Here is a 215,842-nt window from a genome sequence, read left to right as displayed (position 1 = left end):
CGACGGGGCGTCCCGGTGGCGCCGTCGTCCCCCCCCCCTCCCTCAGACTGGGCAAGGTCTCCCCTCCCTCGGCAGACGGCGCGGCCCCAGAGGAAACGGCCAAGGCCGTGCCTGACTTACATCCCCGCTCTCTGCTGGCCGGAGAACGAAGTGGCGCTTGGTACATTGAGCAGCATTCTGCTTATTTTGACCATAGCTGCCGGAACATAATTCGTAAATTAAATTGAAAACTGCAAAAGAAATTTAACTGACTTAACCCTCGCCCGTATGGGGGGGGGGGGTTAACGGACCCCCACCCCATGGTTTTTCGCGAATAACTCGCGTAAAAAGCGGTTGATCGTGATGAAACTTTCAGTACTGTCGAGTCTATCAATCAATTATCAATTAATTAAATTAGAGTATCAATTGTACACTTACCCTTAAAGCTTCATGACCCTGTCCCAAATGAGCCTTGACCTGTGGCCTATTTTTCGAGACCATGTTTGGCCGGAATCGCGATTCGGCGTATGTCGGCTCGTATTAGCCGCGCGTTTGCAGTATTTTTGCGGTTTCAAGCGTTCAAACACGTGATATGATGTTGGTCCCATGCATTATGGTGGGTGTCAAGGTCACCTGAAGGTCAGGTCAGATTATTGACCTTTGATGACCTAGGTTCACTTCTTCGAGTTTTACATGTTTCTATGCTACTTTTTGGAGCTGGTTTCGAATTAAGCAACCATTTGAGCATTTACGAAGTTGTTTTGGTGTCTTCGTAACATGTTACGAAGCTGTCAGTAACGGCTGACACGTACTATGTATACCTGGCACTTGGCAGGACGTCTACTGATTGGCCTGACCTGACCTGACCTGGCCTAAATGCATTAAGACATCATCTGTGATCAAAACTAACACGATATTCGTGATCAGCACCCCGAAAAACCCTCATCAACCTCACTTTACGATGTTCTAACAGGTCCCTATTTTCCAGACTTGTGGGTCATTGACCTGACCTGGAAAGTCAACCAATGACCTAGGACCTTAAAATTGGGTATCACCCCGGCTTCCTCTCGTCACGAGCAGCACGCTCGTTTTTTTTTTCTCGAAGCTCTAGCTCGATCAGGGGCCAAACGGCAAGGGGGGCGGTCCAACGGACCTGCCCCCCCCCCCCTATACGTTCGAGGCTGGCAAAACACCAATACGGGCGAGGGTTAACCCAGCAGTTGCTGGAGTATTTCGCCACACACCACTTGCTGGGTGGGGGTGGGAGGGGAGGGAGTAAACTTTCCCAGCCCATAGCTCGAGAACCCATAGCCCATAGCCCATAGCTCGAGGCGCAGCGAAACGGGCGAGGCAGCAAACAAAATAACGCTACGAGAGGGTTCTGATGAGTACCTTGAAGTGGAGTTCCGCAGGGCCTCCTCTAAGGATTTTTCACTGGGTGGGCAAAATTTTTCGCCGCTCCCCTGCCCAAGGGCAGATCCAGTCACTTGTGTTGGGGTGCAACCATTTTCACCTGCGACGGGGGGGGGCGGGTTAAAGGGACTATCCCACCTTCAAAAAAGTACCATTTAGGATTCGGAAATGTTACTCATGATATTGTGACGAATTCTGCAAGTTTTTACGCGTTTTCATTGTATACTTTTTGAGATATTGCGACTTTTATATTTCATCGTGACGTCATTTAGATCGGATCCGTGACGTAATGAAGGATTTACTTCATGTCAATGTGGAGGAAATTTGGCAGCAAATATAGATATTTGCTCTCAAATATGACGCGGCTCATACAATAACAAGTAGCAAGATTTCCCCGGCGCCGATTTCAACTTATTCGTAAAACAGGTCGAACGCGTGAAACGGCTGATGACGTCATTAAATGGCCGTTAATAGTTAAGAGATAGGGCCTTAGCGAAGGGCCACTTTTCAAATGAAGGGAACGAATTTCTTTAACACCACGAAACTGAAGATATTGCGACCAGGATTATAGTGGTTTCTGAACCTGGCCGCCAACTTGGCTATCTCAACTCAGAACTAATGCAAAGGTGGGACAGTCCCTTTAAGGCCTATGTCACTTTCACAGTCAACCAACTGTGCCATTTATAGTTTAACGTTTGTCGTGTGTGATATGGTATTTCGTGTGTATTTCACCTTAAAGGTATGCCTATTGTCTACATTAGTGATGTCAATAACGGAAAATCAGGATACCGATACCAAACCAAATGTCAACCAAAACCACGAAAAATACCGAAACCAAACCAACTTGGGAACATGAGGGAAATACCAACTTTTTACCGAATTCGTATCCTCTTAAACATTAGCCGGATTCGTAATACCAACAAAATACCAACAACATTAGGATCAAAATACCAAATAGGGGAAAGTGGGGTAAGACGGTCAGGGTAGGTAAGACGGGCACCCCTTCTGCAGACCAAACCAATAGCGCTACGAGCAAGAAAAGTTAGGACCAGAATTGCCTTTCCCACTACACACCACCATTCAAGTCTGGTGAATTTGTGTTCAGTCGATAATCTTTTATTTTGATTTCTTTAAAACACTCATTTCATTGAAAACATCCATAATGTATTGTGCAAGCTTTTGTGTACAGCACTATAGAGTTAAAAACTCGCAATCACTTGTGGTACACTCATATGCCAACAGTGTTCATTTACGGCGGATTTGCTTTGTCTGCATCAAATTGTCCACAGCGAAAAATCGTGCTGAACTTCTGACATTGAGTTTGGGGTAAGACGGGCAACTATGAACCCAATGGGTCTGTAATGGTGAAAATATTTTTGTTGCTGTAGGAAAAAAGAAGCATTTCTAATAAGAATATGTTCGATTCCGATACTCACAGACATGTTAGCAATATTCCTTCGGCACAGTTTATTCTCGAATAATGAATGTGAAAAACGGTTCTACATGGCTTCTGAACTAGGGCCTATATAGGAGCATACGCCTTCTGCACGAATCTCGTATACTGCCATTTCCGAAGCACTTGAGACCAACGAGCGACTGTATAAATGCGGCTAATCTCGGGCATTTGTTGCGAGCTGCGCTGATCGGTGAAAGAAGCTGGCCGTCTTGCCCTACCCATGTGACCGTCTTACCCCATGGGGTGGGGTAAGACGGGTTTTTGCAAGGTTTTGCAAAAATAGCTGCAGTTTATTTGTTGAATCAGGTCTAAGTCTCATCTTCTGGCAAATGAAAGTAAAATGTCTGAAAAAGGTTTTCACCCAGTTTCCCGTTTCTATGATGTTTCTAACCGGCCGAAAAATGGCTCCAAAGTTAAGGTGCCCGTCTTACCCCACTTTCCCCTACCAAGTTGGTATCGGTTTGGTATCGGTATAGGTACCAAAAAGTTGGTATCCGATTGACATCTCTAGTCTACATACATTTAAAATTTTAAGAAGACTGCAAATGTGCAGAGTTAAACTTATGTACTATGATTGCTCCTTGAATCAGAAATCGAATAGGTAGGTGATGCTCGCTGCCTCTTTTTAGGAGGCATGGTCAGCTTACTCTTGGCGCGTCCTCTTGATCTAAATACGGCTTTTATTGACCTTAATCTACTTGTAATACATCCTTGGCCTTGTAGTGCGCTATCCTGCTGGCCCATGCCGGTCTTTGAGGGTCCCACACTGACCTCTGAGGCCCCATGCTGGCCTGTAAAGGCCCATATTAGCCTCTGAGGGCCCCGCACTGGATTCTGAAGACCCGATGCCGGCCTTTAACCATCCCCTGTATTGGTATTTTTTCCAGCCACGAACGTATAGGAGGGGGGGGGGGGGCGTTGGACCTCCCTTGCCGTTTCCCTCCTGATCGAGCTAGAGCTTCGCGGAAAAAACAAGCGTGTTGCCCGTGACGAGAGGAAGACGATGATACCCAATTTTAACCCTCGCCGGCACAGGCCATTGCGTCCTTCGGCGGCACGACCCCCCCCCCCCCCACGCGTTTGGCCCCTGATCAAGCTAGAGCTTCACGGGAAAAAACGAGCGTGTTCCCCGTCACGAGAGGAAGCCGATGATACCCAATTTTAAGGTCCTAGGTCATCGGGTGACCTTCCAGGTCAGGTCAATGACCCGAAAACCGGGAAAATCGGGACCTGTTAGAAAGTCGTAAAGTGTGGCTGCTATGTGGTTTTCCGCGGTGCTGATCACGAATATAGTGTTAGTTTTGAGTAACATGTTACGAAGGCACCAAAACTACTTCGTAAATGTTCAAATGGCTGCTAAATTCGAATTCAGCTAAAAAACTAGCCTAGAACATGAAAAAACTCGAAAAAGTGAACCGAGGTCACCCGAGGTCACCAAAGGTCAATGACCTGACCTGACCTTCAGGTGACCTTGACACCCACCCTTATGTATGGGAGCCACATCAAATCACATGTTTGAATGTTTGAAACCACGAAAAGCTTGCAAACGCGCGGCTAATGCGAGCCGACATACGCCGAATCGCGATTTCGGCCAAACATGGTCACGGAAAAGAGGTCACAGGGCAAAGGTCATTGGGGTCAGGGTGATGAAATTTTAAGGGTAGGTGTAAAATTGATCAATGCGAGGGTACTGAAAGTTTCATGGCGATCGGCCGCTTTTTACGCGAGTTATTCGCGAAAAAACCTTAGGGGGGTTGCATCGACCCCCCCCCCCTGTGCCGGCAAGAGTTAAGGTCCTAGGTCATCGGCTGACCTTCCAGGTCAGGTCATGGACCCAAAAGTCGGGAAAATCGGGACGTTGGCTGTTAGAACGTCGTAAAGGGTGCTATGGTTTTTCGGGGTGCTGATCACGAATATCATGTTAGTTATGATCATGGATGATGTCTTCATGCATTTAGATCAGGTCGGGTCAGGTCAGGTCAGGTCAACCAGTAAGGGCTTTGCCGGGTATTCGTAGTAGGTGGCAACCTCCTCTGACAGCTTCGTAACATGTTACGAAGGCACCAAAAATACTTCGTAAATGTTCAAATGGTTGCTAAATTCGATTTCAGCTAAAAAAATAGCCTAGAAACATGTAAAACTCGAAAAAGTGAACCGAGGTCATCAAAGGTACATGACCTGACCTAAAATTCAAGTGACCTTGACACCCACCCTAATGCATGGGAGCAACATCATATCCCATGTTTGAACGTTTGAAACCAGAAAAGACTGCATACGCGTGGCTAATGCGAGCCGACACACCGAATCGCGATTCCGGCCAAACATGGTCTCAAAAAGTAGGTCACAGGTCAAAGGTCATTAAGGTCAGGGTCATGAAATTTGCAGGGTACTGGTAGGTGTATAATTGATCAACTCGAGGGTACTGAATGTTTCGTCGCGATCGGCCGCTTTTTACGCGAGTTATTCGCAAAAAAATCGAGGGGTGTCCGTTCGACTCTCCCCTATACGGGCGAGGGTTACCCCCGAGTTGCTGGGGGGAGGGCGTTCAACGCCCCAACTTTTTTCGCTGGGCCATAGCAAAAAAAACGGCGCGCCGCAGGCGCGCCAAATTTTGGGTACCTGTAGGGAATTGATTGACGTTTATTGTGACAAAATTAAAAAAAAAAATCGGCTGGAAAATTTTTGAGATATCGAGGTTTCAGTGACGTCATGATTTCTTGGTTTTCGACCAAAAACTTTATGTGTTCAAAAAATCATATAAAATCACAAAATAGACATACAGACATGCCGCCATTAGACTGACAATACCATGAACAATCAAATGGCTATCTTCGATTATTGATTATCGTTCCTCATTTTCCAAAATCTTGAACTGAATCTTGGCAATTTCTCATGACTACTTCACGACCATGATACATGCATTTCTTAAATTGAACTTTTTGAGCCAAACACGTACACATATGATAAAATGAATGTCACCATCGTGTTCTACGCCCCAAATTACCCATAAAACATGTGTCACAGGCTGCGAATATCAGTTTTGATTTTCGGGGATATGTGCCTACTCGGTTGACCTGACCTTGACCCTGACCTATGCTTGACTGACCCCTACATGGAGCTGTCACTCTTTTAGGCCTTATATGATGGATTGTGCACCGTTTTGACAGAGTTTATGACGAGAGGCGCCCATTGTGAAGTCCTGAAGTCCATGCTACTGAAAGTCCGATTTCAGGTGTTTGACCTGACCTTGACCAGACCTGTGACCTCAAAATTCAACTTTAAAGTACTCATCTGAAGCGTCTCGTCGCGTTCTTTCGTTTGCCGCCTCGTGCGTTTCGCTGCGCCTATTGGTTCTCGAGTTATCGGCTGGGGGCGTTTAACGCCCCTCCCCCCCCCCAGCAAACGGTGGGTGGCGAAATACCCCAGCAACTGCCGGGTTAAGGACCTGCATCGGCTCTGAGGGCTCAACTTGGCCTTTTCTGGACTCTGGGGTCCAACACCAGCCCAAGCCTGTCTTTTAGGGTGGATGGGACGCTGAGGGTCCCATCCTTGCCTCAAGGACCCGCATTAGCCTTTGAGAGCCTAAGTCGGCCTCTGATGGCCTCGAACTGCCATTTTCAGGCCCTGTACTGGTCTCTGAGGGCCTTAAACTGGCCTCTGAGGGCACAAACCGACCTTTAAAGGTCCCACGCCGGTTTCTGATGGCCCATTTTCTGCCTCTGAGATCCAAGACTGACCCTTTTGTGCCTCTGAGGGCCCCGTACTGGCTTCTGAAGGATCGATGCCGGTCTCTGAGGACCAATGTCAGTCTTATAAGGGCCTCACACTGACATCTGAGGCCCACATTAACCTCTGATGGCTCCAAATTGAGGCCCTATTTAGTCCCCAATCAGCCTATAAGGTCTCTGATGGCCCTATTTTGTTGTGTGGCTGGGGACCCATGGCTTACACCCTTAGGCGTCACGCACTGGCCTCTGAGAGCCCACATCGGCCTCTGGGGTTCCATTCGGGCCTTTGAGGCCGCTATGGCCATGGGCCCCTTAAGCTAGCACCGCCCCCCCCCCCTCCGAGAGTTGGCAAAGTTACCAAGTTGCCCCCACCCCCAAACGCCAAGTCTGCTACCGCCCCTGCATTCAGATGCATCCATTGTAAAAAAAATAACCTGCACTGCAGTGATTGGGGGCTGGGGCACTGGCTGCTAGCAAGTTTTTTTTTTCCCGGGAAACCGAAAAGGTAGTTCCTACCGGACGTCTGGCCGGACCTTTATTTTTGCATTTGCTTCTGGGTGGGCAAATCGACGCCACTGGGTGGGCAATTGTGGTGACTGGGTAGGCATTTGCCCACCCAGTTGGTATGTTAGAGGAGGCCTTGGAGTTCCGAGGTCACAGGTCGGTTCAAGATTATTTTAAATACCTGAAATTAGGCTTTTAATAGCATGGACTTTAAACCTCGAATTGGGCGTCTCTCGTAACAAACTATGTCTCCAACGGACCCCCCCCCCCCCCCCATATACGTTCGCGGCTGACAAAACACCAGTACGAGCGAGGATTATGGACTTATGTGTTTGTATGCTCTTTAAAACCCCTTCCGTGACCGCGTTTTCAGCCGCTAGCATATAATTGCGGGGGGGGGGGGGAATTCTGTTGGATCCCCAATCGTTCAGTCCCTAACCGACCTATAGCTTCGCGAAAACATGAACGTCCTACCGTAACTAAAGGAAGCCGATGATACCCGATTTTAAGATCGCCGGTCATTAGTTGGCATTTCAATTCGGGTAAATGACTTAAAAGTCAGGGAAATCGTGTCCTATTTTAACTTTTTAAAATGAGGTTGTTAGTGAGTTTTTTATCGGGGTTCTGATTTCGAATTTCGTGCTAGTTTTGATCAAAGACGATGTATCCGTGCATTTTGGGTAGGTCGGGTCAGGTCAGCTCAACCATAAGGCGTCACCGCCGACATCCAAATGGGTGTTTACCGCCACCAACAGCGTAGTTACACATAAAGATATGATGTGGACTGTGGAGTTTGTTAATGCAATAAGTGAATGAGAGTTTCACTCCACAAGAAATCGTTCGGGTCGGAGCTTTCAAATTGTATTTACAAAACTTCGTCAGCGAGTCGTAATCGGGTTCAGGGGGTATCGGTCGCAAAATATGTAGCATAGACACTAAAACTATTTCTCACAATGCACAATGGGACCGGAGCGAGAATTAGCGCGACATCGGTACTTTTTCGTGTTTCGTGCCCGCTTTTCACATGAAAGGGATGATAGAATCATACAAATGGTAGTCGGTGTACTTTCGAAGCATTTCCTTATAAATTTAATTAAATATTCATTAGTCATTTCATTAATTGATATGAATTAATTAATTAATCAGTTGACCTGCGTTGACCTTGACTCGGTTCGGTCACGTGATAAGATGGCATCACCTGCCAGGTCAAGTCATGACGGAACCGGAACTTCCCATAAGCAAATAATGTAGCCACCAAAACCATGATGGGAATCTGATAGCCTGATGGACTATATAACAAATAAAGTGAGGGTCAGAAAAGTGTATCAGACACTCCGATAGCAGGTACGGACATTTCCGGACAAAACAAATAAAGTTGGCACTTGGCAGCCTTGTTCGACTCCTAGGAGGATCTGTCGATCTGTTACTTCCAGCTTCCGGCCGGCTCGTGGTAACCGCGCACGGCCAGCGACGGCGACCTGAAGTAAAAACAAAAATGCCCCTCATTTTCGATGTAGCAGGCTGAAGCAGCTAAATTATACATTTTCTGAAAGGCAATTGATCGGTAAAGACCATATTGATAAAAGAAAAGCGCAACCTAGCGGGACGTTTTATATCGGCATTCTAGAATGTTTATAACAGTAAAATTAACTCACAATTTTAAAAGCACCTACAAACTTAACCCTCGCCGGACCTATTGGTTTTCTACATACGCGCCGGCCGAGGGGGGGGGGGGCGGGTACGACCCCCCCTCGCCGTTTCGCCCCTGGTAGAGCTAGCGCGTCGCGGAAAAAACGAGCGTGTGCGCCGTTACGAGACGCAGAGATTGGTACCCGATTTTAAGGTCCTAGGTCAACCGGTGACCTCTGAGGTCAGGTCAAGTGCCCCAAGGTACGGTTCAGTTTTTGGTGAATAACTTCGCAAAAAACGGCCGCAGAGCGCCGATTTTGGCAGCATTGTGTTCGCCTCGCCCAGGCGCGTCGAATGATATACTTTTTGTTCGGGTCAGGTCAAATTGGGGTGTTGACCTCAGGTCAAGGTCAGGTCAGCACCCCAAGGTCACGAAGTTGGTTGAAAGAGGTCATGTCGCATATCATTCGATTCGGCAGGCCTTCCTGAGTCCATTGGCGGCTTTCCCGACTCGCTAGCTCAATTTGATCAAGAGTTATTGACGAAAAACTAATATGACCTTGATGACGTCATAAATGACGTCACGCAAGGTCAACATTGCAAAAGTGACGCATCTAACCTTGCAAGGAGTACATCAAATCACGATTCTGTGTGCTTGAGATAGTTGGAGATCGTTCCCGGCGCCAGAATAGCAGTTTTCATTTTTCCCCATTGACTTATAATGGTGAGGTCACGAAAATGACCTGACCTCATATGACCTTTAGGAAAAATCCGAGATATACAAGTTGTGGGACTCATAATGGATACTAAATCCTGCAAGTTTCATTTCCCTGTGACATCTCCTCTGGCAGTGAGGGCGTTGCGAAGTTGCGACATCTGAAGACCGTGCAGAGGTTCACTTATGACGTCATAGGTCAGTGACCTGACCTGACCCAAAAATGCGGTTGGTGTCAAAAGATGCGGCTTGGATCAAAGGTCAGGTATGCCAAGTTCCAGCTCTCTATCGCCATCGTGTTCGGAGCTATCGCAAAAAAACCCTATGGGGGGGGGCGGCACCCTCCCCCCCCCCTCGGCCGGCGAGGGTTAACATTTGAAGCGTATTTATATATTCCGTTATAAGTTTTTCTTTCCATCGTGAAGCCCATGGTCTAAACTATCAGGTTAGACCCCGAAAATATTGATAAAGCCGTCTAATATACATTTTTTCTTACCTACATTAGCTGCTACTTTTCTCCGTACGAAAACGGGTCTACGATGCTTGTCACATAACTTTGTATTTGGGCTGATGTGGCGCGGACGCTATACACCATGGACGAAAAATATTTGCAGATTCGTGGTCCATGGAATTGGACATTTCTGAACAACGTGGAACAGTCTAACTCAGTTTAGGAAAGGGCGGCAAATCCACCAATGTCACGCTAATTCGAGCCGCGGTTTCATCGTGCAATCGTGTCTTTTCAAGCTCAACCCTCACTGTAAACATCCTGTTGAACACATTTACAATGTTTTCTAGGTTAACCACTCAAAAACTGGTTGGTTCACATATGATTTAACCCTCGCCCGTATTGGTGTTTTGCCAGCGTCTAACGTATCGTGCGTTGTTGCTAACGTCACGATTTATTTTTGACCTGAGGTCAAATCTAACAACAGCACTCGGAAAGGCCTTTGAAAGAGAGCTGTTGAATGCGCTTTTCTGTGGCGCTGTAGCTCTATTGGTTCCCGAGTTATGCGTTGAGTGTTTGGGAAAATGTTGAAATAGGCAACATTTTATCTTTGATGACCTCTGGTGACGTGACCTTTGACCCAGGAGCCGAGTTAGACGGGGACGTGAGAACGCCTCCCCCAGCACGACACGGAAAACTTAGGCCATCAGCACGACGCGGGTTAAGTTCGACCCTCGATGTAAACAACACAGCACGATATTTGCTAGCTGAATTACTGAGAAAACTGGTTAGCGCACATTGTATTGAAGATATTTATATTTTCCGAATGTGTTTTAACTCGCGCCCCGCTGGGGGTCCTGGATTTCCACGCCCTGCTGGGGGGGGGGGGGGGTGTTTGGACACCCACTTCTAACTCGACTCCTGGGCCACGTAGCGATACGCGGAAGGCGGCGTTCGAGAGCGCCAAAAATAATAACGAAATCACTTCGGTCACTTTTTTGGTCAGGCTAAAGGTCAGGTCACCAGTGGTGAAAGGCAAAATTTCGCCAATTTTCAGGTCAAATGTCGACAGTTTCCAAGAAGCCAACGCATAACTCGGGAACCGATATAGCTACAGCGCCGCGGAAAAGCGACTTCGATAGCCCTATTAATGCCCTTTCTGAATAATCCTCTCAGATTTGACCTAGCGCCAACGGTTTTGCCTGCAGGGGGCAAAAACTGCCAAAATAACCGATTTTTTGGAAAGTGTTCTGCAATAACTTTTGACTCAAGCCTTGCACGAGCTTACTTTTACCAGCATGACCTGACCGGAAAGGGTCATGTTGCATAACAGTCGATCCGTATCGTCGAGCTGAACACATCCAAGGCGTTTTCATCGCTCTAGCATGCCTCTATCAAAAGCTATTCGCGAAAAACTGTTAGATACTATTCGTGACCTGAGATGACCTCAGGGGCATAAACAGGGGTCTCGGATACTATTTTCATGTTCAATGTGTCTCAGTTTCTTGTAATTCAGTGTTTGGGAGTGTTTATAATGGCTTTAGTCCAAAAGAGGCGCCTTTCTTTCAATTTTCTCCCATTGACTTATAATGGGGAGGTCGCAAAATTGACCTGACCTTTGGTCATCGATATCAAAACTCTGAGATATGCAGAGTTTATCTCAGTATAGTTTACAGCGCGGAGCGCCGCCGTTTTTGGCACACCTTATAATACATTAATTACACACATGTTTTAAAAATTTCAGACCAAGGTCATTTAAGGTCAGGTCACCAGGTCACTTGAAGTGACCTCACCTCATACAAAGTTTCAATGTCCGCCATAGCTACACCAAGTGACCGATCGCTTCGAAAGCTTCAACGATTGCTAAGAGCAATAGTATGTACAAAATGTATTATAAGGTGTGCCCAAAACGGCGGCGCTCCGCGCTGCCGTTTTTGAGATATTTGTGAAAAAAACAGGAGGGGGTGTTCAAACACCCCCCCCCCCCAGCAGGGCGCGGGTTAAACACCGATGATGTACCGTTATGTTAAACGCCATGCGATTGACTAACCGGCGCCGGGCCGGTGCTCGGCGCCACCTGCACTGGGGGGGGGGGGGTTGAACACCCCCTTCTCACTCGGCTCCTGGGCCACGTAGCGACACGCCGTAGGCGGCGTTCGAAAGAGCGGCAGAAGTAATGGAGAAATTATATCGGCCACCTTTTAGGTCAGCTCAAAGGTCAGGTCAACAGAGGTCACCAAAGGTAAAATTTCGCCACTTTCCAGGTCAAACTTCGATAATTTCGACATACCGGCGCATAGCTTAGGAACGGTTTAGCGTGCAGGGGCCAAGAACTGCCAGAATAGGTAGATGGTTTTTGCGGGAACTGTCTTTCTGCAATACCTTTTGACTCAAAACATGCACGAGCTTACTTTCAGCAGCATCGTGTTCCTCTCGTCAAGGCGACGCATCGAAAGAACTATAAGTTGACCTCAAAAGTTCGACTTGAAAAATTTACTTTAGGTCAAGGTCATGACCTCATGACAAGGTCATGACCTCAGGTCAATATCATGACCTGACCAGAAAAGGTCATGCTGCATCAGGGCATGTTTTAAGGCACTTACTGCGTCCCATTTTGGGACGCAGCCCCCTCGCCTTGGGACGTAGCCCCTGCTAATTTGACCCACTGCGTCCCTCCTGCCCTGTCCGGTTCCCTGACCTGTGCCCTGCTGTCTGCCCTGACCTGTACCCGGCCTTCCCTCTAAAATGTCCTGTGCCATGCCCTGCAACCTGCCGTGCCCTACTTTCTGCCCTCCTCATTGCCCTACTCTGTTCCTTGCCCTGTGCCCTTAGTCGTAGCACGTGCCCTCTGCTCAACTTTGGGACGCAGTAAAAATTTGTTAACCCTCGCCGGACCTATTGGTTTTCTACATACGCGCCGGCCGAGGGGGGGGGGGTACGACCCCCCCCTTGCCGTTTCGCCCCTGGTGGAGCTAGCGCGTCGCGGAAAAAACGAGCGTGTGCGCCGTTACGAGACGCAGAGATTGGTACCCGATTTTAAGGTCCTAGGTCAACCGGTGACCTCTGAGGTCAGGTCAAGTGCCCCAGGGTACGGTTCAGTTTTTGGTGAATAACTTCGCAAAAAACGGCCGCAGAGCCGCGATTTTGGCAGCATCGTGTTCGCCTCGCTCAGGCGCGTCGAATGATATAATTTTTGTCCGGGTCAGGTCAACTTGGGGTGTTGACCTCAGGTCAAGGTCAGGTCAGCACCCCCAGGTCACGAAGTTGGTCGAAAGGGGTCATGTCGCATATCATTCGATTCGGCAGGTCTTCCTGAGTCCATTGGTGGCCTTCTCGACTCGCTAGCTCAATTTGATCAAGAGTTATTGACGAAAAACTAATATGACCTTGATGACGTCATAAATGACGTCACGCAAGGTCAACATTGCAAAAGTGACGCATCTAACCTTGCAAGGAGTGCATCAAATCACGATTCTGTGTGCTTGAGATAGTTGGAGATCGTTCCCGGCGCCAGAATAGCAGTTTTCATTTTTCCCCATTGACTTATAATGGTGAGGTCACGAAAATGACCTGACCTCATATGACCTTTAGGAAAAATCCGAGATATACAAGTTGTGAGACTCATAATGGATACTAGATCCTGCAAGTTTCATTTCCCTGTGACATCTCCTCTGGCAGTGAGGGCGTTGCGAAGTTGCGACATCTGAAGACCGTGCAGAGGTTCACTTATGACGTCATAGGTCAGTGACCTGACCTGACCCAAAAATGCGGTTGGTGTCAAAAGATGCGGCTTGGATCAAAGGTCAGGTATGCCAAGTTTCAGCTCTCTATCGCCAGCGTGTTCGGAGCTATCTCGAAAAAACCCTATGGGGGGCGGCACCCGCCCCCCCCCCCCCCCTCGGCCGGCTAGGGTTAAAATATGCCGTGTGCTGCATCAGTCGATCCGTATTGTCGAGCCAAACACATACATATAAGGTTTTTTCATCGCTCTAGCATGTCTCTGTCAAAAGTTATTTGCGAAAAACTGTAGGATAGCATTCGTGACCTGAGATGACCTCAGGGACATAAAGAGGGGTCACGGGTACCATTTTTCGGTTCAGTTTGTCATGTCTACTTGTAATTCGATGTTTGAAAGTGATTAGAATGACGTTCGGCCAAAAGAGGCGCCTTTCAATTTTCTCCCATTGACTTATAATGGAGAGGTCGCAAAATTGAAGTGACCTTAGGTCACCGATATCGAAGTTCCGAGAGATACATTTTGTGTATCATTATTATTATTATTATTGTATACATTATGTGAATTGTGTATACTGTTGTTTTATCAGTTGCTCAAAGTTTCCAAGTGATCAGTCACTCCGTGTAGCTGTGACAGGCATTGAAACTTTTCATGTAGTAAGGTCACTTGACGTGATATGGTGACCTGACCTTGGATGACTTTGGTCTGAAGTTTTCACAGAAGGTGTAGAAAAGATGTATGGTAAGATGTGCAAAACACGGCGGCACTCTGAGCCGCCGTTTTTTAGATATTCGCGAGAAACCGGAGGGGTTGTTCAAACAGCCCCCCCCCCCGCAGTGCGTGGGTAGGGGTGTGTGATCAAGGATTGAAGGTGTTACATACCTATGCACATTTGCCTTATTTACCTACATATACACACCCGCCAATATAATAGATTTCTCACGGTCTTGATGCCCGCTTCTCCTCGTCGCCTGTTCGGCACCGGTCCCCGCGGCACCCGCAGCGTCGATAGTCGGCCGGTGCAGCGTTCAGAGGTATCGTGTTCCCGCCTGCTCGGAACCATTCCCCTCGGCACCCTCCGACCGCCCGCAGCGTCGATAGCCGGCCGGTGCAGCGTCCAGAGGTACCATGTTTCTAAGGGACTTAGTGGCATTCCACTCTATTTTCTAGTGGCTTCCAAAAAAAACCACTGCCACAGCACCATTACCCCATCTGGTGGCTCACTTGTTAAATATCAATTCACCCGGCGTCAACCAGAGGCATTTTGTACCTTCCGATTTTCGACGATGCGATTTTGTATGATACGATCATCTCTTTTTGTATGTTGCAATTTTGTATGATACGCGTTTGTTTGATCTGCCATTGTACGTTTCAATTTTGTACGTTCTGATCATTGTTTGATTTGCCATTGTACGCTTTACCCATTGGACGGTAAACTTTTGTACGTTGGGATTTTGTACGCTGCGCTTTTGTACGTTTGGGCTGTCCCCTACCTGGCCTGTTTTGTAGGTTTTGCGCGTTGTATGTTGCGATTTTGTATGTTTTGAGGATTGTACGCTGCGCTTTTGTATGCTTTGATAGCCACCCGACTATCACATGTATTCCGGTTTTATCTAAATTTGATCTTTTGGATTTTTTTTAGTTTTTCTAAGAAAAAATCAATTTTTATTTATTTCTGGGGGTTAAAATACCAACATTTTGAAAATCCGAGATAGCAGTTTTGTAGCGCCGTATTTTCTCTACACAACCACATAAAGAACTTTAAAATTGGTTGTTAACTGTAGATTTGGTGAGTGTTTTCAGATATCATGTTTTTTTGCTCATTTTTACTCGAACATGACCTCAGTTTGACCTCAATAACTCCTGACCCAAGGTGACCTGTGACTTGAAATTTTGTGTGAATGTGTCAAACTGGTGCCCGGGAAGGTACTTAAAATCTGGCTCCGCGCCACCGTATTCTCGCTATTTATTATGGGGCCTTAACCCCGCCCCCCATCAAGGCGCGGGTTAAGAAAGTAGATCCTAGATTATTTTCTAGATCAAAGTGAAGGTAAGGTCACCACTCAACAGAGTTCATTTATGGTCAACATTTACTGATTCTGACGTTGATGGACTAATTGCCTCAAAACTCGCAAATTATTGAAACTATAACATCGCCACAGAAAACGTCCGCGGAAGCCGGCGAAAGTTACCCATAAGGCATAAGCTGCGCCTTTGCCTTTGTGTTTGATGCCCATCGAACCTGTTCCTGGATGACATATGCATTATGTATTATGTAATGTGAAGGTATGTTGGTGGCCACAGCAAATGACCGTAAGCTGCCTACAATCGATTTTTATCATTTACATCGAATTGCGGTTTCAGTGCAACTGATGTGCCACAGAAGCCGAAGCACGATTACGATGCCCTGTGGGTATCCATTGTATTTTTTTCCTACTCCAAAGCAGATTAGGAGCACTTGTCCGCAGTGAGCAGTCATTGATTGGGAATGTTCCGTGGGGCTTCAGGATGATTGGTGCCATGTGCCGGCACAACCAAGACGGTACACATATTGCATGTATAGCTGCCCTGAGGGAATATGAAGATTGCTGGCGTAACATTGCTTGCATGCATGCATGAATGCTTGTAGTTGAGTTGACTCGCGAAAAAGCTATAAATGTTTTTTTTTCAATCAGAAACAGTAAAGTACAGCCCACCGCTAAAGTAATGTAGGGTTTTACCAATTTCAACGGTTGGCTTTGACTGGCGATTGTTTAATGCGGAGTGATCGAAAAGAAGATGTCAATAGCTAAAGTTGCAGCTGCAAGGGTGACGATACATATAAGCTACATTCAAAGTTTCATTGTAGTCTGGCTAATCGTTCCTAAGCTTCAGAAGCAGAACATACCCATGACTGAAACCGCACAATTCTTCTGCTGTGGACTGTACATAGGTACTTCATTCACTGCTGGTAAAATATGGTTGGAGCTGACTCCCCAAAGTACACGTATAACAAGAAATAAATAGCATCTGAAAATCGAAATGGATTTTAAGCAGTGGCGGCAGAACACCTTCAATTAAGGGGGGGGGGGGCACTGCCGACTTTTTGTCCCATTCTTTCCATGCAAAGCCCATAGGGCTAATGTTAAAATGCCAAAATCAAAGGGGGCACGGTGCCCCCCCCCCCCTCATTCCGCCGCCTGTGATTTTAAGATATGAGATGCCTCATGGCATCGCGCTGCGTTCATGGGGTCAGGGGTGCGTTTCCTCAGCGCAGCCAGTTTCTGGTTTTTATTTCGCCTTAGCGGCGCCGTCGGCTCGTGTTGGTTCTAATCATACGGCCGCTGCCCGATATGATTGCTGTCCGTCTCGAGGGATCGCGTCCGCGGTCAGGGGGATGGGGGGGGGGGGTGTCGGCGACCTGCCATGCCGGGGCGATGCCACCCAGACCACAGACCGGACTGGTCAGCTGGCTCACAGCTCACAGATCAGTGGAGTCACCTAGACTTCAGGCCGGACCAGTCAGTTTGCTCACAGCTCACAGATCAGTCCAGTCACCTAGACAACAGGCCGGACCAGTCAGTTAGCTCACAGCTCACAGATCAGTCCAGTCACCTAGACTACAGGCCGGACCAGTCAGTTAGCTCACAGCTCACAGATCAGTCCAGTCACCCATACCACAGGCCGGACCGGTCAGTTAACTCATAGCTCACAGATCAGTCCAGCCACCCAGACCACAGGCCGGACCAGTCAGTTGGCTCACAGCTCACAGATCAGTCCAGTCACCTAGACCACAGGCCGGACCGGTCAGTTGGCTCACAGCTCACAGATCAGTCCAGTCACCTAGACCACAGGCCGGACCAGTCAGTTGGCTCACAGCTCAATTCAGTCAGTCAAGTCACAGTTTGAATGCACTTGGCTTAGAATAAGAAAGTTTGGTAGAAGCCACGCAGTCTTTCGTCACGGGCGGTTTATGGATAAACTGATGTTTAATCCAGGATAAATATAAGATTATTACTATCTAATTCATCGGCGGTCCATCAGCCTAGACTTCAGGCCGGACCAGTCAGTTAGCTCACAGCTCACAGATCAGTTCAGTCACCTAGACTTCAGGCCGGACCAGTGGTGGTGTCATACGACGTGGATAGACTAACGGAACCGGGCGGATGCTGTTGAACTACACGGTAACCGGTGAATATTCGTAGAGAGCCCCGGTACTGCATCCTGCAACGACTGTATCTGCACCCTAGCAACTGGCTAGATGTGTGCTTGCAAATGCCAAATAGCTGGGCACAAATATGTTGTCGTATGTTGTCACAAAAGACATTTTACTGGTAACTCCAGTAGTAGGATCAAGAACGAGTTTTTATATTCTTAGCTTGGGAAACAGTGTCAGTGTTTTGTTTATGAGCTAGTCATTGGTTATGCCTAATTAAAGGGACTATCCCACCTTTAACCCGCGACCGCCTGGGGGGGTCGGATCCGACCCCCCCTCCGTTTTTCTTGAATAACTCATGAACCACTTTCGCTATCTACTTGAAACTTGGCATAACTTCTCCCCCATCAATTTGACGTCTCCTGTGCAATTTTTAAGAAAAAAATTCCAAAAGGTTTTGAGATATATCGATTTTAGTGATGTAACTACATGGCGTTTTTAGTCAAAAAGTGGTAAATGTTTAAAAAATCGCCAAAAATCAGGGTTTAAAGCAAATTGCAAATTAAGGACATGAAAAGACGCAGCTCAACGAGTTCTTTAAAATGGCTATCTCGGATTTTCCATAAAATGCGTTTTTCACCCCAAAAAATTCAAAAAACTATATTTTTTGGAAAACAACTAATAAAACCCAAAATTTTGGGAATTTCCAAAAAATCGGGGTATATGTTGTAGAGCTCTATTAGAAAATTAGATGTCCCAAATTTCAACTTTCTATCTTGATTTTTGACCCCCAAATTGTAAAAAATAGCTCCAACATGCATAGGGCATGGTGACGTCATAAGCATTTTCGTGAATTAGAGGCACTTCTGAACATCGCATGTGAAAACAAATGGCACCACTAGATTCCTGGGACAAAGCTCGTCTAGAAAAGTGCATTTTTATGTCAAAAATAAAAAGTTGAAAAATTGACCTTTTTTCTCAGCCCTTGTATAGTATAAACGACTTTTTATGCTTTCAATGCACACTTATCACTAGTACAGTGACTTGGGGTCATATATAACCATTACCATCGGATTAGGCGTGAAAAATAAGCCATAAAACATGTGTCGCACGCCCATGTAGCAGAAATTGAAAACCGTGACCTTTCGTGACCTGACCTGACCTTGACCCGTACTTAGTATGACCCCTATACACACATGGTACCTTCACTAGGCCTTTGAGGTCATTTTTGGTGAGTTTCGAGCAGCAGCTATCGATTCCGCTGTCCGTAAGCCTAATCATGCAAAACCCCTGAATTTGACCTTTGACCTGACCTTGACCCGAAAGTTGACCTCAATCTTAAAATCTTAAGAATGCTTTGGGAAGGTCTCGTAGAGACCTTTCGAACGCCGCCTCGCGGGGCTCGATACGACCATTGGTTCTCGAGATAACAGGGGGGGGGTCGGATCCGACCCCCCCCCCCCCCCCCAGGCTGTCGTGGGTACGGAAATAGCCCAGGCGGTGCCGGGTTAACATGGGGTTTGAGTTAAGATAGCCAAGTTTGCGGCGAGGTTCAGAAACCACTATCTATCTAGGTTGCAACCCCCGCGGCCTCTTGGTGTTGAAGAAATTCGTTCCCTTCATTTGAAAATGGGCCTTGTGCAAGGCCCTATCTTCAACATGGAGCGACCGTTAGTGTGACGTCACCTCGTTTAGTCATTCTGATTTAAATGGGTTTGTTCGTTGAAAAATCGCTTAAAACTTGGTCTGAACTTTGTTGTGGTGCCTACAGAGTAAAAAGAATCAGCTTTATGACAGTAATGTGGCCTGGGGAAGGAGGTAATTTTGGGCTGTGACGTCACATATTTGAATGTTTGTGTTTGGAATATGGGAAGCCTAAGATGTTTTATGAAAAATAAATGCCAGAACCGTGTTCCTGGTCATCCAATCTATAAAGTCGGGCACAATTTAACTGGTTTTAACAACATTTTAGAAGGTGGGATAGTCCCTTTAATGACGAAAATTATGCTATCCAATCAACTAACTGCTAATGCGTTCCTCAAAACTAACAGTAACGCATAGTCATGGTTCTTTCGTGAACACAGCCTAGCGAGTGTCAACGTTATCAAAGCTCGGATAAAAGATATCTATAACATATATTTCTGAATACATGATAACGAACACTAGGTATTGTTTCCGATCGCACTGTCTCCATTCAAAACAGATATTACCTCGCAGCTCTTACAATTCCCGTGGCCTCCAACACAAAAGATTTATATTATTGCCTATGCTCATTCCAGAACTAAATCATTTTTCTTCTACTGACCTTCAGTCTTTCACTTTCAGCAAATAGTTACTTCCTTTCCGAAATGATTTTTCTACATTTTCTATCAAGAAACCATGCCGTTCCTTTAATCGTATTTGAAATATCGATAGACCAATCTTAGAAACAAACGTGTATCAACCGTCAGCCATTTTCCACAAACATGTTCATATGAGACTGATGATGTGTCACTGCGCAATTTATTTTTACCAATCCAGCCCTCCAACAGATAGATTTTATAGGCTGCTGTTATTCCTAACGAAAGGTTAACTAAGCTAGCCTACTTACATATTTATAACGTAACGCGCCATGAACACACGAAATCAGCATGCCCAAAACAGCGATAGACAGGACACCTTGAAGCGACCGGGCTGGTGTCGTTGCGAGCCGTTTTGTCGAGCCGTGCGCCCCCACGGACAGGAGTGCAGTGGGGCGCCTCGGCGCGCGCGCTGCACCTGGCCGGAAGGCGGAGTGACCCGAGAGGTCATGGGGTCAGCGCGGAGCTCACAGCACGCCGGTCGGGTTGGACCGGCTCAAAGATCAGCTGAGATCACGCCACAGAGGATGGCAGGGGCGGGGCGAGTCACAGGGGGGGGGGGGCGGCCGGCGCCGGCCGGCGGCTGCCGCGAGGGCCGGCCGCCGGCCGCCGCCGCTGCCCGCTCTCAGGTCAGGGTCAGGGCGCCCCAGGCGTCGGGCGGCCCGTCCGCGCGGCGCTGCGCTGGTGGTCAGTGGGGTGCTATCGAGGAGAGGCCGGCGCGGACGGGGGCGCGGCGGCTGCGGGCGGGCGCGGAGCCGCGGCCGGGGCAGGTGGCTGCAGGGTCCCCGGCCAGCCGGCTAGTCTTCGGCCGAGGTCGAGGCCGCTGTCGGCGCGATCGGGAACGGTGTTGGACGTCGGCCGCGGCCGGAGACTGCTGAGGGCGGGCTCGATCAGGGTCTCTCTGCCCCGACCGGCCGGGGCCCGCACGCGCGCAGTTGGACACGAATCGGCTCCCGCTCTCGGCTCTAGTCGAGGAACCCTGTCTTCAGCAGCTTGTCCAAGAAGAACTTGACGTCGCCGAGCTCCGAGTCCTTGATGCCGAGTGATTTCAGCGTGCCCATGTCTCCGTTCTCGACGGCCATGAAGACGGAGCGCAGGTGGTTGACGTCGACGGTCATCAGCTGCAGCGCCCTGCCGAAGTCGTCGATCGTCTGCGATTCTGCAACACACAGACCGCCCATCATTAGTGAGTATGATGGAGAGAACATCCAGTACAGTCAGTCTTGTATGTACCGCGCATCGGTGTGTTGGATCCATCAAGCCCGAGTGAGGAAGGGTTGCCAAATTTCAGAGTCACTGAACCAATTGAGTTGGGGGATGGTCGATGGACGAGGACATTATCTGGTTCAGTGACTCTCAAATTTAGCAGCCCTTCCACGGTCAGGCTTGAAAGATCCACTGTACCGATGCGCGGTACTTTCAAGACTGACGTTACACACTTCATACGACGACTCGTGAATTGTGGTAATCGATGCGTTACAACTCAGTGCGCCGTCAAGAAAAAGCGAACGCCATCCATGCTCATGAGACTTGGCTATGTGTCATGACCGAAGCTTTGAGCAGTATATACTGTACATATAGCTGTATGCGAAGGATATTGATGTGCTCTTTCAATTTTTAAGCCGCAAGCATTCGTTTGTCTCCGTCCCGTGAGATTAATAAACAATACATATTATGCATCCCCATTAGTTTTTGACAATGCAGCCTCGCAGCACACCAGCTGATCCGACTTATTAATGGAGGCTTAGGTCCGTTGTCAGAGCACTAAGCTGGCCTTGCCTGCCATTTATTTTCCTCTGCTTTCGTCTTGGACCTAATTCTACACAGATCACGTATGCGGGAGTCTGGGGGGCAGATCCTCGCCGACGGTCAGAGCTGAATGAGCACACTGCGGTGATTGCGTCCCAGAAATCGACTCACGGGCACTCTTTCCCGCAGTGAGGACCAGCTTACGGCGATATTGGTACCCTTTCAGCCGTTATAGGTACGAGTTGGGTAGCGATATAGGCTGACGGATAAAAATAAGCGGTTTTTATTACATTTTAACAATGGCACCGACAAGAGGAGGGAAGAGGGATTTTAGTGAGAATCTGCCATGGTTTTTATTCCTAAATCTTTGGAGTCGTATTTAATTCATAAATGGATCAGGTATGAGCGATTGTGTATTGAGTCTTAAAAACTCAGTAACAATGGCCCTTGAGTATTGTATAATGCAATAATCTGCTCGTTGCAATAAAAGCGTGTCGTTAAATGTAAGACACTGACGTACCTATTTTATTCATTGATAATATTTGTTCCTTATTCAACTACATCTTTTCGAGTCATATAATCGAGATCGCTTGTGCACCACTAGATCAAATGAACAGCTTTAGCTATATTTTAACTTTCAGTTCATATTTCCATCTCGATAAGTTACTCCGCTTGTGGAACACTATTCACTTCATATACGAGCGTCAGCGACAAAGAAAGTTTTGGCCTATGCTTCTGGACAAGACTATTTTCCCCGTAATTGGGAGAAACTACACAAAGCTTTTACCTAGCTGCGCTCTATCAACTAGTAGGATCTTCCAGCTGGCCCGTGGGGACGGCTCAGTGGATGGCAGACTCACTGTCAGCACGGTATATAGAGAACTACTGTCAGACTGTCGCAGGATCAACGTCACTCCTTATCCCATCCCATAGAATCGGACGGCGCCGGGCCTATGACGTCATTACACCTATGCTAATGGCAAATAAGCGCATAGAACATGAGTGGAGCACTGATGCATTTGCTCAGTAATATTCCACAACCGCAACTTCATATACCTAATTAGTTCTTTCGGACCCAAGACAAGTTTGGTTGACGGAAAAGTGGTTAGCTATAGGGCTAAGAGTCGCCCATTTAGTTTAACAGCCACGACATAAAAACTGTTGCTCTAAACAACATCACATGGGCTGGTTGATATCTTTTCACATCAGCGGTTAGGGATCTTTTCTTGCGGCTGGTTCATGAGCAATTTTGGGCTTTTAGGTTTTTCAGCTTTTTTAAAGTCTCTCGGGGCAATAATTTAGCTGATCTCGGAGAACAACACCTGCAACATTGATATTAGCGCGGTTGAATAAAGTGCAAATACCGAGTCCACTTGACGCATACGAGCCAAAAAATTTACCTATCTAATAAAAATGTGTTTCCTTGTCGCGTTATTCGAATAGGTACTATTTTACGCTCTCTCAACAGTATACAGCCGGTGGTCCCTGAGGCCCACTGTCCCCACCACCGGGCGATGTGCGCCGGCCCAGAGCGGCACGGAGCACACACCATTTCACTTTGGCCGCATTTCCCGGAGGGCGCACGGACAGCGTTCGACCGACATTGCGAGCGTCGCGGGTGATTGGGTCTGTACCGCGCCGCCTGGCCGGCCCGGCAGCAGCGACTCGGGTGACTGCAGGTGCCGAGAGGCGCTGGTGAGCGCGCCTGTTGTAAAAACACTGAGAGGTTCTCAGCTGACGGTAATTGCCGTTTTTGAAACTACCGAGTACTGAATTCCAACCCTTATGTTGTAAATATTCGTTAATGGCCTCAGCGATCCCACATTCGTGCATTTATACACTATCGTCTTTCTTTCATTAGGTACTGACAATGCAGCTAACATTTGTATATTTATTTTTGTCCTCTTGAGGTGAGAAGTGTGCATGTTGTACAGCTGATGCATCAGCTCTGCATTTACAATCCAAATAAACAAGTCGCAATGCATTATAACCGCGTCTAGCCGCACCAACTGGGAACCACAGTGCGAGTCTACTGCCGATTTGAGGATTATCAAATGACAGATGTGACATATAAGTGCATGTATGGCCTAAACTTTTGAATTCATTTTAAAAGAGATAAAACGCAAAAATTACCCAACGTTTCGCATTTATTGCTCAGTCTAACTGGGCACTCTAACACCCATGACTAAGCAATAAATGCGAAACGTTGGGTAATTTTTGCGTTTTATCTCTTTTAAAATGAATTCAAAAGTTTAGGCCATACATGCACTTATATGGATACTGCCGATTTTCAGTGCACCACTGACCTGACAGTGCGACAGCCACCGCCTCCACTCCGCCGAGCGGCAACAGGGCGTCCCGGGCCTTGCTGCCAAACAGCTTCTCCAAGTAGTTGGGACCATGGCTGGCGAGCAGCGACTTCAGGAAACTGGCCGTCTCCTCCACCGGCGGCCGCCGCGCTGGCGAGGGAAACGGTGGCGTCAGTACGGGAAACGGTAACGTCAGTATGGGAAACGGTGTCGTCAGTGTAGGGAAACGGTGACGTCGGTACGGGAAACGGTGGCGTCAGTATGGGAAACGCCACGGTGGCGTCAGTACGGGAAACGGTGGCGTCAGTACGGGAAACGGTGGCGTCAGTGTAGGGAAACGGTGGCGTCAGTGTAGGGAAACGGTGGCGTCAGTACGGGAAACAGCGGTATCAGTGTAGGGGAAACGGTGAGGTCAGTGTGGGAAACGGTGATACGGGTAACATCAGTACCGGCAACGTCAGTATGGGAAAAGGCGGTATCAGCAGTGTAGGATAAACGGTGGAGTAAGTGAAGGAAAACAGTGGTGTATGTATCGGAAACGGTGGTATCAATGTGGGGAGCCGGTAGTGTCCGTAGTACGGAAAAGGTGCAGACAATCGTGTGTGGAAACTGGGCACAGCCTCGTCGATCCGGGGGAAACGATGGCCTTGTATCGGATTGGTAGGCATTGGTATGAATCAGAAGACACGAATTACAATACATATATGCAGGCCCAGGGTCATGAGAAGACAGCATGAATGTATCAGTCAAGCTACTGACACCCATTGGTCATTATCAATAAGTCATGATAATAATCATGGCACCATCCGGCTGGAAAACAAAACACTGTATCACAGGTCCCATGGGACCTGTGATCCCAGGTCCCATGTCCCTCCACCTCTGCAGAGGTGGAGGGAACTGGAAAGGCTATAGTAGAGCGGCTAATCACAGTCCAACACTGGCGGCGGCTGACGGATGTCTGGGCCAGAGTAAACGAGTACGGCAGCAGGCTGGCTTACACCAACCTCCACTCCTTATGCTGACAGGTTACATAACCACGTGACGCATGAGACTGTGGACTTGGTCGGCCTCATCCTGTTGTACCCCAATGCCTTTGTGGCGCCTGTTGCAGCCGCGTAAAGTGGTCTCCGATGAAGGGTATCGAAAAGACCGCACGTTTCTCCTTGCTATCCAAATAATGCGAATGAATAATGCAAATCAGCCATAAATACGTGGATCAGCATACATTATGCCGATCTTGGAAGGCTGTCCACAGTTTCAGACAATGCATTGGGACACTTATTCAAAATGTCAGTTCTACATATAACTTGGTGTCTTTTGGCGACTGCACATTTATCACATCACAAATCTCGCATCGATTTCGTCTAATTCTAGCGCTACTCAGTAGGCGGTTATCGCTGCCTCGGCTGCTGCGTTGCATTTTGACCGACAATGCGGTATCGGTCGCGGATCGGTGGTCCGGCGGTCTATGGCTCGCTGTTCGCCCCACTTGGCCGGTCAGGGGGGGCGGAGTCGATCGCCGGTAAAGCTGAGCGACATTTGTCTCCATCTGGGCGGCAATAAATGTCCACCGGCGGTGACGCGGCGGTGTGGTGCGGCCCGCCGGGACCGACCCGGGGCCCAGTGCAGCGAGGGCGAGCACAGAACAGGCAACGCGCGCACGGCAGAGCAGACATAGCGCTCACGGCGGAACAGACATAGCACTCACGGCAGAACAGGAAGGGTGGTTACGGCAGAACAGACATCACGGTGGATCACGGTAGGTCAAACACGGCCGAACGGACCACGGCAGGCCTTATACTCATTTCGGTTTAGGGTAACTCGAACACAGCATTCACGGCAGGTCACAGTGAATGCCAACCAAGCGTTCAGCACTGGACACTGGACATGACATGGCTGGCAAGCCTAATGGGACTGAAATGTTGACTGTACGCAAAACTGTTTTTGAACTATTAAACGATTTCTATATCGATCATTTCTCAAAACTTGGTCATACGGTTTGATGCGTGCTGTATGCAGTAGACACTCGTATAACTTTCTACATTCGGGTCAGTCGTTTACTTTATTTTGACCGCGGCACTTTTCCAACATGCTCGCAGCCTCCGTTCCCAAAAACATCATCGCCTTCCGCTGTCGTGGCCGGCGGCGAATTGCCGCGCAACAGAGACGTCTTTCTGCCGGCTGGCTGGTCTGACAGGCCAGTAGCGAGCCGCGATAACACGGCGGCACTGAAGCGAGGAAGTTAATCTTCCGGAGAGGCTCGGGTTAGCGAGTCAACAGGCGACGGGGGCTTGACTTCTGGGCACCACTGCTCGAGTCGGCGTCACTGACGGACTTACGGAAGGCAGCGGAAAGTGCTGGGAACTGAGGGGTGGAGGGAGGCAATGGTTTTCACTTTTGTTTCACTGATTCTTCTAAGTATTAAGATTGCGTGGTGACTTTTCGACCCGCTAGTCCTGTAGTTCTTTTTCAGCTAGCCCTCGTTCTAAGTCGGCCTTTCCCGTCTTCCGTGGTAGTTGACGCGCAGACGATCGCAGTTTGTTTGAAGAAGACGCCGGCTCCGTTCCAGCCCTGTTTGGTATTCCGGTGGCCATCGGCGAAATGGCGCGGAAGACGTGGCGACAATATAGACAGTCGTTGGCTGATGATGCCACGTCGCCGGCTTTGAACACGTCTCAGATTCACGGAGACGGCACGACCGTAAATCGCAAACTGTCTGACAAGCCACTAGCTTCATCCGTTGGACCGAGTTAAAAGCGCAAACATGCCGCTTCAGGCGGTCGAGCGCGCGGGCTGAGGTAATTTTCGCTGTTCAAACACGGCTCGTGAAACTGAACTACGGAGTTTACCCACGGTAAATAAACCAAATACAATTTCATTGATTCGGAGACGCAAAGTGAAATAACAGCTTGGAGGCATTGTTTGAGCTTTGCAATGAACCAACGGGGACATCATCAGGCCAATTAGCTCGATGACTCATAGTGCATATTCCGAGAACTTCAAGTTACAACTACGTTTAGCCAACTGAAGCTAACAAGCAAACTTTTTGGGGCTTTTGGGCCTACTTGCAACATATGCCGCCGCCGGTCGTTGCGTCCCTGCTGGAGCACGCAGTGTCAGTGACAGACTCCAGTGACGTCATATGAGTGTCACACACACAGCGCCTTGACTAACCTGCCGTGCAGAGCTTGTTATCTTCATCATAGCTGTCGGGACAGTCGGGCGCTCCGTCACACAGGTACGCTATCGATATGCACACGTCGCCACCGGGGCAGAGGAACGGCTCGGTGGGTCGGCAGCGCCGCGCTGAAACAGAGACACCCAGTGACGTCAGACGAGGCAGAACCGGTGACGTCAGAGCACGCAGAATCAGTGGCGTTAGATGAACACATTGGCTGATGGAGCGCGCAACAAGAAAGGGCATGAATATCATAACAAATGCCGATACATATCACATAAAACATATCATTCGGATGGAACAACATTTCGGTTTCTTAATTTAGCATCGTTTATGGATATGGAATTGAGTGAAATGTACTGTAACTGTGTCTTTGGGTCTTTGGCCGAACGAATGAATTGTTTCCCATGGCACTTTGGCATGTCCAATTCCAGTAAGCGTTCACGTCTCCATTAGTGATCTAGCAGAGTAAAACAATGTAGCACACATATCGTCCAGCTCAGCTCAGCACCTGACACGCAGCAACCGTCCACAATAAATCATTGACAGTAGCTGCCGTGTAAGTTGCGCCGCGTTCGCCGCGAGCGCCAACTTTGGCACGCCATCGCCACCTCGGCGGCCGGCGCACGGGGAGTGACGCCTCAGTGGTAATGGCAATTTCACGTGCACTTCTCAAAAGTAGTTAGCCGTTGATTAAATATTGAGCGCGGGTAAGACGGGAAAATGGAGCAGCCTGAAACAGCTTCAGCACGGACGATTGAGTCATTCATTACGCTTGTAAAAGACAAAGACCACTTTAGCTATTGAGGTGTTGTAGCGTCTTTATTGCACCTATGAACTATGTATATAGATGAATCCTTTGCATTGTCAAGCATCGTAACACACGTTGTTATTGATAAATAATTTGTTAACAGCATCACAAGTAGCATGTCTAAAACGGCATTTCAGATTCACATGTAATCATTCATGGTTTGCCGTCGTGCCGATGCAAGGATGTGGATGAGCCAATCTAGAGACAAGATGACAATAGCTAAAAGATTGTGCGCGTTTTCTCACGAGGAGTTCTTTACAGACAGCACTCCCTTTTTAACAAGGCGCACACGCATTCACTCATACAGAACATTCACGCCACACCTGTAAGTACATTCACCCACTGCTGTCTGAATTATGAACGCCGGTGTGCGTGCTGCGCGTGCGACCACCGCCCCGCGGGCCTCCCCGCGGAGAGCAGCCGCTCCGACCGCTCCCCGTGAGATCAATAGAGACAGGTGAGTTGGACGGAGCGACGAAACGCGAGTCCCGATAACACGGGCGCGCTGGTTCTTTGTTCAGATGCGAACGGTTCCGGTACAGTGTAGGGAGCAGACTCCCGTCACCGCCATAGTTCGGCGCACCACAGCAAGAGATGGGGAAAGTTTGAACGTTCTTTCTCTCTTCGATCATCGATGCGTCTGAGTTTCTAGTGTCGGCATTCGGCTGAGCAGGTGGCAACAACACATCTGTTACCACGGCTCCCCAAGCTCCTAGACATTTATGAGCTTACCGACGGACAAAGGTGACAAGTGACAGCTAGGTATATGTATGACAGCTTTAAAATGGCGTTTTTACCTCGATACCTCATTTGTGTGTGCGTCTTGTGAGGATTTGTGAATGGTGATCTAGTTCAGCGCTTACCGTAGAGCAGGCGTTGCAAACTGCTGCTGGTGCTTGGTAGGCTGTGCCGCTTAACTCGTGAGTACGGCGGCACAGCCTACCTGTCAGGTTTACTTGGTTTTCTTGGCAGAAAATGGTGGGTTTTCTAATATTACCCCAGCACTCATTGATCGGTCTTCTTAAATAGGTGCTGGGAAGAAGCTATGTGCCATGACTTATTGAACAGGAGTTATTGCAAATGTTCTTGGGTGACGTCAGTCAAAACCCGATGCAATGTATTGGCTATTTTTGGTAGCGCAATTTTATGCTTTTACGGTACAGTCCACAGCAGAAGTAATGTGGGGTTTCAGTCATGGGTATGTTCTGCTTCTGAAGCTTAGGAACGATTAACCAGACTACAATGAAACTTTGAATGTAGCTTATATGTATCGTCACCCTTGCAGCTGCAACTTTAGCTATTGACATCTTCTTTTCGATCACTCCGCATTAAAACAATCGCCAGTCAAAGCCAACCATTGAGATTGGTAAAACCCTACATTACTTTAGCGGTGGGCTGTACATCGAGCTAGTCGGAACTAGCAGACGTTGACTTTCGCTATTTCAATTGCAGACGCATAACAAATGTCAGGTGAAGTAAATCCTCAAATTTCAGATCAAAGTCAATCGTATCGAAATCAGCAGCTCTGTTGCGACAAGATGTTCTGTAAGTTGAAATCCTTTTTAAGCACCATATCATTCGTTCGATACCTGTGCCGTTTTAATTTTTTTTAGAAAACATCTGCCATGCCAATTTTTGCTAAAAAAAATTATCTCCCATGATCCAGTTCAGTCATTTACCATTTTCTATTATCTCAAAGTCTTAAAAAATGTTCTTTCACTCCAACTATCATTCTAGATTAAGTAATTCAATTCAATTCCGAGCCTCTATTTTTGGTTATTATTGGCATATCCCTGCGCAATACAGGAACCGCTGCTCCTTTCTCTGCCCAGCACTACCCAGTACCCATCGTGTCCGAGCACATCCATTCAGCCCCAACGAGCCTACTCAGCACTGTACGCGTTTGAACGATGACCTCCTTGACAATGCACCTCCGAGTAAACCAGCCAATGTCGTCAATGAGACATGCTTTCGCGGCGAATGCGAGCAGGACACGCGATCGACCACCTGGCTGCGGCCGCGTCAGTAATGGTAGTCGGCAGGTTCATTGGAAATCAATGACCCCCGTGGGTTTGGTCCGCTCTTGGACTGGTGACCGACCCCCGTCCAGGCACCGGGTAGCCCTTGTTGCTCGCAGTGTGTCTACTAATCCACGACACCGGTACTCGCACATACATGATACGTGTAAGTACTTGTAGCTTGTTACGGAGCGAGCGAAGCGAGCGTAGTCTTTCCTTAGATTAACGGAAATTTCTGAGTATGAGCGGCCGGCCGGCCGGCCGGCCGGCCGTGCGGACGCTTTTGCGAGGCTTATATCTCAGCAACCACTTGACCGATTTACACGCGGTAATTTTTGTAGGGTAGCTTCATTCCTTCTACCAAGTATTGGACTATTCCCGATGCATGTGGGTGACCCCTTATGCACGTGCCACGTGCAAAACGAAGAGGTGTCAGTTTTGTAATTGTTGCAATATCTCGGTAACTACTTGGCCGATTGCGCTGAAACTTGGCATGTAGGTAGGCACCCACTAGGCACTGCATATCCATGTGCCAGAGTTGGGGTGCTGTTGCACGTGCGCACGTGCAGGGGTCGTTTCCAGATCTCGAGAACGGCTGAACCGATGGCGCTCAAATTTGGTACACGGTTAGGGACCAGTTAGTAGGGTGCCGTGCACAAGTCAGTTGGGACCCATTTTGCACGTGCGCACGTGCATGGTGTCGCTCTCAGATCTCGAGAACGGCTGGGCCGATTGTGCTCAAATTTGGCACATCGCTAGAAACCGGTCAGTAGGGTGCCGTGCACAAGTCAGTTGGAGGTACCCCCTCGAAATTTCGCACGTGCAAGACTCACCCCCTCGCTCGCTCCGTTAGTCGCCCCAAAAGGCGCTATACTGGTTTACATACAATGACGTCATGGATAAATGATATGGTAAATGATGGCAAAATTAGCTGGGCTGAAGAGGTCGCGAAAAAAATTGGTTAGCAAATAGCATGATTCGGTATGGTGAGCGCGATCCTGATATAACGCCGATTTTCTCGTGAGCTTAGAATTACAAAACCAGTCAGTTCAGCGTGCATAAGCAGCGGCTGCAAACAACATGGGTCAATAAAGGTTATTGGACCGTGTATATTTCACAACTTCCTGCAAGTGACTTTTCCCACGACTACAGACAAATAACTCAATTTATGAGTTGTGTACCTGGCAAGACAAATAATTGCGGCATCTACATTCGCAAACACCTGCTATCTCGTCGAATAATGTAGCAGGGCATTGTTTAATGTTTATTTCTAGCCTAAAAGTTTAATGATTGCCTTCACCTCCTTTTTCTATTGTTACATATATAACACTGGCGCCGGACTGTGGAACTTGTGATGTTAAATAAAGCTTTTCAATGCCACCATTTATTGAACCTACTTTCTCCAAAACGTCTACTTTTCCAGCAGCAACCTTAGAAGGTTATCTTTTTATGAGGCAAAACAATAAAATGACGTGACGCAACCAAAAACAGCACAAAACGTATCCTCGAATACAATCCTAAGCACATTTGTACATTCCTTTATGAAGCAGTCTGTAAAGCTGTCAGCAAGTGGATCGAAGTTGCCTATGTTTTGCAATGCAATGCAGACAGCGACAACCTTCGCCTGCACATCGTCAATTTCCACAGGCGAGGCCTGAGAATCACGGCACATCTGTGAGAGCTGGAAGTTGATGAATATTAATGTGTTTTATTAGATATTAAAAAGTAGCCTAAAGCACAAATATAGGTAAGAAGCTCGTATAAGACACCTAAAATTCGTGTAAGTGATTTCATGGTAAAAAATGTATAGTTAATTATTACATGTACTTCTGAAACATTTTCCTTTTAGTAGGTAGAGCCCTGTTACTCCATTCGAACCGCTAGCACTGTCAGGAATACAGGACGAGATCAGAGATGAAGCTTTTCAGCATGGTCACATCCACCTACTTCCACCCGAACAAGTCCTCAAAGATTTCACGTTTTCGCTAATGCCACCCAGATTGGTTCCAGGCTCCCGTAACCGTTCAATCCGACACGTGCGAACGTGGAAAGGTCGCGGCACGTGAGTGCAGGGTGACGGCGGAGCGGCAGTGCGGACCTCCTTCCTCTCACTGCACTCCAAAAGTTGGAGCGGTCGCGTTGCGCTAACTCAGCACACCGAATCGACCGTAACGAGCGCTTCATTCGGGGCACGTGCAGAGTTCGATGAGTCACTCACAATGGACAGGTCTCTCTCTCTCTCTCTCTCTCTCTCTCTCTCTCTCTCTCTCTCTCTCTCTCTCTCCCTCCCTCTCTCTCTTCTCTCTCTCTCCCTCCCTCCCTCTCTCTCTTCTCTCTCTCTCCCTCTCTCTCTCTCTCTCTCTCTCTCTCTCTCTCTCTCTCTCTCTCCCTGCCTACCATGCGGCCTTCTCACGGCCGAAATTGGGTCCCGCTAAGAATGAAGAGTGGTTTTCAACCACATGCTGGTGACGTAATCGCAGTGGGAGGTGCGAGATGGTTAATGGCACTTTTTCCTTATGCCTACCTCTAGAAGGGAATGTCGAAGAATTCTTCTCCCATAGAAAGAAATCATAATTATCAAAAATTTTCTTTTTAGGAATGAGTAAATTTAAGTACGCGGCTGTCCTACACACAGAAAAATAATTACCCCTCTATGGGATTTTTTTACATATGAGGAGTACCAGTACCCTTATTTCTCAGGTATGAAAACCTAAATAGGAATAGTTACACACCATTTATTTGGGGTTCCCGTACACCAATGGTTCTTTTTACAAACATACTAGTAAATGTACCTTCAAGGTTCACAGTACCCTGCAAATTCGGGGTATCATTAACAAACAGAGTGGTATCTTTACCCGAAAAATCAGAATCGGTCGTGATAGAGCTACTCTGGCAGCATGTTTTTTTACTACTTGTCACTGAAAAGCAGGTACCTGTAACATGCATCAACTCATAAGGGTGTATAAGTACTTAAATGCGGTTTTCTGACTACTTATTTTTAGGTAGAGTTACCTTTTTGTTAGTAATTTTACATGATGCTGTCAGAAACTCAGGGGGCGTGACCTAAGTCGCGCATGCGCAGAAGGGTGTTGCTCTCCACCAATCATCGTTCCACGTTTGACTGTTTTGGCGCGCAGGCTTTCAGTTTGTGCCGCCGTGGCCGGCGTGATGGGTGTGTGTGTGAGGCTGGGAGCCGCACGGCGAGTGCTAATGGCGTTTCACGCGTTTTATTGTGCAAGTGAGCTGCGCGACTTTCTTTCCCGGTCGAGTGTGGTGGTGGATCGTGTTTTGCAAGGGCACCAAGCCGTCAAGTCAACAAGAAACAGCACTGGGATGTCAAGAAACGCCGTCAAGGAACAGTACCAGACACCAGGTGAGTGCAAACGAGTGTGGCTGAAATAAAGCCAAATGACCATGTCACATGTGACAACACATGCATGTGTTTGGAAAGTCAAGTACGATTTTTTAAAATTGCTTGCGACGCAAGAAAAAACGAAAATTTTCGATTCCATCCCCACCTCTGCTAGGATAACGAATATACCAACGTTGGTATATAACAGATGGCGCAACTAAGCGACACGAAATACAAATATTTTGTCGTGCAAGACGCCTTTATTCTCAATGAATAATTCATTTAAGCGATTCTGTAAAGGAAAATTATTTTAAAACATCATACTTTTCAATTTACAAAAATGCCTACCAGCTTCCTACCAACTAAGCGCTCGACCAAACAGATCGCTGGAAACGCCGGCCGTCCCGGCAAACGCCGGCCGGCGGCGTCCGCCGGCCGGCGTTTTCCCCGTCTTTCTACGACCATCGGTTCGGAAGTTAGACAGGGGGGGGGCAGAATCTGCCCCCCCCCCCAGCAGGGCGCGTATGGCTGAATAGCCCAGCGGGGCGCGGGATATACTGCGGTGTGCGTATTTTAGCAGATTGTTCCGGTGAACTGCGTAGCGGAATGTAGCAGAACCGACGCGTGGTGTACAAGTACCTGATGACACTGGATACGAGCACCTGGTTACGAAACCCTCAGAACCGTGGTACCCGCAAAAATGGTACAGATTTGGCACTCTGCAGAGCGATTGGCGTACATTTACACCACATTGGGTTATCCGACCCATATTTATGCGCTCATAATAGGTTACACTACCCCAAAATACGAGGTAAATGAACCTGGGGCATGGTACAAAAACCCGAAAGTAGTGTATTACTACCCGTAATAATTGCGTAGCGTTACCTCAAATAGCGGTGTACCCTGAAAAGCGTCTTCGAATGAACGGAAAATCAAGAGTAGGAAAAAGATGTAATGGAATTCGGGTACCTTGATTATGGTGGTAGCAAGACACGACTGGGATGGGATTACCTGCATTTTTAAGGTAAACATACCCGAAATAGTAGTGCAGAATCGGTACTCTGTAGTACCCTATTTTTTGGGGTGATTTTTTCTCTGTGTGTAGAAATAAGGCGAAAGATTTAAACATTATTCTTGGGATCATGAAAAGTTTTGGAACCAAAGCAAAAATGTGAGAGTGCATTTTGGGTTGGTATAGATATTGGGAAGTGTCGCAACCCTTTACGAGGCACAAAGTGGCCGACAGGGTGCCCAGAGGACACCTGAGAGGGTACGATATTTGGATCATGTTGGTTGAAGAATAAGGATGGCCATGGCCGAGACAATCAACGCCCAGCGGTTCACAGCAGAGCTTTTCAAATTTTGACGACACTTAAAAACTGGAGGAGATATTCGGCCGATCAAGAGCCAGTATGCAGCAGAACGGGGAAAACGCACACACACGACTGCCGCGACCCGTGCATGGCTGCGAACGCGCTTTGGAGGAGGCTGCTCTCTCGGGTGGATGGTCCGAGCAGTATAAGGACTTCACTCCCCTAGATTTCTCAATATGGGGACATCTCAAGGTTCAGGTGCACCGGATGAATAGGAAAAGTAGCAAAGAGCTGAAGGAAGTACGAGGTTCGGGGCATGTAACCGAAGCTCTGCCGCGTGGCGTTGGTATAAGTAAGGCAGCGTGCGTCTTTGTGTCAGGTGCGCTTTGGTAGTTTCATGGAAATTGTACTGGACGAACGATGTCGGGCATGCAACGAAGTCATGAGTACCACATCATAAAATGGCATTGAATGGGCTATCACTTGGTGCGACTTCGGTGTTTCTGGAGCTGATGGTTTTCAAAGCAGATAGAATCCGGTAGTGGTGAATTATAAGCATGTCGAGCTTGTGCGAGAGAGTGGAGCCACTTTTGTATATAATTGTGTGATGCACTGGAATAGTCGTTTACTTGGAAAAAACAGAGAGAGAGAGAGAGAGAGAGAGAGAGAGAGAGAGAGAGAGAGAGAGAGAGAGAGAGAGAGAGAGAGAGAGAGAGAGAGAGAGAGAGAGAGAGAAGAGAGAGAGAAGAGAGAGAGAGAGAGAGAGAGAGAGAGAGAGAGAGAGAGAGAGAGAGAGAGAGAGAGAGAGAGAGAGAGAGAGAGAGAGAGAGGCGAAAGTAACAATTCATTTATAGTTGGCACTCGCCATCCATGAAGTCCACCCATTCAAAACACTCGGGCTTAGCTTCTGAGAAAAAGAAGAGGAAAAGGAATAAATATGGAATCAATTGCAAAATACCTAATTTTCTACTTTTCCCTAGTGAGTTCAATCATGATTAACCATGGGCAGTATGGCAAGCTTTTATGGAACGGGTATGTCTTGTTTCCTGTCGTTGGTTGCATATTGAAAGTTGTTTCACCGTCATAAGTTAGATGGTTTGCGGCTTCCTTACAGCAGGTTTAAAAAATATTTTTTAAAGGGACATTCCGAAGAAAATAAGAATTTTTCGGCAAGTCTAATTTTTATTCTAGTCTGGAACTGTCTTCCTATCAAATTATTAAATGCACAATTAAGAAAATGCTAGGTAGCGTCTGCTGGCATGTAAGAAGGACCTGTTGAAGCTTATGCTGTGTGCGCTCTAAACCGAGATTATTATGTCGAGTGACACCTTTGTGCTGCCGAAAGGATCACACCTTAGCTATGATCCAAATTTTCTTTGAGTCAAATAATCTGCTATTTCATGTTTTGAAGTTCAAATGCAGAAATACAAAACAGAACTTTAAAGATACTCGTATTACCAATCTTTTGTTACTTTATCTTTACTTATATGTTCAAATCCATTTTCACCACATTTTCCATAGTTAACTGGGTTTGTGATCTACGAAGCTTTGCTCACATCATTACGTCTTTTTCGTGTCCGTGACTTGGTTCGTCATCACGTCATCGAATGTCCACCGTTGCAAGCTCAAGAGCCCAAAATTGAAACCCTTGGACGGTGTTTTACACGAAAATGTGCGAGCCTTTAAAGAACTAGCAGGACATAGAATGCCCGTTGTCCCTGGTCATCCAGTACTGCCTGGTAAGCCTGTATGGTTGACCTGAGTTACCGACTTCCTTTGAGTCCCCGTGGCCGTCCCTCATTCCACCGGTTCCTCACCTTCAGATCGTTTACTGGCGATGCCCGGCACGTGCCCGTAGCCGTAGAAGCGGGCGATGTCGATGGCGGTGGCCGCCTGGCACGCGGCCAGCCACAACAGACAGGCGAGGCCCCAGCACGCCATGGGCGCGGGCGACAGGCGGCGGCGGGGCGGCGGGACGGGCGACGGACCGACACTGCACGGCCCTGTCGGTCCGGCCCGGCCTGGTCGGCCGCGGCGGCGCCCCCGCGCCCGGCCGACCGGCCAATGGCAGCCCGGCGCCGGCGCGCCGACCAATCGCCGACGGCGGCGCGGGGGCGCGGCCGGTGCCCCTTTGTGGGCGCCGCGGGCGCCGGCCGCCGCAGCCCCGACGCCTACGCACTGCCGCCGCCGCCGCCCCGTCGACTCACCCCTACCGGCCACCGCCGCTGGTGGTCCGTGGTTTGGGACCGGGAGGTTAATGACAGGGTTTATTGTTATGATATCGAAACATGTGTTTGCTGTTGGTGTGTAATTGGCATGAATAAGGTCACCTGTCAGTATTGCTAGTTGCTGCATAATATATAGGGCGAAACAGTTGCAGACGGCGGACTGAAAAGGCTCGGATGCAGTTACTTATCCAAGAATGCTCACAAACATGCAGGGTATCTGTATCATTGTATATGAAGTTCTTCAACGAGGTGTTTAAGCTGTTGTTTAAACGAATAAAGTAAACCCATATTTAACAAGTATGTAAATGCGATTGGACTTGTTACTTTAGTGGCTTTGATGGTGAATGCCAGCTCTTACTATTATGCATCTCAGTTTCAACCGTATCATTCTAGCACTTCATCTCGTGCCCGGGTGGGGGTCGGGCCGACTTCGCAATGGAGGGTGGGGGGGGGGGGGCGTATTTGGCCACACCAGATTAGCTCGGAAAGTAAGAAAGCTAGAAAGACCCGGAAAGAAGCAAGATATAGCTCGCTATAGATCTTCCAGAATAATGGAGGACGGATATTGTTTTTGATCAGGTCATCGCTGAAGCCACCGGGGGCCACCAAAAGCAAAATTATCACGAATTTTGTTTCCCCATCTTGACAATTTCCCACTAATCGCCGCATAACTCAAGAACGAATAAAGCAACATCACCCCGGAAAAGCGCATTCTATAGCTCTAAGTTTTTTTCCTGAATTATACTCCCATTTTTAGTCTAAGATCAACTGTTTAGCCTCCTTAAAGCAAATGCTCAGAATTTCACGTCTTTTCGAAAAACGTTTTTGCAACAAATTTCGACGCTATGCTCGTATTACGTTGATTTTTCCGACATCGTGTTTCTCTCATCAAGACGCGTTATAAGGTGAGCCCAGCAACAAAATTTGACCTCAGGTCGAGGTCACCGAAAACGTCATGTTGACATCAGCCGTTTTGTATCGTTGAGCTGAACAAATATAAGATGTTTTCACCGCTCCAGCGTGTTTCTATCTAAATTTACTGAAGATCAAACTGTTGGAGACGTTTCCTGACCCGAGATGACCTCAGGCCCATAAAGGGGGTGACAGGTGTAATTTTCCGATTATTTGTCATTTTTACCTACATCCCGTTCCCCATGTATGTGTGCGTTTCCGTCCAAAAGAAGAACAGCTCAATTTCCCCCTATAATGGAGAGGCTGCAAAGTTGTCCTGACTTTAGGTCACCGATATCAAAATTCCGAGATGAGCAGACTGTTTGCTCTGATTTCCTCATGCAAAAGCCCGAGGTTCAAACTAGGTACTAGGACATAAGCTGTAACCTGAAGGAATGACAAAATCACAATTTTTAGATGCATGATCGTAACCGTTCAATCCGACACTTCTACATAGCTCTAAAAATGTTGAGTGCAGACTGCAGAGCAGAAAAACTACCTGGGGGGGGGGGGGGGGTGGCAACCACCAATAAATCCGACACTTCTAGCTCTAAAAATGTTGAGTGCAGAGCAGAAAAACTACCTGGGGGGGGGGGTGGCAACCACCAATATCCGACACTTCTAGCTCTAAAAATGTTGAGTGCAGAGCAGAAAAACTACCTGGTGGGGGGGGGGGGGTTGCAGCCCCCCCCCATGTGCGGGCGAGTGTTAACATGTTATGTGCGAGCAATGACTTACATTTAAGAGCAGGTCAACAGGTCAGTTTGAATGAATCGACCTCAAATTAAGTTTTACAACGTTGTCACTTGTCACCGTGTCAGAGCCACAGTACAGGGTGTAACGAAATTATCCGGACATCTTTCTTCGCGCTGTAATTAAGAAGCAAGACATTCTGATATTTTCCCTTTTGAATTATTATATAGCCACCTTTCATATGGGCGCAGGTACACATTTTTGGAGCATTCCAGCCACTGGATTTTCCAGCACAGTGGGTTTCATATAGAGTAGCGCCTTACTAACCTGTGCCCGCAGTTGGGCGCCGCTGGTGGCGGGTGTCCCCTCATTCATCTCCTGATGGACAATAGTCCATAATATATCGATGGAATTGCATGGGAACTATTTCCAAGCCATAGCCCTTTAGCCCTGAAGAACAAAAAGGTCCTCTCGGCATCACTTCTCATTCTGCTAGGGACTTGAGGGTGGTGCGCCGCCCCGTAAGAAGACTGCGCGGCTTGAATCAGGCATCGGTACACGTTCAGAAACCGAGCCATCCTGTGCCGTCTGGTTGAGTGGCTCCAACCAATCGCTAGCCAGGATGTTGCGCCGGTAATACTCGTCACTGATAGTGGTTTTCTGTGTCGTCATGAACAGCTTGAATATTACACAGCAGCTGAACATGCTCCAGGTCTGGATTTTGGCCGGATGTTTGACGCCGGCGACGGCCGGCACATTCGAGCTGCTGGCAGCCCACACATGGCCGATTTGACGGTTCAACGGGTATCGCAGCTCGAACAGCTTCCCATCCGACCAGGTCACCTCATTCGTGTCTTCCTTCGACCAGTGGACACGCCCTGGCCTGAAGCCAAATATGGTGGACTGGTTGTTTTCCCGTCAATTTCATTGTCTTTTCCAGTTTGAAGGGCAGTAAAACCAAGCTAAATGGCGGGTAACGGTGAATCATGATGTGGGACCTCTTATTATCTGCCTTGGTAAGAATTCGAGTCAGTATGCGGATTAATTGGTGCCGTTTCATTGTCGCTATCTTGACAACTCTCCTCACCACTTGGCAAAGGGCGCCTTTTGCGATCGAGGCCGGGCTGAGTCTGCCACCAAGTCCCAGCTTATTACGCCTCAGGCAGATGTCCTATATGGCTGCTGCTGATGTCCAGCTGCTGACAGACCAGCGTCTGGCTCATGCCGCCATGCCATCAACACGTAGCCTTACTACGAAACGAGAGACTGTACTCCTTTCTCTCCACTGCCTTAAACGAAAACTATCAAATGAACCCGTCGGCGACTCGATTCTTACTCAGAGCAAGAGTCATTTCGCAAGGTCAGGTCACTGCTGAGTTGAGAGCAGATGTATAGCAGACCAGAGGTATGCATTCATCCAATTTTCCAGCTTCTGACATTAAAAGAGAAACTGTGCGAGCAGATATGGCGAAAAAATAGATGTCCGGATAATTTCGTTACACCCTGTAGATAACCGAGCCCGTCAATGACCCAAAAGTCGGGAAAATCGGGATCTGTTAGGAGGTCGTAAAGTGTGGCTGCTACGGGGGTTTTCGGGGTGCTGATCACGAATATCGTGTTAGTTTTGATCACTGATGATGTCTTTAAGCATTTAGACCAGGTCGGGTCAGGTCAGGTCAGGTCAACCAGTAGGGGTCGTGACGGGTATTCGTAGTAGGTGTCAACCGCCTCTGACAGCTTCGTAACATGTTACGAAGGCACCAAAATACTTCGTTAATGTTCAAACGGGTTCCTAAATTCGAATTCAGCTCCAAAAACTAGCCTAGAAACATGTAAAACTCAAAAAGTAAACCGAGGTCACCAAAAGTGAATGACCTGGCCTGACCTTCAGGTGACCTTGACATCCACCCTAATGCATGGGAGCAACATCGAAAGACATGTTTGAACGTTTGAAACCACGAAAGGCTTGCAAACGCGCGGCTGATGCGAGCCGACATACGCCGAATCGCAATTCCGGCCAAACATGGCCTCGAGAAATAGGTCACAGGTCAAAGGTCACTTGAGTCAGGGTCATGAAATTTTCGGAGTAGGTGTAAAATTGATCAACTCGAGGGTACTGAAAGTTTCGTTGCGATCGGCCGCTTTTTGGGCGAGTTATTTGCGAAAAACCATAGGGGGTCCATCCCCCCCCTACACATGTGAGGGTTAACTGTTGCTATTTGATTGTGCACTGCTTGCTATTTGAAACACAACTGTAAGGTCACGTGTCGTCATCGAAGGTCACCAAGACGTACCTTCTTACAAAAATGAGCTTTAGCCACGTCCTCATATTTTCAGCTCTTCGAGACGCAACGAATAATATGCATTTTACTGACCACACTTTACCTCAGGGTCACAAGACCTGGGTCAAGTTTTGACAATGACCTTTAGAGGTTTAATACACGAGTTGCGGGGGGGGGGGTAAACACCCTCACTTTTTCACCGTGCTCCAGCTGAATAACGGCGCACCACAGGCGCGCCACATTAGGGTAGGGGAATTGATTGAAGCTTAGGCATTATGAAGAAAAAAAAATATGAAAAAATTAAAACATCGGTCAGAAATTTTTAAGATATCGAAGTTTTAGCGACGTCATGATTTCTGTGTTTCCGACCCAGCAAAACGGCAAAAAATCATATAAAATCGCAAACACTAAAGACATGCCGTGGACGCCATTAGACTGCCAATACCATAGGTAATTGGCATATTTTCGAAGCTATTTTCGTTTTTTTGTTATTATTGTACCTTTTCAAAAATCTTGAACTGAATCTTGGCAATCTCTCGGACTACTTCACTACCACGATGCATGCGTTTCTGAAAGTGTTAAGAATTGTTTAAAATTACGATAATTATTAGAGTGAAGGAAACCATCTCATCGTCCTAGATGTGGCCAGCCGCATTTGCAATCGTGACCATGGGTAACCTGGCCACATCGGCGAAAAAAAACTTATGGGCGCAAAAGATAACTTTCTCCAAACTCCACCACGACGCCGGTTGAAAACATATTTTCTATCAGATATTGCTTCGGGTAATTATGTATCTCAGACACTCCCCGCAGTCCGTACAAAATCCGACGACTCTTTGGTCCTCAGCTGGCCTTGTTTTGTTATGCGCCCGTCGCGGGGGCCAGCTGACTGCAGAGGCCCGACAGGTTCGGCCGGGCGGTGACCTTGGCGCCCGTGACGTCACCGATGTGTACCTCTGCGAACGAGCGTCTCGCGGTCGCGGCGAGTGGTGTGCCGCGGATCGACGCGGGTAGTGCTGCCGCGATGACCGTGCCGTTCTTCTCCCCCCTGTACCGGCGTATCATCGCCTTCTGGGACCCCAAGGTGCCGGCCAGGCTGAGACCCCTCTGGGAGCATCCATGTGGTGAGTGGGGGGGGGGGATGGGGGAGTGCAGGGTCGGGTCGGCCCCGCCCCGCTATCGTGCGAGTCCCTTGTTAGGCCATCGCCCATCAACATTCCGTGGGAGGTCCCAGCGTGCATTCAAAATCACCCACACAAGGTAGTCACGTGTGTGTGTATTTCTCAATATTTATTTATAGGTACTTCTGCCGGAGAGCACGTACACCGCTTCCTTACCAACTTCAGTTGACCATAAAGCCCTGCCCTTCAGGCCTCACATGGGCGGCGCACACCTTGTTGTGAGACGAATTGCGACGGCCCGCGGCGCTGCACAATGCACATTGCCAACATTGCACATGCTGTCGCCACGCCGGTATCACGTGTGCTGGTCCAGATAGGCCTATCTCTGTCACGTGATCGTCACGTGTAGTGGTTAATATTAGGCTGAACGTGACGTCACCCCCTCAATGTCATGGTACTTTGTAGTTATATTCAGTGCTCAATGCACCACATTTTGCATGATGGTTGCGACACACCCAGACACATTAGGCACTGAACACTGAGCGGGCCGTGCGCCTCAATTTGCTTATCGCCAGCAGTTGTTTAGGATGGCAAATATTGCAATACATTGAAGTATTTATATTGCAGGCTTTGCATGCCTAGTTTATATCGGTCAGAGTAGAGTAGTCACTTCCATTCAAATGTAGATAGTCGTATACCTTATTTGATTGGAACAAATAACGTTTCTAAAAATGGCTTTGTGAAGTTTTGTGAAATCATAAATGGCGTTGACAATGTTTTTGTCCTCGCGCTTTACCGGTAGTTTGGCTGTTCAGCGTTCTTTTGACTTGCGTCAAACATCATCTGTCCGCCAGGCAATGTTTATTATATCTACATGACGTTCGTCTGGAACGATCGCCTAAAATAGTGCACTGTTGAGATGATCTGAGCAGTTGAGAAACATCGATGCGCTACTTCGTTGAGACACCGCACACTGCAAAAATATTTAGCGAAACGTATGGATGTACACTGGGGCGCCCAGCGAATGTGTTCGTTTTATCGCCAGTTGTGTGTTCATTTTTTCGTAATGCAATATGCATGTTAAAGATAAGGTTTGCAACCATAAAATCGTGTCCCGCTCTCCCATAATCACACACTCGGTATCTGTGTCAATCAGTGTGGGTGTGTGGCCACTCACCATGCACGTAAATATCCACATATACACGTACGATGCATAACTGTAACATATACAATGCATATACGATTACTTGGCCCGTCATGAAAACATCAAGCCATTCACAGTATTCCTGAGTGAACACGGAATCATGCATTACAGTAAGAGTATGCGTCGAGACAGTCGCGTTCAATGCCGAAGATATGCTGCCAATTTACAAGGGAATGTTTCCATAACTCAGTTGATGTACATTGGGCTTCGGATTTCTTGTAGGAATGAGAACTGAGAGATGCTATTGGCGCATCATACTGCGAACAGACAGAGACTGCACATGTTCGTGTTTAGCTGAGCTCTATGGGAATGACCAGCCGTTGGGTGCCAGCCTTAAGTGGCTCACTCAATTCAGTTTTACCTATCCTTTTTCAGAATCAATCAGGTAACTAGACGGTGAAGTAACTTTGGCAAAGTTACCCTCATCGTGTCTCACAAAAGCCAATCCCATCCATCATTTGATTGCTGACGCTACTCTGGCAGTAGGTACTATTGCATTGCAATATACATAAAATGTATTATTTATTATTTATTTATTTTTCGGTTCACCCGACAACCACAAACAAGTGGGCATTACGACGGGAACTGACAAAAGCACGGATAACGCAGCCTCGCACCGCTCGCACATATCATACAAGATTGTTAACATTTATATATATATATACAACATTTGATTGTTAACAGTATATATTACATATGTTTACTAACAAGAAACATAAATGCAACACTGTTACTACGACTGTTGGTTAAAAACATGTTTTTGTTTGTACATTTCATGTCATCAGCTCGAATGTTGACTCGGATACGCAGGGGCATGGCCAACCGACTGGACAGGACACAAGTATGACCTTTTAACGAGACCGTCGGACGATTGGTGAATCAGTCCGCCAATTGGAATTTCGAAATGATGTAAGAAATACACAAAATGACATAAACCATGTTTTCTCCCCGGTGGTGCTTTACCGGCGACAGCTGTTTAAGATCGTTTAGGCTTATGATGCAAAGTGCATTATAATGCACTTTGCCTTTCCTAAAGATATCCTTTTTATTTACATCCAGCTAATCTTGTCCGATAATTTTGATAGCGTGAATGACAATGAATGTTGTCTGAACGAATAAATAAGTGGATGTGGAATAGTTCTGAATGTTACCTGAATGCCATGAATGCGCCCAAATGATAGTAAATGCACATAGGCCACGATGGATGACACTTTTCTGCATGAGACTGAATGAGCTTATAGACCAAATTAAATTGTGCTCCAGCTGTTCCGATCTTTGTGTGCTTTTTTGCCCACCATACCCTTAGGAGCACCCCAACAGTACAGGTATGCGCTCCCGGTGATAAAATGATGCACGATTCCGCACTATTTTCCATACCCAGGCAAAATTTTGTAACTCGATCAACGAAGCTCACAAGCTCATCTGTATTGCCTAAGAAATGGACAGCGGGCTTCTGTCATCGTTTATATCATGCAGCCGAATCCCGTTCAGAAGCGGTGCCGGTATTGTAATGCGGGATTCTTTTCCGATGAATAATGCATGTTCATTCTTCAACTAATCTGTGGGCACGAGGGATTTGCTGCCAGCGACATAATACCTCCTTCCGGCGAGACTGGCCGTCGGCGTTCGTAGGCATTCGACGGTGCTTCCCTCCGTTTATATACGGACTTGTGCCGACACAGAAAATAGGACATAATATGTTTGGCAGACAGCCGCAGATGCATTGTGAGGCTTAGTGGTCACTAGTCAGCTATATGGAGAGTAAGACACCGCGTCACACGGGTGATTATCAACTTCCGATTGATTAATTTGGTTACCGGATGATTGCTGCTGATTGTTACATTCATTTACCTATCAATTGTCTTATCTTGAACTGTTTATAGGTACGTACGGTACGTACCTATTCGAATGTGATTCAGGATGTTCTTTAGCGCGCAGATAAGGGATCAACCCTCGCCGGACCTACTGGTTTTCTACATACATAGGTACGCCTCGGCCGAGGGGGGGGGGGGTCTACCCTATCAACTACCCTATCACCCTACCTTATCAACTCACAATTTTGTGGCGTTCTTAGGGGAAGTTGGGGCAATGCCGGAGTTGGGGCAAAGCCGAAATTCGAGATATTTCTAAAACCGTACGACATGGATGCCACGTCTCAGTGATGCTCTGAAGCTTAAGTGACTACAATTATCGCATGTTTGTTACGAGTTGTCATTTGGAATACTTCGGCTGTGAGGGCGCCAAAAGCGTTTTCAAGGTACGTTTCCCTTGTACTACATGCGCCTTTGAAGCTGCATTTCTTACTCATTATGCTACCGTTTGTCTGGCCAATTCGGTCAAGTAATCTTCAGCATGTCTTTGCATAAGTGTGCTGCCTATTTGAAATTTATACAGCACGTTTAAAAGTTATGGGCCTGCAAATGAAAGTATGGCTGGCTGGGGTAATGCCGAAAACGTGCAATTACGCACGTTAAAGCACGCTACGTGGACTTTACTGCTGTAGAATAGCAACGCGTATTTTTAGTCAAACAAATTACACTTTCAGCCGGCACAACGGCCTGTTAGCTATAAGGAATGATTTACCTAGCATTTTTTTTATTATATCACACAATTATAACTTCCAGTGTGCACCAAGCGTCCTCAAGCTCTTCAAACGCGTGTCAGCTTTGATGAATTTTGGATAAAGTTTGAGATAAATTGGCAAAACATCAATGTCTGCATTCCTCGTAGATCATTTATCCCATTTTCGGCTTTCCCCGCAGTCCGGGGCAACGCCGAAAAAGTCAGTTCTTTGATATTTTTAGTTTTTGCGCTTAACGGTATGCGAATTCATCAAATGCGCCTGGTATGTTTGAAAGACAAAAGACTGGCCTCTCGAATGACGCCAACAAGAATAGCTTATGTTGTCTACCTTGCGTGCTACGGGCGTCAGAAAAAAGTATTCGGCGTTCCCCCAACTTCCCCTACTCCATGGGTCACATTACACACAACCATGCACAATTCTAGGACGTACTTGAGCCAATGTTATAAATGCATGGCCAATAGTCATGCGCCGTCGAGCTCGTAACGTATTGCAAGAGGGGACCGGGAAAGTTATCTACGAGTGGAAATGAACTTCGATCCGGAAGCATGTCTGATGTGAAATCGGTGGCCGTTTTCGTGCAGGCTAAAAAGTTAAACCTGTCCACACGATTTGCGCGTGTGTTTCGACTTTCTTCGAATGTAGTAGGTACGCAGCGTTCTCAAACATAATTCTTCGAAATGCTATTTACATCTGAAGATCCTGCGAACGCTCGAAGCCTCTGGCTGCATGACCTCGAGTGGACTTTAGGCGGACTCCGGGTCCGGGTGGGCCCCGGGCGGGCTCCGGGCGGGCCGCCGCGGCGGGTTTCTCGGGCCGCGAGTTTGCCGAACTGCCCCCGGCGCAGCAGCCCCGCGGCTCACTCCCAGAGGGAACGCTGCGCCATTTGCGTCTGATTCGGACAAATTGGTCTGGTGTCTGGCGCCGCCGGCCGCCGAGCGGGGATGGAAGACCGGCTGTCCCGGTTCGCCGGCCCCCGACCCTGCATCTCCCCCCCCAACCCCCCCCCCCCCCTTCGCTTCAGTCCGAGGCCCACACGCCCACTCAGTTGCGAAGCCCGCCTCGTTTCTTGAATTTCGCCTCGAGAACCTGATCATTTCAACGAAAGAAAGTGTGGAACTACACTACTAAGGTGCTGTTTTCCCCCTGGTTTGGCTGCTTCTGAAACTACATAGTTGTAATATGGACACGGAGTTTGTGGCCAGACTTTGTGCCTGATATAGTTGGTTTTGAACAGCAGCAGTGTTGTTGGTTGGTTGGGTACCACGACGAGCGTCGAGCGACCAGGGACTGGCAGATTGACCTCTCCCAATGACGGGCAGGGCAGGGAGCATATCAGTGTGAGGTCCACCGAGGCAAACACCCTTACATGCTGCATAAATGACCAGGCAATCACGGCTGCTACACAGCTTACATACCATCCAGGTTCTGTCACGACAGTGCACATACCAGACACGATGCTATAAATGCTTTGTGTAGAGTGTGCTAGCAAGAAATCGCACCCTTCCCCAATAGTCATTATTTTTCACATTACCGGCCCATTGCGGCTGAGCACAGGCGAATACGAGTCAGAAGCACGCGATTTATGCCCTAATAGGACATTGCCTCATTATCACTTGGGCAGCCTTTGTGTATCTTTATAACTTGCTAGATATCCCTATCTTATACGCGATACGCGGACCTTTTGGTGAGAAATGTGAAAAGAATGTTGCAATTCGCAATCATCAAAACTGAATATGAAAAATGAAATATTTTTCTTGTTGCAGGACCTAAAACAGTCTTCTTCTGGTCACCACTGCAAAAATGGGTACGTTTGTTATGACTTTCTATTTCCTTTTTTATCTCCCCCTCTCCTCTCTTCCCCTCTATTTCCCCTTCTGTCCCTTTATGTATCTATCTATATGTACATCATCTTCTTTCATGTTCTTATTCTCTGCGAGTGCGCAATACCTACGCATGTCAGTGCATTTCATGTGTTCTGCCCAGTCTACCGAACATGCCTTTATTGAAACACAATGACCATTGACCGCTAGCATCATACTTTGTAGGCGGCCGTTGACCGTTCGGCGTTCGCTTATAGCTCTGTCGTTTCACTCTGTTCTCTTTTACACCTCTGTGGCTCTCTCTTTCTCTCTCTGTCTCTGTCTGCCTCCGACTCCGACTCCGACTCCGTGTCTGTCTGTCTGTCTGTCTGTCTCTGTCTCTGTCTCTGTCTCTCTCTCTCCCTCTCTGTCTCTCTCTCCCTCTCTGTCTCTGTCTCTGTCTGTCTCTCTCTGTCTCTCTCTCTCTCTCTCTCTCTCTCTCTCTCTCTCTCTCTCTCTCTCTCTCTCTCTCTCTCTCTCTCTCTCTCTCTCTCTCTCTGTCTCTCTCTCTCTCCTGACACCCCTCTCTACCCTCCAGTGTCTGGTGCTGGCCGGCCTCTCAGACACCCTGACCAGACCTGCCGAGAAGATGAGCGTTAGCCAGGCCGGGTCCCTGGCCTGCACTGGATACATTTGGGCCAGGTGAGACTGACTCGCACCGCCTGCCATACTGTGGCACCACAGTCGCCCGTCAGGTCAGTTTGATCATAATTTCGCCACACTCCACAGTCCGCGCTATAACATAGTTATAAGTTAGATATAGGCATAGATTGTTACAGATTGCTCACTGTCCGATCCTGCCAGAATTTGAAGTCTGCCAGGCTTGTAGCACTTCCCGATCACAGACTTTCAGTATTTGTGGAGAGACTACCCGTCACATAAAGAAGCATTCTTTCCCCGATCAGAGACCGTCGAAGTTCTGTCACGGACAAACGACTAACTGTCCTTTCATTCAATCACTGCTGGTTGATACGTTTCCCCAACACCAAGTGCACTGCATCCGTGAGCTTTACATATCCGCAGCCCTCGAGCATGCTTAGTGGCCCGTCGATTGACCCGGACGTTCGGTCGGGTCAGTGTCACTGCCGGCGGAGGTACGACGGTACCGTGACGGTACCTCTTCGGTACCGGTGTTAGTGCCCAACGGTAACAAGGGCCGATCACTACCCGGTGGGTGAGAGAGAATTGCGGCAGGACTTGACGGACGATGCTATGTCGTTTCTGAGTCGGCACCGCCTCCGAGTAATAAGCAAACTGTAATTCTTGTTTGTAACTGTGCCAGAACCATGCAAATTGCAATCAGATCAAGACTTTCGTGGTGTGAACTGTGATACCTACATAGGTAGGTATGTATTTTGTTCGACTGTACAGCATGGTAATAAAAACGCGATGAGAAGTGATTGAAATAACGAAATGTTAAAGTTTCCAACTTGCATTCTAATGAACTTAACCGTATACCCCGCGCCGTCTGATGAACTCTGATCCATGGCGCGTCTTAACTTCACACCCCATCTCGTCTGAAGAACCCCGCTCTCAGTTGTCTGACGAAGCTTGTCCCATTGCTCCGCAGGTACTCGCTGGTCATCATTCCAAAGAACTGGAGCCTCTTCGCCGTCAATTTCTTCGTCGGGCTCTCCGGTACATTCCAACTGGCCAAAGTGTTGAGGTAAGTGATAACTGATAGACACAAAATAAAGAGAAGGTTGATAACAACGGACAAATAACTAAATGACAGGAACTATCGAGTTTTCATAGTAGGCATATAGGGATAACAATAGTTGGTGTGGCTATGTCATATGTGCTGTGTGACGTAAGTTCATAAACTTGCATCCAGCTTGACACCGTTGCAACCTCTTTCCCAACATAGCATCGATACCTTATACATATTAACGCTGGAGCTGTTAATGCAATGGGTGTCTGTACTTGGAACTACACATAAAGGGAAGTTATAAGGCAAACCATCGGCCACATATGTACTTGGAACTACACATAAAGGGAAGTTATAAGGCAAACCATCGGCCACATAATGTCTAGGCTGACAAGGGAGCACTTCCCTGATTAGCATTATTGTTGGAGTTCACTATGTTTTGTTACGGGTCGGTTAATGTATGTTTATTGGAGCACTATATTCGATGCTATGAGGCAGCAAGTTCACTTGTAGCGATATTCTTTTGTCGTGTCGGCTATCTTACGTGTCATAGGAACATTTACAGCCTGTTGCAAACCACCATTACGGGAATTTCAATAAGTACGTATCGCTGTAGTTTCTTACACCAACTTATGTGGTGTGTGTAAAGCACATCGACACCGCGCCACACTTTATGGCAGCGACACAGCGCGGTGCTAATGTCGCCCGGGCTCAGGTGACAAAGACCCGTGTCGCTGTCGGAGGATGAGTGATTACAAAATTATGGCTGCTCCACCGCGCCACCACGTTAGGGGCGTCATGTCATGTGACACCTCGCTGGTATAGGATCATCACACCATATATGATGAGCCGTGGCGGCATGATACCAAATGTGATGCTGTGTACTTACTATCCCAGAAACGCACAGGAATCGGGCTAGTGGAGCAATATTCGATATTTCCCAGAAACGTTGCCTCAATTATAACTTCTTTTTTTATAAAAATAAGGAATGTCAAGAACCCAATATTCTTATCATTAGCTGAGAAAGCAGGGAAGAGGCAAGGTTTTGAGTGTCCACTATGACACGTCCTCATATCCCTTCAACGAACTTAGTTTACATAAATTTAGTTTACACAAGTTGGCTGAGTGTAGCAGAACTACGCCATCGAATTTATTGACATTTCCCCATCATTTGCAGGTATCAAATGTCCCTGAAAGAGCAAGAGCAAAAGGACTCAGCGGCTGTTGTTCCAGCATAAGCCCAGTATTGCGTCCCCGGAGTGTCAACGGAAGGCTAATGTCAAATGTCGCGAACTCGGTTTGTGCAATATGTCAGGTGCATACGTGTTTTTTTTTTTTAAACAATGTTGGCAATGCCACAGCGCAACAATGAAATATGGGTAATAAATCTCGGTCTAACCTAATTTGCATGTGTTTCGGTCATCGCTGACGTTAAGATAGAAAAAAGCATTGATGTAGGTAGACAGACCAGGAATAAAAAAATTGCATGGTGAACCAGTGGTGGCGGAACAACTTCAATTAAGGGGGAGGGGGGGGGGGGGGCACTGCCGACTTTTGGTCCAGTTCTTTCCACGCAACGCCCATAGGGCTAATGTTAAAGTTAAAATGCGTAAATCAAAGGGGGGCACGGTGCCCTCCCCGTTCCGCCGTCTATGTGATGAACAATTAACATTGAACATGCTCTGTTGTTACTTTGATAAGATGTATTTTTTTTTCGGCCATCATCTGCTAAGGTTCGAGACCAATTCACGGGAGTTGCTTGTCACTGAAACAGGTAATGCTGCCCAGTGCCCACCATCTTGTTGTTTGGGCTGGGCTGCGAGGAACAGGCTGCAAGGTGAAGGGACTGGCAATGAACGCTGGTTGAGTATCATGGTAGCTATCTTATAGCTTGTTATATCGTCGATGAGCTATTGCCAATAACGCACCACAACATATTTTCGTGATGAATTTCACGGCAGCTATCAGTTTTCTCCCGCTGCGTTTTGTTAGCCACTAATGAACGGTCTTTCGTGCAATCTATGTACAACCGTGAAAAATGTTGATGACCGCATACAGCCGACATAATTGATTCTCCAATGGTTATTGGCACCTTCCCCCTGGTGAATGGACAGCGCGTAATGGCCTTGCGTGGCGTCCGAGCCAGCTAATACAGCTCGTTCCATACATCCTCCGGTGTCTGGGAACCGAGCCTTCACCGTGCAGGGCCCTCTCGCCCCGCCGTCCAGATCAATGCTTGTCTGTTAGGTCGAGACTGGCGAGACTGGCGTGCAGGTCCCCTGGGAGCGCGCCACGAGCGCCAGAAAAGGCGCGACGGGCACGGTATAATAAATCTGCCGGACTAATTCAGAATGTTTGTAAGCTTTGATTGGATTCTTTTTGCCGAGATGCTCGAAAGAACCGTGCATTTTTTAGCGAGGTGCTGGACTGATGTGTTTTTTATTTGTGTTACGATTAGCGTTCGTTATAACACAGGTGTCATCATTGTTCATTCCATCACCTACCTAAACACTGGCGGATCCAGGGGGGGGCATTAGGGGCATATGCCCCCCCCCCCGACAGGAGCCTGGGGAGGGCATTCAGTACAAGTATGCCCCCCCCCCGTTCAGACTTACACTTCTTACGCCTATAACGAGGAACTAAATAAAAATGGTTTAGAAAGCCTTCCTAGTAACTACTTTTGTGATCAGAGTCGTTTTAGTCAGCGGCGCGAGAACTTCTTCCAGACTGGGGGGGGGGGGGGGCTGAACCATAATAGAGATCAACCTAGGGTACCCCCAAATCTAGTTTTCTCACCGGTTTTAGGCCACTTATTTTTCAGACTTTGGTCTTTTCAACAACAACAACAAAAAAAAAACGAATAAATGCAAAAAGTGAGGCATTCCGTCTAAGCTGAGTGAAGAAACTAGGGGAGAGTGGGGAAAGATGCCCAGGGTTTTGCTTTGTCATATATTATTCGAAAATGACGATCGGAAAGCAAAAACTTGGAGTTTCAACGGAAGCCGACATCATGTTTCTCCAAAAATATCACACTTACGTGCCTGAAATATGATAACTTTTTTTGCTATTAAGCATTTTCCTGAAGAAGTGAAAGGGGGCATCTTACCCCACAGGGTGGGGAAGACGCCCCCTGAGGTTGGGGAAGATGCCCCCTGCACTATAAGTGACATAAATGGGCACGTGAATCGCCTGAACGAATCAGTTGTCCCTTCGAGCCTGCAGAAGACACCAAGCGTCATCGTAAGGGCCCTCAAAAGTAGTCGTAAGGGGCTTCAAAGGTCATCGTTGGGGCCATCATAGTCCAGCGCGGCCAAACAAGCCTCCGTGGTGGCGTTCGGAGACCAATGTGGGGCCTTTATAGGTCTTCATGATGCTTGAGGGCCCTCGAGCCCATCGTGGGGACCTCAGATGCCAGCGCTGCCCGTGGAGCCAACGTGGGAGCCCTCAAAGGATGTCGTGAGGGGCCCTGGAGCCAATAATGGGGCCCACAGAGGCCGTCGTGAGGACTCTCAGAGTCAGGTGCCGCCCAAAAAGTCGCTGTGTGGGCCGGGAGACCGGCATGGGGAGCACCCGACCGTACTGGACTCTCAATAGTCCCAGATCGGCTTTTGTCTCTCATTACAAGTATGTAATAAATGATTTGACGGGCTGCTTGAAGGACAGCCTAGGGATTTAGGGGGGCGTCTTTCCCCATCAGGACAGGGGGCATCTTACCCGAAGGTACCGAAGTAATATTAAATCAGCACAATTTGTTAGCCATACAACTACACCCTGAAACAAACTGTTTGGGACACAGTACACGCATGTCAATGTATCACGACTATAGCAAGGGACGCAAAAATTATCTACCTTCTTTGATATTTACAATGTTTTGACACCAAAATATTTTTTGAAAGCAGCAAATAAAAAACATGCAATCACCAGCCAGCCGTTGCCCAACTGAGCTTCGCAAATTTTTGTGCAGTTAACAAGGCAGGCTTCCGCTTTACGCTAAGAACATTAATTTCCAGGTTCGATTCTTTGTTTCGCCGCTAGAGGGGGTGGGGCGTCTTTCCCACCCTGGGCATCTTACCCCACTCTCCCCTACCGTTTTGGCAACCTGGAGTAAAGGTTTTAATCTGTCAAATGAGTTGCCGAGCCAGTGAAAGAGGTGGATTTTTCACTTACATGCTTTCTTCCTATGTGACCCAAAACCCCTAATTTGGGAAGGACAAGCTGCCCAACGGTTCCTGGCCTCATGAAAAGTTGTGTGGACCGCCCCCACGGCCGCAGAATTGTGGGGGCAAGCTTCCCCCACTGCCCCCTCCCCCGGTTCCCGCGCCTATGTATGAATCTATGAAATTATGTTGGTAGATTTCCGATTTCGATTCCTCCAGCTGGGGGGGGGGGGGCTCAAATACATTACGAGCCCCCCCCCCCAGCTTTTCGGCTGGGGGCTCAGCCCCCGCTAGCCCCCCCTCCCGGTTCCCGCGCCACTGGTTTTAGTAACCTCAAGGCTCAATTTAGTTGTCATTGCTTTATTTTGTCTAAAAATATGCTGCTTCTTAGTTCTAACCACAGGGGAGTCATGCCGCTTCAACCCTTTTGACCGTATTGTCTAACGATGGCACTCATATTGCGCAAATCATGCAGGAATCGGCCGCCGCCTATGCTTGGGAATAGGGATGGTTAGAATACGATTTACCTGTATGGCCGCAGCCAGTGCAGCGTAACCGGGGGGGGGGGGGGGCACAAGGGGCGCGTGCCGCCTCATTAGATGCATGGTGCCCTATGGGCCCGAGAGGCCCTGCAGTGCCAATTGGCCGCTCAGGGTCCAAGCGTGCCTTATTTCGACTGAGGTAAGACCCGCAGGCCTCGTGAGGGCACCTCACAGAGTCACGGGCTCCTGAGTCACATCACACATCACGTCATACATCACACATCTCCATAAGGGCCCCACTCCGGCTTCTGAGGGCCCTGTGCTGGCCTCTGAGTGACATTGCTGACCTATTAAGCGTCAGCTCTAATTAGGGTCCTGGCCCACCCGCATGGAACGGCTCCACAGTTCCACACCAGTGTCTCTAAGGGCCCATAACAGCGCCTGTGAGGGTCTCACACCGGCGCCTTTGAGGGCCCAACACCGCCAATCTGAGGGACTAACACCAATATTTCTTAAGGCCCTACATCGGCGGCGGCTCTGAGGGCCCCACACTGGCGCCTCTGAAGGTCTTTCACAGGCGCATCTGACGGCTACCTACCTGCACTCTGTGGGCCCCACACTGGTGAGTCTGAGGGTTCCCAGTGACGCCTGAGAGTACCACGCCGGTCTCCAGAATCCCGCAAGGCTCCTGAAACCCTCTGCTGGCCCTTGCTGGTCTCATGAAGACCCCTTGCCCCCATGCATGTGTCTCTGAGGAGTGAGGACTCCCACAACGATGCCTTTGAAAATCTTCACCGGCGACTGTGAGGGCACCACACAGACGCGTCTGAGGGCCCTACACCGCCACCTCTGAGACACCAGTGTCTCCTGAGGCCCACATCGGCGACTCTCAGGGTCCCACACCGGCGCCTCTGGGACCCCACACCTCTGGCAGCCAGCCACCGGTAACTCTGTAGGTCCTACACCGGTGACTCTGAGGGCCCCACCGGCGTCTGAGAGTACCATGCCGATCTCTAAGGATTCCACAGGGCTCCTGAAGACACTTGCCGGCCTGTGAAGGCCCATTGTTTGCATCATACGGCCTGTTACCGGCCTCTGAGGGCCCTTTGTCGGTCCCTGAGAGGTCCTACTGGGTTATTAAGCATTCGCATTTCGCACCAACAACTCCAAGGGCCCCACACACAGCCATCTGTGAATGGTGTGGGCTTAGCGCCACACCAGTGTCTGAGGCACCACAGCGACGTCCATGTGAGGGCCTCACACCAGCACCTTAGAGGGCCCACACCGGCTCCTTTGTGGTTCCTGCACCAGTGCCTCTGAGGGCCCCACACCACTGCCTCTGGGGAACCCACACCGATACCTTTGATGGTCCCACGCTAGTACCTCTTAAGGTTCCACACCGGTGGCCCTGGGTCGGCTCTATACACCAGTCATTCTGAGGGGCTGAGGGCCCCAACGGCCCCACCAATTTTCGTCGATTTCTGGCGCTGCCCGGGTATTTGTCCCAAAAGCCTCCTCCTCCTGGATCTGCCAATGGGGGTCAGGTGTCCTACCATTTCTGTGTTTTTTTTTTTAGAAAAAAAAAACTCGTGTCAGAGCTATGACGAAAAATAAGTGGCCTAAATCCGATGAGAAAACAGGATTTGGGGGTACCCTAGGTTTGCCTTCGTGACCTGGTATACCCCCCCCCCCCCGCGCTGAACCCCTGGATCCGCCAGTGCCCCTAAATATTGCAGTTAAAATGCCCGTTGCTTTCTTGCAGTTACCCGAGAGAAAAAAAAAAAACGTTTCCACTGACCCAGTATGCACGGACACTCCCGGCCACCTTCATGTTCGCTGAATGACTGAGCAGCCAACGTTCCTCCCAATGAACCATTCTTCTGTCAATTTGTACTAGTCATCTGATAGAAGGACGACAATGTGCAAAATATTCGCCGCTTGCAGCACAACGATGCAACGAAGGACTTTAGAGGCATGTCAACTTCTAGGAAACACTTCCTTCTGTTGGTATTCATTATAATTGATGAATACCTATCTCAATGCCATCCACTTGAAACCCCTTCACATTCACTGTATTGTCGATTGTCCCATGGCACGGGCTGAAGGGCTGGGTCGTGTCGGAGGGCCGAGACCGCCAGGGTTCGAGGTCATTGACGGAGACGGCCGACAGGTTCACTGGACTGGCGAATGTCCGTATGAAGGCAATTAATCACATACGGAAGGTCGTCAGCCGCCAGTTGGTCACGTGCCCGTCATAGGACCATGCAGACCGCCACAGGGCGTCGGGTGCATATCGTATCAATTGGTACGATGATGTATAAGAATAAAACTCAGAATTGTAATGAGTTTTTTTTTTAATAAAAGGCGGGGAAACATGCCCATACGTAACTTTCATATTGTTCACGAATGGAGAGCAAAGATAGGCAACAGACAGACCTACGTAACATATCGCAAGCTGAAAAGTGCAACGAAAACGCGTGACGATGACAATCGTCGAAATCGATTTACCAGCTGGTTGGTAGCTAGTGCTACCAACCAGCCAAGGCTGGTTGGTAGCACTAGCTGCTGCGCTACCTGCATTACAGTATGTAGCGCTATGCTTAACTTTGTCGAACTTTGGTCATGCATGCTCGGTTTCCCTTTTTGCTTCAATGGAAATTTTAATATGCTTGACAGTAAAATATAGACTCTGTGACAGCTAATTTCTTTGCATTGTGTGCCACTATGCCATTCGCACTCGAGGAACCTAATTTGCATATCAAAGGGTCTGACACCAGTACTGATGGCTTCATGGCCGCAGCCTCTAAAACTTTTCTGAGCTAGCTGCCTTTGCGATTTATGAAAACCGCACCCGGGCAGCTGTGTTGTGAATCTGGGCCTTTGAATTAGATGTTTGCTGTTTTGGTATTCGACTGAAATCACAAAAAGCAGATTAACACCCAAGTATCTGTCCCTTCCCCCTCTCTTTCAATAGCATTTCAATTTTCTATTGGAGCAAGAAATATTGTAGAAATTCCGCATACCTACCATAGGTAGAGCAAAAATATATGTTTGACCGTTTCCCTCCAGTACGTACCTAAGCGTACCTATTCACAATCAAATTTTACACTTACCCGGGGTAAATACCCCGAGATAGTATGCAGTGCGGTATTCACAAATAAGACCTCAACGCTTTTAAGGTTTAAGTCCGGAGACATCGAACCACAAAATAACTCACTATTATCGTTATTTACCTTTACCCTTGCTTACGAGTAACATCATTAATCTGTGACTGTAAATGCGGTCACTGGACTGGAAGGAAACTGTTTCAGAAGCCAAGTCTGAAACTATACAGAAACGATTGTAGAAAATCTACGAACAGTTTCCTAGGCGATGCTGTAGCTATCAGTATTAATGTATTGAGCTAGTTTGTTTAAAAAAAAAAACATAAGAGACTTTCAATTTTGACGATCTTTATCATTGACCTCTGACCTTTCTCCTAAAAATGCACAGTAATGGGGGGGGGGGGGTCTATCGCACTAATTCTGCAATATATGACGCACGACTTAGCTGGACCAAACAGCTATAGGCACAGGTTTCATCGCTTTATATATTTTTAGACTGACGTAAGCGGTAAGCCGCTACCTGTCGCCAGTTCGTAATTCGTACAATTGATTACATACTGCCAACCAAGCGCTATTTTTAACAACGAATGCCTACGGTCTGTTTTCGACCGACATTTACCGGCTACCGATCTTCTTATGACATTTATGCCTAGGGGCGTAAGCTTCTCAACAAGACGCACACGATCGTAATAGCATGTTATACCACAATGCACACATTTATTCTAAATGCCTTTGTTTCAAATCCAGCACGCCAATTAAATGTTCAGATCCTCGCTATCATCCGTAACAGACTTTCTGAGACAAAATGGCGTTATATGTACGTTTGTGTTTAAAAAATAGATACAAGTCTTCATCACACTACATATGGAAACGGATGTAAGAGGCAAAACTAGAAGCCAGATATACCCATAAGTAGAAGTTAGTAGAAACGACGAAGGAAGCGCTTCCTGTCCCTTATAACCCGCTCCGCAAAGTGGGCGCCTGTTGTGCACCCACTGTATCGCCTTCATTCTCGTCACAGCGTTCTGTCCACGCCCCAGCAGTGGGGCAATCAAAGTCGGTTCAGAGTTTGCGAGAAAGACCAACTTTTCGGTGTTGGTACGCAAATGTGGAAAATTGATTCCGCCCACAATCCGGCTGTGCGCACATGTTTTCTTACACGGATCCAACAATTAACTACGCGCAGACATGACGCCAACGCACCTTGCAACATCCGGTTAACATTGGGATGATTCGTGGACACATTTCACGAGGATTACGGTTGGACGAAAACTAGATCCAGCTCTGCCCCATTGACACTTCGCATACCTATCTGCTGGGGTAGGTACAGCCCACCGCTAAAGTAATGTAGGGTTTTACCAATCTCAACGGTTGGCTTTGACTGGCGATTGTTTAATGCGAAGTGATCGAAAAGAAGATGTCAATACCTAAAGTTGCAGCTGCAACGGTGACGATACATATAAGCTACATTCAAAATTTCATTGTAGTCTGGTTAATTGTTCCTAAGCTTCAGAAGCAGAACATACCCATGACTGAAACCCCACATTACTTCAGCTGTGGACTGTACAAACCATTATTGCCACCTTTTCCAGTTCGCCCAATCATTGTCATTAGTTAAAAGCACTGAAGCGATGGCCGTTAAGACTAGAACTAGCAGCCGGTTAGCGAAGGGTCCTCCCACTCCACGTCTATTCATGGCAGACACCCTGATTGCCTTCGCAGGGAGATTGGTGTCCGGCTGGTAAGAAAAATGCTGAATCGACTATAAGAAAGTTAATCGGAGCCGAGGGCCCAGCGACTAAGACATAATGGCGCCACCAATGAACCGCTCGAGCGAGATTTACATCTTCGCTGTGCCGCCGGAAAAGTTACGCCAATTTAAAGTTAGATTAAATCAGGCATCCTCGTGCAATCAGCCCCTCCTCCAGGTCCCTTAGGGAGCGGAGGATTCAGCCTGGAGCTGTCATGCAGAACGCTGCTGGCCAATTAGCCCGGGCAGTCATTGGCACTTCCGGTAGTCCGGATTACGCTCAGAGCACAGTCTACAACTGCTCACAGATTAGTCGGAGGAACGTCAGTCATACAACTAGGTGGAATAACAAAACGAAGACTTGAATTTACTACGCATACAGACAGATTTTTAACTATCTTCAACGGTAATGCTTAGTATGAATTCTTAGTACTGACTCTTTCCCGAGAGCAGTAGGAAAGCAAAACCAGGATAAAGATAATCTACCGCGGTTAGGCAATACCTACAGATGAATGAAAAAGTTTGCTCAATGCTGCAGATGACAGCAGAACTGAACAGCAACGCTGCGATACAACTGATGCACTGATGATGTTTCTGGTGCAACATCAACGTATATTAATAGAGCAAATAATATACATCAAAGAGTTCTGTGCAAGCTGCAATGTTGGTGACAAAAAATGTAAATTGTGATATGTATTATTTCTTACTGAATGACGAATCTGGGAGCTTCAGTAAGTTTGTCAAGTTTGACATCTATCGTATTCGTAAAACTTGTCAACGAATTTCATTAGCATCTTATCCGTTTTAACCAGCCGCTCGGAACCACGACCTCCATCTTTTGTCCGTGTTTCGCTCGTCGGCTCGGCGCCAGCCACTGGTCCGCACGGAGTCGTCACGGCCCGGCCGCAGACCGTCACGGTCGACACGAGTCGCTCCCGACACGTCACGCGGAGCCGCGTCACGTCACGAGAGCGGCGCCATTCGCGTGGCATCGGCACCGATATGGCACAGTCGGTGTGACCCCATCACTGCGGGGTCGCATTCACTCGTCAGAAAGATGGAGTCACGGGTGTTCAGCGCTCGTAAAGACAGAGTCTCGTATTCGACACGTGCTGTATTCGGGCAATCACCGTGACTCAGATATGAACACATCAATAACAGCTGGGTGATACACAATGTGAATGGACCGCTGGACATAACAGAAGTGCGACGAGCTGACTTATACTGGACGATTGGGGACGGGAACGCTACCAAAGTAAATGCGTGTGGATTTGACCGATAGCTCGGCTGTGACACCACTGGCTCCGGCGATGCTAAGGACACTGAGCTGTATTTTGAGCGTCCTACAAACGAAACTCTGATATGTCCCACTGAAAGTCAGCCAGTTTGGGTCCAACTAAAATAAACGCATCTGCTAATAATACACACAATACAATTCAGACAACGCGAACGGACCATTCGTATGACTGACATTTCAACAAACCTATAATACTCCTGGCGATTAGACTATTGTTGGTACAGGGCGAACTGCTCAATAGTACACAATTATGGTCACTGGTCAGGCAAACGCTATTTTGGTTCGTAAAACCATACCATGGGTCCTGTTTCCGGGGGCAGATGTGAAAAAGCACGGAACATTTGCGATCACAAACGAGAACATAATAGCAACACTAACTATTCAGGGGAGTATAAAGCTTTGGTTTTCCGTTGCTGGTTAATGCATAGTGATTTCTCAGCAGGGATGAAAGCGAAACGAACAATTCATCATAATTATAACTTGTGAGTTAACGTAGGCAGACAACACAACTCGAAACAAATCATTAGACTAGCCATCACGATGTCACGCAGAAAAGTTGAATTGGGCACGGTCAATGTTGAAGACAAGAAGATATGATTAAAAAGAGCTTAGAGAAAAGACTCTTACATTCTAGGAATATTTTTGTATAGTATGTAAAAGCCAAAACCACACGATATCACTGTAGGAATGAATTTCACTACAAACCACAACACCATCTAGCACTCGTTGGCTATCACACTACCAAGTGACTTGTAGACAACACAGTCTCCTAGTCTATTTACCGTACGCTAGGTCTACCCACTAAAATGAAAATGCTAGTAAATTTGGTGTAACGCTCTCCACCCCTCCCCACTAGTCGACCCACCGAGGTCAGGCTGAGGTCAGCTAAGGTCACCAGGGGTCACGGGGCGTCGGCTACGGACGACGAGCGGCGCTGCCCGCTCCACCCGTGACTTTGTACGCGGCAGCGGGTCAGCCCGCCACCCATCACATCTCGCGACTTTCCATCACCCCGACCGCCAGTCTCACACGCACGGAGTACGAACACAGCACAGACCGGGCCACAGTCGAAACCACGCCTCGCCCGCCGGCGGCCAGACTCTTCCGAGTCCTCTACAGACCTGGGACGTCTGTTAGACGCTTCGTCACATCTGGTGGACGTTACGTCACGTTCGACGTGACGTTATCATGGCCTGAGAGGACTAACCGGCGGACTTAACCCACATCTAGGGCAGTGCGAGATAGTATACAGACCACCGTGCGCTTTCACTCAGATGAAATGTCATTGCACCTTACTCTTCACATTCACTTATTACCTACTACAAATGCTAATGGCAAACTGCTATGGGATTTATAGCTAGCAGCACTAATGATGACGTTTTTGACACATCTACCGGCTCCTTGTACATGATATGGTCCTCAAAGAAAGCCTGGTGGAAACTAACTCACATTGTTGTCAGCGCACTGGCTGGTGTGCGCCGAGCCTCACTTTAAACGTGTGCGTATCGATCCAACTCACTCCAACTGAACCGTCACAATTCAATCAACTGCTCGGGGTGGCTGCGAGCAAAACAACTAGTCAACGCATCACTGTACCCGATTCTCTATCATTCTCCATCTAAGGAGACATTGCACGCTGACATGATTATTATCTGTGAACGACATTTCACACTCGACTTATAAACAAACATTGCTGAGCGCAGCTACTAGCCAGTGAGCCTCATTATTTTCCACACGACTAGACGCGGCGCGCGGGCCGACTAGGTGGTGACTCGGTGCAGTGCGTAATACTGACCTCGGGACTCGAGTGGCGCGTGCGCTGCACACACCGATCGTGTGCAACCCCAGCTGACGGCAGTGACACCGCACATCCTCTTCAGAAATGCATTGCTCCTTTGGTAGTGCGAATTAGTCGTAACACTGCCTCACTTGTCCGCGGCCGGAGATGGTGTGCGCTTACTTTTTCCTGAAACGAAGAACATCACATTTTACGGATGTAAACGTTGTGATGAAGCATGCCGACGCTTTCTTGACTAGACAATTCAACAACGGTCTCGCCAACGGCCTTAAGAAAAATACGTTGTATCTCAAAACACGTAAGCTCGAGTGCCGAGAAATAGACACATTACACCTGTGCCTATCTTCAGTCATTCACAAAAGCTCGAGCGAGCCCAACACCTTACAAAGTTAACTTGATAACGCAATAGACCTTTGTCAACTAACTATTCCCAGAAATACGACGCACCAAGGAGGCAGGACGAAAAGCCAGACAACATCACAACAAGAATACGATACGTCCCTAGTGACAACAGGCAAAATGCTGAGGGCAAGCCGGTTAGAAAACCTTGCACAGAGGAGAAAAAGCGGCGCAACACAGGAATGTCTCGGATCAGGAAGACATCTCCGGAGGCGGATATCCAATGGAAAAGGATGCCATATGTCCGGAATGACGTCGGATATCCGGAATGACGTCGAATGTTGGGAATGTTGTCGGATGTACGAAATGGTGTCGGATGTTCGGAGGACGTCGGATTTCCAGAGGATGTCGGATGAGGATGCCGGAGCGCAACAGGCGATGATGCGACCATGAATTCCAGGATGTTTGAGGCACGACAAAAAGACCAAAACGCACCGAGAAAGAATCCACCGACACAAGGCTCACCTTCGTCGGGCACGGGTCAGCGCCGAGGGCAGACTGCTCGTCTTCCCCGCGCCGAAGCTGGATCGCAGCGGTATGCGGGAGAAGGCCGGCGACGCGCGGCCGTCCGGACTGGAGGTGCGACTGCAGCCGGGACTGGACTGGGTGCTGCTGACACCGGACGGAGAGTAGGCGCTGGCCGGCCGCCGGGCGGGGGTGCGCCGGCCGCCGCCGGCCGGCAGGCTCTCCTCAGAGCGGCACCGGGCGGCCAACTCGGCCGCCGACGGGGACGGTGGCGCTGTGTGAGGTGATGTTTCTGCCGCTGCCGTTCGACTGCCGGACGCCTCGCCGCCGGAGCAGTATCGTCCGTAGGTGGAGGGCGGACGGAGCCGGCGGGTGGGCGTACGGCCGGCCCCCTGGCCAGGGGGCGGCGACGGGATCGTCTCCGGCGGCGGGGGCAGCTCGCCCGGCGCCGAATCCGGCCGCTCCAGCTGGCGCAGGTCGCTCGCAGAGATCCGGATGCCGGCGTCCACGTAGAACTCGTCGGCGGTCGGGTCCAGGTTCTCCAGACTGTGGACAGCGTGGCCGTAAGGGGCGAACGAGGCGGCGGCCGGCGAGGGCTCGGGCGGGTGCGAGGCGCTCCGGTCGTAGAGGCGGCTGGGCGGCGCGGCGCGCGGCTGCAGGCGGGCGCGCACCGACGAGATGCCGGCCATCAGGAAGTGGTCGAGGGAGGGTCGCGGCTGGTGCCCGCCGCCGCCGGTGGCCGCCAGCTGCGGCAGCCGCGACGGCAGCGGCGGCCAGGTGTTGGTGCCCAGGCCGCCGGCGCAGGACAGCACGCGGCTCGTCTGGCGCTCGAAGAAGCGGCCGACGCTGGCGGCCACCTGAGTGCCGGACACCCTTCCCACGGCCTCTGAGACGGGCTGCGAGAGCCGGTAGCGGCCCAGCAGCTGGGAGAAGGGCTGGCGCAGCCGCTGCCAGGAGGGCTCGCCGGCGCCGGGCGCGCCCGGCTCGTCGCCGTCCGGCTCCAGCCAGCCGGCCGGGTCGGCCAGCTCCGACTCGGGCGACAGATCTGCCCAGCGGCGCTCTCTGCCGGCGGCGGTGGCGCAGGCGGTTAGTAAGCAGGCGGCAGGCGACAGGCAGGAACCAAAGCAGACCGGGAACCAAAGCAGACCGTCACCGCTCAGTTAGAAAGCACACAGATGCCGGTTAGTAAAGCTACCAATAGTCAGGATGCACAAAGCTTGAGGTAAGGACCTATAACAAAGCTGGGATATGATGAGCTGAAAGAGGCTGAGCCTAGAAAAATAACTATAAAAAACTAGCTCAACAAGGACAAATGAGGTAAAACGAGACTTCTCCTCTACACATTCAAGCTGATGGGATCGCTGTTTAGCATACATTTCGTCTGATGTTCTTACCGAGTAAGTTTCTTTGTTGTTAGCGTTAGCAAATTGGCACTAGCGAGCAACAAAGCTTGCCAGCTATACGGCATTATTTTCTACACGTCCTTAGTTTGAGCTCGGCTAACAGCCTGTCATCAAAGTTTCAGTCTTCCTATTTGAGAACAAACAGGAGGCACGAGGTAGTTCGTTTCCATCAAACGAACCGTCATCATAACCCAGAGGGGTAAATTAGCCATTGTTATTAGCGAGAAACACAGGCACACTGCTACTGTTAGTGCGGCGACTAGGAAGTGCACATACTTCACCGGGCTCCAAACAAAGAGAAGTGGTACACCCGCTGACCTACAGGTGGAACGCTAATCAAGGCCGCAGCGTAAACGGTAGCGCCGGGCTTTCACAGCCGAGTAAACACGCTCACGACCACGCGAAAACAGATATATCACAGGCAGAGTGGTGGCTCGGAGTTGGTCGCACACACTCGACACTGGAGGATCTCGACAGTGAGGGGATATAAGGGCGGGTTTGAGGCGGAGAAAGCAGACAGACCACTAGACCACCACCGCTGCAACAGACCATATACCGACCACCACCGGAGGACCACAAAGCAGACCGAGACAGACCAAAGTACCAACAATCCAACCCCGTACCGGCCCAGACTAGCCACAATCCCATCACCAGCCTCGTGCAGTCCCCCGTGCGTCCTCATCCCCCCCCCCCGCAGACACCCAAGTCAATCTCTGGACACCCGCATTAGCACAACAGACACGCCAAGGAGCCACCGCCGACGGCACGTCTAGCCAGCCACAACACCCAGGGGCGGGCGAAAATCCGCGCTGTACACACTTGAGCCAGGTTAGTATTAGCGCCACGCGCCGCCGCGCCGCCGCGGCTGGGATGTAAGCCAGTCTCTGTCCCCAGGGTCGCCACTCGGAGGATAACCATCTTCGATCTGAGCCGAGCCCGGGAGGACCTATAGTGAGTTGGACGGGTCTACCGCGCGGACTGAGGGAGGCCGGTGGTGTAATTTCATATGGTGTAACGTGTGACTGAATGTGGTGTAACTGAGTGCATGAGCCGGAGCGAGTGATATACAAAGATAATTCATCGAGTTGGTGGTTAACCGCGGCGGTTACAGGGTAGGCCGCTTCGCAGCCATGGAACCGCATGCTGTTTGGGGTGGGGTGAGTCATATGTTCGAATGAATAAATCATTTCTCTTCTGGGATGAATGTATTGCCCTCTTTCTTGATTGAGTAGGATTAGTAGTTATGCACAGGTGCGCTCGAGCCGCCACAGCAAGCGGCGAGCACGCCCATTTGGACGAGAGAGCACGCAGTGACGACAAATGGAGGTGCCGTGAGCCGACGACAGGACCCCAACAGAGCGAGAGGAGTAATCCACTTTGTTCGACGATTAATGCACTTTATCCGAGTGGGCCGGTAGTGGATTCCCGGGCCCGGCTGAATATTCAATTCGCAGAGCGGAATAGTGCCCGGGTCGAGTGTCCGGGGTGAGTACGGGCGCAGTGGTCGGGTGGCAACCGCCGCGACACGAGGAGAGGAGAGAACGGGACATGGAAATGGTGAACATTCCGTGGCGAGGGGCGATAACGCTTCAAACCGAACCGCAGACGGATACCCCGCATAAGGAAAACTATCGGGAGGAAAGAAATGAAATATAAGGCGATCTAGTCGGTTAGAGGCCCGCTACAATTCAATTCCTCTGCCCCCGAGTATGCCTGTCTTCACTCGTCGACGGGCCTCGATTCGCGAGACAGAAAGCAATGGCAGAGCGCGCGCTGTAGTGGTGAAATAAAGCTAAGGAATTAAATAGGGAACAATGGATGGATGTTTGCCAGACCGGAGCGCTGAAAAAGGAGACAACGTAACAGCAGCCGGAGTGGCGCACCACGTCAACAAAACAAACAAAATAAAGAGCAACAGAAAATTAAGACATGTTTCATATTCAAAGTTATATACGCATAATTAATAGTCACTGGAAATTAATAGCATGCTAAAAACATACTTTTCATGTATGTTATCAGCTAACGTTAACAACCAGTATAACGCCTTTTGGGGCGACTAACGGAGCGAGCGAGAGGGTGGGCCTTGCACGTGCGAAATTGCGAGGGGGTACTTCCAACTGACTTGTGCACGGCACCCTACTAACCGGTCTCTAGCGATGTGCCAAATTTGGGCACAATCGGCCCAGCCGTTCTCGAGATCTGGAAGCGGCACCCTGCACGTGCGCACGTGCAAAATGGGTCCCAACTGACTTGTGCACGGCACCCTACTAACCGGTCCCTAACTGTGTACCAAATTTGAGCGCAATCGGTCGAGCCGTTCTCGAGATCTGGAAACGACCCCTGCACGTGCGCACGTGCAGCAGCACCCCAACTCTGGCACATGTATATGCAGTGCCTAGTGGGTGCCTACCTACATGCCAACTTTCAGCGCAATCGGCCAAGTAGTTACCGAGATATTGCAACAATTACAAAACTGACACCTCTTCGTTTTGCACGTGGCACGTGCATAAGGGGTCACCCACATGCATCGGGAATAGTCCAATACTTGGTAGAAGGAATGAAGCTACCCTACAAAAATTACCGCATGTAAATCGGTCAAGTGGTTGCTGAGATATAAGCCTCGCAAAAGCGTCCGCACGGCCGGCCGGCCGCTCATACTCAGAAATTTCCGTTATTCTACGTAAGACTCCGCTCGCTTCGCTCGCTCCGTAATAAACAAACATACATTAAAGCAACAAATTAAACGCAACATGGTATAACGGATGATGATGGGTGATGTTCAGTCAGTGTAAGCTTGTGTAGACTGTAGGGGTGTGGAACTCAGGATAACTATTGTTATTTGAACATGGTATGCATAAACTCGTTTTTCGCTGCGTTCTTTTTCACATCATTTCTGGGAGGAGTATTTGAGCACCTCAGCTGGCAAAGGAATAGCGAACACCTGAAAAGAAACTAGCGCTTCCGATGCAATACAATCTATAAATAAATTACTCCGACACAAAAGCTATAATTTCGAAGTAAATTTAACCAGCACCTCCAGTCCTGTTCCCAGGGCAGTCCTTAATTACATCTTGACATCCCACGTCCTATTTCTGTCGCTCACGAGCGGGCCGCTCCGAAAAAGCTGTCCCTCCCCAGCGAGTCCGGCTGATGGACGGACGGTGCGGCCGGCCTGACGTCACAATCGACCTGGCCGTGACGTGCGGCGGAGGGCGGAGGGACGGACGCGCGGAGGGCAGCGGGCGGCGGGCGGAGGGCGCACAGAGGGCAGCGGGCGGCGGATGAGCCGTCATCCCTGGCCTGACTGACATACTGCCCAGACAGACAGAATGACGGCGGACCGCGTCCACAGAGGACAGGCAGTCGGCTGACGAGCCGGCCGGCCGGCACGTGCCACTGTTACGGCCGTTCGCCGGCCCGTCTGATGACCGTTCCCCGGCCCGTCTGATGACCGCTCCCCGGCCGGTCAGCGTGCCGGCCCGCCCGGCCGCCGGGGAGGGCAGGCCGACAGGTGAGCTATGACTCGATTTGAGCCTGAATAGCGCCGATTCGGGCCCGCGCCCCAGAGCAGGCGCTCAGCCCACACCGGCTGATGGCGCAGCTAAAGGCCGCCCCACACTGGACCTCGCATGCGGGTTGCGAGTTTTTGAGTTTTCGGGTTTCTTCAAAATCAAATAATACAATCTAAGCTGAGTGACCGACATTACCATCTAACAAGCGAGTCTGCATGTTTTTAGCTTGCGAGCCGCCTTGCATCGCATTCCAAAAGTTGATTTTGAGTCAACTTTCGATTTTCCTCGCTGCGAGGTCTGCGAGTTCTGCGAGGTTTGCGGGTTTTTCGTTGGAATCGAATTTTGGTTCGTTGCTCTGGTATTGCGACTAAAATGTAATTTTCTGAAGGTGTACCGGCTTCACTGCATTCATGGAGTCATCATAAGGGAACGGTCTAATCACTCTATGAATGAGTATTATGCCCGCAAACTCAAAACCCGCAAACTCGCAACCCGCATGCGAGGTCCAGTGTGGGGCGGCCTTAAGCTGGTTCGGTGACGCGGTATCCATATCGATGTCCAGCCGCTGCGCAGGCTTGTTCCTCGAGCAAAAATTATCGGCTGTGCACAATACATTTTTAGCTCGAGTTCATTAGAACTAGCCTTATCAAACAGTACAGGTAAAAGAGGTATACACGAACCAATTTAATTCAAAAAGACGATTTTCCAGCAATCCTGAAGCTGGGGACTGACTCCAGGGTTAATGCCAAACATCTACGTCTATATTTAGGACATTTGTGCGCAAGATACAATATTGGTGACAGCCACTGTCAGATTTCCATCCAAAAGCTCAACGATAAAAACAATTAAAACGCTTGTCTCGTCTCAAGTTATCTTTGAGTTCAGCTGGCAAAGATCTGTCCAGTCCCTGAAATACTTGACATCAGCGGCAGCCGCCGGAAACGTCGAAATATAAAATATCCATGTTTAAAAAGCAAAGAATCCATCAATCTCTGATGCGTCAAGCGAGTTGAACTGCATTCGTTACGAGTTGGGGGTGCGTGGCCAGTCGTGGTGCGTATCACGCCACGCCTGTCGCGCCACGAATCGTGCGTCACGAGCTGTCACGGCGGGTGGCGTGACACACGCACCGCATCCGAAGCTAAAAGTGGGTCTGTTCTCTACTCATCGATATGGTTGGGACAGTTCAGGGATAGGCCGCGGTGGGTGATATTCTTGGGGAAGGAGAGCGATAGAAAGGTGGAGACAAGCAGAGAAGGGGGACATTTATACAGATAGATATCTAGATGGAAAGAGAGGGGGAAAGAAAGAAGAGAGAGAAAAGAGAGAGAGAGAGAGAGAGCGAGAGAGAGAGAGAGAGAGAGAGAGAGAGAGCGAGAGAGAGAGAGAGAGCGAGAGAGAGAGAGAGAGAGCGAGAGAGAGAGAGAGAGAGAGAGAGAGAGAGAGAGAGAGAGAGAGAGAGAGAGAGAGAGAGAGAGAGAGAGAGAGAGAGAGAGAGAGAGAGAGAGACGCACACATCCATCTAAGCACCACCATTCACCATGTCTGAAAGACGTTAACGACATTGAGATGCGTGTCGCAGCACTCTGCGGACCGCAGCCGGAGTCATACACCTCCGTGCATGATTCTTCCACCGTTCTATACCGCTTTTTCCGTCCACTCCGCACCGGCCACCCCAGTGTCGACTCGGCCCGTCCGCCTGGATCACCAGCACTCCGCGTCCCAGCGCGATCGCCGCGATCATTCCAGGCTCGGTCGGATACGCGGCCTCGCTCAAATATTCCGGCGCTCGGACGTTGTAACGGCTCAATTTTCACCGTATGCCGGTATGGACAGCGCGTTTGGTCAGTGGACGGCGGCATTGAACGATATGACCGGAATGTTCGCGTAGATTGCCGCGATGGCTGGGTATGGCTATTCGATGAAGTCCAATAGCTACGCAGTATACGCAATACGCATATCGATACGCCGACGCAGTCTTATGCGGTGATGCATTATGCATGGAAATGGCAATACGATGTCAACTATTCAGTCATAAGCTGGGACAAGCGGGACGTTATCAAGCCAGAATAGTTTTCAACATCGATAACATATACCATTCAACAGCAACAATGCTGGTTATCACGATAGAACATCAGGGCGTCTCGAAATGTCCGACCGCTTTGTGATGTACTTTACAAGTCTTTACAACTTGTACTTTGAAACAGCATGGGGACATACACTTCGCTGCGACTATAATTCAACTAACAGCGTGGCTGTATGTCAATTCGGTTCCACTTCCATGACGTACACGTACATCCAATATCCAATATGCCATTGCCATCGGGGAGTTGAGTCCCCCTAGAGCGTAAATTTATGGCGACTTGTTGCCGCAAAATGAGACACCAGGCTACCGCTGAAGCCATCGTGGGTATTAAATCAGGCTTCTCGCGTGTCTGCGTGTGTGGTAAGGTGTGGGAGGGTGGGGACGGGGGTGTATACATGTATGTATGTGTATTAGGAGGGCTCCATACCTGGCGGCGTGGTTCAGCCGGCCCCGCGGACTGGATGATGGAGGAGGCGGCAACTCCGGCTCTGAAACACAGAACAGACCACACATTAAACGTTAATCGACAAACTTCACACCATCCAACAGAAAACACGCACGCAGGACGTAGGAGCATCGGCTACCAGACAAACAAACACAAACACACCCACACAGGTACCGCACGTAATGACGCGTTAGAAGCGAGAGTAAGTATGTTCAGAATATGGTCTAGTCTGACTGGAGAATTAGCAGTATGACCGCGGCCAAGGGCGGACAGGTCACACAAATTCTGACAGGCAATGGTAAAAGCATGATGTAAAAGTTATTGAGCCCTCCGAGTACTTATATCATTCAGTCGACCAAATCTCCTCACTTCCTGGGGCCTTCCACGCCAACTCAAACAAAATCCATCACAGCCTCCCTTTCTTCCTACGCTCAAACAACAGTAAAGTGCTGAGCCCGGCTCACCGAACCTACTGACCGCGGAGCAGACACCATACACCGGTAGGTACCCTTCCCAGCAGCGGACGGGACACACAGCCGGCACTGGTCGCTTATCGGTCAGACTAATCACGCGATGGGACACCCACGCGCGGCGCTGAGGTGTCATTGGCCGGACAGCGCACAGCTCGGATCACTGCCCTGCACAGGCGTCTGCCGGGCGGGGGGATTCGGTCTTCCATCGCTTCCATTGGAGTGGTCCCCATGGCCACTGAGTGGGCGGTATGATGGCAGCTGTACGGCAGCTGCCCGAACTCCACATATGCAATGCCATGCTCAACCGCATGCGATGAATTCCGAGAAAAACGGATATCAAGGTTTGTTTGAAAGAAGCGCAATCATATGTCAATTGTCTAGTGCATACAGTCCACCACTGTCCATCAAGGTTTACACTAATGAAAGGAGCCTTGTGTGTTATTGCCCAGTGCCCAATGAATCTTTTATCGCTCACTCTGCGGTCATTTCAGTGGAACGAAGCAATTCGGCTTAGTAAAGGTCACAAATGCCTGTCCCAGGACCGCTCGTCTTACAATCCGACCACAACTCCTCATTAAGTCGGACCATGTGTGGCAGTTACTGGCCAAAATGAGAGCGAATGTAGCCATGACGGACAGGCCCGTCCTCAGATATCGCCGCAAAACCGCCAATCAGTGGCAACAAATCCATCCGAGCGGAGGTAACTACCGCCGCGCGCCGTGCCGCCCCGGGACCGGGGGCGGCTGCGGCCAGCTAATCAGCGCAGTGGTCCGACCACCACGGCCTCCCAGCCCATCGGCCACTCCCAGCTCCAAACAGGCCCGACCAACGGAGCGCGCACAACGCCCTCCGCCGCTCCCGAGGCGATGGGCTTGTTATGCCGCGGACGCGCCGCACGCATGTCAACAAACGGCCGGCACTCTCCCGCTTAGCAGAGTCGACGCATCGGCTCTATCACCCCGGGCCCAACTCGCCCCTCCGACCTGCGCCAACTTCGGTCAGTGTTTAATGAAACAGCGTAGACGGTGTATTTTTCGTTAACAAGTTTTCTTAACTTCATTTTAAGGAGTTTTCAATGGAAAAATAAAGCTTGAACTTGCCTTGAGAATGAACTAAGTGGTTATATCCAATTTAAACTAACATCATCGCCCACAAGGTATTTTGGTAATGTGGAATCAGGTCAATCAAATGCATCGGGTATCCAACCACATGCCTTTTAAACACCAACAATCCAACCCAAATATCACCGTCGGCTGGACGCCCCAAGCGGTCGCTGGGACAAGACAGCGAGGCGGTGCGCCTAGCCCACTATCTGGTCACCTGAGTGACCGTTTTACTGCCCAAACTGACAGCCGATGTCACAAAGACGGGCCGCCGCACGAGCCAAGTCAGTGCCGAGATTGCCGCCGCAACGGCGCCGTCCGGCCAAAGTTAGCGCCGTAAACGGGCCGCCGGGGAGTGCGCGGTGCAGAGGAGAGACGCCGGCCCGGCAGAGGAACAGCCGCCGCCCCGGAAACGGCAGGAGATGGAGCGCGCTGCACGGAAAACCCGGCCAGAGCAGCGCGGCCGCCGGTGGGGGCGGGCAGTCACGCAACAAACACAGTGGAACAATTCGCTAGGCTGACCGGGGACTGCAAACACAGTGGAACAATGTGTTTGCAGCCCGGGGACCGCACCTGTGCCTTGGCTGGTTTGAACAGCGTTGATGCTTGTGAGAACAGGACAAACAATAGCATCGTAGGCTTCAAGTGAGTTATGATGCGCGTCATGATGCACGTCATACTAAGACGCAAATGAGTTAATGACGTAAGTCGTACGTGTGATTCAGTCATGTCTTATAAGCACTAATACGTACTTCTCACCACAAAGGATGCAACTCCTGCACATCGACATACTACGTGGTTATAATTAACGAACACTTGACCTATTCATATCGTTTGAATCCTTTGCCAATTATCAAAAGTTCACATGTAACACCTGCTGCGAACTGTGAGTACAATCGGAAAATATAAATATTCAGGTGTTTCTGATAACACATTTAGGGCGGACCGGCACGGCACATGACCCGACGGCCGGACCACACCACAAACAAGTGCCAGCTACTGTTATGGCTTATGAATAAAAGACGAGGTCATATGGAAGCCTACATGGCACACTAGCATGTAGTGTTTTGACAAAGGACCCACTCTAGCTTCCTGGACAGCTTTAAGACATGTCACATATACCAGAAGCGATTGTTACGGGTACTGATATCACTGATTACGAATATGCATAACATACGCGAACACTCCTACATATTCATTTCATTCAGTATAATCGGCAACCATTAATAATGTGGCACACGCTCCAAGGAAATTATATGCAAATTGCAAACACTCCCGAAGTTAAAATATCACCTTAATTTACTAATGAAAGCGACACAACGAAATGTTTTATTTCGAATATATTATAAGCAATGTGAGTTAAAATTTAACTCGTACAACTGGCACATATGGCGATGGCATACGTACAAAATAAATTTAAAAAACTGACACAATAACGGATGGACAGCCCTTGCGTCTCCGAAAAGAGCGCGTCCAAACTTCTTAATTGAAAACGTGTTTGATGTCATTCATCCAGTAAATAATTCATTCTGTCAGCTAAAGCAAACGAGGAACAAACTACACAACATCATTCAGCTACATTAAATAGTTAGCGTATGACAACTTTATGAGGTCAAACTGCGATGAATAATTCCTCAGACTTTAATAAAACATCGGGCCAGGTACAAGAAGCAATGCGCAATGTTGAATCATGCCTTATTGAAGGCAATGGCTTGTTTGTCGTCCATGTGATATGTGAACAAAGAAAACAGAATACCAAAAACGTCAAACGTCAGCGCCCAGCGCCGGTGCAGCAGCACCGACCGCCGCGCTGCTGCTCCTGCAGCCAGCCGGCGCGGCGACTGCGCGTATAGGCTGTCCCGCAACACACGCCTGCCAGGCGGGTAGCCTAGCCACTCAGGCTGGCCGCTCTTCCAACTAGAGATGCCCCAAATTTGCAATTTCATTACCCGCCCCGCCCCGCAGCTACCCCTTGCCCAACCACAACTACCCGCAAGCTGATTTTGTCTGAGCCGAACCCGCAAAAAACCCGCAATCTTAAAAACATACTTTTGCAAGAAAAAAATACAGCTGAGTCAATGCTAGAGCTATATAAACCTTACTTGCTTCATTGCTGTGCAGAAAAAGACAGCCAAACAAATAGTAAGGACTTGAAATTGCTATGCTAAGTCCTCAGGAAGTGCACACTGGATAGTGGAAAATGAATAATGCATCAATACATTTGAAATTCCTTTCTGAAGAGTTCAGTAAAATCTTTCTCTCACCTTACCCTTCAGCATTGGCTGAGGATCAAAATTTCACTCTGGCTCCCTCTCAATGTTAGGCCTCTGGAATGATATTGTTATCAAAATGAATGTTGATATAAAAAGATATGCGATTTCCAGTTAAAAATAAATAGTGACACAGTGAATAATGAGTATCCAGTCGATCTACACATAAAACAAATCATGCAAAATCCCAGCAAAAACCAACTATAATAACATATATGGCCTTGCAACTAACCACCAATGAACCACGCATTTCTGGAAACATGCGTCAGAAGCGTCACCAACAGCTGATGAAGGAATGTTACAGCGACTAAATTATTGCGGCCGTAGTTAGTCGAACTTGTTGCGAAAACACTGTTGTATAATGCATATTCATGTGCCATTCTGATTAAATTATTTTACACAACAGCTAAAGTTTTACAATTCAGAGGTTAATCACTGGTTTAGAAATAAAGAGACAGTAAATACTAAATTAAATGTAATGATTTTATAGATGGTCTTGGCATGGGCGGCGCCACCGGGGGGGACGGGGGGGACAGGTCCCCCGCTATCGAAAGTTAGGGGGGTACAGTACCCCCCTATCGGCGAGGCCCGTTCAATAGTTGATAATAATGCATTGTAAAGTTATCCGTCGCATTTAATGCATCGTTGGTTAATCAAGGCAGGTTCTGAATAAAGATTGCTGTTGGGATGTATCGCAGGGGGTCCTGGCCATCTGCAAAAGGTGTGGAGCTGTGATGCCTATAAGGTGATCGGCAGGGCCTCGGGGATCGTGCCCCCCTTTTTTGGGGCGCCAGGCAGGGTTATTACCTCCCCACCCCACTGCCAGACCCCATTGCCGACAAAACCAAGTTAACTGAAATTCCATAGATTTCCGTTACTATATGGATATTTTCCATTCCTAATTAGTCAAATTCAAGCATGGCAGTTCTACCACAGGAACCATTTCAAATCTATGCCATTTAACCCCAGCACTTGTGGGGAGAAGTGTTCGGATAGATCATAGGCAGGACCAAAAAAGCACGCAGTAGCCCAAGACCTTATAATTGGGTAGCATCGGCTCCCTCTCGTCAAGGGGTTCGATAGCACTCGTTTTTTTTTTCTGCAAAACTAAGTTCGGTCGGCGGCCGAACGGCTGGGGGTCTAATCGAGCCCCCTCCCCTTCTTACGTCAGCGGCTGTGAAAATGCCATTACCAGCTGTTGAAACATGGCAGTTGCTTTTGCATGAGTGCACGAAAGTGTTTTAGGTACGTGATACGTGAAAGGTTCTACATGGAAACTGAGATACACCAGCTTATCAAATTGTGCTCACTGTGGTACGCTCGGTTTTACCTTGACTAGTCTTTGAATTCTGGGGTGAAACAGACCAGTCAAGAAACCTGTTCCATAAGGAGAGCCACTAATGCTAAAGTCTAAAGAGATGAGGGATGAGGTTTCCAGAGACCTTCATTACCTCCCAAAGGGGGTGCCCCGCCATTTGCCAATCCCCATGCTGTGTTGTTACGATTGGAGGGTGAATATGAGAACGATGCAGGTCGTGCCAGCTCGATCATGACGAACACAATGGTGCCGACATCACAGCTCTACTGCCATTTTTGACGAAGTTAATCAACAAGGACCGGAATCCTACCCTGGGGCATTTCACCTGCAGAGGCCGCCGGACCTGAGACCCTTTCACTCAATTTTTTTTCAACGGTGCATGCGGCATGCGCTCGTTTTTCCCGCGAAGCTCTTGGTAAGTAAAATCCATAAGAAAGTGTGATCAAATAACGGCTGGTGACCTTCCATGACCTAGCATGACCTTTTGAGTGACCACCAATGACATGACCACTGACGGCTAGCCATTAGCTGCACCCTGCCCGTTGCATATGGATCAGGTGGTGATGTCATGATTCTGAAAGTATATTGCAGTTTTGGCGCACTTGTCAGAGCAGAAGACATTCCCACTTTTCCTCCATGACTATATGGGGGTGAAGCCATGAAGCTGACCAGACGTAAGATCGAAAATTTGAAAGTACGAAACGTAAGAATAGTTGGCACTGCTACTCGACACTGACCGACCGGTCGCGAACTTCCCGCCTCCGGATTTCCAGCCGGACACCCAGTTCACTCGGCCACGCGGCCAGTATCCCTAAGCAATTCGCAGCTTGTAGGAAACCAGCTTTGAGTTGGCAAGACTGCAAATTTTGATTTAGAGGCAAGGATGCTTGAAAAGGTGATCGATCTTAGGTGTCCTAGGATAAGTTTGGAAACGGGATGCACCATTCGATGTGTTTTGGGCTTTGCCAAGTTTCGCGGCGTTACGTGCCTCGTTTTTTTTTTTTTTTTTGCATACACGATCAGTATCTACTTTTGGGATTTTCGGACAGCTACAGTCCCCGTCCCCCCCTATCGAAAACCCGTGGCGCCGCCCCTGGGTCTTGGTAATGCTCTCCGGCTGGTCATCTGTCGGCATACAAATGATAAGGACGTAAAAAGACAAAAGAAATAAATGCGACCAGCTACGTGGTTTTGTAACATGTATAACTGCTATTTTGAGGCATTCAAAAACCAAGACAGAAAAACTGATTGAAAATTATTGCGTCATCAATGACAGCTTTCCTTCACCTCAGAGACCAAAATTGACGCAGTCAAATGCCCATCCTTGTCAGAATGTCGGAAGTGCGCCAGTATTGTATTGCGTTATGTTTGGGCCGGCCAGTCTATATTTTGATTTTTTGTAAGGGTAATTGGTGTGTTATTTTCGTAATATAGGGTGGAACAGAACATAGAGTAGGATAGGTAATCAATGAATTTGCATCAAATTTTGTTTAGCTGATAGCTCTTTTTTATGCCGACCAGACGCAAATAAAGTAACATGTGGCATTTGCTCTGATTTTCAACATCTCATTTAAGTCTGGGTTCTTCCATAATGTATATCTAGTGCACACTGCACAGTGCACATAGACTTCAGTTCAGCTTCCTATAAGTTTGCTTTCAGGGTCTTTTATGTTTTATGGAATGCTTTCATCAGCATTTATTTATGCTTAGTAGTTTATTGCTTGTACCCTGGTTTGGTCATTGCCAGACTGTGGATGCTATTGCTGGTTGTTTTCAGTTTTGCATTTGAAATGTGCTTCCTTGATATATTTTTATATTTGGTTCTGTTTTAAAAGTTGTTTTGATGAATGTTGTATTGTTAACCTGAGCAAATGCACTTGGCATTGTGTTTTGCATCAAAAAAAAAAAAAAAAAAAAATATAGGTTCTTAAGTCTGACCGCCAAATACCCGCCACACGACAAGTTTTGCTTCTCGAACCCGCCAAAAACCCTGCGGGTTTTGAAAACCCGCAGAAAGCGGGTTCGCGGGTTCAAAAAGGGCATCTCTACTTCCAACCCTACACCGAACCGTGCTCCTCTGCTATTGAGACTGACTACTGACTGAGACCAATTTGCTAATGAGATCGTGCGTGTAGAACCCCAACCAGCAAACAGCCATTCAGCAGCTAAAACAGCAAGTCTTTCCAGCTTTGAAAAGCTCGGAAAGAGGCGTCTGGCCACTCCGTATCCCGGTACGGTCTCTGCCGAGTCTCTCAAAAACCTCACCTCCCAGTACAGCGACGGCTGAGCGCCGCTCCTAGCCGTTCGGGCGGTACCTACACATCAGGCTGGGAGTGGCACTCAGCGCAGAGCGCGCTGGCTACCGAGCTCCGGCGCCGCGCCTCCGGCGAACGAGGCCGTAAAGGAGCGGCAGGCGCCGGCCGACGGCCGATCTACTGCACCCTAACCCGGCAGCGCCATCAACCCTCCGCCGGCACCCGACCCGGCCGACCCACCGCCGGTGCAGACAGGTGAACGTCGGCAAAGGTCGGCCAACACACCGGCCGCCTGTCAGCGGCGCGCTGATGACGTCACACATCCGGCGGGAGGTGACGTCATGTCCGCCGCCGGCCAGCCCCAGGGGGTGCAGCGAGACAGAGCAAGTCTCGGCCTACGTCCCCTGTGACATACCGGAGACGGCTGGATATTTCCAGAATGTTCGGCAATCACGGCGCACAAGAGCTCGAGGATGCGACAGAAATTTGCTTTTAGAATTAGCTTGCGTCCTACCTTTGCAGCATAGTACCCAAGAACATCCATGAATCCTTCATACATTTAGGTATGTCGCATAACTTTATGCATAAATACATGTTTGTGCGTTGAGGAAAGGCTCACACAGGGACAGTCCGGGGCTCGGGCCCAACAATCTTTTCAATCCTTCTTTCGACCGAACGACAGAGGTTGATCGGCGCTTCAGGCGAAGCCCTAGCTGACTGCAAAACCATCGCAAGCCTGAGCCGATAGGCGAACTTCATTCAGACTAGCTCCACCTTCACGTGGTAACCTGAATAGCAATTCTTTTCACTTTTAACTGCTGACAGACTCAGCGATCATAACTAAAAATTATGCGCCGCCTATTGAATTCGGCTCCACAGGTGGGCGGAAGTTTATGAGCCGGTGGCGTTATGGGGCAGGCCCGAGTTCACCACTATTGACAGATGACTCTAAAACGCTGCCGGGCCGCGGATGACAGTTATGACGTAATAAAAGGTTCAGCTGGCAGCCAAAGTTGGTGAGGTGCGAGCGAGCGATCAGAGATCGGCGCTAGGGGCCGACGGTAAATCGAAGGTCGCCTTCCACTCTGTGATTTATTGCCAATACCTGCTTATTTTGCTAATTTCAGATGCTTCCGGGGAAAGGACCTGAAATGTCCAGCCTGTTAAACCTAAGCAGCTATGGACAAATATTTCAATGTTTATGAACTATATCGTCAGTCACTTGAGAGATAGGTAAACAGACAACATTTTATCTGACAAAAGTAGCACAATAGTTGGTTCTATGCTTTCAGATATCACTGAAATCTTCGAATAATTTGACCAGCGTGCAAAACATTTATCGACTCAAGCAAATAAATATAAATGTTCGCAGTCCAACAAATGGATAAACAACGCGTCGCTTTCTCTCAGGATTTACACTCAACACAGTCAATTTATCAGCTCAGCAACTACTGCCTCCATTCTGGTAAAAGTCCGTCCCGACAAACAACTGTCAAGTACAGTTGCCAGCCGACAGAATATAAGAAAATGATAAAGCTATAGACCATTGGCATTGCTGAGACATGCAAGCTCGGATTGCTCATGGAAGGACAAAGACAAAGTCCTGCAATGTCTGAATTTTAGCCGAGCGCCGGGCCCGGGACTTGAAATTTGTATCAATGGCAAATGCAACAGCATCATTCATAACCCTTCGAAGCCGCCCGAAAGGTCAGACGACTCGTGTTTCACCGAAGAAAGCGCGACTACCTAGAAACAATGCAGTGCTGCGATGTTGCTAAAATGTCAGCGGCCGACACCAGCGTGGGTTAACCAATAGCCATCTCTGCAATTTGCAGCACATGAATGACGATTTTCCTACAAAACCACCAAAAGCTCCGGCATTGTCATGCTCTTTTCTCAGCACAATTAACTGATGCTTATCAAAGGGGTCATTATGACGAGCTCCAGAATGAAGTAGTGACCAACAGTCGATGACTTTCTGGAAGTCATAAAACGCGTAAACTATCCTCTGTAAAGGTGTAGCTCATCATGCAATTGCCATTGCAGAAGCACGCAGCACAGCATCACCAAAAGCGTGAAATAAAACGAAGCTACGAGTGCATCGCAGCATTGCAGCAAGACACGCAACGACATTCATTACATTACCATTTAACCCTCGCCCATGTAGGGGGGGGGTTGGTGCACCCCCCCCCCCCCCTGAGGTTTTTCGGAAATAGTGCAAAAACGGCGGCGCGCAGCGCCGCCAAATTTTGGGTACCTTATGGGGCAAACCTTGCGCATCTTTTGATAAAAAAAATTTGACCGGGTCATGTCAGGTCACGGAGTTATGACGTCACAAAGGGAACAGCCTCCGGCCGGATTTTCACAAACTGAGTGCCAACGCCCGAGGTTTCCTGCCGGTGGTACGGACATCGGTTGATGGATCGTGATGAAACTTCCCATGCATGTTGGGGCAAGTATTGGCTATCATATGGTATAAGAAACTTGACCGGGTCAGGTCAGGTCACGGAGCTATGACGTCACAAGAGGAACAGCGTCCGGTACTATTTTTGAAAAGCGCCCGAACCACTATTTTGCTAATTTTTGTCACCTCAATGGGAATATGCAGCAATATTAGCTTCTATAGGGAGCAAATGGACCTCCCAAATCCAAAAATACAATCAGATTTCAAAAATTTAAATTTTGATTTTTCGAATTTCTGCCGCCGACTGTGACCTTGCCGACTTCCGGCGCTCCCAACGCGCCATTTTTAGAGCTAGGGAAACGAAATACATACCAAACGATAGAGAATTGATCAAGGAACACGATAGTGAAGGTTTCAAGTCGATATCTCCCACCGTTTTGCCGCAATCGCCGCGGAAAGTTGAAAAAAGTATATTTTTCCGAAAATTTGACCTTTGACCGGTCAAAAGTAGGTCAAATGTTGACCTAGGACCAAAAAATATACCACCAATCGCGAGATCTCGGCGAGAGCAATCCGTTGGTCTTTTCCGCTAAGCTCTACGACGCTCCGTTTTCAAACGCCAAGGGGGGGGGGTCGCACCAACCCCCCCCCTACATGGGCGAAGGTGGCAGATCGCCGTTTACGGGCGAGGGTTAAGCATGTGCGTAGCCAGCATAAGCAAAGACAAATAAGGCTTCTAGTAAAACAATTAACAGTCTGAATAAATTATCCCGTGTAGAACGACTGCTCACAAGCAGCACAAACATGATTTTTCTTTGAATCATTGAAGCTTCCAGCCAAGGCCCTAAACACAGCAATGCCTTGGAAATGCTGGTAAGCATTGCCTGCACTACCTCGTCGACCTCGTCCACAAACAAATTATTCAGTAGAAAAGCATACACTCTCCTCGTCAAGTACCCACATCTTGCCGCCGCTTGACGAATCAGTCTGTCCATAATTATCTAATTACCCGGGCACCCATTAATCAACCTACCAGTGAGTGCATCAGTTCTTGAAACTGCATGTAGCTGTATGTAAATTTTGAGCGCGAGAAAGTCGCTGTCAGGTGCCGCACACACATGTCGCACACAAAACATCTCGAGTACCTATCGTACAATAATGAGACCTGTCTTCTGTGTGAAGCATCTACTGCGCTTCCCTGTCACAGCTTTGGAAAGGTTCGTGACCTTCCTGCGCCCGCCGGGACCCGTTTTAGGCCCGCCGAGACATCCGTGATGTTTGAAGGCGCCGGGCGATATCCGCGGCACCCATTATGATATCGTGACGCTCCGTCACGCCGTGTCACGTCGGTCACGGTTCGTGACAGTCCGTGACGCGGCGGCAGTCCATCCGGGAGTTTCAGGAAACTCCGGCGGTCGATCGCGATCAGTCCTGCCCAGCACTGACCTGAGCTGGCTCGACGACCGGGTCAGCCTAGCAGCAGCACAAACCACCTCGCACAGGAATCAGTACCTGATGGACACCGGCCTGATGCAACAGCCGCCTTCGCCGCAGCCGTAACGCATTTTCGCGAAAATGGACCCGCGCAGGTAATCGCCTCATGTCCATCAGAAGGAAACTGCCCACACGATTCAGCTCCCCGGCCACAATGTCAGGCTCAGCGGGCGCAAACCGGATCCGCGAGGCAGGGCGACAGTCGACGGGCGGCGAGACCCGTGCTCAGCCACCGGCCGCAGGATGATAACCGTAATACGCCTCCAATGTTCCCACGCGGAGTCGCCGGTAAAAGCCAGCAAAGCAATGACGCCAGGGAACCATGGTGATAAGCTTAACATACAATACAATGCTTCATTGTTGAAGGCTTCGAACAAAAGGTCAGCCCACCGTATTAGATTTTGTTGAACTAGTCGAGTTGAGCAGCCAATGAGGATGTTCGCGACCTTATGAAGTAAATATGGCGAGACCTAGTGGGTACTTAGCGAGTATTAGAGGGTACTTAAGACGGCGGGTACTTTTTGCCACTCCCTGTCTCTGAAAGGACTGGACTAATATCCAAAAATAAAAGCGGCGTTGTGTAGCCCAAACAAACTTGTCTACCGGTTTTTAACAACCGCTCATATATGTATTTGTTCGTGGTGCCGGTTCTGCTCCAATCCCCGTGGCAGCACGGCATCTCCGCGGTGCGCCACGATCGGGTGCCGTTTGATGTCCGATCTTCACCCGGTCCGGGCTTTGCGCGACGGAGCGAGAGGCCCACTTCAATCCTCTCCGCGGCCTCATCAAAACACTACCACGCTCGCGGTCCTCGGCGGACCACTGAAAGGCCGACGGGCCACGACGCGCGCTGGCCCGACCAACATCGTTATGCGGATCAACGCTGTTCACAAACCAGATGCGAAACGGGTTCCGTAGACGAAGAGTACTTAATGACCATACAAACATCTGAGAACAGCGCACAAGCGAAAAGAAGCCTTTGAAAAGGGAGCACTTCAAACACAAAACTCATCATTAACATGGTCCTGCGTGAAAAGTGCGCAAGCATATCCAGCACTCAGCCGCCATTCTCACGGTTTTGGCATTCAAAACGAATTAACCCCAATTAGTATTTCAGTGACTGGATCATGCATCGGCGGATGACCCTCTCGCAGCGACTGATTCCATCGCCATTCCTTAGATATTGCGCCAGCAGTGCGCTCTCTCAGAATGTATGGCTCAGCGCAGCTCGGGCCATAAGGACGGTCGAGTGGACATTTTGGAAACCGATCGTATGGCGCGACTGACAGTAGATAGTAGTCGAAAATATGCTTTTTATTTCGTCATATCCAACGCTTTGCCCTATCGGTACAGGAAAGTCCCCTGGGTGCAGGCTATTTAGCAAAACTTATTTCACATGAATGCAATTCCAACTATATTTCAAGAAGAGCAGCTGCATGATCGGCAAGGGACAATTCCTTCAATATCTGCCTGGATCTCAGCGGCTCTATCTGTGAAGAATCGACGGTAGCAAACTCTACTAAGTATTGCTTCATCTAAATTTCATCATACCGATTGGCGATTGTATTCTTACATTTCACATGTACCCCCGCGGGCCCTCAACTACAGACGCGATTTTAGCTCGAACCTTGAGGCGATTGCCCAATAATCAAACAATCTCTTCCAAGCTAGTAAATCTATGTTATCCTGGGATAAATTTATTCACCCTGCTCTTTTTATCTTGCTATCCCGCTCTACCTCAAGCTATATCATATGATCATCTCCTCTCACGGATCTCTCTCCTTCTCTCCCTCCCGTCCTCTCTCTCTCTCTCTCTCTCTCTCTCTCTCTCTCTCTCTCTCTCTCTCTCTCTCTCTCTCTCTCTCTCTCTCTCTCCCTCTCCCTCACCTGAGACGGCGTCGCGCACCCGCAGCCGGGCCAGGCTGGGGATGCGGCACTCTGACGACTCGACGAGCGACAGCCGCCGGCTGCCGGGGGCGGGCCGCTGGGAGCCCGGAGTTCGGTACCGCGGAGTCGTACCCGCTGCCGCCGCTGGACCACTGCCGCGGGCCTGCCGAGAGAATGGGCAAGGGCGGTCAGAGGTGCAGTCGGGTTGTGTTGTGTTGTGTTGTGTTGGATTGGTTTGGTTCAGGCCGGGTCGAGTCGGCTTCAAAATCTAACCTACAAGAGGAAACGCATGTCACCTCTCACATTCAGCGCAGGGAATTCTTCGGCGTTTTATAAGCTTATAAACAAGGCGTCGAATCAACCTCACAAACAAGCAAAACACCATAAAAGCTCGAGTTGAGCGTTGCGCACTAGTCTGTCACACAACAAATTGGTCCTCCATGGGAAACGATCACACCTGTTTCCGATGCTCCCAACAAGCTCGTGCATATTTCACCAAAACCCCCGGTCTGATCACACGCCGGGTTGGCGAGCCATCGCAGCGGGGGAACGAACCGGTGGCACACGCTATGACCTTTGCACCTGCTTCCTCATTCATACCATAGCACTGTAAATATGACGGCCGCGTGCGACGAGGCCCTCAGCGTGGACGGTGCTCTAACAAGTCTGTGCAGCTGGATGGAGGGCGGCCGGAAAACATTCAACACGGGACCGGTCGCAACGAAACATAGCTGTCACAGCCCTGACGTTAAGTGCGCAGCACCACATGACGTAAAGACGGCGAGACCTTGAAGCTGCAAAGGGAATACTGTCAATGAAGGATTTTAAACCAACATTTTTAACTTGAGCTTAATACATCAGCAGGCCCCAATGAGTTAAATCTATGTAACTTTTTATTTATCTGGATAAGAACACATAAATGGAAATACAGGGTGGACCAAAAAGGATGGAAACATTTTGAACTCGCATAAAACATGCATTATTGCATGCATGTGACTGGAAATGGTACCAAACGAGAGTACATTTCGTGGAAATTCATAACGGCATCACTCTCATCTGCTTTCTTTCGTTTTCAGTCTCTCACAGCAAATGTTCGAAGAGACCGCCTTCGCGAGACAGGCACAGAGCGGCCGGTCTGGTGGCTAACGCGATAGCCCGACGACACATGTTCGCTGGTATGGCTCACACAGTCTTGGTGATCGCTCTCTTCAGGTCACAGAGACTTTCCTTGTAGACCTGGCCCTTGAGATGAGATGATAAAGAAGTCACTGCACAGCAGCAAGGTCACCGAAATGGTGTTCCCTCAGCGGAAAAGGAATCGTGGGTCCACTTTGGTTCGAGGAAGGGAGCGGCGACACCGTGACCGTCAATCAACAGCGCATACCAGGCGGCGCTGAGGAAGTTCTGAGAGCGAGTCCAAACGAAGCATGCGCAGCCTCATCATAGACCTTATGTGGTTCCAGCAAGACGGTGCGCCTCCTCACATCGCAAAAACAACGCTCAAGTGCATCGAAAACCACTTCGGTGACCGGCTGATATCCCGCGGTGCCAGTCGGAACTGGCCTACCTGCTCATCCGACCTGACCCCAAAGGATGTTTTACTGTGGGGTCATCTCAAGGGCCAGGTCTACAAGGGAGGTTCAGAAAGCCTCTGAACTGAAGAGAGCGATCAGCAAGGCTGTGTGAGCCATACAAGCGGGCTATCGTGTCAGCAGCCAGGCTGGTCGCTCTCTGCCTGTCTCGCGAAGGTGGTCACTTCGAACATTTGCTGTGAGAGACTGAAAACGAGAGAAAGCATATGAGAGTGATGCGATTATGAATTTCCACGAAATGTACTCTTGTTTGGTATCATTCCCAGTCACATGCATGCAATGATACATGTTTTATACGAGTTTAAAATGTTTCCATCCTTTTTGGTCCACCCTGTATTAGCAATTTACGATCAAACTAAACCATTTACTCAGCTCGCATGTCCCGCGTTGCTTCAAAAGAAAATATTCTACCAGTGAGAAAACATTTTTTTTTTTTTGAAGAAAGCGAAATGGTAGTCACCAGTAGGTACCGCCATACCTCAAGCAGAAAAAAAATACCATACAGAAACCATCTCTTAATTCTGAGTTCCCACGATGAAGGAAGTATGCAAAGCCCCTTTCTGCGTACCCAAATAAGGTCAGCAACGCGTACAATCCTATCGGAACACGATCTAGACATGTTTATTACAAGCAGAACTTTGGAAGCCGTTTCCCAGCTAAGCTGTGAACTTCCAGCTATTGTGACGCTGCTGGTGAAATTGGTTCTCAACAGCATCCCGGCCTATTGAACAGTCAGTCACATTGGTTATTCGATAAATACAGCTGATAAGTATAAATTTGAGCCGGCGTAGAACGTGTTGAACTAAGTGCTTTGACTAGTCTCATCCAATGAAACCTAACACTATTAAGCCCAACTTCATCAAAATACATCCTAGGCCTCACCCTTGACAATAAAGCAGGTTCACGTTAGCCGTCAGCAACGTTGATAGACATATGTCTGAGTGCTTGACATCTAAGAACGAGCTGGCTATTCGCGCGACAAACGGTCAAATGCACTTCAGGGTCGCATTTAATGGACCGAGTTGGAGAAGGTAGTCGCCATGTCGGACATGTGAGCCGTTCAACGAGCAAAGTTTGCCACTTAGAGCCACTTAACCCGACCTGGATAGCGTTATCATGACAGACCTTGAAGATATAATCAGTTCTGTACGCACTCGGCAGTGTCGAAAATATATTGCAACCGGAAGGCAGACTTGTTGAATATTACAAGTTCCCATACTGCGTGAGGCATTGTCAAGACTGAAAATGATATCTATTTACCAAGCTCAACAGCAAGCATGCATCATTTTTAAGTGACAATAAGTGACCTAACATCCAATCGATCGAACAAACTGCTGACTTGGCAGCTGTCAATGGTCAGCAGTCAGCACTCAGCATGCATATAGATATGCAGTTTGCGCATGCCCGACAGGGTACTGAATGTTTGAGAGCCAGACGACCAAACATTTAGATTGCATACCTACTCGGTCATTCAACCAGAGAAAAAGCAGTTCCATAACAAGCGATTTATCATTTTGATATGTCTCTAGGAAGCATCCATGCCACAAACAAATTGATTCTGATTCTCTCTTTCCAAGCGTAATTTGCCCATTAACTGCAACTTTTGACACGCTTCATCGAACACTTTCAACTGGCCCACACATTGGCTCCGACCACTCTCATCTAGTTGGAACACAATATTCCCGGACAAGTTCTCCGCAAAACAGAGACAAAAAGACGCTAGGACGAGGAGAGCTGACGTCTTCTTTTCAAAAGTTCCGACCTAATCAGAGGTTCGGTCAAAAATTGAGGGTCAGACATCTGCAAAAGAAGTTATGGGGCATAATGGACCGTCTCGCAAAAACGAGGACTGTTAAATCCACTCAGACTGTGCAACACATAATCACACGGCGGAAATATTTATCGATCATCTACATTTTTATTTAGTCGGACCTCTCCCTAACGGGCTCCTGTCCCAATTATAGGAGAGAGCACCTGCTCCTCCCGCCGTCCTATTCCCCACTCCCCAGGTTTTGTTCCCCACCCCATTATTGCAGTCATTGAATAAACACACTGAAATTAAATGGAAATAGAAAATAAAGACGGTTAGACAGAAGACGAAGCGGTCCCATTCATACACACACACACACACACACACACACACACACACACACACACACACACACACACACACACAGTGCGCGTATTTACCGGGTCACGCCAGGTCAGTGCGGGCGGTGCACGCCATTGGCGGCCGTGTCAGCGGTCGGGTCGATATACCGGCACAGCAAATGTCGTCGACACGCACCGAAAACAGGCGCCGTTACGCCGAGTTACGCCATGTTACGCCGCCGTTACACTGACGTGATGGCGCGGGTCCATCCGAGATAGAAGGAAACAAGCTCAAAGCGGATAGATAGGACAACATCCATTTCGTGAATAGCTTGTTGGTTACGAAAGACTGATGGATTCCAAAGGCCATTCACTGTAAACTCATTTTGACAAGGGGTTGTCGTACAACGACGAGCGTTTGTCAAAAATACTAATAAAGGTTATGTCGAACGACGAATATCTTGTCATAGTTGGTTGAATCAACAGGGCAAACATAAATATCAGCCCCAGCACCTAGTCGACCATTCATAAAATTGACGAGGATTATGGAGGCTATTGTGAAAACTACCAGGGTCTTATTCGTAATATGGAACATAGATTTGCTTATGATTTGTTATTCATATCCTTGCCGAAAGAACCAGCTACACCATTGCAACAATACTGATACATACTTATGTAATCTATGTCCTTGTCGAAGGTATCAGCTACACCTTTGCAACACGGACTTAGTTACGCTAGTTAGACGTGTTAGTAGTAACATACACAAAGCTGTTACTTGTTATATAGGTGGCGCCAAAAACGTTTCCGGCCGTTTCATTTTGAAAGTTTCAGTTGCGCACCAACCGCCGTGCAGTGATGTGGCCTCCTGCGCACTTCCGTGAAAATGGTAGGTAACAGTGTTCGGTCGTTTTTGTCATTTTTTAACCCTAGAACGCCTAGGGGGGGGGGGGTTGTATCAACCCCCCCTGAGGTTTTTTCGAAGTGCACGCTAAACGGCTTGTCGTAGCGGGCTGAAATTTTCCATACCCTCTGGGGCAACCTTTGCGCATCTTTTGCCGAAAAAAAATTGATCGGGTCATGTCAGGTCACGGAGTTATGACGTCATAAGAGGTACAGCCTCCGGCCGGATTTTCACAAACTGAGTGCCAACGCCCGAGGTTTCCTGCCGGTGGTACGGACATCGGTTGATGGATCGTGATGAAACTTCCCATGCATGTTGGGGCAAGTATTGGCTATCATATGGTATAAGAAATTTGACCGGGTCAGGTCAGGTCACGGAGCTATGACGTCACAAGAGGAACAGCGTCCGGTACTATTTTTGAAAAGCGCCCGAACCACTATTTTGCTAATTCTTGTCACCTCAATGGGAATATGCAGCAATATTAGCTTCTATAGGGAGCAAATGGACCTCCCAAATCCAAAAATACAATCAGATTTCAAAAATTTAAATTTTGATTTTTCGAATTTCTGCCGCCGACTGTGACCTTGCCGACTTCCGGCGCTCCCAACGCGCCATTTTTAGAGCTAGGGAAACGAAATACATACCAAACGATAGAGAATTGATCAAGGAACACGATAGTGAAGGTTTCAAGTCGATATTTCCCACCGTTTTGCCGCAATCGTCGCTGAAAGTTGAAAAAAGTCTATTTTTCCGAAAATTTGACCTTTGACCGGTCAAAAGTAGGTCAAATGTTGACCTAGGACCAAAAAATATACCACCAATCGCGAGATCTCGTTGAGAGCAATCCGTTGGTTTTTTCCGCTAAGCTCTACGACCTTCCGTTTCGAAACGCCAAGGGGGGGTCGTAACAACCCCCCCCCCCCTGGTCGTTCGTGTTATGAGAAATGGCCTGGTCGTGCGAGGGTTAATGAAGTGTATGTCTTTCAACTGATAGTAATGCAGATTGAATCAGAGAAACTTGCTGAATAAGTGCGTGATGTATGGAAGTAAGCACAATGTGTTCTGCTTCAGGCCATATTGTTCTGCATAAGCTATAATATAGCGATGCTTTCTTTCAGGCTTTCATCAGGAGCGAAAGCTCCAGCTTGCAAGCAAGGGTCGCTACACTGACGACAGCAAACTGCAGAAACTCAAGAAGTCTAAAAATAAAAAGCACCTGAATTCCAAGGGGCTAATAAATTTGAATGCCCCTTAGATTCGAATGGGTTTGTCCCTTAAAATTCGTGTTCCGCAGACTTAAAAATAACATATTTCCGAAGCAAGGCATTCCTCGATGTTGCGAGTTCCCAAGCCAGTTATTGCGAGGCAGGAAACCCAAGTTGACTATCTTAACTCAAACCTAATGCATGTAAACGTGTGATTCTACAGTGTACTCGTAAGTGATGACGCTCATTGCCTTTTCGCATGCGTTATTGCCCTTGCCCCTTGGGTCATCAGTGTCATCACTATTGTGTACCTATGTAATGTGTATGTACCATTTTAAATACATGACCTACTTTCAGTAATGCGTTTTGCTGTAATAATGAGACTGCAGAGCGGCGACCTGCGATTTGTGGAGAAAACTGACGAATACAAGGGAGGTCTTTGTAAAACGTTACAAGCCTGAGACTAGTAGATTGCTTACAAGTACAGGTTTGCTGCACGTAGACATTACTATGCTAACTAAGATTTGCATTGATTTGACTTAACAAGTACATGGCTCAGCCCTGTTAAATGCAAACATGCGCAGGTCTTTACCTAGTAGCCGCATGATTATAACTAGGAACACAGTCGTTCACACAACAATGACAAAGCAAACTTTGGTAGCTAGTCTAACGAACTACATGTGAGTGGGTTGTAAGAACAACTACCATGACAAACAACAGGGTCGTTCGATGACATGGCAAAGGGTGCGGGGATTTGCGCTAAATAATTTTCCTTGTAAAAGTAACAAACGTTTGTTGAAATGAGTTTACAGTGTTGACTTAGTCTGTGTGGCAGACAGAGGTATGGCTGTCACTTGTCAATCAGCCTTACGGTGTTATATGACGGACCTTCCCCGATGTCAGAACAACATTACCAGCATGTTAATGTCCACAGCAAAGCGCCGCACCATTCCTGCATTATGTGACGTGCTTACTAAAAGGGAACTAAACGAGAGTTCTTCTTGGAAAATAGTAAAAACAACAGGTCCAAGCGGTTTCTTGATTACAATGTTGGCCATTCACCCACATCGCGATTCATTTGGATACCATCCGATGCCTCTTTGCAGGACGCTGTGCAGGCCCAATAATAAACCCACACCTGGGCCTCGTTTCATAAAGCCCTGCCGTAACTTACACCTTTCCGTAATTCACACCCTTCCAAACCACGGAGCGCAAATAAAGCCGTTTCACAAAGCCACAACTGGAATTGTTTACACTTCCGTAACTAAGCAAATTTGCGTAGTTACCGTTATTTATCAAGCGTCCTACAAATTACAATTTCATGTCAACACTTATTTTTTACGAGAAATTATAAAACAATTATGTTGAATTTAAATCTTAAAAATTATTTATGAAAAAACAAAATTGATATTGATGACCATCCTTTATTAAAACAATATATTAAAAACAGCAGAAAGCCAGCTAAGCAGAAGTGTCTAACTACGAAAGTGGCGCGGCGCGACGAATAAACAAAATTCCGATAGTGGCCACAAAAAGCGACTGGTACAGAAGATTTGCAGTTTCTTTTTCTCATTTTGGCTGTTCTTTCTTCCTCACCGGGCTCAACATTATACAATATATTAAAAACTAGCTTCGAATCTTCACATTTATTCAAAATCACGCAACATTTTTGTGCGTAGTTTACACCACTGATATCAAGAGCTTGATAAAATATTTGGCGTTAATTACGTCGTTTTATGAAACCCAAATGGCATCAATTGGTCCGGAATCGAGCATTTGCCGTAAATGAAGCTCCGTACTTTCGATGGCGTGAGTTACTCCGGTCTCCGGCTTTATGAAACCGAATTGGCATCAAATACGCCAAATCTGGCATAATTGACGGAACGCCGTAAGTAATTCCTTTAATGAAACGAGGCCCTGGCCACAAACAACCTGTGTATCCGATGAACAGGAGCGTCGTAAATGACTAGAAAACCATCCAGGTGAATTCGGCACCACCACGCTATCCTGCAAGAAAACAAAAAGAGCAACGTTCACCCTAAAACAAAAAAGCCGCTTTATGCCCTCCTGAGTGTCTTTGTCTACACCAAACCGCGGCGCAGTGGCCACCGCTGTCGTCCGTCCACAACCATCAGGTCAGGTCAATACCGGTCGCATTCACTATGCACCCCACAGGCTCAGTCGCTTAATCTATGATGACTGGCAACTGTCGCGCCGCGCTGGAGCCTGTTGCCGCAGAACGGGCGAGTACTCGAGTCACGCCTCTTCGGCTGCCGGCGCGACACTCGTCGAAGCCTTGACAAATGTACTGCCCGAGCGACAGGACCGCTACCGGCAACAGAGCCCCGCACGAGGAGCCGCCCGCCGGTAAAAGCTACCGGGAACCGCCGCCCGATAGGTGAATGCAAGGCGGGGGTCGGGCCCAGTGGTGGGTCGGAAAATCGACATTCTGACGCACGAGTTGCATCAGCCGCTGATCAAGTTAGTTACTGGGATATCGGCAGTCGCCAAGACGCCGAGTCCGGCGCGGGACAGGCTGTCACCAGGGGCAATGACCACCACCCGCTGTCGGTCCGGGGACTGACAGAGACGCCCACTGCCCAGTCAACTAGAGAACAAGGACCCTAGTCACAGTCGAGCCTTAACTCCATCTCAGATAGTATCCACAATCGTGACTCCTATTTCAGTTAAAGGGACCCTCCCACCTTCAAAAAAAGTTAATGAATTGGCACGAAAGTGATGTCGCTCGGTTCAGAAAGAGCGAAAACGAATATCTACCAAATTTAATCGAAAAATATTCACCGGTTTTCAAGATGTTAGACTTTTACTTTTGTTTACTTTTTGGGATCTCCGCTGTTCCTAGCGACTTTATTTGAAAGTGCGGCATTTGTTGCGCGCAAAGCAGCATATACCACCGCGTGCTACCAAACGTTTTAGTAAAAGATTTAAAAATCGTTAGATCTCCGCTGACGTCACAAATTCTAAGGGGGCATACCAATGCACTAGCCCCTTAGAATCCAAAAACTGCAAGTTTGAAATTCCATATCTCCGAATTAAAGCATTTGTCGATGTTGTGAGTGCCCAAACCGGTATTTGCAGGCAATGGCCACCAATTTGGCTATCTCAACTCAAAACTAATGTTAAGGTGGGAGTGTCCCTTTAAAGGGACTATCCCACCTTTACATTAGGTTTGAGTTGAGATAGCCAAGTTTGCGGCGAGGTCCAGAAACCACTTTCTATCTTGGTTGCAACCCCCGCGGCCTCGTGGTGTTGAAGAAATTCGTTCCCTTCATTTGAAAATGAGCCCTGCGCAAGGCCCAATCTCTTAACCATTAACGGTAATCTGATGACGTCATTTGCCTTTTGAACGCCTGTTCAAGTGAAGTATCACTTGATTTACGAATAAGCCAATCAGAGACACTTTTGTTATTGTATGAGCCGAGTCATATTTGAAAGCAAATACCTATATTTGCTGCCAAATTTCCCCCACACTGACATGAAGTAGATCCTTCACTACGTCACAGATCCGATCTAAATGACGTCACGATGAAATATAAAAGTCGCAATATCTAAAAAAGTATACGATGAAAACGCGTAAAAACTTGCAGAATTCGTCACAATATCATGAGTAACATTTCCGAATCCTAAACGGGACTTTTTTGAAGGTGGGATAGTCCCTTCCTTTAACGTAGCTTCCGAGGAAGGCACTCTTTTCAACGGCCAAAACTGCAGTAGATGAGAACATAACGGAAGAAACAAGATTCCGACAAGGGTCAGCTTCAGGAAATGAGTTAGGAGCAAGGAAAGCAAAGTGCGATTCGAGCACCTGAAGACTCAGTTAAAGTACAATATCCCTTCCCAGATTTCGGTCAGTTTGACAAGTTTTGACAGCGCATAAACTTATCATGATCCGCAGACCTTTGACCAGTGAGGTTCCAGCAAATATAAGTGCTGGCCTTTCGCCATTTGTACTTCAAAGAGGCTCGAGTCGAGCCGTCTTCAAAGCACGCGGAAGGAGTTGGTCAATTCTGAGAGGCTTTGGGGATCCCTTGTCCGGCCAGTGAGCTACCGCCATATGTTTTAAAATTGAATCCTGTCATTTCTAACGACATTGAGTTGCCGATGTCGACACCGGCTTAGCAGAGGTTTATCACTGACGCCTGTTTCCGTTCCCAGAATACAGCACGGTGTCCACACCGCGCCGCACTGATGGACTGCAGGCATGCACGGTCTCCGATAGGCTCACCTCAGTAACGGTTCACCGGGGAGCAGTAGGCACCAGGTGCGATCGATACCAGGTATCGGAGGGCTCCAGCACTGCATACGGATTACGAAATCACGGACCCATCGGTGATCATCCAAAGCGCCTCCTGACTACTGCCAACCCCAGAGCGCATCGCTTGTCCCCATCATCCAAAATCAACCAGCACTAATTATCCAACTTGCTCTCCGACCATCGCCAACCAAATCGGCCGCCATCCAGGACCCATCGTGGCAACATTCCCCTCCCACCAGCGCCTCCGTCTTCCAGCAGGGGTGGCAGCGCTGACCAGAGCGGGAGCGGGGGCCGGGGCGGGGGCGCGGGCGGGGCGCGACCCACCCGTCACGCGTGCCCGGCACGGCCGACCCGGCGATTTCGGTGATTATGGACACGCCACCAGTGACCCTCGAGCCTGTCCGGGTCGGCACTGGACGCGGTCACGTCACCGGTCGGTGGCCAGCGGACGGAGCCGGCCGAGCGGTCCGTGAGGACGCGCCTATAACAGGGCGGATCACAGGCGAGCAGATCGGCCGAGAGGCGCCTCGGAATGGAGAATCGCGAATGAAAATGGGCAGCGAAGATTGTGAGTGGACTGAGAAGAGACGTTATTATCGAATAAAGATGCAAAGGCGAACAGGCATGTAAACACACGCAGGCAAACACACAAAAAGACTAGTTAGTCGGGAAATAATAGCCCATTTGTATTGGCAAAGGTGAACACTAAGCATTACCCAGCAGATCAATCACGGATGTTTCATTACCGTCCGTTATGCCAAGCGTAGCCCAAATATGACGGCCGTTTCATTTCTTCAGTTATCTGCGTCTTTTTCGTCAGCTCTATCTTGTTTTAGACGCGCTGAATAACAAGCAGCGATATTTTTCGCAGTTCGCCACAATCCTCTACCAAATTTATTTACGGCGCACAAGGCGGCCGGCTGGGCCAAGTGCAAAATGAATTATGGATGAGCCCGGCCAACTATTTTCCAGACGTAATCATCGGCTGCGCGTGGCAAAAGTGGCGGGAGGCCGGCGCGCGCCATTTGGCGGCGTTGTTTGGCGCGAGCTGGGCGCGCGTTGCAGCCGCTGCGGGCCGGGGCGGGGCACACCAGAGGTCCGATGGCCCTCCAGAGAGTGCGGCCAGGTAGTGCCGGCAGACAGGATCGATGGCGAGTGGCTCGGGCCGGCCGACACCGGGCCGCTCGGCGCCAAAGGGCCGCAGCGGCGCTCACCTCCGGACGGCCGCCACTTGGCCACCGACCGGACGACGCCTTCAGTCTGTGTAATGACATAATGGGATAAGGCGGCCCGCGCGGCTAGCCGCCATTGTCGGACAGAGTGCCTTTGTTCCGACCCGAACCAGACGCTGGTAGCCGGGGGACGCGTCCAACCTTCCAGACACGTCACATTGGAAAGGTGACGACAAAGGTGTTTGACAGTGCGCCAAAGGGTGTATGGTGTTGTACCACCCATAAAAACATCCTGCTAGAGTAAAGCAATTACGAAAAACGACATGAAGTCGGCACCCAATGCAGCAGGGCAGGACAAGGAGCACGAAACATGTCAAATTGAGCAAAAACAAGCAAGGCCATAAGTAAATATTTACCTTTGATCACATTCGAGTCAAGAAATGATGACTGAAGGTAGATCATGAAAGATGGAAATGAAGCCGATCAGCATCAAGGAACAAACCAGCTTTGACATATTCCAATACTCAATATTCAACGTCAAAGGCGAACAAAGGTCCAACACTGACAGCTTCGACAGGCAGCAACACAAAAGCAGCCCAGCATCTAATAAAATGTGAGGCGACGAGGTGCCAACAGCAATGATCGGCCGACGCCCTCATCCCATTGAAACACCCACATCACATTTCATTATTTCATCGTTCCATTAGTTATTCGGTAGCACCTGCACTGGCCTGCATTGATCAAACATTACCATTAGTCGCCAGTCCACACAGTCTCCATTCATTGATCTGTCCTGTGGACGACTGGACCGTTCGCATTCAGAGGCCGACGGGACATTTACGGCCATAGAAGCGCGCTACGTCCGTCCACTGACCGTTCCCCTGTGCAAAACAACTCTGACTGTGTGTGTAGGGAAGGTGGACAAATACGCCGGCGACCTCCTCCCGCCTGCACCACGGCTGTGTATTTGTGTGCGTGTGTGTGTGGCCGCCTGTGTGTTTGTGTGTGTCCGTAACTCGTCGACCAGCCCCGGAACATCGGCGGGCTGTCATCGGCTTTGACTGACAGCACGGTCCCCAAACACAAATACAGTCGGCAGTAGCCGCCCACCGATCAGCCCCCCCCCCCCTGCCCCCCCCCCGGACAGCGGTCAATACAGGCCACCAGACAGAGCCGCATAACAGGAGCTGAGTTCGCCGGGCCAGTGCAGTGGCCTGGCCGAATTCAGAACCGGGCTCCGGTCGGCTCGGCCCCCCGCTGGCCGACCGGAGCCGGAGCGTAGCGTAAGTGGCTCGCCGGTTTGGCGACGCGCACTCGAACTGAAATCCTGTTTACTCTCAAGCTGGTATAAAACTAGCAGTGTGGTTCACAATACCGTTAACATGATTTATATAAGGGAAAAGGGTACGGCACACTTCAGAAAAAGAGGCAGAAATCAACAAACTTCATCAACCACCCAGCAGCATCCTCAAACTCCGTCTCTGGAAGCTGACAACTACCGCTGATGAACAGGACCGGCTGACACCAGCCTCGGTGGTTCACCCACCCAGCCACCGAACCCTCCAGCCACCCATCCGGCGGTGTCACCCTCCCTTGGCGGCCCTTCAATCACCCCACCACAAAGGGAGCACCGGCGGCGGTCGCTCTCAGGCCGGCGCGGGGCTGACCAGAGTCCCACGGCTGGTCACAATACCGGACTGGTCAGCCACTCGGTCACACCAACACACCGGGCGGGGTAGCCATAGAGCGACCCAGCATCGGCACACCTCACACCGGGCGGGGCAGACATAGAGCGTCTCAGCACCGGCAGAAAATATCCCACCGGGCCGCCCCGGGGTATACACAGAGTGCTCCGGGTGGTGTTTCACCGGTGATAGCAGCACGCTGCTATTACACGTGTCAAATTGGGTTTCCATGGAAACATCAACAAACCCATTGCTCCCACACTCCCACAAGTGTGACGTCAGCAGAATAGCAGCGTGCTGCTATCACCGGTGAAACACCACCCCAGTCTTGGCAGAAAACATCATACCACCCACGCAGTCACTCGGTTCACCCCGGTGTATCAAACACACCACAGCCCTGTTCGGGTCCGCGCAAAATATTTTGCTGAGTGTGAAGTCACACATGCGATGATGTCAGCCGCCTGGCTCCGCCCATGCTCCGCCCCCTCTCCGCCGGCCCGCAAACGCGGAGGGCCACGCGACACGCGGCGAACCGTGGCGCGGATGGACTGGTGTGTCTCGTTCAATTACTGAGTAAAATGCGTTCAAATGTGGTTAATAGCAATGTGCCACTGAAAAGAAAGATAATGATACCAAAATAACACCATACTAACCACTTACAATAAGAAATATATGAGGGTAAACTTTAATCCGCGCCACTTTCGCCTCCTGCAGCTACTATTTTCTTCTTCCGCAAAACTGAAAGATTTTGCGCGAGCCTACGTCACACGTGTGACGTCATACGCCGAAGGGCGGAGCTTGGCACCCGAGAGACCCCAACTGCGCATGCGTGGTGCAAAATTTTGCAATAGGATGCGCTGCCCGAACAGGGCTCACGACACATGACTGTGACGTCACAATGACGTCATCCGACCTGTGGAGCTCGCAGGACAGGTATTAGCCGAACACAAGTACGGATAATGGCGCTGGCCACGGACATACATTCCCCGTGGGTCGCCCGTGATGGCTGGGGGGGGGGGGGGAGGGGAGCAGTGGGTGTACGACACGTTTACGCCGGGGTTCGTCGCGATGATCCTGGTGCCGCACGGGTGACTAATGATGTCCGGCCTCATGGTTGCATGTTTGTGATAGGAGGTTGTATAATGCGACGAACAGACAACCAATGCCCGCAATAACCAATTTATGTCGTAATTTTCGACATAATATGAGGGAGTCCTTAATCCATTAGCCGGGTAATCATTTCGTCAATGCCCGACATTTAGAATGTCCCGATACCTTTGAACGATAACCACCTACACATTCCAATAACGAGAAAATTGAGTACTACCATTCATGAATACTACTCGCTGAAACGCGAGACAATTTGAGTACATTTATTACCCTGGAGACCACTCAATTTGAGTGCTTTTCGTTCAAGAGGCAGGAAGCAGTACAAATACAGAACCATCCATCAAGCCTCCTATCACCATTCGAGCTGCAATAACAATCGAACAGTCAGCCGAACGAAGTGCCACCAATAAAATTCAGCCGGCTCAATGGCGTCAACCGTTGGAGACATCGCGCACAATTATCCACCAGCATTGAGCGGCGCGCGTGACCAACTGCGAACCGTCGGACGAAGCCTCCCGCTCGTAAAATATTCACGGAACAACGGTAAAAATAGTCTTCGTGCTCCCTAGAGTCAGTCACGCCACCCATACCCTGCCCGACAGCCTGTGGATCCGTGTAATCCAGCTGTATCAGTCGGTACCGCGGGCACGCCCCGCGCCCCGGGGCAGTCCACAGCCGCTGGCCTCCCCCCGTAAGCAGCTTTCTTCACAAGTCGGACAGCGCCGGACGGGTCACCGCTTCAGGCACGCCGCCGGGACCGCTCAATGACGCTGGGCGGTCACGGCCCGTCGACGGGTCACGTCGCGCACGACGCGGTGGCAATCAGGCGCGGCGGACGGGCCGGCACTGCTCGACCCCACCTCATCTCCATCTCTCTCTGCCCGGCGGCGTGGCGCGGTCAGTCCCGGCCCGGGACAGCCAGAGTGGGTTAACCCGCTGAGGTAAACAGACGGCCCGCGGTGCCCTCCCCGGGGACGGACAGGACGGGCGGCTAATCACCGCCGACACGCAACGGAGCAGCGTCCGGCCGCCGCGCCGATAACAGCCGCGTCATCAGCATAATGGCGCCGCGGAGAGGTCACTGGGCGCCGGACACTGGTCACTGGGTGGCGGTCACTGGGCGCCGGTCACTGGTCACTGGGTGGCGGTCACTGGGTGGCGGTCACTGGGCGCCGGTCACTGGTCACTGAACGGACACTGGCGGTGGATACTAGTCACTGGACTCTGGGACACCTGGCACTGGACATTCGTCAGCGGTCACTATTACGGTAGGTGGAGATCATGTTTATGCCCATAAGTTAGCTCATTTTCTTCATCAGATCATCGTCAGGCCCAGCAATCGCTCGCGTGGCGAACCAGGCGGCCGGCCGCCAGTCGCTAGATGGCAGTAGTGGTCAGTGCCTGAGTTGGTATACTGTGCCGCATTGCATCAAGCTGAGCGAGCACAGCACCGCTTCGCCGCGCGGCGTAATGGGAGCAAGCCAAGAACAGGAGCCAGGAGGCACTCCGACCGCCGTCATTAACTTTTAGCATTAACTATTCCTCAGTTGCGGTGTCCTGTTGGTGATATAGACGACCTGTTTAAAGATATAACACCCAATGCTCCCGCGGGGTGCCGCGTGATAACAAACCTGACACCACCATCCAGCTTAGCGACGGGGTGTCCCGAGAGACCAGTCAAATGCCCGCCTGCACCCGGCAAGTGTTTTCAGTATGGTATGGCGGTATGTTCAGCGAGGCCACTGCCGTGACTGTCTGTCCGCCGACCGGACGTGCTGGTACGTGATCAACTGGACAAGTCGGGTCAGTCCCACTCGTTAAACGAGGCCAGCCACAGGGCACAAGGCACGGACGCCGCCAAAGATAGCTTGCTGGAGGAGCTCTCAAAACAGCACGGGAAGAAATAGGGCGACATTTTGAGCAGGTTGCAAGTACCTTTGAACTCAAACTTGAGCCGACAGCAAAAAGTCGCAAAGTAGGCCATAACTTGCAGCTAACATGCTAATGCAGCTTTGACAGAAAAAGAAGGGTTAGAAAGTGGAACGTCAACACTGCTGGGAATTCAAAAGCTAACCGCGAGTACCCCCAGCTCGTCATAATTCATAACTCAAATAAACACCTGTCATCCTCTCACAACCAACAAGGATTTGCTCTCACCCCATCTGCGCTAATTTTGTCTTCATAAGCATCAACAGGCCGGGTGACGGCCGTAAACGCGCTCACACGCAGATAAACAGCATTAGGTCGGGGTGTCCGCGCGGCGTCTGACACACCCAGCGGTCCGGCCCCGTCGGGTCATCTCGGCTCAGCCCGCCGCATCTGACGGTCCCGCCGCTCACTTCGCGCCGCCTAATCGCATTACAGGGAGTACGGCTGGTAGCGGCGGTGGTCCGGGCGGCGGCGGCGGCGGGGGGGGGGGGGGGCGGCGGACACTGTCCGACATTGGTCATCCGTCCGGGCGCCAGTCACCGCACATAAACCAATTGCAATTACTGTCTGTGGCCGGCGTCTGGAAGACTACTGCGGGTGACAGGCGGCAGACAGCGGCGACGCTACAGGCTGTCAGATCAGGGCACGGTCACCAGGCAGTTGACAGATCTGGGAACTGCACTGACGCCAGGCGGCTGTCAGCTATGGGAAATGCACTGTCTCCAGGCAAGCTCATACAGACCTATCGCCAAGCCCTGGTATATCCTTGCGCTCTGCTTTAACCCATTCGACCCCGCTCTCTTTCTCCTCCCACATCATCCGATTTTCCCAGCTAGGCTTTCGTCCACACCTTACCATCCCTTCTCTGCCCCTTTCCGGTTCATCTCTATCCCCGGCCCCCTTGTTACAGTTTGTCCTGGCGAGCGTCGCTTTAGAACGTCACCGTCCTCGCGGCGGGCGGTCACAGGTGGGATCGAGTGGGTGCGACCGTAAGGTAGAACACTACAGCGATAATAAACACATTAGACACGGCGCTACTGGGACGAAGGGAAGGCGAAATAGTGGCAGTGATGTGGTGGCGGTCGTGGGACGATGACAATAAAGCTGGTGGGACGGTGGCGATGGCAAAGGCGGTGGTACAGTCCACAGCAGAAGTAATGTGGGGTTTCAGTCATGGGTATGTTCTGCTTCTGAAGCTTAGGAACGATTAGCCAGACTACAATGAAACTTTTAATGTAGCTTATATGTATCGTCACCCTTGCAGCTGCAACTTTAGCTATTGACATCTTCTTTTCGATCACTTCACATTAAACAATCGCCAGTCAAAGCCAATCGTTGAGATTGGTAAAACCCTACATTACTTTAGCGGTGGGCTGTACGGTGATAAAAATGGCGATGGCGGGGCAGGGCGAACGTTGACGATGAAGATGGTTGCACGATTACGATGGCGATGGATGATGGCGGTGGTGGGATAATGACTGTATGGCAGTGACAGTCCCTGTCAGCGGACGGGGAGAAGAAAATTGACAGTGCGTATTGCGCGTTCCTGGACTGTCGTGTCGACATGCGGTGGCCGCCAGAGCCAGAGCCAATCCGACGTGGATCTGTGTTTATGGACGCCGCAGGGATTTGTCACTGACATAGGCGGCAGGGATTTGTCAGTGACATTGACGGCAGATTGTCCGCCGGGGATCACTGGGAGTTGTCGGAACACATCCCATCGGTGGAGGTTGGAGCACAATGACCAGCGAGCAAACACCACACGCGGGCGGCACGGGAGTCGGCAGCGGGCTCAAGCCCCAATTATGCCCAAGTGGAACGACGGAGAGTGTTTTCATACATGTCTGGAAAGGCTCGAGGGAAATTCGACACGCCATATTTTCCACAAACGTCCAAGAACTTGGCAGAAACACACAAGAGGCTGGTGGCTCAAGACAGGCACCAGCGAACTGCGGTTGAAATAATAAATTATCGAAAAAGGACCACCCACAAGGCGGGCAATGAGAGCTATAACTAGCCCAAATGGCCTTTCTGGCACTAGCTGGACATTTATACTGCCAGCGATTATAAGGAAACCCTATAAAGAACGTTCGCTATCGCACTCAATGAAAGAAATTAACGATAACGCTACCGATTTTCTCCCTAAATTTATCACCCGCATTAGGCCAGCTGCGTCATTTGGACATAAAACACCACCTTCTAAACGAGTAAAGGTAAGCTATTTGAGGGCAGCTGCTCCGAAAATACGCTGAAATATACTATTTCAGGAGAAGCAGTGATCCAGCTGGAAAGAAAGCGGATAAGGTAATCAAAACTCTTACGTTCAGAGGAGGCCGGGTAGATACAGCCGGGTCAGGTCATCACGCCTTTACCGTCACATCCAACGTCCCAATAAGTTACATGCCAATTTCGGTCAGCAGCAAACGACCCTTCACATTAGGCGGGTCAGTGAGACCAGAGTGAGCCCAAAAAGTATCAGTGAGGATAGTTCATTTGATGAGGTAGAGTTCCGGTCATACATATTTCATTACTTGACTTCGTAAGCCTTTGATCGATTGAGCTAGATACATAAAAGTTTCAAGATGAATTTTCTATGACCCTGTCTGTCACTAAACAGCAAGCAATGAAAATGGTTAATGTTTCATGCATATCCAAGGTAAAATCGATCGCCTTTCTTTGGTCTAGCATTAGCCGATGTTAGGAGCGCATTTTGCTCAGTCTAGATTGATGTCGGCTACAAGGCTGTCTTATCTTCCCTCCTGGGACGATAGCTGAACAAATAAGCGCCGTTAACATTTATCATTAAAAAATTGATTTGAAAAGATGCTACGTATATTTTTCGCTCCAGTAGGACACAGATCAGCTCTACAAACTCAGAAATCAAAGGTAATAAACATCTGCTTTTTCATATCATAAATTCGATGCATGCATTACCAACACTGATAAATTAGTTAATAAAATGAATTACAACATCAAGGTTCAATTGATTAAAAGAGGCACAGAACACAGGAGTATTGTAACTGCTATAAAGTAAATATTTTAAAACTAAGCCCTAGCTAAGTGCATGTCCGTTCAACTTGACAGCAAAGGTCAATGTCAAACAGCATTTGAAATGGAACGCCACTCATGAAACGTTCATACGACAACTTCCATCCGTGTCCGAGGCGATTCCATTGCAGCACTAACAGCGCACGTGATAGGTACTCAAGGTAGCGCTGGTACCTACCACCTCACTACAATCGCCCGTGTGCCTGTGCCTATCCCACCCAAAGCTGTCCAAGTGGGCCATTGCTACACTACCGCGACCACGGTAGCAAACTGTAATGTAGGCCACCTAACGACTCCGCAATGTACCCAACGAACATTTGCATAGATCAAGAATGCCTGAAGACCGTCCACTGCAGGAGCAATGAGCAGTTTGCCGGGCTTAATGGCTCGGAGGCCCGTTCAAAGCGGGACATTACAGCGGTTACGGGTATCAATAGGCCGCGGCACGGTATGTCAGAGGCCGGTGGCCGATAGTTGAGCGGCACTTTACCGACGCTGCGGTGGACGCCGCTGTCCGCGACAACAGTGTCCTGGGGGGACGAAATGGGTCGAACATCACAAGGGACAACCGGATATACCAGCCCACGGGTGCTGTCGTCACAATAGGCCAAGCTGATCACCGGGGACAGAGAACAAAGACAGGTCCCGGACACAGAAATAACTAGGGAGTCCTGGCCAGTCATGTCAATTCATGGATGCATATTGCATAAACACATAATCCAGCACTGATGGACAGTGATGCCTGAACGCACAACTTGTTGATTCCTTTATATGCACCACTGTCACAGGCTTCCAAATGGTCGGATATATCAACCTATCCTCGGGAAACCCCCGTAGCATATGAACACAATTTCTATACTGGACACATCAGCCTCAAAGCCGGCACCATTCAGCTGAACGGAACTCTGAATTATCGGCGCTCAGAACCACAAAGTGCAGCCGGTGGGCCCGGCGCCGTTGGAAGCAGACTTTCCAGAGAGTTTTGCGATCAGCATAGGGCGTTCAGAGCACGTCCGTCCATCAATTCCAGTTGTACGTTCAGTGCCAGCCGCGAGCCGGTGGGAATGCCTTCGGAATCTTTGCAAAAGCCCCGACAAGCACCGAGTTCCATATACCATCGGAAACGGCGACGCAAAGCAATGCAACTCAAACCGGTAAAACATTAATACATTCTATTCACCACCTGAGCTGATTGTCGCTCGTATTACTGCCTTCTGGAACTAGGGAGCTGACAAGCTTGACATTTATCTGAACGAAGGCAAGAAGTCTGCATATACCGGCCATATCGGCTGGTGACTGATTACATACACTGTACGCGACTGACAGCTTTTATCCCAGCTTTACCCGGAGACAGCCACCCGCAGGACCTAAATCAGCTGTGAGCTATTTCAGTCAGAGCTGAGCTGGGACCTTGCCCAGTAAATCGAATGATTTTAACTCATAAAAAGATTGTTCCCAAGCCGGCAAAGTCCCGAGTACCGAGTTGTCATCGGGCTGTAGCAGGTATTGTCTCAACTGGGAGAAAAGTCGCGAGGAAACCCGACACAACCCAAAGCAAACAACGATGTTCCACGCCTAGAGACTGCTCCAAAGAACAGATGGGAGCAGGCTATTGATCGGGGATTGGGGCGGCGTGCTGGCGGGAAAAAGTTGAGCACACCCCGGAGCGTACACAGTCATAACGCAGCTCAGTAAAGTTGGTTTTACTCCGATTGCTGATTGAATAATTGATCGCCACATACTATGTTTGCGAACAAACATTTCCTTTAAAAAAAAAAAACTGAACTCAAATATTTCACCAAAAAAAGAACATTTTGAAGTGGTTACGATGCAAAGTGCCTTCAAAATATTTGTTCCCCTCTTGTTCACTTTCGCTCTGAAGTAGCGATTTTCAGTATTCCGTTCTCATTTCCTCCCCTGTCTACTCAAGCACCACGCACGCGCCACTCCCCGTCCCCGGCCCCTTCCCCACCATGCTCCTTCTCCCTTCCTCCCTCCCTCCCTCCCTCCCTCCCCTCGCTCCCTCTCCTCACCTTAGTGCGGCTCGTGGCCGGGCTGGCCGCTCCCCCGGCCGGCGCCGGTGGGGTCTGACCAGTACGGACGGGGATCCGTCCCCCGCGCGAGAGCCGGCGCTCATCCACGGGCCTCCCACCCGCGGCCGGGGAGCTGGCAGCTGCAGCAGCGGGCGGCGGCGGTTCCAGCAGCTGCTGCTCCTGCTTCTGTCGCCGCCGGTCCTCCGCATCGGCCTCCAGCAGCAGCGCCGGACGCGTCGGAGTGTCCATGGCCACCTGAAGACAGAGCGGGCCGTCAGGTCAGGTCAGGGGTTCGGTTATGTCAGATCAGGTCAGATCAGAAGTCCGTTCAGATGTCAGGGGTCCGGTTAGGTCAGGTCAACTCAGGTCAGAGGTCAGTCCTGTCAAGGTTTAATCAGTCAGGTAGGTCAGGCAACGGCTGGTCAGCTCAACAAGCACGCTGCATATAAGGACCCGGGAAAAGCATTACAGTCTGACACGAGATGTACACTAAACCGGCTGCTTCCTCCCATTGAAGTCAGGGAAAACAGAACAGTAAGCGGCGTACAATGACGCTATTTTTGGGTCAAAACTAAAACCATAACTTCGCGTTCATTGTGAAGCAGCGTACGAACTTTCGCGTTTGTAAACAACACACAAACTACGGTAGTTTGATGAGCGAGAATGCAAAATAACACGCTTTTTGTCACGTGGTTCAATAAAGCGGCACACTAACCGTCTGAAGCACGCGCCCGCTCTTCATTAGCCAATGTTACCGTTCACGCGATTGAATAAAAACAACAAATGAAAGCATGATTTACACGCACGTCGCCTATAAAATACCGTATTTCACACACGGACATATTGCATTGCCCTCTCTGTTGTGATACAACAGAGTGATACACTGTGATACAACAAACAATCTATCATTGGCTGAATGATAGCGCAATGAAAAGGCATTTCTAAAACAAATTGCTCATCATCTAATGAGGGATTGGAAATAGTATTCAGTATAAATCATTGCCGATAATGGCTAGGTAATCGAAACAGTGGGAAGGATTATCGATTTAGCCACCACGGACACGTTACAAAAGGAACGATAATGTCATGCAAACTATCACGTATCCTGGCGACATTTCAGGACAATTGAAATTAATGTAATATGACTGGCAGGGAGAGTTCTGAAGTAATCCTGAAACGTTGATTTCCCTTGAGCCCTGATCACAAATGTGTGCTCTTGACAACGTCAAATGGCTGTGTGAGTTTCTTTCCCGGAACTCGCAGACATCGGTTCCCTGAGCACAAAGTTCAGACGAGTTCATCATTTCTGCCGCGCCGAAATGTTTCAGCACCTGGCGCCGGCGCCGAATTGACCATCGGGCCATTCTGAGGCGCCGCCGCCGGTCATCTTTGAAACAAAGTCGTGCATATTCCCGCACCATCAGGCCTCTGGCGCTGTCACTGGCCATCGGGGAGCGTAACGCGACTCCGGAGCGCCCCTCACCGCGTCAGCGACGCTCCGGAGGTGGCAGTAACAGCGCGCCCCTCTCACAACTTGGCTCGTTGGGCTTCATACGGCCCGCGAGGAGCCGTTTCCGGCTGTCGGGGTCGCGTCCTGCCGTCCGACCCGCCAACCATCACACAATAGTTACCTCATGAGCCGGCGACACAAACCGGCCACCACCGAACAGTTAACCAGCCATCCCAATAGCCGCTCTATCCCGCGACATTTCCATGCATATCGTGGCGACCGTTCGACCCCGGTCCAACGGCCCAGCCAGCGTCAGAGCGACACGGGGCGATATACCATAACACTGCAGGCGTCACCTGACGGCACCGTGACACCGCAACCGGCCGCGTTTGTCGGCTCGATCCGATCAAGGGCGCAGTTCGGCTGCGGCGCCCAGCGCGGCTGCCGATCGCTCCAATGCAGATGGGAGACCGGCAATGGCCCATATCCCGGCTAGCCAGACGGGTGGCAGTGAGCCGGGAGCGTTCACAGCGCGGGACGAGCGGTCAGGGCCGTAAGGGTCAGGATGGATACAGCGTAATGGCGGCAAATGGCAGCCGGCGGCTGATTGTCAAATACATGATGGTGGTGGTAGAACGCTTAAAGACCAGCGAGCATGAATTGATAATGTCGCGCTGTCTGCGGCGAGCTGTCGTTATCAACTTCATTACTTGTCGTCAGCATCAAAGAGGTGTTACAGGGACACCATTTCATGTCTTATCACGGAAAATGAATACATGCTAACAGAATATGGACTGTGGAGGAAGCTACAAAACCGCAATCAATATCAAATCCATCACTACGTGCTGCGGTTATGCGATGAAACGCGCAACAAATAATGCACCAGTCTGGTAAGCGCTTTGACATAACGATGACATTTATCTGCTTTCCGCCAAGACAGCTCTGTCGGTAATATCGCGACACAACTTAACACTGCAACAAAATATTGCAAGACGATAACGTTCCCCAGCGATAACTTATCTGTCTTATCGTAAAAAAAATCAAATGCATAACATAGCCGGCATCTGTGAGCTTCTTCAAGATGATAAACAAGAGCATAACGTCTCCCATATTATTGGCAGTTGTCCGGATTCACAATGAGTAAAAACAGACTTTATTGCTCTGATCCGCCAGAAAACCTGCTCAGTTGGCAGCGCGGCCGGCTGGTCGGCACTGTCCTTTGTACTCGGGTACGTCTCCACGGCGACTTGGCTAACTGTTGCGCCAGGATCAATGGGCTACAGCCCTACACGGTGTGCCAGAGTCCCAACAAACTCGGGACACGAGTAGGGGCGTGACGATCCCATCAGCCGTGACGGCACCCATCAGCCGTGACGGCACCCATCAGCCGTGACGTCCGCGACGTGACGCTACAGACACGCGCCTCCACTAAACCAGACACAAACGGTGACGAAACACCCGCTCGGGAGAACTGACTGACCATCGGCCAGCGCCACGGACTAATCAGCAAATAGGCTGGGAGCATTGTCGTGTAGGCGTGACCAGGTTTTTCATAGGTCGAACCGGACTAGCAGCAGGCGAATGACGCAACTAGAGACAAGTTTGTCGCGTTTAATTGCGCTGCGTTTTAGACGTTTTTCACTTGGAAGCGCGCTAAGTGATGAAGTTGTTTTGGGATACCGCTACAAATACCCCAGTTTCACCCGTGGCGTAGGCTTAAGGAAAGACGAGACTGTTTATCACGCCAGCAAAGTTTATTGTGCTGCGCGGCCACACCTCACCGGACCACCGCCGGCCCACCGGAGAACGGCCTGCAGAGCCAATCCATTAAAGGGACTATCCCACCTTTAACATTGGCACCTTACTGGATCGGATGAGACTGTAAGATTCATTAGAACGGCGAGGCCCACAGCCATACACACATCGGCGCCGCAAACGCCCGTACGTACTCGGCGGCGGCATTGTGTGAACCCATGACTCATATGAAACACCCAGTGACACCTAGCGGCCGGCCAGACATTGCACTGACGTGGAAGTGACTACAGGCGGCGGCGCCCCACGAACTGCACCCTTCCCTTTGCTGACAAACCATCACAGAGGGACCATCTTTGTGCTGCCTGCCGACGATTGCAGATTGCCACTAGGCGCAAATAAGGTGGGTCGTATCCTGCATTTCCGCCGCCCTACCGACTGGCCCTAGGACAGGGCTGCGCGTCGGCCATTATTGTTCAGGCCAGAGCTCTCCAACGGCCGACAGTATCACCGACCGTATAAGCAGTTATGATCGTGCCGCATTCCAGGGAGTTACGACTTATGCTGCCACCAGACTGCTAGCCTCGCATCTTGTTGTGTTCATAGACCTGTCCACGTGCATGACCTAATGTCTCTGTGCACCCAAGGCCAAGCCACCCTGACGCCATCTTGGCGGGACCGATCAGCAATCGTGTGACCTCTGTCCAGCGATCGCGTGATCGTGACGTCAGCGGTAGGTGTGGACACCTCCAGCGCTAGTGGCGCCGCGGCGGCAGCGACAGCAACTGCTGGTAGCCACGTGGCCGCCAGTGGCGCAGGCGCGGGCGTGTCATTACGTAACCGTCATCTGCGCCGTGAGGCGGCCTGGGTGACTCACTCGCCGTGACGTCAGCTGACCGTGACCGTGGCGTAGCGACCTTTGGCCTTGCACCCGGACCGCAGGTCCGCAGCTGATCGGGGGTCGTCTTGCACCGGGTCTGCAGCGGGCCATCTGGACTGGAGTCAGGTCACTGCTGGCCGTATGCCACTCTGTGGGTGCAAGAATGTCTGCATGCTGCATTGCCGCCACGGGCATGTCCACTGATCGTCACACCTACACCGGAGGGCTGTTCACGGGCCCTGTGTGCGGTCGGACCGCACACAACCTCCAAGCTCCGCCCACTGCGTCCCTACGTCAGCCTTCCGTCACCGCACACAGCGATCGCTGTGGCCGGTCGGGACTGGCCACAGCGAACCGTCCACCGCACGCAGCCGTGACGTCAGAGCCGCGATCCGGCCAGGGCCACATGCGGAGGGCAGCGCGATCAGGTGCTGGCCTGCTCTCCTGGCACGCCCGACACAGGCTCCCGACACGCTCGATGACCTTGTCCATGAACGACTACCAGACGCCGCCTCTTGCTAGAGCCTTCATGCGACGTACCCCAGGTTGCGCCACGTGGAGCTCGGCCAAGATCGCTTTACGTGCCCTACTCGGAATAACGACTCGGTGCCCCACATGAGCACGACGCAGCATACGGACAATTCCAGCCGTTTACCAGCAAATGCAGACAGTTCCGAGTCCGTGCTGAGTGGCCAACCACCCTTTTGGACAAGACGCTTCACTCAGGACAGCATTGGATCCCGTGATGTCAGCACCGCTGTGAAAATTTGCTTGGCTCTGGAGACTTCGGGCAAGGATGCACACCTCATGTCCGGCAGCGGCCGTGCGGCAATGTAAGGTAGTGTAAGGTACTGAGAGACTTGTCCATCGACGCAGCCTGTATTCGGCCCCGGCACCGACTGACCGGCGCGGCTCACCGGCCGGTCGCGATCGGCCACCGTGTGCGCCAGCCGGCACCAAGTCCATACACATTGACACTCACCGGTCCGCTGGCCGTCGCACTTCCACGGCCCGTTGACTGGAAGTACACTCGGGGGCAGATTGATGTTCCATCACTCCCTACCCATCGGGCTCCCATGGCTCAGCACTGGCTGCTGCCAGTGGCAGCACTGGCAGCACTGGCACTGGCAGGCAGCTCTGAGCAGTGCTGAGGGCAGGCAACACTGGCAGTGCAGCCAGTGCTGAGCCATGGGAGCCCGATGGGTGGGGAGTGGCGGAACATCGATCTGCCCCCGAGTGTACCCTCCTCTGCCCGCTGGCGGTGACACTCGACGGTACGCTGACCGTCCCACTTCCCCGGCCCGCTGGCTGGATGCGACCTCTGCCCGCTGGCAGTGACACTCACCGGTCCCCTGACCGTCCCACTTCCACGGCCCGCTGGCTGGAAGTGTCCTCCTCTGCCCGCTGGCAGTGACACTCAACGGTCCGCTGACCGTCCCACTTCCACGGCCCGCTGGCTGGAAGCGCCCTCCTCTGCCCGCTGGCAGTGACACTCAACGGTCCGCTGACCGTCCCACTTCCACGGCCCGCTGGCTGGAAGTGCCCTCCTCTGCCCGCTGGCAGTGACACTCAACGGTCCGCTGACCGTCCCACTTCCACGGCCCGCTGGCTGGAAGCGCCTTCCTCTGCCCGCTGGCAGTGACACTCAACGGTCCGCTGACCGTCCCACTTCCACGGCCCGCTGGCTGGATGCGACCTCTGCCCGCTGGCTGTGACACTCACCGGTCCGCTGACCGTCCCACTTTCACGGCCCGCTGGGTGGAAGCGCTCTCCTCTGCTCGCTGGCAGTGACACTCAACGGTCCGCTGACCGTCCCACTTCCACGGCCCGCTGGCTGGAGGTGCCCTCCTCTGCCCGCTGGCAGTGACACTCAACGATCTGCTGACCGTCCCACTTCCACGGCCCGCTGGCTGGAAGCGCTCTCCTGACACTCAACGATCTGCTGACCGTCCCACTTCCACGGCCCGCTGGCTGGAAGCGCTCTCCTCTGCCCGCTGGCAGTGACACTCAACGGTCCGCTGACCGTCCCACTTCCACGGCCCGCTGGCTGGAAGCGCCCTCCTCTGCCCGCTGGCAGTGACACTCAACGGTCCGCTGACCGTCCCACTTCCACGGCCCGCTGGCTGGAAGTGCCCTCCTCTGCCCGCTGGCAGTGACACTCAACGGTCCGCTGACCGTCCCACTTCCACGGCCCGCTGGCTGGATGCGTCCTCTGCCCGCTGGCTGTGACACTCACCGGTCCGCTGACCGTCCCACTTCCACGGCCCGCTGGCTGAAAGCGCCCTCCTCTGCCCGCTGGCAGTGACACTCAACGGTCCGCTGACCGTCCCACTTCCACGGCCCGCTGGCTGGAAGCGCTCTCCTCTGCCCGCTGGCAGTGACACTCAACGGTCCGCTGACCGTCCCACTTCCATGGCATGCTGGCTGGAAGTGCCCTCCTTTGCCCGCTGGCAGTGACACTCAACGGTCCGCTGACCGTCCCACTTCCTGGCCCGCTGGCTGGAAGCGAACTCCTCTGCCCGCTGGCTGGAAGCGAACTCCTCTGCCCGCTGGCAGTGACACTCACCGGTCCACTGACCGTCCCACTTCCACGGCCCGCTGACTGGAAGCGCCCTCCTCTGCCCGCTGGGTCTGGCATTCACCGGTCCTCTGACCGTACCCATTCCGCGGCACGCTGGCTGGATATGGAGCAGCGCCCACTGTCACCGGTCCGCTGACCATACCATACCTATCCGCTGTCTGTCACGTCTCCCTTACTAACCTGCTGGAGCCCACACTCACCAGATCGTCAAACGGTCCACTTTCTCGAGCCCACCAGCCGGTTGCCGCCGGGGGTTCTGCTGGACTAAGTGGACCGCAGAACTGGGCTAGCCTCCCCCCAGCACCAACTACCCGATGAGTCACCTATTCATTCGACTAACGTCAGGGGCGACTTACAGGTCCCCGTGCCGCTGCGGCAGCGGCGGTGGAATCAGCCGCCATTCCTTCTCTCCACGCCGAAACAGGATTACCGACTAACCTTCAGAGCCGCCGCGGCGCCCGCACCGGCCCGCGCAGAACGAACGATGATGCACCGACCGGCCGCCGCCGTGTGGCGTGTCAACAGTCTGCCTCGCCCGTGCCTGCCCCATCTGCACCACGCGCGATACCGCTCCCCGAGCTGGGTCTACTCGGCTCGTCACAGCGTTCCCGACAGCCGTCTCGCGGCCGCCACGCTCGAAGCTGCAGCAGCAGCCCGGACACCACCGACTGGGCCAGCCAAACCACCGCCGGCAGCTCCGAGTGCTCCTCTAGCTCCGCCATCGCATCACTGCGCGGCCACAAGCGGTCTCGGACGTCATTATCCCTCACCCCTCGACGTCGCTGCCTCCCCACCGGAACGGTCGGTTTCCTTAATTTCGGCACCATCCCCTCCACCTCCTGCCAGCCCCCTCCTCCCCGTGGCCTGAAACTGCCCACTGTCAGTGCCACCGCACTTCGTGCGCCCGCCGCGCGCTCCTCGGTAGTGTCGGTGGCCGAGGTAGTCTTTCCCCGCCTACCTCCCTCCGCCGGCCTCCGCGGTCAGCCGAGGTACCCGCCGCTCACCCCGGCCGGGTACCTGCGTGGTGTCCCGGCGAATGGCGATCGCGACCTCTACGGCCTAATTTTCCCATACATTTGGCAATTTCTTTGGCGTCTTTCAGCAAGAAATCACGGCACTGACCCCATGCAGGACGCTGATCGACAGAGGGCGTGAAAGGAGACGAGACCGAGTCGCGCCAAAAGAAAATTGGTATATGATGGTTACTCGTACCATCGATCGCCGAGCACGTGCTAATGGCACCTTACTGGATCGGATGAGACTGTAAGATTCATTAGAACGGCGAGGCCCACAGCCATACACACATCGGCGCCGCAAACGCCCGTACGTACTCGGCGGCGGCATTGTGTGAACCCATGACTCATATGAAACACCCAGTGACACCTAGCGGCCGGCCAGACATTGCACTGACGTGGAAGTGACTACAGGCGGCGGCGCCCCACGAACTGCACCCTTCCCTTTGCTGACAAACCATCACAGAGGGACCATCTTTCCCCACCTCCTCCCCACTCCCCCACTATTACATTATCTTCCCTCCAAACCCATTGTCTCCTCCTTTCATCAGTCCGTCTCGTCTTTCAGCAAGAAATCACGGCACTGACCCCATGCAGGACGCTGATCGACAGAGGGCGTGAAAGGAGTCGAGACCGAGTCGCGCCAAAAGAAAATTGGTATATGATGGTTACTCGTACCACCGATCGCCGAGCACGTGCTAAGGGGTTTGAGTTGAGATAGCCAAGTTTGCGGCGAGGTTCAGAAACCACTATCTATCTAGGTTGCAGCCCCCACGGCCTCTTGGTGTTGAAGAAATTCGTTTCCTTCATTTGAAAATGGGCCTTGTACAAGGCCCTATCTTCAACATGGAGCGACCGTTAGTGTGACGTCACCTCGTTTAGTCATTCTGATTTAAATGGGTTTGTTCGTTGAAAAATCGCTTAAAACTTGGTCTGAACTTTGTTGTGGTGCCTACAGAGTAAAAAGAATCAGCTTTATGACAGTAATGTGGCCTGGGGAAGGAGGTAATTTTGGGCTGTGACGTCACATATTTGAAAGTTTGTGTTTGGAATATGGGAAGCCTAGGATGTTTAATGAAAAATAAATGCCAGAGCCGTGTTCCTGGTCATCCAATCTATAAAGTCGGGCACAATTTAACTGGTTTTAACAACATTTTAGAAGGTGGGATAGTCCCTTTAACTATCCACCCATATAGTTCTGTGGTCACACTGGTCACCACCGTGTTCGCTAAGCGTACCGCAATGAATGTTTGAGGTTTGTGACTAAATTAATTAATATAAATGTTCACGCTGAGCGTTCATCTTACATTCCTACTCCTGATTTGCCATAGCCGTGTTTCGTCCCATATTTGGGCTACAATTTCGGTTTAAATATCTCGTAAAGTAGTCGTTACCCGTCAGAAATATCAGTACCAATACACTGTTAGGACAGAAGGCACATACACGAAAGGGAGATGGTTTAGTCATCATATACTTATACAACGAAATGTCGCTGCAGTGCGGCGTAGCGCAGCTGGTAACCGATATTGTTCCAACAGTTATCAGAGGACTGGTGCGTCGCATATCAGGTGTACGATTATATAAGGCATGTACCATTTTGTGTTTTGGAGCCATGATATCATGACATGAAATACATTACACCGAACCGCATCCCGTCATAGCTTATTTAGCTTGACGTCAGTCGCCAAATAGGCATTCACTTTACCGGATGCTTCATCCTTTCTGGACAGAGTCTTAGCATGTCCCGGTGTTTAATGAAAACCCTAATTAAACATTAAACCGATGTTTTTCAAGAACATCTTTAATTGTTCCGAGCAAAAACAACGTACAAATGCAAACAGAAATACATAATATCAATATAAATATATACTAAAACTATACAATATTTAAATACAAACCTGCAATCACAATAAGTCGCCACGGAAATACCACTCACAATTAATGAGTGTGAGTTAGGAGGTCACGTGAGAAGCTTGTAGCTCTGTTACACACTAACGTTGATAGTATTTATCCGTCGAGCTCGCGCTTGCAACAAAACCAGATGCAGTGTGACAATGGGACTGTATTCACGTCCATCTGGTTTTTTGGTGAGGTGACCACATGGCACACAGGAATACAATCCGGTAGGCGACGCATAATAAACACTCAATACCTAACACCTTAACCCACGAGCCGCTGGGGGGGGGCATAAAGTTGCCCCCCCTTTACGTTTTGTGAAATATCTCCGAAACCTGATGAGCTACGAACGTGAAACTTGGCATAGCTTCAAATGAATACCTAGGCAATATTTGAAGAAAGTTTGGTGGTTATAGCATCTAAGATGACGTCACAGTGACGTCATAAAGTTTTGTCGTTTTCCGATATGGACCGTTTCTGATGACGCTGAGCATGAAACTCAACTGTAAATGAACTAGACAGCACCTGCTGTCATCCTAAAACATCTAAGTACACTTCCATCTAGTTCCTAACCAATAATCGGCCCTTTATATTCGGTCCCATATACCTGATGTATCGTGAGGAAACTGAGAGTCCCAAATCTACAATTTGACTTATGACGTCACTGTGACGTCATTTCAAATGGGATCGACACCAAATTTGGACACAATCTTGGCTAGGTATTCAGGAAGATGTGTGCAAAGTTTCGCTTCTCTATCTCTTCGCGTTGCGACGATATCGCCGCGGAAGTAAAGGGGGGGGCAACTATATGCCCCCCCCCCAGCGGCCGGCGGGTGGCGCGGAGGCCCAGCGGCCGCCGGGTTAATTAACGGCAGGGCGCATGGGGCCGGTGGTGGGAGAAACCACTCGTGTCCGCTGCGGTTGAGCTCTGAAGCGACAATGGCGGCTAGGCGATGCGCTCGTACGGCGCATGCGCCAACTACGCCTGTCTCCGGTACGGTAGATTTCACTTTACGGTACGGTTAATATATATCGCACTGTACTACGTTGCCGCACGGCTGACCGATAAATGCTTTCCAGGTGCCAGGGCCCCTGAAAGACCATTTATCCGTCGAGCTCGCGCTTGCAACAAAACCAGATGCAGTGTGACAATGGGACTGTATTCACGTCCATCTGGTTTTTTGGTGAGGTGACCACGCCCATACCCCCACCGAACCGCGAGAAGACGTACGGGAGACTTGACGTTATTTATGTTGATGATGCTGCGCGAATTGTGTGATGTGATGTGTATTAAAAGGCGCCACACACATTGACAACGCAGGAAAATGCTGAGATACAATGGCACGGAATACGGTGCGACCACGCTCCCGCGGCCGGAGAACAAGAACTATCCGCCGTGTCGGGAACGCGGTTTACATCACGCATGTGGCGCGACCACGCCCCCCGCAGCCGGGTGGCGAACTCAGCGCACCCGCTGTGTCGGGGAAGCGCGGGCAAACGCGCGACTCTTGGATAACATATGAACACAGTGACGACCGCGCAACTATTGCGCGACCACGCCCCTTGTCGTTCCTCCGCGGCCGGATGACTGAGGCCACCCGCCGTGTCGGAGGACGCTCAAGGAAACAGGTCGATGTGAATAAACATAACACAGGAACCAGCGGCAGTAGAACATAAGCACGCAAATGTGGCGACTACGCCACCCGCGGCCGGGGGACGCAAGCCACCCGCCGTGTCGGGGGACGAGGCCAACAACGAAACACAAAACAAAAAACGGAACGCGGCGCTTGGCTAACCATAAACCGCCACACGAAAACCCTGGGACCCGGCGGTGAGCACTGGATGGGTGACGCCAGCTCGCGCGATACGCTGTGCGCGGCTGAGCTTGTGCGGCTGACATACCCGTCTCCGCGGCCGGGCCCGTCCCGGACGCCGCCGTGTCGGAAGGACGGAAATGTCTGTGCGAAGCGGAACTGGCACGACCTCAGTGGGGATGCTGACGAGCGGGGGGAGCGGCCAGCTGCGATAGTGAGACGGGGAGCCGCAGATACCGCCGAACGGCCGATGACGCCCATCGGCCGGCCTCCTTGAGCTGCAACTCGGTCATGCCGAGCTGAGCGCCGTATGAAGCGCCGCCTATGCGGAAGCAATGCCCGGCAAGTCGCCGAACATCTAGCCCCGCCAGGCGCCCCGCCTGTCTCACGACTTGGGTGAGCTGTCGGGTAGTAATGGGACGGCCGCTGCCCGAGAGGAACAGGAAATCGCTGTGGCGGCCGACCGGGCGCACGCTCAGAAATTCCTGCACCGCACGCACAGGGCAACAGGCCAGATCAGGGCGAGCCACAAGCTCGGTAGTGAACGGCACCGGCGACGTTTTGGATGAGGGAATGGTGAGCGACAAGCCGTCCCGGTGCACACTTACGTGGTGCACACGGACGGTGTGGGCGGGGTTGGCACCCAACACGACTTCTCCGGGCCGCAGCATGCCGAAAAAAGCCAGGGAGCATATGGCACGAAAGGCGGCCCTGTCGACAGCGGGCAGCGGCAGTCGGCTCACCGCCGCGCACAGGCGGCCGAGCTCGTCGAGGGTGACGGCAGTACGCGTGTCTCGTGATGGACGCAACCGCCGAGCCCCGGCGAGCAATTTGCGCACCCGAAAATCGGCGGTGGGATCAGCCAAGCCACGGATGCGGTGGCCGTAAGCGATCGCCGAACAATGGCTGGCTAATGCTGAGGCCCCACTGCCAGCCCGGAAACAGGCCCCGATGAAGTCGACCACCGTCGCAGTGGCGATTGGGAAGAGGGGAATGGCCGGGCCGATGCCGATAAAATGGCGGACGCGGTCCCACGTCCCGCGGTAAGCACGCGCTGTTGCCGGTGCCAAGGCCGCTGCCTCCAGTGCAGTCACGTCTGCAGCATAGCGAAGTCGGCCCAGTCCCATGATGTCGGCTCCGCGTCGGCCGACGGCCGCACTTCCCGGAACACCTGCGTGAGACCCCGGGAGAGAGCGTCAGGAGCGACGTTCCGAATACCGGGGACATGGTTAGCACGCACTAGAATATTGTACCGCATGGTGATGAGAAAGAGGTGGCGGAGCCAGCGCATTGCGGCAGGGGACCGCGATGACTGCGAGTTAATGGCCGCGACGACGCCGCTGTTGTCCGATCGGACTATGACGCAGCGGCGGGTCAAGTCTGATGCCCACACGTGCATAGCAACGACGACGGCGACGAGCTCTAGCACTCCGATATCGGCGCCTTGAAGCCATTCGGGCCACGTCCCGAGCAGCCAGCGTGAGCCGCAGATGGCCCCGAGACCCACCCCGGCAGAGGCGTCGGTCTCCAGACACACCGCGGCCGCCTGCGTCCAGCGCCGCTCATCGAGCAGCGAACGCCCGTTGAAGTGCTGCAGGAATAGAAGCCAGGCTGACATGTCGAGGCGCGACGCCCTGGTGAGGGAGACGCGGTGGTGCGGCCGACGGACACCGGCGCAGAGATCGGAGAGACGACGAAGGAACGGCCGGCCGAGCGGCACTGCGAGGCACGCAAAGTTCAACAGCCCAATGCAGGTCTGAACTTGCCGTAGGGGTGCTTTCCGCCGCCGGCTGAGGTCGGCCACGGCATCCCTTGCTCGCTCCACTTTATCGGTGGGCAGGCGCAAAACCCGTTCTGCGACGTCCAGCTCCACCCCTAAAAATGTGAGCCGCTGGCAGGGCAGCACCGTCTTGTCGGGATGGAGGGGGACGTTGAGGAGGTGGCACATGGCCGTGAAGCCCCGCAGGGACGACGCACATGCCGACTTCGACGCGCCGATAAAAAGAAAATCGTCCAGCACGGCGACGATGTGGCCGGCGCCGAAGTGGCGCTGCGCTATCCATACCAGCGCGTCGCTGAAAGTCTGAAAAATCTGAGCACTGCTTGCACACCCCATGGGCAGCGCACGGTCGGCGTAGATCAGCCCGCGCCAGCGGAAGCCGAGTAGCGCAGAATCACGTTCGGTCGTGGGCAGTAGGCGGAAGGCTTGCACGATGTCAGATTTAGCCAAAAATGCGTGGTCAAAATGGGAGATGTACTCCACCGCCTCGTCCAAGGAACCGTATTGCACGGCCGTGAACTCGCGTGGTATGTAGTCATTGATAGACTCACCGGCCGGGAAAGATAGGTGATGGATCACGCGGAAGGAGCCCGGCGACTTTTTTGGCACCAGACCGATGGGTGAGATACGCTTAACCGGGGAGGGCCCGTCAGCGGCAAACGGACCGGCGAGGCGGCCGGCCTTCAGCTCCGAAGATACGTAATCGTCAATAATTTGAGGTGCGAGATCACAGGAAGGAAGGTTGTGTGTTGACCCCCCTGTCCCGGTTATGGCAGAGCCAGTGGAAAATCCAGAGCGAAACCCCGACACTAGATAGTGGCGCAACTCTTCATTGTAGCCGGACAGAAGCTGGTGGAGCGTGTCGGCCGGCACCATCGGCGAAAAGGCGACGGCAGATGTACAAGATGGTTTAGCGGGAGCCGGCTGCACCGGCGGCGGCGCTGCCGGGGCCGGCGCGTCTGTGCACCGGCCGGGCAGGTCGAGTGGCACACTGATGTGCCGGGTGACTGCCGCGGCATGTACGGCAGGCATGAGTGAACCGACAGACGCGGGCCGAGCAGCCCTGTTGGCCATTGTATGCGAAGCATGGCCGAAATCGAGATCCAGCGGCCGCTTGTCGCTGCGGAACCGGAGCGGCTCTGGCCACGCCGCCAACACCCCTGGCTATGGCCATGAGCCATAAGGGGGACGTAGCGGCGGTGGCACCCCAAGGGTGACGAGCGGGGTCTGATTCGCGTGCCCGCCGAAAGGTCTCATCAAAGTCGCGCCATGCGACGCCCAGACCGCTCACGGACAGGGAGCCAACCTGCCGCATGTAAGCGAGAAGGCCCACCGCCGCGTCTGGGTGCGCCTCGGCGTAGATGCCGGCAAACCGCGTAAATGCGATGCTCCACGCACCGAACGAGGTAATTGGGCGTGTCACGCGAGGAGCGGCGCGCAAGGTGCCGTCGACCAGCTGGAAGGAGGGTGGACGCTCGGTAGCGGACCGGTCATAGGAATCGAGTAGTAGAGCTAGATCGACGAATTTGTCCGCCTGGATCCTGCTCCGCAATGCCGGCGCCACCGCCGAGGTATCTTCACACAGCTCTAGCCCCAGCCCGGCGCTTGTACCTGGCAGATGTGGCGGAGAGCCGGTCGGAGGTGTCGCCGATGGTGGTGGTAGAGGCGGCGGCGGCGGTGCCATTGGCGGCGGCAGCGCCGGCGGCGGCGATGGCGAACGTGTAGTGGTCGGCGGCGTATCCTGCTGTGCTGAGGGTCCGGCGGCGTCGCGGCAGCCCGCGAGCCCGGTAGAGCCACAGGCAGCGGTCGGGCCGACGGTCAGCAGCGCGTCCCGCACGACGTCTGCGACGACGGCCCGCAACTGAGCGGCGTCGAGCACGACCGCCTGCCCGGCGACAGCGGGCCGCTGCGTAGCGGCTGGCTCCGACGGCTGTCTGCCGCGGGGCGGCGCGGCTGCTCGCCGCCGGGGCCCGGCGGGGACTGACGCGCCGGACTGGCGCCGCGTGGATTGGCGGCGGGCGCGCGCAGCGCCGTCCGGCTGGCTCACTGCGCGGCCGCGCACCGGCGCGCGCGCCTTCGGCATGGCTCGGTAGTCATGAAACGAGAAACACACGACGGTTAGACGGTCCTGTATTGACATCACAGTGCACACGTGTTATGCCGAACACACCAGTCAGTGGGGCGCCCTCAGATGAGGAGGGTAGAGGCGGCGGTCGCATTTATCAGATCGATGAGGCATGCCCAGCCCTCCCCGGAAGGGTGGACCCCATCGGCGCCCACAAAGCCCATCGCTGGTTGGAAGGGCAGAGGGTCACTGGGAAGTCCTCGCGGTGTTTCCCGCATAGCCGCCGGAGGAGGAGGTTCATCAGCCGCCGCCGACGACGAAACGCCGCCACCGAGACCGGCCCACGCCGGCAGACTGCTCGCGGCGGAATCGGCAGCAGGTGTAACTGACGGGCGCCAGCGGCAAAGATCCCGAGCGCCAGCTCCCGAAAGAGCTGCACGAGCACGCGAGGGCTAAACGGATTGGAGGCGACGTCGTTGCCGCCAGCAACCAGCAGGACCTGCGTGGGACGGAGCTGCCGGACGGTCGCAATTGCCCACCGCCGAAACCCGTCGTCGGCAATACGGGCCCCGCGCCAGCCCGCCGTGCGGACCCGCCCGTGCAGCCCTCTTCGGCGGCCCGCCCAATACGCGAAACTGACGCCGACTACTATTAGCATGACCTGGAACAACAGGGCGAGGACAGCCAAGTCATAGCGTTGTCACGGCTCGGGTAGTTAACACGTAATGTTGCGACATGCGAAGCATGGCCAGTACAAATATATTCGAAAACATACATATGCCGATCCCCGTTACTTTCCGGGACATAATGGAATAACTGAGCCCGTCGGTGCGCCGAGCCGGGTCAAGGGAGCGAAATCCGGGAGCGCTAAGGGCGATGCATGCAACGAATCCCGTGGAGCAGAACCTGCCGTGACGTGCCCCAGGCAGAGACTCCGAACACCTCGCCAGACGAAGTAACAGAGCCGGGACGGATAGCGCTAACCCCGTTTGTATGGGCCAGGAAATCACGGAACAAACGCTGGCCCATTGGTAGTGCACGGGGCCTACCGAGCAGGACCAGGGGAGCGACACGGCGAATAGCCGGGTCAAGCTCACGGATCATCCCAATGAAAGTGACCCACAGGTCACACCGGCGGGAGCGGCGGTCATGTGTTCCGCTGTAGGGTCTCATGCAACACCCCGACGGGTTCCACCTGGCGATGGAAACATAGCTGGCAACAGGCCAGCACGTGCCCCTGGCAGGGACTCCGAACACCGCGCCGGACGGTGGACCGGAGCCAGGACAGACAGCGCATCCCAACCTGCGGGCTGGACACCCCGGCTGCCAGTGCAGCCCACCGGCAGACCGCGCACCGGCGCAACAGCGTCATCACAGACGGCTGCAAACTGCAGGGGTTCGACCACAACATAGAACGGGCCAACAGGCAATGATACACGCCGAGAACATAACGGGAATTGGAGGCTGAAAGTACGACGAAAACCGCCCACACGCGCCAAAGCGGCAATAGAGAATCTGTGAAAAAACTTTGCCATTAACGAGGCTCAAACCAAGCCCTATAAAAGTTTAGGTCCAACCGGGAATCGAACCCGAAATCCCCGCGCTGAACGCGACGACGCTAACCACTACACCACCGGACCGTAGACTAATATGCCGGCGCGCGGGACCTTTCCGCTGCGCGAACGAAAGCTACCCGACCCTATGAAAGACAATGGAAAGCGGCCGGATCATAGGTGGCGCGAGCGGCGCGGGAAGTGCGATGACGTAGCCCCCGAGCCGACCAATCCCGTCCCGTGGAACCACGCCGCCCCGCGGCTGTCCCACCGATGATACCCGCCGCCGTGGAAGGGAAGGGAAGATGCGCCATGTTGGAACCATCTGGCCAGGAAATGGGGGTCGGCCCAGAACAAGCACCATAGAGCACGTTGGGGCCGGACGCCACACGGAACAGACACGGGGCCGGAACGGTGCCGGCAAAAATATATACCATACATAGAGCAGGGGCAGAGCATCTAGCATAGCGCTTGTAAGCAACGGCAACCGCCGATTGACGGACACGATCCGGAAAAATACGGCAGGCGAGGCGTAACTGATACTGTGATTTACTGCCGCAGCCTGGACACGCACCCAACACAGGGAATTCACCGGGCTATAGCTGCTTGTGCTCTCAAGCGTGGCTCATAACGCCCGTAATGTGTACTCACGACAGAAGAAATCACTCGCAGAAACCACTCGTGTCCGCTGCGGTTGAGCTCTGAAGCGACAATGGCGGCTAGGCGATGCGCTCGTACGGCGCATGCGCCAACTACGCCTGTCTCCGGTACGGTAGATTTCACTTTACGGTACGGTTAATATATATCGCACTGTACTACGTTGCCGCACGGCTGACCGATAAATGCTTTCCAGGTGCCAGGGCCCCTGAAAGACCATATAGAGTTAACGTCCAATGGACGTTAGCTCTCAGTAACCGGGTGGACGTCGTCCATCTCTTACTATAAATGTGATCCAAATATAATACCAAACTGACGCATCTATAGCGAATCGAAGCCAAGAACGGCGAAGCAGCCATTTAGCTATATAAGGGACCAAAAGCAGCGAAAGGCCCGTAAAAGGTTCGGCCATCGCAGATACATGACGTATCACTTCAATCCATCAGCTTTAAATAGATATTCTATTTAAAGCGACTCAAAAGACGAGGCCAAAGACCACCGACATGGAAATACGACGCAATCTGTCATACGCACCCAACACTGGTGGTGCTTCATCGAGATGTGCCGTTAAGAGCAAGGAGATGCATGCCTCCAAACACGCTCATCTTTCTGATAATAAACTCAAACAATCATCTGATGTTATCAAATGAAACATGCATTGAGAGCATTATACGATAAAATAAGCAGTTTTTGGATTGACAAAGAAACAAACTGTCAATCCAACATCAAAGTTGATTACACAGAAGAGATATAAATTCAGCTGAGAAAAAGGATATGGGGACATCTGAAAATTGTTTTGCGATCCTCTGAGATAATAGCTTTGAGCATGATCCTCGTCGATCAATCCTGTGAAATTGCGAATCGCAGCACGATTTTTGTGGAAAATCCAAACGTTCTCTTGAGGGAAAACGAATAGTACCTCTCATTTTCTTCTGTCTGAAGGTTCCAATTACGGTCTCTTAAACACATTTGCATCTCGTTCCTCGCCAGATGAGTTCATGCCCGGATCCTATAAACACTTTCCTGTAGTATTCAATGGACTCAGGGGCTGAAACTTTGATTTTTGTTGTTAGATACATTGAGATCACATATAGCCCAGCACTTGGATACCAGCACATCTCTGTACCCAGCACTGTCGCTTCCTTTGTAACAAAAACGGCGGAAACGGCGTTATCGACAAAAAGGGCATATCGTTCATATATGTCAGAACCATTCGCTGGCAGCAGCTTTCAAGTGGCGAATCATTGCGTTGCTCATCTGCCTCAGGATTGACGACGCTCCGGAAATAGCATCGATACAGTTGGGTGCCTTATCCAACTTCCGGCCAGGTCAAAATCTACGTCTACTATAACATCTACTATATCAAGCGAAAGTCCATTGCTAATTAGCAACAGGGTAATCATCATACTCCGCAAATAACTAACCAACCAACCAAGTTGCTTCCATGAGCTCATTTGACAGGGCCGTGAGCGCTAAGAAATAACTAAAAACTTGCTGATTGGACCCAAAAGTTAAACCATGAGCCAAGTTCATTAGAATCGTGTCAATAGTCCGATGCAGCATCATCGGATCATCTATTCTGTTGCAAACAATATTCGTGCATTTGTAAATTATTTTCTTAGAAAAAAAACTTTTTCGATGCACTTGAGACTTCACAGCCACGCCAGACTTCTGAACCGAATCAATGCAACTTGACCAGCAGCTTAGAGCACAGCAACAACAATTCCTTCAAAAGTTTCCCTAATCATTGCAGCTGGGACAATAAACAGTGTCGGGCAGCAAAGTTCGCCAATAAATCGATTTCGTCTGTGCCGAGTCCACCAGTAGCTCAGAAGGCCGGGCCAGGTGCCCTGTCCACTGATGTTTGTTTGTTGGAGGTTAGGGTCGCGCCGACTGCGAGGTCATTTTGCGCCCATCCCCTGTCCACTGAGCTGGATCTGATTCCGCACATCGAGCTGACCCAGTGGTCGAAAGCCATGCTCCGATGCCTACGTAAAAATTACATCACAACATTGGTATCATAGCTAAATGAAATGCAAGATACCCACAGCAAGTCATATACGATCCTATACAAATACCTCAAGCGGAAAGGGATTGTTTCTCGTTTCGTTATAACATTCAGATGAATTGTAGGTAAGCCTATTTTTACACCGACACCATTGATTACTGCATAGATATCGCCTAGTGTTACCGCAATCATGCACTGCATATTTAAGTAGACTCTAAAACTAGTTGTCTTCACTAAAACCTCCGGTAATAACGCTGAGCTAAAGCGTTCAATAATTTACTGTAACAAGTGATGTAGCTGTCGTAGGCATCGGGTGAAATCCGGCATTTCATGAAATGCCTAGGCATTACATGGAATGCCGGCAAAATCTGAAATCTTCGTAGAAATAGGCGCGTTACATCGAATGCCTGAAAATTTTAGGCATTTCATGAAATGCCAGGCGGAGGCCAGGCACTCCCTGAAATATGGTCAAAATTAACTGAGTACACTCGTTGCCTAGGCATTACATGGATTGCCCAAAAGACGACCGGCACTCTCTGTAACAAAACTTTTCGTACGCGGACGATTGTGTGCATATACACGCCGGCGGGCGGGAGGGGGAAGGACGTTATCGTATTGGTGTAAAATGGGCTAACACTTCGAGATATTTCACGGATCGTCTCGTCTGCAGCGTATCTACTTTATTGTTAGCTAGTACACAAATATTACACTGTGCAGTTATCGGGTTTCTCTGAAGTGTGGGGTCTGCTGTGTTGGTCCATAGGCAGTAAAAAACAAAATATCGTCTGGAAACTCTCTTATAGAGACCGCATTTTCAAACAAAAGGTTCCAGAACTGTTTTATTATTTGTTAACACATGGGAGCGCCGCGTGGCACCGACTCGTACACATCATTCCAGCCTTACGGCACTCGCACCTCTTGGTGTTGCACTGTTTGGCGCTGGCCCGGCATGCACACTGCTTCATCCCTTGCCCTCCAAAAAGTGACTGCTCTCGGAACGCCTCTCTCAGGCCAAGAGTGCGATCTGTTTCGACCACCCCAACCTCGTTTGCATTGGTTTCCCGCAAAGCTGAGCGCGGAAACCAGCCATTTATGACCCCGGCGCGCGTACTCAGCTGATACACATCATTCCTTGCATCAGTGATCACTGCGTGGATGTGATCACTGAACTCCCAGCCCTAGCGGTCGGGACCCCCGTAGTAATGGCCATGCCTAAAGTGGACCGTGGGCCGCTCGATCCCGCTAACATCCATGCAGTGATCACTGATGCAAGGAATGATGTGTATCAGCTGAGTACGCGCGCCGGGGTCATAAAGGGCTGGTTTCCGCGCTCAGCTTTGCGGGAAACCAATGCAAACGAGGTTGGGGTGGTGGGAACAGATCGCACTCTTGGCCTGAGAGAGGCGTTCCGAGAGCAGTCACTTTTTGGAGGGCAAGGGATGAAGCAGTGTGCATGCCGGGCCAGCGCCAAACAGTGCAACACCAAGAGGTGCAAGTGCCGTAAGGCTGGAATGATGTGTACGAGTCGGTGCCACGCGGCGCTCCCATGTGTCAACAAATAATAAAACAGTTCTGGAACCTTTTGTTTGAAAATGCGGTCTCTATAGGACAGTTTCCAGACGATATTTTGTTTTTTACTGCCTATGGACCAACACAGCAGACCCCACACTTCAGAGAAACCCGATAACTGCACAGTGTAATATTTGGTACGCTGCAGACGAGACGATCCGTGAAATATCTCGAAGTGTTAGCCCATTTTACACCAATACGATAACGTCCTTCCCCCTCCCGCCCGCCGGCGTGTATATGCACACAACCGTCCGCGTACGAAAAGTTTTGTTACAGAGAGTGCCGGTCGTCTTTTGGGCAATCCATGTAATGCCTAGGCAACGAGTGTACTCAGTTAATTTTGACCATATTTCAGGGAGTGCCTGGCCTCCGCCTGGCATTTCATGAAATGCCTAAAATTTTCAGGCATTCGCTGTAACGCGCCTATTTCTACGAAGATTTCAGTTTTTGCCGGCATTCCATGTAATGCCTAGGCATTTCATGAAATGCCGGATTTCACCCGATGCCTACGACATAGCCAAATTGACAATACCTACGTTTTCCGGACTACTGCGAAGCAGCAAGTTGCCGGTTAAATGCATTCGCTAAATTTTCGAAATAACTATAAATTAAATACGTTTTCATTCAGTCACTATTCAGTCACTAGTTGACACTATTACTCAAGTCTGCTCCAAAGGCCGGAGTACTCGGGTGCTGCCATCCACGAATGCCGAACTCAATGCTAACGTGTAGCGATACCGGCGGAACCTTTCAGCTTTACGTCTGTTCAAACACTGCAGTCGTGCACGCTATGCAACGAGTTCCTGCTAAATACACTCGGGCCGTGTTTGAGTTCGGACACAAATCCGCTGATGTACTGGCGCGGCGCTGTTGATAACATGATTCAACATGACCTCATGACAGAGGCAACAGGGCCGGCCGGCGGCACTGTAAAACCCACGATCAAACGGGCGACAACGTCACCGCTCCTCGACAGCCAGCGAGGACGAGCGGCCAACATTCCGAGACAGCTCCAGCGCCGCCCCGCCGCCGGCAACCGCTCCCAGAAGCTGTCAGAAATGTATGCCCGGCCGGCGCCAGTGTCACTTTGATCAGACGATATAAATTCTGAAATTCGCCAGCCGCCTGAGGACAGAGTTCTGAGGCCGGCCGCAATAGTTTCCGACAGTTCGACAAGTGGCCTCACTGCCAGTTATCGACTGCGGCCTGGGTCGGGATTGCACAGTCTTAGTTCGCCGCAGCGGGCTGCGCACAAAAACAAAAAGTTGTCGGATCCGGTCGGTGGAGCGAGCTATTGTTAGCTGTCGGCAGGAGCGCACATTTGGTTTTCTCACCGAGGCGCTCTTTCTGCGCCTACATCGATGAATAATTTCAAGTTGAGATTCTCAGCGTTTCTAAGCAGTATATATTCAACATCATAAATATGCCATGTAATATTAGCTTTTAGGTGTTCAGAAGTTCAACACATTTTGAAATTGTTTGAAAGCTCCCCAGACCGCAAATGATTGTTCACGACCCAAGGTAAGAATACACGTGAATAGAATATACAAAAGTGTGGTCAAGATTACTTTACTAATAAGTGTAACAACATCCGGTTGCTTGCTTGGTCGCGCCTTCTTTCTCAGAAACATCCTCAAGCCTTCACAATTTTCTACAGGAGCGACGTTCTCACGCTGAGTCTCTCACCTCGATTTTGTCGAGCTGTATGATGGCGTGTCGGACGGCGGCGGCCGCATCCCGGTCCTGTTCCGTGACCAGCAGCTGGCGCACCACGGCCTCCAGCTGCTGCAGGCGCCGCTTGTCCGACGGCAGGCGCAGCGTGGCCTTCATCCGCGCCAGCAGCAGGCACAGGCCGCGCCGGATGTTCGGCACCGGGTCGTCTGGGGGCAACCGGGGTCAAAGGTCAACAGAGGTTAGAGGTCAGCAAAGGTCAGTCCAGCTCAGGGGTCAGTCGGGGTCAGAGGTCAGTCGGGGTCAGAGGTCAGTAAGGGGTCAGAGGTCAGTAGGGTTCATGAGGTAAGTACGGTTCATGGGGTCAGTCAGGATCAATGACCACTGACCAGTCGTGGTCAGAGGTCAGAAGAGGTCACTGGGAGTAGAGGCTGAAGGTGAGATAGAGATCAAGGATGAGACGAGTTAAGGGTCATCCACGAGCTTAGTTGAGAGGACGGATTACTGAAGGCACGATTGACGTCACCGAGTAGCCACAAGGTCACCGAGGACATCACAGTTACCTTGCTGGTCATGTCTTTGTCCCCGACAAGCGGACAATTTTAGCCGCACCACAACTTAGCCGAGTGACGCGTGTCGGACAAGGCCGGACGTCCAGCGGGCCCACAGCGGTCAGTGATGTCGGGGTGGGGCGGGCTGACCGCAGTCACCTGTCAGTCGCGGCTGGATAACCCATGAGCTGACCGCGTCCTGACGAGCTGCCCGTCCGGGAAGACGGAGGGCGCTGCCGCCGGCCACTACGTGCCGACTGGACACAGGTGGGAGGGACCATAGAGGATGGATTGGAGGGGGTGTGATGGGGTGGAATCTCTGCTGCCACCGAGAGCTGGCTGAAGAAGAATGCGACGAGTTGGGCGCCGGTAAAAAGCAGCGACAAACAAGCTTTATGAAGCTTTATGGCATGTGATGCCTGCTGTACCTACATTACATACGCATTACCTATATCCAGAAGAAACGATGTCAGTTTGTGTGTGGGTGCACTAACGTATCACCTCCCTTGACCAGACAAGCATATGCATTTGTAATTTGCCAACGTATGCAAAGGTTATAGACACCACCTTTACCACAACCTGTAATTCGGGTCGCTGTGGTGTTTCCCTTACACCCAATCCAAATAATGCTCCACTTCAACCTCAAGCTACACATACTCAGAGGCATCATTACAAACAATGTACAGTATGTCTAAAAAGTATGTCCCCTGGTTTGGCTCTCCCACAGGAGGCGAATCGGTAACTTGGCTGAATCCCAGTTGCGGCACCCGGCCGCCAGGGTCGCTGCCGCGCGAGCGGCCTTGACCGCTCGCATGTCATTGGCAGTTCGGTCCCTCCCCATCTATACCGAGGTGGGGAGGGGAGAAGAGGGGAAGAGAGGGGAGGGAGCGGCATCCGCTCGGCACTGGGCGATACCTGACTGACCCCGCGCTCCCTCGCTGACCTCCGTCCTGCCCTCAGGCGAAGACCGACTTCCTCGGCCCGTAGCGGCCGAGCGGAAAACCGAGCTCGCAGGGCGCGACTCCATTGGCCCAATCTTATAAATGGAATGCTGTCGTATTCACGGCATTAGATAATATTAATAGTGATAGCAGCAGTGGATGTGGTAAAATAGTCCAAAACAAACGAAAGCACACGATTGACGGATAATGCGCCCTCCTATTCAAATAAGCCCGCCCACTTCAATAGATGGTGTAGTTCCTTAGGGCGTAAAAGATGCAAAACACTACCAAACTTTTTTAGTTCGGCCACTGGGACCGTCAATATACAATTGACTGAAATGCATGAAAACCATTTTGCATTTAATAGCCGTTTTCTGCACCCAAACTTTGGTCAGTGACGCCCTGTCCATTCTAAAGCGTTTATAAGATTGGTCCCAGCACCCGATTTTGTATGAGGAAGTCGTTTAAAAAGCATCTTATCTCTAACCAATTTATTTATTATGGCCACTTTTACAGGACGTCTATAGAGCTTTGACATTTCTTCCTCGTTCAGGAGCAACGTTTTAACCCTCACCGGACCTTCAGGTTTTCTGAATACCGAGGGGGCGTTGGGGGGTTGGAAGATAGGGAACAACCCCCTTCGCCGATTCGCCCCTTATTGAGCTAGACTAGAGCCTCACGAAAGACACGATCGTGTGCGTCGTTACGAAATGCAGCGATTGGTCTCCGATTTTAAGGACTAGGATCAGCCGATGACTTCTGAGGTTAGGTCAAGTGGCCCAAGGCACATGTTCGGTTTTTGGTAAATAGCTTCGCTAAAAATGATCGCAGATCCGCGATTTTAGCAGCATCGTGTTTGTCTAGCTCAGGCGTGTCGAATGGTATACATTTTCTTCGGGTGAGATCAAGTTAAGGTGTTAACCTCGGGGCAAGGTCAGGTCACAGCCCGTCAGGTCATGAAGCTGGTCAAAGCATATAGATCTTATATACAATTTAATTTAGGATAGTTTAATTCAAGTCGGTATGAATCCGACTTGACAATTTACTAGGTGGGTTTTGCAGCGCTATTACTTCGGCATGTAATTATAAATCATTGCTAATTCCTATCCGGATATCGTTATTCAATGCTGGCCTTTGCGCCCTCAGAAATGTTTATAGTCATGAAGGCTTGCATTGACCCATACTTTCCATTTTTCAGCACCATTATTCGCCGTAGTTGACCAGGTATTTTCTTCAGCTCTCCCATGAATCATTTGGCTTAGACCCATGGCGTATCACCCGTGCATCGCAATACGCACCTACCACACACAAGTTCACGATCCCCACGAACCCACATCAGCGTCCGTTCGCTTGGTGTGTTACCCTTGACCTTTGTCCGCGACAACTGCCAGCTTGCCGGAGCACCCCTCCCTACACCGCTGCCCTCCCTCTCTCCCTCCCCCCCCCCCGGGGTCATGTCACGAAGGTTCGGGCTTACGCTACTACCGGCCGCTGCGCAGCTGTCACCTGGCGCTTGGGAATGTGTGGTCTGGTGCGGATTCAGCCAACTACCGGCTCGCGACACCAGCGCCACGTAGTGGCGACGGTACATTCTTTTTAGACATACTGTACCACAGTGGGCCGAGGAGCGGACTGGAAGCTCAATAGCGACTGCCTAACATTGTTGATCACCCGTAACGCTGCGGTCGGGTAACCCGGCATAGATCACCCTGCTAACATCGATGTTTGTTTGTGGTCACGACGCTCGTGGCAACGTCCATACACCGGCGACAGAGCGAAACTTTGGCCCTCAGACTGCAATGACACGGGCTCGGGCGTCTGGACACAGGCTCGGCCGGCGCCTGGATACATTAGAACGGTCTATTAGACCGACCAGCCGCCGCTATAGGACGTCTGGTGGGCACCCTGAGGAGGGTTAGTCCCGTCTTGCTCTAGCTTTGTCCACAGCGCAGCTCAGAGCTGGCCAACACCGGAATCTGAGAAACCCCGTCCTCCCCCATACGGCATACAGTTATCTATGGCAGCACCGATCTACACAAAGACCGAAAGACACCCCACCCCCGTACCGTCATCTCTAACATCCACGACCTACACACAAACCTACAGACGCCCCCACATGGCGCTTTGTCTGCCCAGAGTCGGACGGCTCGATTTACGACCCAACGGGCCACGTCAGTCACTGACCGAGCCACAAAGGTCGCCGCTGCTTCTCCCGTGTCGGTCAGCGAACGGCGCCTGGCGGCGTAACTAATTCACAACCCGACCATCGGTGGCCGGTTTGGGGTAGATCCTTCCCGGTGGTATTTCCGCAGGTAAAATTTCCGTCGGGTATGTGTCTGATCGGTCCCAGCGCTCGTTTATCACCCAGGTGGGGTGGTCAGTTAAAATACGCAGCCGAGCAGTGCTAAATAACGGTTATTACTGACGCTAGGGCACGGGGCGACCGTCCTGCAGGTGGAAGTGTGCCGAGTGTTGATGAATGATCCACAGTTGGTAGCACCAGGTCAGTTACCAGGCAGGGCCGGGTCAGTTACCAGGAGGGGGAGGCAGGAGCCACAGGTAGGTATATACCCACCTGGCCCCCATTGGACATGGGACAATAGTGTCCCGGCAGGGGTTATCCAAACAGGAAGGAGGCTTAGCTACCAGCGAACTCATGGACCACAACAAAACTCCGTCCATTATGCATTACGACCCACACTAGCTTTGCGCAATAACAAGAGGCTCAGCGGTTCTGATTCTGTGTTTGCGCGAGGCACATGACTTTGACGTTAGTTACATAATGCAGAAATAGATAAGTGTCTACTTACACATCCTACTTGCACATCCGTATGATGCAACGTAAATTTCATAACCGCGAGACAGGCGAGTTCCGTAACACACTTTTCTGCAGCATCAATCCTCATTTGGCTGTCCCACTGGTGACGCTACATAATGCTCCTATTCAATTATTCCCCGATGGACACTCATAAATTCGCGGACCACGCCAGAACCAAGGTCGTCCAACGCTCGAAATACACACTCACACACATTACATCGCGCGCTGCACACCAGCCGCACACATTCACACTCCAAAACGCACTCACTCGGCTGAAACTCCTGACGTATAGATCACGCACTAATCTGCTCAATGGCCGGCGTTCGAGGAAGCGCGCTCTAACCGACCCGTCTGGACCGGCCAGAAATGGTCCCGGTAAATGACCGCCTCCGCGCGAGAAACGACGACACCGGCGATAAAACGCTACACCTAATGGAGACAGACGATAATTGTGCCTAATGCGAGCCGGACGGCTGGCAGCGGCGGCGAATTACGGACCGGCAGCCGCGGGTCTACTCACCGACTAGAGTCAGCGTGGTCATGAAGAAGTACTGCTTGAAGAAGTTCTTGGAAAACATGTCCAGCACCATGCTACAGATGTCCAGATAGAGTTTCCGCATGTGGCAGCTATCGCTCTGACCCAGCTCTGAAACAGGGGGGGGGGGGGGTCAGAGGTCACCAATCGGGTCACTGAGGGGGCGTTCCACGACAAATCGACAAATAAAAAATTAAATTTGCACCCTCATATTTTATTTTTCGTTGAAAACTGGTGTAAGGGGTTGTGATGGGCGGGGAAGCCAGCTGTGGCAAGGATTTTTTTCTCCGAACAACGGTTTCCGAGATATAGCCTCGGGCAATTCCTGGAGGTCGCGCTGCAGCCCTATGTTTGGCGGCCTATAACTAAAAAACTATTGGTTTCTACGATAAAAACTTTATATGGTTCAGCTCACAATCAGACAAAAAACATTTTGGGTATCTCGGATTTTCATTTTTTGAAAATTTTGATCACGTGACCTTTTGACCTATTTTTCGAAGAGTGACCTTGATATTTTCCCCACTGAAAGTTGCAATTTTGTCTGATGACGATTAAAGCCTTATCGATTGTCATTCATATGCGAAAATAAAAAAGTGGATATCGCCCTGCATTGACCTCAGGTCAGGTCATTTTTATGACCTGTCCATTATTACGAGCGGGAGCGACAGTGAGATCTCGAGAATAAAGCAAGATAGCGACAAGCGGTAAACGTTGCAGGGTACTAACGGATAAGGTCTATAATTTTTACTGAGGTAATTTTCAGGTCAGGTCAAAGATGACGTCACAGGAGCAAAAAGGAAGTCAAAATTGCGGCACTACATATATATGAAGTTTTTCTCGAATAACTTTCAAGGTATCCCAGCTAAGAACAAACCAATAGCACCATCGTGATCCTCTCGTCGATCCGCATCGAAACATATGTATGTTGACCTCGAAAGGTCGAAAGGTCAAAAGTTGACCTTAGGTCACGTGACGAGCGGGAGCGACAGCGAGATCTCGAGAATAAAGCAAGATAGCGACAAGCAGTAAACGGTGCAGGGTACACACGGATAATGTCTATAATTTTTACTGAGGTCATTTTCAGGTCAGGTCAAAGATGACGTCACAGGAGCAAAAAGGAAGTCGAAATTGCGGCACTACATATATATGAAGTTTTTCTCGAATAACTTTCAAGGTATCCCAGCTAGGAACAAACTAATAGCACCATCGTGATCCTCTCGTCGATCCGCATCGAAAGATATGTATGTTGACCTCGAAAGGTCGAAAGGTCAAAAGTTGACCTTAGGTCACGTGACCTAAGGTCAACTTTTGACCTTTCGACCTTTCGAGGTCAAAATACATATGTTTCGATGCGGATCGACGAGAGGATCACGATGGTGATATTAGTTTGTTCCTAGCTGGGATACCTTGAAAGTTATTCGAGAAAAACTTCATATATATGTAGTGCCGCAATTTTGATTTCCTTTTTGCTCCTGTGACGTCATCTTTGACCTGACCTGAAAATGACCTCAGTAAAAATTATAGACCTTATCCGTGTGTACCCTGCACGGTTTACCGCTTGTCGCTATCTTGCTTTATTCTCGAGATCTCGCTGTCGCTCCCGCTCGTCATAATGGACAGGTCATAAAAATGACCTGACCTGAGGTCAACGCAGGGCGATATCCACTTTTTTTATTTTCGCATATGAATGACAATTGATAAGGCTTTAATCGTCATCAGACAAAATTGCAACTTTCAGTGGGGAAAATATCAAGGTCACTCTTCGAAAAATAGGTCAAAAGGTCATGTGATCAAAATTTTCAAAAATTGAAAATCCGAGATAGCCAAAATGTTTGTTGGCTGATTGTGAGTTGAACCATATAAAGTTTTTATCGCAGAAAACCAATAGTTTTTGAGTTATAGGCCGCCAAACATAGGGCTGCAGCGCGAACTCCAGGAATTGCCCGAGGCTATATCTCGGAAACCGTTGTTCGAAGAAAAAAATCCTTGTCACAGCTGGCTTTCCCGCCCATCACAACCCATTAGACCAATTTTAAGCAAAAAATAAAATATGAGGGTGCAGGGCACTTGTCGATTTGTCGTGGAACGCCCCTGAGGTCACAGACAGGGCCAGAGAGGTCAACGGGTCGAACCCATAGGTCACAGCCCCGGCGGGTAATGGTTTACGGGTCAGCGCACTACACGTAACGCACCCCACGTGGATGACACTGATTAGCTTTGGAGGGTGTAATGATCGCTGATGCCTGCCCCATCAAAGTGATGCGGTTATCGACGTGCGATGAGTCTTGGAACTCACAACTCAATCAGTCGACGAGTAGAGTAGCTAGAGTGACGAACTATGAAAGAACAGTGTTACCATTATGATCTGATGATTCGGCTGGCATATGCCTGTAACTGAATTAATTTCCGTGGACGTCATTAAACCAGAACATGTTAAGGGCAGGTTTGAAAAGCCATGAAACGGTTGCGTCGCAAGTTTCGCACTGAACTGATCGCACATTTTACATAATCAATGCTGAATCCGTTATGGTCTTACGATTATAACGTCTGTAACCATGCAATCAGAACCATAGCAACCAGCTATTGCAGGCTGGCTATGGAAATTAGCCATCAGAAACGTTCAGGCCCGCGGGTCTGAGTGCTTTGCCGACCACACGTGGAAGTCGCTAATGTGTAACATAGTTTTGATCAAACAGGATCCAACTTTAGTTGACTTTACTCGTACCTCCGGTTCTAAGGCAGTTTATAACTCTTAACAAGTTGCTACTTAACTGTACTAAAATATAATTGTAATTAGGGTGTTGCCAAAGCCAAGGATAAAATAAAATATCAAATATACGTGATAAATGCGTTAAGTCTGATTCACTCGCCTTTGAGAATACAAAATACCATGCCGTCGAAAAACAAGTCGTAATTCACCCACACTGAAGTAGCTCAAAAACAGACAAATGTTATCTCGGGCCGTTGTTGGGCTTTCAAAACAAGCGGTTTTGGCTAATTTGCGTTCATTACTCATTTTTACATCGAAATAATTGTAATACGAGTTTTTCTATACATATCTTATCTTCTATACATATCTTTTTATACATATCTTAGAGACTGCATTGCGTCAATGCTTTGATGATCACTATTGCTTGGAGTTGGATCATTTTCACGACGCACGCTATAAATACATCAAAACCGTCGCCAGCCCTCAGTGACGCACAGCAGCGCAGTCCTAACCATCTCCACCTCCCTGCCCCCCACCTCCCGCCACCCGGCCCATCAGTCATGAATGCAGGGCGGCGCGCCAGCCGTCAGCCCGAGCAACGGCTAAGCCAAAGAAGCAGGCGGCGCGGCCGGCCGGCCAGCAGGCCGCCGGACGGTATCGGACCGCCCACGGGCCGCCTAAGCCGGTAAAAGCCACCACAGCGGCCGCGCCAGGTGCCCGTGCATTGTGATGAGGCATTAGACCGAGCCGGCGGAGGTGGGGGCGGGGTGGGGGCGGGGGTGAGCTAGAAGCCGTCTGTTGGAGTTTGTCATTGTCACTGGCTTAGCTCGGAATAAAAGCAGACTCAGTCGGTCGGCCTACGCACAGGCACGTAAATACTCCCAGTTTAACCATTGCACTCAAACTTCAAATTCACCTACTTCTACAGAAACCACAGGCGCTAGTTTCTCCCACGACTTCTTTGGACAATCAATATCCAGCAATCAAGCAAATTGTGCCGTGTCTCTCCACTTCCCACCCACCTTCCACGAGTCTGCCGCAGATCATGTGCCGGTGCTCGATGTGCCGCACGTTCTGGAGGAACACCAGTAAGGTGCGGGCAGCCGCCTGACGGCACGGTATCGGCCTCTGCGGAACGGAGGCACACGGTAAGTCAGAGGGGTATACAGGGGGTATATTTGTGAACGATGCCGGTCTCTGTGTGTGGGCGGGCGGGAAATGACAGGCAGAAGGCTGTCCAAGTGGAGAAGGGAATAACCTTAATGGATGGTACCGGCTTCTGCGAACGGAAGAACAACGGCAGGTCAGAGAGATAAGCAGATGCGCTGGAAATAGCAAAAATTGGGATGAGACGAGCATTGCGTGGCGTACAGAGTATCCTGAGACACGAAGGAGAGACCACGATGATGAATCCACAGGACACAGAATATTGGAGTCCATAGCTTTGCCATAGTGAACGAGACGACTCTAGCGTGAAACTTCAGTGTAAAAAAATCAGAAAGTAGAAGTGCGTCTCACGTCTGAAATTAAGCTTTTACGGGAGACATTGAAGAAACTCCATTGCACGTGTGACGAGACGTTGACAGGAGCATGTGAGCACATACGATACATCATCCGGGACCACAGCTGGCAATTTGACGGCTGGGTGGACGCGGACATGCCAAAGGCCCCACAAGAGCGGTCAACAACAGAGCTAACTCAGACAAAAGACAGCTAAATCTCAATCACTATTCACCTGCCGACAGCACGCAGCATACATCACAGCGTCTCAGTAAGCCTCCTGCGCAGAACTGATGGATCACCCCCACGGAACAACATCACTCATTTCACACGCACCAAGACTTTGTGTGTAATCCATTATTCAGAGCAGGATCCCGAGGCGTTGAAGGATGCCTTTTTCCAGCACGCGCCGCTTTAAGCAAAGGTCAGTGACACAAGGTGGCTGGTCGCGTGTTAAGTGCGTGAATGAAAACCGCGGTAGGGCCACGCAGGCCTGGGGCGGGACATGGTACGGTGAAACACAGTGGATGGCAAATAATGAGCGGGTTTGGGGGTGGAAGGGGGCAGAGTGGCACGAGCAGAGGTGTGACGAATGGCGAAATGACACGGACGAGCCGCCTCATCAGCCAAGCTTAGCGTCCAAAATAGCCACGGGCGCATTAGACGGCACTGTGCGAGGCGCAAGGCTGAAAACTGCCCACGACACGACAATGAAACACGGACACGAAACGACATGACTTGTGGCACCGGGGTTAGCGGGAGTTTCGCTAAGTGACTGGGTCTTAAGTACGACATAAAATTCGCCGGACTGCTGACAGTAAGAGCCTCTGAAAGGTGCTAAGTCCTGACGACAGTTGGAATACATGCACATGTACAACACGCGAGAAAGTCATGGCTCATGAAAACTTTGCACACAAGGTCATTAGCTTAGCTTAACGTCATGTTCACATAAAACATATTATGACAGCCACTGAACATTCCATGCCACTGAGCACAGAGCCTGTACCGCTCTATAAGATGGTGTGCCTGAAATTCTGACAAACTCATCAGACGAAAGATTACATGATTGTGCATGTTTCTGTAAGACTGTCAGGCAACTGTCAGTTGTGTCAGACCGCCTCTCAACATGGTGTGCAATGTGCGGCTGTGTAGTGTGTACACTTCCAGACTGCACAAAACATGTGCAGAGCTGTCTGTTACTGTACAACAAATGTCAACTTTGTATGTCAAGACCGTCCTCTTACCACAGTGTGCAGTTTCTGGAAGACGGTGGGCACCCAGCAATGGTAGAGGTGGTCGGGCGGAAAACAGTCGGCCAGGCTGCTCAGACGCTCCAGGAGGCCGGCGTGCAGCCGCCACCGGGTCGTGTTCGAGATGACACACTCACACGTCATCAGCGCCGCCGTCAGCTCCGCCACCAGCTCCGGCTGACGGAGGGGGGAGGGGAGTAAGCACTAAGCAGAGGGTGGGGAGGGTAGTGATCAAGCCAGGAATGAGTGGAGTGGGGTAATGGTTAGATACAAGCCAACTGAGAAGAAGGAAAACATCAAGAAGCTTACGATCTTTGGGGGTCGTTAGACAAAGAAACGACTGTTAAACGTGAGTGACACTTGACATTTGGTAAAACAGTGAATGACGTTCAAAATAGACAGCATTCCATAAGCGGCATAGTCAGAGGATCACACAAACTCATATCCACGAATTAAGAATAAGAGGAATAGCAACAGCTTTCACGTCGCATAAATCTGCTGTTCATTTTCAGACGCAGCCTCTCCAGTTACATTTCCACATTTCCAGCCAGAGGCATTCACTATGCTAACGAAAGGAACACCCTCCACCAGCCTGTGCTCCGAGCGCTCACTTTGGCCTTGGGTCCCAGCACACCATGTCGTACGAACGCCTCCAGCGTGAGCGGCAGCCGCTCCACCAGGGCGGCCAGCACGTCCACCGAATCGTCCTTGAGCAGATGAACCAGCTCAGAGTGCACCTGGTGCACACTGGGGCCCAAAAGACGGCACACCTGGGGGAGCAGAGCTCGAGGTTACACAGGTGTACCAGTTCAGAGTGTACCTGGTGCACACTGGGGCCCAGCAGGCGGCATACCTGGGGGAAGGGGGCGTGGGAGGTCATATTGGTGCAGATTTACCACTTCAGAGTGTACCTGGTGCACGCTAGGGCCTAGCAGGCGGCACACCTGTAGGGGGACATGAGGTCATATTGGAGCACCTGGTGCACACTCGGACCCAGGTCGAGGCGGAACACCTGTAGGGGAGGGAGAAGGCGTGGGGTCACACGAGCGCACCTGGTGCACGCTGGGGCCCAGCAGCCGGCACACCTGCAGGGGAGGAAGGCGTGGGTTTTACTAGTCACCTAGTAAAACCCCACGCCCAGGAGGCGGGCCCAGGAGGCGACACGCCTGTGGCGAGCAGAACACGGTGTTACGCTACAGCACGGAGGGGACGGGAGGAGCTGAGATGTTACGCTCGGGAGGCAGCTTTAGGGAGAAGATGAGAGGACGCAAAGTTTCCTCACACCTATATATTGTCACATATCATTGTGAATGGCTGTCACGTGTCATGGTCAAACTCTAAGGTCTTTGAGGCAGGCTCCCTGGTAATGCAAATATCTAATTCTAGTCATAAGCTAAGTGACGGTCGACTCGAAGGCGGCGGCAGTTTGCTGGCGGTTTGATGATCTGTATTACTTACATATAATATTAACAGCACTAGCTCACCATTTCACTCCTTCATCAGAGAAACATTATGCACAGCAGCTCGCCAGCCGATCGCTGATCCCCATTCAAACGTGTCCCCGCACACGGCACCCGAATCCCACCCGTACGCTGCTATGAGAGAGCCTGACGAAGCATCTCTATGACAGAGCCTGACAGAGCATCTCTGCCCACACCCTCCCTCCGCTGTACACCCCCCCCCCCCCATCCACCCTCCGTATGTGCAGAGCAGCTCTACCCCGTACCCTCCCCCCGCCTGTGCCCTCAGCCTCTCCCACCGTGTGTGCCCTTCTGCCCCTCCCTCCGCCTGCGCCCCTCCAACCGTCTGTACCCCCCCCCCCCTCAGCTAAGCATCTGCCCCCTCCCTCTCCTCCTCCATGTCTGACCTCGTGAAACCCTGCTGCAATGACCCGCCTCACTCCCGGGTGCGGGTCGAACACTAGGTCGGTAAAGGTGGCGTGCAGGTTGCTGCGGCTCAGGTCTCCGCCCGCCAGCAGCAGCATCGCGGGGAAGTTGAAGGCGCACGCCTCGCAACACTGCATGTAGCGCTCGCTCGGGTCTAGCTGCGGCACCAGGTCCGGCATCTGACGGTGGGGAGGGGAGGGGTTAGTGTAAGTGGGGTGCGGACGAATCATCGACTCTTGAGTTATTCATTGTGGTCCTAATTATACTGCAGAGAAAGGCAGCGATTAATTATTCCGCAAGCTGTGGCTCATGTGATGGGAGAAATCAATGCCACGGACAAAAGATATAGTCAAAAGAAAACGTCAGAATAAAACCGATTATTGTATACAAACAGCCTGCAACATTTCCGTCATTTTAAACGCATTTGCCGATTGAATCGCAAAACAGTAACTATATAACAATCTATACCACTCAGATTTTGATAACAACGCTCTCAACTTAAACATAATACAAAAACAATGAAATGCGCAAGACGACCCAATCAAACTCCATAATCATGAAGCCTCTATCCGGTTTCGGGTTCGTTCCACCGAGAACAGTCGCAGAAGCTGTCCTAGATATCACGTTACCGCTGCAGTCGCCAGTCTGCATACATTACCGTAGTTTGCATAATAATTCCCCGGGAGGGCAGACTGACGACACACTGTGCGCCGTATACCGACACGTGGCCCCGCGACTTCCAGGGAGCGACTGCTCGGAGCTAACGTACCGTGCCGGGTAGCAGACAGGATGCTCATCTGCGGGACGCCGCAGCTGACGGACTTTGGATCGGCACCGCAGGACGGAAAACAACGTCACGAAAAGTTGACCGAGGCGCTGGGAATTTGAATTGGCGAACAGCCTACTTATCTGAATCCCTATGCATGATGAATTTTAAAGGCGGATGTTGAAAACTGCAAAGCTGCTACCCACTCGACGCAAGGAGGCATGGAATTCTTCCAAAATAACCAAACCATCATAAATGGATGCTCTACTTTACAGAGCCTAGTGGTATCCATCAAAACTGACAATATGTCGTCACTCCTTTTCCAGACAGCTATGAATTAACATCAATTATCAACGATATTTTGTACTTCTCGTGAAAGGTAAAACGATCCAAGTTTCAGCAAATCTTTCCTTAGACAAATACAACTCGACGTCACCATATGCAATGAACTTGTGAAGTCGTAACCAAGTAACTGAATCTTCACCTAGAAAGATGGCGTTAAATTCGGTCCAGTCAGGTCAGAGCACTGTTTCACAACGCGCCGCAACCTGACGCCACCAGGTATAATTGGCACTCGGTTTTATGGAACCGTGAGCAGAATTGCCAATCTTTGCGAGCGCCGATACTGGTAGTGTTAGGAAGTGTCACGCGCTGAAACAGGGCCCTGGTCACCTCAGGTCAGGTAGGATTAGTGGTAATTTCTTATTTCAGAGCGCCCGACCTTAGGTAGGACTACATCAGGTCAGGTTACACCTTACACCATGTCAACCACCAGGCCACATCAGTCCAGCACAGATTATTTGCCATCAAACTGTCCAAATCCCCTCCCGTACCGGGTTGAACTCGTTGCGTGCCGCTGCGGCCTTATGGAGGTTCTTCAGCCGTGCCACGCCGCCGTAAAAGTCCAGAAACGTCTGCTTCTGCTCTGGACTCAGGTATTCTGTGGGAGGAGACAACATCGATAAAGAGATGAGTAGGAGTAGCCAACGTTTGGTAACAGAAGAGAAACACTCGGTAGTGTGCATACTGATACTGCATAGTTAATGTGCTATGTGATAAAATAGCTGCCATTTAAAACCTGCGACTGGATATTTCGTACTGTCAATATTGGCTAAGCCGCCATACTTGACAGGTCGGTGAATGAGCATGAAGCTACAAAACGAAGAATTGTTTATAATGAAACTGGCAACAAACATGAAAATACAATCAATAATACATGCAGAAAATACATTAATGTTCATAATCGGAGCACATATAAGCAGTGTGTACGCACACAAAATATACCATTAAACTAGGATAACTCTGCAATATGAAGCGTTTCATTTTTGCTTATCTATTCATTTCTCGTGATCACTAACAAAAAAAAAAAAAATCCACTAACACGTCCCAGCCAATTTTATGATAGTTCCCAACCGCTGACAAAAAGCCAACAAAAGCCTTACATTAAATTCATGGTTTTTATCCATTTAACACCCTATATCCGGCATTGCTACTTCAATACCGATACGGTGCATTTAAGAAAAACTGTACAAAATTGAGCCCATAATACATGCCTCATATTTCAATGACAACGAAAGTCCGACTCTCGGACCGACTCACCGCTGAGTCCGCAGCTGAGTTTTCCCAGGAGTTTGGCGATGACGGGCAGGGACGAGTCCCGCGACTCGTAGCTCGACTCACACACCTTCATCGACAGTGGGATGATGGTCTGGGTGCACGTCTCTGCGGAGGGAGGATCAGAGGGGAAGGAGTTAGATACCGGGACAGCAGAGGTTCAGTTCGTCACAGCCTGCTTCACACTGGACAGGGACGATGGTGTAAAGAACTTTGATGAAAGATAGACATTTCGCGATAACTGTCGGACAGAAACGCATCACCGAGAAACGTGCAGACGTTTGGGAGTGAAATAATTCGATGGCATCTCTCCACTGACCCCCAGAGTATGGGCGTTGAGCAAAAAAGGAGCGAATGGCTTCAATGACTGTTGACTACGACAAGGCACGAACTATCTGCCGTCCCATCCTGCCCCACCTTGTCACTCCACTATGGATTCATTCTCTTTCCCCTCCCTTACCGGCGTCCAGGATATCCAGCATGTCGACCAGCGTGCGGAAGGCGGCCAGGCGTACCGCTACCTCTTCGTCACTGGATAGTTCCACCAGCTCCGGAATGATGGCCGCGCGGGTCTCCTGGCGGCGATTGGGGGACCGTTAGAGGTGCACAGAGACAGAAAGTCAGGGAGACAGAAAAGGACGGCTAGAGGTGCACAGAGGGCAGCACAGTTTAGTAAGTATGGAGGGAGAGACACGAGTTTAGCAGAGGCCAGCACGATCGGGCGGAGGGAGAGAGCTGCAGTAGGCAAGTAGGGGGCAGCACCGTCGGGCGAAAACTGGGCTTCACATAAGCCTAACGGTAGTAGGTATGCGTCATAGAATAGGACTAGGGCGTAGTACCAGGCCAAGCATGAACAGATGGAGTCACTGCGGTGCATAGATGGCTTCTTTCTCCCTTCGGTACGGTACACTGCGGTACATTCTCCTTTCGGTACATCACATCGCACCACACCCTCTCCAGCCCTGATTCCCCAGCGCCCTCTCCCTGCGTACCTGTGGACCGAGTCCGTGCGCCACCGCACCCAGCTGAGAACACATGGCCGCGCGGACCTCGGAGTCCACGTCCTGGCAGAGCGACTGCACGCTGGCCAGCAGCTCCGTCTGGATCCTGCGGGAATGGATGCGGTGATGTCAGGTGGGGCGGTGGGATTGGCGGAGGGAGAACAACAGGCAATAGCAAAGGCGACGGTAAAGGCGGCGGTGACAGCACTTATCCATGAGTGAGACAAACGGAGTGTAATGGAATTACGGAGAGACCTTATCCAAATAGGAGACGCTTGTTTTGCGAGCTTATAACTATCACCACTATTATCACCATCACAATCATCCACAGATCACCAGAGCCACCGATAACCAGCTATCTCCATGTTTGGCCTCCCGACATCCGTATAGTTAGTTCGTGAGGCGGTGAACACTCACGTGTAGGGGTCGAATTTGGTGGCCATCCTGCCGATGAGTTTACAGCCGGCCACCCGTGACGCGACTGGGTGGCTGAGCTGACTCTTCTCCACTGCAACGCTCAGAATCTGCGGGGGAGAGTGTCGGATCAAATAGCTGCCACACTGATTCTGACAGTGACAGACACACAGTAGCATTTTACAAATACTCAACTACAGTCCACAGTCCCAGTCGCACTCACAAAAGACAATGCACAGTGACAGTTCACAGACACAGTCTACAGGGTCAGACACAGTCCACATTCTACAGTCAAGTCACAGACAACAGTCAACAGTTCATAGGTCACAGTCACTCGGTCACAGTCACTCAGTTGTCAGCGCGAAACAGTACAGCAGCGGTGATGGGCCACAGCAGGCACAGAACCTACCCGACACGGAAACTCAATCGCGTTATCGGACAATCAAGCACACCAAAGGGCAGTACGGCGCTACTTTGATACGGCACAGAGACAACCTGTCAATCGTCACTCCGAAAACACATCCAATGGCGGGTATCGAGTATCGGAACTACTGACATTGGTATACTCGTATGTAGTCTTGCCTGCCGAGTCTGATTCTCTGCCGTCCCACAGGCACACGTTCACGTACCTCCTGTTGGATGACGTCGGCCGGCAGCAGGTCAATGACGTCCAGTAGTGTTTCCAACCAGGCCGCCGCCACCACTGTCAACAAGGCACGAGTGAGGTCAGGTTCAGCATCGCACCGAGCACACGGCGGCGGAGAGAATACATTGACATAGCTAGGCGTTGAAAGAGAGCGATAAACAGATGTAATTCAGCCAACAAAACGAAAGAAGGAGCTATCCAAAGGAAACCCAAGGGCTACAGCCGAGAACTTTTTTAAATCCACCTGTTTCAGACACATTCGTTGGAAGACAATGAATGATAAAATACGGGCTTCCAATAGTCACTGCGAAAGCAATGACCCGGGTTGGAAGACAATGAATGATAAAATTACAACTATGGTCCAACTATGGTATAGCATTGGTCATTGGTCAATCAATACAAATAAGACGACGAGTCGGGAAAAAATCATCAGAAAGTATTCATTTCACCACATCTGTCAGTCATTTTCCATCAACTTTAAACAGTCTTCTAAACGTAAGTCATCTTTCTTAGATTCCGTTCCAAATGATAAATATTTCGCGTAATAGTGTTAGCTGCTATCCTAGCCCGCACACCACCTCAAGTCTACTGCCCCTCCTCCTCACTCCCCTCACCCTCTCCTCCCTCTCACTCCCTTCACTCTCTCACCGGGGTCATTGCTGTCCACGCTGATGAGTATGCTCTGCAGGAAGGTCTGTGTGAAGGTCGACTGGGGCAGCAGCTCCCGGCGCAGCACCGCTAGGAAGCTGGCGCTGGCCGCGCGCTGAAAGTCGGGCGGTGACGAGGGCAGCGCGGCCGTCACGCGCGGCACCACCTCCGACAGACAGCCGGCCGGGTCGGAGCCCAGCAGACGGGGCACGCCCTCAGCCACCGCCGCCCGCTGGCCCGCGTCACCGGCGCTGTCGGTGGTGGCGGAGCGGGGTGGTGAGTGTATGGCGGAGGGGAGGGAGGCGGTGATAGATGTGGGGCTTGACGAGCTGCGCGTTTTCGAACAAGTCTGCCGAGATTTGAGGCGTAAAAAGTAAATAAACATGTCACAACGCAGACAAGTACAAACGGACAGCTTTGAATCAATCTATCGTGAAAATGACAGATAACCAGCATAATTGCGATAGCCTGGCGATACTGCCCTACCCGCCTGTCAACAGCTTCCTGAATTCAAGGGTATTGCTCAGCTCGCCGATCTACTCACCCATCGGGCACGTCGCAGAGCGCCTCGCCCCCCTCAGCAGCCGGCAGTGACTGGCCGTCCAGGCCCACACGCAGCTGCAGCGGCAGCGGCATCTGGCGGAGCGACACTAGCGACACCTACACCGGTCGGCCGAGACCGACCGCCCCCTGAAAGCGAGACAACGCGGCGGTGAGGCGCGAGCGAGACTGGCAAGGCACTACGGCAATACACGGGCATACTAGCGGAACGAACAGGTCAATTTTACTACAGTTGGCACAAGGATGGAAACGTAGAAGGCAGAAATAAGCAGCATCACTGAAAACGAAGCGCACAGCTAGAAATAAAATAAGAAAAAAAAAACAGAAAGCGATAGAAGAAATACCCGGCTTTTATAGCAGCGAAAGGGGTAACATAAAATGTCAATACCCACTATTTACCACAGAATGCTACCAGTATTTTGAAGTGAATGAATAATATCAATGCGTTCAAAGGTGAGAAAAGGTAGCATTGTAGGTATGTACTACAAAGAGTTGGAAGAGCTGGAACTTGGAAGGGTTCGCCATTGGACAAAACAAATGAGAACTTAACCGACCTCAATAATATTGAAACCTGTCATGATGATGTGACAGTTAGCGATAGGTGTGTCGACACCAGCCATGGCACATACTAAGAACACGACAAAAATTTAGACGACATGACTCCTGAATATCAGCCCCGTGTACCAATGACGCTGGCATGGCACCGACATAACCCCGGTAATTAAAACGTGCCAACGACAAAACGGCCGCGGCAAAAGCCACGTCACGTCAAACGACACACGACGTGCCGTGGTTATACACAGTAGCTCTGTTCGCTGGAATAGCCGTGTGATTGCTACCGGTCCCCACTCGGTCCACCGACGCCGGCGGCAGGGCCGTAGGGGAGAGCGGAAGTCGTGACGCACGCTAAACACAGGACTGACGCTGCGGGCGGCCGCCACCCGGTACCGGGAAGACCGGTGACCTCGGCGGCTGAGACCGACACTGACCCGCCGCGGTCGGAACACTAACCACGCCAGAAATGGAGACCAGTATCGACAGATCTGACCTCAGAAGAAACATAAACACGAAATTGCAAGCACAGGCAGGCCTAGCTAGGAATCGTTTCCGTTCTTGACTGAGCCATCTCGACATACACATGTGCCTACCTCACTAAACATGAAACAATCACAATTCACATGCATGCAAATATTATCAAAAGTTGAAATTCCTCCTACCGACAGGTAGCGATGTGCAATCGACCGCTGTTTATCTTTTAGCCCACTGCTCTCTTCAACATCAAGCTCCAGCGCACCAACTGACACGGCTCCTGCCCTTTCCGACCTTCACCTCACGCTACGCTCTACATCCACCTCATCAACGGCACCCTGCTCTCTCCCAGCATCGAACCAACGCCACCAGTCGAGCGCGCCGCACGGCAGCACGAGCAACCGCAACATGAGCTTCTGCGGTACCCAGACGGCGCTACCACCCACACAGCCTCGCCTCCATGGAGTCTGGACAGGTAGACAGCTCGCTTTGATAGGCACGAGCCAGTCACAGTCACACACGGTGCCACGGACGGCATATGCATTGTAACCGCAGAACGTGTTCGGGCCCGGCGCGGTGCAGAAAACCGTCGCGCGGACGTGTCGGAATACGGTGCTCGGTCACGCTCCAGCACTTGGGTGGGCTGAGTGCCTGCCTGAGAGAGGGAGCTCTCAGGTGGGCAGAGTGAAGGGGCTGAGTGAGGGGCTCTCAGGTAGGGAGAGTAATGGGGGTTGTTTGGTGGGTGGGGAGATGGGGGTTCTGTGGAGGGTAGAGTGAGGGGTCCTATGGTGGGTAGAGTGATGGTGGTATGAGGTGGTCAGAGTGAGGGGGTTCTATGTGGTTGGTGGAGACGAGGTTATTTGGTCCACCGGGCAGAGTGAGGGAGCTCGGGTCAGTGGGTACGGTGGCGAGCTTTCAGCTCTCAGGCGGGCTGGGTGATTGGCCATGCGCCCGCAGGAGTAAGTAATTATGAAAAGCATGCCGTTGTAAACGGTAATTGCAACAACTACAAAAATACTTATGGAAACAGACTACCCTACTCCGTGGGCAGATCGCATCAAAGCTGGTTCCAAAATTACTTATTTCATGGTAAATGCTTTCTAAGACAGGACGCTCACACAACGCTCATTTTCGCCTCGGCCGTCTAGTTCCCATTGTTTCTCGCTCCATGAGCTCACACCAACGAAGGGCAGCGGACGGCATACGATGGACGGCTGTCGCCTGAGGCTGACGGGCGTGGTGGCAACCGCACCTCGCCAGGCGCACGAGGCGACACCGGAAGCCGTGCGCGTTCCGCGGCCGCCCGGCGTGCCGCCGCGACCGCAGGAGCCCACAGCTGGCGCCGAGTTGCGGCACGCCGCCGCAGTCAGCCGCGGCGCCCGGCCGTAGGCAGCCGCTCGTAATCCCGCAACTACGGCGATACGGCGCGGTTACGGAGCCGCCGCGCCACTCAGCGAGCCAAGAAAAACGGGCCACAGGTTGGGATGAAACGTCTTGTGTCACATCCATCACGGGATTGTTTTCGGCGGGCATTCTGACGGCGAAGTGGGGCCTGCAGTTGCCACCGGGTGCCAGATAGAGTGATGGTGGAAATCCCGTGCAGGATGTCCGTGCCCCAATAAGCCACTTTGGCACATAGCACAGACTTCAATACGCTCCATATCGCTGGATTACGGTATTTCGAAGCCTGACGCCACTGACTGAACTTTTTCAGGTCAACCCTATCAAAGGCAAGAAACCAGCCAAATCCAGGTTGTTCGAGCCGGAGACTGTCCATTGTTCAACGGCCAACAGCCCAAGGTCCTCACCCGCGTCCTCCAAGGACTGTCCGTCCACATGTCCTAACTCCTATCGACAGAGGATAGTCTGGCCCTGAAATCAGTTCCGTTGGAAACGAAGCCAACTCGACAAACCAACAAACTAAGCCAAGTTCCGTTGGAAACGAAGCCAACTCGACAAACCAACAAACTAAGCCATGGCGACTGGCAGGCAAAGCGAACTGACTGACCAGAACACGGGCATACGCACGTGTTCCTGTCGATTTCCGTCTAAAACCGTGTAACTGTCGGTAGCGTGAAGGAAACACGACTCTGCGCACTCGTCCGGACCATAATGAGGGTACCAGTCGTGTTCCAGCCTGAAGTTACTCGACAGCTGGCTCCAAGAAACATCACACACAACGGAACAGTAGTACACCCAGCGGTCATCTCACCCCTCCCCTTGGCTGACGCGTTCTTCTATATAGGGGAGAGTGGGGCAAAGCGGCCACCCGGGGCAAAGCGGCCATCCATCGTTTTAGCCCTCCACAGCTGGCGTCAGTTCCAATTTATGATTTCCAATTATACTTCTCTTTGCGGTCGTTCGAATGAGCCAGACCGGGGTTTCAGGCCCATCGCCATTGTTCTGCGAAACACGGAAAAGCATTTCTTGCCAGGTTACCAATTATGTTTACAATTTTTAAATGTTGTTTTATTCCATAACCGTTTGGAATTTTTATAAGCGTTTTTGTCCATGCATTGCGTGGTTATCGTACATGCCTTCTACCAATTTTGATGCTTTTTACCCCACTAATAGCTGAGCTGGAATATTTTTGTCTCGGACGGTATGCGCGGGGCAAAGCGGCCGGGGCAAAGTGGCCAGCCCCCAATTGGCCATAAGTTGTTTCCATCTGGATAAAAACATTATTTATATTCAAATGTGTCGTCATGCATTCATTTTGGCCACTTTTCGGTTACATGAGTTACCAAATTATGCAATTAAATGTTTTTCCAAGAAAATTCTTTCTTTGTTTAGCAATAGGTGGGAAGATAACAAAGTAAACATCCATCTTCCCTTAAACCTTGTCACCATCAAATACCCTAGTCGTGCATGAGGCAACTATTCTGTTTCTCATATCGGGACTTGAGAAGTCGCCAGTGGCCGCTTTGCCTCAGGGATGGGGCAAAGTGGCCAATATGCTATAGGTTTAAATTTTTGTCAATATCTCCCATATGTGAACGCCTTTGGAAATGAAACGCAGTTGGAATAAAAGACAATTTAATAGGGATCACATTGGTATAGAAAGAATCTTTCCAACTTTAAAAATCAAGCGTCGGCATCGTTAGAAACGTTAGGGTGGCCGCTTTGCCCCACTCTCCCCTACTTTGGCTGACACCTCAGTCCTGTAGCTCGCGGAACCCGTCACTCAGCGGCCCGCCCGCACGGACCGCCCCCTGGGCACGGCCCATGACACATCGGCAGTGGCGTGTTTCGGCCTGACACGCCGCCCAACGTCAATGTTTACCTCACCGGTTGATGAAAGAAGGCCGCACCACCGTCGGCCAGAGCCGCTAGACTACGCCGTGGGTGTTAGTATGCGTGACGTGGGGCGGGGGAGAGGGCGGGGAGGGGGAGGGGGCATCGGACGGGGGACGGGGAACGGGGACGGTTGGGCGCAAAGTGACCTCGCAGTCGGCGCGCCCCTAACCCCCAACAAACAAACAAGGGGACAGAGACGGTAGCGGGGACGGGGACGATAGCTGGGGGGGGGGGGGAGGGTGGCAGGAGGGACGAGTAGCGTGGTGGGCACTGGGGGCGGGATGCTGAAGGTTGACAGCACATCGCCAGTCTGATTCAGATCCTGACAGGCGGGAACTGCAGTGGCACCATACCGTTGAGTTGAGTCGACGAACAATCGCTGCGATAGGCCCGGCCGTCCGTTTCAGGCGCACCACACAACACCCACACACCATGCTAGAGAACCACCTGCACACCCGCGTCAGGAACTGCTGAATGGAGGCAGCTGAGTCACGGACTGGGCCCGGGTCTCCTCCATTCCAGAGCGTCGGCAGAGGCGGAGGAAATCTTCGGACGGCGTCGTCCAACGATGTCAACGCTCTGCCACATTTGTTCGTGACGTCATGGGCGTGACGTCATGGGCATCGATTGCCTTCGCTGGACTACAGGGTCAGGACCATCTTCCCCGGCGGGGAGAGAGACAGAAAGAGAGAGAGAGAGAGAGAGAGAGAGAGAGAGGGAGGGAGGGAGAGGGGGAGAGGGGAGAGGGGAGAGGGGAGAGGGGAGAGGGGAGAGGTGAGAGAGGGAGAGGGAGAGAGGAGAGAAGAGAGGAGAGTGAAAGAGAAAGAGAGAGAGAGATAGAAGAGAGAGATAGAAGAGAGAGAGAGAGAGAGAGAGAGAGAGAGAGAGAGAGAGAGAGAGAGAGAGAGAGAGAGAGAGAGAGAGAGAGAGAGAGAGAGAGAGAGAGAGAGAGAGAGAGAGAGAGAGAGAGAGAGATAGGGAGGAGACAGACGGGGAAAAGGAAGAAGAGTAGAGAGGAAGAGAGAGGAGAGAGCAGGGCTCATGAGAATGGAAATCACAATAGGCGACAGCATAAAAGCACATCAAAGGCTAAACCCACAAGTAGATTTTCCGGAAACGGTGGGAATGCGAGGAGAGGGAGGGAAAATAAAAAGGAGGGAAGATAAATAGGAAAGAATGAGGATAGATGGGACGGTTGGGTGAATGGCCCTTACGAGTGAATGGCCCTGCGCCGCCTCGAGGATCCTATCCAATAGCCGCGGTCGTGGTGAGAGCCGGGCCATGTCGACTGTCTCATCTCGGAGTGTTTCCTCCCACACCGCCGCCGCCCCCGCTCTCGACAGAGCATCGGTGACGCACGCCCGACGGTGACGTCACCGATCGATGACGCCGGGACGTCATCGGCCGACGAGAGAGGACGGGAGGGCGGGTGAGTCAGCGGAGGATAGCGGGCCGGGAGGGTTAGCGAGCGATGGGATGGGCAGTGGGCGTGACGGGTCTCTGTCAAGTGTCAGAACAATAGCCCGGAGTGGCATGGGATGGGCAGTGACGGGTCTCTGTCAGAACAATGATCAGACAGTTACTGTGGCAGAACAATGATCAGTGGCAAGGTCGCCCGGTCACGGCATGTCTGTTATGGTCTACCCGATCGGGGCATGTCTACCCGGTCGGGACATGTCTGTTATGGTCTACCCGATCGGGGCATGTCTACCCGGTCGGGGCATGTCTACTCCGTCGCTACCCGGTCAGGGCATGTTACCCGGTCAGGGCGGTCTAGTTGAGCGTTGACAAACAATGGCAAAAAATAACAATGGTAACTGTAGATAAGCCGGTATTATTGCTACGGAAATGAATGATGAGCTTTAAAAATAAACGGCACGCTTTGATGTTCCTTGGCCGACTTTGTGGCACATGAAACATGCGCCGTGTGCAAATACGATGAAAGTACACCGGCTTGGTATTAATATTTCACTTTCACATCCGCCCTTACTACATGCATCACCATTGCGGAATAAAAACAGAACTGGCGACTCTGTCCTGCCTTGTCGGCGGCCCGACCCCAAGAACGATGTCTTTTCATTCGTGTACCGTTCCCATCGCCTTCTGAAGAGATAAACGATCAGCAACGAGCTAAATACGGATCTATTCATCAGGGAGATAAATATGTAACCGCTGCGATGGAAGTCTCAACATAACAGGCAAGCGGCTCGGCGGTGAGCATCCGATGCGAAGTCATAAAACCGACTACGGACGCCATCAATGGATATCTTGAGGTAGCAATCACCATACACCTCGGCACAGAGCCATTCACAAAAAGCATCAAAATCTACGTAGACGTCAGAGAAAACTTGAATCATAACGGCGAACCTTCTTATCTTGCGTACATACACACCTCCCTCTCCATCCAAGCCTGCGCCGCTATGCCAAATATAACCAGCAATCAGCCATCTCCCTAGCCAGTCACAAGGAGCCCACGACGCTCGCTCCCCGTCCCTGGAGACAGTGCGATGCTCTCTCCGACACGAGGACAGAAATACTCCACGGGACGTCGGCATCAGCGTCGGGAATGGGGCGGGTTGGGCGGGGACGTCGGCGGCGACAGGGTCGACGGAGACGTGGGCGGCGGCGGGGGCGGGGGCGGGGGCGGCACGCGTGGCACGACAGATGCGAGCTAATGGCCGACAGGTTAGAGAGGTCAGGCATGATAGGTACGCCAGACGCGGGACAGGTCAGTTATGGCACAAATTGGCAGTGAGACAAGATGTTCGCCGAACATGACTCAGAATATTGAGTCAGACCCAAGAAGTTAGATTCGGTGCGCGACCGTGAAGCAAAAGTGAGCTACAGTGGGCCCAACGGCGAGCAATGAGGCCATAACTATTGGCAATGTCAGAGCTAACTCATACAGCTCCAGGCCTCAGGTGCAGCCTAGGGCTGGTGAGAAACGACCAGAGTGCCGGCAGCGATGCCGGGCCGGATATGAAGGTTCCGAGCAGTCGCCGTAAACCAGCAGCCAGTTAGGAAAGTGGCGTGAGAAGAGACAGGCGAAAGTGGATGATGGAGTGCGCCCCACCAGCCATGCAGAGACGTTGCGATATGTAAATGGGCTGTTGGTGAAGCTTCCTGGGTAAAAGTGCGAACGTTGCTTCTGGCATCAGCCACAACTGTCACTGTCACCGCTGTTGGTGTCATCATCGCCATCGCGCCGCTGCCATCACAGTCATCGTCACTGTCACTAAACTCCACCCCCTCTACCCTCCCCATGACGGCACACATAACCATACCGCGAACAGAGGACACCGCCGTCCGCCGGCCGGTCATAGCGGAAGCCGTAAACGAGCCAACATGGGCAGCGATCTGTAACGGTTAGCCAGGAACGGCCTCACTCGGCTCTGGAAACGGTCCAGCTGGCCCACCGTGGGGCCACACTGGAGTGTGAATGCTCAGAGGAGCAACAAACTCAGCCAAACATTGAGTAACGAGTAGGAGTCTGGCAGCCACAGCCGACGAAAAGAATGGTTAACTCGTGAATGACGAGGCACCAGGAACTGTTGATGCTGGCGACGCCCACAGCATGCGCAACAAAGAACAAACACGTGACTGTGAGCAACGACAGCAGGATCGTCTGTCATTAAAGGCACGGTGTTGCATCGTCTCAGGAGGGCGCCTCTACCAACCTTCACCGGACGTCACGCTGGCACGCCGCACCCCACCCCACCCCTTCTGGCAGCCACCCGGCGACCGTGACCCGCTATTTCAGAGGGGACCCTGACCCGCTCTTACACAGGGGAGAGATACAGACAATGCCCGCCAGCGTCGGTCGCGCGCAATAAGGAACAGGCGAGGGCAGGAGCACAACAAAGGCGCCGCACAGCTCGTCTGTTTTTGTGTCTCTCATTATAAGACTGCCGTGTTTCTGTGGTGTTTCGCAACATGCAACGGATATTGGATAAAGATGGCGGAGGTGAATGTCCTGACTCAGTGAACCGTCAGCTGCAAAGAGAAGAAAACAATCAATTCAATCGCCGAAAGACAGCCAGCGAGCTTGGAGCCACCTCTCAACATAACTACAACTTCACAACCACCACAGACGCCAACTGATATTCCCTTGTTCGTATAAGCATCCCGGAGCACCGAGCGCTCGACACAAGTGCATAGAGTCCAATGATATTCAACGCGGTACGACTGTTGTCAATCCGATGGCCTTGTCTAGAGGCCTGTAGAGGTGTACCCCAGCCTTGTATGGGACTGGTACGAATAATAGATCACCAGTGTGACGTCGGTATGGTCACAGAGTCCACCGGTTAGCCGGGGCTAGAGAGGCACAGACCATATCGGGATCGAAACGGCGGGACCCGGGACAGGCCGTAAATGGAGAGCCTTCGGTCGTCTGTTCCGAAGGGCAATCCTAAGCTGTGGTGCAGAGCGTGGCTGTTTCAAATCGCCAGATAAAACGTTGCACAGTGCCAAGCCGCTTGACGTGTGTCAAAGCCGCTTGACGTGCTGCTGATGTTTCTATCACTTGTAGAGGCTTAATTTCTGCGTAAATGTGCTAGCCCTGTTATGAAATGAGATTTAAATATCTCCGAACCTCGCATACCGGGAAAATGTTTCATACAGCAAGGACATTCATTGCTCACATGCATTGCATTTGCATAACGTTTTGGCCCCATGTTTGAAAAATGAGCTTTGTACCAACTACCAAGCCTGTTGAACGTTCAAAAACACCGCGTCCGATGAAAACTGAGTCCTGTATGGGAGCACCTTATAGCAAAGTTCAGCGCGAGCATAAACAAACGAGAACCGCCAGCAGTCTGGATCATTGTGCAACATAGGCAGAACTCCTGGAAGTCACATATCACTGGCACCCCTCCACCCGCGATATCCATCGCCTCAGATCTCGTGTCGAATCCACTCACCACCCAGCTCGTATTTCAAGCCTAACGAATTACCCCGGGTACTGCACCTGTCTCGGTTCAACAGACGACAGACGGCCAACGCAACTGACGCTGGCGGTCTGGAAGGACGGCCTAGTCAACTGACGGCCGTGTGCCGATCTGACGTAAGCTGATGGATTGCTGACAGGCGGTCGGTTCGAAAAGCCAGGCGGACGCAACGGCAACCTTACGAAACACGATGAGAGCCGCGATTTCGGGCAGCGTAACGTAGCGGTCCTTCCTCGCTGAGCTTTGCGAGTCTCACGCTATGTTTCAAGCAGTCTTTCTGCACTGTCGTCTCAGCGCCGTCTCTCGCTGCCTCAACGTCCTCCAAATGCCGTCTCAACACGATTCACTGCTGTCTGTTCGCGCTCGTTTCACTCCATCACTCGTCCCTCGCTCATCGTCAACGGAATTGGTCCGCCCACGCTCCTCACTGCCTCACACCATCAGCAATGCGACTGTTCCAACCGTACCGATCTCACACCGGTATCTCACCTCACGCCTTTCTCACCCAGCCTCGCACGTGCCGCTCGGTCCCTCTCCTAGCGCGAACGGTACTCGACTGCCGCGGACTCCACGCCTGCGCGGCGTACCCTCACTGGTGAATGATTACGGGCCGCCCGAGCCGCCGCCGCCGCCACCACTACCCCGCCCCCGCCCCCGGCCGCCCGCCGCCCGCCAGGGCAGAGCGAGAAACACGGCGTCCGAGAGGAGAGCAGAGGGGAGGGAGAGCAGGGGAGGGTGTGGTGGCCGTGAGCTGGGGCCCGGAGCGGGGGCGGGGGAGGGCTGACGTGCTGATGGACGGCACGGGTGGCGCACGAGGGTGAGGGAGGGGAGCGCAGGTAGAGAGGGGCGGGCAGCAGACGGCGCGGGCTGCGGATCGACTGGACGTTCGGCACGCGCCGCGCGGGCGGCAGATGGATGTGAGGGGAGAGAGTGGAGGGAGAGGCAGCATCGGCGGGAAAACGGATCAGAGCCGATGCAGCGACCAGCCAGGTGACAGTAGAAACGAGGTTTGACACGGGGAGAAGCCGTAAGAACGGGCTGGTACGGAGAGAACTGAGAAACACAATGTTGGCAAAACCAATGTCATATGAGCGAGCTAGGAAAGGAAAGGAAATAGTTATATTGTAGGAAAACGTTTCCACAAAACGGTTATTTGAAGTTATTTTCCTCTGGAGGCTAAACCGTTATAGGTAATTCATAACCATCACCTTATCAGGCTAGTTGTCCAAAAATGTGAGCAGTCAGACTTGTGACGAGTTAACCCTTGATGACCTCTGATGACCTGAATAGCGTGAGTCAGGTCAGGTTATATCCTTGCATGAGAAGAGACAAACTCGCGGAATTATTGATAAACACCTAAGGGACTCATCTGGGAATCAGATTCATCACTCCATAAACATTAGAAGGCATCGCAAATTAGCTCCGAAGCTACACACACGGTATGTGCAATACGCAAATGCATTGTTCAAAGTGCGCCTTATGTTCACTGTGTTCAACCACTTCCATTCATGTATCCGGTAGGGAGCGCAGATCAGATGTGTGACATTCTGACCCTGTAGTCTCTGAGGCGATGTTCAGAAACCACTCCAGTACTTTTTTACCAACTGAAAGGAAACTAGGATCTGAGATATAACCGCAGGTTGTTTGAAATAGACAAACACTATTCCTTAGTACCGCAGACATTGCCGGGGAATCATTGCCAAACGAAGTTCGGACTCATCAGACAACAGGACTCAGATCCACACACGGGGACTCACTAGCGTACGTAGCCGGACTGACGTGATATATCTGAGGCCAGTTTTACCGACAGGAAAAATCAAGCTGAGGTTATGCTTAGCCTAAAGTCGCCCACAGATCACCAGCCACGCTAAAAATAAAAATAAAAACGCTGATGTGATTACTTATCAGTTTGGCTGGCTATTATTTTTCATACCAGCGATTAATTTTTGGCGTGTTTGGTAAAGCTTGTGGCCTATGGATGACTCCCAAGAACAAAATAACCGCAGCCGGCGATTTTTCTGCTGCTAAAACTGGCCTCAAAGAAACCAAAGACTGGAGCTGGAACTAGCCTGGCACTAGAACTAGTTGATTTGGCAAACAGCTATGGTCATGCATGATCGCTGTGAACAGATTTGAAGTTCACCAAGATCACATCTGGCACTCGTCATTACAGGGCTGCGGAGTCGGAGTCGGAGTCATTGTCGGCCGGAGTCAACAGTTCTGACCGGAGCCGCAGTCGGATTCAGAGTCGATTTGGAAGCCAGAGCCGAGGTCAGAGTCGGAGTCACCGAAAATCTATCGACTCCGTGCAGACTTGACTTGGCTGCGGGGTCGGAGTCGGAGTTGGAGTCGGAGTTGGAGTCGGTGTCGGAGTCGACGTCCTGCCCGGAGGCGGAGTCGGATCTGGTTTTTGGAAGTCGGAGCCGGAGCTGGAGTCGGAGTCGGAGTCACCGAAAATCCATCGACTCCGCAGCCCTACTCGCCAACCACCAAGATGCACTAAGCCAGGGAAAGTATGTCCACGTGACTCACCTGAGCATGTAGATGGCCAGAGGGACGCCGCTCAGTGACTCGTCCACCACGGCCCGGCTGGGACCCGCACCCACCTGACAAAAGGAATGCCAGGCGGATTAAAGGTGAACACGCCCAGCTCTTTGTATGTTCCACAACTAGAAAAAGGGAGCATATTAGAATGCCTACATCACAGAGTGAAAGGCATATTCATTGCACATTGCACAATGCACATTATAACCTATCTGATCAAAAGTGAGTTGTTGGCAAAGACTGAGAATGTGAATGGATGACTGTGAAGAATGATGTGAATGTGAAGAAAAACTCATAGGATTGTTTTTTTTTTTTGCAAGGTTCAAGACAAAACAAAAAGATATATAGAAATTCACAACAAAGTCATAATCAAAAAGTTGCATAAGAAACCAGACAGGCAGCATGATTGAAAATTTGACAATTAGGTACCTATTAAAAGATTTATCATAAAAATAGCACTGTCATAAAAATGTTTAGATGTCTTTCCATTCAAATAAAAATTAGTACCATGTGGTCCATAAGTCCAGGAGCCCTTTCAAATTCATATTCATCCAGGTCAAGGTTGTAGTGAAAATCCATGAAGGGTTCAGGATCCAGTCAAGGTAAAAGGTGAGGTAGAAGCCAGCCCACTGTACTGCAAATGAAGGAGATGCACAATGAACGGTCAGCATTGTTATGACACTGTGCACACTGCACCAACGGTCCAGGGTAGGTACAAGATGGATACACCTTTGCCCTTATGCTAAAATATCAAGCAGTATAAACACTGATATAAAAAACATTAAAATAATGATAAAAGCACAACTGTAATCAGCTAGGAAGTTCATTGCACAAAGACTCAAGGTCGAAACTAGCCATGATTCTATGACAATCCAGACTCCAGAGCTGGCTTACTACTTTTCACGCAAGGCACACTAATGTTCCAATGTGCCAGTTGTACTAACCTCTTCTTAATGTGCTGCCAATGTCTGTGCTTACTTAAATCAAGATAGGTAGGTACTTATTGTACGTTGTCTGTACTTAAAACGTGAATGACCTGTACAACGAATAGATGTATAATACTTATGATGTATAATGTATGTATAATGCCTACGATATAATAAAATATCTAAGAGTAAGACGATACCCTGAGGGTAACTGACTAGCTAGGAAGTGATTTTTATTAATCCATGGCCCGAAACTGACGGCTGACCTCGATGAACAATTACTACAGTCTCACCTAACTTCAACTTCAGGCCAGCGACTTCTCAGGGGATTGTGTTCACCTCACCCTGCATGGCAAATCAATCAATTTTAATAATTTCATAAGCAGGGAGTCATTACCGAAGCGCAAAGCGGACCAAAGAGCAGACGACTACAACTGGCCTTGACTACAACAGGACACGCCTAAGAGCTGGACTTTTTGATGACGTCTTCGGGTGACGTCATGTCGTGTGTGACGTTTCGTGAGCAGGTAAGGAAAAGTCACCACCGCTGGCGAACATTTAGTGCGGTAAATGGCAAACACAAATGCTGCGCAGAAAAAACAAATGTGTAACTTCAGACAACATTCGTTCGGACGACAATGTGATGTCAAGGCGAATCAAGAAGTTCTTCATGCGATTGTTAGTTATCTGTCGTGCTAACTTATTAGCAGTTGAGTTGTGAAATGTATTATCAAAATCAATGTTTATTGAACGCAGATTCAGTTTATTTTCAGATGTACCTAGGTACCCTTACACTTCACTCATCTCAAGCTGTTCAAACACCCTTGACAAAGTCGATTAAGATGAAACGTTGGGTATAATTTATACTGTGTTTTCTCTGCATTATTAACATATTCATCATATATACAATATAAGGGCCACATGCTTTTTACAGGGAGACATGTCAGACAGCCCAGTAGGATGAGGCTTCGTCAAGCGTCATTTTTAGCAAAGCTTTTCTTGCTTAAAATCCAGTCTGCAAAACATGGCAGGGCTTACACTTTGGCTTACACTTGACTCCCAGCTGTTTTGTCTTTGCTATGCGATGTTAAACATATAAAACATCTTACTATTCATGTATGCGCCATGACTCATGTAATCTTTTCACAGCCAACACGCTCCTAATGTACTGGGAATGTGGGGAGTGCAGCAGCATCAGTGCAGCACCAATGGTCAGATGCGAAGGCTGTGATAAATGGTACCACTTCCGTTGCGCGGGACTGTCTAAGGAGCCAGGTAAGCGCAAATGTTTTCTGTCTCAGTCTTTTTGTTGCAGCTATAGTGATCAATGAAATATTTTCTGCACTGTTCAGCCAAACATGTATTTCAAACAATCTGCTTCCCAACCAAGGGCGTCGCCACAGGGGGGGGGACGGAGGGGATCTCGTCCCTCCACTTTTTAAAATTTTTAACATTACGCCTATGGCGTTGCATGGAAAGAATCAACTTGAAATGGTCCGAGCCCCTCCAAAATGGTCAATGTCCCCTCCAGTCGTCGCACCGTGGCGTCGCCCCTGTTTCCAACTACACAGATTTAGTCAAACAATGTGCCAATATGGAATTTTCAGGTTCAGTTGAATGAAATAGGAACAATGATAATTGTAGATTACGTATACCTGCAAGAGAGGAAAACAGAATACATTGTATTGCTTGTCCTTCACCGATACTGTTATTTTTCCATTTCTAGAAACACCGACATGGCGATGCAGGTGGTACTGCCTGGTGAGGCCGCGGTCTCCGGAATCGCCTGCAGACGAAGTCACCTGGCGTCCATCTGCACATCACTTGCAGAAGTGAGGCCTGCTGACAGCGTCTGGCAGTGTCGGCAACGTGCCAGACAGCTATCTGGAGTCCTGCTCACCGCAGGTCGCCGACAGGAGGGGCGACGCATCGTCTCCGAGGTCGCCTCAGCATCAGTGAGACCCCACTGGCCGTCTTCTTAGGCTTCAACTAGATTGCGAACAACCTATGCTGAGACAACGCCCATGACGTGTGATCCGGTACCGCTACCGCACTGCGTGCCTGTGCCCGCCGTGAGCCGCTAGTGCATGGGTTCGACCATGAGAATGTGTGTTTATGTTGCTTTTACTATTGTTTATACGTTGAAGTGACGAATTGTTTATTTTTCGCAAGCCTCCGCTGTCCGGTTGCCTGCAGCTCCATGCAACGTCAGCTGTACTGTTGTTTTAATGTTGTCTCTCCGCTCAGCTGTACTGTTGCCTCTCCGCTCATAACAACCTATGCTGAGACAACGCCCATGACGTGTGATCCGGTACCGCTACCGCACTGCGTGCCTGTACCCGTCGCAAGCCTCCGCTGTCCGGTTGCCTGCAGCTCCATGCAACGCCAGCTGTACTGTTGTTTTAATGTTGTCTCTCCGCTCAGCTGTACTGTTGCCTCTCCGCTCATAACAACCTATGCTGAGACAACGCCCATGACGTGTGATCCGGTACCGCTACCACACTGCGTGCCTGTGCCCGCCGTGAGCCGCTAGTGCATGGGTACGACCATGAGAATATGTGTTTATGTTGCTTTTTATACTATTGTTTATACGTTGAAGTGACGAATTGTTTATTTTTCGCAAGCCTCCGCTGTCCGGTTGCCTGCAGCTCCATGCAACGCCAGCTGTACTGTTGTTTTAATGTTGTCTCTCCGCTCAGCTGTACTGTTGCCTCTCCGCTCATATATGACACCCTCTATATGAATGGCACTACTGATTGTCACACCCACTGTCCGTATTGTCCGTAGTGGTGTCTACGCCCATGTTAATACAGCGTGCAGAATCCAGATTCTATTGAGGAGAGTTGAGCCAAGTCACCATAGGCTCGGGAAGAGAGCAACGTGGAGGCCCACTGCCCCTTCCCCGGCCCCCACTGGGGGCGCCAGCCACTCCAACTTTTGACTGGATGTCAAGAGCGTCGCCACGAGGGGAACGAGTCGCCGGCCAGCCAAGGTAGCCAACGGCGTGTGAAGGTTGCCTGACCTCGAGGAAACTGAGATGGCACCAACGGAGGTTTTGTTAAGTAGGCGACCAAAATTCGAGCGGCAGCAACCTGGGCACCTTCACAGGGAATATGACCGGGGGAATATGACCCAATATCCCCCGTAAATATGTGCCTCGGAAGGGAGACCCAACCATAAAACTCGCCGTATCTTATCCACTATTTTTCGAACAGGTCCATAGATTTCCGTCCTCAAAAGTGCGGGGATATTCCCCAGTGTTTGAGTTGGATGGGACTATCGTGGCGTTTACACCGACAGGAGATTCCCATTGCCGGCTGTGGGAAATTTGGATATCAATGGAATCAAAATCTTATCGATCGATGAAGAACTAAATTACCCCGACCCGGAGAGCGTCTTTGGAATCAAAGCAGTAGCACATGACGCAAGACTTCAGGCAAATGAATCCTTCTCGTCTGAAATAAAACATTTGTGTATTGATAAGCACGTTTTATAAGCAATGGTAGCAAGATTCTTCATGTATTTGGTTTTAGTGATAATTTAGTAGCAGATACTTACCGTCGCATTTCGTTTTTTTAATTAATAATTTATATTGTCAGAACTAGCAACATATCTCTTCACTCAACAATAATTACAAAAATGAAAAAGAAATGATAAATTGCTCATATTTTGGTGAAACTAAAAATTAATTCAGCACATATTTTTTTTACAGCGTTGAAGTCCAGCTCCAAAGGACAGCTGACGATCGTAGCCGAGCAGGCTGTTTGGTACTTCTTCACTACTTCTTAGAAGTACCCGTTAGTACCGATCATGTCTCACATAATAAGCTATTGGAACAAAAATATCCATATTCTCCAAATTATTCTCCTTTCACACTTTAAATAAATACTTTTGAAATGCATTTACCAATTAATTTCACAAAAACGGCTTAAAATTTTACAACGTCAAAATACTTATTCCAATTTCCACCATGAAACCACCACTATATTACTTGCTTACAGAACCGTGCGCACAGTGCGCGCAGTTTTATCGTGACGTCAGAGGGTGCTTCCTCAGTGGCGCCCCCTGGCGGGGAACGCGTGCAAAAAGTCCAGCTCTTAGGCATGTCCACTACAACACACCAACACACAGCACGGCGGCAACACACAAGAAATGTTGTGTTTGTTTTTATCCGGTCAAAGCAGGGGTGGTATATTTTATTTGATGTCATGAGTTTTGACAAATTATCATCCTGTAAAGGAAGTCAAACTGAAGCACATGCCCTAAATTCATCATGTTTCAGTATAATATTTAAAAACATCATATAAAGTCAAAAATAGCATAGAGAAAAGAGAATTTGAAAAAAAAAACAAGAATATACAGCATATTGTAAGAGAGATTTTGTGACATAATATCTTTACGCATGAGAAGTCACTTCACCTTTTTTTACTGAGCTGTTAACCTAAATGTGGTATGAGCTGAAAGTTTGCAATTCTTTTTCTTATGACGTCATTTAGAGGAAAGATCAAAAAGCGAGCCAATCAAAGGGTAGATTTTGCTGAAGTAGCTTTTTGATTTGCAAAAAACTATGACGTCAAAAACAGCTTTAACGTTGCTGCGAATATTGAGAAAAGGAAGGCGAATGACTTTGTGCGTTTTCGGCGCGTGTGTCGGCTCTCTCTATCGTCTGGATAAAAATAGGCCCCGCCCATCCCAATCAGCTGCTGCATGACGAGTTGATGACGACAACCACTGCTTACCAGCAACCAATCTAGGGATAGCGTACGTGACAGTAATGGTGCAGCGGTTGCAAAATATTTCATTGTTATTCAAACGGTTTTTGCTTTTAGGGCCTTGTTGTTTGATTGTATTGAGATATGTGATTAGATGAGGTGTTGATGAAGGCAGGTATTTTTTAAAAATATTTTTTTTTGACAATATTTTGCCCTTGTTCTACTTAATAGCTGAACCCGGGACCACCTGAAGTCTAAACCTTTTTTTTATATAACACGTCAATGCTGATGCTGTCTTGAAATGTGAAATTTAGACAATGGTAATAGGAATAATGAATAGCAATTTCACCAACAACTTGTTAATCTCTAGGAAGTGCAATTAAAATTAAAATCACTGTTTGCCACACTGCTCCGATCCTGGTCATGCAACCAGCGTTCATGGGTGGTGTTTCACGGCAGAGCACTGCAGTGCGCTGCGTGTGTCAGAGCATTGGGTTTCCATGGCAGTGTCAACAAACTTCACTGTGACGCTAAGCTATGACAGCATCCCAGAACGCTAGCACGCTGCGGTACCAGCACCAGCGTCCAGCAGCATGCTAGCAGTATTTGAACTCAAACCTCTGTTCTTGGTACGGTTTTTCAGAACCTCTCACTCTGTTCCAAACACGATTCATCATAAACTAAGAGATCACATGCAGCGTCATTTGAGTGATGCTATGGTATGCCGTAGCTACCAGTGCACACAGTGTCTGGATGGTGAAAACAGGGCCATTATTAATCACATTTGCTTTGCTTTGTTTCAGCAGAAACCTGTCTGCACATGGGAGGAGTGCAACAAAAACCCATCAAGTTCATGCATGGCAGTGGATCTCAACAGGAGAAAACCAGAAAGAACATGGATGCTTGTAGATTGCAGTTGTACACTGCTGTTATCACCTGATGTGCGTGGCTGGCATTGCTCCTGGCAAGAACCACCTGCAAGTGATGAGATGGTGCCTCAGTCGTTGAGTGTGCTGCAGTGTGAGAGGCGCCCTGATCTCTACACTTTGTGATGGGTTTCCATTGGAGGTTCAACTGAGAAGTGAGAACTGACTGTGACCATGCTCGAGCATGCCAGTGGATCTTTACATGCTTAGGGCAGCTTTTGAACAGATGCTGACCATGGCATGTCCCATCCAGTTATCACGTGCACAGAATGGTGGGGGGAGGGCAACTCTGGGCTCTTGAGTCAGCCCTACTGCACAGGGGGTACAGATGGCCGCTTACGTTTGGTGTGTCCTGCACTGCATTATCAAGCCCAGTCTGCTGCCACAGGCAATGGGTCGGGCTGCACTATATTAAAGGCAGACTATCTTGCAAAGGAGGCTGGCATCCTCTCCCATAATGACACACCAATTGACAATCATCGCTGCGATGATCACGAGGGTGTCCGCTTATCTAACATGGTGAGGTGGAGAGCCAGCTCAAGCTGGCCTGAGGCCGAGGGATGGTTTTACTTCATCTGAGGCCCCCTTTCCCCGCCTGCCAGGTCCGGTCAAACGACCGCTTCACAGTGAACGACTTGCAGTGGATGCCGTCCCACAGCGCAACGAGCGCGCCGACCAGAGGCGGCGGCCAAGAGGCGGCCGCGCTCCCCCAGTCGACGGTCCGGTGGACGTCGGCAACGCCCACCGTGCGACCATCAGATCGGCTCGCGACCGCGCCGTCGCCGACTGACCGCATGACTGGTATCTGTTCTTGATGTGGGACCGACTGCCACCGCCGGTCGCGGAAGGGCATCGCTCATTGGCCATCGACGTCCACCAGCTTCGCGTGGGTCACTGTTCGGGTTGCCACCAATACACCGAATCGGATGGAACCCTGTCGGCGAATGCCGGCGGTGCCCCGACATCGACTGCGCGGCGGCCAGTGCATCGCGTGCCGGGAGGAGGCTGGCACCCCCGATCGGTCATTGGTCACAAACCGTGTCCCAGCTCATGACTGCATCCAGCGCAGCTCTGTGAGATGTTCTGCTGCAGTCTGCCGCGTGTGTTGAAAGAAGAATGAACATGAGAAAACCTCAAAACTTTATGCCTCGTCCCGTCTCGTATTTGACCAGTATTGGAATAAGTTTGGATTTTGAGAATTTGTGTCCCTGTGCTTGTGCCTGTGTGGAAAGGCATGCTTTACGGTGTACCATCTCAATTTGTGCGGCTGCTGACAGGCCACCTGGGTGCCAACGTATGTGCGAATCCGCGAATACGTTGTGTTTCGTCAGTCGGTATCGTTCTGAAAATATTGACTGCAATAGGCTATATAGCGTATGACGGTTCAGCCCAGCAGTAATAACTGACCATTGATTGGGCGAATTTTGTGTGGTGGTTCGCTAATACATAACCTAAAGAGTGTTTTGCCGGAATCGTTTAGTAGCAGAACTGACCGGAATATAAGCAGAATGCAACGGTTTGAATCGTTAATTTGTTGAAACGATTGTTCTCTGAGACCACTGTGTAACTTTTGACCTGAGAATCACCAATTATAACGACAATGGTGGAAGCAGTAGGCACTAGGTAGAGTGTAGGCAGCACTATATAGTTGGCACACTTACGCAAGCACACGACTTACGCAGTGGACATCTGCATCATGCATGTTAAGGTTTACTGGGAAGAGTGAGAAATTAGTCAGAATATAAATGACTAAGGAAAATAGGCGATATTTCCAATTGAGCTGGGGCGGAGAGGGGGAGGGGACGTATGGTCATCTATGCCAATAATTCATTCTCGTTATGCAGCTGTGTAAAGGGCGTCCGTTTTTTTGGGTGAGGCCTTCCCCATTGGCCATTTCCAAGCTAAATCGTGGTGGAGACTCGGAGAGAGTCTGGAGACCTCAGCCTCGGTAGTCGGTACCCTGCGGGCTGCGCGCTGCGCCACCTTGCGAAACATAAAGCAGCAGTCCTGACATCTACAGGCGCTACTTTTCATGAAAGCGCGGATGTGTTCGCGCTTATGCGAAGAAAATTCTTCCGAGTATGGTTGATAATGAGATTAATTGTTGTCATTTATTTATTTATTAATTCATTGGCAAAAGTACCCTAATAAATCGGTAAAGTAGCTTAAACTGTATCGTTTTTCCTTGGGAAAAAATGACGAACTCATCCTAAGACATCCAGATTATTGGATGCGTTCGTCAGTTGTAAGTAGTTCAGATTTTTGGAAAAATTTGTTTGTGGAAAATCATAATATTTCAAAGATATGCCTATTTTTGAATAATTTATGCATATATCTGCATTGAAAAATGATTGTAAAGCAAAATGCCAAAAGATTATTGTCAATTTATTTTCTCAAATCACAATTTACGAACGCACAAAACTCCAGCTTTTAATTTAGTGCGTGTGCGAATTGCGGCCAAGAAAAAAGATTTAAACTGTCTTTATTCCTCTTAAAACAATGAAGGATGAATGAGGAAAATGCTGTTTTGAACAATTGTATATTTATTTTTTCTCAAATAAGCAAAAGTACAAAATTTTCAACTATTATTACATTTGCTCTCACAAAACTCATCACTTTTAAGCATGACGTCATGTCAACCAAACTTACTAGCGCCATCTCTGGAGAGCATCTTTCGAAACCTCCAGACGATAGAGAGAGCCCGTGTGTCGTCGTTTGAATTGTTGAGTTGATGAGTTTATTCAAGAGTTTATTACTGCGAATTTGAGGAATTTTTGTGGGTGTCGTGAGTCATTAGCGTCGCCACGGGGGGGCAAGCGGGGCAGCTTGCCCCCCCAACCTCGGACCGGGCACCCCCTGAGATCGATACAGATCCGATGAGATTTTGGAGTCGGGAAAAAATGGGGGGGGGGGTACCTTTCTGAGAATGCCTGTGAGGTCAGACTCGGTTGGAGCGTGCAGTTCAAACCAGAGTCTGACTCGCAGTCGCCAAAGTCTTCAAGACTCCAAGCGTAACCGGACAAATCTTCGTATGGCATTTCTTCGTCGCGCAATATTTCGTCCGCATTTCTTCGTCCGCAAATCTTCGTCGGCGCATTTATTCGTGTCGCATTACTTCGTCTCGCATTTCTTCGTAGGTGCAAAAATTCGTAGCGCATTTCTTCGTATCCGCATTTCTTCGTCGGCGCATTTCTTCGTCAAGCATTTTTTCGTCCACGCATTTCTTCGTCTACGCAAATCTTCGTCCGCATTTCTTCGTCCACGCAAATCTTCGTCTGCGCAAATCTTCGTCCGCAAATCTTCGTCTCCGCAAATCTTCGTCCGCAAATCTTCGTCTGCATTTTTTCGTCCACGCATTTCTTCGTCTACGCAAATCTTCGTCCGCATTTCTTCGTCCACGCAAATCTTCGTCCCCGCAAATCTTCGTCCGCAAATCTTCGTCCGCAAATCTTCGTCCGCAAATCTTCGTCCGCAAATTTTTGTCCGCATTTTTCGTCCACGCATTTCTTCGTCCAATCAAATCTTCGTCCGCAAATCTTCGTCCGCAAATCTTTGTCTGCGCTATCTTCGTCTCCGCAAACACTCGTCCACAAATGTGGTTCAATAAAAGCATGAAGAAATATCAGACAGTCAAGTGAATGACGAATTTGATGCATGGAATGGATGATGTCAGGTAGATGAGGTCAGTCAGGTGTTAAGCTATTGTATTTGGAGCCGACAATCGTAACATTCCATATCATTTGTGTCCCGGACATTCTTTTTTTTCGCGGTCGTTGAACGACAATATAATCTCTTGTACCCTCGCCGGCATAGGCGGCGGAACGGGGAGGGCACCGGGGCACCGTTCCCCTCTTTAATTTTGGCCTTTTAACAGTAGCCCTATGGGCGTTGCATGGAAAGCATATTGGACCAAAAGTCGGCAGTGCCGTGCCCCCCTTAATTGAAGATGTTCCGCCGCTACTGCCCGCCGGACCTATTTGTTTTCTACGGTACACGCCGGCCGAGGGGGCGGGTACGACCCCCCCCCCCCCCCCCATCGCCGTTTCGCCACTGGTGGAGCTAGCGCGTCGCGGAAAAAACGAGCGTGTGCGCCGTTACGAGCCGCAGAGATTAATACCCGATTTTAAGGCCTTCTAGGTCAGGGGTCGGCATACGGCCCGCGGGCCGGATCCGGCAAGGTGGGTGACGGTTGGATCCGGCCCGCGACCATCTGACGTCCGGCCCGCGGCTGGTATCAGCGACTTACATCGTGTTCCGGCCCGCCCCCCCCCCCCCCCCCCCACACACACACACACCGCCTGGAAGGTTAAGCGAGTAGACCACGTGAAGCCGCCAAGTGCACGCAGCTGCAGCAGTCGTTGATGCTGCGCGCAAAAGCTGCTGACCAAATCTTACCGTTGCAAGTTTTGTCTAGAAGTAGAATTAGACAAAAACACCCGCAAATGGTGTTTATAAACTCATGAAGTGTGCGAAGGAAGAACTGTTGTGCCAAAGCACATTTGAGTCACTTTTATATCGGAGTCGATTTATGAAGGAACCGCGGGCCGGAACACGATGTAAGTCGCTGATACCAGCCGCGGGCCGGACGTCAGCTGGTCGCGGGCCGGATCCAACCGTCACCCACCTGGCCGGATCCGGCCCGCGGGCCGTATGCCGACCGCTGACCTAGAAGGCCTTAAAATCGGGTATTAATCTCTGCGGCTCGTAACGGCGCACACGCTCGTATTTTTTCCGCGACGCGCTAGCTCCACCAGTGGCGAAACGGCGATGGGGGGGGGGGGGTCGTACCCGCCCCCTCGGCCGGCGTGTACCGTAGAAAACAAATAGGCCCGGCGGGCAGTAGCGGGCACGGCACTGCCGACTTTTGGTCCAATATGCTTTCCATGCAACGTCCATAGGGCTACTGTTAAAAGGCCAAAATTAAAGAGGGGAACGGTGCCCCGGTGCCCTCCCCGTTCCGCCGCCTATGCCGGCGAGGGTACAAGAGATTATATTGTCATTCAACGACCGCAAAAAAAAAGAATGTCCGGGACACAAATGAGGAATGTTACGATTGTCGGCTCCCAAATACAATAGCTTCACCTGACTGACCTCATCTACCTGTCTTCAAAAGTTTTGATTATCCATTCCTTGCATTAAATTCGTCATTTACTTGACTGTCTGATATTTTTTCATGGTTTTATTGAACCACATTTGTGGACGAATGTTTGCGGAGACGAAGATAGCGCAGACAAAGATTTGCGGACGAAGATTTGCGGACGAAGATTTGATTGGACGAAGAAATGCGTGGACGAAAAATGCGGACGAAAATTTGCGGACGAAGATTTGCGGACGAAGATTTGCGGACGAAGATTTGCGGGGACGAAGATTTGCGTGGACGAAGAAATGCGGACGAAGATTTGCGTAGACGAAGAAATGCGTGGACGAAAAAATGCGGACGAAGATTTGCGGACGAAGATTTGCGGAGACGAAGATTTGCGGACGAAGATTTGCGCAGACGACGATTTGCGTGGACGAAGAAATGCGGACGAAGATTTGCGTAGACGAAGAAATGCGTGGACGAAAAAATGCTTGACGAAGAAATGCGCCGACGAAGAAATGCGGATACGAAGAAATGCGCTACGAATTTTTGCACCTACGAAGAAATGCGAGACGAAGTAATGCGACACGAATAAATGCGCCGACGAAGATTTGCGGACGAAGAAATGCGGACGAAGAATTGCGCGACGAAGAAATGCCATACGAAGATTTGTCCTGGAATCGACTCCAAGTCCAGACTCGGAAATGTCAATGATGTGATTCATTACATGTTTCTAGTTCGTTCTTTATTACATTTTACAGCTGATTTTCATAAGTTTTGGAGTGCTGACACAATTTTCGTTCAAAGCGTGAAACGAAATCTTCGGGGCCTTTCTCAACTCTCGTCAAATGTCTGCGACAGGCTCAAGTACCGTACAGTCTGTCTTAAAAGTACCGCGCAAAGTGACGGTGGATCCATCATGCCTGACCGAGGAAGGGCCTACTAAATTTGAGTCACTGAAGCAATTCACATCCTCGTCCATTCCCTAGGTCAATTGGTTCGGTGACTTTCAAATTATAGCATGACCTACCTCAGTCAGGCTTGATGGATCCACCGTCACTTTGCGCGGTACTTTTAAGACAGACTGTACACTCCACTGAGCCCTAAAGAAGCTTTCAGAGGGCCCAAACCGGCCTCTGAAAGCCCCACTGGTGTCCATGTTCTCTGAGGGCCCATACAGGGATCTTTGAGCCTTCGAACATTTCTGAGAACCTTAACTGGCCTCTGATAGTTCAGCCAAATTTTTGAGGCGACAGACTTTGCCAACCCCAAGCCGGCATCTGCGGGGTCACAGCTCACGTGTCCCTGAGCGGACCTGTCCCTGAGGTCCGCAACACATGTTTATTATGTCCCTACGTAGGGTCCTTAGGGATTCGACATAGACCCCGAGGGTTCACACTGCTATCCGAGGGCTCCAGGCTCACCCTGGGCCTAGTCTCTTAGCGCTCGCCGCCCACACTGGCTTCTGAGGACCCCACCTTGGGCTCGAAAAGCCCTAAGGCACCACGTACGCGTAAATATTTGAGGTGACCCACGTCGATCTCCGGGATCCTAAGCAGGCTTCTGAGAGTCAGCACTGACCCTGAGTGGCCTGAAATGGCCTGGAAGTCACAAACCTATCTCTAAGGGATCCCTTGCCGCTATGCCGTGCGTAACTTTTCGTTCTGTTTAACAGTTTTTGTTCACGTTTGCAGCGCTTCCCTTCACACGAAAAACGAGAAACTTTTGTTCACACTCGAGTGAACAAAACATGTTCACACTCGAGTGAACAAAACACTTCCTCTCACTGGAGCAAAGGTGAATTACTTCCGATTCACACTTCACACATTCACTCTCCGCCGAATGCCCAACTCAGCTACGATCGGCGGCTGGGATAAGTCCTATGCATTTCACGTAAAATATCTGCATGCATGCGTGAATGGAGGTTTTAGCAGGGTGATCCGATCAAATGGAGCGTTTTTCACCTCTTAATGGGTAGGTAATGATCATGAGCGTCGAGCGTCTGCACAGGGGCCCTCGCCCCTCTGCAGTGCGTCGGCAATCGCAGCCACTATAATTCTACCAGTCGTTTTGTTATGAAATTTCAAAATTTCGAATTTTTCTGTAAAAAAATTACATGTCATAGCTAGAAGGAAACCTTTGTCACCATGGGATTCCTCGCACCATTGCGCGTCGAATGATATGTAAAATGAGTGATTTAAGACTGGGGAAAGGCAAGTTTTGACACAAAAGTTGATTTTGCCCCCCCAACCGAAAATCTCTGGCGACGCCTATGTCGTGAGTGCTGGATAACGATAACGAATTATCACGGTAAGAGTTGATTTACACAGAGATGTGTCCGACCATTTAGTGTGGCCTGTGGGAAATCTTAGCTCAATGGTTATGGCAGTAATTATGTAGTGATGATTTCTGCACCTCCAGTCTCCACACTCAACAGTGACTGTGGCCTATATCACTTTTTCTTGGGCACTTGAACAGTTTCAACAATACTGCATTTGCTGTTTTCAGTTCTTGGTACTGGCACTACTCCGGCTTACCTCAGGCCTCAACTGTACCTAAGTGGTCAGCAGCCCAGAAATTTCTTAACTCTGCCCTGACTTTCCAAGGGCTGTTCTGCTATCTGCCCCGGCCCCACAGAGTTTGTCCTGACAAGATCCTGTCTAACCCTGTCATATTTTGCAGACTGGTGCCTGCACTGCACACAGCAAATCATTGAATAAAACCCATATGAATGTTGGCAGATACCTATGTGACTGCATTTTGTCACAAATAACAAATAACTTACAGAAGAGCATATGTAGCATGCCTTGCCACAACATCTTGATCCCCACAGTGGTCCAGAAATTAGAAACAGATCTCATTTGTATGAATGGGTACCATCAATCAGAAAGGATTCATACTGGTCTTTGAAGTTTCATTCACCAAGGACATTAATTTTAGAGCATCCAAATCAGCCTTCACTAAATAGATATATTCTAAAGAGAATATGTGGTACGCTGGGAACCATCCATGTGACCTAAATAACCCGAAAACTTCCGTGTCCAACGCCGTGAGGGACGACCGGGTCACGACTGATTTTGGAGCGCGCTGGTGCTGAGCGGCGGCCGCCCGTCTGCCGGCAGCGCTGGTGCTCAGCAGTGAGCAGCGGTCGGACGTTGCTGAGATGGCCGGCGCGCCGCCGTTCCTGGACGATAGCGCCGTAGAGGCGCTGCTGCCCTGGCGGCCGCTGGTGGATGCTGTTGAGCGCAGCCTGGCCGACTACTCGCGCCGGGACGGGTCCGTGCAGCAGCCGGTGCGCTCCAGTTTCTTCCTCCCGCCCGGCTCCGGGTGGTTCGGCTCGATGTCAGCCTTCAGTAAGAGTGCTGACATCATTGCCACCAAGCTGGTGACGTCATTCCCCGAGAACGTCAACCTACCCAAGATACAATCGACAATACTGGTGCACAGTCCCGCAGATGGATCACTGCTTGCGCTGATGAGTGGAGAGTGTATCACCGCCCGGCGCACAGCGGCCGCCTCCGTGGCGGCCACGCGCCACCTGGCGGCGCGCTCCAGCGTGCTGGCCATCCTCGGCTCGGGCGTCCAGGCGCGCTCACACGCAGAGGCGTTCCTGGAGGCCAGTGATGGAGTCAAGGAGGTGCGGTTGTGGGGCCGGAACCGAGCGGCTACTGGTGAGCTGGTGGAGTCTCTGTCTCAGCAGTACCCGGCCGTGCGGTTCGTGCACAGCGAGTCGGCGCAGCTGTGTGTCGCCGGCGCTGACGTCATCAACACCACCACCGCCTCGCCAGAGCCGATCCTGTTCGACTCCTGGCTACCAGACAAAGGCGTCCACATCAACGCAGTGGGAGGCAAGGTTCCTCACAAGACGGAGCTGGAGCCGGCCCTGCTGCAGCGCGCCGCCGTCTACACCGACAGTCGAGAGGGCGCCGCTAGTGAGGTCGGTCCCGTGCGCGTGCCGGTGCACGCCGAGGTGGGAGAGCTGGTGTCGGGCTCCGCCGCAGCCGACAAGGACAAGATCAGCGTGTTCCTGTCGTTCGGGATGGCCGTGGAGGACGCAGTGGCTGCTCGGCTGGTCTGGAGCGGCTATCAGTCGTCGGGCGATCACTGACTGTTGTCAGTTGTATGACAGTCGGTGACGGCTATCAGTCCTCTGGTGATCAGTGACGGGCACGGCGATTAGTCGACCGGTGACCTCTAACGGCTAGTCAGTGACGGATAGATCAGTGGGCTGGCGCTCGGTGAAGCACGACGGCAGCGCCAGGGCATTCCAGCTGTTAAACTTACCATTGGGAAACGAGTGAGAATAAATACTGGACTGAAACAAGTATGTACTCATGGAGACCATGTTTTGTTTTGATGCCCTGATGCCTGTTTTTGAGGGCTCCCCCCTCCCCGAATTCCTATGAAGTCTGATCAGAAACAATTTGGGGTAGGTGGGTTATATTGGACACTAAGATTCAAACTTGTAGATGAACTGTTCTGCTGTAGGAATGAGAGAATCGCTAAGTTTTTTTTCCTTTTAAGAGGCATTTTACCGAGGAAATGAAACGAATGGTACACTCGGGGGCAGATTGATGTTCCACCACTCCCTACCCATCGGGCTCCCATGGCTCAGCACTGGGTGCTGCCAGTGGCAGAACTGGCAGCACTGGCACTGGCAGGCAGTGCTGAGCAGTGCTGAGGGCAGGCAACACTGGCAACAACTGGCTGCTGCAGCAGCCAGTGCTGAGCCATGGGAGCCCGATGGGTAGGGAGTGGTGGAACATCAATCTGCCCCCGAGTGTACCTGCTCAGTTTGAAAGTCTCAGATCAGCTGATGACTTCGCAGGTCGGGTCAATGACTTTTTATTTTTAGATGGCTAAAAAAAGTAATAATCTTTGCGTTGAATCTGTAACAAGGCCTCTACATAGCCCAAACCATGCATGGCCCTACGTAACCTCAGTCTGCGCCAGCCGTAGCCTCAGCGCCAATAAATAAACAATACCGTGTCCACGAGGCAGCCGTTCGGCTCTTAGGTCATCAATAAATGTCAATTCTCGTTTGAATTACATAAACATTATACGCTAGGTTAGTTCGGAAACCTCGTCCAGAAACACGCTTCGGCTGAACACGACATGACATTTGACGTTATGGCTCGGTGACCTGGGCTGAGCTGTTGTGAAACATGACAGAATAGGTAATGTTTTCGAAAGATGGGTCAAAAGTTGTGCCAAACTGGAGATATTTCAAACAAAAATGCCATTAGAGGCTTGATCACCGTCCGTTTTGGAGAGGGTCAAAGCTAACGTCTTTTTTTCCTGCAGGTCATTGCTGGCAACTTCAAGCACCTCAGACTCGAAGAAAACCCACTAAGCAAGTCAGCTGCAACCCGTGAAATCACACAGTCACCATGAACGCACCTCCATCATTCGAATCATTCCTTCTGTTCGATGGAGAGAAGAAAATCGTCCGTGAACAGGACACCAAAGTGCCCAACGCGGCCATCTACACCTTCAACAAGGAGGACCACACCATGGGTAACATGATCCGTAACCAGCTGCTCAAGGACCCGAACGTCATCTTCGCTGGCTACAAGAACCCGCACCCGCTCGAGTCCAAGGTGATCCTTCGCATCCAGACGACGTCGGACTACACGCCTGACGAGGCGCTCATGAACGCCATCACGGACCTGCTCTCGGAGCTCAGCCTGCTGGAGGAGCGCTTCAGCGACGCCGCCAGACACTTCAAGAGCGACCGGCTGTAGCGCAGTGCGTGGGAGGGGGCGGGGAGGGTAGACTGGAACTCCACCGGAACCGGAAATGTTTGGTCCTGTGGGATGGCTGATGTTGGGAGGGAATGTGTTTTTACCTGTACTATGTCCGACTTCGTGTCGATTCAGCGTCATCGTCATTGATCAATACCACGTCTCATATGAACGATTTGTTTCAGTCGTAAGTTATGTAGGTATTTGTCTCACTACGAAGTATCTGATGCTCCATTCATACAGCATGTATCAGAAACAAGGAAAGAATGTATTCCTCTGAACTTCAAGTGAGAAATGGGCAAACTATCTGAAAACATAGTTTCCACTGCACATCATTCACGACGTCGCACAAACACTTAATACTAGCATCATACACTATAATAGAGCAGTCACATATGGTATCAAAGCAAGAATCTTAGGATTCGTTGGATTGGATTAGAAATCTTAGGATTCAGTTAGCAAGTTTGTACTAGAACACGAATAAAACGCGGCTCATTGGGCTGAATCCAAAGTCCAAACGTAACCTTAACAAGTTGCAGGGTCATTCATGCTAACCGAAGGGAACGCGATTTGGACAGCAGTCCTTAGGGCCCTTCGATCTACAAGAACCGCGCTCTATCAAAACGTATGACGTGGGGCAGCAAGTAACTACTACAGATGACAGTGAAATGACAGCTGAGCACATATTCATTACACCCGGACTGGCTAAGAAACTATCCAGGGTCAAACCAATGGAATCACTCCACCAACCGTAGAACCACATACCGCCGCCATGTCCCGCGTCCCTGCCGGTAAGACGACACCGCGCCTTCGTCACTCGGGCGGCTCGCTCTTTATATTGGTCAGCGGGACGGGCAGCGGCGCCTGCTCTCCACTGCCCCAGTCCTCTGCGGCCTCTGAGCGCACGATGGCGTCCACCCAGGCCTCGCCGGGCTGCACCTCAAGCACTGCGTGCACGGCTCCCTCTGGTGCCAGCCAAGGCGACTCGGTCTCACCCCCACCCGCCATCCACGCCACCTCGGAGGGCAGCGCGCACGGCTCCTCAGTCGGCGGCTTGGTTAGCACGCGCGGCGGCCGCTTCCTCTTGGCCGGCCGTGTGGGTGTATCCGTCTCGTCACCGGCCATGTCTAGTACTGTGGTACCAGACTGCATCGCCTGCACCCGGTCTATCCACGCCGCGTGCCGCATCGCCTTCTTGTGGTCGAGGAAAGTGACCTTGGACTGGCCGGTGCTCTTACGGTGCACCAGCTTCACGGCCGGCGCCGCCGAGCCGTCGATTTGCTTCGTCACCACCTTGCGACCGACGCGGAACATGCTCTCGCCAGGCGGCTGAGCGACGCCCTCCCCGCCGGCTGAGGAGGTCGCGCCGGCGCCGCCGTTCGCCGCCGCGCCGGGCTCCTCGCTAGCACGCTCCGTAGGGTGAATGGTCAGCGGGTTAGCCAGTTCCGCCTCCAACAATTTCCTGTCGCGCTCTCCCTGCAGTCGCTCACGCCACGACGTGTTTTTTAGAGTCCTGCTTCGCCACCGTTCGTTCCAGTCGGGTCGTTTACCGTTCTTGGCTTCTTTTGCGACCCCCGGGACACTGGCCGAGCCGGCCGCCGGGCCATCCCCACCCCCGCCCTCGTCCGTCGTTTCACCAATCTCCATCGGCTCCTTTTTCACTGCACTGGGGTCCACGGGCATCACCACTCCACTACCGTCACCACCGGCACCGCCAGCGTGCGCACCAGAGGTGTCCTCAGTGTTCTCGTCGCTCTCACTGCGTACGAGCACCTTGGGCCGCCGTCTCACCCAACCTCGGCTTTTGCGCGGTCGTGGCGGCCGCTGAGCGCGTGCTGACGCCGCCTCAGCCACGCCGTCATCCCCAGCTCGTTTATCAGGTGCAGACTGATCAGTCGGCCCCTGCTCAGAGCTCTGTGCCTGCTCTTTCACAGCGATGCTGCCGGGCTGCAAACAAACTATACGTTAAAAACTGAATAGCGTGTCGGCATCAATCAGTCAGGAAGGTCAGACCATAACAGACAACAGTGTGGCATCATGACACTGCCGAAAGTGCGTACATTTCGCTTTTTTATGATTTCTAATATAACTTTTATTCATTCAACCATAGACGTCTGTACACCCAACAGGACGTACAGAGGTCTATGATTCCACATAACATAACCATCAATTATTAATATCAATCCCTTTGACCTTTTGACTTTATTGGTTTTCCTCTCATGTTCGGTTCAAACATTGGCATCCACAGCACCCATTTATATTATAGCGCAGATACGCCCGTTGTCCCTATACTCCCTGTCGGTAACTTACCTTCATCATAGCTCGCTCCGTGATCTTCTCCCGGGCGCGGACCGCGCGCGACGTGGTCCATTCGAGCTCGTTCACAGCCGACACGCAGGAATCGCAGAGCCGGGCACGATTCTGCACCGGGTGGCCCGCCTCAAACAGCAGCTCAAACACCGTCTTCTTGGAGTACGGCAGGGTCGTGTCCGTGCTGCCGCCGCCCCCGCCCACCTCCGAGCCGCACAGCGCACAGTCCATGGTGCCGTAGACAGCTGGGTGATGGCTCATCTCTATCTCCTGTGTGGCGCGCCCAGAGCAGTGGCCTTCACAGGCGCAGAGGTCGCCATCGTCGCCTGTCGTGGCCCACAGCGATCAGCCACCCTGTTCCGCCTATGAGGGACGCCAGGAGTCGGCACACAGATTTGTTTGTCTGTACTGTTTCGTCCTGCCGCCCGAGATCACCGATGTAAGCATCCCCTGGCCGGTCCTCAGCGGAATGCGCCCAGCAGCGCCATCTGGTTGAGCCGGGGCTGGTAAGTAGAGGGCGCCCCAGCGGCCGTTCGCCAGCTCTGCTACCAGTCGACCGGAGATTTACCCGCGATGGCACCAGCGGGTTTTTTTTCTGCGAAAAGTGGCGCCACAAAGTCAGTTTGAACCGAGGGGAGAAACTGTATTCATTGACGCAAAAAGAAAATACATAGCCTGGTGATTCCATAAATCACTGGAAAATTTGGTGGAACTAATAGGTGGGAGGAATCGATGGACACGGTCCTCGTATTGATGAAAACCGAGCGGCAAAATAGTAACAACGTGCAACATTCGCGCACTGTCATTATTTAAGAGCATAACTGAAGTGATAGGTAGCAAGCTCACTTTCATTGCAAGCTCAGAAATACAAGTCTACATCGTTTCAGCTTGCGTCTTAGAATGGGCCAGGAAAACCGATCTGATTTACTAAATTATGTGAAAGTCAAATATGCATTTTGATCAATATTATAAAAGTAAAGTACGTCATGAGCGTAAGCAAGATTACTATAACACGTCAAGGAACACTAAGAGTAATTACTACCAACTAAAAGCAATTAGGACCTACTACCAAGTCAACAAAAAAGTTTACGTTCAGCCGGGAGTGAGTGATCGGGGGCGACGCAACTCAGTAAAAGTGAGAAAAAGCCTGTATGCATGTCAAGCAAAACTGAGCAGACGACGAAGGTCTAAAACGTATGCTAAAATGTGCGAATGAGCAACGAGTGTGATGAAGAGCTGAGAGAGGCAAAAATCAAACTACGTAATACAAATAGGGAAGCTCACAATACAGGACTGGAGAGCACGGAGACAACGTGAAATGCGAGCTACACGAGGTTAAACATGTTTGTCGTTTCTGCACTCTATGGCGGCAGAAATTAGTGTACTGTGAATGGAGTTAATGTGCTAAATAATTGTCAACAAACGGAAGCGGCTTAAAACATGTATTCATGGCAGTGCGTTGCTCAGAGAACATCGAGTAGATAGGTTTAGACCCAGGCAGTTCTAAATGATAAGGACAGCGTTCTGATTTACGAGCAAATTATATCATGCTGTTGAAAATTATAAGATAAAACATTGTTTAGCATTATGATGTTATTCTAACAACTGAATAAAATGTACGGCTATTTTATACCGTTGGCCACGTCAACAGGACACGGATGACACAAGTTACAAAAAGTCCTCTCCCACGCCCTAGTATCAGCGTTACTAGCACCGTCTCGACGCGGCGGCAGGGCCACCCCCGCCGTGTGTGTTCGTCTAGAGCGCGTTCATAGCGAAGTCATCACACACCGGCAGTCACTCCTGTTGCCGTCGGAACTTCATGTGCGTCGGCGGCAGCGAGGCGTCCGTCGTCTCCTCCATCTCGGTCTGGTGCGGGTCGCTGAACGCCGTGGTGACCACCCCGGCCGCCGACTCGGCGCGCCGTTTTCGCTCGGGCCACCGCTGCAGCCGCTCACCGACAAAGCCAAACCCGCGGCGATCCGTCTGGCCGGCGTTGGGCAGCGGCTCGGCGATGCCGCCCTCCCCGGCGCCCAGACCGCGGCCCTCCGACCAGCCCAGGTTGACCAGCACGCGCCGGCCGAATCCGCGGGTGTGCCGCTCAAACGCACCGATCTCGCTCATCTCTTCGTCACTGTCCGACCCGTCCCCTGTCCGGCGGCCCCGTGCACGTCGGTCACGTCCCCGCTCGAACGCACTCTCGGCCTCCTGACCAGCACGCAGACGCAGCTCGCGGCGCATCTCGTGCGACTGTTGAGCGTCCATATCACCGTGACCGGCGCCCTGCTCGTAACCAGACATATCCACATCCCAGTCGTCAGAGGTGCGCTCGTCAAAGTCGCCGCGCTGCTGGTCCCAGTAGACAGCGTCCGTGTACCAGACCAGGCCCGGACCGCCCTTCTCCCAGACCAGTTCGATCTCCTCCTCGTACAGTCGCTCCTTGGTCCGGTCCTGGGACGTGACGTCATCATGCAGCGCCTCGTGACGGTCCGTCTCCTCCGCGTCGGTTTCGTCGGAGGCGCGCGGAGGCTCCGGGGGTTGTTGCTTCCCCTCTGAGGCCGCTGCCGCGCCGGGCCGGGAGGGGAGGCGATCCAGCAGCTCTGCCCCGCTTGCCGTCCTCACCTCGTCGTCCCCCTGATTGAGGTCCTCCGAGGACACAGGCGCCGTGCCGTAGTCGAGCGGCACAGAGCTGTACTGTCGGCGGCGGGCCGAGCGCGGAAACACCAGGCCCAGTCGCTTCACCAGGCTGGCCGGCAGCCGGCACTTTTGGATCTCAGCTAGGAAGTAGGCGGTCGGCGTGCCCACGTTGCCGCGGGGCATGTCGGCAGGCGGTCGGAACTCGATCATGGTCTGCAGCTCAGCAGCGGCCGGCGACGCGCCGCCATCGGGGCCGGCCGGCAGGCGCAGGCGCGAGATGAAGCAGCGTCGGCTCAGGTAGCTGCCGCCACTGTCCACCCAGTGTTTGCGGTGGTAGAGCGAGAGAAACTCTGCCAGATGGCGGCCGGGCAGTTTGAGCGTGGCACAGCAGGCGACGTGTGACCGCTGTGGCTTGTGACCCGTTCCGACCTCGCCACCCGACGGGCCACTGGCCTGGCCCGCGCTGAGATCGATGGTGTCCGATGAAAGTGATGAAACTTCTCCGCCACTAACAGCAGGCTGCTGGGCGTCTGAGGACGTTTGCTGAACTTCAGGCCGGTGTCGATAGTGAAAGCAGGTGAAGCCACCTTTCTCCAAAAATTGAGAGAAGTAATTGCGCAGGTCTCGTGAATGAAATGTCTTGGGAATGTTGTGCACAATACAAATAACTTCAGAGTCTAGTGCTTCTGTCATCTTGCTGCATCTGCAAGTCAGAATTATTTGCTTTCAATCTTCTGAGACATCTTCACTAGCTATTAACAGGTTTTCATCACCAGATCTTGATGAATGTCAGTGTTGAAATGATGCCAAAATGATGACAATCTCCAGAACAGCTGGAAATGCTTGTGCAAACAATAACATATGTAAACTTATGTATGACTCAGCAAGGGACAATTTTCGTGTTGCTATTAATGACCTGCCAATGTGCCTACATTTAGTATCTTACAAAGCTTTGGCAAACTATAAGTATCAAGTGAGGTTATGCCACTGCACTGGTCATTAATAGACTATCCAGTATCTTGTCCATTACCTAAAAGAGGTATTTTAGAAAATGTGAGCTGAATAAAGCTAAAAGACCAGTTGGATTTGAAACCATAACTAAAATGAGTGTAAAAGGGAATATAAGGCTTAGATTTAAAAACAAGACTGAAGAAGTAGAGTATATGTAATAAAAAATAACTTTTCACACAAAGTAATCAATTATACTTATGTGATTGCTCCATTTTTACACTAGGTGCTGTTCCTTTGCACTTTTCAATCAGCAGGCTGCAGGCTCTTTTGGCTTCTCATTGGTTGAATTTACATGATCTATGCAATTTTCTGAGAGGCCAAGAAATGCAATGAATCAAACATAGAAAACCCTGCAGAATACTGAAAAATGACTCAAAACTGTGCTCTGGTTTGATAATATTATGATAGGTACTGGATACATTAGGTACTAGTGCATGCATGCAGTTGGCTACCTTTTTTGAAGGTATCAAACAAAAAGACTAGTTGAACATGTTCATCTTCATACTGTCACAAACCATCTATCAACCTAGAAAATTGTTTTTAGGACAAGTTACTCCTGAAAAACAGGTGTACTACACTACAAGCAGGAAAAACAAAACCTGATCTAACCTCAAACCTGGCCTAACCTTACCTAACAAAACCTAACCATACCTGACCTGATCTTACTTCCCCTCCTTACCTACAACCTAACAACCTACATACCTAGAACCTACCAACCGACAACCTACCAACCTTCAACCTGCTCGGGCCTTTTGAATACTAACACGGAACACCCCTGACTCAATGTGTGGTCAGGTGAAAATTACATATGTTTTGTGTAAAAAGCATCATAAGTATCAAAGCCTGTTCTCAATTTTAAGCTTAGAAGGATGTGTTCCTACTTATTTCCTTTCATATTCTCATTTAGCCAATTAGTCCAGTTTTTACAGGGTGCAAAAAAGGAAATATGACCCTACTTTTTCTTATCGAAGTTCATTATAGCCTCTAACTTATTTTTTAGAATAGTTACCCGGTGCAACTTTATTCATTCAACAGCAAAGGTACCTACCTAAGACCAACCTCAACCTCAACCGACCTAGATGATGAGCTCGGACAAGACTTCAAAAGAAGTTAGCTTGAATTTAGAGATGTGCATATCAAAAATGCTTTTATATAGAAACAATTTGTTGTGACACAGGCACACATTTTTACACTTCAATTTCAGAGAATTCAAGCACAAGCAAGACATGCACCACGGGTAGAATTTCAATTTGAGTTCAAGTTCATGGTAAGAAGACCAGGCAAGAGGGTCTATGACAATGAGTAAGGAAAGGGGTGTCAATCTCAATTGAAATTACCGTAAAATAATAAAAGATGATATTCGATACTTACCTAATAAATATCTTATTTGTTTTGCGCACAAAACACACAAAACAATTTTATCACCTCTAGCATTCGGCGCAGGCTCGCATATCTGCGCCATTATCGTATCACTACCATATTGGTGCCAAATGTAGTAGTAAAGGGATTTTTGCATTTCGACCTTGATGCGTAAGGCTGAAGGAGAATTTTGCCTGTCATCCGATGAACCCAACCCAGTGGCGCGGGAACCGGGGGGGGGGGGGGGCTAGTGGGGGCTGAGCCACGGGTGTAATTTTCCTAAAATGATTGTGGGTGCCCAGCTAAAAAGTGGAAACTGACCGGAAGGACGTAAAAAAAGCCATGTAGAGGGGCGCCATCGAGTAGGAGGGGCACCAAATGTAGAGGCGCCAGACGGTTACGAGGGCGCCGTGAGACCATGAAAAGGGCGACATTCTGCTAGGAGGGCGCCGAGTGATTGAAAACGCTATGTGGTCCAAGGGCGCTAAGAGGCCAGAAGGGCGCCGCACAGTCAGTAATGCTACGTTCAGGGCTGCGGAATCGGAGTCGGAGTCGGAGTCGGTCGGAGTCGACAGTTGTGACCGGAGTCGGAGTCGGAGTCGGAGTCGATATTAGAAACCCGAGCCGGAGTCGGAGTCGGAGTCACCGAAAATCTGTCGACTCCGCAGCCCTGCTAGGTCTGCGGAGTCGGAGTCGGGAGTTGGAGTCGGTCGGAGTCGACAATTCTGCCCGGAGTCGGAGTCGGAGTCGGAGCTTGTTTTTGAAAGCCGGAGTCGGAGTCGGAGTCGGAGTCGCCGAAAATCCATCGACTCCGCAGCCCTGGCTACGTTGGTGGGGACGTGGGGGCGCCAGACGGTTACAAGGGTGCCTTGAGATCATGAAAAGGGCGTCATTCTCGTAAAAGGGCGCCGAGTGATTGAAAACGCTATGTGGTTCAGGGGCGTTGAGAGGCCAGAAGGGCGCTGAACAGTCGAGGGATGCACGGTGAACAGAGACCTAAGGACGCAAGACGGTCAGGAGGGCGCCATCAGACCATGAGAATGGCGCGGTGCTGTCAAAAGTGCGCCATTCTCCCAGAAGGGCGCCGAGTGATTAAAAACGCTATATTATCCATGAACGCGAGACGGCCAGGAGGACGCCGTTAGAGCATGCGAAGGGCGCCGTGCTCTTGAAAGGACGCCTGCAGCCTTGTAAAAGACTTGTGGGTGCATTTTCATCATTGTGGGGGCATAATTCAGGATTGGTGGTGCACATGCCCCCACAAAGAGATATAAAATTACATCCCTGGGCTGAGCTCCTCCAGCTTTTCGGCTGGAGGGGCTCGTAATGTATTTGAGCCCCCCTCCCCCCCCCCCAGCTGGAGGAATCGAAATCGGAAATCTACCAACATAATTTCATAGATTCATACATAGGCGCGGGAACCGGGGGAGGAGGCAGTGGGGGAAGCTTCAAGCTTGCCCCGCCCCCAAAACTCTGCGGCCGTGGGGGCGGTGCCCCACAACTTTTCATGAGGCCAGGAACCGTTGGGCAGCTTGTCCTCCCCAAATTAGGGGTCGTGGGTCACAATATAACGGAAGAAAGCCCTAAGTGAAAAATCCACCTCTTTCACTGTCTCGGCAACTCATTTGGCAGATTAAAACCTTTATTCCAGGTTGCCAAAACGGTAGTTTCTTCACTCAGCTGAGACGGAATACCTCACTTTTTTGTAAATATTTTCGTTTTTTTTTTTCGTTGAAAAGGCCAAGGTCTGAAAAATAAGTGGCCTAAAACCGGTGAGAAAACTAGATTTGGGGGTAACCTAGAGGCTGATCTCTATTATGGTTTAGCCCCCCCCCCCCCCAGTCTGGAAGAAGTTCCCGCGACACTGGATGAACTCCTAGCTTCAGTTTCGTTGCCCTTCCTCTACTGTTCTTCAGATCAGCCTATCGCAACGGCAACATCCTTGTCAACACCAAACATCCTTGACCACAGAAGCGGCGGAACACTTTCAATTAACCCTCGCCCGCACATGCCATTTTCCCATCCTAGAACGCACATGGGGGGGGGGGGGGTGGTTGCCACCCCCCCCCCCCCGCGCCATTTCGTTCCTGTTGGAGATAGAGCTTAGCAGTAAAGACCAAAAAGATTCTTTGGGAAGAGACGAATCCAATGATACCCAGTTTTACCTTCTCAGGTCAGTCCTTGACCTTCCAGGTCAGGTCAAACTAAAAAATGTTGCTGTTTTGGGTCACCGTTGGATATCAAGTGCGCTGCTTATCAAATACCGATAACGATGCTGTTTTCTGGTGCCAAGCCAGCTAGAACCTCTTTGTCACACTATCCGACGAGAATTTTGCTGCTGAGGTCATTTCAGGTCAAGTTAGGTCAAGGTCAATTATATGTGTTTGTATGTCTGTGTGTGTCTGTGTGTATACTGATGTGTGCACCGATTGTTTTTGGGTCCATATCACATGAAATCATGATCTGAGAAGCTTTTACCAAAAATGCAGTCAAAAAACTTCACAAAAAGTAAATTCAGCTTGCCTAAAACGCAATTATCTTAGATGACCTAGGTTGACCTTGACCCTGACCTTGACCCCTGTACATCGTCGAACAACATGTTCCATGATAGGTGGGAGGTAAGACTGGCAAAAAAGGCCGAAATCAGGGTGTCAAAAGCTCACAAGGCCCATGGCAAACGCAAGATGTTGAGAATTGGCCATTTGGGTCATGACATGACCTGAAAAACAAGGTCATATCTCCGAAACAAAAAATCACAGAAACTTGAAATTTTCAGTGGACATCAAGAAAGAATAGACGAGCAGCTATACGAAAAATCAGCCTTCTAGCTCTAAAAATGTTGAGTGCAGAGCAGAAAGACTGCCTGGGGGGTGGCAACCACCCCCCCCCCATGTGCGGCGGGCGAGGGTTAAGGGGGGGGGGGGGGGGGCACTGCCGACTTTTGGTCCCATTCTTTCCATGCAACGCCCATAGGGCTAATGTTAAAATGCCAAAATCAAAGGGGGCCACGTTGCCCTGGTGCCCTCCCGTTCCGCCGCCTATGCTTTTACCTCCCCTCTCACAGGACTGGGCACGCCTCTGCGCCCAGTACGGTCAGTGACCCGGCCCGTGGCGTGTGCCCCGCGGCGCAGTCCGCACACTCAGTTGGCGGAGGGCGGGGTCGCGGTCGGTCGCGCGGGTGGAGGGGCTGACGCTTGGGCTGCCCAGTCGCGGATGTTTTAAACATTGTTATTTTAATTTAGGCTGGAAGGGCAACATTGCTGGAAAGCTGGAAGGCGTCACTCTACGGTAAGTAGGCAATGATCCTGGATTTGATTATTTTTGCTATGGTTTGTAAAGTCGCTATTGACACCGACAGCGCCGTCAGGGAAACGCAGAGTTGATATGCAGCTATGTGCTGTTTTTATTTTGTTACTATCGTTCCCATAGGTGGAACTTTGTGCCGAGCTGGGGGTGCCCGGGCGTAGCAAATCCACCGCCACCCTATAGCGGTGGCCTTGACCTATGCAGTCTATTGCGGCTCCAACCGGCAACCAAAGCCAAGCCAGTGTGGAATTTGGAGAGCTCATGCACCCCTAGCTAGGCACAAACCTCCACATACGATCGTTCTCATTTCACTCAACCCGCGCCCCGTTGAGGTGGGGGGAGGGGGGCCGAAACGGACCTTCTCTTTTTCAGTCGATATCTCCCAAATTTTAGCAGATGTCACCACGAAACTTTCAGGACCTCTCCAGGCATCAATATTGTGATCAAAACTTTTCCCAAATCCTATGATGGGTTGGTCGCAAATGACGTCAGAATGACATCATGTTCTGCAATTTTCCACAAAAAAACGTTTTACAGGAAGAGCTGTTACCTATGCCTGCAGTTTTGGAGATAAAGAAAATGTTCAAAGTAGCAAAGGTGTAGGTATAATTAACAGGGCTCCAAAATGTCTTGTCGAATTGTCGATTTTTTTTTATTCTGATCCCCAAAACTAAAAGTGATTTTTTTATAACATCTCGCAAAATACCAGAATTTTCAAAATTTCGAAAAACGGAACACATGTTATATCACTATCGGTCTGCTACTGACGTGCCAAATTTGAGCTCAATAGCTACATTTTTACATTTATGTACATTTTTGGCAAATTATGGCGAAAGAAACTGCTGAAAATTTATTACGTTAAATGTCTTCGTCGTCTAAATTCGCGGCATTGTTTTGCGCCCGTAGTTTGAAAACCGTCAGGTGTCACCAAATTGTAGACGGTCAGAATAGACTGGCCGTTCATGCGTGTGTCGGGGGGACGGTGACTGTCGGTGCGTTAGTGCCTGGGTGCCAGGTGCGTTCGAAGGACATGGCCTTTGCCTCATGCCTGTTTTTAGAACGCACTACCGCCTCGGGCCGAGTACAAAAGCGGTGAATGAGAGTGAAGCGGGGCCTTCGGTGTCAGTTCGCTGCTGAGTGCGCTGCTCCGAGGCCCCTCCGACGAATCACCGCTGCTGGCTCGGTTTCAAGGTGCGGTCCCTGGGCACGAGGAAGATGCGGGCTCAAAGGTCTTCCTATAGATAAGTTTGGAGCAAGGGAAGGCGGTTAACCTTTTATTGCGAATGCGTTAGTGTATGATAGGGTAGTTTGCGCATATTTTGGCGGCCTTATTGATGTGTTTATTTTCTCATGGCAGTCCATTACTATTTTGGTGTAAATACATTGGGGCTAAATCGATAGCATCTTTACATGGAGGTTTTTCACGAGAAGGAGGAATGAAAGAGCGGGAGCATTTTCAGTCGGCACTGTAGTCCTGCCAGTTTGACTTTGAGTGGCTAAGTGTTTGGTGCATATTAGATTAGTATACCCATCAGCACGCTACCAACCGCGTGGCTACCTTCTCAGTCGTCGGTTCCACCCATCGGGTGCACCATCAGGTTGTCCTCCCTGATGACCCTCTGCTGTTCCTTATCTCAGCCTTTACGTTAGGTACTGTGCAAGACGCTAGTGGTGGCACCGGGCAAGGAGAGACTGGGAGGATGAGGACAGGATTCTTTTCTTGTCCTGCTCGTTTCAACTGCTGTCGACCTGCAGACTGCAGTTCCTTTTGTATCCTTGTCTTGTATAGGTAATTGATCAACAAGGCCTCTTCTGAGTCAGCATTGCGGACAGTCAGCTTCGCAGGTAGAGTCCTATTTAACCTCGCATTCCACCTCCTCTGTCCTTCCTCACGTTCTTGCCGCAGTTCCACACACTCATAAAGAAAGTGTTCAAGAGTTTCTGTTGCTTTCATGCATAATGGACAGATCTCATTTCGCTCAGCGTGCCTTCTTAACCCGGCAGGCGGTGGGCCTACCAGCCACCTTCCACGCGGTGGGGGGGGGGGGCACTTTTTTGCCCCCCCCCCCGTATCTCCGAAACTACTGGACGGATCCGAAAAATTCAAACGGCGTTCGATAGACCTGTCAAATTTGTCGAGGGAAACCAAATTTCATTGACCTCGGGGTCACCGATGACGTCACAGGTCAGGTCAAAGATAAAATGTTTCACCGTTCACAGGGCTTCTAGGGAAAGCGCTATAACACCGAGTAAAACGCATTTTGTCGAAAATCAGCGATAAGGCGTCAGTTGTCTAGTACATATGTTGCTATTAGAGGTCACTGGTCATACCAGGTCAGGTCACAGGTCAGGTCACCAAAGGTCACCAAGGGTCACCACATGAGCCCAACTTTACTAAGGTTATGTGATGCATGTTTTATGGCCAGTTTTTCATTTCCAACTCAATGGTGTTGTTTATAAGAGCATCAGGTACGGTTTAGGTCACTTTCTGGTGGAGGTCAGGTCAAGGTCAGGTCAAAAAAGGTCAAATTTCAAAGTTGATATTTTTGCACAAAATGGGTATCGATTCGATGCAGCTCGTCACGGGGAGTCTAATGGTGGTCTTTGTTTTGCGCTACGAGGTCTAGAATTGCTAAAAATTGAGTTTGAAAATTTGACGTCATCAATTTTGAACAGTTTTTTCGCTATAACTTGGCCAAAAAACGAGGTATCGATCTCAAATTTGGTATGTAGATAGAAGGCGGTAGGGACTATCACATATATTCCGGTTTTTTCGAAATTCAAAAAACTTTTTGGATTTTTTGGCTATTATATTCAAAAAATTTATTTTGTGATTTTTGGGGGTCAAAATCCAAAAAATTTGAAAAACCGAAATAGCAGTTTTGTAGCCCTTTCGATTCCACACCTTTTATGTCTAAAACATTTTTCTGTATCTCTAAAGCTGTAGGCCTGACAGCTCTTCCCGCGAAACCTTTTTTTGGGTCGAAAATGGCAAAAATGACGTCACTCTTACGTCATTAGCGGCCAACCTATCATAGCCTTTGGAAAAATTTTTGGTCACCATGTGCGCTAGCTGCTCCCGGGAGGGTACTGAAAGTTTGGTGACGATCGGCGCAGCGGTTCTCGAGATATATCGAAAAAAGTAAAGGGGGGGCAAAAAATTGCCCCCCCCCCCCCCCCACCGCCTGGAAGGTTAAGACTCCTGTGGCAAGAAGCGACTGCTCCGTTAGAAGTCGTATCCTCGTGCCTGTCGCCTGTCTGCCAATAACACTTAGTCTGTTTTTCGGCCAGAATTGATTCGCTGGCTCGTATTCTTCCATATTTTGTGCAATATCGGCGATCCACTGTATAGTTTGTCTCTTGCTAGCTTCTTCTATAATCATTGCTTTAGTATACGCGTTGATGGCTTGTTTGCAAACTTTATACCAGCTCTTACCCTGTACTCCATTTGTTGTCATCATTTGTATTATGCCTGGTAGCTTCAATGCGGTAAAGTAATGTTCCCATTGCCTTAGTATGCTCGAGCTCCTGTCCTTGTTGAGAGCACCGTGCAGTATCATGTATTCCGTCAGTGCATGCTCCCGCGCTGCTGCTTACATGGCTACCAAATGGCGAGCATTCACCACTGAACCACCCGAGTAAAACGGCCCCACAGTAGTTGCATGTATAGAATGACAGTGGCCCGGGTGGCAGACGGGTTAACGGCACAAAGGGGGACGTCCCTGCCTAACACTAGTCACGTAGAGTAAAGTAGCAGAGCTGATAAAGGGGGAGATAGCGACAGACCCACAGGACCGGGCTCGAGTCTCCACCCCTACATAAATTTTCAAACTCAATTTTTAGCCGTTTTAGACCACGCAGAGTAAAAGAAAGACCCCCATTGAATTCCTCGTGATGAGCTGCATCGAATAGATATTAGATAACCTTTATATGCAAAAATGTCAACTTTGAAATTTGATCTTTTTTATTGGACCTTGACCTGACCTCCACCAGAACAGAACTGGCCCTATTCGTCGTGTAACCCACAGGCCACAGCATTGAATTTGAAATGTAACGTTGGCCATAAAACATCCTATAATATAGTAGGTATAGTATAGTTGAGTATATTGTGACCCTTTGTGACCGGACCTGGCATCAGTGATCTAACAGCATACTTATTAGGCGACCGCTGCATTAGGCGAACGCTGCATTGATGCTTTTCGATAACATGCCTTTTATTCGATGTTATAACGCATTCCTTAGGAGGCCCGTAATCGGGGGAAATGCGACCCTTGATCCAGTCCTGTGGCGTCATCGGTTGCACCTAAGTCAACGAAACTTGGTCACAAGGTAGACCCCTGGTGGGGCTATCGAACGCCGCTTAAATTTTCAAAATCGGTCTGTAAGTCTCCGAGATCTGGGGGGGGGGGACAACGGGTGGAAGGGTCCGCAAATAGCCCAACGGGGAGCGGGTTAAGACTTTTTATTTCAAAATTGCATGCCTGCTGAATTCACAACTACAGAGATTCTGATTTTATCAACTTTAAAATCGTTCAAATTTATCATACCTACAAAAAATAGAACTTTATAGGATGCATGGTGTGCATTCTTCAGTGTGCAGTGTGCATTGCACACCGCAGTTCGTGAATTAACAACTGCCACCCTAAGCACGCCGTTAGTTTGATAGTCAGAGTCGAAGGCCGAGCATTGATTCGGTTGAGATCAGCTTCTCCACTTACTTTATCTAAAGACCAATTAATTGCAACGAGAACTGGCATAATCGATTGCAAACAAAATAATCCGTTGAGTTGCCAGGTGGCCCCCGTGCCCCCCCCCCCTTCTTGCCCCTTGGGTACGTCATTTTTCATTACCCTTGAAAAAGTTATAATAAACGAAACGTCGGGTAATTTTTGTTGTAATATCTTGCATATTTATGAAAAAATAATCCGTCCTTTCTGAACCAAAGAGAGATGTTTTTAAATCTAGCGTTAATGGATTTGTAAATTACCGCTTTATTACACACCAACAGGTAGCGACTCCCACAAGAAGCACTACTGGCGTCGCCATGCCTAGAAGAGGGCACCAGCAAAGGAGAAAAAACGTCAAAGAAGATGCCTCCAGACAGTCGTGCAAAAATGACAATCGAGGCGGCCGTCCTGGAGCCGGCGGGAGTAAACAAGGTAGGTCTTACCCCGCGGTTATAAGTATCAGGCTGCTTCTGTTTTCGTTATAATTTTGGTGTATCTAATCTTCAAATTATAGCGTTCATGATGTAAATTATAAAGCTCATCATAGACATAGACAGATTCAGAAAGTCGGTTTCGAACGCTGCGGGGGCCGGGGGAGGGGGGCATACCCCAAAAAGTTTCTCCAAATAAAACAAAATCCGATTAAGATTCCTTACGCACTGCTATGCAGTTTAAAGCAAACTTTATCTTATAAAAAGTGTTCAGTTTCTTGTCCGTCCTGGACAAACGACAAAATTTAACCGATTTCTGGCACTGCAAGGGGGCATTTTCCCCGAATGCGATGCGACCCGCCCCCCGAGATCCGCCGGACCGCCAGTGCTGATTATCATTGTTCTGATTACTTCATGGGATGCTGTGGTTTGATTTGTTGGGGGTTTTCTGGGACAGGTTTTGCTTTACAGGTTCCACACTCCACATCCTAAGTCACTGTACCCTGGCTCACATGACTGATTACCGTCACAGGTTATACAATTGTGTCTTTTTGGCCATTATTGCCAGCTCTGTGTGCACTCATTTGGTTCATTAAAACATACACCATACCGTGACAATTCACAATGTCTGTAACATCTTTTCCTTGTAAGTGAGCTGGAGATCAAATATGAAGCGGTATCTAAATCCTATTCAACTCGCTTCGCGCTGCGTCGGCCGGCACGGCCACAGATAAAACGCCTGGCAATTAGGCTGTCCCGCAGGGCTCAACTGCCGTGCGGAACAGTAGCAGGCAGCAGCATGTCGTCGGTAGCGGACACAGTGGCGCGGGAACCGGGGGAAGGGGAGGAGGGGCTAGCGGGGGCTGAGCCTCTCCAACTTTTCGGCGGGGGGCCTCGTAATGTATTTGAGCCCCCCCCCCCCAGCTGGAGGAATCGAACTCGGAAATCTACCAACATAATTTCATGAGTCATACATAGGCGCGGGAACCAGGGGAGGGGGCAGTGGGGGAAGCTTGCCCCCACAGCTCTGGGGCCGTGGGGGCGGTGCCCCACAACTTTTCATGAGATCAGGAACCGTTGGGGCAGCTTGTTCTCCCCAAATTAGGGGTTGTGGGTCACAAAGGAAGAAAGCATGTACGCCTAAGTGAAACATCCACCTCTTTCACTAGCTCGGCAACTCATTTGGCAGATTAAAACCTTTATTCCAGGTTGCCAAACGTTAGTTTCTTCACTCAGCTGAGACGGAATACCTGACTTTTTTTGCAAATAATTTCGTTTTTTTGTTGAAAAGGCCAAGGTTTGAAAAATAAGTGTCCTAAAACCGGTGAGAAAACTAGATTTACGGGTACCCTAGACTGATCTCTATTATGGTTCAGCCCCCCCCCCCCCCCGTCTGGAATAAGTTCCCGCGCCACTGAGCGGACATGAGGCCCATGTATTTTGGTCACCACAGCTAGTAATCAAAGCCGCTCTCCTCCAATCTCCAAGTCGCCTTCCCGCTTCGACACTTCTCATTACCTACCTCCGCTGGTGTTATGTTGCTATGTACCGCTGCAGTTACCAGCGGCGGCGGAGAGGAGACTGCAGTTCTGGCTAGGAAGGTAGCACGGATTATAGTGCTGGCGTGACTTATTTTATCGTGCAACAAAATGCAATTCGGTAAGGACTAAGGAGTTAATTTTAATGTCGCATAAGTCGTGACTTTATGAATGTTCGTTTCCCACGATATGTACAGGGTGTCTCAAAAGTTCGTTCACACATTTCCCATGCCAATGAAGCATATAAGAACCGGCCAAAAGTATAAGGTTTTGGTGTCTGTGTGTACACTAGACAAATATGCATGCTTTGACAACTGATTAAGAAGGTTGGAAACCAACCCCTTTGCTGTATCTTCAAAAAAAAAATTGCCCATACCGATTTTTGTTGCTCCGTCAGCTGCCGGAGGCTGATAAAAGGTTACCAGCTTTCAAGCTCTTGCAGGGGAATCCCCTGCAGTTTCTGCGTCGGATTTAGTTTTGACTAGCTCCTTGGCAACATCTGATTTTCCCTGAAAGCCGACAGCTTGCATCGACACCATTCTTGAGTAGTTTGTAGGCATTCTCTGGCGCTAACTCCTTCATGAATGACTGGCGCCGACATCCCAAGCGCCATTTCCCTTTTCAAAACGACCCCAGTCCTGAACAAACGGGAAGTGCCAGGAGTAAATTTTTCGCATCATATGGTAGCAGAATGTGTCGGACGTCTGTTTCTCAGACACACTGTGCAAATTTTGCAAATTCCAAGCGCTCGTCATTAACCATGCCAAGACCTTCGCTCAGTTGCGGAGTGTTTTCCTCGGGAGATGTTCTGCTTTGTAAACGGCCCAAACCTGTCCATCGTGTGGTTTTATCGGGATTTTGTGTTTAAAAGAAAATTATTCGCTGCAGATCTGCCTCTTGAAACTTCGTTAGATAAAATTCTACAATAACTGACACTTTTGGAGGGTCAGGTGTCCTTGGCATTGACGATTTTTGTGTTATTGTCCCCAAAAATTAGCGTTATAGATATTATAAACAATTTTAAATTATAATTTGTCTTTATTTTACGATGACCTGCACTTTTTGAAAATGGGTAACCTCTGTCTGTGACCTTCTTGCCATTTTTCAATAGTTATGACCGTATTTTCAGCTGCTTTCCGGAACACGAGTCTGCTGTCGTGCGAGGGTCGTTCAAAACGCCGTTAGTCTCGCATGGTTTCGTCCTTCAAAAATTTTAGCCACCGTTTTTATGAGATGATCATCATGTTGCACTCATCCTCGCCGACACTTAGCCATGTGTCATTTCCGACCTAACCATTCCCATTACTCCTGAAACAGAGAGTTTCACAACATACCCGACTTTGTAACCTACATTTTCGTGCCTGACCGATGGCCAGAGGTGAACCCTTTTTGTGAGCTCATGAAGGGTCGAATGCACTTGAAAACAATGAGACTGCTTGAGGAAGGTTGTCACCAATGCCCATGCAAAATTTCGACTGTTAATTTCTTGTTGATTCAGAATTATTGACAAAAAAGCATGGCTGGTACCTGTGAACGAACTTTTGAGACACCCTGTACCTAACGTGTGTGTTCAACGGTCCCGTGCCCTCCCTTTTCAGCTGTTTGTCAGGATGACTTCGATGCCGCTATTCCTGCACTCATCGATGTGTTTCACTACCAGCCGGGCTCGGATGTCACCGACTACCACGTATGTAACCGGAATCGGGGCTTGTGTCAGTACTAGAAAATGACATAAATTCAATAATTCAATTCATTTACATGCCGTTTTCTGGACTAATGACCTGGATGAAGCTTAGACCCTTAATATAAACAAATAAGGATCCAGACAGAGACGATAAGTGAATGTTAAGCAATGAGTTTTAATGACTGATAAAGCGATAACTGTAGTGCACCAGGTCGTTGTTCTCATGGGCTTTGCAAGACTCGAATTACACTATAACAATCCGTCTCACAGCTGTTCCAGAGGATGAGATTCTACGTGCTGCCGAATCATTCGTTACGTCGGCGGACGCAGCTCGGTTTCGTAAGAGTTTACGACATGTTTCGCGGTGCGGTGCCACCAAACCATCCAATCGAACTGAGCTGTGGCGTCCTGGTGCACATGCAAGAGGGACTGGACATAGATGGGTGAGATACGACCGTTTGTTCTTTTGGTTTGTTCAAGTGACTAATGGATGTTAAGATGAAACTGAGTTCATACTGATCCTCATAAGCCTCTGTTTATTTGAGCGTCACTGTGATTTGAACGAGTGGGTCATACCTATCCAACTGAATAGTCTTTATGTAATGTGTAACACGGTGTATTTTCAAACGCCCCTTGTCATTATAAGAGGGTGCTTTCTACTCCATTTCTGGTTTTACATAGCACGCGCATGCTTCGTTCCAGGCCTGTACAGCGGTTTCCCAGTCAGTCTGTGGTGCGGCGCGCTCTCGACGCGGGCAGGTTTCTGCGCTGTTTGGACTTCAGAGAGTACCTGCACACCATGTGGCTGTCCGAGTGCGCCTTCTGGGACGTACAGGCGGTCAGTCAAATAGCCGCGGCTATGTTGTGACGGTTGACGTGCTGATTGGTGATTCGCCAAACTCTTACCGAGTTGTTTGGGCTTGTGGGCCGCAGAGGAGGGCTCGTTCAATATTTTGTTCTAAATACCGAATCCTTTGATCTCTATATATTACCGCTTTGCTTAGTTATAACCGATTTGGGATTACCAATTGAAATAAATTACCGATTAAGATAACTGATAGCTAAAGGTTACCGATTTAAATCCAAATTAATGCCGTTTTTGGGCCTCTGGATTCTGAAAATGCTTAAACGTCAAATGATTGAGTTTTTAAAGCAATAAAATCATCTCTGTTCAGCTTGTCGCTCCACTTTCAGAAATTAGTTCGGTCGTCGCCGATGCGGCAAACGCTCCGCGCCATGTTCGAGTCTGTGGTCGAGCCGGTTCGTCAGCTGGACTTTGGTGAAATGGTGAGTACCAGGGACCGATTCGCGTTGGCGCACTAAGGCCCTAGTGACACTTGATTTCAAGCGTCACTATGCGATTTCGGTTCGCGCTGAGCCACTAGCCGATTGGTGTAAAATACCGCTTAGTGTCACTACATTCAAGTGTCACTTGGCCGCCTAGTCTTACTAGCTTCCTAGTGCGCCATCTCGAATCGGCCCCAGACTCCAGAGGCACGTCAATCTTCTTCTTTGCTTGACCAGAATACACATGAGAAGTTTTTCTAAGCTTCATCATGCGAAGCCTGTCATTTCAAATCCAGCATTTGAGTTTTATCGTTAGTATAATCGCAGTAACTTTTCCCTTCATCTTGTTTTCATATTTAAGTTCGCTATATTCCTAGCATATCCCAGTTTTTTTTTTAGATATCAAGCTTTGAATGATATCGATGTTCTGCGGAACTCTCCGTGACAGCCCGTCCATTGTGACCTCCGTATGACCTCCATCTCCCCGCAGTGTGAGCGGCTGGCGCTGTCAGGTCAGTCGTACGCCGAGGACGCCGGCCAGCGGTTCTCCCTGATCATCGCGCCGCGCCTGCCGGCCGCCGCCGCCGCGCAGCTCTACGAGAAGCTGCACCGGGTGCTGGAGCGGGCCTTCGACCTGTTCCTGGTCGGCAGCGAGGCGGTGGAGCTGCAGGAACCGACGGCTTACTACGACTCTACCAGCTCAGAGGCGAGTGGTGGCAGTAAATTGGGATACGCTGGGTCACAAAATGCAGGAAGGTCAGGGTCAGAATTATAAAATAATGGAAAGAGGAGAATGAAAACAAAAGTGGCGTTTCAAAGTTTTGCTTTTGTTGAACTCCTGTCGCCGGATATTGAGAACGGACCGGTAAAACGGAATTGAAACAATAAAAAATATCAAATATCATTTTAATGGACAAGCTGACGAAACTATATAATACTTAGTATACCAAGACACAGTGAGCCAAGACACAGTAAGCCATGCCACTTTCTGTTATTTCCCAATAAGTCCATGACTGACAGGAAAACCGTTTGAGAGTGCGTGATTGTGCCCGTCTCTAAGATGTGTTTCTCATGTCTACAGGACGAAGAGTGGACTTCCTCCACGCAAATGAAACTCTCAGCATCTACAGAGGACATCATAGCTAAGAGGTGAGGCCAATATTTGAACCAATCCTTAGAACTAACAAATCATCAAGACTGACATTGATGCTGCCCTGGGTATGGTGTACAACGGCGCGTACAAATGTCATTCAGTACCAAGGACTACGCGTCTGTGCCTCGTATTTCTCCTCGGTTCCAACATGTCTCCGTCGTTCTCGCCCCAGCGACAACCTGTACGTCTGCTGCTGCTCCCACCGCCTCGGCGAACTGTCCAAGGAGGCTACAGCTCAAACATCCCTAGAGGCGGCGGAAGCAGCCACCCAGAGAGCTGCCAGAGTCATCGCGGAGGAAAGCAGACTCGGGAGAAGAGCAACTTCGGAAACAAGTGGGGCAAATAAGAGGCCTGGGGAATCTGAAAACTGGAATTCCATGAAGTAATCTGCACAGTCTACTGCCAAGGATGCGAAAGAAGCTATTTGTTGTGCTAACTACTCCGGAAGCGTGCGCGAATGGTGCCGTACGCCCGAATAATGATGGTGCTCCCACAAGTGTTGATAAGTCAATGCCCAACGATGTTCTGCAGACTGCCGTCTAATTGGGCGCCGAGAGAGCATACAGTGATCTCCGCGAGAGCTGCCACAGTGATAACTGAAGAGGGGGACCGAAGGAGTGCGGTAGATGCTGCCGCAGAAGTTGGAGCAAAAACTGCCATTGCAACTGTCTCAATATCGCCTATGGATCAAAAAGTGTGAAGGACCATAGGGAGATGAATGTATTGGTGCTGGTGCATGAGATTCCAGATCTTGTGTCAAATGAACTGAAAGACGATCATGCGGGTGGTAAAAATGCACTTGGCGACCTATACAATGAAAATTGTGAATAAAGCGCCGAAGCAGCTAGAGGACAGCGTCATTAGTCTCTGTTTGTAGGTACACGCTGTGCTGCTGAAACAACAGTTTTTAACACCCGAGAAAGTCTGGAAGCTAATGATACGGAGTGGCGGCAAATTGCTCAAAAGTCTATAAAATAGTTATTGTTATCTGAAATACTTTGTCGATGTTTGATGCGCTGTCTGTCCCGGTAGCTGGGTAAAGGTCTGACTTGATTGCCAACCCTGCTGGCTCCGTGTCTGTGACGGGTATGGCGGGTCAAATCAGGCCAGATCGTATAAGGCCGGTATAATACGTGAAAAGGTCATCAGCATATATATATACTTTCAAGAGGACGCAAGGAGACTGTCTAGCCCAATGAAGCCTGAAATCAGCATGTTTGGAATATTTAATTTTATTTTACTGTACCGCACAATAGCATGTAATTGTTATAGCTCGCTTAGTAATGGCATACAGGTATGATGTTTGCATGTATAAAATGCTTCGTTACCGTGTTACACGTGTCTTCAGTTTATATGGTTCGCACTTCCTTTTTTAGCTCTATGCTAGTCCAAAGCAATGGAAACATTCTGATATAACGATGCGTTCAATTTTCTAACGCAATTTTTTAACGCGTTTCCATTTTCATTCCGTATGATTAGGTAAATATTGGAGAATGCTAAAAAATTATCTAATTTGAAACTTATAAATGCATTTTTATCGTTTACACCATGTTCATCTTGTACCTATTATTGTATCCCGATGCGGAAATAAAAATGGTTTATGGGATATAAATGTTGCATGTCGGGCGGAAGCAAATATATATCGTACGAGATACAAAAGAACAGGGCCACCGTCCGTGATTTTGGAGCTTACATACATTAACTAAAAAAAAAACTACAACATTGAAATAAATCCTTGGTTCAAAACTGGGTTTAAGACATTCGTTTTACAATCGAGTAAGGTAAATGATGTACCTCTACAATGAGTTCACCTTACAGGGTCATCACTGACCGGAAAAATCTTGTGTCATCATTCACCATGTATCCGTAACACATAACGCGACGCATTTATCTTAAATTTACTGTAATTCCATTTTAAGCGGGACAGAACAGAGGAAGAGCCTCTGTCCTTCGATTCGGCTAGAATGTATCGATGAAGAAAGCTGGACCTTCACGGATGATTATACTTTATGAGGCTGTTTTACTGAGTAGTAAAGAAATCTTGGTTTTACTGCCTTTCAACGTAGTGTTGACATAAGATCATAAACGAGCACTGGGAGTTTATTCAGTTGACTCAGTGCCATCACCGTCCATTGGTACCTTATACTATCAAACATTTTAGCGTCCAGTCAACGTTCAATCCAGTCTCGCTTAGCCAGCCATCACTGAAAACAAAAAGAAAAAAAGAAATCAACAGACACTTGCTACTCTTCATTCACTATAGCGTTGGACGGTGTAGCAACCTCTCTCCTGGCGCACTGGGACTTTCAAACTTTTGCGTAATGGCACGCAGTGACGCCGACACCCGACCAGTCTCTTTGAAACAGGAGGTCGAGCGTTGTGCTTCATATTTCCATGCAACACTAGTGTTAGTTTAGAAATAATGATTGCATAACCGTGGCCTCTGGCCTGGAAGCCGGAGGGGGGTTGTTTGTTTCCGGATACGTGATGTGCGACCGGAGGGGGTTGTTTGTTTCCGGATAGGTACAGTCCACAGCAGAAGTAATGTGTGGTTTCAGTCATGGGTATGTTCTGCTTCTCAAGCCTAGGAACGATCAGCCAGTCTGCAACGAGACTTTAAATGTAGCTTACATGTATCTTCACCCTTGCAGCTACAACTTTATCTATTGACGTCTTCTTTTCAATCAGTCCGCATTTTAAAAATCGTCGGTCAAAGCCATCCGTTGAGATTGGTAAAACCCTACCTTACTTTAGCGGTGGGCTGTACGTGATGTGCGAGAAAGCGCAGCGTCAACCTGTGTCGTGTCTTCCAGCTATAGGTGTTTTCTGACTTCATTCAATTACGCCCCAACAACTTCATGGTCCCAGGTTTTCCTTTTAGGTGTTGCTATTGCTCTCTGGCCTCGTAAGCGCTCTCAGTACGAGAAACGCAAACCTATCGCCAGGCCATCATCCATAACACTGACTCGCGTCACTCTCAGTTCGCTGACCCACGTCACTCTCTGTTCGCTGACCCACGTCACTCTCTGTTCACCCACAGCTCGTCTCGCGGACCGCGCGGCTGTCAGCTGGACTCCTGTGACGGGGGCAGTGTCGGCTGTGACCTGAGCCTCAGCTCGCGGTCCTCCTGGACGGATCCCTGGGAGGAGCCGCTGCCGCTCTCTGCCGACGAGGACGACCCGGCGCTCTCCATGCTGCTGGTACGCAGTCTGGTGACCCCCGAGGCTGGGTCACCGGTCCGACACAGCTCTCGCCGGGTGCGGATCAGGAACGCTCTGGAGGGCGGTGCCTCTGCGCTCAGCCAGGTTCTTCGACAAATCGACAACTGGGAGAGGGAAGAGCTGAGCACTAGGAGCCTTGATGGTCAGAGGGGTGAAGATAGAAGGCTGATGGAGATGAGCAAAGGGGAAAAAGACATCAGCAGTGGGAGCTCAAAATCTCGTGAAGGCGTCCGGGAGCTCCTTTCAGCAAAGGAAACCGCATCTGTGAGCAGTTTCACCACAGCGTCAGCGGCGGAAGATCAGCTAGAAAATCTGCCCAAATACGCCAAACCTCACAATTCACAAGAGCCCGCGACGAAGGTCGAGCGCAGATTGTCACGGCAAGTGCTACTGCTGAGCGATGAAAATCGAATCGAATCATCGAATTCGTCTTCAAGCATTGTGGGTGAGGGTTCAGACAGGCATGCCCTCGCCGCAGACCAGACGACGCCCAAACGAGTGTCATCGAAAGACTGCAATGGGGAGCAAGGGAGTCAGGGCTCTGAGTGTGAGGAACTGCAAAAGCCAGTCGGCGCTCATAGACCTCATTCAGACGCTGACAATGAAGACGACGTGGTCGATAACTGGCACTTCGTTCAAAGCTTTATCAGGTCTGGGACGATGCAGCCAAATCGTTCACAGGAATGTCCCGCGCTGATCGACATGCAAGAAGGAAAATCCAATGGACTTCAAACCAACGATGTCACTGTCTGGTCCAGATGTGACGGAGGTACTGATCAACTTGACAAAGTGAGCGCGCCGAAACAACCACAAAGCCTCGAGTCTAGCCGCAAAACTGAGGAGAGGCGTAACACAAATGCCGAGAGAATCTCTGACAACAGCACTGTGAGCAAGGAAGACCACGCTGAATCTGAGAGTTTGGGGCTGGAAGAGCAGCAGAGTGGCATCGGAAAAGAAGACGCCAAGCAAATCAAAACAGGGAAGTCGAGAAATAAACACAGGAGAAGAAAAGCTGCGAAACGAAGGACAGCAGTGAATGGGGATGAACAGAACCTATCCTCGAGAAAGGCCGATGGCATTGCCTGCTCTTCCGTCACGGACAAAAGGGACACGCCGAAAGCCGTCTTGGAGGACCCCGCAGCGGTGCCCACACAAAGACGCGCAACTGTCTTCGGTATCAATGTGAGCACACGGAACGAGGTGTTGCAAATATATGTACCCGAGGAATCAGTAGATGAGGTTGGTGTTGATGCGGTTGAAGAGCTCGACAAGGAAACAGAACAAGGGGCGGCAAACCTCGTTGCAAAGAAGAAGCAAATCGCTAAACAAAGCGTTGGCAAAAACACGAAAACCTCAGAACAGCATCCTACGTCTTTACAGCTTCAACAAAGACTTCCGAAGCCAAGAGATGATCATGTCGATGGTTTTCAGGAAGAACAGATTCCAGCGCTGACTCGGACGCCCCAAGTAGAATCAACTCTTCTGACAACCGTCTCCAATGAGAACCGATGTGTTCTGAAGAACTGCTCACGAGAGACGCCCTACCAGCCCAGACTGAAGAAAGCAGATGCTGTGCCGTCCCTGCTTTCCCTGGCTAACAGTGCATGCATTGCCTCCGTGCTTGACAAAACAGCATCACGTGAGAAGTTTGGTACACCAGTACTGGATCAGCCTCAAAGGGCAAAAGATGTGCTGCGCTTGACTCAGCGGAGTGAATCCTCGACCGACGAACCACGATCCCACTCTCCAGTAGAAGCGGATATGAGCAAAGTTAGCCCAACAGCCGACACTAAAGAGACCATTGTGATACTGAAGGCAGCCCTGAAGTCGAAGGATCACTCGGAACGAATCACCGCTCATGCTCTCCTGCTCGCGATCGGTGAAGATGTAGACCCACAGGAGCCTTCGATTACAGAAAGAAGTACTCCTGCATCCAATGCTGGCAGTGGTTTGGATCTGCTTTCAGCGGCATCGCAGCTGATGCCTAAACTTGTAAACATCGAAAATCATGACCCGGTAGTGATCTCGAATGGAGATATGGTCACGTCTCAAAAGAGCACAGACAGTGGCAGCACCGATTCGCTCACTGGAGAGCAGACTGGAAACGAATCTGGAGAGGGTAAGGACAGGAAAGATGAGAGTGTTGAGGAACAGCTTGCTGGAAAGGCAGCTACGGGACGAACGGTCTAAGGACGATTGGGGAGACCGCCGGAAACAGAATTAAAAAGGGCTGCATTTTAGGCTATATAATTGTCGAGAGAGGTTCACTCTTTCATCGGTCGGACTCTTCGGTCCAAGAAAGGCTTTGAGAAGCGGTGGCTGGCTCTGCAAACTGTATTATGTTGAAAACTCTTAGTGACCTGACCATGTAAGAGTCAAATGAAGTGTTGAAAAAAATCCAAATTTCATTTTTTTTTAGCCGGTAGGTATATGGTCAACAGCGGCGTGAGCAGAGATTATTGTAAGCGGCGGCCTGTTCTGTTTGTTTCGCTGCAAAAGGCCAACGAATAGCATGCACTAGGAACTGCTTTCAGATGGTGGTACAAGCTTGTGAATGTGAGTGGGATCATTTAATTTATTTGTTTTATTGCTGACTCTGCGACATGAAACTGCGTTCCGTGCTCCATGATGCTGTTTGTTATCTTTCGTGACGACATGCTCTCATCGAATGTTACTGTTCATCGATTGTTGGTCAGGATGGAAGGTGCATAATATTCTAGAAATCTCATCGCAACCTCATATATCGCAATCGCAATATCAAATTGGTTAAGTTTCTGTGCAATTGATTATCGATGTAATTCAATTTCGAGACATTTTTGAAGTTTCGTATAATTAATGACTCATCAATCAGAGACGTTTGTCTGCTTTTCTGTGGGATGAGAACGTGCGCTCTGCGCATATGTGATGCATTGATGTATATGCAGTAGGTGGCATGTGTGCACTGTGCAGACATAATCGTATAGATGTGTGCAATACAAATGCCATTGACACGAACTGTTGAGACACATTTTTTTGTGGGAAGATAAAAACGGCTGAATGAAGCAACATCTCTTTTAATAACTTTGAATTTTTCCCCAATGTCTTTCAACACTTCCAACACTGGCGTACTGTGGAGACTGCAGGATGAAATTGTATATGAAATTGTTACGAGCGAGCGAGCGCAGCGAGCGAAGCGAGTCTTTTCAATATAACGGAAAAATCTCAGTATGAGCGGCCCGGCCCGGCCCGGCCCGGCCTGTAACGCTTTTGAGAGGCTTATATCTCAGCAACCGCTGGACAGATTGGCCTGCGGTCTTTTTTGCTGGGTAGCCCCATCCCTTCTACCCCGTAATTGACTACTTTCGATACATCTCAGTGACCGTCGTGGCACGTGCCACGTGAAAAGTCAAGGGTGTTCAAGCAGTTTTGCAAAAGTAGGGTAGTGTGGGGTAATTTGAACATATTTTTACGTCTTCTCCGTTGTACCAAATTCCAGGTCAACCCTGGATGAAGAAAAATTGTTTCAGTAGCGCATGTGTCACTTGCTTTTACCATGCAAGCCTCATTTTTGGACGAGCCGAGCATACCTTGAATAGCATAGCATCACTTCTCCACCAAGTCACGGTGTGTTCAAATTGCCCCACCGTGGGGTAATTTGAACATACTGCCTTTACCTGCCATAAACACGATAGTCTCGCCAGCACCGATGTTGTTTGACCCATAAACGAATAGGCAGAGCAATTCTAAACATACCTTCATTTGAAAAATCAACAACAACAAAAATAACAGTTGCAGAGTATCAATAACTGCACTAGAGTTGCAAAGTTTTCCCAATGGGCTGCTACCGGCACCGCCCCGCCCCACAAACATTTTCTGGGATACCGGCATGCTACCACGCCCCAAGCAAAAAAAACCGCCAAATTACCGGCATACTAAAAAACCTGCATTCTTGATTCTGGCTTACCCCTACATGAGATGCCACATTTTGGCAATTTCAGTAACCGCCCCACCCAACAGCCACCCATTGTCCAACTTATTACAATTCAATAGCCTCTTATGCGTGGTTCACACCGGATCCGTAATGACGCCGTAACCGTTACGGACGTAATGAGCTAGAGATTTCTCAAGATTCCCCAAGCATTGTGACTTTTGTAGACGAAGTTGAAATGTGGCAACCAGCCGCCGTAAACTGGCAGCGTCCACCGTACTCGTTACGGAACGTAACAGAAGTTGGGAAAATTGAACTTTTCGGCTCGACCGGCCGCCGTAATGACTTTTATCGACATGTATCTCCAAAACGGTTTGACTGTTTGATGAGTGGTCTTCTTTGGGGAGGGGCTGCATCCTTTCTACCCTGAACTGTGCTATTGATAACACTCATGAGTGCCTGTTACAGCACGTGTCACGTGCGACGAGAGAGGTTCCAAAAGAGCTCGTCATACCATAACTCGGGAACGGCTGAATGGAAACGGTTCAATATTTGTTTGTTGTTTTGGCTGGGTGCACACTACACATCCTGTGACCTTAGGACGATTTCGAATTGCCTCAGCGCGTGCGCACGTGCGCACCCCTTTTTCATATCTCGGGATTGGCTGTGCCAATCGCGCCCATATTTGGTATGCTGAATGACATCATGTTTATATGCAAATTGCACAGGTTGACAAAAGCATTGATCTGCACGTGCGCACGTGCGTGCCCCTTTTTCATATCTGGGGATCGGCTGGGCCGATCGCGTTCATATTTGGTGTGCTGAATGACGCCATGTACATATGAAGATTGAACAGATCGGCAAAGGCATTGGTCTGCACGTGCGCGCGTGCGTACCCCTTTTTGACATCTTGGGATCGGCTGGGCCGATAGCGCTCATATTAAGTATGCTGAATGACACCAAGTTTATTTGCAGATTGCACAGGTCAGCAAAAGCATTGATCTGCACGTGCGCACGTGCGCACCCCTTTTTCATATCTGGGGATCGGCTGGGCCGAAAGTGCTTATATCAAGTATGCTGAATGATAACATGCGTATATGTAGAATTCACAAGTCGGCAAAGGTATTGATCGGCACGTGCGCACGTGCGCACTTCTTTTTCATATCTCGGGATCGGCTGGGCCGATAGCGCTCACATTTGGACTTTGGTATGCTGAATGACACCACGCATATAAAGTATGCAGATTGCAAAGGTCAGCGAGAGTATTGGTCGGCACATGCGCACGTGCCCACCCCTTCTCACATGTTGCGATTGATTGGGCTGGTCTGGGTAGCGGGTAGCGGTCTGCTCGTGTGCAACTTGCAAGTGCGGACCTTTCTACTTGAAAAAAAATCGTATCAACTCACCGACTGATTTTTAGGCATTATTTCATGTAGGTATGCCTTCAGTATGTCACAACCTTCTTTGTATCTCTTGAGTGACGTACATAAAATTCAAGTTCCGTAATTACATTTCACTCGTTTATTTAAAGATAACATTTCCTTCGTAGGCCTAGCCTAGCCCTAATCATGTAGGTATGTTACAGGTCAAGTTCAAAGTCCACAAAATAAATTCTAATACATAGATTCTCGTGCCACGTCTTTTATGCAGTTCTGAGTCAACTTCGCTGCCCATATTACCCCTGCTAGACTTGATGCTTGGACGGACACTGCACCGCCTCTTCGCAAGCCAATTGAGCAAACTGTACGATGCGTACGTTGATCTTGCCCATGGATAGCAGCGATTCACGAGTGTAGAAAATGAACTTCAGCGTTGACCAGCATAGGCATGTTTTCTTGTTTATGCCAAAAAGGATAAAAGATTCTCTGTATAGTACATGCCCACAATTGTAGTTAATTAACAATGATATGCCTAAATACAATTATAAACCACTATGCAAAAGTGATAGGAATAAATTTAAAAAGAGAGCAAAACCAATTAAAATTCTGACGCACCGATATTAAGAAACAGCTCTTAGCTTTAGCCCATTTTTTGGATTGTTTATAAGCAAAATAGTTTTGGCGCACTTGATTCGAAGGACGGCGCTCAACATGGCAATTCCCGGTGCACACCGAATCCGTAACGAATACGGCGTTACGTCGCCAAAAAATCGAACTACGCATGCGCGTTGCATTGTGCCCTCCACTTTCAAGATATTATTTAATCGCCGACGTATTCATTACGGCACGTAACGGTCATTACGGATCCGGTGTGAACCACGCATTAGTGTCCAAAGCTTGAATCATATGCTGATAATTTTTTTGTGCAAAATCAAAAATACCGGCATGCTACCGGCAAGACATGCCAGATACCACGAAAAAACCTGCGGTAGTGAAAAATTACCGGCATGCCGGTAGTGCGGTAGGGAAATTTTGCAACTCTAAACTGCACGCTGCACACCGGTCAGTTGACAGAATTTGCCTCTCTTCAATTAACAGAACGTCTATCATCTCCGTTGGATAAAAACTCTACCAAACCTTACTTCATCTGTTATAGTGGTGCCAATCGGAACCTGGACATTCGGAGTTCCGATTCTTTATAATGTCCAATGCGGAATTGATTGCACAAAGGTACCTATACCTAGTAGTCTGGACAACATTGGATGATGGTCTGCCACACTTAAGCATTTTTATCAAGTAATCGTGCGTAGCATTGATGGCGAATGGAAGGCTTGTTAAGCTCTCAATATAATGAACACTTTTTGGCTGGTAAAATTACATGATAAGCAATATAAATGACGGTTTTGAGTGTTGATAGCTGCATAATTTTCGGACATATTTGGACAAATAGTTGACTTTAACATTTTTGGACGGAAAATCAACGAAAATGCCGGACATTAGACGGATATTAGACGTAAATTTTCTAAAACTGGCATCACTTACCTGCAACTGCTCTGGGTCGAAAATAATGGAAAAAAAAACTGGGAGCGTTGTTTTTTTCGGAGCTATCCCTGTCTTCATCGAAATTCTCACACTATGTTCAAATTACCCCACGCTAAAAGTTATTTTGCCATTTTTAAAAACAGGGTTCAAAAGCAAATTTCTTGGATTGAAGGCACTGATTAGGTCATTATACAACCAGTAAAACGCCTTTTGGGCGAAGAACGAGCGAGCGAGATAGTGAGCCCTGCACGTGCGGAAGGGCGAGACGGTACTTCCAACGGGCTTGCGCAAAGCACCCTTCTAACTGGTCGCTAGCGGTGTGCCAAATTTGAACGCAATCGGCCCAGCCGTTCCTAAGATCTGGAAGCGGCATTCTGCACGTGCGCACGTGCAAACGGGGTCCAAAATGACTTTTGCACGGCACCCTACTAACTGGTCCCCAACCGTGTACCAAATTTGAGCGCAATCGGCCCGCCGTTCTCGAGATCTGGAAACGCCCCCTGCACGTGCGCACGTGCAGTAGCACCCTAACCGCAACACATGGGAATGCTTTGCCTGGTGGGTGCCTACCTGTATGCCAAGTTTCAGCGAAATCGCCCCAGTAATTACCGAGTTACTGAAATGGGAACAAATTTGGCACCTCTTATTGTTGTATTTTGCACGTGCACTGGGGGTGTCCCACATGCATCGAGAGCATCCTATTTTGGGTAGAAGGGATGCTGCTACCCTACTAAAATTACGGCAAGTCAATCGCCCAAGCGGCTGCTGAGATATGAGCCTCTCAAAATCACTACTTTTGCAAAACAGCTTGAACACCCTTGACTTTTCACGTGGCAAGTGCCACGACGGTCACTGAGATGTATCAAAAGTAGTCAATTACGGGGTAGAAGGGATGGGGCTACCCAACAAAAAAGACCGCAGGCCAATCGGTCCAGCGGTTGCTGAGATATAAGCCTCTCAAAAGCGTTACAGGCCGGGCCGGGCCGGGCCGGGCCGGGCCGCTCATACTGAGATTTTTCCGTTATATTGAAAAGACTCACTTCGCTCGCTGCGCTCGCTCGTAACAAAAGCCGTTGCGTATTAGGCGCTAGCAATGCAAGATTTTGCGCTGCAATGAAGTTGCAATGACGTGTTGTTAGGCGTTTATCCTAGCGACATTGATTTTTTACACTGTGCGTCAATATCTTCATTCCCTGAAACTTTAAACCCCTTTCATATGATAGCCCTTTTAGTTACGATAATTTCTCTCATTGGTCTTATTGTCATGCCACTTATGGATTTTCCGTAATTTTGTGTTATTCACACTACGTTCAAATTGTCCCACATGTTCAAATTACCCCACCCTACCCTAGTGATTTTGAGAGGCTCATATCTCAGCAGCCGCTTGGGCGATTGACTTGCGGTAATTTTTGTAGGGTAGCAGCATCCCTTCTACCAAAAAAAGGATACTCTCGATGCATGTGGGTCACCCCCAGTGCACGTGCAAAATACAACAATAAGAGGTGTCAAATTTGTTCCCGTTTTAATAACTCGGTAATTACTGGGGCGATTTCGCTAAAACTTGGCATACAGGTAGGCACCCACCAGGCAATGCATTCCCATGTGTTGCGGTTATGGTGCTACTGCACGTGCGCACGTGCAGGGGGCGTTTCCGGATCTCGAGAACGGCCGGACCGATTGCGCTCAAATTTGGTACACGGTTGGGGACCAGTTAGTAGGGTGCCGTGCAAAAGTCAGTTTGGACCCCGTTTGCACGTGCGCACGTGCAGAATGTCGCTTCCAGATCTCAGGAACGGCTGGGCCGATTGCGTTCAAATTTGGTACACCGCTAGCGACCGGTTAGAAGGGTGCTTTGCGCAAGCCCGTTGGAAGTACCCTCTCGCCCTTCCGCACGTGCAGCCTGAAGGGCTCCCTATCTCGCTCGCTCGTTCTTCGCCCAAAAGGCGTTTTACTGGTATGTATCATTTACACTCTAAATAATGTTGCAGACCAGTCAGCAGATTATCGCAATATAGCTAACAACACCAATAAGTGGTAGTGGAACGTATAAAGCCGATAGGGGTGATAGGGTAAGACATCTTGATACGTTTAATATCTAAGATGGTTCATGTCAGCCAAGTGCAGTTGAGTGCAGTTGTGGTGCTGCTACAGAAAACAGCGAGCATTTCCTCCTAATCTGTCCACTCTTTCGCACAGAACGAGAAGAATTGTTCGAAAGGTTAACTGAAATTCTCAGTGAGAACTTTCAAAACATTCCTCGGAAAAAGAAAATAGAAACACTGCTAAATGGGCCTTCGCGAGTTATGAAGGCTACCCGCCATGACACCGCCATGGCCGTCCAGAGCTATATACTCAAAACGCGGAGATTTGCCTGCTAGAACTAGGAGCAGCACTTCCATTTCGGAATACACAGCAATGGCGCGAGTAGGGGCGGGGACAGGCGCTTCGGCCAAGGCAGGGTCGACTTCGCTATGTTAATATTGACATTTTGATTAAGATCAGTAGTGTTTAGTAGTGTTCGATTAGAAGTGTTATTGTCTGCTTTCTACGTGTTTCGAGCGGCGTCTCGTTTTAAGCGCCATAGCGCTTCTACGCCAATCGTAATGTTTCGACAAGTGTAAATATGGATGCTCAAATAAATCATCTCTCATCTCATCTCATCTCATCTCATGTCAGAGCATTCTTCAACCTTTTATATAAAAAAACGTTTCCTTTTATAAAAAAGTTTTATGGGTTCGCCCAGCAACGGCTAGTGCGTTCTTGGAAGCGGCATTGTTTACGTCAACATTTTAAAAGTATTAGGGAATTAGTCTGTTGCGTACGGCGTCCATCAACTTCAAAACAAATACCCGGGCACTTAATTCAGGTCCGATATTAAAGAGTGGGTTCTCACGACTCTAATAGAGTACACTCGATTCCACTTTCCCTGACGCTATTTCGCCTGTAGCCACTGCACTCGCTGTCACTGGTAGTCATACGTCAACTCAAAAACCTGCTCTCCTATCGCAAACGACTCGCACCCGCGACGAACCTCGAAAAACCGTGGCCGGAGGCCGCTTCCAAGTGACTGCACCCAAACGTTCTTCGCGTTTCCAATGCCCAGCGAGGTTGCCCTATGCCAAAGGATTCCGACTTTCCCCATACCGGTATAGAAACCTAATTTCTACCGGGCGCTTTTTGTTTTTGCCGAGTTGACGGTGACTTTCGGCCCGCTGAAAAACTGACCGCGGGAGGGGGGGACGGGGGGGGGGGTCGGTTCCGGTCCGGAACTGCCTGAGCGCGCCGCACAGTGTGTCAGTCGTATCGGTCGGGTCACGGGACGTGCAGGAGCGTCAGTTGGGTGACACGGCACGATGTGCGGCGGCGGTCGGTGAGAGGGTCGGTGGGGTCGTCGGTGTGCTGTGATCGGCGAGGGACGGACGGGACGGCGTCATGGCGAACGGCTCACTCAAGGTAAGAGTCCGCTGACGCGCGCCGTTACATACCTACATACAGTGGAGATTTTGGCCCAGACCAATAAACGATTATTCTAATAACACCGACTGAGCGATTACTCTAAAAGTTTCTACGACTCAGTGACGTACCCAAGGGGGGGGGGGGCACGGGGGCCATGGCCCCCTCCTGAGCGCCGAAGGCGCTCAGGGGGCCCCTCAGGCCCCGGTATATTTTTTCAAACACTATAAAACGTCTTTTACTAGGAAGAAAAAATGATAAGTTTCATTTATGTGCCCCTGGTTACCCGAGGGGCCCCTGATGACCCGATGGCCCCCTGCAGTCATCCGAGGGCCCCCGGTTTCCTGGGCCCCTGGTCGTCTAGGGGGCCCCTGGTAGCGGGGGGCCTGGTCGCATGGGGCCCCTGATCGCCTGGGGCCCCTAGTCTCCAAGGGGGCCCTGGTAGCAGGGGCCTGGTCGCATGGGGGCCCCTGGTTGCCTGGGACCCCTGAGGGCCCCTGGGTGACATAAGGGCCCCTTCGGAAGCAGGTGGCCCCCTCCTGGGCGAAATCCTGGGTACGTGCCTGCGACGACTGATGAGGGTGACGGCCAACTGACGTCATGCGACGTCATGAAACGTTCACCAGCAGCTTCCTTGTCAAGAATAACTTCTGATATGGCATAAGGCATAATAGTGATTTCGCATTTTTGTAGATGGCTTCATCTGGACAAAAGGTCCATGCACTACTTCCGTCACTCACTGCTAAAACATAGAACAGCATCAAAAAACAATATGTGGCTTTGAAATCCTTCCCGTATCTATTTAGTGGAATAACATTCTGTTTAAAATTCTAAAAATTGCCAAAAGTTACAAACTTACAAAAACACTTGAAAGCATCATGCAACTGATCAACTATCACCTCGGGTCAAAGAATTGACTCCACATAAACGCTAAATAAATATTCCTGAAATTGAGCATAGGTAGGTACCTAATGGGTCAAGCCCAGTTATAAAATGTGAGCACGCAATTCATTGTAGATGACATTTAACGGGCACAATATTCAGTTTTACGGGTTTATTTTATTTTATGGACACAATTTTTATTTGTTTTCAGATTTTGATCGTCGTCTCTCTGCTGCTGACTTATGTTTCACCATCGACTGTAACTGAAGACGGTCGATCAGAGGAGACTGCTGTCGAAGCCGGTCACCCCAATCCAGACAAGAGGCTGGCTTCATCAAATGTAGGCGCTTCTGTAGAAAACAATCCCATGAGAAGGTCTTCTGTAGACGATACAGCTGAATACAGTTCAGAGAGACGGTCATCTGATGACGTCACAGCTGAATACAGCCTGCAAAGACGACTATCTGATGACGTAACAGTTCAACACAGCCCGCAGAGTCGATCTTCTGATGACGTCACCGGTCGTCTAGACCGACGCCCGGTAGCGAGGAGGGCCGGGCAGGCAGCTCGGAGCACCGTCTGGCGAGAGAGCGGCACACCGGGCGTGCTGGTGCCGAAGGACAAGAGCTCAGGACCAGCCCGGCCCAAACTCCCCGGTAATCTCCGCCTACCGGCCCTCCGTATTCCCCTGAGTGTCGGCTTCCCTCCTAGACCGATCGGCCGGGGAAGGAGACAGACCCCGGCGCGGCGCCGGCCGCCCAGACAGCAGCCCGCCCAGCCACGGGGCAGACGCCGAGGGCCCTGGCGGCCTCAGAACGCCCAGAGGGGCACGCGGGGTGCGCCGGGACCTCCGGCTGCTGCCAGAGGTGGAGTCCGGCGTCACCAGCAGCCGCGCCGCTCTCCGCTGCCCGGTGAGGATATACCGCCGCTGCCACCGCCGCCGCCGCCGACACCGTCCGGGCAGCTCGCCCCTCCCGAGCCCCCCTCGCTGCCCGGCCCGGACCAGTTCCCTCCGCTGGCGCCGGAGTTCAGACAGGGGGGTGGACGGGAGCAGGACGGCCGGCAAACGGAGACCGGGGACCTGAACCGGCAGGAGGATAAGAAAATCGTCATCCTCTACGGAAGTAATCTGAAGGAGGTGGATGAGGTAAGAAAATGAGTTAAAAATATGGGTACTACTATTTGTAATATGCGTCACTCTTCTGTTTTTACTTTTGTGAGCCCTGGGCCCCTGAGTGATGACAAATTTCCTTTCGTCTCTCGGCACGTAAGCACCAGTGGGAACCAGCATCAGCCAGCAAAAACTTGTTTGGTGTGCTTTCGTCGGGCGGGCCCGAACAAAAAGTAGAAACTGACCATAATGCTCGTGGGTAACGCACGAACCGAGTGGCTGTGTACTCAGTTACGATACTCATTTCCGGTGAGTTTATCAATTGGTAGCCATTGGACAGTGTTCATATGGTGACACCAAAGCCAATGTATAAGAAACAAGTGACCCAATTGTAGAACGTCAATGCCTAATGGTCTCAATGCCGTTTCGCATGCGGAGCGTAAAGGCGATGGGAACGTAAGCGGATCGTAAACCCCTAATTTGATATGGTATAAGTAAGCGCTAGTGAGGTAAGAAAAGGCCCTAGGTTGAAGTATTGGTTCACGGCTACGTTCACGTTCCGCTTTTGTATTTACTCAAAGGCCGTTTCACATTCCGTATGTGGAACGGCCTTAAAGAACACGGACACCTGTTCACATGAAGGGTTCCTATCTCGAATTAAATGTCCGTCGCAAGTTACGTAAACAGATTTTGTCGGTCTGTTAATACGTCTATATCCATGCTGAATAAGGCCTTTTTTTAATAAACGTGGATTGCACGATATAAGTTATCAGTAACACTTTTGGTTATAAAATTGACCCGACTTTGTGACTGACCCTGCTTAGGGTGGAACACGACCGCTTCTGCTTTAATTGTCCCGGTCTAGTTATGCATGAAAATTGAAACATTTTCTGCGTTCCGTAATCTGTTCTACCGGCGCCGACCGTTCATTTATGGTTAGCCGTTTGCGTAAATACCGGTATTTTTTTTTTCATTTGTCTTGTGGTTCATGTGACGATTTATGTGGTTCAAAGTTGTTTTCAACATGGCTAGCCTGAGCAATAAACATATGATAATTTTTGGAAGGATTTAATTGAGCTCTTGTTCCGTGTTTCAGGCGACGTTTGATGGCGCCTCCGACCAGAAGACGGCTGCCCAAACAATAGCTGGCCCATACCCCGAGTCGTCAGGTACCGGCAGCGGCGGGTACCAGGCAGACGGAGGCTACGCTGGTATTCCGGGACAAGGAGGCGGGGGTTACGACATTGTTCGGGGAAACGCCGGATACCAAGGGAACGCCGGGCCGGGCGGAGGTTATACGATAGGCAACTCCAGAGGTTACCAAGGGGGCGTAACGGATGTGTACCGACCGCCAGCACGTGGAATCAGCAGAGAATACGGGCCACCAAGAGGTGAAATCAGTAAGGAGTACGGACCACCAAGAGGCGGAATCAGCCAAGATTACGGACCACCAAGCGGTGGCATCAGTATTGAGTACGGACCTCCAAGAGGTGGTATCACTAGTGAATACGGGCCACCACAAGGTAGTAACAGTGGAGGATATGGCCAACTAGGAGGAGGAATCAGTCAGGAGTATGGACCTCCGGGAGGCGGTGTCATTACAGGATATGGCCCACCAGGAGGTGGTGGTGGAAATTACGGCCCGTCCGGAGAAGGTCCTTTCCTTTCAGAAGGTGGAGGCTACCAAGGGGCAGTGGGATCTGCCGACTTCGGCGGGTTCCAGCCGGGGTACCGGCCGGTTCCCGGCCAATATCCGTTCTCCAATCGACCTCTTTACTACGGAGAGACATACCTAATCCACAATCCTGACGCCAACGCCAAGAAGCGTTCTAGTGCTCCGCTATTGCCGGGAGAGGGCAACGAGATCGGCCCAGCGGTGAACCTCCGCGAATACTTCAGACGCTACATAGAAGGCACCACCGGCGGCGCGTTAGGAGTCAAACGCCGACCGGAGCGTGAGCAAGGCGGCTTCCATGGCAACGCTGTTGAACATCTCCCTCAGGGAGGGATAGAAATCGATGACGACGTGGAGTATGTCGCCCTCACTGGACATGGACACGAGTCGTACAAAGTAGGACCGCTGTCTGAGCAGGAGCAGCCTTTTACGGATGACTTTGGCGACACTGTCTCAGGTTCAGCTGGTTCCGGGTCATATGGCTCCGGTCACGCTGGTGCTGGTTCGCTCGGTTCCGGAGCTGTTGGTTCTGGTATCGGTGGTGTTGGACAAGGCGCCATCCATCTAGCTGGTGCTGGCCCGTCAAGTGCTGGACAACTTGGATACGGTTTGGTTGGTTCTGGTTCGTCTGGTGCTCAGATTGGCAGCGGCAATATCAATATTGGTGGGTCTAGTTCGGCAGTGTTCGGTCAAAACGAGGGCTACAAAGTTAAAAATAAATTGGATCATTACCTTAACTCTCCTAAGCCAAACAATCCCACGTCATATATCCATTTCGTTCTCGGAAGTTTGCCGAAAGAACCCCTGCCGTTGTCCTCTGAGCCCTTCAGCCCAGGGCTGTCGTCTGGTGGCGTCGCCCTACCACTTGAAGAAAGTCAAACCATATCAGAGTCAAATTATGGCTCGACTCAAGGAGATGAAGGATACGCAACACCGGAGGACGGCGGGGTGCCTTACGAGTTCAACAAGTTCCAGTATGCTGGTGCGATTGTCAACGATAAGGAGACCGCGTATGTGTACGAAGATCTCCACGAGCCAGAAAACAAGATCGTTATTCCGTGTGCGACATGTTCTGGAGGGGCGCTGGGCGCAGGACCGTCACTCGCGATTGGCGAAGGTGACGCCATAGAGGTCGACGGGGGTTATGTGGCCGAACCTTACCAAAAATCTGAGGAAATTTACCCAGATGTGCCAGGCTTCATATCCGGTCCAGGTCCAGAAACTCATCCGTCTTCCGAACTGACTCCTGTTCAGTCTCTCATTCCTCCACAAGAAAAAGCTTCTCCTGTTGTAACACTTCAGCCTCCTGCAATAACGCCACTCTATCCTCCACTGGCTCCGTTTGAACAGCAGGAGCGACGCTTCGTTGCCTCCAAGGCGATAGCTGATGGCAGTGGACACCGGAGCGGGAGGCAGTATTCCGATGTGGGAGACGCTGGCAGCTTCAGACCGTCCGCCATCATGTACGGAGGATTTGTGCCCATCACCGGCTCAGGCAAATTAAAAGGAGAGGTGCGAGAGGCGCGCAGGGCGCTGCCAAGTTCTATCAAGGAAATTGTTTATAGTGAGCCGGTCGCTAAAGCTGGCGAGCGAGTAGATGGAGCACTTTCGGACTGGCAGCCAGTAGTGAGGAGAACGAAGCACCGAAGGAGTGAGGGCATCGACACATCACAAACAGCTGAAAGCGCAGTGGAAGCCACAGCAGTTCCTGAACACCAAACAGACACTGTGCTGGCAAAGAGCATCTCTGGCAACGGAAGGTCCCGTAAGAGGGCTCATTCAACCTCAGGTCACCATCGTCAGCGTCGAGCTGCCCTGCAAGCTGTCCAGGGTCATCCAGCGTTCGTTGTGCGCGACTCGGAGGTGCCCGCCCGGCCTCCCGTCGTCTCGCTCTTTACCCAGGACGAGCAGTATCGGGTGCTTGCCGACGTGCACAAGACGATGAAGCGCTCGCTGGAGATCATGCACTTGTCTAACTCTACTGTGCCGTATGGAGCGGCACTCCCGACAGCACGCATGGGCGTCAGCGAGTCCAGGACGCCCAGCTTCACGGCTAGCGTGTCCAGGACGCTGCAGACGGTGGAGAGCCCGCTGCAGAAGGTGGAGAGTCCGCAGCAGAAGGTGACTCCTCCCCAATCGGCTGCCCTGCGGGATGTCGCGGTGCTGCTGCTCTCCAAAGCAGATGAAGAAGAGGAAGTGGAAAAGATGAGTGCCTCAGAAAAGTTGGTTGGATCGCTGTTGATTCCAAAGAAGAAAAGAAAGGTAACACCTACCGACACTGTAGAAGGGGCATCCGGGCTCTTGATACCCAAAGGAGGAGGGAAGGTTGTACCGATGGATACTTCAATGAAAATAACCGCATCGGACATCAAACAAATCTTCAGGTACGAGCTCGATGGCGAAGCGAAAGTGACCACAATCACCACGACCAGGCCGACCACCACATCGCCACGTCCACCAGCGACCACCACCAGCCGACCGGCGTACGACAGCTTCGGGACTTATTCGGATGGCAGCGACCAGCGGTATCCGTACATCGCCTCTGGAAGCCGCAGTCTCCGCCGGTATCCGCTCTACTCAGGATTTCACTACATCGAGCCGGTCACCAAGCGCACAACTATCCCTCCAACGACCACTGCTCCCACTACCACAACCACCACCACCACTACAACCACTGAACGATCCATCCTCTTCCCTGACTATCCCTCACTCGACCTAAGTGAGTCGTACCCAAAATACCATGCCTACGGCCACCCCACGTCGCTCGAGGACGAGGTATACAGTCCCTCTGTGGGTCTGGGGCATAGCGGGGCGCACTATCGCCAACCTCCCTACCCTCTACGGGTGGCCTACCGCTACCCGGAGCAGCGGCAAGGTCCACTCAGTCGCCTCGTGCGCCGGGTGGTGGGCTTCTACCACCGGCTGTTCTACGGACCGGCACCTCAGGGAGAGCCACCCGCGGTGTCCCC

At 50.3% G+C, this 215,842-nt stretch overlaps 8 protein-coding genes and 1 long non-coding RNA gene across 35 annotated transcripts; 5 read left to right on the top strand and 4 right to left on the bottom strand.

Annotated features, from left to right (window-relative positions):
- Positions 1–20,163: 20,163 nt before the first annotated feature.
- Positions 20,164–36,820, bottom strand: LOC122388834 (prohormone-4-like). Its single transcript, XM_043380281.1, has 4 exons — positions 36,630–36,820; positions 27,315–27,446; positions 24,138–24,290; positions 20,164–21,241 (listed from the first exon to the last, which is right to left on the bottom strand). Exons 1-4 carry the CDS (start codon positions 36,751–36,753, stop codon positions 21,048–21,050), a joined length of 603 nt encoding a protein of 200 aa, XP_043236216.1. The 5' UTR covers positions 36,754–36,820; the 3' UTR covers positions 20,164–21,047.
- Positions 36,821–41,919: 5,099 nt separating this feature from the next.
- Positions 41,920–50,680, top strand: LOC122388833 (mitochondrial pyruvate carrier 2-like). Its single transcript, XM_043380280.1, has 5 exons — positions 41,920–42,090; positions 47,639–47,679; positions 48,273–48,376; positions 49,305–49,400; positions 50,560–50,680. Exons 1-5 carry the CDS (start codon positions 41,991–41,993, stop codon positions 50,618–50,620), a joined length of 402 nt encoding a protein of 133 aa, XP_043236215.1. The 5' UTR covers positions 41,920–41,990; the 3' UTR covers positions 50,621–50,680.
- Positions 50,681–59,969: 9,289 nt separating this feature from the next.
- Positions 59,970–158,260, bottom strand: LOC122388830 (serine/threonine-protein phosphatase 4 regulatory subunit 4-like). 9 transcript variants are annotated; one of them, XM_043380265.1, is made up of 22 exons: positions 158,092–158,230; positions 157,380–157,506; positions 156,861–156,934; positions 145,040–145,185; positions 144,496–144,746; positions 143,831–143,904; positions 143,205–143,311; positions 142,779–142,893; positions 142,247–142,361; positions 141,772–141,894; positions 141,006–141,112; positions 139,388–139,585; positions 138,132–138,290; positions 137,515–137,697; positions 135,793–135,898; positions 132,046–132,171; positions 127,231–127,424; positions 104,527–104,781; positions 83,485–83,647; positions 70,263–70,323; positions 62,835–63,896; positions 59,970–62,138 (listed from the first exon to the last, which is right to left on the bottom strand). In XM_043380265.1, exons 4-22 carry the CDS (start codon positions 145,129–145,131, stop codon positions 62,129–62,131), a joined length of 3,501 nt encoding a protein of 1,166 aa, XP_043236200.1. In that variant the 5' UTR covers positions 145,132–145,185; positions 156,861–156,934; positions 157,380–157,506; positions 158,092–158,230; the 3' UTR covers positions 59,970–62,128. The 9 variants fall into 9 exon arrangements, with proteins under 9 accessions (XP_043236200.1, XP_043236204.1, XP_043236199.1 ...); XM_043380269.1 differs by having other exon boundaries at positions 62,835–63,380; XM_043380264.1 differs by lacking the exon at positions 145,040–145,185 and having other exon boundaries at positions 158,092–158,260.
- LOC122388832 lies at positions 115,241–122,181 on the bottom strand. 7 transcript variants are annotated; one of them, XR_006257876.1, is made up of 3 exons: positions 121,962–122,179; positions 117,223–119,777; positions 115,241–115,940 (listed from the first exon to the last, which is right to left on the bottom strand). XR_006257876.1 is itself a non-coding variant. In XM_043380276.1 (3 exons), exons 2-3 carry the CDS (start codon positions 118,764–118,766, stop codon positions 115,793–115,795), a joined length of 1,692 nt encoding a protein of 563 aa, XP_043236211.1. In that variant the 5' UTR covers positions 118,767–120,418; positions 121,962–122,179; the 3' UTR covers positions 115,241–115,792. The 7 variants fall into 7 exon arrangements, 6 of the variants coding, with proteins under 6 accessions (XP_043236211.1, XP_043236213.1, XP_043236212.1 ...); XM_043380276.1 differs by having other exon boundaries at positions 117,223–120,418; XM_043380278.1 differs by having other exon boundaries at positions 115,241–117,083; positions 119,304–119,787.
- Positions 158,261–158,407: 147 nt separating the features above from the next.
- Positions 158,408–160,627, top strand: LOC122388829. Its single transcript, XR_006257875.1, has 3 exons — positions 158,408–158,476; positions 158,948–159,073; positions 159,525–160,627. It is a non-coding gene; the product is annotated as an uncharacterized LOC122388829 (long non-coding RNA).
- Positions 160,628–166,050: 5,423 nt separating this feature from the next.
- LOC122388828 (DNA-directed RNA polymerase II subunit RPB11-like) lies at positions 166,051–174,432 on the top strand. 3 transcript variants are annotated; one of them, XM_043380261.1, is made up of 3 exons: positions 166,168–166,218; positions 170,791–170,826; positions 173,821–174,432. In XM_043380261.1, exon 3 carries the CDS (start codon positions 173,907–173,909, stop codon positions 174,258–174,260), a length of 354 nt encoding a protein of 117 aa, XP_043236196.1. In that variant the 5' UTR covers positions 166,168–166,218; positions 170,791–170,826; positions 173,821–173,906; the 3' UTR covers positions 174,261–174,432. The 3 variants fall into 3 exon arrangements, with proteins under 3 accessions (XP_043236197.1, XP_043236198.1, XP_043236196.1); XM_043380262.1 differs by lacking the exons at positions 166,168–166,218; positions 170,791–170,826 and adding an exon at positions 166,051–166,139; XM_043380263.1 differs by lacking the exon at positions 170,791–170,826 and having other exon boundaries at positions 166,149–166,212.
- LOC122388826 (ketimine reductase mu-crystallin-like) lies at positions 166,069–172,840 on the top strand. 6 transcript variants are annotated; one of them, XM_043380255.1, is made up of 3 exons: positions 166,114–166,158; positions 170,211–170,313; positions 171,639–172,840. In XM_043380255.1, exon 3 carries the CDS (start codon positions 171,680–171,682, stop codon positions 172,622–172,624), a length of 945 nt encoding a protein of 314 aa, XP_043236190.1. In that variant the 5' UTR covers positions 166,114–166,158; positions 170,211–170,313; positions 171,639–171,679; the 3' UTR covers positions 172,625–172,840. The 6 variants fall into 6 exon arrangements, with proteins under 6 accessions (XP_043236192.1, XP_043236190.1, XP_043236189.1 ...); XM_043380257.1 differs by lacking the exon at positions 170,211–170,313 and having other exon boundaries at positions 166,069–166,158; XM_043380254.1 differs by lacking the exon at positions 170,211–170,313 and having other exon boundaries at positions 166,144–166,221.
- A 77-nt stretch (positions 174,433–174,509) lies between the features above and the next one.
- Positions 174,510–181,679, bottom strand: LOC122388825 (G patch domain-containing protein 3-like). Of its 2 annotated transcripts, XM_043380253.1 has the most exons (3): positions 181,590–181,679; positions 176,571–177,165; positions 174,510–176,207 (listed from the first exon to the last, which is right to left on the bottom strand). In XM_043380253.1, the coding sequence occupies exons 2-3, from the start codon at positions 176,829–176,831 to the stop codon at positions 175,074–175,076; spliced, it is 1,395 nt and encodes a 464-aa protein (XP_043236188.1). In that variant the 5' UTR covers positions 176,832–177,165; positions 181,590–181,679; the 3' UTR covers positions 174,510–175,073. The 2 variants fall into 2 exon arrangements, with proteins under 2 accessions (XP_043236188.1, XP_043236187.1); XM_043380252.1 differs by lacking the exons at positions 174,510–176,207; positions 176,571–177,165 and adding an exon at positions 177,999–179,910 and having other exon boundaries at positions 181,590–181,667.
- Positions 181,680–184,662: 2,983 nt separating this feature from the next.
- On the top strand, positions 184,663–201,918 carry LOC122388824. 5 transcript variants are annotated; one of them, XM_043380247.1, is made up of 9 exons: positions 184,663–184,865; positions 189,892–190,042; positions 193,178–193,266; positions 193,534–193,706; positions 193,966–194,101; positions 194,458–194,550; positions 195,041–195,256; positions 195,632–195,699; positions 198,744–201,918. In XM_043380247.1, exons 2-9 carry the CDS (start codon positions 189,928–189,930, stop codon positions 201,112–201,114), a joined length of 3,261 nt encoding a protein of 1,086 aa, XP_043236182.1. In that variant the 5' UTR covers positions 184,663–184,865; positions 189,892–189,927; the 3' UTR covers positions 201,115–201,918. The 5 variants fall into 5 exon arrangements, with proteins under 5 accessions (XP_043236182.1, XP_043236186.1, XP_043236181.1 ...); XM_043380251.1 differs by lacking the exon at positions 198,744–201,918 and adding an exon at positions 195,876–197,309 and having other exon boundaries at positions 184,710–184,865; XM_043380246.1 differs by having other exon boundaries at positions 184,713–184,865; positions 189,884–190,042.
- Positions 201,919–215,842: the final 13,924 nt, after the last annotated feature.

Source organism: Amphibalanus amphitrite, unplaced genomic scaffold (genome assembly GCF_019059575.1).
Source record: "Amphibalanus amphitrite isolate SeventyFive unplaced genomic scaffold, NRLGWU_Aamphi_draft 000336F_arrow, whole genome shotgun sequence".
NCBI classification, from domain to species: domain Eukaryota; kingdom Metazoa; phylum Arthropoda; class Thecostraca; order Balanomorpha; family Balanidae; genus Amphibalanus; species Amphibalanus amphitrite.
This window is presented reverse-complemented; position numbering and strand designations above follow the sequence as displayed.

Excerpts from the sequence above, each read along its gene's own strand:
- LOC122388834 (XM_043380281.1), bottom strand. The coding sequence starts at position 36,753 with ATGGCGTGCTGGGGCCTCGCCTGTCTGTTGTGGCTGGCCGCGTGCCAG. Across the intron at positions 27,447-36,629 it reads CGCCAGTAAACGATCTGAAG|CGCGGCGCTGCCGACCCACC; the intron begins GTGAGGAACCGG and ends TCTCTGTTTCAG. Across the intron at positions 21,242-24,137 it reads GGTGGCTGTCGCACTGTCAG|AATCGCAGACGATCGACGAC; the intron begins GTCAGTGGTGCA and ends TGTGTGTTGCAG.
- LOC122388833 (XM_043380280.1), top strand. The coding sequence starts at position 41,991 with ATGACCGTGCCGTTCTTCTCCCCCCTGTACCGGCGTATCATCGCCTTC. Across the intron at positions 42,091-47,638 it reads CCTCTGGGAGCATCCATGTG|GACCTAAAACAGTCTTCTTC; the intron begins GTGAGTGGGGGG and ends TTCTTGTTGCAG. Across the intron at positions 48,377-49,304 it reads ACTGGATACATTTGGGCCAG|GTACTCGCTGGTCATCATTC; the intron begins GTGAGACTGACT and ends ATTGCTCCGCAG.
- LOC122388832 (XM_043380274.1), bottom strand. The coding sequence starts at position 118,766 with ATGGCCAACAGGGCTGCTCGGCCCGCGTCTGTCGGTTCACTCATGCCT.
- LOC122388830 (XM_043380264.1), bottom strand. The coding sequence starts at position 157,451 with ATGGATTTTCACTACAACCTTGACCTGGATGAATATGAATTTGAAAGG. Across the intron at positions 142,894-143,204 it reads ACCAAATTCGACCCCTACAC|GATCCAGACGGAGCTGCTGG; the intron begins GTGAGTGTTCAC and ends CCATTCCCGCAG. Across the intron at positions 70,324-83,484 it reads GGTGCGCGACGCCGTCTCAG|AGCCGGAGTTGCCGCCTCCT; the intron begins GTGAGGGAGAGG and ends TCTGTGTTTCAG.
- LOC122388826 (XM_043380257.1), top strand. The coding sequence starts at position 171,680 with ATGGCCGGCGCGCCGCCGTTCCTGGACGATAGCGCCGTAGAGGCGCTG.
- LOC122388828 (XM_043380262.1), top strand. The coding sequence starts at position 173,907 with ATGAACGCACCTCCATCATTCGAATCATTCCTTCTGTTCGATGGAGAG.
- LOC122388825 (XM_043380252.1), bottom strand. The coding sequence starts at position 179,900 with ATGACAGAAGCACTAGACTCTGAAGTTATTTGTATTGTGCACAACATT.
- LOC122388824 (XM_043380247.1), top strand. The coding sequence starts at position 189,928 with ATGCCTAGAAGAGGGCACCAGCAAAGGAGAAAAAACGTCAAAGAAGAT. Across the intron at positions 193,267-193,533 it reads CGGATGTCACCGACTACCAC|CTGTTCCAGAGGATGAGATT; the intron begins GTATGTAACCGG and ends TCCGTCTCACAG. Across the intron at positions 193,707-193,965 it reads GAGGGACTGGACATAGATGG|GCCTGTACAGCGGTTTCCCA; the intron begins GTGAGATACGAC and ends GCTTCGTTCCAG.